General features: G+C 44.3%; 4 protein-coding genes across 9 annotated transcripts; 2 read left to right on the forward strand and 2 right to left on the reverse strand.

The window, feature by feature from the left end:
* Positions 1-16,285: 16,285 nt before the first annotated feature.
* Positions 16,286-236,510, reverse strand: SORCS2 (sortilin related VPS10 domain containing receptor 2). Of its 2 annotated transcripts, XM_084850779.1 has the most exons (28): positions 235,619-236,510; positions 204,063-204,130; positions 160,723-160,822; positions 116,981-117,145; positions 116,374-116,447; positions 109,983-110,047; positions 102,968-103,086; positions 101,316-101,405; positions 97,335-97,514; positions 95,877-96,023; positions 86,672-86,774; positions 78,666-78,742; positions 67,447-67,538; positions 60,036-60,143; positions 58,228-58,348; positions 53,903-54,036; positions 52,114-52,242; positions 49,803-49,974; positions 45,927-46,113; positions 43,446-43,579; positions 39,640-39,763; positions 39,115-39,227; positions 35,783-35,908; positions 34,549-34,648; positions 33,303-33,405; positions 26,892-27,049; positions 19,468-19,547; positions 16,286-19,180 (listed from the first exon to the last, which is right to left on the reverse strand). In XM_084850779.1, exons 1-28 carry the CDS (start codon positions 235,886-235,888, stop codon positions 19,157-19,159), a joined length of 3,363 nt encoding a protein of 1,120 aa, XP_084706905.1. In that variant the 5' UTR covers positions 235,889-236,510; the 3' UTR covers positions 16,286-19,156. The 2 variants fall into 2 exon arrangements, with proteins under 2 accessions (XP_084706905.1, XP_084706906.1); XM_084850780.1 differs by lacking the exon at positions 19,468-19,547 and having other exon boundaries at positions 16,977-19,182; positions 26,948-27,049.
* Positions 236,511-248,838: 12,328 nt separating this feature from the next.
* Positions 248,839-277,572, forward strand: GRPEL1 (GrpE like 1, mitochondrial). Of its 4 annotated transcripts, none has more exons than XR_014790315.1 (5): positions 248,839-248,942; positions 256,905-257,070; positions 261,704-261,785; positions 263,056-264,702; positions 277,525-277,572. XR_014790315.1 is itself a non-coding variant. In XM_084850784.1 (5 exons), exons 3-5 carry the CDS (start codon positions 256,927-256,929, stop codon positions 263,400-263,402), a joined length of 573 nt encoding a protein of 190 aa, XP_084706910.1. In that variant the 5' UTR covers positions 248,839-248,942; positions 250,084-250,195; positions 256,905-256,926; the 3' UTR covers positions 263,403-266,078. The 4 variants fall into 4 exon arrangements, 3 of the variants coding, with proteins under 3 accessions (XP_084706910.1, XP_084706911.1, XP_084706909.1); XM_084850784.1 differs by lacking the exon at positions 277,525-277,572 and adding an exon at positions 250,084-250,195 and having other exon boundaries at positions 263,056-266,078; XM_084850785.1 differs by lacking the exon at positions 277,525-277,572 and having other exon boundaries at positions 248,839-250,195; positions 263,056-266,078.
* On the reverse strand, positions 249,995-272,364 carry TADA2B (transcriptional adaptor 2B). 2 transcript variants are annotated; one of them, XR_014790314.1, is made up of 3 exons: positions 272,061-272,364; positions 268,358-269,948; positions 249,995-265,836 (listed from the first exon to the last, which is right to left on the reverse strand). XR_014790314.1 is itself a non-coding variant. In XM_084850782.1 (2 exons), the coding sequence occupies exons 1-2, from the start codon at positions 272,328-272,330 to the stop codon at positions 268,956-268,958; spliced, it is 1,263 nt and encodes a 420-aa protein (XP_084706908.1). In that variant the 5' UTR covers positions 272,331-272,364; the 3' UTR covers positions 249,995-268,955. The 2 variants fall into 2 exon arrangements, 1 of the variants encoding a protein (XP_084706908.1); XM_084850782.1 differs by having other exon boundaries at positions 249,995-269,948.
* CFAP184 (cilia and flagella associated protein 184) lies at positions 271,870-278,781 on the forward strand. The gene is made up of 2 exons (XM_084850781.1): positions 271,870-273,647; positions 277,525-278,781. Exons 1-2 carry the CDS (start codon positions 272,475-272,477, stop codon positions 278,068-278,070), a joined length of 1,719 nt encoding a protein of 572 aa, XP_084706907.1. The 5' UTR covers positions 271,870-272,474; the 3' UTR covers positions 278,071-278,781.
* Positions 278,782-288,358: the final 9,577 nt, after the last annotated feature.

Genomic DNA, 288,358 nt, shown 5'->3' on the forward strand with positions numbered 1-288,358 from the left:
GGTCTGTGGGCCATATGTGGCCCCCGTTGCCCCCAAATATATTTGGGGGAGGCATCCGTAGTAGCTACAAAAGCTTTTGGAGCTTCCATGGCCACTAGAGATACCATTTTTTAAAAGATGTAATTTTAATTTTTATTGGCACCCGTGTGTGGTGGGGTGCAGCTCAAGAGGCAAAAATGGCCTGCAGACCTCCCAAAGTTGCAAACCCGTTCTAGAGAGCCTAAGGTTTAACTCACACTCAATTAGCCCAAAGATCTAGCTCATACTCCATGAAGCAATGTCGTGTTTGCTGTGTGGAATAGATAAAATGTGACGCAGGAACATGGGAGACATGCATCCGGCAGCTGTGATGTTCGTAGCTCTCTGGTGTTGTCCATCACATTTACCAATTTGTGCCCCCAATCTTTACATATTCACATTAGCAAGCACCAGTGCATACATGGAAAGCCAAGTTCCACTTAAAGCTTCAAAAGATCAAGCTTATACTAATCATAGACAAAAGGCATAGATAACTGCACTGTCCATAACAGCGCATAACAAAGAACTTGAGAACGCCAAGAATTTAGGACATGTGTAAGTGTTCAGCAAGTATGTGCTGAGCAGTGAGGCAACTAATCAGATACATCGCTACCATTCCAAGGAGCTGGGGTCTCGGTGCCAAATGACATAGGAGTGATCAATTAGAGCAGGACCTGTCCACTATTATCCTGGTGAGCCTTGGCAAAATTAAGGGACAAGCAAATATTAATCTCTGGGAGGAGGGAGCGTGTGCTGTTTGCCTGGCAGCAATTGTTCTTCCCTAGGCCTGGAGAAGGGGGGGGATAGAAGAGGAACACATAAGTGTCAAGCATGCTAAATGGATGGGAGAGAAAGACTAGGGAAGCAGCGGAGATAATGGAATGTTCCAGGGGCTTAAAGCCACTGGTTGTGTTTTGTTGACTGGGTAGTGCTCAAATCCTAGCCCAGCCATGGGGTCGCAACCTTGGACCAGAGCACTCATTATCTACAAAGCTCTGAGGCAGGGACACGCTGCATAAGAGGAGCCAAAACTCTTCTTGGATGAGAGATGGTGAAGGCCCTATGTGAGTAATATTGATCAAACCCGCACCCCCCAAACAACAACTGCTGTGCACACTGAAAAGGTTTTTCCTTTCAAAATGTTAGTATGCACTGAGAGCTAGTGTGATCCACTGGACTGAGTACAGCCTGGAGGAGACCTGGGCTCCAATCTCATCTCGTCCATATACTTAGATACATGGATGACTCCATCCGAAGAAATAGGAGCAACAGACTTGCACAGGTTTTCAAAGATACTTCCAGAAGAGCAGCACTCTGATTATGCTACCTAAAAGGAGCGGGATTTTGCAGAAAAGTTTGTTTATAGCAGGGATGGGGAAAGTGTGGCCGTCCACATACTGCGAAATTACAACTCCCTTCATTGGCTGTGCTGTTTAAGGCCTGCGGGTTGGCGTCTAGAGCTCTGCAGCCCAGGTAGCCCCAAATGACCACCCCGAGTGGCAGGGATGGAGGCAGTGGCAAGAAGGCCAGCAGCAGCATGTGGGCATGCCATGGACCATTACAGCTGATGCCGTTCACCGCAGCATCCTTTCTTCTTATATTTAAGAATGTTTTAGAGTCAGGGTCCGGCAGGCCGGATATGTATTTGGTTACAGATGCTTATTTTGCTTTTACTTTGATAATATATTCTCTTTCACTACCACGAAATGGTGCTTATTCCCAAGTAAATCTGGGTAGAAGAAGCAAATTCCATTTTATTCTTTTAGCTATGGTGCTATGATTTAAATGAGTTTAAAAAGCAAAGCTGCACATGCTCAGAGGATTTCATTTTTAAGTAGGATTGGCAAACAGTTTCTTTGTTTTTGTTCAATATATCAGGAATGTAGATGAGGTTGTAAAATGGCGGTGGGGCAGTGGGAGAAACGTTAACTGTGCACTTTACAACGTAAGTAATATGCAAGGCCATCTAAAGGGACCCCCCCCCCCGGTAAGACCATTTAAGTCCAGGGTTTAAAATTACCTAACTGCACCATTTTGCCCACCCCTGGTTTAGAGCCTTGCTTCCCTAACCCCCCCCCCCCTTATGCACACATGAAAAGGCACCCTGATATGGGGTAAAAGTGACCTGCATCAGACAGTGGGTAGACCATTATTGGTCTACCCATGATGAGACCAATATGCTGATACCAATATGAGACCATGATGAGACCAATAATGATGAGACCAATAAAGATCATTCAGCACTGTGCAGCTAGCAAATGCTGCTCAGTGGCACCAGACTCATGTTCCTCTTTCCCAGCCCAGCCATCCAGTTCTCCTGGCACACAATGAGAGCCCAGAAGCTTAAACAAGCATCACATAAGCTAGAGAGAAGAAAGTGTTGTGATGGCAGATCGGTTAGGGTTGTGATGGACAACATCACTGGTGTATCAGGGAGGGAAAGATGCGTGGATCCTTTAACTCACATTGGTACTAATGAATGGAATATTTATGGTGACCGAAATATCTACCATCCATAATCTGACTCTAGATGATGCCATGCCACTGACCAGATGTGCATCATAGGGGCGTGCTTAGGAAATATATCTGGGCCAATGTTTGCCCAGATTGTTTCAGGTCAGTACACAATGCAACACTGGCTACAGGTAGGGAGCAACACAGATGCAATGGCAGTAATCTGTAAACGCAGCTTCTATGCGGGATCCAGAACAGACAGTAGCCCCTGTTCAGGCATTAAGTCCCCTCACGCGATTTTAGTGTTGTTATGGTCTGACCGTTATCTTCAAAAGATGCTAGTTCCAATCCCCCTATGTCCCTGCAGGATGATTCCCGGATTCTTCCTGTCTAGCTCTTGGCCTGGGAATGGCATCCACACTCTTCTTAGGATCTTGATTGATGATCTTCTTAGAGAGTGCTTGAGGCAATTGCATCCAGTCAGTCTCATTACACCTTTCTGCAATCATTTCTCATCAGGTGTTGGTTACATGACTGTAGAGCCTTACAAGATCCTCTCCCCACCTCTTTTGAGTGGCTCCACTCATTCTTGGAAAGGAGGTCCAAGAAAGAGGTGATCTGTCCCTCAGGACTTTCCCTGCAGTGTCTGTTCCTCAGAAATTCACCTTGTCCCTTCTCCCGTTTAACATCAGCAAGGCTGTTAGGTACAGAGATGTTGTTTGGTGTCCCCAATAAATGGGTGATGCACACATTTTTCATCTGACCAAAGTACTGAAAACTCAGTGCCTATATACAGTGGCGAGTGGTTGAAGGAAAGGCAATCCAAGCTGAATCCTGACCAGACTGGTGTGATGATGGTTGACAGGCCACATGACCTGAAGAAGCCTGGAATTCCTATCATAGATTGGGGGTGGGTGGGTCATACTCTCATCATTCAGGTGCACAGTCTTGAAAGCGCCTCTGGTTTCATAGCTGAACCTGGAAGCCTGGGTTGCAGTGTCAGCCAGGGCCAACCCCATCTGAGAAGAAAGGGCTGCACCTCTTCTTATGAGATGGGGACCAGAGAACCATCTTGCAATAGCTCAAGACTAGATTACTGCATTGTGGTTTCCACATCTGCCTTCAGGGAAGGCTCAGACATGTCAGGTAGTGTAGAACGAAGTGGTCTGGACAGGTCACCATTTACTGTGTCTGCACTGTATCCGTATCACTGCATCGGTATTCTCTTTTGGACACACATTCAAGGTGCTTCTTTGCCTAGGCCCAACATACCTCTGAGATGGCCTCCTTCCATTGTGATCTCAGAGATCAACAGAGGAAGCTGCCTTCAGCTCTAGGGTCAAAGTGCAGAGATCCTTCCTGCGGAGCTGTCCCTCAGTCCAGATGAGGACCTCCCACCCCTGCAGACTCACAGATGTCCAAGCCTAAGCATCTTCTGGAGGCACTGAAAGATTGTCTTATGGAACGGTTAGGCCTTTAAATTGTTACTCATCCTGACCCTTCAGGATGGGCTGGGCTATACTTCTAAACAAGCAAACAAGTGATAAAGGCTAGCAAGAGCTGCAACATTGGTTGCAAGGAAAGCTGCAACAGCTAGTTAGGGATTTGCTGATCTCAGGCATTTTTTCACATTGGAGTCAAAAGTAAGTCATGTAATCACCTTCTTCCATGCAGTTTCAGGGCTGGCAAGCATCTGGCCAATACAAGGACCTTTGAGAACACTCAGCAGGACAGGCAAAAGCAACTGGGGCCTGGCCATTCTCATCACTAATTCTTTTGTGCATAGCATTTTTGGAGATATGTGTATTTAATTTCTCTCATGTAGCTATGACTGAGACTCCAAAGGCTCCAGGGTGGGGAACGAGACTTAACAAAATAAAACAGAGTTCATCAAAATACACCCATCTTGCTCCTCATGCTTGCCAAAGCCAAAAGTGTACATGCACAATGGATACAATCCAGAGAAAGCTGGGCGTGCCCAAGTCCCTCTGAAATGAATGGAATGAACACATACAACAAGAAGCTTAAGTCCCCACTTGGTCACACCTAACTTTTGCTGGATTGCTCCCAAGTTCCTAAATGTGCTCAGGGCATGTTTCTGGCCAAGCTCCAGGGGGAAAGAATTCCATAAGTGTAAAGCAAGCACCAAGACCTGTCTTTAGGGCCTTTTTGTTCCTAGGTAGTGCACAGATAGAATCCTGGACAAAGACTGCTCAAATGACCTTGGGGAATGATGACAGCACCACAGAAAAGAGGGGGACCGGTAATGAAATACAGTGGACTGTATGGGTCTTGGCTGATGTTAGGATACTGATGAGAAGGACAACTCTCCCCTCCCCGCCCCTCTATCTTAGGCTCCTGCAGCCTAAAATGTTGGGAAAGGAAGTATTCCAAAAGGGAAAACCCACCGCTCACTTCCCTGCCAGGAAAGAACAGCAACTCTTAACAGCAGTCCTATGAACACCTGCCAGGTCCCACAGTCATGTCACCAACAACTCACAAACTACTCTAACAAATACTTCCTAAAAAGATACATTCTAGATTACTGTCAACATGACCAGTCACCAACTGGAGCTAAAAGCAAAGTCATGGTATCTTACCCAGGATGCTAATAAGACTAGAATCTGATGGTAACATGCTCAAAGATTGGAAGTTGGCACTTTCAAGGCTGCTGGGCACCTGGCATTCCAGAGTGGCGGCCTTAATAATTTCTGTCTTACAGCATCCAGGACAGATGTGGAGCCACAACTTGCAGATTGGGCTGCACCCCCCAAGCACCATCTACACATTGGTTCTCAGCAATGATTGGAACTGGACCAGAAGAGGAGGAGACTAAGGCAAGGAATTCTAAACTGTGTAACTTGGAAGTCCAAGTCCATATTGAACAAGAATTACTTCGGAGGAATGGGCAGGGTTCTTCTCTTATCAACAAGCTGACAGCAGTTTCTCATCTATTGCCTAATGAATGGGGTTGGTAATTTGCTTTATGATGAGAATTTAATTAAACCAGTGGCTTCCAGAGTGGCTTATGTATTTTAAAAGCAGCAAAATACAAATCACATCCTATCAAGGAGAACCAGATTTACCTGTGAAGAAAGCAGCAAATATCACACACAGGTAGCAATTGGGAGATGCTTCTGCAGCAAAGAGTGTGTTTGTTGATGTCAATCCCATGGCAAAGCTCTTTTCAAAATGATGTTTTTTTGAGCAGAGCAGAGCAAGCTGCTCCAGCTGGTCCAGGGACTACAGAAGCAGGCAAGCTCCCAGAGAGCGAGCGAACAGAGCGAGCGAACAGGGGGAGCAAACAGGAGTTGGCCAGGGGAGTTGCAGTGGTTGAAGAGACAAAGGAGACAAAGGAGACAGAGGCTAAGAGGTAAGTGGGTTGCAGGAAGCCCAGGGCGCTGCCCTTTATCCTTCTGACTGGCTGTGAGCTCACCAGGAGCTTCTGAGAGCTCCAACTGAATTGGAGGGGTGTGGCCTGAGTACTCCCAGCAGCTGACTGGGCGGGAAGCTTCAGTCTGTTTCCCGCCTCCCAGCTGAGCAGAGCAGAGCAGAGCAAGCTGCTCCAGCTGGTCCAGGGACTACAGAAGCAGGCAAGCTCCCAGAGAGCGAGCGAACAGAGCGAGCGAACAGGGGGAGCAAACAGGAGTTGGCCAGGGGAGTTGCAGTGGTTGAAGAGACAAAGGAGACAAAGGAGACAGAGGCTAAGAGGTAAGTGGGTTGCAGGAAGCCCAGGGCGCTGCCCTTTATCCTTCTGACTGGCTGTGAGCTCACCAGGAGCTTCTGAGAGCTCCAACTGAATTGGAGGGGTGTGGCCTGAGTACTCCCAGCAGCTGACTGGGCGGGAAGCTTCAGTCTGTTTCCCGCCTCCCAGCTGAGCAGAGCAGAGCAGAGCAAGCTGCTCCAGCTGGTCCAGGGACTACAGAAGCAGGCAAGCTCCCAGAGAGCGAGCGAACAGAGCGAGCAAACGGGGGGAGCAAACAGGAGTTGGCCAGGGGAGTTCGGCAGGGGAGGTCAAGGGGGAGGCCCCTAACATTTTTTTAAATTATTTTTATTTTTTATTTTAACTAACTTTTTTCCATTTATTTGTCTTGTAACACACACTTTCACACCAGTGGGACTCTGCTTTTAACCTCTACTGAGTAGAGGAGCAGGCACAGGCTAGTCTAGAACAATCACAAAGCTAGACACAAAAAGGGAAAAGAGGCTATGGAAGGACAAGACTCTCCAGTGGTGGTGACCTGCAAGGTGTGTGCAATGTTTGTTTTCTTGCCTGAGAACAACATGGCCTACACCTGCAACAAGTGCAAGTTGATCACGCTGCTGGAGGAAAAAGTAAGTGGACTGGAGCGGCGACTGTCGACCCTCCGGGGAATAAGAGAACACGAAGAGTTCTTGGACAGAATGGGGGAACTACAGCAGCAAAGGGCAGACCAGAAGCTTGAAGAGCAACAGCAAGATGAGGCAGTGGGAAATGCTGAGGTGAAGAAAAATGGAGTAGAGGATACTCCTTGGAAAAGGGTGACAGTTAGGAGAAGAAGAACTAGACGCCACTCTGCACCAGTGGAAGCAGTGGAGCTGTGGAACCGATTCCAGGTACTTGCGGATGAGACTGGAGGACAGCCTGCAGAGGAAGAATCACAGGGGAACCTGCATGAGAGTGAGCAAGAGGCTAAAGGTCAGTCAAACAGAGGCGATGAAACCCAGGCCTACAAGAAGAAGAAGAGAAGAGTGGTAGTAGTGGGAGACTCCTTGCTGCGTGGGATCGAGACCCAAGTATGTCGCGAAGACCCATGGACTCGCCAGGTATGTTGTCTCTCGGGAGGACAGATTAGAGACGTGACTGAAAGATTGCCTGCACTCATAAAGCCCACTGACAGGTATCCCTTTCTTCTCATCCATGTGGGAACAAATGATACCGCCAAGCGGAGCTACGAAGAGATCGCGTCAGACTTTGAAGCTTTGGGAAGGAAACTCAAGAACTTTGGGGCCCAGATAGTTTTCTCATCCATCCTTCCAGTAGTTAGAAGAGGGATAGAAAGGGAACAAAAAATACTCCGGGTGAACGACTGGCTATAAAGGTGGTGCTGACGAGAGAGATTTGGATTCTGGGACCATGGGCTATACTTCCTGGAAGATGGGCTGTTGGCTAGGGATGGGTTGCACCTCACAAAGGCTGGGAAGGCTGTGTTTGGCCACAGCATGAAGAACTTCATCAGGAGGGCTTTAAACTGAATCCTACGGGGAAGGGAGATGTAATGTTGGGGGTAACAATGGACATGGATGCATGCACTGCAACAGAGAGAACAGCTCTGATAGCGCCCAATAATAGTCTTCAGACACATGTAGGAAGAAAGCCAGACTATGAAGCACATGGTCTTCGATGTCTATATACTAATGCCCAGAGTACGGGAAACAAACAGAACGAACTTGAACTCTTAATACAAGAGGGAAATTATGACCTGATAGGTATAACTGAGACTTGGTGGGATGACTCTCATGACTGGAATACAGCAATTGAAGGATATAACTTGTTCAAAAAGAACAGGAGGAACAGAAAGGGAGGTGGGGTTGCACTGTATGTGAAAAATACATATCTCTGCACAGAAATACAGGAGGAGGAGCTTGGTAGCCCCATCGAGAGCATCTGGGTTGAAATAAATGGAGCAAAGAATAAAAGGAACCTGGTGGTCGGAGTCTACTACCAGCCACCCAATCAAGGAGAAGACAAGGATGAAACTTTTGAAAAGCAAATAGCCAATGTTTTAAGGAAGCATGATGTAGTAGTAATGGGGGACTTCAATTTCCCCAATATTTGTTGGGAGACAAATTCTGCAAAACATGGCCCCTCCAGGAAATTCCTGACTTGTGTGGCGGATAACTTCCTCCTACAGAAAGTAGAGGAAGGAACTAGAGGATCGGCTATCCTTGACTTGATCCTAACCAACAGAGATGACTTAGTGGATAAAGTAGCAGTTACAGGAACTCTGGGGGAAAGCGACCATGTTGTACTTGAGTTCTTGGTTCTAAGGGAAGCAAAAGCCGAGTGTAGTCAAATGCGTACCCTGGATTTTAGGAAAGCTGATTTTCATAAACTCAGAACAATGATCAGTAAGGTCGCATGGCAAGCGATGCTAGCGAGAAAAGGAGTCCAAGATGGGTGGGAGCTTTTAAAAAAGGAAATTCTCAAGGCACAATCACAAGCAATTCCAACAAGAAGAAAAGGTGGAAGACAACAGAAGAAGCCAATGTGGCTTCACAAAAAGCTTAGGGATGACCTGAAAACAAAAAAGGACACATATAGGAAGTGGAAAGAAGGCCAAGTAACAAAGGAAGAGTACAGGCAGATAGCACAGAATTGCAGGGATGGCGTCAGGAAGGCTAAAGCTGAGAAAGAGCTGAGGTTAGCAAGGGATGTTAAAAACAACAAAAAGGCTTTCTTCAGCTACGTGCATAGTAAAAGGCAGAGGAAAGAAATGGTGGTTCAGCTATTAAATAAGGATGGCAAAATGATAACAGATGACAAAGAAAAGGCAGAGGTGCTCAATTCCTACTTTGGCTCAGTCTTCTCCCAAAAGAGGGTCTATGAACCCCCTGGCAAAGGCGAAGTACAGGCTGAAGGGGCAGGATTGCAGCTTGAGATCGACAGGCATATGGTCAAGGAACACCTCATTACTTTGAATGAGTTCAAATCTCCAGGGCCAGATGAACTGCATCCTAGAGTCATAAAGGAACTGGCAGAAGAACTCTCAGAACCGCTGTCTATTCTCTTTGAGAAATCATGGAGGACGGGGGAAGTGCCAGATGACTGGAGGAGGGCTAACGTTGTCCCTATCTTCAAAAAGGGTAAAAAGGAGGAACCTGGGAACTACAGACCAGTCAGTCTGACATCAATCCCTGGGAAAATTCTGGAGCAGATCATAAAGCAATCCATCTGGAAGCACCTTGACAACAATGCCGTGATTACTCGAAGCCAACATGGATTTGTCAAAAACAAGTCCTGCCAGACAAATCTGATCTCATTTTTTGATCAAGTCACCTCCCTTGTAGACCGTGGGAATGCTGTAGACATCATATACCTCGACTTCAGCAAAGCTTTCGACAAAGTGCCCCATGATATCCTGATGGGCAAACTAGCTCAAAGTGGGCTAGATGAAACAACGATCCGGTGGATCCACAGTTGGCTACAGAATCGGACTCAAAGAGTGCTTATCAATGGGACCTTCTCAAACTGGGGAGAGGTAACGAGTGGGGTACCGCAGGGCTCAGTCCTGGGCCCAGTGGTCTTCAACATTTTTATTAATGACTTGGAGGAGGAGGTGCAGGGAATGCTGATCAAATTTGCAGATGACACAAAATTGGGAGGGATAGCTAATACTTTGGAAGACAGAAACAAAATTCAAAGTGATCTGGATAGACTGGAGCGCTGGGCAGAAAACAACAGAATGACATTTAATAGGGACAAATTCCAAGTTCTGCACCTAGGAAAAAGAAACCAAATGCACAGTTACAAGATGGGGGATACGTGGCTCAACCACACTACAAGCGAGAAGGATCTTGGAATTGTTGTCGATCACAAGCTGAATATGAGCCAACAATGTGATGTGGCTGCAAAAAAGGCAAATGCTATTTTGGGCTGCATTCATAGAAGCATCGCTTCCAAATCCCGGGAAGTACTAGTTCCCCTCTACTCAGCACTGGTTAGGCCTCATCTGGAGTACTGTGTCCAGTTCTGGGCACCACACTTTAAGAAGGATGCAGACAAACTGGAGAGGGTTCAGAGGAGGGCAACAAAGATGATCAGGGGACTGGAAACAGCCCTATGAAGAGAGACTGAAAGAACTGGGCATGTTTAGCCTTGAGAAGACTGAGGGGAGATATGATAGCACTCTTCAAGTATTTGAAAGGTTGTCACAGAGAAGAAGGCCAGGATCTCTTCTTGATCATCCCAGAGTGCAGGACATGGAATAATGGGCTCAAGTTACAGGAAGCCAGATTCCGGCTGAACATCAGGAAAAACTTCCTGACTGTAAGAGCAATACGACAATGGAACCAATTCCCTAGGGAGGTGGTGGGCTCTCCCACACTGGAGGCGTTCAAGACGAGGCTGGACAGCCATCTGTCAGGGATGCTCTGACTTGGATTCCTGCATTGAGCAGGGGGTTGGACTCGATGGCCTTGTAGGCCCCTTCCAACCCTACTATTCTATGATTCTATTCTATGTTCATGGATAGGCACATTCATTTTGGTTTTTCCTCTGAAGTATTAATCTAAAGAGTGCCATGAAACTTGATAGAAACACACATGCTAATCTCCCTTGAAAATTAAATTAAAACCATCAGGAATGGCTAGATGCATGGATAGACAGATAGAGCTGGGTGTTCTAAAAGCCTGCCTTATTATTATATTTTGACTTATACAAATGAAACCTTGCAAATATGCATGGAAATAGCAGTGGGTACAAGCAGCTGAAAAATGGTGCATACCCTTTTCATCCTGGGTGCATACCTTCCTCCTTTTCAGCCATGGCTTATATGTATTAATAAAGGTACATCTGAAGCACTTTTTAAGTCCTGTTGTTGTCAGTTAAGATAACTGAAGCAGATGCTTAAGTCTCCCACTGAAATCAATCGACCGTAAAAGCAAAGAATCTTGACTGGATTTGCACCAGTTAGTAATTCCAGCAATTACACCAAACAATCTATTCTTCATTCCCTTGCCCACAGCTTTTTAATCAGTTAATTTAGGGTCGATTCATCCTCCCCAAATTTTCATCAAAATTATGAACAATTTATCCATTAACCCTCTACATACTCCCAAGACAAAGAGATGTCATATGCATTTAAATCAAAAGAAACTCTTGGATTTATCAGACCCAGTACTGTTTATAGAACGGATCACACAAATTCTAAAATGATGTCACCACAGTTTGACATCACAGTTTCAAGAACAAGAACAGAGATGATAGTGCCCTTAATTAATCCTGGCAAGCTAAAAATCTGATGTGGTTTCGGGCAGCTCTCGTTTCTGTTCTGTATTGCAAAGGAAGGAGGGTCATTTTTGTGTTCTTATATAATTTTTCAACCAGCCTGTGAATTCATAGAATCATAGAACAGTAGGGTTGGAAGGGGCCTACAGGACCATCAAGTCCAACCCCCTGCTCAGTGCAGGAATCCAAGTCAGAGCATCTCCGACAGATGGCTCTGTCAATCAATTCAAATCAATCTTGTCAGAGCTTAGGAAGCACTTTCACAAAGCATCTGCATAGTGTGGGGCATGTGTGTATCTCATTCCAGTAAACATACACACATGGCAAATGGCAGAGTGTCTTGGGAGGGGTGGAAGAGGGGACATCACCAAATCATTGAGCCAGTTCTGCTTCTGTGAAACTTTTTGAACCTATGTCCTGCTTTTGGAAGAGCGGGCAGCTTTATCAATTCCTTATGCCTTCTAGTAGTGTAAAGTCTAGACAGCAAGTCTCAGTTATTAGCTGATGGGTAGAACTCATCAACCCTTTTGAAGGTGCTAGGTCCTGTTCTGCCCCCTTATTTGCAGGCCTCAATTCTCCTGCTAAGATGCCCCATCACTGGCCACCAACGCTCATCGCTTGTACTGACTGCCCATGTTTTCACTTTGTTTGCATTCTAGTCACCTGTATTGTGGAGCTTTGCACCAGTAATAGATCATTGGGCATCCTCTTCTTACTTGTTATTGCTAAGTATATCATTCTAGCAGCATCCAGGATGCTTTGCTGAATAGCAATTAAAAATATGTCCCTGACTTGAGGAGCTCACACTCTAAAATTCAACACATGGGAGGGAAGAGGTGGCAAGGATAAACAAGAAGGACACGGAGTTTTATTGCACATACTCACAATGTGTAAGGGGTTATGTAAAAGGCGAAAAAGTTAGGGTTTAAGAGGGATTTGAAGAAAGAGAGAGGCTGGTATGTTAGGGTTCCGGGAGGCAGTTCCAGGCACAGGAAGCGAGAAAGGGAGCAGGAGACCTTCAGACAGCTAGTGGTACTGGAAGAACAGTGAGCAATTGACCTGGTTTGGATGACACACCACAGCTCATTGTGTGTTATTTAGCCAGGTTGCATGTGCAACCCCAGTTTGGAGGCTGCTGTGTCATGTGAACCTGGCAAGCATGGGTTATGTGAGGGTTAAACAGTCCTCACATAACCCTAAAACAGATCATGGAGGTTGCATATTCAAAATGGCGGCTGCATGCACCGCAAAATCACCATGGGTTAACTAACCCATGGTAGGCTGTTGTGTCGCGCAAACAGCCCCTTTGGGATATGAGGGCAAGAAGATAATGGGGACAACACTATGAAGGGCTTTAGAGGTAAGGAGAAGGAGTGGCGCAGAAGTCAGTGTAAAGATTTAAGAAGGGGCATCCCATGGTCTGAATCAGAATTTCCCCATAGGGGATAGAGAATAAAGGCCATATTCTTATCATGTTATACAGGGAAAAGCAGTATGACTTGTTGACAGATTCCTGAAAGGAGGTGGGGAAGAAAGAAGGAATCCGAGATAAACCAAAGTGAGTGATATCATCAGTGGATATAGTGAGAATCTATGAGGGGGCGGGGGAGGCTTGGAAAGAAAGATGAGAAGTTCAGTCATGGACATATTGTTTGAGACGGTGACAAGCCATCGAATGAGAAATATCAGTCATGCAGTTCAGAGATGCAGGATTAGATGAAGAAGGAAAGGCAAGATGCACAGAGGTAGAACTGGTGCCAGTATCATATAGGTGGTCCTGAAATGTTATGAATCACTCAGGGACAAAGCAACATAGGGTCTCAAGACCAGCCCCTGTGGGACCCCAATTGAAAGAGGAAGCAGAGGAAGTGCTCCCCCTCTGAAAACATCACATGAGCAGTTAGACAGGTAAGAAGAGAACCAGCGGCGGATATGCACAGAAACCTAGAGCATGAAAGGAGGCAAGCAGGAGAGAGTCTGGCAGTGAAGCGACTGTCAGTGAGTTTCAGTAGAGGGCAGAAAGACTGTAAAGAGAACAAAGGAGAAGCTGGAGTAGAGAAAGTTGAGACAGTGGGAGTAAGCAGCACATTTCATGTCTTTGGAGGCAAAGGGTAGAAAGGAAATTGGATGGTAGTTAAGAAGGACAGGATGGGTTTTTGAGAATGGGGGGGGAATTGATGATGAGCTCAAATGCAGTAGAGAAAGAGGCAGAGAGTGAGGAGTTGAGAGAGGGCAACCAGGAACTGGGAAGGGATAATATCAAGGGGCATGTTGTGGGGTTAGATGAGGACATTGGGGTTATAGCCAACACTTTACATGAGAAAGAGGAAAAAGAAGAAGGAAGGAAAGGAAGGAAGGAAGGAAGGAAGGAAGGAAGGAAGGAAGGAAGGAAGGGAGGGACTGCAGAAGGAGCAAGAGGCAGAGTGTGGGGAATGGACTCTGTGCAGTGTTGAGGGAGGTCAGGTGATGGCCAGACAGATGGAATTCCACAACAGAGAGATCAGGGACAGAACACTTCTTGATGAAGGTGACAGCAAGAGTGCCCAAGGCAATGGGGAGGGGAGTCAGTCCAAAGGTAGGGTTCAAAGGAGGAGGTGGGAGGCAGTTGACTCAGATATAATTGACAAGCAGTTGGACTCACAAAAAGATGGGAATGTTTTCAGAGAGGAAGAAAGTAAGCCAGGCATGAAATGAAAGCTGAGTGGGGTCGGGAAGGCAATGTAAGAAGCCAATAGAGAGATGAAGAATGGAGCAGAGTCATACAGGATGACCCTCAAAGGTTGAGAAGCTGTGGGATGAGACTGGGCAGGTGCTGGAACTGGCAGAATTTGAAAGGGAAAACAGTTTATGGGAGGGGAGACCTCCAAAGGAGACTGGAAGTGTTGGAGAGGCAGCCAAGTTTCCAGTAAAGGGCTGAGGGCAAGTAGCTGGAGGGATGGAGTGAGGAAAAGATCATGGACAGTGGTTGTTCTGTGGGAAAGGAAGAGCCGGTTCCAGACAGGGATGGTTCAAGACTATGGGTGAGGAGCTTAAAAGCCTCAAAATACTTAGCCCCAGTCCAAGTCAGGTCTCGCCCCCTTTGAGCTGGGCTCAATTCAAAATAGGATTTGCACCCCCACTCTGTGCCATTGCTATCCCCAAGCAAGAAAAGCCCTACCTTGGGGGATGGGAATAAAGTACAGCAGGAAGGGCTGCTCACCACACAAAAGAAGTCCCAGAAGGCCTCTCCTTAGCCAGAATGACACCTAGAGCATCAATTTCTGTTGGGACATCATGGGGCTTGTAGCTGAAAAAAACTACCAGACCCATGATGGCAGGAAGTAACATTACAACCATCATGTCCAGCTAAGAAGAGACAGCGAGTCTTCCCCTACCTCTTCTTTGCTTGGGGAAGGCATGGGGGAACAGGCAAGGAAGGGGTGCGTCACCTAACTGGGCTTTTCAGAGTATCTGTCAAACCGCAAAAAGCAGGAGAAAAAGCAAAGGCAAGCACAACTCCTTTGGGAATCTGGAACCCCATGAAGCCTTTTCCCAGTAACTGGTTTCCCTCAGCTTTTCCCACATCACCAGATCCATTTTAAATCTCTCTCCTCTCCTCAACTGGCACTGTTAACTATCAGTATAGCTAGGTAATTTCCCTCCCTTTTTGAAGCGCTCCAGATTTGCTTCAAGTAAGCATGCTCAGAACTTCTACATGGTAATCTGAATACAGTGAAGGCAGAACCAGGAGCTTTATCTGAGGGACGTCTGGAATGATGTGAATGGTGAGGGCATATTTTGTCTCAGTGCTTCTTTCTAAGCATATCTAAGGAATATACAGCACCTTTAAGCCATGGACCAAGTCTTTCCACCTCCATGAGTGTTTTTGAAATGTGTTGACACAAATCCTGGCAGTTTATTATTAGTGTCTTGAGAGGGAGAGAAATGTCAAATTAGTAGTGTAGTGCATCTGCAGACTTGCAAATGATGGGAACATTTGAGAACGTTTATTTCATCCTTGGGGTGGTGGAGGATGCAGTTTACTGCCTGTATGAAAAGATATTGGCTCCTACTCAGGGGTAAACTAGATGGTGTACACAAATGTATGCAATGGAATTCCAATCGTTCGGGGTTGTGTGCGTGTTTTAATGAAAAGCATCCCTGAAAGTGTCAATGTGCATCTGGAACTGGGAAATTTTCAGTGGAAAAAACAAACAGCAAAGAAAGGATTAGGAGGGTCCCCACCAACACACACACTTTTCAATGTTTAGTTTTAAAGACATGGGGCTTAGTTACATGCATTTTGTGTGTACTATGTAGATCAGCCATCAAACCAGCCCAGTCTTTAGAAGGCATGGTGCCATTCTTTCATCTTTTCCTTCTTAACAGATTTTCTGTGATAAGGAAAAAGATGGACAAAGCAGTGGGAAAAGACAGGAGGGTTATGAGTGAAAGATGATGTCATCTGGACCCCCCATACAATTCTGTGAGTGAGGCAGGCCGATGGTGCAATAAAGGCATGCTATGTTTTACAGTCCAAAGTGCCCCTTTTCTATCAAGTCATTTCTGTAGTGGAAAATGGTGTAGTGCTGGAATAAAATGTCCTCTTGTTACAAATGGTGAGGCACACACTTGTCTTAAGAACTAATCTGTCAATGAAAGAGATGCCTATATCTTAGGAGTGGGAAGTGCTAAAGGGGTCCAGCCTTCTTATTCCACAGAACAACCTTACAATTGGCACTGCCTCCACCCACCTACTCTCATATAGGGAAGGGGATACAGTCCCAAAATTTGTTTGTTAGCTCTTATCCATGGCACTAAATCAAAATCAGCAGCTCATCTAGCAACGTAGACAGCATTTTACTCTCAAAATTATGCAATAATGTATTTTACAAAGCAGAGCAAACCCCACATCAATATTATATTGTCAGAATGGGAATCTCCTTGCAATGGCAGGCCCTTTCAGTTTGCGGTCGGCAGTGGGGGGAGAGGTTAGGAAAATATAATTCTGCATGAGACAGCATTAGCCCAGATCAGGGGGTCTCACATGGCCAGAGGGTAGAGAAGTGAATGCTCAGTCACTTCAGTACATGGGGATGGCACTGGGCACAGATTCCTCTGTGGATGCAGAGTTACTCCCTCCACTGAAGCAAACAAGAAGCAACACTCCCATGTGTGCAACAGTGTACTCATAGTTGGAAACAACTGTTGGGAACTATGAGTCATGTATTATAATCCCCCCTGCCCCCATGGGCTCTATCGCATAAGAATAAACCGAGGCAGAAACAGAAAGCAAGTGTGAATTTGGGATAAATACATGCTCTTGTTAAATGCTGTCCAAAAAATACAATGCCCCAAAGCCAAAACACTCTTCATTTAACATCTCGTTAATCTGACTGGTGGAAGGGCAGAGCTGGAATTTCCTCTCTGTCAGATCAGAGCGAGAATTTTCCACTCCAAAGATCAGAAGCAAGATTTTCACTTTAGGCAATAGTAACATTCCAGAATTAAATAAATTAACACTAGAAATCAGTTGCTTGATTAGAACTTTATATACATTTCCCCTAACAATCCACTTCTCCAGAAAGCATTCTGAGTAACTACTAGGTGCAACAAGACTCCTTTATGCTAGAGTTGCACAACAGACCAGTGTGCACTTTCTACTAATCAGTTACAGATTTGCAGGTATGTGGGACTTTGACCCTAGGTGCTCTACCATTCCAAAAGTGTTTCTAAGGATTTTTTCAAAATTGCTCTCCAGTCTGGTGGACAGGTTTCCTCCTACCACATATCCTGGAGAGATTCTGTAGTTTTCAGTGCCAGCAGTACCATGAACAGTAAAATGAGGAGTTCAGTCCCTTAGTGCAACAATTCCAGAGATTACAAAGCACAAAGAAGCTTCATGAGGAATGTCCTCTTTCCTCTAAGTCCTTGGGACTCTTAGTGTTCAAGTTTTCTCAACCGCTGTTATCCTCTGTACAGGTAAGGCAGCAGGGAGACGTCACCCTTCTATATGCAAATGTGCAGGGCATTAGTAGGTCTGCTGCATGGACAAAAACACAGAGATCCTGAGCAGAAGGCAAACAAGACTTGCCATTCATTCCCAGCAGTATTATCGTCCACTTGGATAGTCAGTTCCTGAATGTATTGTGCTTGACATAGTTCTGCAGGATTTTCTTTAGTGCTCATAAGAGGACAAGATATAACAAGACAAAATGGAATGTGCTTTCAGCAGAAAGAATACATTGGCACCTTGGAACATGGTCATCTAATACATACAATAAGTGTAACGCAACTGATTCTCATTTAATGCTTGGTTATCCACTGGTATTTAGTAACCCTCTCTAAAAAGTATTAGGGTCACTCTGCTAGTTCCTTGCAAAAGGTGAGAGATTAGAAAGATGCTCAGTGCACTAATTCCAAGCAGCTTTGTGGTTCGTTTCCTACACATGATTCTCAGAGCAAACACCACCAGTTTGGCCACAACCTTGCAATTCTTGCTCCATGAAGCTACTTGTGGTGGAACAATCAAACACAAAATTAAACTCGCACAGCTTTCAAATAACACCAACACCAACGCAAGACAATTGTCCTGCCTACAGAAATAAGATCCTGCTCAGCTCCAGTCTGAGGAATGAGGTGTGATACCTAGGGGTAAGACTGAGAAAGTGCAATCATTTAAATTGAATTAATTCTCAAATTTAATTCACCAGATTGTCAAACACATCCAAGGCAGTGATACTTTCAGTTTGTTCAGCCCCACAGTAGAAATAGGAAAAAAGAATAAATTAGTGAGTTCCAAATATGCTGCTTTGACAGCACTATCCTGAGACAGGAATGCCTGTATAGCTATAAAAATAGAAAGTTTAAAAAGATACAAAAAAAGGTTACAGAAATTAAAAAAAAAGTAATTACACTTGTTGTTCTAAAGACTAAAAGAAGGTAAGGCAGCACAAGCTGTATGCTATATAATTATGTGGGTTGCAAACTACCAGTCAGTCTAGTGGTATCCTCTTACAGAAGGGTGGGTGGTGTCTGGATAGGAAGGAACCTGGTCTGGGAGCAAAGCAAAGTTGAGAGCTTCTTGGTAGTGACGTGTACAAGAAGCTCTGAAACATTTTCTCACATCAGTGTCGCCTCATGCAGATGCTGTACTCTGGTCTTGCCCTGGGCCTGAAGGGTGTCCTCAGTATGCCTCTTGGCTGCACCCTCTCCGCATTCTTCCTTCCACGGTGCCCTGTCAGGCCCAGGAGTCACTCCTTTAGATAGGAAACAAGCCCCGGCATTCCACCAGATTCCTACTTCAGCTAGCCAACTGTTTTTCAAACCAGTCTTCATGGCTCAAGAATTGCAGCTTTCTACTTGGTACTGCCACCGTGAGCAAAGTGCTGTATGGATTTGATTAAATGAACATAAAGAACGAAAGGGACACAGAAGACAGAAAAGGTGGTTGCAAGTGTGCCTAGGGCTACAGATCTGCTAGCTTAGTATGAGGTGTAAAAAAAGTCAACAGCCATGAAGACAAAGTAAATTATCTTCCTCTCCAAGCAACACATGGCTGTGTCTATCTTCAGGACAATTTAAGAATCTCCTTCCCACCAGTAGTTAGATCTTCAGAGGGGAAAGGAGGGACCCAACAGTAGAAGAGTCTTGTCTCTGTGTTCGGTTGTGAACATCAGCTAACCAGGTAACTGTGCATCTCCCTGGAATTAATGCTCAGAGCCACGCCTGAGAGATTGCCTGAGGAACAGAAAAACAAAGCACCAAGATTAGCAGTTTACAGGATTTCAACATTCACCCCCCTTTTATTCCAGGAATAGCTCCACCAGATGAGATGGTGACCTTATCAAATCACATCAGGTGAGAGTGGTGCAGCAGTTCTGTGTTGCAGTGCTGAAAATTTTGGCTTGGGATGAATTGTGGTGAATTCCTACAGTTCTGAGCCAAGTGACATCATAAAGTGGTTTGAGGGGAGCAGGTGAGGGAGGAGAATGGAGCCACAGGCTTCCTTTCAAGATGACACTGACCTGGGACTGGACACTGACTGCCATCAGCAATAAGGGAACTCTGTAGCTGTTCAAGTTTCCACCTCTCCCAGAAGGAGTCACTGCAAGGTAATGGTGTGGAGGAGTCCCAAGGTGGGGGTGGCGAGAAAGTAGGCAACATAAAATATATAAAAACAAAAGAAGTGGATGGGTGAGTCTGGAAATATGCCATTGTAAAAATTCCAAAATTATGAGAAGAGAGAGAACAGAAAACTAGGTTTTGTTTAGTCACGCTGTGCTGTGAACAGAGAATAGTATGCTTGAATAATCCCACCGGTGAGTTTGGGACAGCGCATGCAAGAAAGCCCACAACACAAGGGCCGTCTGAAGGAAACAGAAGTCTTCACAAGTGTTTCAGACCCTAATCAGCAAAAGCGGAGGAATTCTCCTCTGTGGCTAAGAAAACTCTCCAGCAAAAGGGACGAATGGCATGACCCTGACCTGACCATACATGCTCACCACAGCCAGGGCTACGTGTGGAGCCCCAACCAAGCCAACAACAACAGCACCAATCATCTGTCAGGGGACAGGGGCATGGAGAAGGAGGGCTGAATCCAACTCCTGCCCCACCACCAAATCAGATGATCTGGTCCATCACCATCTGTTTAAAGCACCGGGAGGCTGCTGGGGACCACGTACAGCAACTGTTCCTCATCCAGCTCCTCACTACCTGTCCCTAAGCTGGATCGGTGTATCACAGCAACCTCTGCCAAAGCAACGGCATGTTGCTAGATCTAGATAAAGAGAATGTCTGTCAAACCCCTAGGAGGTTCCAGTTAGCAAAATGAAGAGGTTATAGAAACAAAAAGAAAGAAAAAAAGAAAAACATTCAGGAATGGGCAATTTATCAGAAGGATGTGATTTACCAGACAGTTGCTCCATCCCTCCCAAGGAAACACACGCAGAAGGACGTTGGTTTTTAGTTTTTCTGACCACGAGTAAGACAGGAAATTGAGAACACCTACTTGAGGATCAGTGAGTCACTCCATCCTCTTCTATACCTCCAAGACAAACATTTTCCTGCTAAACGCATCACCAATGCCCCCAGCAACTTTTCTCTATATACCATAGTTTTAGCAAAAATGTAAAAGTCATGGCTCTGATCGAGGCATGGGCCCTGCTTACCCTCAATGGCATGGCTGCCACCACCCCATGGCTGTTCTCTGTCATGTATGCAACTCCCCAATATAAGGTGGGTTCTGTTAAGGTGGGTTGTAATTATTCCATTTCCGTGCTCAATTCCAACAAAGCTGCTTTGGGACACCATTCCATTTCTTTTCCACATCCTTCAATCTAGTTAGTATCATCCCAGAATACTTTCTGAAAGACTGGCATTCAGCAGCATGAGGTCATTTTAATTTTTATATAGGATATGTACATTTCATGTTCTTACACTGTTCCCCACTCCTTTAAACCGTTTGTTACTTGCCTTGAGTCCTCGGGAGGAGGCAGACTAGAAATTGAAATAAATAAATAAAACCTAAAACTTTTCTCCTTCCATTAAAAAACACCAACCATTCTTTCAAATTGCCCAAAGTGACTTTTTAACTAGCAATTCTTTAAGTACTTCCATGATTACAGGGGCGATTTCAATGCCTGCTTTTAATTCTGAGCACAGTGGCTCAGCAGAGACACATCTGCCCAGCAATTCTCTTCATGTGCGATGGAGGAGCATGTTCATGTCCCTCTCCTTGATCATATCACCCAATGTGTGATGCAAGCATTCTCAGTAGACCTGCTCATGCTGGGCCCTCTGCAGACATTCTAACAAATGCAGGACGGTCGGGGTGGAAACTGCCACAGCTCACCAATGTGTGTTTATTAGCCATGGATGTTGAATGCCTGAAAAGAGATTCATGTGGAGGCCCAGGGGTGCACATGAACCCGATTTACATGACCGTCTCCCCCTTTTTAAGGAGAAAGCATTGTCCAAAGGGGGCCTCTGTGTGGCATGCCTGCCTCAGGCATTACATTATGTGCTTGGCAGAGGGAAGGCTGCCACCTGAAGTGGATTCCTGCCCAGGAAGTGTATGAAACTGGACTGCAGCGGACTGAACATTCATTCTGTCAACAAGAAAATGATGTTGCAAATATCTTTGTATTAATCCCAGTTTATAACACAATAGTCAAAAGCCTACAAACCAAATGTAATATCCAAATATCATTGAGAAGAAAATTTGTTAAAAATATTCCAGCAGCCCAAAGGAAGAATCCGGAAAAGCATCAATCCATCTTGAATATAACTATAAATATAAGTCCTAACAAATACCAAAATTTACAAGACAAATGTGCCTGGGGCTCCCCTTGGACCTCTTCAAAGGCCTGCTGGCTACTCTGCCTCTGAGATCTTCAAACTGTGCCATTCTTTAGGTTCTTCCCAGTACTTAACCAGATGTTTTGTGGTGGCAAGACTTCCAGTCCAATCTTCCCTCTGGTACTTGGTGGAGCAGACCTCCTGAGCTCCTCTGGCGCCAATGGGATGGTGCTAGTGAGCCCTGGCCAGGGAGGGCCTTCCCTCTCCCTCTCTCCTCGAGGAGGAGGATTTATCTGCGGTGGGCATTGCCACAGCACAGAGCTTTCCAAACTGTGATTGGTTGGTGTCACTGCGAGTCAAGAGCCTCCTGCTCCCTAGTCTTCTCCCTTCCCACTTCATTTGCCTCAGGTCTTTTCTAAACCTGGGGAAGCTGGTGAGAACATCCACAGCCAATTTTGCAGTTCACCTGGTCTCCAGGGTCGATCTAGGGAGGGAACTGGGACACACAGTGGCTGGTGCTGAGTTTTTAGAAGGTAAAGATATGACCACGGCAATGGTGTCATAATGACACCACTCTCCCAATACTTGGACTGGGGAATATCCATAAAGTACGATACACATTCCAATGGCATTTTTGAAATTTGCCCTCTTCTTGTCACAATTTGTCACTCTAGCTCAGATCTAGTAGAGACCCCTCTTTCCCAAGTCAAACTTATTCTACCACTCCCAGTGCACATTGTCACTGCCTTCCTCCAATAATTACTTGAAAAGAATTTATTTTTAAAGTAAAATATGGAGAGTTCATTAAAAATGAGCAACAAATATTTATATTAAGTTTTATTATTATATAATACTATTTATTATTATTATTATTATTATTATTATTATTATTATTATTAATATAGGCTTTTGGAAATGAATTGTAGACCTGTTTCTTTGATATACGACTGATGACATGATATAGAAATGTAAGGTTGTTTATTAAACTGTAAGGTTGTTAAGGTTATGGATATAGTTTTGAAAATAGAATGGCATCGGAGGCCAGGGGGTGTCGGAGTTTAAACTCAATTCTTTAAGGGGGAGGGAGAGGGGCAGGGAAGGGGAAGGGAGGGAATTTTTCTCTTTTTTTCACTTCCTTTCCTCCTCCCTTTTCCCTTTTTTTCTCTCTCTTTATTCTTCACTCTTTGTTATTGTGGTGTCCTCATCAGAATATTGTACTGTTGGGAAACTGAAGTATTGATTAGGTTGTTGGCAATTTTGGTATTGTTTATTTCATTTATAAAAATAAAATAAAAAATATATTAAAAAAAGAACAACAAACATGGTCATACCTTCCAAAAATACCTCTGAGTAATCTGCCAGCCTTTTACTGCTGGGTGTCCCCTTCCCATGGGGAAGCTCAGAAGAGTCTTTGTGAGTTTGCGCCTTATGTGTAAGGACATCTACAGTTTTTACAGCCTCCAGTTTCAGGGCCGAGAACAGAATAATCCAGTGTGTGCACCTGGGTACAGCTTCCTATTTTGTAGCCATGGGGGGTGTTGAGGCATCCACATTTAGCGATTCTCAAATGATACGATGAAAACAAGCTTCTGGGGCAAAGGAATGGATGAGGGAGGCCTGGGAGGCAGAGGCACAGTAATGTAGTCAAGACATGGAGACAAGGCATGTGGCTAGTGCAGGCAGCTATGTTCATATCAAATGGGAGGTCATGTTAAAAGTGGGAAGTGAGGCCAGGAACAAGCAAGAAAATGCACCAGTTGGCACAAAGTAATGCAGTACTACATTCATTAATTTGCTGGAGAAGCAAAGACAGAAAAGACAACCACGATCCCTTCCTTCAGTTCTCACCCATTGCTCTCTCCCTCTCCTTTGGTGCTTGATCTTGAATGACCTCTCACCTGCTTCCAGGCCAGTTAAAAGCATCAAATCTAAATGTGTAGGGCCAGTTATGGTATAGGATAGACCCACTGTAGCGAGTCTTGGAAACCACAAAATCCCGAGCTTGCCCTAAAGACCCAGCCACAGTGTGCATATTGAAATCCCACATAAAAATAATTCTGGGTGACCTCAGCACCACCTTGGTGACCACTTTAGCAATCTAAAATTAGGGAAGGGTACACAAAAAAACTCCACTCTACCCTAAGGCCACATGTTCATGTCAGGAGACTGTGGCATTGAGCATCTTCTGTAAATGGTTGTTATGTGCAATTGCCATTATATCCTCTCCCTCCCACCTATTCCCAGCTCCCAGCCCTTAATAGCTACTGTATGGAATACTCATCAGGGATCAGCTGAATGACTTAGCAGCCCAGATCGAGCCAATGAGAGAAAGAAGGTCAACAGCCTCATTTAGAATATGATTTTTTTAAAATTTCTTTTAACCACTGACCTTGTGCTTGACAGAATCCGCACCTTGTGCATCACTGCATTGCATCTCAAGCGACTGTCACAAAGACTCAAACACATCCACCCACTCAAGCAACAAACTGATCCCACGCTAGTGGTGAAGCAAACCCCCAAGAAAAACGGGTTATTTACATATTTGTCAGCAGTTAAGATGTACTAAGCACCTGCGAATGGCAAATTTAAATGCTAAACATCTAAAGAGCACCTCCTTCTCATTTAAAAGGCCCTCAGGCAAAGCTAGCCCAAGACATTTTGCTGCCTCTGAGGAAGGCAAAGCTGGTGCTGTGCCCTACTCCACATACAGAGGCTGGCTGGCAGTGCAATCTTACTTCAACAACGATCAGGGTACAGCGTCCTCCACTGCACCAGAGGGCAGCAGGTTAGCTTAAGAGGTGCAGGGCAGACTGACGGGCACACACTGCTCTTCTGCCCCCCATCGCCTCACCACTACTCATTCACTGCTCAGTCCGGCACCTCCTCGTTGCCCACTCAAACAAATGCTGCAATGCGGCAGTGACAACACTAGTGCGCACCGCATGAGCAGAGCAACGCATGTGCATGCATGGTGACTGCTAGAGTGTGCTGCCCTGGGTTGGCTGCTTCTTGGCCTGCTTGCTCAGTCAGGTGCCCTTCCCAACAGTGTCGTCTGTGACTTGTCAGGAGCGACCAGCTAGGTAAGGCAGCCAGTCAGTCAGCCTGGGACAGCAACAAACAGGCACTGCTGTTACTGGGATGCTGGCTCAGGAGGATGGGGAGAGTTGGGAGGCAGGGCTGCACACCAACATCTGCTGCCTGAGGCAGCTACCTCACTCTGTCTAACGGTAGGGCTGGCTCTGCTCCTAATCTTTTCTGGCTAATTGAGGATCACAACCTTGGAGGTCTTCCGGACCAATTATGGTACCTATAATGTCAGATTATGTGTTGATCTCAGTCAAGGCTTACCAAGGTTATCATCATGTGAGCTGGCAGCAACCCATTCAGATTTAGATCCAGTGACCACCCCTCTTGCCTTTGCAGTGGTTGAGCCTTGCGAAGAGCTGCTACCAAATCTCTCCTTCACCCGAAATTTCAAGACAAATTTGTAAGTTCCTACTTGGGCAAAACATTCAAGGAATTTTGAAGGAAGGCCAAAGAGTCAACAAGGGGTTCAATACATCCCCACGTTGCCGACAAATTTTGGCTATAGAAAAGTATGGAGGTGAATTTGGAGGTGGCTGCTCTGGTGAAATATCCAGGTTAAGCAATGCCAGAGTCCAGAGAGGGCACAGGTGATCGGGATTATAGACAGCTCATTGCAGCAGCTAGTCAAGCTGAAGACAAGGCAAGATGTGTTGCTCCAGCAATAGTCCAATCTAGTCTGGACGCACATGTAAGGAGCCCTACAGCCAGGTGAGTGTCTCAAGCGCCACCGCCTCAGATGAACACTGCTTGAGCTAAAAGGGGCTCTGTCATATGCTGAAGGTGCTTGCTCCAGTGTGGATGGAAATCCTCCTGCTGCCAGTGGAGGGGAAACTCTCCTGCAGAGAGTCAGCGGAAGGGGCCAGGCTACCTCCTCAGGCAAAGAAGATGGAGGCATTGCTGGCCCCTGGAGCTCACCTTCCATAGGGGTTTCTGCCAAGGTTGATGCTTCAGAGGGGATGTTTCTGTGTCACTGGACCCCTCCTTTGATAGCAAGGGGTCTGAGTCCTGGGCAATAACACCAAGGGATTTTCCAGGGAACCAAAAGGGTTGCACTAAGGCAACCCTAATTCTTCAGAAGGTTCTGCAAGGTCCCTTGCCTTGAAGATAAAATACACTGTATTTGGGACTGCCTTTGAAGGTTGTTTGGAGGCTGGTAACCTTAACACTGTCTTGGATTCTTTCTTTTCTTTAAATTAAATCTCTTTTGGTTAAGGTTCATGCAGCTTATCCTTGGGTAGCTGAGATTGTACTTGAAGAGCTGCAGACTCGTACTGAAGGCCTTAACAGTGTAACCCTATGCATATTTACTCTGAAGCAAGTTCCTCTATGTTCAATGGGGCTTACTCATTTTCCAGGTAAGTGTGTATAGGAGTACAGCCCAAGATCTTTTCATGGTCTCTTCGCTCCCTTGGGTTTTCAGGTCTGCCTCTCCTCCTACACTGAATAGCAAAAAGATGCTACCCCCGCCACCAGATTCGGATGCAGCCAGCTCATGTAAATTTTTACAACAACAAATAAAAGTTAGTCTAATTGACATATTTTAGAATGTATTAAATGTCAGGTTACTGTAGCATGTTCTTATTAAAGTGTGTCCGTTTCGATGAGTTAAGTTTAGTTCCAATAAATCCACAATGACTTTAACATTAGCAAATCAGAATTCAGATTTAAGTAGCACAACTGTAGATCTGCAATAAACTTGTTGCAATGAAGACAACCATTCTTTGCACCTGAGCTACTGATACATTGTAAACCATTCTAAGCAGTTATGACATCGAGTCTTACAAATGCTTCCATAACGTACGTTACTTTTTAAAAACTCAAGTCACTGACATGTACAGCACTTCTCAAGCATACCAGTGTGATTTACACTCACCGCTCCCATCATAACCATTTTTCTTGTTTTCTTCATCTAGCACCTGGATCCTAAACATTTGTGCCAATGTACTGTCATTGGTGCAATGTGTTTTGTGGATGTTGCATTGATGTAGCAGTTAATGTTCTTTACTATGGAATCCCCCTAAAAGCTGCACAGCAACACACCAGTAAAGGAAGCAAATGCACTCACCTCTTGCATTCCCTAGCGTTTGACAATCAAGGTCATCGTCGATGAACTCCTCCCCCTGGATGATATTTTGGGTGTCCTCTCTGTGGTTTACAGGGCTGGTCATCTCTTGCTCTTTTTCATTCTGCATCTGGGCATAGACACTTCTGCCTGGTAATTTCCTTAAGAGCACAAGATAGAATTTTAACAACATGCTCACAAGCGGACGCGCATGCAGCAGCTGTGCATGCGCAGCTCCTCATTCAGACTGCCCTGAACTAACTGGAAGCATCTTTGAATCCTGGTGGCGATGCACACCTCAACAAAGAACCACTAGTTGTTGCATGTGACCACTGCTATGATGCTGCTGACTAAAACCTCTCCATCACCTTTCTCTTAAAAAGAGCTATGACTACTTAAAACAAAATTAATAAAATATACAAAATATAAAATAGCTTTACAAAATTTCCATTAAAAATACTGAAACATAATAAAACAACTAAAACAACAGTACAGGCTATAACCAAAACAAAGCAGCTGGATCAGTACCTAAACCATTATCTCCCAAAGGAATGTTTAAAAGATACATTCAGGCAAATCCCCGGGTCACATAAGACATAACGCTGTTTTTTTGTGTCACTATTTAGGAACATAAGAAGAGCCATGCTGGATCAGACTGGGACCGTGTCTCCACAACAATGGAAGGAGAAGCAAATGGAGGAGTACCAGATCTGCTAAAAGGAATCAGCTTTGCTGCACTTTGGTCCATGCAGGGCTCCACGAGCAGGTTCTCTGCACCAGTAAAAATCACTTCGGAGAATGTACCTCCTGGTGGGGGTGGGAGTGAAGGTCATCTGACTGGCAGGGGCTGCTCAACCAATAAGAGAGGCTCCCCCCCTTTCTCCTTTCCCCTGAAGGTCCAGATGCACCGCATTTCAGGAGCAATTCTCACTGACCACAATGGGAGCTACTTCCGAGTAGACACACATATGCTTGTGCTGGGAAAGATGGTGGGGGAAGGGAGAAAACAGGAATGGGAAACCAGCCCCTTTTCTAACCGCAGGATCTCTAGCTGTGGTTACTTCCTAAGAATAAACCAAGCCAGGGAGAATCACAGGTTCAGTGATGTGGGCATTCAGAGGGCAAGCCTCATTAAGCACAATGGGAGTTACTTCTGAGGCGACACTAACGGGTTTGTTGTGGGAAAGAGAGCAGTAAACAAAAAGAGGGAAACCAGACCCCATTGTAACCTGATGCTGCGCAGGATCTGTGTAACAAAGCTGTGAAGTAGTTACTTCCCAAAACAATAAAACTAACAATAGAGAGTTGGAGCCTCGAGATCATGCGTTATAGCACTTAGGGAATTTGGGCTTTAAACTGTGCCATTTCAATTGAGGGGGATCTCTGTAGGTTCTGATGTGGGCACTCAGGAGACAAGCCTCATTGACCACAATGGGAGTTACTTCTGAGTAGTCACTAATTGGGTTGTGCTGGAAAACACAGGGACAGGAATCACCCCTGGACTGGGGTCACAGTGAAAGGCACACCCCTAAGCAGGGCTAGCACAACCGAGGTAAATGCAGGGGTTGGGGCACACAGCAACTATACCGGGGAGAACCTGACCTGAGGAAAAGAACTGGACTTCAAGCAGTCCCAGGAAATCCGGGTTTTCCCTGATAAACTCTGGGGTGGTTGCTGGATGGCCATGATGTCATGTATCCCTAACGAGCTCCAAATGCAGCAGCTCAGAGTAAATTGCTCATGGAGACACCCCCCCCAAGAGCCCAGCATTCTGTTCACACAGTGGCCAACCAGCTGCCCACAGGAAACCACAAGCAGGGCATGAGTGCAACAGCACCCTCGCAGCTATGTCCCCCGGCAACTGGTGTACACAGCCTCTGATACTTGAAGTAGCATATAGCCAACAGGACTAGTAGCCATTGATAGCCTTATCCTCCATGAATTTGTCCAATACCCTTTTAAAGCCATCCAAATTGGTGGCCTCTTGTAGAAGTGAATTCTATAGCTTAACTATGCTCTGTGTGAAGAAGTACTTCCTTTTATCTGTCCTGAATCTCCCACCAATCAGTTTCATGGGATGACCCCTGTGGGTTCTAGTATTATGAGAGATGGACAAAGATGTCTCCCTATCCACCTTCTCCACACTATGCATAATTTTGTACGTGTCTCCCCTTACTTACCTTTTTTCTAAGGGTAAGTAAGAGTTGCTCCAGCCCCTTGATAATTTTAGTTGCCCTTTTCTGCACTTTTTCCACTTCTACAATATTCATTTTTGGGTGAGGTGACCACAACTGTACATGGTATTCTAAGTGTGGTTGCACCATAGATTTGTATATGGTGAGTATGATCTTGGAAGTTTTATTTTCAATTCCTTTTCTAATTATGCCCAGCATGGAATTTGCCTTTTTCACAGCAGCCACACTCTGAGCTGACATTTTCATCACGCTGTCCACCACAACCCCAAGATCTCCTTCTTGGTCAGGTACTGCTAGCTCGGATTCCATCAGCTTATACTTGAAGTTGGGATTTTTTCTCCCAAAGTGCATCACTTTACACTTGCTTACAGTGAACCACATTTGCCATTTTGATGCCCATTTTCCCAGTTTGGAGAGATCCTTTTGAAGTCAAATGTGACTGTGGTGGACTTCCTTGGTAATTCTCCACTTAAATATATATTAAATCTGATAGGACTGTTGTCACTATTTCAAATTAGTTCTACAACATTTACATCTCATACTACGTCCTGGGTGACACCATTTAGGATTAAATCCAGGGTTGCCTCCCCTCTGATCGGTCCCGTTCTAGGGCACAGTCGTTTAGGGCATCGAGAAATGTAACCTCTTTTGTCATGACCGCACATGCATTTATCCAGTTTAAGTTCTATAAGACTTGCTAAGTTGTGCAAATGTGTGGAGCAGATGGGGAGATTGTTTAAAAAATAAATATAGGAATTTGGCATACTGCCCTAAATCCAATGTGGACATCCAGTAGTGCAATGGGGCTCTCCTTCCTTCCTCACCCTGCTCCAGCACTCTTTGCGCCACCCAAAAACCTGCTTTGGAGCGTTTCCCAACCCTCTGGAGTAGATTTTGAGGGTTCATGGAGGGGGCAGTAGTGGGGAGGGGTAATTGCCCCACTCTTGGTTCTGCTGATGGAAGCCATCAGCAGAATGACAGTGTTGGGACCTGCCCATTCGCAAGTTTGATTTTTTTACATCCCAGTTATCTGCATCTGCCTTCTATGACAGAGGGACATCACATTGCTTTTGAGCATATGTTGCAGCATGTTTGGGGCTGATTTATTTGGGATTGAATCCTCAAGGTTGACAAATTCTAATTTCTTGAATTAATTAAATACCCACCACTGATAAAAAGGTAAAAGGTAAAGGTGTCCCCAACCAGTCGTGTCTGACTCTAGGGTGTGGTGCTCATCTCCATTTCTAAGCCGAAGAGCCAGCGCTGTCCGAAGATGCTTCTGTGGTCATGTGGCCAGCATGACTGAACACCGAGGTGCACGGAACGCTGTTACCTTTCCTGCCGAGGCGGTACCTATTTATCTACTTGCAATTTCTTGCTTTCGAACTGCTAGGTTGGCAGAAGCTGGGACTGAAGATGGGAGCTCACTCTGTCACACAGCACTTGGGTCTCGAACTGCTGTCCTGCTGACCTTCCAGTCTGCAATTCAGCATCTTAACCACTAAGCCACCGCGGCCCCACCCACCACTGATACTTCTATATAATACAACGTGATATCAAACGTGCCCAGAGGCTCACAACCCCTTGGGACTTCACTGCTTTCTATACCAAATGGCCCAGGGTGCATTTTTTAATGTACAAATATAGGAAACTCTTAATAGCCCTCCAGTGGAGAAACTGTAAGGGCTTCTTCACACGGAGCTTTTATCCTGCTATTGAGACTGGTTACTCATGGATGTTTGTGGGTTCTTTAGATGATGTTCTGAACCTCCAGGGCATCTTCTGCACTAAATGACTTTTATTCCATTTTTTTAAAGATCAGTGATAATGAGCTATGAAATTACAGTGCTTGAGTTCCGCTTGAGTTCCCTCGTGAAAAGAGGAAAACCAGCCATAAGAGGAGCTAGACCACAGCGCCATCTAGTGGCTGTATAATGAAACATATCAAAGACTCAGATAAGGGGGGGAAAGGAGGGGGGAAGGGGGGGAAAGGAAGCGTGTACAAAGGGAGTCCATTGCAATCCTGCATTTAAAATGGAAGGAGAAAGCCCTGTTTTAAATGTGGGATTTGCTGATATAGAAATGCTCTAGGTGAGTTTTACCCAGCCATGAACATCCCAGAGTAATTGTGCTTGTCTATTCCTGATAAGAGTTTATGGACAACAACACATCTCTTTTCACAGGACCATTTCATACAGCTAAAGCTCTGCCTCTGTGAAACCTATACTCCTTCTGCCAGGACTGTAGAAATGACTATGGTCTGATGAGGCGCCTAAGGGTCTAACACTCGTCCTGTTTCCTCATGCCTCCACTATTCCATTTACCTATTTGTCTTAGTGTTGTCTTCAAAGAAATTCTTCAGTGACTGTAAAGAATCACCGTGGAATCCTAGCACAGGAATGCTCACCTTAGCACTTTTCTGGGAGATTGTGTACTCTGACACTCCTGCATGAGACTGCACATCCAGCCAGCCCATTGTTGTTTTTTAAGCCAGGCACTGTTGCTGTGTTCTGTGCTACTTCAGATGCTCCATGGAATTTTTAAAATTCAGTTGCGTGCAAAATGTTACCGCAAAATGAAACTATAATCTAAAGGAGCTATAATTCACCATAACGCAAGTTTCCAAAGCCGATACAATCTCTATGGCACTTTCAATGAAATCACAGAGGGATTTCAACTAACATGTGCTGTTGAATAATCTGTTTTAACTGCTGTTAGAAGCCCAAAGAGGGCATGTTACATTCTGTGTAAAGCCATTCCGAAATAAAAGCACTGCATCAGGTCAACAACAGTTTCTGCCTAAAGGCTTCTGCTTTTTTGGTGGACAGATAGCAGTAAGCAAATCCTGGAAGCATTCCCCCAGTATCCGTTGAATTTTGTAAGTCACAAACATCCAGTGAGAAGTGAAATCACTCCAAGTGCTGTTACATTTGGTAGCACAATGTGTGTTACATAGACTGACTAAGAAAAATACATTCCTAGCCTCAATGGCCTTTGCCCATTTGGAGTTGGATTTCCAGTGCCAAGGCCACTCACTACTCACAACTCACTCACATGGAGGGAAACTTTGTGTCGAATTTCTGTTATCAAGTTAGGGTTTTGGAACAACTGGCTGCCCTGGTTTCCTCCTTATCATGAACAACAAATCTTCAGGAGTTCAAATTAGTATGACTTGTGACTATAATTAAAATCAACCAAACACCACTCCCCTAACTCCTACACTGCTGACATTTGTGATAAAGCAAAGCATACGTCTAGCTCCACCAGATGCATGGAAGCAGCACTTTCCGCAGCACTGAGGTCTGACCACAAGTGGAGTGCTCAGGGGCTGCACTGGGCTCCAGCACATATCTGGTGGCTTTAGAATCTTCCTCCTGCTGGATCAGAGTGAACAGAAGAAGCCACTCCAGCTCCTGCAATCCAGACTGAGGTTCAGGCAGAGCAGAATAAAAACATTCCACTCTCTGCCAAAATTCAGCAGAGTAGAGCACAGCACTACCCTGGGCTGTGCTAGAACTCTCCCCGTCCCCCCATTCAAAGGTCCTAATCAAGCAAGGGGGTACTTTTACTTTTCCCTTGCTGGATGAGGGCTTCCACTCTGTGATGCAGGAGTCTAGAACAGCCCACATGGGTGCACTAGACTCCCAACTTCACAAAAGACAAAACTATTGCCACTTTTCTGCCCCACAGGCCTCCTTTTATTTCCTGAGTGAGCCCAAAACCTGTTGGAAAGCAGTGGATCCTGGGCATGCTCCAGAAATACTTCTGCTCCTGCCAAAAGCTGCAGTGCCCATATGGATTCCCATGGGAGTGGAACTCCATCTCATCCCTGCAGAAGCACAAGGGCCAAGAGTCTCAGAAACAAGTCCATTATTTACAGCAGGCGTAAGGACCTTTCTTCTGCTGAAGGATGAATTCCCCAAGGGGTATTCTGTCAGGGGTAGCGGGTGGGACTGAAGACAGCAGTGAGCAGGGCAAGAGCCAAAGGTGGCCCCGCTCCTTCTTTTCCCCTACTCTCAATGGGTTCCTTCTCAGGGGAGGGAGAGCGCACTCCTGCTAGAGCTCCAAAGTGACTGCTTGCAGAGGGTGTTTGAAATTAGGCCAACGGAAACAGGTTTCCCATTTATAGCTTTCAAATTGCTTCAGGGGGCTGTGCCGTCCAGGTGACCTTGCTTTATATACATTTTCTGCATTCCAGACCACATGTAAGGTTGCTTGCCTTTTAAACTTGTAGAGGATGATCGCTCCTACAGCCACCAAAGAGATGACAAAAAGGACCATTATCACCCAATACCCTCCACCTCCTCCAATGCTCTGAGAATCTGAAATCAAAGACAAACACTGATGAATTTGGTCCTGAGCATAAAAAAATTATTTGTTCAACATTATAGCACAAATATTCAAATCATACCACAAAATTGTATCTGCTCAACATTTTCAGTTCTGGATTTTAGTGAAAAGGTAGATTTACAGCAATCAAGCTTCTATGGCTTGATCCATATAAATGTAACTCCTGTCACAGAAGAATTTTTTTAAATAAAGATTTTATTAGTTTTCCAAAACAAAATAACTAACAAGAAGAAAAAAGGAAGTAGAAAGATAAAAAGAAATACATTAAGTTTAAATCTAATTATTGGCAGAAGGTAGTACATTTAACATGTATTCATATTTTTCTGCTTTACTTTACAGACCAAAATATAAGTGGAATCCATAGGCTGCATAAAAGTTTTCATTATAATTCTTCAATATATCAAGTTTAGTTTCCCCCCACATAATCTGAGGAAAGCCTTTGACAAATACTACTGTATATGTCTCTGATCAGTCTATAGAATAAAATTCTGCCATATTTTCTAAAAGTCAGATATTTTGATATTGCCTTTAGCTAACTTCAGTTGGTATGTCAATTTTCTCCCATGGCTATTTGGCATAATTCCATATACCATGATTTCAATGTTAAAAGTTCTGCAGTTTTCCAGCTTTTAGCTATGACTCTTTGGGCTGCCATCAGCATGAACTCAATTAAATCTTCAGATGTCACTTTTGCATTTAATTCTTGCCATATTGTTAATAAGGCCAACGCTGGTGTCATGTGTATGGTTTGATGTGTAATACTTGCCATTTCTAAAAATATGATGCTTCAAAACTGACAGAATAGGAGATGTTCACCACATATGAATATATAAATCTTGCTGATTGCAGTTTCTCCGACATTTTGTATTATTTGTGTTGGCTATTCTTGCCAGATGCACTGGCATGATATACCATCTATGCAACAATTTCAACATGTTCTCTATGAGAATTATTGAAACGATTTTCCTTGATTGTGTCACCCATCCCTTTTGCTCTATTGGTATCCCAGTCACTGAAGAATTCTGAACTGATATGGTATCTTAACTTAAACATATGGATGACATTTCTTCTCTAGAGTACTCTACTAATTGTAAGAAAAATGGCACATACTTTACCTGAATCAGAGCTACCTAAGGTCACAAAGACCCATTGTCCTCCTCTCATGAAGAAACTGATGTTATGAGCATTCAAAGACTGCTTAATAGCAGCTATTCTCTGGAAACATAAGAAAAATAATGTTAGATATGTTCCACTTCAGGAACTACCAGAGTACTAAATCAAAAAGCTCTCAAGTCCATTACATTTCAAGAAATCCAGTACAGGGAGGAAATGGGGGTGGGCGTGGGCATGCTGAGAGACAGCGGAATTAACAAGGAAGGTGCTGCTTTGAAGAAACTGAAGTTGTTCACTGTTGAGCTGCTACCAAAATGTTACTAAAAGTAAAATTCAAAACAAAGTGGAGACTTCCCATATTCAAGTCCAGTGTGCCCCTGAATTTTGTCTAAAGCAACATGTGAATAAAATGTGAAAGTTCCTCCTCAGGCAAAACAACCATCTGTGAGAAGGTAGTAAATCCTGATACTGCAGAATCAGAAATAATTGCGATGTTAAGAGTTTCTCACAAGTTGCAAAAGATTTTAATACTATTAGGCCTCTGCAACTTCTGCAATATGGATTTTGTTCAACAGTATTCACAAGGACTTTCCACAGAGCTGAGTAGAACTGCATTGGTCAAAGGCAGAGGAGCACGTCTGCTGCATACACATCCAGCCACTGCTGCTAAACCATGCCTGGCCTGTCTACACAGAAGACAAAACAAATCATGAGGCATTTTTGTTTGTAGCAAGACAGAATGTATATAGGCACAGGATTTTTTCACATCACGTCACACCTTTTCAGAGATCTTGCACTGCTTCCAAGAAGCAGGAAGAAAAATCAGAAAATAGGCCTGTGGCCGTGTGAATCTAGGGCCAGTTCAAAACTTGCCACTGCAGCCTAGTTGGATGCCATGCCACACCTGTAGTATAGGCACCACCTGGCCTGGGCAGATGAAGTGGCTGTTTCCCATTCACAGTGCTACAGGTCCCTAGGGAGGAGGAGCATGCAGCCATAACCTATATACTGTCACATAGAAATGGCTCTCGAGATACAAAGGCAGCTGTGAATCGGCTGTTACAGGGACAATGCAATGGCACAGGCCCCTCCCAAAGCACCATTAGGATCAGCTAGAGAGAGATTCTCCATTTTGCTAGACATAACGCAAAGTCAGGCATTGCCCTTCATTTCACTAGGAATGAGATGAAGTCAGTGAGGGCTGCACTCCAAGTTAATATGCATTAGTCTACTCACCTTATCAGTAGAGATGGTTCTCTTCCTTTTGGGGTGGTCCATGGGTAGAAGCACATGCAAGTCTGCAGTTGTGGGCAGTCCAGGTTTTACCACCGTCACAAGATTTTCTCCAGGGATGCCTGTTTCCTGAAGGGAGAAAGCCCATTCAGAAATGTACTGGGTTTTCTTGACTACCTTTGAACTTCTCTACTGTAGCTCCCTTAGCATGTTTTGAATTTGATCCCGTTGACATAGGAAAAGATTTTATACAGATCTAAGCAAAACAATGCAGATAACCTCACATTAATTAGTCAAGATTTGAAAAACTCTTTGAAAAGGAGGAACAAAAATCGTTATTAGAAATATTATTAGAAAACTTCAGATGATTTGTAACTAATAAATACAAATAATCATTACACACTAAGTCCAAGCATCTTGCGGTTTCTCCAGAGCACTGACTGCTGGTGCCAGAGGCAGGTTTTGTGTTGTGTGCCATATAACAAACCCTCCCCACCCCCATTCTAGGTTAACATTATACAGCCTGATCTTATGCATATTAACTTGGAAGTAAACCAAGCGAGTGTGCTCAGGACTTCAACTCTAGCTTCCAATATGTGTGCATGTGTGAAGCAAATGGCTATTCAAAGGGCGGGGGGGAGGGAACGACACACAAGATTTATATATGTTTGTATGTTTTCTTAAGGGAAGTTAATACCCCTCTTCATATTTTTATTGAATGTGATAGAGATGTAGGTTGATGTGTCCAAAATGTAGGGAATCAAGGTGAAGCAAACTTGTAAGGCGAAGCCAATAGTCAAAATCATTATTGCATCAACACTGAAGTATTCTATTTTTTACAGCAGGCATTCATGTTGGTCCAATGAAAAATATTTTAGGAAAATCACCCTTCTGAGTATTAATTAATGATATCAAGGGAAGTCAATTTCTGCTCATTACATGTCATCAATTATGTACATCTAAGCATTTTTGGTGCTTCCTGCCTTTGTTGGTCAAGTCCTAATTTATATGTCACAATTTCAGATCTATTACATCTGACAGCTCCAATTATGCAGCATCAACTGAAACCAGATCTGGCAGACAAAATTTTGTTCATATGAGAAATAAGCTCATGCAGTCAGGAAATCACTGACACGTCCAACTCAGCAATTTATGGGGAGTTTATGCACAATTAAAATCTAACCACAATCTAACCACAATTCAAATCACAAATGATGCTTGCATAGAAGCCAACAGAATCCTCTCAAAACAGTGAGAATGTACACTCTGCTATCCCAAAACTGAAGATGGCTTATTTGGAAATATTTGCAAATACTGCTATCAGAACTGTATGATTAGACAGTACTACTAACAGCAGCATAGAGAGTTTTAGAGTATGGTCAGGATTGCCAGCTGCTTTACACAAACAATACTGATCTGAAGCTGCATATATATTAATGCTGATGTCTTGGACAACTCAACTCCACAGCCTTGTGGTGGAGGAAAGAACTATGAAGTATTCAAGTTTCACATTTATTTTGTTGCGGGTCAAAGATCAGAGTGAACAACAAAAAACTGTTAATTTCAAAAGTGAATTAACAGCATTAGTTTACAGTCATTGTTAAAATACAAACATGGTAAAAGTACATTCCCAGTTTTTGAAGATGACAAGAGACAAAATCTGCATCTTGTTTAAACACACAAACAGAGAGAGAGAAACAAATAACAACAAAACTCAGATATAAAAGGTATCTCAATTCACTATGCCTTGAGGGATTTTAGCACTAAATTCTTGCCTTCCTAAAGGCGACAGCAAAAGTAGTCACCCTGCGGGTTCCATTTCTGTCTCTATTAAAATATTTATGGGGGTTTCTCCATGACAACAGAAGGAGATGGAAGGAGAAGCAATTGTGGCTTACCCAGATTTTTCAAGGAGCTGGCTTTGTTCGCACAGGGCTCCACGAACAACCAGTAAAACTCGCTTCACAGAACATACTTTCAGGTAGCATGGGGGAGTGGGGTTGGAGTGAACGTCACCTGATGGGCAGGGGCTGCTCAACCAATAAGAGAGCCCTCCCCCAGGCTCCCCCCGCCTTTCTCCTTTCATAAAATCCTGGGAGGTTTCCTCTCCTGTATCCACAGAAAACACTCTCTTTCTCTCTCTCTTCCCTACTTCCTTACAGTGACAATCATTATAAGAACACAGTGTTCTCACTGCCCTGCTGTGATCAATTGAAGCTTCGAAGCTTTGACATTAAGGCTCTCTAAATGCACTATTTTGATTCCTGGGGGGATCTCAGTAACTTCAGTAGTGTGCATTTTGGGAACAAGCCTCATTGACCACAATGGGAGTTACTTCAGAGTAGACACGCATATGTTTGTGCTGGGAAAGATGGGGGGGGGGTAAACAAAGGGAGGGGAAACCAGCCCCCTTTCTAACCTGATGCTGTGCAAGAACGGAGGTCTGAATAAGTTACTTCAAAAGAAAATAAACCAAACCATGGAGAACTGCAGCTTGGGGAAAGTGCTTTACAGCCCTTAGGGAATTAGTGCTTTAAAATGTGTTATTTCCATCGAGGTGGATCTCTGGTGTGTGCATTCAGGGGACAAGCCTCATTGACCACAATGGGAGTTACTTCAGAGTAGACACTAATGGGTTTGTGCTGGGAAACACAGGGACAGGAAACGTTCCTTGACTGGGGTCACAGCGAAAGACACACCCCTGGGCAGGGCCAGCATACCCGAGGTCAATGCGGGGGTTGGGGCACACAACAACTATACTGCAGAAATCCGTTTCCCCCCGATAAGCTCTGGAGTGGTTGATGGATGGCCACAATGTCATGTATCCCTAATGACCTCCAAACGCAGCCAGCTCAGAGTAGATCACTGGTTGAGATACCCCCCAGGTCTATGCCTATGAATATCTCTCTCTGAGAATACAACAGGGGTCCAAACAATTCCTTGAAAGGGATAGTGAGGAAAATCTTTCATTACATCCTCTATAAACAACGTGCAGTTACAGGATGCTTCCAGATAAGAGAGCTCCTAAAGCTACCAAATCAGAAGGCATTGTGTAGCTATTCCATCCTTTCTTAATGGATTTTCTATTGTAAGGAAAAAGAGGTTATGAGTTGAAGATGATATCATCTGGACCCCCTGTAAAATTCCATGAATGAGGTAGGGCAATGGTGCAATAAAACCCTCATCTGGAAGCATTCACAATCAGTTTTATTAAAATGGTCCTCTAAATTTAAGCATGTTTTGAAATAATGCAACTGAAATGAGAATTATGATGCGCCAATTTAACCATCAAGTTTTATGACCTGAGAGGGTAATATTCATAACCAAGCAGAGACCTTTGCAATTCGTTGTGTAACCACATAGCCAATGTCTTCCCGCCAGGCAGGTATGTTTGGGTTGTATAAGTCCAGATGTTCAGAAAACCTTAGAGGAAGCACTTGAAAATGATCTGGAATCAGGAAGAGAAAACAAGACTAAATCATAAATTAAAACAAAAGTCTTGTAAAAAAAAGCAATTGTGAAATTATGCCAAAGTTTCTACACATAATGCTTCCATGCAAAAGAAGTACTCTGAAATTGCCACTTACATGTCTTCCCACCTGGAATTCTTCACATAGAAGTGGGGCAGAATTATACATTACACATACATGCATGCAAGTAGAACAGCCATTGGATGGGCTGGAATTAATTCCCCAGATATTAGTGTGTGCTAGGTCTTATCATTTTCACAGCTGAAGCACCCATAGAGCTGTGGAAATTCAAAGGACCACAAGCTTCAACCAGAACTCACTCCAGCAATAGGATGAAGGTGGTAGAATCGGCATCGTAAAAAACTGATAATTAAGAGAAAAGCGCCTCACCCAAAACCTGGACAATCTTGGAATCCTGGAGCATGGCGTTCCCACAGGAAGCCTGGACTGTAACTCTGACTTGCCCCATCTCTGCAAAACGGGCGACCAAAAAATTATCCAGGGAAAGAAGCGGCTAAAAGAGGGAAAAAAGCAAGAGAGAGAAAAAATTAAAGGTGAAACAAAAATTCTCGACTGAGAACTCTGATCTTGGAATCTGGGGAGGGGGAATTCAGGGGACCCAAACTGTGAGGATGATTTTGGGGGGAGCAAAATTGAAAGATTTGAGGGGGTTTATGATTGGGGGCAGTGGCAACAGTGGTGGTCTTTTTTTCTTTTAACATTTTTTTTAAAGTGGTAATGCCAGACTGGATGTCTGTGGAATACTTCTTGGAGGCCACCAGGAAGCATTTTTGTTCCCCAGAATGTCTTGGACATCTGTTATTCAAGGGCATTCTGTGAAACAAAAATGGTGGTCACTAGCTAGCCACCACCTGTGACGACAGGTGCAAAGAAAAGTGTAAAGAAAACTCTGGCATTGCCAGTTCTACTGAAGATAACTCCCCCGTTAAGATTTTGAACCATTTCACTCCCCACCCCTGGAAAATTCACCAGAATGGCCCCTCAGATCAGATGCCTGCAAATGGGGTGGTCAACAGAAGGACATTTTTGTTTAGTTCTATAAACCAATGAATGAAGGATGAAGAAAAATACCGATGAATGGTAACAAGGTTGCAGTGGTGAAAGCGTACAGGCTGAACTATCTCACATGGGCGCAAGCTGCATATTTCACTTGGTCTAAGCAGGGCTTCATTTCTGTGAGGGCTCAGGCTTGGAAAGTGTTCCTGGGTGGGTCCAGATGGCATTTCTCTTGGTACCAAGCAACAGCTGACCATTCAAAGGGCATGAGGGATTAGGGGCAAAGGATTCAAGGTGAGGGAGCATCATTTCCAGATAAGCTTGAGCTCCATATCTTCTCCCTCCACCTTATTTTCCTTTTTTAGAAATTAAACACAGATCCTAATGAGCCAGTGTGGTGTAGTGGTTAGAATGTTGGACAGAGACTCAGGAGACCTGGGTTCTAGTCCCCATCCGGCCATGAAGCTCACTGGATGAGTTTGGGCCAGTCATCAACTCTCAGCCTAACCTACCTCATAGGGCTGTTGCGAGGATAAAATGGAGAGGAAGAGGACAATGTAAGCTGCCTTGGGTTCCTTGCAAGAGGAAAAAAGGTGGGGTATAAATGCAATAATGATGATGATGATGATGATGATGATAATAATAATAATAGGAACTAGATGCTGTGGGTGCTCCACAGGTTCCTCGCACTACTAATTAGGAGGCACTTGGCAACTATTCCATCTTTTTCTTTAATGGATTTTCTGTGGTAAGGAAAAAGACAGAAGAAAGTGGAAAGAAAACATGGGAGGTTTACAAGTGGGACCTCCCATAATATGCTATGAATGAGTCAGGGTGGGGGTACAATAAAAGTCTTGCCTGGAAGCTCATAGTAACAAAACCTGTCTTAAATGCAGGATTTTAGGCTGGTGTAGAGATGCTTGAAGAGTGTGTGTGTGTGTGTGTGTGAGGGGGCATTTCTACACCAGCCTAAAATCCTGCAATTAAAATGGGGCTTTCTGCTTCTGTTTTAAATGCAGGATCACAACTGATTCCCTTTACACGCACTTCCTTTCCCCCCACCCCTTCTCCCCGTATCTGAGTCTCCCATTATCTTTCATTGATCTCGCTCCTCTTCTTGCTGCTTTTATTCTTTTCATGGAGGAAACTGAAGCGGAACACAACGGGGAAATTTGATAGCTTATTATCTGCGATCTATTTAAAAACGGAACAAAGGGCATTTAGTGCAGGAGGGTCACGGCAGGGTCACGGCGTCATGTAAAAAGCCCGCAAACTTCTGTGAACGAGCAATCTCAATCCCAGGATAAAAGCTCTGTAAGATGAAGCCCAGAGAGAGAGAGATAGTCTATGTTTCCTATCAGAGAGATGCTTCCTGGCACTACCTATCCAAAGGAACTGTGCAAATATTCTGTCTTTTCCTCCTTCCTCCATTTTGTGGAAAGAAAAAAGATGGAAGAAGCAATGAGAAAACATAGTAGGATTACAGGTGGAAGATGACAATGGCTTGATCTTAGGGATGTTGGAGAAATCCGCCACGGACTCCAGTGAGGCCGGATTCTTTGGAAGAATCCGAACAGCCTCCACCCCCGCCACCCCCTGAAATCCCCCCCCAGGGACAGACCTAGCTGGTGGCAGATGCGGCGGCAGCAGCTCCGGCTTGTCTTCCGGCCGCTGCCAGGCTGCTGCGGCCGCAAATGGCGGCCATCGTAGCAGCCGCCATTTGTGTGCCTGCATTAGGCCGTGATAGGCTACGTAAATACTTACGTAGCCTATCACGGCAAAGAGCGGGGCCGCTACACCATTTGTGTCCCTGCTCTTTGCCATGATAGGCTATGTAAGTATTTACGTAGCCTATCATGGCAAAAGGTAGGGACGCAAATGGTGTAGTGGCTGCCATTTGCGTCCCTGCCTTTTGCTGTGATAGGCTACGTAAATACTTATGTAGCCTATCACGGCCTAATGCAAGGACACAAATGGCTGCTACAATGGCCGCCATTTGCAGCCGCAGCAGCCCGGCAGTGGCCGGAAGTCTGGCTGCAGCTACTCCTAGCTGGTGGCTCCACAGCCTTGCTGCGGAGTGGAGCTGGCTGGGGAGGATTCCGGGGGGAGGGACAGATCGCCTCCTCCCCCACCATGGATCCCCGGAATGGAACAAGGTAAGGGATTCGTATATCCCTACTTGATCTCCTATAAAATTCTGATAAAATGATAGATGCTTCATCTAGAAATGCTCTAAGTGACAATGATCCCCCCTTGTGCAATACAGGATTTGTACACAAGAAATTCTTTAGAAAAGATGGAGCTCAATAGATTAGGTTGGCAAACTCAAAAACCCAGCCAGTTTCTGTTACAGCCTCTAAGGGCGCAATCCTATCACGATAGGTGGCCGCCGCCAAACTCGGAGGTGGCCGCCTATCCAAAGCAAGGCTGGAGATGCATGGGGGAATCGTTCCCTCCATGCCTCTCCTGCCCTGCTATTTACCTCTAGACAGCTGTTTTCGGCTGTCTCGTTGCAGGGGGCCTGACCGGGAGAGGAGGCTGGTGTACAACACATTGGATGCGTTGTACATGCAGCTCCACTCTCCCCACCCTGGAATGCCCCCAGCCCCACCCGTTTTCAGTCACTGCGCACTCCTCTTGCGAGCGCAGAGGACGGGGCTTCTCCTCACTGCCTCTGAGGCAGTGCGGACGTGGGTGGAATTCGGTTTTCTGGGAACCAACCTTGGAGCGCGGGCTCCGAGGTCAGTTCCTGGAAAACAGCATATCCTATGGACCTCTAGACAGTGTCTAGTGGCATAAGATTGCTCCCTAAGCCATCTTCTTGCCATCATACATTAAATTCCTAACATATTATGCACCATTGTGATTTATTATTCACAATAAATAAAAGGAATATCAGTTTTCAGTATTCCTATAGTTTAAAATTCATAAAATCTACTCCTCAAAAGATGGTAAGTTGTGATGAAATTGAGATTCTACTGCAAGAAATAGCTTGCAGTGGTAAGGCGAATGCAAAGCAGACATACTGGACATACATAAAAGTTTAACATAATTATATCACTTAAAATGGTAAACTTGGTTGTTTTATGAAAACATTTCTTTGAGATTGCTTGCCATGTCCTACTGTAAAAAAAAAGTTCCAAATGCTGGAAACAGCAGTGGCAATTGCTGTTCAATACCTGAAGGTTGTTTCCAATCCACCAGTAAAAGAGTGTAAAGTTAGGGTTCCTTGGCAGGGTGATGGCTGTTAGGTTCACCTCCTGGTTTCTGCCAACAACAGGAACTACTTCTAGATGTAAAGCCTGCAACGGAGCTGGAAAGAGTTCCAACCATTAATTAAGAAGCCATTAATTTACTGAGCACTTTGGGTTCTCAGATTGTTCAGCAACTCCTCAGCAATCTCATCTAAACAGGCCCTGGAGTGCTACGAGACATTAGTAATCCATTTCAGGCAAATCCAAGGGACCACAGCGTCAAGAGGATGAGGTAAATGGCCAACGCCATGTGGCTAACGACTTTCCTGCAGGGTTTGACAGAACATACAAAAAATGGACTAAGGAAGTAACTCTCATTCAAAATAAATTGCCTTGAATATTTGATACCTATTGAAATGTTAAATCAGAAACCTGAAGAGTTGGCTTAATGCTATTTAGAAGAAGTAAGTGGATTTCCCAACCCTGTTCAAAAGCACTGAACACACACATCTACCTTGGGAGTATAGTATGGCCTGAATGAACAGTATTTGTGGAATTAAGCAGGTTGGTGAATGCAGCAGAAGAGAAATTAATGCATGCACACACTTGTAGTATGGCAAACACTTGAAACCAGGCACTTAACAGATTTGAGGCCCAGGCCCATAGGAAACAAGTATGCATAAAATTTACATTTGTTGGTATTTATTTGTTTGTTGGTTTAATTAATTTATTAATCACCCATCTGGCTGGTTACCCAGCCACTCTGGGCAATGTACAATAATATAAACAGTTTAAAACAATAAAATTCTACATTAAAAACATCATGTTTCTAAAAATACCCTAACCCACCCCAAATGCCTGCCTGAACAACCACATTTTTAATGCGTGGTGGAAGCTCACTAAAGAGGGGGCATGGCAGAGTTCCCTAGGGAGGGAGTTCCACAGAGTGGGGGCCACCACAGAGAAGGCCCTCTCCCTCGTCCTCACCAGTCTAACTATCCTGGCTGATGGGACAGAGAGAAGGCCATCCGAGGCTGATCTTGTTAAGCAGCCTATCTGGTGTTGCTGGAGGCGCTCCTTAAGATAGGCTGGGCCGGAACCATATAGGGCCGGAACCATATATATATATGCAAATGCAGAAATAAACTACTAGGATTTGTTTAAATTTCACAGGAGGCAAAGCAAGCCGATTAATTTTTCATCCAAATAATCTCAAATACTATAAATTCTTCAATTAATTTCTACCCTGCCCCATATCATCCTAAATCAATGCAAGACATTTTTTCCTAAGCTTAATTGCAGCGCAGGAAAATGTTGCGGGGGGCGGGGAGGATGTTGCAGCATGTGGGGAGGAGAGAGTTAACCCTTCCCTCCCCAGCTACAATTCCTCTTGAAAATTGCCCCCTTGCATGGCAGATAAGAAAAAAGTTCCATTGGCACCAATGGACTCTTAGGACTGCGGAGGATGGATCTGGGGCCCCAGGGAATAGATTCTGGTCTTGGGTCCCATGAGCCCAGGCCTAGCAACACCGCTTCTTGGAACCCAACCGTGTGGGCACCTCTGTGAGAACACCTCCCTGAGTGGTTGCAGTGTGGCCCTCCCCAATGCAAGCCTCCCCTTCTTTTTATGTATGTATTTTTGTAGATCGTAGTGGTATAGCGACAACCATTGGTGTAAGAAGCAGACTGGATGTGCCTGCTGGATTTTGGAGCCGGTACTAAGATCTGGTGCTACGAATGTATCTGTTTCTACATCCCAGAGTTAGTTTGGTAGCATCAGAGCAAAAGATCAAAAACAAAAAGAGGGCCAGCCACCCACCCAATATATTTTGATGCTTTCTTTATATTTCAGGTGTGGTTATCACAAATATGAATGATACCAACGTGGCATTGGGCAATATTTTTTAAATGGCAATTGGAATTCCTGCCCTTTCCCCCTTCTTGCCCTTCCATGATATATTGCTAGGTACTAAAAAGATGTGGGGCCCAGGCCCACAAATTGTCATAACATTTGCACATGCTAATTTATATGTATATATGTGCAAATTTAAATAAATACATTTCTTTAAACTTACACACACACACGCACACACACACGCACGTGTAAAATTAAGCCATTATCAGGAATCTAGCGTAGTGAGTGAATGTGCCAGAAGCCAGCAGAAATCACCCCATGTGCATCCATTTCCTATATCTTCCCACCTAGATAACAGCCTTGATTGCCAAGCTGCTTCATAGCAAAGTGTAATAAGCACCCCTCCCCTCTGACACAGACACACCTTCTGTTAATAAGCAAGAGCAGTTTGGTGGCCAAATCCAGATCAGAGTCTCAGTTCTTAGAACTCCACTGATGGCTAAGGAACTGTAAGACTGAACTCCCGCCATCCTAGTTCTGCTACTAGTACTAATAGTGACAATGACGACAGAGGACTAGAGAAAAATGAGGGAAAAGAAATCAAGACTTACAATGGACCTGAACCATCACAACTGCTTCATCTTCGCCAGCAGCATTCTCTGCCACCACTGAGACATGGTAAACCCCAGGATTCGCATAGCGGTGTTGGATGGGTTCACCTGTCAATGTGAGGTTCACATATATCGCCTTAACGCCATCACCAAGGTTCACTTGGTACTTGGTATTTAAAATATCCCCCTACGAAAATAACAACATATTCAGCCCCATCACAAAAACTGACAATGGGAAACAAACAACATTAGACATCAGGAGTATGTTACTGACAGTTCTTATGGACTGTGTTGAAGGTGACCACTTTTATCTCTTGTAACACACAGTTATTAAATAAACCGATTCAATGTGAGAGATAATTTGAATAATAAATAAGATAGTGCTTAAGTCCAATCTCTGCCTGTTCGGCATTCACTTCGTGGGAGTGCCTGTTTGTTTGTAACTAGGGGATGTCACAGGAATTTGACCCAGCTTGCCTTGCATTTGAACCCTGAGGGTTCAAACACCCTCCTCAGAATGGGTGGAAATCTCCACTCCCCAATCATATCAAAATCTGTGCACTGAGGAGAGGAAGTCCTGCTTGTCTCTGTTACGTTGGAAGTAAAGAGCATACAAGTTTATTAAGTTTGTGTTGAAAAACAGCGATGGGTGAATCTTCTGATCAGACTAGTTTGGGTTTTTTCTAATTTTTCTCTTGACATATCTGGAAAAATCAGAGAAGTTCCAATCCAAGAGTCTAAAAGACTGGGCAGTGAAAAGTGTATCCTGATTTGCCTGGATTTCAGTGTCTTGGAGAAGTATCTTTTAACAGATCTTATTCTTATTCTAAACTCTACCAATCTATCTGTCAGATTCTGAAATGGATAAATGGCAACACCTATTGTCAGACTTTATCTGGGCCCATAAACGGTCAAGGTAACAAAGAGCCAGACTTCAACAACCCAGAGGGAGAACACCCACTAGTAACTGCCTCCCTCAAAGTTTGGGATAAATGGTGGGGAAAACTAGCCCAGGGTTTCTCTCCAATCTAGAAAGAGATTGATCCATCTGACAATTCACCATCCCCACAGAGTGTTAATTTCACTGAGATTTTGGATCTAGCTTGAGAAAGGATTCATAAAAAGACACTGTTCCCTGCCTGAGGAAATCCTTTCTGTTTCTTTTCAGAAGATGGTTCAGTAATTTCTTAGATCAGCCTTCCCCAGTCTTTTGCCCTCCAGATGTTTTGGACTTCAACTCCCATCAGCCCCAGCTAGCATGGCCAATGGTCAGGAATGCTGGGAGTTGCGGTCCAAAACATCTGGAGGGCACCTTGTTAGGGAAAGCTTCTCCCCGTACACAGGACTGACCACTTTGAGGACTGCAGCAGAAGTTGGAAACCACGCACCCTGATTGATTGATTGATTACATTTATTGATCGCCCATCTGGCCGGTCACCCAGCCACTCTGGGCAATGTACAAAGTATGTAATAGAACAGTTTTAAACAATAAAATTCTACAATAAAAACACCATATTTCTAAAAATACCCTAACCCACCCCAAATGCCTGCCTGAACAACCACGTTTTTAATGCCCGGCAGAAGCTCATTAAAGAGGGGGCATGTCGGAGTTCCCTAGGGAGGGAGTTCCACAGAGTGGGGGCCACCACAGAGAAGGCCTTCTCCCTTGTCCCCACCAGTCTAGCTGTCCTGGCTGATGGGACAAAGAGAAGGGCATCCGAGGCTGATCTTGTTGAGCGGCCTGTCTGGTGTTGCTGGAGTCACTCCTTAAGATAGGCTGGGCCAGAACCATATAGGGTTTTAAACGTCAAAAACAAAACCTTGAATTTGGCCCAGAAAACAACTGGTAACCAGTGCAACTCCTTCAGCACTGGAGTGATGTGATCTTGCCGGCGGCTGCCTTTAATCAGGCGAGCCACCGCATTCTGTACCAGCTGCAGCTTCCGAACCATCTTCAAGGGTAACCCCACGTAGAGCACATTACAGTAGTCTAAATGAGAGGAGACCAGGGCATGTACTACCAATAGGAGCAGATGGTCGGGAAGGCAGGGGTGCAGCCGCCATATCAGATGGAGTTGATACAGCCGGCTCACAGCTGACACCTGAGCCTCCATGGACAGCTGGGAGTCCAAAATGACCCCCAGGCTGTGGACCTGGTCTTTCAAGGGTAGCCATACCCCATTCAACACCAGGTCAACATCCCCCAACCTCCTCTTGTCTCCCACCAAAAGTACCTCGGTCTTGTCAGGGTTCAGCTTCAGCTTATTCCTCCCCATCCAGCCACTCACCGACTCCAGACATTTGGACAGGGATTCTACGGCCAACCTTGGTGAAGATTTGAACGAGAGGTAGAGCTGCGTGTCATCTGCATATTGATGACACCACACCCCAAACCTCCTGATGATAGCCTCCAGTGGCTTCACATAGGTGTTAAATAACATCGGGGAGAGGATGGAACCCTGTAGCATCCCACAAGTGAGTGGCCACGGGTCCGAAACCTCCTCTCCCAGTGCTACCCTCTGGTACCTACCGGAGAGGAAGGACCGGAACCAGCGCAATACAGTGTCTCCAATGCCCAACCCCTCCAGGTGGTCCAGGAGGACAGTGTGGTCGACGGTATCAAAAGCCGCTGAGAGGTCGAGGAGAACAAGGAAGGAGCATTCGCCCCTATCCAGAGCCCTCCTCATATCATCCACCAAGGTGACCAAGGCCATTTCTGTCCCATGCCCAGGCCTGAAGTCCGACTGAAATGGATCTAGATAATCGGCTTCTTCCAAGTGTGCCTTCAACTGCATCGCCACCACCCGCTCAATCACCTTGCCCAAAAATGGCAGATTCGAGACTGGGTGAAAGTTGTTCAGAACTTGGGGATCCAAGGAGGGCTTCTTTAAGAGTGGTCTTATCACCGCCTCCTTGAGGGCTGATGGCATCACTCCCTCCTCAAGGGAGGGATTCACCACCGCCCTGATCCCCTCACCCAATCTCTCTCTGCAGCCCATAATGAGTCAAGATGGGCAAGGATCAGGTAAGCAGGTGATCGGCCTTACATATGAAAGCACCTTGTCCACTTCATCTGAAAGAAGAAGCTGGAACCAATCCCACAAAACCAGTTTGCCACAGACTGCCTCTTGCTCACCACAGCGCATGGAATAACACTCCTAATGTGATGAATTTTATCTGCAAAGTGCCTTGCCACGGCCTCACAGGAGGCCTTAGAATGCTCCAGTGTGCTCCAGAATCACCAGACAGTGATTCTGACTGTCAGGGTTTGGCTGACCTAGCATGGCCTTAACCATCCTCCTGTGCATGTGACTGGAGTGGCCTTTATGTTTTTAGTTGCTCTTGCAGGGTTTCTGGCATGGGGGCCTGGAGCAGGACAGGTGGATAGATGGGTTCCTTTCCTGAAGGAAGATGCTGAGTGATTCAATCCTGCTTCCTTCTAAGTAATGCAGAAGCTTGCCCTGCTTACTTGTGAATAGATATGACACTCATGCTCACTTCTGAGTAAACATTAGAGGCTTGATATTTGGGGTGCTATTTGAATGTGGTACCGAGTGGTTCAGTCCTGCTTACTTCTGAGCAGACATGCAGAGGCTTGTCCTGCGTATTTGTGAGCAGACATACAGAGGCCTGCCCTGCCTATTTGTGCGTAGACATGCTCCCTACTATAAATACGTAAGAATCGGGTTGGGAGAGAGGATTTTCCTGCCAGCCCACTATTGCCTTTGGCCCTGCTCACCACTGGAATGCAACCCTCGAGAGCCTATCCAAAATGGGATTTGGCCCGCAGGCTGAAAAAGGTTCTGCACTCCTGACATGCAGTTTTCCAACTTCAGATCAGAGACAAATAATACATAGACGGCGAATGTTATTTACCTGATCTTGTGTGACAATGAAAGTGACATCTTCTCCAGGCTTAATGGCCAGGCTCTCCCCTTTGATGCTTATCTGCAGTCCTTTGGGAGCCATCAGTGGACACAGGTGCTGAGATTCATTTTGCTGCAAATCCACACCGCCTTCACATACATTAGATATAACTTTACGATACCTATTGGAAAACGCAAACAAGAGAGAATATCTGAGTGCAGAACAGGAATGAACATTAAAACACAGAAGGGGTTGGATCCAAACAGTCATACTTAGAGGAGACCCACTGAAATAGATGGAACTTAAGTTTGCCACGTCTAGTTTTCTATTGATTTCAATGGATCTACTTTAAATATTACTAAGTTTGGATCCAACCCTACATGTCACAACTTGGAGGGGTCTGATACCTCCCCACAGAATTAGACAATCTATTGATCAGGAAGCCAGGCAGACAGTACTGCATTGCTCCAAAGTGATTGATTCAGGGATGAGACTGATTTGTAGTTGGGTAGCCAAGCCAAAGTCAGTTCCAAGAACAGGCAAGGCAGAGATAACAGAAGAATTATCAGTCTGGTGGCAAATGTTGTGGCAACTTATGGATTTTGATGTGACTTGATAGGGAGATGGCCACTGGTTTAGATGGCTTTAAAAGAGGATTAGACATAAGTCTATGTCTCTGTGGAATCTCCAGAGGCAGCGTGCCCCTGGATAGCAGGGGAAGAAGAGTAGGAGAGGGCTGCAGCTGCTGCACACCCTTCCTCCTGGAACAGATTGGGCCCTCTCTACTGCTCCTGTCACCCTAATGGAGTCATCTACGGATGTTGGGGAGGGCCTGATCCAAGGTGTGGTGGGTGGAGCAAGCACCAGGGCCTAGAGACCTTTTAGACCTCTTCTCATTTTGGAGTCTGTGGTATTCACATGGATACTGAAACGGAGCCAATAAACATAACCCCTCAAAATCTATCAACACTAGACGTGAGTGAATGATAAACTCCAGCTCATTTCATGCACCCAGATTCAACACCACACACCACAAAGCCATACATTTCAAATGTTAGTCCTCGTCGATTCTACTGAGGGAGGCAACTACAGATCTGGCCATGGTGACACATGCCTCAGTTACATCCTGTTTGGACCACTATAACACACTCCACATGGGGCTACCTTTGAAAAGTGTTTGGAAGCTTCAGCTGGTTCAGAATGATGCGGCCGGACTATTGACTGGGGCTGGTTATAGGGAGCATGTGGTTACAAAAGGTTTACTGGCTTTTGGTCCATTTCTAGGCATAACTCAAAGGTGCTGGTTCTGACCAGTGAAACCCAACATGAGTTGGGACCAGGCTGTTTGGAAGGCTACATTCTCCCATATGAGCCTGCTTAGGTTTTAGGATCCTTAGGAGAGGCTCTTCTCTCTGTCCCACCTCTATCACAGGCACATTATGCAGGAACACAAGTGGCAGTTGCTTCTGAACTCTGGAACTCCCTGCCAAGGGAGATCAGGTAGCTTCATCTTTCTTGTCTTTGTGGTGGCAGGCAAATATGTTTTTATTCAGATAGGCGTTTGGCTTTTAAGATGGGTGCTTAAGTAGATTTTAACTGATGGGTGCTGTTTATTTCTTTTGTATTGATATAGTTTTAACTGATCTGCTTTTATGTTTTAACTATAATTTTATATTTTATCTTATATTTTGTTGTTGTTAGCAACCTTGTGTACTATTTATAGTGGAAAGATAATTTATGAAAGAAAAAAAGAAAGATTACTGTTATTGAAATATGTGATAAATTGCTTTCAAAGGTATCAATTAAGATTTTTCTCATCTCAAAATGTGAGTTTTCTTCCTTGGTTTGCAAGAGTGCATGAAGTGAGTGATGATGCCCTCTAATCCTAAAGAATTTCCATCATTCTTATAAGGATGTCAGTGAGGAGATCAAATGTATGCTCTGCATGCCAGAGAGATCCAAATATGGTTCAGCAACTACAAGGCCAATTTGTCCAGTGGATATAAGGGATGGGCTTTGGTCTGGATGGCTTGGATGGGCCACACTCTTGCTTAGCCATGAACTCTGTGGGTAGTGTAGGGAAAAGTAATTCTTCCACACCTTAAGATACTCACCTGTAGAATAAGAATGTGACATAACCCGTTCAGGTGAAATGAACTGGAAGACATTTTCCACATTAAAAGTGCTCAAAAAACCAATATATTTATTTAGTCAGGGATTATCAACTCTTGAGTTGCTGTTTAGAAAGGCAATTAATACAAGGAAGGAAGGAAAGAAGGGAGGAAGGCAGGGCTACTTTTCACAGCAAAATACTACTTACCCTGTGCTGCTTCTGTAGGCCTGTCCCAAGACACAGTCTTCAGGAGGAGTTTCAGGGTTAAACCAAAAGTCAGCAAAGCACATATTAGACTCAGATTTTGGCAGTGCTGAACGCTCAAACCCATAATCACTACAGAACAACAACAAAAATTAATTGTTCAAGAGAAGTAACATTGCAGAGAGTTTTTCAGGAGTTGCGCAGATGAAAAATGACTCCGTTGCTAATCTTAGATATGAGCGATCCGTACTGTATGTGGCCTGGGGAGTGCAAGTACACAGCGGACAATTTTTGCACCCCACTGGGAGGGCATCTCATGCCAGGTGTGCATGGGTCCCACAGCTATCGTGTAGTTACCATCTACGGAGCCTCCTGGGCCCTGAAGCCAGAATGCAGCCTCAGGACACAGCAGGCCGCAAAGCAGCTGTGCTGCCTGTCACCTGCAAGCTCCTTCCAAACCCTCAGGGTGCAGTCTGGTAAGTACAACATCCCTGGGGAGGCCTGTGTCCCACCACCATGGAATGGCCCTTCAGTGCTTATGGAAGGGCAGCAGGATTCCCATAAAAAAGGACTGCTGTTAGCACAGTGCCATGGCCTGCTCGAGCAGAACAGTCTTAACATGGTGGTGGCTTGGTGGGGTGGGCTTCACAGTCGTGCTGGTCCCCATGGAGTAAGTGCAGGTGCTGCCAGGATCATTTGTGCCAGTAGAGTCCTCTCCATGCAGAGCCCAGGAGTTGGTACATGCCCACTGTCAGCACATTATAAATGCAATCCAAGTCTCATTGGAATCACCTGCAAAACTCTAATGTATTCTAGCTGGCTTGGATTCTAACTTTCATGTGATGAGTTCAGTGTTGACCTGAGGTTGAATTAATTGGAGCGGGAATTGGGTTCAAATGGTCCTGAAGATCTGTTCCCATAACTGATAGTTGTAGAGTATGACATGTGGCGTATGATCTTTTTCTCTATGTCCTTGTGGACCTTCCATCCTTTTTCAGGTTAATTGAGGATGATTTTAATAAAACAAAATGTTACATGCAGGATGGGGAGGTGCAAGGAATGTTAAATGACTGATTTATTATTAAAGTGGAAGAGAAAAGAAATTATGTGCAGAAACCTGAACTCCATCTAAAATGTGTGTTTGCTGCACAAAGCATATAGTTCCAATATGATTCCATCTGCATTAGTTACCATTCATTTCTGGCCCAATTCAGTGAGCTACATTTGACCATTAAAGGACAGGCTCATCTCACATGTGGCTACCTGTGCACTCAGATCAGTAACTGAGGAGTCTGTTCCATGTTCCACCACCCTCAGTAAGTAAGCCAGGTAGGCACATAAATCACTGCCTATTCAGCCATAGCTTCACAGTTATGGAACATCCTCCCAAGGGAGGTCCCCCTGGTACAATCATTGGTCACCCCTTGACACATAGTGAAACAAATTAATGTTTGCTGCTGGTGAATATGTGATGTTCTTTTTGATGCTACACTTTATTTTAGGCAAACACTTTTTTCAAGTGTTGTAGATTATTTTTAAAATCTATTTTTAAGCTCTTGTGCAGGTCTTTTGGGACTGAAAGGTGGAGTATTATTTGTTCTAAATAAATAATAAAGTATTGGCTAACTATCCCCCCCCACACACACACCCCTACAAAGTTAGAAATAATGTTCTCTTTCAAACAAGAGCAAAACAACTTCTTTTGTTAAGGAATATAGAGTTTCCAGTATATCCAAGACGCATACAGAATATCTAGGTTTAAACCACCACAAAAACCTACAGAAAGGCTCACCATAAGAAATCCGGAGGGCTACACTCACAAACTTTGGAAGTGAGTGCCGACATAAAACTTCTTCCTTTAATGCACCATGACAAACTCTTCCTCTTCCGAAAACTTCTTTGCTGACCCATGATGCAGCGATCACCCTGAATGTTAAAACGTTAACTCTCATAACTACCACATATGTGTGCTACACTGAATTAAACATTTGTAGCAGTTTTCAGAATTCAGCAAAACCTTTAATTTGGCTTTAGCTATACAGAATTTGAAAAGCATTTCACATGCAACTTGCATGAACTGATCTTTCTTAACACAGAAAGGCCAGCCATCAGGTAAGACTTCTTCCTTCCTATTATCCCCATTTCTGGTATGAGTTCACAAGATGGTACACTTGGTTTTGTGCTTGGTTTTGTGGACTTGAGAAACACGAACTGTGAGTGAAAACTCTGTCGTTTGGAGCAGAAAATTGTTATGATGAGGATATGAAGACTATAGTAACTGTTATATACACAGGTATCATAGAATCATAGAATCATAGAATAGTAGGGTTGGAAGGGGCCTACAAGGCCATCGAGTCCAACCCCCTGCTCAATGCAGGAATCCAAGTTAGAGCATCCCTGACAGATGGCTGTCCAGTCTCGTCTTGAACACCTCCCTAGGTAATTGGTTCCATTGTCGTATTGCTCTAACAGTCAGGAAGTTTGTCCTGATGTTCACCTGGAATCTGGCTTCCTGTAACTGGAGCCCATTATTCCGTGTCCTGCACTCTGGGATGATCAAGAAGAGATCCTGGCCTTCCTCTCTGTGACAACCTTTCAGGTACTTGAAGAGCACTATCATATCTCCATATCATATCATATCTCCCCTCAGTCTTCTCTTCTCTTCTCAAGGCTAAACATGCCCAGTTCTTTCAGTCTGTCTTCATAGGGCTTTGTTTCCAGTCCCCTGATCATCTTTGTTGCCCTCCATATGCTTGAGATACTTGAGAGAGCACCTTCTCCCTTATCTCTGACGTGGCTATAGTAAGTGGGAGAGGATGTCTAGGTGTGATCATGTCTACTGCCCAAGGCATTCCTGATTGGACAGGGGGGTTCAGCCAGCCATGCCAAAACTCTCCAAGAGCTGCCAGGAAACTATCTCGATCCATCAGTCTTTAGAGGCAGACCAACTGGACTGTTCTGACACCTCTGCAGAGGCTGAGAGATAAAGGTAGTCTAAACCTCAACCTGTTCATGACAAGACCATAGCTGACACTTTCTCCCTGCTTTTTGGGGCTCCCCTTTCGGCCGCAGTTAGTGTGAATGGAAGCCGTGAGAAGTGAGGGAGAGTAGATGTTTCTTAAAAGGACTTGCTAGAGACTCAAGGAAATGTGGAATGGAAGCAGGGTACCCACAAGTGCCAGCCCAACATTTAAAACCCTGGGGATCACCTTGCTATGTGACCGATCTCGTCCCCTTTTCCTGACCTGTCACTGTCACCTGTCACTGTCAAATCAGCCTATATGCAGTCTCATCTTGTAAATTTCTTTGTATGTTTCATCATGCACTGCCTTCTCTTTGACAGGTAAAACATACAAGGACATTGAGAAGGCAAGGCTATATATATTTGACAGCCGCAAGTGCGCACTTGCACAACTGTGAAACACCGACCCCCCACCCCAATCATGAAGACAACTGCACAAATTCCTGGGGCTGAAAAAATAAACAATATATATATACACAACGCCCCCATTTTCACAAATCGTGAGGGGTGAAAAATAAAATTTAAAAGCTGGGGAATGAAAATGGGGTCGTGATTGGAGTGGGGAAAGGCATGGGACAAGCAGACAAGATGGGCGGAGGATGAGGGGGAAGGAGGGGGAGAACAACCCACGGTGAGCCCAATCGTCTGTTGGGTACACTGTGGGTTGTTCCAAAAATAACCTACACTGTGTAGCTTATTTGTAGGGTGGCTTATCTTGTCGTGTGAACTCACCCATTGTGAGGTAAATCCTCACTTACCAGTTCTTCAGTAATGTAGAGCCTCTCTCTATGAAAGGTGTCCTGTAAACCTGTTATTCCCACTTCTTAAACACATGGCTTAAAAATGAGGCACAGTGACACATTAATAATAAATCATGGATATAATTTTCAACCCATTTTCAAATGCATGAAATATAAGCATCTTGGGGAGCAATCCTATGGCCACTAGACACTGTCTAGGGGGCCATAGGATATGCTGTTTTTTCGGAACCGATCTCAGAGCCCGTGCTCTGAGGTCGGTTCTCGGAAAACTGACCTTCCCCCACATCCATGCTGCCTCAGCGGCAGCATGGAGAAGCCCCATCCCCCACACTCAGAAGAGGAGCGCAGAGCGACTGAAAAGGGGCGTTTCGGGGGGTGTTCCGGGGCAGGGAGAGCGGAGGTGTGTGTATGACACATCCAATGTGTCATACAGCAGCCTCCTCTCCCCGTCGGGCCCCCTGTGGCTAGACAGCCGAAAACAGCTGTCTAGAGGAAAATAGCAGGGCAGGAGAGGTGCAGAGGGAACGATTTCCCCGTGCCTCTCCTGCTTTGCTTTGGATATGTGGTCGCCTCCGAGTTTGGAGGCGGCCATCTATCTTGATAGGACTGCGCCCTTATGTACCTTGTGGGAGTAGCAATGGTGATTTCAAACATCTATTTTGCACAATTTCCCAACCCCAGGAGTAACCACATCTTTAGGATTAAAAAAACAAACAAACTATTGATCTTGTCATGCTTATTCATCAAAAGTTCCCACTAATCAGGAGTGGGTCACACTCATGATTTTTGGATCTTATATTCATTTGATTGGATTCTGTATAAATTTGTGCTCTCCATTGTACTGTGAAACACACTGTTATTTTTTAGTATTGCTTGACGTTTGCCCTCACTTTGTAAACAAACAAATCATTTTTTATTCTTCTCTCTGTGCTCGGGATATATGCCTACCCCCCAAGGCTACCACTTCATGCACCTCACAAAATGGGCTCTGGTTCATGAAAGCTTATGCCACATTAAATCTGTTAAACATTTAACACAATACCAGACTCTTCATTAGAACATATTTCTAAGTAATAATGCATAGTATTACACTGTACTGCATGACTTCTAACAATAATTTCCTGAAATAAACAAGGCATAGATCTAGAAACCAAAATATAGTTTATCACACTGGTCTGATTCAGACATAATGCTAAACCATGGTTTACCATGTAATTCTATGCATGTTTATGCATCTACTCAGAAGTAAGTCTAACTGAGTTCAACAGGACGTACTCCCAGGTATTGTCAAGGGCTCCTTGGTGGGCTCTCTCAGTCTAATCCAGTAGCCAAGTCCAGACACAGACAAAGGGATTCTTTTCAAAGCTTTATTCTTCTTTTACAACTTAATAACTCTACAGATAGCAACTAGATCTGAGCAGCAGCATCCCTATGCCCTAAGTTGGAACAGTTGGTCCCTGTTTGAAAGGCAATTACTGGCAGACCCCTGAATATAAGGACCAGGGAGAATCCCTCCCCTTTTCCCTTGGATCCTCTGGGCGCAACCGTTCCTTGAGCGCCAACTGGGCGCTACGCCTCCTTTCCGCGCTCTCCATTTGGCGCCGCTCTCTGCATCTGCGCCGCGCATCCAACCAGTCTGCTATCGGTGCTGGGTCACTCCCTGGACTGCTTTCTAATCTAGGAATGTCAGTGGGAGGAATCTCTGTCAGCTGCGGGCCCTGGGAAAAAGGGGCGCGCTCCTCTCCCAGGAGCGACTGCTCTTCCTCCGAATCAGAACTACTCTGGGATTCTATGGGCTCAGTGTCCACCCTGACAGGTATGTTGGTATAGAATTGTAGCCTTAGTGTTACATGCAGCAGCTTCGGTGATCCTTGTGCTTACGTGTCCTCCCCTGCCCTTTCTCCCTCCTTCGTCCATGACAGGATGAAATCAAAAAGTTCCGGTTGCCATTACTACAAACCAAAATTTCCCAGTTCATCCAAATATGAGAAACTGTGGTTTGTACAAACTATGCTTAGTTAAGAAACCAGATATTAAACCAGGCTGAGACTGTAATTTGATGTCCTACTTCGTTAACAAACAACACTGATACCCTAGCTTGTTGTGTGTGCACCCAGTTTCCTGTAACTTAATGAAATGGAAACTTCAGTTTGTTCTAAACTGTAATTGGAAGCTTGAAATCTCCGCCATTAAATGCAAACGATGGAAGTGCAGGGCAGTGCATGAGCCTGAGGTTCATCACAGTTCATGTATGTAAAATGATGCTTTCGCATCACATCTGAATCGGGTCACTGTCACCAAACAGGACGGTGACTTCTTTCTATGACATTGTACCTGTAGATTTGTCAGGTCCCATGATTCATAGTCTTCACTGGTGCATTCTCGGGGAAAAGATGGTCGGAAATCTACCTTCACGAGCTCCCAGTCTGAGCGGTAACTGATATGTCCAAAGACTCTAAAAAGAAAGATCAAAAGCTTCAGAATGAGGTTCCAGTTAAAGGCCTGGGAATAAAATGCAAGAGAATAATGAAGTTCTTTTTTGGCTGTTAGGTACATGTTATATTTTCAAATTGTCCTAATACTCAGTGTCTTCTGCCAAATTTCATATACTAGCAGCTAATTGTCCCTATTCCTCCCTATGGACATTTCGTAGCTAAAGGAGATATAAGCAGAGATAAAAAACACAGGATGGAAGATGGCCAGAGACACATTTCCCTCTGTGCTTCTCTATGATCTCCTCCAGCCTTCTCTGCTTATCTGTAGGGAAGCGTCAGAATTCTCAGCAGTCAGAGCCTGGCTCACACATGGCTATTTTGGATGTGATGAATGCAACATGTACAGACAGGCATGTATCCATCCATCCATGGCAGGGATACAGAACCTCCCCCACACATCCTCAGGATTCCTCAAGGGGGCGGTGCTTAGGCTCCAAGCCCTGACCTGTGGAGGGCGGAATCTCCTTGGAGGGCATTCCCGTTGCTATCTTTAGTCTGAGATTGGAGTTAAGAGCGGGGATTGACCTGCTGGCACACACCAGCAGTGGAACCCTGGAGATTATCTGATGGATCGTCTCCTCCCATATGTACCTGCCCGGACCCTGAGATCATCTTCAGGGGTCTGGGAGCCCCTGCCAAAGGACGTGAGATGGGCGGCTATCAGGAAGAGGGCCTTTTCTGCTATGGCACCCTGGCTGTGGAATGAACTCCCTAGAGAGGTTCACCTGACGCCAATGTTGTACTCTTTCAAGTGCCAGGTGAAGACCTTTTTATTTCCCCAGCATTTTAGCGTTATAGTCTTTGAACTTTGCCATTTCAAATGTGTTACTGTATTTTAAATCTCTGCATTGCTGCTAGGTTTTATTCTGGTTGTATTTTTATACTGTAGTTTTAAGCTTGTGTATTTTATACTGTTTTTATTCTGTGCTTTGTAGTTTTAATTGCTGTGAACTGTACAGAGAGCTTCAGCTATTGGGCAGTATAGAAATGTAATAAATAAATAAATAAATAAACACACCCCTGCTGCTCTCTCCTCTCTTAGCTCAGAGAGAGCAGCGGGAATGCCAGGCAGCCTTGGCCTGACCCCCCTTCACCCCAAAGTAGGTGAGTCCCAGTGCCCGTGCCAGGGAGAATGGCTGCTCTTCCTCGTATGGGCAAGTCCCAGCGCCCAGGCCACCCCGCATCCCTGCTGCTACTTCCAATCTCAGGGGACATAGGAAGGCCTGGGTCTCTTTCTCCATGCTGGGAGGAGGCACAGTTCCACGCATCCTTCCAGCACAAAGAAAAAGAAAAGAAAAAAGAAGCGGGGTGGATGTCAGGACGCGGGGCCACACCTCCTGACGTTATCTGGCTCATGGTGGGTGGGATGCAGGAGGCTGTCCAGACCCCCAACCCAAAACAGTTCTGCACCCCTAACATATGGCACCCATGCTATAATCACACTGAATTATGAAGCCTTCACACAATTACAAAAGCATATATCCAGCCATATCTGGTCACCTGTTTAATTGTCAACAATGCCAAACTGAAGATCAGCATCCAAGCTTACCATTGTTTGCATTCTTAGAATATCTTGTAATAGGTTTTCTGGCAAACTTTCAACTTTTCCCATGCAGCTTGTGTGCTAATCCATTAAATACTACTTACGTCATGACTAAAGTCTCATCCCCAGGTTCACTGAGTAGGCCATCCACAAAAACCGAGGTACTGGTGAAATTATGAGTGCTCCATGTTTGGCCTTCATCTACACTGAACCTGCAAAAAAAACAATGTAATTTGCTATTTACTGCAGATCTAAATGATATAGAATGGGCTTAAAATAAGTATTGATCATCATTATAATCACCATCATTAGTAGCAATTCATTAAGCTACAGGAAAGTCCAAAGCAGCTGACTTGCAAATGTTCCGAATCTATTCCCAAAAAGTCATGCAGGGAGAAGACAGCAAGCTGTTCTCATCCACCATCTTTTCTGTATGGATGTTTATTAAGGTTTTTTATCCCAATGAATTGCTATTTCTCCACATCTCAAACCAGCTGTATCAGTTCTCCAGAATGCAAATCTGAAATGCCAGAATCTTCACATTCCCTTATAGAACAGCACATCCTGCACAGTGCACCAGGAAATCAATGAGTGTTAAGCATTTCAAAGGAAATCTCACAGAAAAGTGCTTTGCCGTTCATGAGCAAATACTTTTCCCAGCATGATAACATCCGCTTTGGTGACTTCTTCTGGCAGCCCAGTTTCAGGCATGAGCAAGTGCAATGAATCCAACTTTTCCCATCAACCCTTTTTCTGGAAATATATTTGAACAAAGAATATGCTAGACATGGCCAGGTTGCAATAGACACCCAAAAATGCATTTGTTCCAGACCAATTCAGGCTCTGGGGGCCCGTCTACAAGGGAGGTTTTCTCTGATCCTGCTGAGGCTTAAAGTCATTAGGGATACATGATGTTGTGGCCACTCTGCAGCCATCCTGGAGTTTACCTGTGGGGAAGCCACATTTTTGCAGAGTAGTTTTACTCTGTTGTTTTTCTTTAATTCAGCTCCCCTGCAGTTCAGCTGCTGTGTGTCCATCCCTCTGCTTTAAATTCAGTATGATCGGGGAGTTCCTAGGGGTGTGTCTTTCACCTGTCTATAACATTGGTAGCCTAGGTAACTAGAGTAACTAGCCTGTCTTTCCAACACATCAAAGCACTAGAGTGCTCTTTTGAGCCTTCAGAATCATGCTGCACTTCCTTTTTGCCAGTGGGAGTAACTAGCCTCCATGATTATGCACTTCTCTGATGTTGTGTGAAGTCGCTTCTCTGATGTTGTATGAAGTAGCTGCTCTGATGTGTGAAGTCGCTTCTCTGATGTCACGTCGCTTTGCTTCTCTGTACTGCTTGCAGTAAAAACAGGTTGGGAAGCATTGGACAAACGCGCATAAGGGCTTTATTGCAGTAGCAATCTACCATGGTCTCAAGTTCTCAGGAGCAGAGAAGCCTGTCCTTATGAGCAGGGAGACGTGGCCAGAGAAGGAGAACGGGGGGCTGGAGCTACAACTCCCTGTCTGCTGGAATGGGGCTTATTTGCATTGGTGGAGTGCTCTGTTGGGGAGCGAGTATCTAGCCTGCATTTTTAGGGCTGTTTCTAGCCTTCAGAATTATGAATTAGTTACTCTCCATTCATAATAATGTTGTAGCAGGGGGGAGCCTGGACAGAGGCGGGAAACAAGTCTCTCTCATTGCTTGAGCAGCCCCCTGCCCAGTTGATGACATTCAGTTCTACTCCCCCCACCTAACCTGGAAGTATGTTCAAGCACTGTGTGACCCCCTGAAAACCAGATTTTTAAGGTATGGTACACTCAGCTTATCTTGCTTCATGTTTCCCTGACAGACCAAAGCCGATTCCATGAAAATCTGGATAATACTCCAATGCACTTCTCATTCTGTTGTCATCATGATCTCCCCCGGTGAAAGCCAGTGTGATGTAGTGGTTAGAGTGTTGGCCTGGGACTCAGGAGACTTGGGTTCTAATACCCACTTGGCCATGAAGCTCACTTTGGGCCAGTCACTGACTCTCAACCTAACCTACCTCACAGGGTTGTTGTGAGGATAAAATGGAGAGGAGGAGGAGGACCATGTACACTGCCTTGGGCTCCTTGGAGGAAAGGGGATATAAATGTAACACATCATAATACATAATAATAGGTACTACAGAAATCATCTGGATGATGCATGACCAGATCTTCCCAGGCTGTTGACTGGGCAATTTAAATTTCCCTCTCTGGAGTTTGCCCAGACCCACAGAAATATTTTTGCTCTTTGAGATTTCCCTTTGCCTTCCAGAAAATAGCAAAGAGGCCACATCAGCCTAAGTTATGCCAGGGAGTGCCAGGTCTGGGCCTCATCCCTCCCCCAGCCTGGAAGCTGTTTTGGTGAGTTATTCTTAGAATCCTGATAACAGAGTGCTAGTGAGCTACTTTGAGGTTTCATTTCATTTTTAAAATAACTGATTATTCCTGAACTACTCTCTGCTTGGTTCTTTAATAAATATACTGAACTGGAAACTGGAGTTGATTTTCTTGCCCAGCCTGAGGTTTACCTTCACCACGTGCTGGACTGCTTGGCAAACATGCTAACCTGGTTGTTCAGGAGTTTAAAGGAAGCTCTGAAAAAGGGAACAATTGTTCTCCATATATAAAAGCCACGAGCCTTTCTTCTCACGTGGGGAGGCTAAGGGATGTGAACAAAACACATGAGTGATGGTGAGAAATATGAATCAGGGTAAACTCAGGATTAATTAACTGCCATCATAAGATTTATTTGCCGGTGGGGGGGGGGAGTAACACTGTGGGGCTGATCGCACGACAGCCCACCATGGGTTATTTAACCCACAGTGAGGCTGTGACACGTGGAGCTGCCATTTTGAGTATGCAACGCCCGCTTGGGGGTTGTCGTGTTGTGCGAACCCAGCAAGCGTGGGTTATGCGAGGGTTAACCGATTCTCACATATGCAACCTGGCACCCGTGGGTGCTGTGCCTGTTGCAGGTTAAATAATCTGTGATGAGCCGTAGCATACCATCCGCACCTGGCCAGTGTGACTTGTAGCCCACTTCACAGGGCTGGAGATGCAGATGCACCTGTTTGCCACAGTAAGTCACTCAAAGTCTCAGACTTTCTGGTCAATAAAGATACAGACTTCTTTCTGTACCGCAGTCTATGGGTGGATCACATTACAAATTGCAACTGAAAGTCAGTATTACTCTCCCCCCACCCCCCTAAAAAACTCATCTTACAATGCGAGTTATATTAATCCTGAATTCATTCTGATTCTGTGGGTTCTCTCTGTATCTGGGCAATATTCTTCCAAGCCTTGTAGTATGCTGGCAAATTCCACTCTCTCTTTTCTGATCTGTAGAACTCCATGTAGATTCACAGCATTGTATAATACAGCATAGAGTTAAGAAGCTAGCTCTTTTTCTACTTTGTCTGATAAAGAAACTTTGTTCAGCAGTTTGCATACATGAAAACACAGGGCTCAGAGGGACTCTCTTAATTAGCATATCCAAATTTGCAGCCTATGCCAAGGTCCTCCAGACATCCGCTCCGCACGTGACATCAGCCCATGCCATCCAGGCCACAGTTTTCCCTAAGCAGAGGCCAGGATCAAACAAGGCTGTCTCCCATCAAATCAGGGACACATACATAACCCAAGGAACAGATTATTTTGAAAAGGTGACTCAAGCAAATAGCCTTAGCAACAAAAGAAAGCAAAACTAACAGTGCACAGAATTATTGGCTACTTTAGCCTGGGCAGCTCCCTTCGCAGTCTCAGTTCCTCCAAAATGCAATGCAAAGCATCATCCCACCTGCAGTGAATGTACGTGCACAAGGGCAGTGGGAGTGCCGCAACACCCCCTGGCCCTGCCAGGTCTATGCATACTCACAAATGGTATGGGTGTAAGCGCTGTACAGCCAGGGCCAGAAATATTGGAACAAGGATAACTGTTTTGGCAGTTGGCTTCTGTACACCACCACATTGAAGTTGAAAGGAAACACACCCAGATGGGAGCGAAGTCAGGATTTCCAGCTGTAATTCAAGGGGATTGGCAAAAGTGGGGCAATAACCATTCAGGAAGGACAGCCAGTGGCATGCACACACACTCCCATCGTTGGTGGCTCATAAGTAATGGAACAAACCAACATCATTTCAAACTGAAGGATCGCCTTTAATACCTGGATGAAAATCCTTTGCAGTCGATGACTGCCTGAAGTCTGGAACCCATGGACATGACCGAATGCTGAGTTTCCTCTCTTGAGATGCTTTGCCAGGCCTTTACTGCAGCTGCCTTCAGCTGCTGCTTGTGTGTGGGTCTTTCTGCCTTCAGTCTTATCTTCAGGAAGTGAAAAGCATGCTCTATTGGGTGGAGATCAGGTGACTGACTTGGCCATTGAAGAACATCCCACTTCTTTGCCTTGAGAAACTCTTGGGTAGCTTTTGCTGTATGTTTTGGGTCATTATCCATCTGCAAGATGAAGCGGCGTCCTATCAGTTTGGCAGCATTCAGCTGACTCTGAGCAGAAAGTATAGCCCTAGACACTTCAGAATTCATGCTGCTGCTTTTATCAGCAGTCAGGTCATCAATAAACACCAGTGACCCAGTTCCATTGGCAGCCATACATGCCCATGCCATAACACTGCCTCCACCATGTTTGACAGATGATGTGGTATGCTTTGGATAATGAGCTGTTCCTTTCCTTCTCTATACTTTTCTCTTCCCATCATTCTGGTACAAGTTAATCTTGGTTTCATCAGTCCAAAGAATCTTATTCCACAACTGGGCAGGCCTTTTTATGTGTTTGCTGGCAAAGGCTAATTGGCCTTTCAGTTCTTGAGCATTACCAGTGGTTTGCACCCTGTTGTGAAGCCTCTGTATTTACATTCATAAAGCCGTCTCTTGACTGTAGATATTGACAATGACATGTCTACCTCCGCAAGAGTGTTCTTGACCTGGCTAGATGATGTGAAAGGGTTCTTCTTCACCATGAGCAGAATTCTGCGGTCATCCACCTTAGTTGTCCTCCGTTTTTTTTTCAGGCTTTTTGCTGTTGCTGAGTTTGCCAGTTAATTCCTTCTTTTTCAGGATGTTCCAAACTGTTGTATTGGCCACTCCCACTGTTTTTGCTGTCTTTCTGATGGGTTTATTTTGTTTCCTCAGCCTAATGATGGCCTCCTTCACTCACATGGACACCTCTTTGGACCTCGTGTTGGGAGTTCCAGTGAACAGCTACCAAATGCAAATGTAACACTCAGAACCACCTCCAGGCCTTTGATCTGCTTGATTGGTCACGGGGTACCCAGGAAACAGGCCACACCTGGCCATGCAGCTGCTTGTCAGCCATTCGTTCCATTACTTATGAGCCACCAACGATGGGGGGGGGGGGTGTATGCCACAGGAAGGAACCATCCTTCCTGAATGGTTAGTGCCCCACTTTTGTCAAACCCCTTGAATTACAGCTGACAGTCCTGACTTCGCTCCCATCTGGGTGTGTTTCCTTTCAACTTCAATGTGGTGGTGTACAGAGGCCAGCCGCCAAAACAGTTATCCTTGTTCCAATATTTCTGGCCCTGACTGTATGTGCAGGGTTTGCCCTGCAAAAAGTGCAGTCATCATCAGAATAGTGCTCATTTCTTCCCCAAAAGAGATTTCACTGGGTGACAGCCCTGCCCATTCGCCATCCAGGCTCTGCCTGTAGCAGACTCCAATGTGCCAGAGGAAAGGGGCCAGAGAAAAGGCCTGTCCTCCTTACCTATTTTGTGCATTCTGATTTTCATATAATTCACAAAGGTCTGGTGTTTATTAGTGTATCGACATAACAGTGGTCATCTTGATTTTTGCTGAGCAAATGTTAGATGAATAAAATGACTCTTTAAATGTTAGATTAGTAAGTTGTTTCCCTCGGAAGTAAAAAACTTATTTCAATTGATGGAAATTGCTTGGTCCTGAAAATGTGGCAGATGACGACTAGAGCGCCAATGGCGGAAAACTTGACTTGAATCCGACAAGACACGTCATAGGGATCATCTGAAGACCTATGGGGTGGTGATACATGCAGCGAAGAGAGCTTTCTACTCTACAAGTACTGCATCCGCAAACCCGCATCCAGCTGAGCTGTTCAGGGTGGTTAGGGAGCTGAGTCACCCTCCCCCGCCGCTGAATCTGATCCTAGAACCTTTGGTAGCTCACTGTGATGCAGTGGTTCCACTTTTTTCTCTCAGGACAGTTCCAGATGGTGTCACTTGGGGATAGTTGTTCCTTGAAAAAGAAGTATGTGGAGTCCCTCAGGGCTCCATTCTATCCCCGGTGCTGTTTAATATCTACATGAAACCGCTGGGAGAGATCATCAGGAGGTTTGGGGCTGAGTGTTATCGGTATGCTGATGACACCCAAATCTATTTCCCCTTCACATCTTTATCCAAGGAAGGTATGATTCCTCTGAATGACTGCCTGAAGTCGGTAATGGGCTAGATAAAGGAGAACAAGCTGAAGTTGAATCCAGGCAAGACAGAGGTGCTCATCGTGAAGGGTCCTAATTCAGATATTGAGGTATGTCAACCAGTTCTGGATGGGGTTGCACTCCCCCTGAAGGAGCATGTTCATCGCTTGGGGGTGCTTCGTGACCCAGCCCTGCTCCTGGCACCCCAGGTGGAAGCAACGGTGAGAAGTGCCTATTATCAACTTCAGCTGATACGCCACCTATGCCCATTCCTGGAACACGTGGACCTGGTAACGGTGGTGCACGCGCTGGTAACCTCTAGGCTTGATTTCTGCAATGTGCTGTACTTGGGGCTGCCTGTATATTTAGTTTGGAAACTTCAACTGGTACAAAATGGCAGCCTGGTTGGTCTCTGGGACATCCCGTGGAGACCATATTACACCCATTTTAAAATCTTTACACTGGCTGCCAATTTGTTTCCGAGCAAAATATAAAGTGCCGGTTGTTACTTAAGGCCTTGCATGGTCTGGGCCCAAGGTACCTTAGGGAGCGCCTTCTCCCCTACCTCCCAGTCCGCCACCTAAGGTCCTCTGAGGGTTCTCTGCTGAGGCTGCCTAACGTGAGACTGGCAGCCACACGTAAGAGGACCTTTTCCTTTGCCGCCCCTCAATTGTGGAATGACCTGCCGGCTGAAATGCACCTGCTGACCTCTTTGAAGGTTTTTAAGCAGGAATTAAAGATTGTTATTCCAGCAGGCCTTCCCTTTTTAGAATTTTTGTTCCATTTGCAGATTTTGTATACTATTTTTAAGCAGTGTTATTTTAAGCTGTGTTTTATTGTTGGATTTTTGTTGTTGTTAAACTGTTTTTAGTTCAAAGTTGTTTTTAGTTGTATGTTGTTTGTATATATTGTCCATATGCTTCTATGTAAATGGCTTTTAAACTCTGTTTATTATATTTTAACGTTTACCTTTTGTAAACAGCCCAGAGAGCTTTGGCTATGGGGCAGTATAGAAATGTAATGAATAAATAAATAAAATAAAAAGATGTATAAAAGTTTACTGTATAATTACTTGAGTATTTTCAGTGGAATAGAGGTGTCTTTGATGGCCACAATCACTCCACCATGATCCAGATACAAGATGTGATGCTCCTCTTCAAAAACCTGTAAACCAGGAGAAAATCCCAATAAAATAACTATACTTTCAGGAAAAATGTACTGCCAAAGTTGTTTACTTGATTTATCCCATTATGTTAGGTATTTAATGAAAAGGCCCATAACGAAACATGTTAGCTGACCCGGCCCTTAAACCAGTAAAATTGTTAGAAATGTCTAGGGATGTCAGATAATTTCTCCACGAATCTCGGGGAGGCTGAATGCCAGCACATTCGGCCCCCCGAAATTGGTGGAGAAATGGTCTGCCCCCCCGCCCCCCCCAGGACGGGACTTACCTTGTGCGAATGTCCCTGGCGGCGGCAGTTCGCGACAGTGGCGGCTGCGGCGGCCGGTCTTCCAACCGGCTGCGACTGCCGCCATTTCCAAGTTAAAAAAACAAACAAACAAACAAACAAACGTGATAGGCTACGTAAAGATTTACGTAGCCTATCACGGCTAGATTAAAAAAAAAAAAAAGCGAGTACGCAAATGGTGGCGCCCATGGGCGCCGCCATTTTCATCCCTTATTTTGGCACGTGTAGTCTACGTAAACATTTACGTAGACTACGGCGAAAATAAGGGCAATGCTATTTGCTTTCCCCTTATTTTCGCCGTAGTCTACGTAAATGTTTATGTAGACTACACGTGCCAAAATAAGGGATGCAAATGGCGGCACCCATGGGCGCCGCCATTTGCGTATGCGCTTTTTTTTTTTAAGTCACCCATGATAAGCTATGTAAACATTTACGTAGCCTATCACGGCTGACTGCAGGGACGCAAACGGCGGCGGCTATGGCCGCCACCGTTTGCGTCCCGGCAGGAGAGGAGGTTTCGCGGCCGGAGGGACGGGGCGCCTCCCCCCCGGCCAGAATTTCAGGGGGGAGGGACAGGGTGCCTCCCCCCCGCCAGAATTTCGGGGGGAGGGACGGAGCACCTCCCCCCCACCGCGAATCAAGCTTCGGGATCAGGTAAGTGACTTTCGTACATCCCTAAAAATGTCCCTCTGTGCTAGGTATAGAGTTTAGGTTGGGAGATATGTGTCAGGAACACCCTAGCTGCCTCTTAAAGTCCCCTCCAGTAGCTAAAACAAGACACAGACAAAAGGGATTCTTTCCAAGGCTTTATTCCTTTACAACCTAATGACTCTTTCAGATGCTAATTGCCAGCGACTAAGCAAGGAACTGCAATGAGTGTCTTAGCAGAGTAACCTAAGCTCCATGTACGCAGTTGGTTCCCATTTGAAGAAGGGCGGGAAAAGCTCTGAAACTTATGGGCTAGGAGGGGAGGCTCCCGCCCTTACCCGTGGGGCATTGGGACGCAGCCGTTGCCATAGCGCCAAGCGGACTGAGCGCCTCCTCTTGGCACCCTCCACCTCGCGCCTCTCTCTGCGCCGGCGCCTTGCGTCTAGCAACAACCAATCTCCCGCTCTTTCGCTGCCACGGTCACTATCTCCCTCAGGAATGCGAGCCGGGGGGGGTGCTCTCCCTGCAGCTGCACCTCTGAGAGACGAGCGGGCTCCTCTCCCACGGGTTGTAGCTCTTCCTCAGAATCAGAGCTGCTTTGGGGCTCTATGGGCTCAGTTCCAACCCTGACAATATGCTTGTCTAAATATATATCCTGAATACATATCTGAAATACACTTCCAAAATGCATCTCATCCATGCTGCATATCACTCAGTTTATTTTATTTATTTATGTGTATGTTTAGCCTTCCTATTTGCAGAGGTTCTGAACAGACTGCAATACATTCTGACATGCACAACAAAACTATAATTAGCATTAGCCAGGTAGAAAAACCAAAGTGTCAAATCCCCCTCTCCATCTCATTTTCCACCCTTTCCCATCTACTCCACCAACTCTTGCATCCCTGCCTAACATTCAGGGTGTTTCTCCATGACAACAAATGGAGAAGCCAATTGTGGCTTATCCAGATTTTTCAAGGAGCCAGCTTTGTTCAGCACAGGGCTCCACAAGCAAGTGTATTGCACCAGTAAAACTCGCTTCACAGAACATACTTCCGGGTAGCATGGCGGGGAGGGGTTTGGAGTGAACGTCATTTGATGGGCAGTGTCAGGGTTGTATCTGAGCCCACAGAGTCCCAAAGCAGCTCTGATTCTGAGGAGGAGAGACAATTCGTGGGGGAGGAACTCTCTCAGACTTCAGAGGCGCAGCTGGAAGGGGAGCCCCCCCTTCTCACAACCCTGGGAGTGACAGTGAACCAGGCGTGGAAAGGGAGGGACAACCTGAACTTTTCGATGTGAGGCGCAGATGCAGGCACAAGCGGGAGATTGCAGGGGCTGAGCTTCAGTGCTCAGACTGACTGGCTCGACGTCAACAGCTGTGCCCAGAAGCATCATGGGAGAGGGGGAGATCTTCCCCTCCCATCTCTTAAGTTCAGAGAGTTGCCGCGTTTTTCCCAAACGGAGATCAACTGACGTCCTAACCCTTAGAAACCCCTAGATAGCTGTTCCTTTGTAGTTCCTCTGAGTCTCAAGCAATTAGCATCTGTATGCTGCATTAGGATAAATGGAATTAAAGCCTTGGAAAGCAGCCCTTTTGTCTGAGTGTTGATTTTGGCTATTGCAGAATTCAGTAGGCAACAGGGGCATCCTGACAGAGAGGCTCCCCCCCAAACTCCCCCCATTTCTCCTTTGATAAAATCCTGGGAGGTTTATTTATTTTATTTATTTATTTATTTCATTTCTATACCGCCCAATAGCCGAAGCTCTCTGGGCGGTTCACAAAAACTAAAACCAAACAACACACAATAAAACAATTTAAAATATATAGAACATTAAAACCACAATATAACAATACAACCACAATAAAACCTAGCAGCAGTACAGGAGTTTAAAATACAGATTTAAAACAGCAAAGATAAAAATTTAGAAAGCTAAAATGCCTGGGAAAATAAAAAGGTCTTCACCTGGCACCGAAAGGAGTACAATGTAGGCGCCAGGCGAACCTCACTAGAGAGCTCATTCTAGAGCCGGGGTGCCACAACAGAAAAAGCCCTCCTCCTAGTAGCCACCCACCTCACTTCCTTTGGCAGGGGCTCACGGAGAAGGGCCGCTGATGATGATCTTAAGGTCCGGGCAGGCACATATGGGAGGAGGCGATCCTTCAGGTAACCTGGCCCCAAGCCGTTAAGGGCTTTGAATGTTAACACCAGTACTTTGAATCGGGCCCGGAAATGGACTGGCAGCCAGTGCAGCTGGAAAAGTACTGGCGTAATATGAGCTCGCAGGCCAGTCCCTGTTAACAATCTTGCTGCCCTGTTTTGGACCAGCTGAAGTTTCCGGACCGTTTTCAAAGGCAGCCCCACGTATAACGCATTGCAGTAATCCAGACGAGAAGTTATCAGAGCATGGATAACTGTAGCTAGGCTATCTCTGTCCAGATAAGGGCGTAGTTGGTATACCAGCCTAAGCTGATAAAAAGTGCTCCGTGCCACTGAGTTCACCTGTGCCTCAAGTGACAGTTCTGGATCCAAGAGCACCCCCAAACTACGAACCTAATCCTTTAGGGGGAGTGCAACCCCCTCCAGAACAGGTTGAATATCACCTAGCCGGGCAGACGAACCACCCACTAACAGTACCTCCGTCTTGTCTGGATTGAGTTTCAGTTTATTGGCCCTCATCCAGTCCATTACCGTGCCCAGGCACTGGTTCAGAACAGCCACTGCCTCACCTGGTTTTGATGAGAAAGAGAGGTAGAGCTGGGTGTCATCCGCATATTGATGGCACCTCAGCCCACACCTCTGGATAACCTCCCCCAGAGGTTTCATGTAGATGTTAAACAGCATGGGGGATAAAATAGAGCCCTGTGGAACCCCATGGCACAATTGCCATGGCACAGAGCAATAATCCCCCAGCACCACCTTCTGGAATCGGCCATCCAAGTAGGAGCGGAACCACTGTAGTGCAGTGCCTCCAACTCCCAACCCAGACAACCTATCCAGAAGGATACCATGGTCGATGGTATCGAAAGCCGCTGAGAGGTCCAGGAGAATCAACAGGGTCGCACTCCCCCTGTCCCTCTCCCGGCAGAGGTCATCCCAAAGGGCGACCAAGGCAGTTTCCGTTCCAAAACCAGGCCTGAAGCCCGACTGAAATGGATCTAGATAATCCGTTTCATTCAAGTGTGCCTGAAGCTGTCCTACAACCACCCGCTCAAGCACCTTGCCCAGGAAGGGGATGTTGGCCACTGGCCTATAATTCTTAACATCCTCTGGGTCCAGGTTAGGCTTTTTCAGGAGTGGTCTAATTACTGCCTCTTTTAAAGCAGCAGGCACCACTCCCTCTCTCAAGGAGGAATTTACAACCTCCTGGACCCAGCCGGACAACCCCTCCTTGTTTGATTTAATAAGCCATGAAGGGCAAGGGTCAAGCACACAAGTGGTCGATCGGACTTGGCCAAGCACCTTGTCTGCATCCTCAGGCCTCAGTAACTGAAACTCATCCAATAAAACTGGACCAGACGGTGCTCTGAACGCCTCTACCAATGGAACTGCATTAATGATGGTGTCCAATTCATGACGAATCTGAGCGACTTTATCCTCAAAGTGCCGCGCAAACTCGTCACAGCGTGCTACCGAGGGTTCCACCGTCTCTCTCCCTGGCCCAGAATGTAACAGGCCGCGAACCACTCGGAAAAGCTCCGCTGGATGACACTGAGAAGATGCAATGCTGGTGGAAAAGAACTGCCTCTTTGCCACCCTCACCGCCACAGAGTAGGCTCGATAGTGGGCTCTTACCTGTGTTCGGTCAGACTCAGCACAAGTTTTCCTCCACCTGCGTTCTAGCCGTCTCCCCTCTTGCTTCATTGCCCTCAGCTCAGGTGTATACCAAGGAGCTGGCCGGGCTCTGCTCAGAGGGAGAGGGCGCTTGGGTGCAATCATGTCAACCGCCCGAGTCATCTCTGCATTCCACAGAGCGACCTGGGCTTCGACAGGAGCACCAGCCATACCAGCAGGAAAATCCCCCAGAGCCCTCTTGAATCCATCGGAATCCATTAATCTCCGGGGGCGGACCATTTTAATAGGTCCCCCACCCTTGCAGAGGGGAAAGGCCGCCAGAAGTCTAAACCTCAGCAGGAAGTGATCTGACCATGACAAAGGGACAGATGTTAATTCCTCCACTTTCAGATCACCATCCTCCTGCCCAGTCGAGAAAACCAGATCAAGCGTGTGTCCTTTTATATGCGTTGGGCCGATGACATGTTGGGACAGCCCCATGGTTGTCATGGCGGCCATGAAGTCCTGAGCCGCCCCGGATACAGCGGCCTCGGCATGGAAGTTGAGATCCCCCAGGACCATCATCCTGGGGGTCCTCAACACCAAGTCCGAGACCACCTCCGTCAGCTCAGGCAGGGAGTCTGATGGGCAGCGGGGTGGGCGGTACACCAACAGAATCCCTAATCTGTCCTGGGTACCCAGCACAAGGTACAGACACTCAAGATCTGCACTCGAATGAGCAGGAAGCCTGGAGAGGGAGATTGAATTCCTATAGACCACGGCAACCCCCCCTTCCTGACCCTCAAGTCGGTGTTGGTGCTGCACCGAGTACCCAGGAGGGCACAGCTGGGAGAGAGTGACCCCTCCCAGTTCCCCCACCCAGGTCTCAGTAATACATGCCAGGTCAGCCCCCTCATCCACAATCAAATCATGGATGAGGGAGGTCTTATTTTGGGCCGACCTGGCATTCAGCAGCAGCACCACCAGACCCGAGGGCAGACTGGTAAGGCTGCCAGGAACCATCAGGTTGGGGGAAGAACCAGAAGAGGGGACAGCTGTAAGGTGTCTAGCCCCTCTTCTCCTCAGCTGGCCTGTTAATCCCCCAACGCCATACCTCCCCCTGCCCGTGACCACAGTTATGGTGGCACCTCCCCCACCCCCTGAGTTGCCCAATAGTCCTCCCAGGCACATATTAAAATATTAAGATATAAAATACACAACAGTTTAAAAGAATATAAAAGAGATAAAAGAGAACAGCAGCTAAGAAGGAGCAGATAGTCCACGTTTGCCCCTTCCCCTGGTCTTTAAAGCTGCTGCCCTCTGCTGCTGCTGCTATTTGCTGCTGGTGTTGTGGCTGCTGGTGTCTCTGGAGAGGCAGGTGGGTAGATCTTCAGGTCCTACGCGACTCCAAGTGCGACGCTAAGTGCGCACTTAGCGTTGCACTTGGCGCGACGCCGAGGCGCACGCCGAGGCGCTGCCTCTGGCAGCCCCGCCTTAAGTACCTGTGGGCGGGGGCAGAAGCAGGCTCAGGATCCACCTGGTGCAGCTGCTGGCTGGTCCTCCTTCCCAGGCTCCTTCCCGAGCAGCCTCTGGCAGCCCCACCTTAAGTACCTGTGGACTTAAGTGCCTTAAGGTTTCCTCCCCTGTATCCATAGAAATCACTCTCTGTCTCTCTTCCCTTCAGCGATAATCATTATAGGAACACAGTGTTCTCGCTGCCCTCCTGCAATCAACTGAAGCTTTGAAACGTCGAAGCTTTGCCATTAAGGCTCTCTAAATGCGTTATTTCAATTCTTGGGGTGGATCTCAGTAACTTCTGTGGTGCGCATTTTGGGAACAAGCCTCGTTGATCACAATGGGAGTTACTTCTGAGTAGAAACACATATGTTTGTGCTGGGAAAAACAGGGAGGGAAAACAAAGGGAGGGGAAACCACCAGTCCCCTTTCTAACCTGATACTGTGCAGGAACGAAGGTCTGAATTAGTTACTTCCGAAGGCAATAAGCTAAACAATGGAGAATTGCAGCTTGGGGAAGCACTTTACACCTTTAGGGAATTAGTGCTTTAAAATGTGTTATTTCCATTGAGGGGGATGCTGGTGTGCACATTTAGGGGATAAGCTTCATTGACCACAGTGGGAGCCAGCTCAGAGTAAATTGCTCGTGGAGACACCTCGGCCCCCCAGAAGAAGTTCCAACCCAAATCTTTCCTCAAACACCCAACTCCCATCTCCTAGGGGGATCACAGCAATCCCCTAGTCAACTCTTTCCCCAGCCTAATATTACAACTCTCCCAAGACAACAGAACAATTTTAAAGATTCCCCCCACAATCTCTGCTCTTACACAAGAGAGCATTCTCCTCCCTGGCTCATGCTTCTCCTCTCACATTATGAGCATATTCACACACTCCCCCTCAACCTATCCCCCCTTACTAAGTTCCACTGAACTCCATGGGTAAACACTAATATTTATGTATTTGTTTGATTTATACCCCGCCTTTCCATCACAAAAAATTGCACTCAAGGTGGCAAACCATAATAAGAACCCCACATTTTAAAATGTTGGTTAAAATAATCATAACACAAATACATTAAAAGCACAATTGAAAAACACAACAATAAAAGAATAATAACAGCACCCAACCTTCTTATATACCAAAGGTCTGCTTGAATAAAAATGTCTTTGCCTGGACGCCATATGACTGGATGCTAAAGTTATCAGTATAAATGTGTGCTTCCTGCAATGTACTATTTTCTTAGTATTTGCCTATGTAATGATCTTCAGAATTCTTTTAGATCTATTTAGTGATTCCCCTCAGAAAGGTCTTTTTAATGTATGTCAAGATGTATATGGGGCTTGAAGGGAAATAAGCAGGAAACAAAATGACCAAGGGGGTGTCTCCAGCAGCAATTTACTCCAAGCTGGCTGTGTTTAGGAGTGCACAAAAGCCACTTACCTGGTCTCGCAGCTTGCTTCGCGGTGGGGGGGAGGCGCTTCGCTGCTCCCCCTGAAGTTCAGGCCGGGGGGGGGAGGCTTCCCGCCTCGCCCGGCTGAAATTCAGGCCGGGGGGGAGGCTTCCCGCCTCGCCCGGCCGCGAAATAAAAAGTTAAAAAAAAAAAAACGCCCCCGTGATAGGCTACGTGACGATTAACGTAGCCTATCACGGCTAGATCTGCAAAGTCAGCCGTGATAGGCTACGTTAATCATCACGTAGCCTATCACGGGTGACTTTAAAAAAAAAAAAGAGTACGGCTAATGGCGGCCCCCACAGGGAGCCACCATTCGCGTTCCTTATTTGGTCGCTGTAGTCTACGTAATCTTTACGTAGACTACAGCGACCAAATAAGGAACGTGAATGGCAGCTCCCTATGGGGGCCGCCATTAGCTGTACTCTTTTTTTTTTTTTTAAGTCACCCGTGATAGGCTACGTGACGATTTACGTAGCCTATCATGGCTGACTTTGCAAATCTAGCCGTGATAGGCTACGTTAATCGTCACGTAGCCTATCACGGGGGCATTTTTTTTTTTTTTTACTTTTATTGGAATGGCGGCGGCGGCAGCCGGTCAAAAGACCGGCTGCCGCCTCTGCCCCTGTCGAAGACCTGTCGAACCGCCGCCGGGACCCGCCGCCGGGAGGGACATTCGGGAAAGGCAAGTCCCGTCCCGGGGGGGGGGGGTGCGGGGTGCGGGGGGGTGAGGAGAATTTCTCCCCGAAACTACTTCAGGGGGCTGAACACGTTGGCACTCGGCCCCCCGAAGTTTCGGGGAGAAATTCTCCCCCATCCCTAGCTGTGTTTGGAGTTTATTAGGTATACATGATGTCGTGGCCATCCAGGAGCCATCCAGGAGCCACCCAGGAGCTTATCAGGGAAAAAACGGATTTCCTGAGACTGCTTAAAGTCTGATTATTTGTCAAGGGCTCCTTGGAGGGCTCTCTCAGTCTAATCCAGTAGCCAAGTCCAGGCACAGACAAAGGGATTCCTTTCAAAGCTTTATTCTTCTTTTACAACTTAACAACTATACCGTTTGCAACTAGATCTGAGCAGCACAGTACCTATGCCCTAAGTTGGAACAGTTGCTCCCCGTTTGAAAGGGAATTACTGGCAGACCCCTGAACTTAAGGACTAGGGAGAGTCCCTCCCCTTTTCCCTTGGAGCCTCTGGTCGCAGCCGTTGTTTGCGCGCCAACCTGGCACTTCGCCTCCTTTCCGCGCCCTCCATCTGGCGCCGCTCTGGTGGTCGCGCATCCACCAAGTCTGCTATCTGTGCTTGGTCACTCCCTGGACTGCTAACTGTACTAGGAATGCTGGTAGGAGGAATCTCCGTCAGCTGTTGGTCCTGGGAAAGAGGAGCGCACTCCTCTCCCAGGAGCGACTGCTCTTCCTCAGAATCAGAACTACTCTGGGATTCTATGGGCTCAGTGTCCACCCTGACATTATTTTTCTTAAATTGGGTTCTCAGCAATATAGTTGCTGTGTGCTCCAACCCCCACATTTACCTCAGGTATGCTAGTCCTGCCCAGGGGTGTGCTTTTCACCGTGACCCCAGTCAAGGGACGTTTCCTGTCCCTGTGTTTCCCAGCACAAACCCATTAGTGTCTCCTCAGAAGTAACTCCTATTGTGGACAATGAGGCTTGTCCCCTGAATGTGCATACCAGCATTTACAGTGATCCCCCTCAATTGAAATAACACTTTTTAAAGCACTACCTTCCTAAAGGCTGTAAAGCACTTTCCCAAAGCTGCAATTCTCTATTGTTTGGTTTTTTTTTTCCCTTCAGAAGTACCTAATTCAGACCTTCTTTCCTGTGCAGCATCAGGTCAAAAAGGGGGCTGGTTCCCCATTCCTTTGTTTCCCCTCCCTGTCTTTCCCAGCACAAACATATGTGTGTCTACATTGAAGTAACTCCCATTGTGGTCAATGAGGCTTGTTCCCAAAATGCGCAATCCTGAAGTTACTGAGATTCCTATGAATCGAAATAATGCATTAAGAGAGCCTTGATGTCAAAACTTTGAGGCTTCGTTTGACCGCATCAGGGCAGTGAGAACACTAAGTTCCTATAATGATTGTTCATTTAAAGAAGTAAGTAATGCAGTGCTAGTGGGAGAGAGAAGGAGATTGTTTAAAGCTTTGGCAGCTTCAAGGCGGGGGGAACGCTGTGTTCCTGTGATGACTTTTGGTTTAAGGAAGTACTTAATGTGTGTGTGCGTGGGGCAGGGGAGAGAGAGAGAGAGAAGGAGAGGGATTTTTGGCAAGACACTGGAGGAAACCTCCCAGGGTCTTATCGAAGGAGAAAGTGGGGGAGAGCCCAGAGGGGGGGAGCCTCTCTTGTTCATTGATCAGCCCCTGCCAGTCAGATGACGTTCATTCCAAGCCCCCACCCCCACCCAGAAGTATCTTCTGTGAAGCGACTTCTAAAGCATGAACAGAGGGAATAAGCCACAGCTGTGGTTTTATGGGGTGAACAGTTCATTGGGACAGTGAGGCAAATGCATCAAAGCATTAAGGATTAGGAAGAGTTGAAGGACTGAGATACTGCAGAATGTAAGAAGTGGGAAGAAGTATCAGAGGAGATATGGTGGGGCCAATGCTGTTGAGAAAGCTACAGCACTGAAGGACTGCAGGTCATAGAAGGAGTAAGAGGCAGAGCAGGAGGAACACAGAGGGGGTGTAATGCTGAGACACGGTGACGCTCAGAGAGGGAGAATTCCACAGCAGAGAAGTGTTATACAGAATACATGTTCTTAGAAAATGCAACATTAAGAGAATGAGTGTGGAAGTGTGTCAGGGGCAGTGCATTAATTTATAATATCTTTAAAGTAATAAATAATAATACAATTATCACTGATAAATCATTGATGGATACATTCATGGAGGCTGTAATGTCCAGCATATTTACTGCAACTAAGTATTGCTGAATGCCACGGGATTTACTTTTCTGTAAATATGTTTAGGATTGGGCTGCCACTGAACAAACGTTTTTGTAAACCTACTACGTTGCCATGACTCCAGGGAAGTGTCCCAGTATTACTAGTTGTAAAACAAAAATTGTGATAAATTGTGGCCCTAACCCGATTGTGCATGTGTGCAAAATCAAACTCGTACCTGTGGCAAAATCATTACCAAGAGACAATAATCTGCTTGCTCCCAGAAAGTGGACTGGGGTTGTAAGCAATAATCTGAGCAGGGCTATGGGAACACAACAGCATGCTGCAGTATCTCATCAACTTTGGGGAATATGGGCAGAAGCCTGCTCTCACTCTCTGTCTCTTCCCTTAGCTGGATGAAGGCTCTCGTTAATGGGGTTGTGGGATCTGATAATGAAATTAATATATGTTGGTATATATAATGAAATTAATCCATTATGTTGGGTTCATATACAGACGACTATCTTCATTTCCTTACCTGCCTCCAGGTTTTGCCACAGTCAGATGTTATATACATTTCTTCTTTATATTCAACAAGTTGGGCACCCAGATTCCCTGAGAACAAAGGTAAAGTGAGCAGGGGTTACGAAGCCCATGCAAATGGTTATTTGTATTCTACAGACACCCCCCCCCCTCAATTGAGGGGCTAGGATTGGCTCTGTTCTGGTTAGAATTGGCTCAAGTGCTGCATCACAAAAGCAGTTTACCATGCAAAGGTATGCCCATGTGCTCCAGCAGCAACTACACCGCCCCAATAATGTGTCAAGCAGTCCCAAAGGATAAGGTGTGAGGAATTTAAACTTATCAAAGCATCCCACTGTGGATCCGAAAGGGACCAAATGGATCTAGGTGGTGTGAGCTTTTTCTTGAAGCAGGGTATCTTATCATCCCTGCCAGAGGCCTGTTTAGCTTTTGCTGTGCAGAGCTTCTCTTTCAGTTACTTCTTCCTAATGTTTTACCTAAATCTACCCATCTGTCATTTAAAGTAATTTCTTCTTGGTATAGCCTCAGTGCCAAGTTTAATTAATTATTCCCCCTCTTCAATATGAGGGTCTTTTAAAAGTATGAATATGTCCCTTTAAACACAATTCCTTCCCAGCTTTGCAACAGCAAAACCCATGATAGCAATACCCATTATGCCATCAGGTATCAGTCAAATTCCTTATGCACTGACCAAAATTCATCCCTCACTGAAGTACTGAACTGTGGAAAAGTTAGTAATTGTATTGCCCAGGCCCAGCAGTAACAGCAGCAGTAGCTGAATTTCACAGATGGGGATCTGAGGCCCACATACATGCCTCCAACTGCATACACAATTCCCTCATAGTTGCTATAGTACCCCAGGTAGTGACTGATTCCGGGGAGTACTTTACCGATACAGGTCAGCAGGAATCTGCCTCAGGAATCCCACATTCCCTAAGCCCACCCAGAAGAAGAGGACTCTTCAAGCAAGGAACCTGCATCTACTGCCCTGTTGCCTCACCAACCATCCAGGACCCCATACTCTCCTGTAAGATCCTTGTTTGGAAGACAGCGGAGACTTCAGCAGGCCACTTAGTGAGGCGGGCTTCAGCTAAGGTCTACTGTGAAAGCAACATCACTCTTGCCTGTCAGTTCTCACAAGATTCTGCAGAAATGGACCTTGCCCCAACCTGCCATCTTATACCTGATGTCTGTGGCTAGGAAACTCCTCCTACAGGGAGGAAAGAACAGAGCCCCTGAAGACATGCTCAGTGACTTGTGGGCTTTCAGTCTGACTACAACAGAACAGTTGCACTAATTTGAGTTTTCTTGTAGTCACCAGTGAGAAGTCATCCAGGGCCTACCCCATTTTCACCCTGTCCTTAGTGGCAATGATGACAACCAGCCATAGCTAGCAGAAATTACAGGTCAACATGAGCTTTTATCTCACTGTATTCATTAATTACATTTGTATCCCATCTTTCTCCAAGGAGCTCAGGGCAGAGTACAGGAAGATATTCCACGTTATCCTATCAAGAAGCCTGTGAGGGAGGTTAGGTTGAGAGACAGTGGCTTGTCCAAAGTAGTACATGAACTTCATGGCTAAACAGAAACTGAACCCACTCCTCTCCTGTCCAAGTTCAGCAGTTTATCCACTTACAACACACTGGCTTAGTGGACTGATGGTAAGAACACACGAAAACAGGACGTTGCCTTATAACAGGTCAGCCAATTTGTCCACCTAGTTCCATCTACTCTGATTCACCGTAGCTCTCCAGGGCCTCAGGCAGAGAGAGAGAGAGGCATTTCCCATCACCTGCTACCTGATCTTTTCTTAACTGGATAGGCCAAGGATTGAAGCTGAGACCTTCTGAGCTATTGTTCTTTTTTTCACAGAAGGTCCCAGCTGCACTACAGACCCGGTGCTGAGGCTCAGCAAGGAAGGGAAGGGCTGCTGGAATCAGTAATGGAATCTGGTAAACCCTCTGAACATCCAGCCCTAATTCCCTGGGACTGGAACATACACATTCATCCCAAATTTGGATACTAGGGTTGATCCCAAGTTTGTCATCAATGATACTATACAAATTAATGAAAACACTGAGCTGCATTTCCCTCAACATCTAACTGCTCTCATACCAGACACCGCAGACTCTGGTTTGCCTAGAGTTCTGGCATGACAGCAAAGAAATTGGAACAGCTTGCTCCATCTGGATCTTCAAGTTCACCTCTACAGGGTCATACTGATCTGAATTAATTTAGATTAGCCAAGTATTCTTGAACATCCCTGATGTAAGATGTCTTAAAGCTTTTTCCCAAAAAGGGTGTCTAAGAAATTTAATAAACAACAACATGATCCTTTCTTGTCTTCATCCTTGCTTAGATCAATCTGGCTAAATGTAACACCACAGTTTTACTTCCTTGTGAAACCTGAAGCCAAGCAGTTACTGAGTAATTCATTCTTGGCTTCATCCCCTCTCTGTCTCTCTTCTTCGAAGTTGAACAATGGCCTCACTGTATTTCTTATTTCCTTCTGTTTCTAACATCTGTTTACACCCCTTCTTACGGATTCTAGCATCTTCTGCTAGTTGCAGTCCCTTCTCTTCCTTTGTTCCTGATTTTCTCCTAACTTATACTATATCAGTGTCTTCAGCCTTTGTATTCTTTCCTATAATGTAACTTTGTTTTCACATCATGATAAATATCCCTGTGCAACCGGTTTGGTTTTCTGCCATTTTTTCCGGTGACTAGCATGGTTTGCACTTGTGCCTTCAGTGTTGCTTTAAAAAAAAAAAGGCCAGCCCTCTTAGCACTTCCTGCCATGGGACTCTACTTTGTAACTTGTCAAAATCCACTTTTCTGAAATATAATTAAGTTAAACTAGATTTTGCTGTTGTTTTTCGCATCTTGGTCCCTAGGGTGAATGCACCTCCCAAGGTGACTTCCTATTCGTCAACACCATGTCTTAAGAGCGCAGTCCTAAGGTATGACCTCTCAATAGAGGGCTCTGAGATTGGAGGTCCTGCCTATCCTATTATCTGCCAGCAGGAGGCAGGCAGGGAGGCAGGGCAGAAGGAGGATAGAGGTGAAAATGCCTCCTGTTTGTCCTTTTTTTTAGGTTTAGCTAGACAAGCCTCTTTAGGATGCTGGCCTCGCCTCCTCCCTCCCTGCCCCCCCCCCAGTTCTTCTGACATCACTGTTGTGACCTCGAAAGAGCAGCTGCTGCACAGCTTTCCATGGCAGCAGTGCAGAAGTGGGATGGTGAACTGTCCCCCTCCTGAGGTCATAGCAGTGTTTACAGCATCGGGAGGGGGATCTGCCATATCCTATGGTCTCTGGAAACCTCTCCCAGGGACCAGATAATTGCTCTGCAACTGATTTTCTGCAGTGTATGTTAAGAGCTTCCTGAAAACTTATTTTTCCCCCTTCTATCTTCACTAAGATAGAAGGACAGAATTTGTCATTTCCTTTACTTGGACACCTTCCTTCATTCTTTACCCCTCTCTAGAATGTGCTATGGCAGCCCTCAAAATTTACTTTCCAGTCATGAGTGATATCCCATATCACCTCAGTAATATGAACTAAATTTTAAGCTCTAGGTTGCCTTATTTGTTCTCCAAATGCCTTCAGCACGTATAACTGATAAGAAGTAACTAGTTGTCTTATGCAGGACAGTATACTTTACTACAAACGTCAAAATAGAAGTTTCTTTTGATGCCAGTCTCTGAGCTTCATCCTGAACTTATGAGTGATTCTATACTGAATGTCACACTGAATCAGACATTACACACACACATCTCTAGGTTTGCCAAAATAGGGAGCAGAAAAAGGACATTGAAAGCAAGTTCAATATGCAGAGTAACTGGAGATCCAGTTACATGCAGGATCTCCCAATCAGGAGCTCATTTTTACATGCTATGGAGAAAGTAAAAGAAGGTCAGATGCGGGAGCAGGGAGGAAGTATGAACTGTGCAAGCCAAAGGCCTGCTCCCAATCTCACTGGGCATTTAGGTGAGGATGGGAGTAATGTCTGAACAGGCTCTAAGAGTCATTCTACATTTTGGCCAGAATGTGGTGATAGACTAAGGTGCTAGAATTTTGGAATACACTATTTCAAGCTGATGTGGGAGTCTCACATTTTTAAAGATCTCCATATAACAAACTCTCTGCATGCAGTAAACTAGCATACCAGGAAGAGTTCTTAGCCCTTCTGTTATGCCAGTTTTCTACCTGTGTAAATTGCAGGGGGCAGGGGTTACATTTAGGAGCATTCAAAAATATGATTACTCCCATCTGCTGTCTAAAGTGGTACAGCCCGGAAAAACAGCAATCTTATTCTTCATAGAATAGCTTTATAGATCTTTTCAGACATTCTTGTTCGCTACACAATTAAAAACTTGAGAAAGAGCAGACGCATGCTGGCAAGCCTCACTCCCACAAGCATATCCCCTTCCCCTTGTTTGCGGCCCTCCATGCGTTAATGAAGGGGAGGGGAGCCATGCCTGATTTAGAAAAAAATGCATCATCAGGGCTCTAAACTGTGCCAGGAGCCTCCACTCATAGAGATCACGCCCCACTCAAGAAGTCTGCCCTTCGATGTGTGTGGGGGGGTGGCAAATGAGGGGAAGGTGACATGCTTGGGGGGCAGAAGGGAGCTGCCAGTGTGCCCCAACTCTTCCTCAACCTCATGGAGAAAACGAACAGCTGGAGAGGTCTTATGTGGTGCAAGGAACAGAGTTAAGGATCCCCAAAACCTTAAGAGGCCTTCCCATTTTCTTTGCCTTTTGTATCCAGTTTTTAAATTGTAAACCACTGACTGAAACTTGCTTTATTTTTGCATTTAATTTGTACAGTGCCTAGTGCAACATCAAGCACTATACAAGTAATTAATAATGATCTGGACTAAATATTAATCCATTTCCATTTGGGGGCAGGAAGAATTAGAAATATTTCCTCAGAAACACTCTCAACAAGAGAATATTTCCCTTTTTAAAATCCTGTTTGGTGCCATTGTTTCCCTTTGCTGTTGCTTCTTCTATGTCATTATTTTTCTCTTGGCTGCTGCTACTATCTCTTTCCTGGATTAGTCCCATGGGAGATCCAAGCCAATCAAGGACCATACAGTGAATCAGATGGCATCACTACACTATACGGCCCATCGTATCTGGGTATATGATATCACTGAGAGCAACTGAGAAAGAGAGGAAGAAAAAGACAATGCAAATGAACAGGAAAAAACTTTTTTTCAGGCATTGCTTATGATAATTGGAAGAAGAAAACATTTTTGTCCTGTTTCAGCTCAGCTCTAGCAACAGCAAAATCAGTAACGACAATAGGAATAGCAATAACCTGAGTCATTTAACTCTTTTCCAGGCTAAGAAACAAATGCCAAACTAGACATGATTCAGGAAATCCATGACTGGATCTCTTGACATTCTTTTTACACCTAAAATCAGCCACACTAGTGGAGTGGGATTTGGATTGGGACTATGGTGCTGGGGGATGATACTTCAAATATTTTCCCCCACACCACTTCCCCAATGTTTTGTATACAGAAATGAATCTCTCTGCAGCAAAAATTAAAACATGAAACTGCTGTTAATTGCTTTCACCATTTTGTACTTCATGGCAGTATCACGACTTTTGTAGCTTTTCCCTACAGTTAGCAGCTCTTCTGTTTTAAGTCGTCCAGTCAATGAGATACATCTTCACCTGTATAATTTCCCAGTCCTTATGTATGTTCCCCAAATCAGTTGTGTTGAGTTGAAATAGCAGGATTTAAATTCTTGTACAACCTTGAATCCACTCCAGCTGCTTCAATGCAAGGAGCTACACTTAGGGATGGGCAGAAGGCTTACCGCCAGGTCCGGGAGGGGGGGTGTCCGCAGTGGGGGAGGCGATCCGTCCCTCCCTCTCAGAATCCTAGCTGGCCAGCTCCGCTCCTCGGCAATTCTGTGGAGCTGCCAGCCAGCTCCAGAATGCCAGCGATATGGCTGCCATTGATTGCCATATCGCTGGCTCAGCCAAGCTGGGTGGATTGACTGTGGGCGCAAATGGCATCCACTATGCCATTTGCAGCTGTAAAGGTCTTAGTTTAAGCTAAATGCAGCCATTTATGACTGCATTTACCTTAAACTAAGACCTTTATGGCTGCAAATGGCATAGTGGACGCCATTTGCATCTGCAGTCAATCTGCCCAGCCAGCGATACGGCAATGGCGGCCATATTGCTGGTGCTCCGGAGCCGGCCGGCAGGGAGGATCCAGCCAGCGAAGATTCCTCCTGGAGGCGGAGGTAAGTCTTCTGATCCTTCACAGACTCCTTTTGAATCCGGCCTCACTGGGGTCCATGGAGGATTTCTCTCCCATCCCTAGTTACACTGCTATAGTTAAAGCAGTTTTCACATGTCACACACTCCTTCCCCCTGTAGGCACACTTTGGGCTTCATCACACAAGGCTAAAAATCCTGCAATTTACTGAGGCTTCTGCTTCAGGAATCTTTGTGGGATTAGATCTGATCCTTTCCATGTAGCTTAAAAAAAACACTGAACTTCTCGATAAGGTCTATGTGTTTCATTACAAAGCCACTAGGCGGCGCTGTTGTTTAACTTGCAATAAAGCGAACTTTAAACAGTACACCCTCATTTACATCGACTCCATGGTGGGAGGAGAGAAAATGCTGGACTTTTGTTGTCATGGAAAACAATGCAACAGAACTCACAAACAGTGAGAGGTGCCCTGGAGGAGGACTGCGTTGTGTACAAGACCCGCAAACTTCTGTGAGTGAGCAATCTCCATAGCAGGATAAAAGCCCCATGTGAAGAACCCCTTTGTCAGCCTGACGTGAGGCCTGTGTGGCGTGACTCAGCCTTACCATGGCTACTGGGACTGTCTGTGGCTGCGCCTTCTATGATGGAGTCAGGGGGACGTGGCTGGTTCCAGTGGCTCTGATGGTCTTGCTGCTGTGCCAGTGGTGCTTCTTAGGCTACACCCAGCCAGCAACACTACAGGTGTATTAGAGTGGGAACACCTTGCAACCAGTTCTTATTGTTTTAACTGTGGAGAACCGAGGGGTAGAGGCAAATTATTCGTTCAAACGGAGCTGAATTGCCATATGTCATCGGCAAGGAACCTCTTTCACCCAAGGGCCAAATTCCATTTTGGAGAAACTCTTGAGGGCCGTATTTCAGTGGTGGGGCAAAAAATACAAAAAGGGCCAGTATACTCTGTCTTAAGGCTCTTGCTAAGTCTCAGGTGAGGCATTCCAGCCTTTTAGAATGGGGAAAAAACAGCCCAAAAGCTGGGAAACCAACAAAGGATCAGTGGTTGGGGGAAAGGGGCGTGGCCAGCAAAAGGGGTGTGGCCATTTGAGGAACCCTGGAGGGCTGGATTGGGGCCCCAGGCCTGCCTTATGTTAAGGTAGGCCAGCATGAATGTATCGTGGAAGAAGATGAAAACCAACTGCAAGCACTTGGTTAATTGTGTTCCAGAATATCTTGGCGTATCTTCAAACTTCAGTTAATTTGTACTAGAGCTACACTGTGAAGACGGAAAGGAAGAACCACCTGCTTCAGTCCTTCATCCCCAACTTCTGCCTCCCGCCCCTCTTCTGCCCAACCTCATTTTCATACTCCACACAGCACCACCAGGCTTCCACCTTCCTCCTACCACGTTTGCTGCTGCCGCTCTTCTCTCCTTCGCTGGAAAAAAAAGGATAAGATACATCCCTGCCCCCCCAACTAGGAGATGGCATCTGTGGTGATGGCATTTGGTGTCAGCAATTTGTGGGGGGACCCCAGCCCTGGTCAGTTCTAGCTTCTTATACCCACTGCTTTCTGTGATACTCAAGCACAATGGAAATAAACAGACATGATGGAAGTGAATCAACTTGCTTATACAGGTAGATAGTATGCAATGGAGAATTAATGAAATTAAATTAATGTAATATAGTATTATTATGTAACTTTTTGACCAATGAACACCAAAAACAAAGTGCACTCTCTCTTTTTTTTTTTTTTTTTACCTGCCCCCATTATGAGTCCTGGTGCTGTATCCTTGGTATGAACCATTCCTGACACATATGGATTGTCTGGCCAGCGGAGATGGAGGTGAAGGTGGCATTCGGGCTATAAAGATAACAAAGAAAGGTCTTTGTTTTTAGCAGAATGGCAGAACTGCCTCTAATATTCGAAACAGCCACACTATGGGTAAATGGTATGTAATGACAGCTCTGTGCAGAGACGAGGGTAACTACTTCATGAAGACAGACTGCTGCTGCTAAAATGTTATGTCTGTTAATGCCAGCCACAGTAGATACTGTACTGGAATGTTTCACGATGGCCTCTTGAAGAGCATTAGCACTGTTATGTTTTGGTGGTCTTCAAAAAAGTCACCCTGCTTTGTCACCGTGAAACTGTACCAGCCAAAACTGCCACACACTGTTATAACCATTGTGGCAAAAACAGCAGCCACAACCTAACCAGCAAAAATGTGCTATTACCATGGGAAAGATATTGCAAGAATTTAGAGAACTTTCCAGAGTAATTCAGTTTATACTATTTTTTCTGCATCTAGAACTCATATATAGGATAGCCATTCCAGTCTACCTAATTTCCTCTTCCAGCCTTAGACGTGATAGCCTTTAATTCCACTGGGGATGATTAGAGGATCTGACTAAAAAAATACTTTTGCTAATTTGCAACATCAGCTCTCAAATGCCAAAAGAATCATCATCCCAGCAACTTACATTCACTAGATGGCACTTTTGAGCTTAGTACTCGGACTTCATGAATGTATTTATTAACATATTCTAACAGCACCCAATCAGGGCCATAGCCTCTGTTCAAATTGCTCCCTCAAAACAGGTGTTGGGTTCGATTTTATTTTTCCTCAAAGAAATGTATAAAACTGACAAAAAAACTGGAATTTTTGAGAGGAGAAATGAGCTTGTTGGAGCTGGTAACTCCTTGTCCTATTGCGCTTGGAAGCAGCTGTGTTATTGCATATACGTTCATTCTCGAAACACAGAGCTACATGTGATGCAAGAGGTCTATCACATCTCCTGCAATCTTTTTTAAAAGCTGTAGTAGACCTGGAACTCTCTTGGGGCAGCAGTACTGAGGGAGAGGGTGCTCAAACTTCCCCTCCCCCAATGTTTTCTTGATCAAAATCCACACTTCAAAGCTGTTCTTAGCTTTGCTGAGGGGAAAAAAAGGTACCCGTTTTGTAACTCCCCCCCCCCCGATGGGGCTAATAATAGCTTTGGGAGAGGGTAGATTTTGATCAGAAAAATGGTTCAGGGGAAAATGGTTAATCACCCCTCACCTACAGCTGCTTTTAAGGTTAAAAAAATCCCAGGGGATATAATCATGGATCTCCCAGGTCATGTGTAGTTTGACCTCAACTGAGACACAGTGGAGTCTGAAAGGGGTTTCCTACATGTAGAAGCAAGATGTTGAACAGGGTGGATTTTAACCCAAATTAAAACGTTCTTCACAGATTTGCTGGAGTCAGTTCTTCTATACTCAGGGACCAAGTAATCAACATGTTTCCACAGGTAAGACTGAGTGGCAACCTTACTCTGTTTTATTTTTTGCTTGCTTGAGTTATCTGGCTCTGCATACACTTTAAAGCACAAAGTATTCGTTCATGCACCTAAGCTCTGCTTGTGGCTGAACTATTGAATGCAGAAGTGTAGGAGACAGGAATGTTAAGGCACCTCCACCATAAATAGTATTCTCAGCACTGGGAATTGACATGGGGTGATGATCTTACCATGTGAATTTTGAAATGTCAAGAGCCATTCACAAATAAAATATTGGACAGGATTCTCTTTAATTGCTACTCACATGATATGGAACATGCAGCATAAGCACTTATGGGACATGGAATATATTGCGCTTGGGCAACTGCCCTCTTCCATACCTTGCAGGAATAGAATGGTCACCACTGCTCTATGGGTTGAGCCTAAACCACTCTAGTATTGTTCAAAAGTTAGAATTATGCAAAGCAGGATTAGCACATGGGTCCTCCTCACAGCAATGAGGCCCAGAGCAAGCTGTGGGGGCCACTCTGGTAGCATTTGAATTGGGAAAGTAAAAAGAACAACTGGTGAACTAAAGTGATACATACTGACAAAACTAGAAGCCTACGCACATAATTAGAAGCCTAAGCACAAAGCCCGCCTGTGGGCTATATCCCTGAAGAAAGGAGTTGTGGCCTGAGCCAGACATGGGCAGCTCTTTGACTCACCTTCAGCTGTAATAAGAGCTGTGCTTCTCCATAGGCAAAGCTGCCTTGCCACTGTCACAGCAGCAGGAAGGGAGGGAGGGAGGGAAACGAAGTCCAGCGCCACTACTGCTGCCTACCATTCCATTTTCTCAGTCATCACTGAAACAGTCTGTAGAAAGGCCTCTTGGGACCAGCTGCCCCGTTAGGGCAGGGACAGGGAACCTGTGGCCCTCCATATGTTGTGAGACTGCAATTCACATCACCCATGACACTGGCCATATTGGCTGGGGTCGATGGGAGTTGGAGTCCAAAAACATCTGGGGGGCTGGATGTTCCCCATCTCTGCCTTAGGTTTCTAGGCCCCAAGAGGATCTATGTGCCTGTAATAGCTGCAGTAAAGGGAAAAGTTTCCACTGATGTAGTCTCTCATCACAGTATCGCAGTGATGGGCAAAGTAACACTCAGGAGAACATTTCTTTCTATGCAGCACCTAAAAGAACGTCTGAGAATGTTGACTTGGCCAACCCATCTCCTTCTGGCTCCCTAGCCCACAGAACAGCTTCCTTTGCCTATCCACTTCCTCCCATGAGATCACAGCCTCTCCTGTACCTGGGTCCTCTGAGAACGTGTCTAGAACCTCTTCCTTCTTTGTCACACTCCTTTCTTCAGCTCTGTGCCACCACCATCCACTGTTTTTTCAAGTCTCTGCTGTTCAGTATGCATTTTCTGTGCCTATTCTGTCTCACTTCCTTTGGCGATTTACTAATGCATTTTTGCATGACTCAAGCCAGCCTCTCTGCTGGTTCAACATTCCTGGCCTCCTCACATTTGTCAATAGCATGTGTAGCTTCTACTAGTCTGAGGTGATTGCCACAGTTTCTGCCCTTTTGTTTGGTTTCTCCTTGTCTCTTCTGCCCTTCTTTCGCCCAGGCTTCTGTCTCCTTGTCCTACTCTTCCTTCAGATTCTTATTTTTAATCCACTGCCTCCTCTTCCTTCAGCCATCCAGCACCCTTGTTCCCTGCCTCTTAGGCTCTCTTCACACCGGATTTTTTTAGCAGGATCATTTGTCTTTAATCACTAGTTTTCACCGGAGCAAGGACGCTGCTCTCCTGCTGCTATCTCACAACTTTCCTTCCCTCTTCCTGAGTTATCTGAGAATGGGAAAAACCAGGCATTTTCTGTGCTTGCAACTGAAATTGTCATTTCCCCCCTGTGCATTTCTCCTTTAGCATTTTGTCCCGCTTTGTGTGGGTGTGTGCTAAGGGGTGTTGCTGGACGGTGTTGAAAAAAATTGACATGACAACAGATTGGTGGGAAGGGGGGGGCAGGTCACCCCGCCACGCTTCCAGTGACTGTTTTAGCCTCTCTCCCATTCCACTAGAGGCTCCGAGATCCCCCTGAATACAGCAATGCTTACTTCCAAGTAAGCTCATTGGCTGCAAGGCTTTCCTTTCCTGGGAGTAAGTGCCACTGAAATCTGTGTGGCTTGCTTCTGAGTAGGCGCGCATAGGAGTGCACTGTAAGTCTACTTAGAGTAGCAGTCTTAAGGTCTCCCATCCCCTTCAATGCATGTACTTGGAACCTCCCCCTCCCCTTGACTTCACTACGGCTTCTTCTCCCTTTTGCTCACCAGAGTGATGGGCTTTTTTCCTCCCAAGGTGGATGGGGGAGTCTCCCTTCTCAGCCACACAGGAGAACAGTTTGACAGTTAGGATTTCAATGGGTATTAAAAGTGCCTTTTCTCCTCCCCTGAATAAATTCATCATGCAGAGCTTGGAATGGACTTTTTAATAGTTTCCTTTTGGGGTGTGTTGTTTTAGATAAGGCAGTAATGCTGAAGTGGTTTTCCATTGTACTCCCTCCCACCTAGCCAGCCACTATCTCTTCTCTTAGCCCTCCTTGCAGGGTCGTTGGGAAGCCAGAATAAGGGGGAAGAGCAACAACAGCACGGAGGGGGGGCAAGCTGGGTCTAATGAAGAAGGTGTCCCCATGAAGCGGTCACCTGGGGCTGGGGCTGCTAGGGCTAGCTTGGTGCATTGACTGTATACAAGTCTGTTTGTTAGGGATGGGAGAGAAATCCTCCATGGACCCCAGTGAGGCCGGATTCAAAAGAATCCGGCCCTCCGGAGTCTGTGGAGGATCGGAAGACTTACCTCCACCTCCAGGAGGAATCCTCACCGGCCAGATTCCCCCCGCCGGCTGGCTCTGGAGCACCAGCGATACGGCCACCATTGCTGTATCGCTGGCTGGGCGGATTGACTGTGGATGCAAATGGCATCCACTACACCATTTGCGGCCGTAAACATCTTAGTTTAAGGTAAATGCAGCCGTAAATGGCTGCATTTAGCTTAAACTAAGACCTTTACAGCTGCAAATGGCATGGACGCCATTTGCGTCCGCAGTCAATCCACCCAGCAAAGCTGAGCCAGCGATATGGCAATCAATGGCAGCCATATCACTGGCACCCCGGAGCCAGCCGGCAGCTCCATGGAATTGCTGCGGAGCAGAGCCGGCCAGTTAGGATTCCAGAGGGGAGGGACGGATAGTCCCCCCCAGACACCCCACCCGCCCCGGACCTGGAGGTAAGCCTTCCGCCCATCCCTACTGTTTGCAGATTTCTTACTTCTGTAGTTGGGAACCTGGAAATCGGTGTACCCTTCAAACTCAGTACTGCAAGCAATGTACTGCATTTAATTCCATCACACACCAACATATTCAGCAGAGAAGGGCTAGCAGCACCAGCAACCTCAGGGTAAGCCACCGAGAAGAATCTCTCTCCCTCTGAGGAAGGAGGGGACCAGCTCCCACGGCCCCCTATCCAGGCCACTAGAAGGGCTTCCGACTTCCCTCCTGCTGTGGAGGAGTGGAGGGCCGGGTGGAGCCATCAATCATGCTACAGGAAGTAATGACGAGAGGAGGGGAGGGGGCATGGGGCCAGCAGCCTCCTTCTGTCCTGATTGTTCCATGCAGTTCCGCCCAGCCATGAAAAGGTACAGAGTAGAGGGACGCACTATGAGAGATGCCTGTATACAGGGCCAGTGTAAATCCCAGAAAGGATGAGAAATCAAAAGGACCAGTTTGTAGTGGGATAAAATGCCAGGTGTGAAGAGAACCTTCATTTCCCTTTCTCCTGGGCTGCCATCTCAACAGGCTTTCCTGATCTTTGTCTTCCTGTTTTTCCCACAGAGCTCCTTCTCTCCCTAAGGTTTGTGTAAGTCTTTTTTCCAACCAAACTGGCTGTTCACATCAGCTCACAAACTAGTCTGATGCAGATACTCCACTGTTGACTCAGCAGATAAAATGCAATTGTGTCCCATGATATTTCATCAGTTCAGCCAATGGGTACCAGAAGCTGCTGTATTACGACCACCACCACCACCACAATAAAAATTGAAATCCTTACTGCATTACAATATTAATAAACAGAGTAACCCTGATCCAGGAAAAAAGAAGTGTGGGTAACACAGAGATACAGAAAGACATAAGGAAACTACAGAACCTCGCAAAAAGGCCCCATTAGGTATCTTCCATAATGTAATGCAAGAGAACAAAAAGGGGTAAGCATAATGGAAGAAATAATGAGGAGGATACACAGACATGAAGAGACCACACATCTTTATAGTACAAAGGATAAAGCAAAAAACTGGAAAGAAAAATGAATGATCCTTAGTAGTTTCGTATTGCAACTTCAAGTGTTCAAAACACTTGACACAGTGTGATTTTATTTTTCCTATTTTTTCATGTTGTCTTCCCTATATCTCCTTACATCCACATATACTTCCCTTAAATATTTAAGTTTATATCTTACTTTTAGTATCTTATCACTTTTATTAATTTGCCTCATTTCTTAAATCTACCTTTACTTGATTTTTGTTAATAAAGATTGCTACTTTCTATATCTTCTCTTTCTGCTCCTCGTAGATAATCTTGTAGGCTTCAGATGCCACAATGTACTCTTGTTTTCTTTGCAATGTAACAAATGTGGTGTGAAAAGAAATAGAATGCAAAGTCTGACCCTGAATACAAGCCTGAATTGTAAACATCCTGAAATGTATTTTGTAACCCAAAGCATTTAAATGTTCATTGAGAACATCATGAAATGTGAAAAGGTTAACTTTTAACCATTCCATGTCATGTGCATATGAAGTATTCCAGCCCAGGTCAGGAAGGGGAGGTGTGAATGGAGAATGAATAGCTTTATTGCAGGAAGGCCAAATGGGGATGCTCTGGTATGTGCTGAAGATTGCCAAAGTATCAGTTACAGAAGATGGAAATGGGCCAATAAAAGAGGAGGACAGCATGTTATGACCACAGAAGCAACCTTGAGAAATGCTGGGGAGTCAGAAGGAGATGTCAGTCTGTCTTCAACAAACATCAATCCTGGAAGTGGGGAACATGATGTATTATCAGCAAAGAACACAATGAACCCCTCTTTGATCTCATGAGCCCCAGTGAGGGAAAAGGGGTATAAAACCCCTGAATCTGCCATTGTTCAGGAGGGGCATGGACAGTTGCATCTGGATCGTTTGTATGTGCACATACCAACAGTACCCTCGAGCCACAGGACACATATTAAATGCTCTGGCCAAGTACTTGATAGTGTGTGGTGAGTATGTGTTGGGTAAAATTCAGGGAAAGGATTTTACTGTCCAGAGCTTAGATAAGGTGCAGTTATCTTTGTTCTGACATACTTAACTGTTTGGGTTTGGGATATAAGACAGCAGGCTTAGGCTTGGGCCTAGCTGACACTGTATCACTGTTGCCTCAGTAGGCCATTTGCGGTGTGGACTTATCTGGAGCTGGGCAACAAACAGGGACTAACTGTATATTTAGTCATTTAATGCACCACATTTGGGTAACTAAGCTCTTACCTAGGAGGCGTGCAACCTCTTAAGCCTCGGAGAAGGGCGCAACTTCCTGAGGATTGTTTATGTTAAGCTCTTGCCTAGGAAGCATGCAACCTCTTAAGATTCAGAGAGCCTGAAACTCTTTGAGATTTCTTTGTAATTTAAGTTTGTACCTGAGAGGCGTGTAACCTCTTCAGCCTCAGAGAGCATGCAACTCTCTGGGGAGGTTCTACTTTTGCTTCTTTCTTTTATTTCAATAAATCTCCTTTTCTTTCATCTACATTGCGTGTTCTTCTCCACCTCATAAGATCCCAAATCTCTCAGCCTGATCAACTGAGTGGTCCTCGGTAAATTGAAATCAATATTTCACACACTTCCCGTACGTTTTCTTGGTATCCTCACAAAAACAAACCTGCAGGGTCAGTATTATTATTCCCATATTGCAGCTGGCAGCGGAGGAGGGAGGCAGGTTGAGAAAGAATTACTGTAAGATAAAGAAATCAATGATACCTGCATGCACTATTTAAGGGGAAAATGTTCCATATGAAGCCTTTATGTGCATATGTAACTAACCATGTATTGTAAGGGAGATGAAAGCAAAATTATTACAGTGACTCCAATAACTCTTTTGCATAGATATACCAACAGCGTTTCTTAAAAAACAGATACTGGTGTTGAAGCCCACTTCACTACAGTACCTCACCCCCACTTCTTCCTGTTTAATGATCAAATTCTGCCTTCTTCCCCAAATGCCTTTATCCTGCTGCTTGGAGTTTTGTAAAAAACAAAATTAGTGATTATCCTGAAAAAAGAGAGAATTCATGGGATATAAGAACAACTTAATCCCACATGACCCAACTGTAAGCACAGAATGAGTTTTACCAGCCAACGCCAATAATTAATTTGGTGCAAATGCTGATGCAGACAAACTTCTGTTACAAAAATCTTGATTATGTTTATCTGAAACTCCTACTTTTCAGAAATCTCCTGTTGGCCATGCTGGGATGGTGGGAATTGTAGTCCATTACATCCAAGGAGCAGCAGGTTGGAGAAATTTGGAACAGAGCAGGGGTGGGGAATAAGAGATCCTCCAGACGATATTGGAGGGACGAGGAGAGGTACAATTTAACAAGAGCTGAAGGGCCACACATTCCCCATTCCTGGGACAGAGGAACCACTACAAGAGGAGAGCAGCTCTGCAGGGACTACCACATATGCGCACATCAGCTTCTATGGGTGAAATAGAATGTTTTTGTGGGCCATACATTCTACTGTCTCTGTTACTGAAAGTTTCTGTTGCATGGAAGTCTTTACAGCTGCCCCTGAAAATGGATGTTTTTACTACATGGAACAGTTTGGTCTGCAGCATTTCTTCCCCTCAGAACTTATCCTAACACCTGTTGACACCCCTCCTCTCTTGTTTCCTCAGTTTCTCCTATGGTAAATGTTAGGAAATTAAAACTCCCCCACCTCTCTTTGACTTTGTTCCTGAACACAGTTAGGCTCCCTAAGTTCCATTGACCATTTGCAGCTTATAGTTGTGTTTGGTTACCTAAACCTGGAAACTGAGGACAACTGTACCTCACATGGGGAACCCTTTCTAGGGATGACACTAGCAGATCTTCCCACAATCTTTAATACTGTTGGTCATGATGAGATCTTGACTGTGATGCAGTTGTAACACAGGCTCTTGACAAACTAAGGTTTGCAAGTCAATGCAGGTTGGGAATCGAAAATTAATCAATTCCAGTGCATGAGAGCCCTATCTGAATATACAGCAGAATCACATGGTACAGTTCTTGCTGGACTGTATCACTTCAGAATGCAGGGTTGAATGGTCTCCTAGGAAAAAGTCACTGTGCCTAAAAAACATGCATGTCCAGGAAAAAAGAGTTCAAGGCTGGTCTTTTCACTGATGGTTAGCTTTCTAGGCAAAGGGAATTGTTTCACAGGGGAGCATTAAAATATGATACCATTCACCTGGGAACTGAAATGTTACTAGGAAAACTGGGTTATGTGACTCTGCTGCATATTTAGATTGACACTAATTCAGTAACATTTGAATAAATGCTTTATGGTGAAAATAAATCTAACCATTTAAGAGACCTTTTTGTTGTTGCTATTTTGAAGGAGAGGAAGGAAATGCTCACCGGTTTGCAGTCGGTTGGTTTACCATTCATATCAGCAGTTGGAGGTGTAAGGTAGTCCCAGTTACGGCCTTTGTTGAATGTTATAAGAGTGGTAACTTTCCCATCTATTTTTTGATTGGCCAAAAACACTCCTTTGACACCCCTAACCTAAGTTATAAATATAAAATGCAGGGAAGTTAATAAGCAGTGTTCACACACACATCCATCATCTATTTAGCTAAGACTCCTTTGCTACTAAGTAATGGAAAAGTCAGTATGTCAGTTGTTTATCAGCTGCAGTCTTGAAACCATTTACTTTGATTTCACTGAAAGTTAAATAAATCAAACTATGTGAAATTCATGGCTACATGCTCTGATCCCAAGATCACGCTGACTATGCAGTAACAGCATTAAACATACATAATAGATATTTCGTGCCTGTAAACTTGAAAAGAATGCCACTAAACATGGGAACAGGGAATGGGTCTAGAGATCTGCTTTCTGTGTATGCCTAAGCTACCTTCAGAATATCTCAGGCTACGTGTGCACTACATTTTAGATGTTTAAACCATTTTGGGGTATACGTCAGACACCTTATTTTGAGGGGCAGAAAATGAAATGCATTTTTTAGATTTTTATAGTAAACAAAGATCCAACGGAGCCACGGAGCAAGTGGCGCTTTCCACTGATACCACTGCACAAGCGGGACTCATCGCCTGGGCCACAGAGATTTAACTCTTCCTATAGGAAGCCCTGAAACAAGTGGAAACACTAGTTTCTTGATTGGGACAGGTTGGCGGAGCGCCCTTATCTGGGCTTGGCTAATCTGCCCTGTTCCAGAAATGAGTGTTTCTGCTTGTTTCTAGTTGCTCCTGGAAGTGCTAAATCTCAGTTGCGCAAGTGGTGGGTCTCGCCTGCAGAACAGAACCGTCAGGGCGCAATGGAATTGGCGGGGGTGCAACACCCTATTGGATACTGCCCAGAGTGTCTTGGACTAGTTGTGTATCAAACTTGAGTCTCCTGAGTGTTCTGGAGACCCCGTAACTATTTGGGGGTATACTTCATGTACTCCATTTTGAGAGGGAGATGTACCAATGTCTTATTTTAGATTTTCTCATTAAGTAGGGCACTTTGGACCACAGGCATACCAGATTTCAGGTGTCCAGATCAAATGGAGGTACCCTAAGAAGTTTGAAACCTCATCAGTAAGTCATGACTGAGGCCCAAGCATTATGGCATGATACAGAAAGGGAGTTCATGAACTCCCAAAGGTGCTCTTTCTCATTCACACATGCGCACACGCGCGCGCACGCACACACACCCCAAGTTCAACCAGGCCAAAAAAAAAAAAGGAAGGTAGGCGTATTTATAGCTACATGAATATTCCATTATAGCAAAAGATGCTTCCAATTCAAAACCTTTATAAAACCAGCCGAAGGAATAGTAAAGAGAAGAGTCAACAAAATTAGGGTCTAATACCTCCAGAATATCTATTAGCACATTCTCCTCAGGTTGCTTGGTGCTCCTGACGTTCTCTAACACGATGGAGTAGGAGATGCCCTGTGGGTCAGATTGGTAGAGGTTGTACGTGTCAGCCTGATACCATTCCTGGATCGCAACAAACACTTGGCTCTCATCAGTGCTGATAATTTGTAGATCCTGAAGTGAAAAAGATTGATACAAAATACAACATGTAACTGACAGCACAAAATTGACAATCCACCCATATTTGACAGATGCCTGAGAAAACATACTACAATCTCAGTGGTATTACCTAGAGCGGAAAAGCAACATAGTATTACTCGCTAATATAAGTTAGACAAGAGTCAATGGCTTTCATATGACTGAAACAAGAGAAGGCAATTCTGAAGAATATAAATTGCTTAAGGGGCAACAGAAGCAATAGCCCCTGCAGAGGAGATCTGGGTTTGCTTCTGTAATTACTCAGCAAGAGACCAATAGTATATGAATGGGATGGCCCTGGCTTGTATGGCTCCTCTCCAGAGGGTATCACTCAATAATGCAAAAGTAATTGCTTGGACCCTTGGCAATCCAAGTTGGTAAAGCCTAGGCAGGAGAAGCTGGAACCCTTACTAGCAGAAGTTGGCAGTGCCTGCTCTAAGAAGTTGGATCCTCAAGTCTCTTCAATGTGTAGCAATCCAGCATCTCTCACAGAGCTTATGCTCTAGCTAACTACTGCCTGGCCACTAACTTCTTCTTTTGGGTTGAAGCGGTGGTTGCCATGCACCTGCAGATACTATCAGATTACTGGTTCCTGGTTTTCAATTTGGGTATGGTACTAAGACTTAACTTGTAGCCATGGTTGGTGATCTAACCCTGGGGACTGAGAAAGGCAACTGCATCTTGTGGATTCTAGTAGAACTTGTTACAGCCACTCACCACTTATCATAATGGGGTCTTCAGTCCAGTAGAAATGTAACATGGCCTCTCTGCAAACCATGGTTTTAAAATGAGACACCTGCCTCAGGAACACACTCTCCTCTTGTCAGCTTTAACTCTGCTGTACTGATGCCTAACCATGGTTAATGCTCACCAGGTTTCTATCCTAACTAGGGCTTTCATGTGGGTTAGCAAACTCTTCACAGCTAGTGCATCACACAAATTGCAAATTTTTCACATATATAGCCTACCATGTGGAAAAGCAAATTTTCAGAAACTGTGCTTGCACATGAATGCTAGCTCAGTATGTGACTGACAGCACTCATAGCCACTTCTGAGGCATTCACTGAGGCTTTTCCGTCTTAAATATGAACTACAATTGTCTCAAACAGGAAAGACACGTGTTTTGTGATATAAATGGGAGGGGCCTGGGTTTGTGTGGATGGATGGAGCATCACCACTTTGGGGAGACACTAAATATAAATGATTACCCCTGTAGAATGTACACAGAGGGTGGGTTTGCTCATCACACTAAGACAGCCCGCAAATAAGTCATGATTGTTGATTGTTTGCGGAACAACCCACAATATGCCTGACAGACAATTGGGCTTGCCATGGGTTGTTCTTCCCCTCTTCCCCCTCAATCCTCCAGCTGGCTCCAGCACATAACCCAGGGGACTTTGCAGCAAAACCTGTCTTGTCTCCCCTCCCTGCTCTGATTGCTACCCCTTTTCATTTCCCAGCATTTTAGAACTTTATTTTTCGGTTCCTCAAAAATGTACAATTAGGGTCACTTGAATTGCTACCTCTTTTAGGCAGTTTCTTGTCTGTTTCAGCTGTCAAAGGGAGATGAAGGGGAGTAGGAAACATACAAGGAAACTGACAGGACAAGGTTGCATATTGGTTAATTTGCGCAGAGTTGTGAAGGGCCAGGGGAGAAATGATTGTAAGAGAAAGGAGGGACCCGGTAGCGCAATTCAGAAGCACCAAAAATGGGGTAGCGGGGGGGGGGGGCAACCAAGGGAGTAAGTGCACCAAAAGAGGGTGGGAACAGTATCTCCCCCTTTGTGATATGATCCTCCTGATTTTAAGCCTTGGACTGACACTTCTCAGTGTCCCCCATCATTTCAACACTTCCCCAACTCTCCAGCTACTCTGCAAAGGGCAGATATTAACTTCCCCCACTTTTCACAGCTCCTTTTTGGAGCAGTTGCTGCAGGTCCCTGACAGTTAAAACAAAAACAAAAGAGAAATGTATGCAAATTTAATGGCTGGGAAATTTGTGAACTTGTATTAGCTGTTCTGTTACTGTGGGTGTGCAAATTTTGCCTCCATTTACTTCTCAATTCTTAAATTTGCATAATTTTCCTTCCACTTACTTCCCAGTCCCCCAAAATGTGCAAATATTCCTGACAGTAAAAAAAAAAAAAAAAATTTAGTGGGTAGCAAAATGGGACGGTGCACATGAGTTTCACCTGCCCTCCTCACAAGGGGGCCCCATTCACTCTGTCCCATGCAGCTGCCATCTCAGTTTTTTTTTTTTTTTAACTGTCAGGGAACCGCAGCAGTAATTGCTCTAAAAAGGAGCTGTAAAAAGCGGGGGAAGGGGGGAGTTAATATCTCCCCTTTCTGGAGTAGCTGGAGAGTCAGGAAAGTGCTGCAAATATCCCCCACCCCACCCCTTTTTTTGTGCACTTACTTCCTTGGCTGTTTCCCCCCATTTTTGAACTGTGAATTGCTTCTGAATTGTGCTACCAGGTCCCTCCTTTCCTTTAGTATTATTTCTCCCCCGGTCCTTTGCAACTGCATACAAATTAGCTTATACAGTACCTCCCTTTGTCTTCTCAATTTCCTTGTATCTTACCTACTCCACTTTGCTGCTCTGACAGCTGAAACATACAAGGAATTGACCAGACAAGACTGCACAAGACAGCAGCAAGTGCACGCTTGTGCAAGACTAACATACATACATATATATACACACACACACACACACACACACACACATACCCCAATTGCACATTTTTGAGGCATTGAAAAAAAATGCTGGGGAATGACTGACAGGCCCACCCAAGTGCCATTCCACTTCCATCAGTGGAAGGGCAGAGATTGTGAAAAGCAAGTGGCGCAGGCTTTTTTGCTGCTCTTGCTTAGCAGTTCTGTAGACGATCACTGAAACCCCCGATAAAATCGGTCTCCTGGGTTTGGATGACTCAACAACTCATCATGGGCAAGAATAACCCTATAACAAACCATGGGTTCTCAGGGTGGCTCACTTCCAAAAACTAAGCCACCCAACAGAAAACGGTTCAGACAACACAACAACCCACTGTGGCTGGCTGCCCATGGTGGGTTGTCATCTCGTGCAAACCCAGTCTATCTTTGTTTTAATTTTACAAATTTATATCCCACTCTTTGGTACTAGTATTTCCAGGGAAGCTAAGATGGAAAAATTATAAGAAGACAATAAAACCAAACAACTAAAACAGCATAAAAACATACATACATACATATATACATACACATATAAATAAAGATCATAGCAGCATTAAAACACTGCAGGGGGTTAAAAAGGGAGGAAAGTCTGATAAAATCAAAGTGTCTTTGCCTGGCACTAAAAAAATGCAAAAGTGGATACCAGGTGAGTATCGCTGGAGAACAGGCATTCACAACACCAAAAAGGCCATCTCCCCAAATCATCACCCACCTCACCTCAGATGACTGGACTCAGTGGAAGGCCTCCAAAGATTACCTCAATGCATAGACAGGTTGATGTAAGAGTTCAGGTCCCAAAACTCTATAGGGAATATGGGAATACATTCCCCACAAGGTCATGTATTCCAGGGTTAGGCTGTCACCTGAGAATAAGGACCACTCTTGTCTGGAGTCAAGAACACTATTTCAGCAAATGGTCACGGGTGTTCTAAAACCTTTTGAAGAAGGAACAGCTAGTGCAAATACTTAATGCAGAGATGAAATTGTGGAACAATCACTGAAGCACAGATCACATTTCTGGGCCAGGAAAGAGGGAAAGGAATAATGTATGTTGCGGGTGATTACCTTGGGTAATGCATACTTTGGCAATTTCATCTGTACAAATTCATTCCGAAGGTAAGACACATAATATTTTGTTTGGTTTGCTGATGATGTCTGTGGAAGAAAAAAGGGTGGTACAATTTTATAAAGAGTTATTTCATCAGAAACAAGAAACAAGGGCACGGATCATTACTAATGGTTAAAAATAGGGAATCGTATGTCATCATATAGCAAGGGGTGCAATTGCAACAGAATGCTGATACAGTGTAGTGGATAAAAGCCTGAACACAGATCAGGAAGATCCCAGTACAAATCTTGCCTCTGCCATGAATTCACTAGGTGGCCTTAAAAGAACCTCTCTCATTCAGCCTCGGTCCCCCAATATTCGGGGAGAATAATGCTAACCAAACTGAAAAGGCTGCTGTAGGGATGACAAGATAAAACTCGAGAGGTGCTTTGAACACTCTAGAGAAGGAGAAAGCGATCTGGTGTCATTCAAACGTTTCGGACTAAACACAGACAGCACGGACAATGGTCAGGGATGATGGAAGTTGTAGTCTGAAACATCTGGAGGGCACCAAGTAACCTACTCCTGCTGTAGAGCACTACATACATGCTACATATTATCCCACAGTTTGTTTTCCAATTTGGAGAGGGAGGGCGAGAGAGCCAACTCTTCTAAAAAGAAGATAACACCTGCTATACTACTAGGAGGAATTATTTTACTGTTCATCTATTCAGTATATTCCCATATTTGGAAGATATCTATTATACCAGTCCTGAGAGTGATTGTATAATTAAGAGACAACCTCTTCGGTGTTCTGTCATTACAAAACCTGACAATTCTGTTCATAATAGAGCCTACTCTTTTCAATATAAAATTTGGTATGAGGAATCTACCTGGTGAGTAGGGATGGGGCAAGTATTTAAAAGTGGAGAGTACAAAAGTGGAAATGTAAACTCCACCCCCCCTTGAACGGGGAGACCCCAGTTCAAGTTGGGTCAAGAGACCCTTTCAAACTTGACGTGACCACATGGTGCCTCTACCTGACAGAGTCTACCACATTACCATCCTTTACTCCTCCTCCTCTCTTCCCCAAACCAAAAAAGCCTTATCTTAGGGGAGTCAGTAGATAACACCACATATTTAAATACACTGAATATCAACATAAGAAATGTATTGTATGATTTAATATCTAGTATTAAATTAATTATGATACATTCACTAATAACTATGAATGTCAATTCACTATGTAGGCAAACCTACTTTAGTGGAATGCAAGAGGAATATATTACAATTACAGGAAATTATGAACGATCACAATTCATAACAGTGGAGGGGCCTCTCCTTGGCTGCAAATGACATTTTGACTCAAGTTATTTCTCAGTCAAAGAGTAAGTTACTATCCAAAGCTAGATGTGCTAGATGAGTTTGTCAGTAGTTTCATTTTTCACGGGACAAGAAGCATCTCATGTTAATGGCCATTCATACGATGTCCCTCGCAATGGCTTCCCATTTTGGTTCTGATGGTCCTCACGTTACTTACCTAAGGCAACAGTCCTAAACACCTTGCCAGTCAGTAAGCTCCACTGAACACAGTGGGACTTACCTCTGAGTAAACATGCATAGGATTGTGCAAAACGTTTTGTGATTTACCTTCTGTTAGAGACATTACCTGAAGAAATATGTAGTCATCCTGAACTGTCAAGGAGTTCTTGTCAATACTACCAGTGAAGGGTGATTTTAGTGTTTTATCAGAACAGTTCTGAACTTGGCAGGCCACGTAGTGAAAACCTAGAGGGCAGGAAACGTTTAGCAGGTATAATGCAAATCAACAATAGCCACACTGTTTCAGATATGCCAACATTCTCTTCCAGCAGTAGTTTAAGTTGACCCACTGTGAAAACACATATGCCCAAAAGCATTGCCCAAAGAATTTATCATTCAGTGGAATGTTCCATTCATACACCGAGAAAATATGTAGGTAGGAGTCCTCCTCCAGAAATTTGGAATTCCAGCATTTAGAACCAGGGCAGGAGAAGATCTGTGGTCTGTCTTGCTGTCTCCTTGCCCCACGTTCTTTGAAAGGTGGGGGGAGCCGGGGAGCCTGCACCTCCACCATCACTGCACTGCCTTCCTTGGCAGCTGTTTCTCTCTCCTTAAAGCAGCTGTTCCTCATCTGTTGCTCAGAGGCAAACAAGAACAGCCCAAAGAGCTTTGGCTATTGGGCAGTATAGAAATGTAATGAATAACATAACATGGAATAAATTAAAGAACTACTACTTTAAGGAGGTGTGACACTAAATGGATCACTTTAAGCTGCATGAATCTTTGTTTTACCAATGGAAACAGCAGCTGCAGCGAGCCTTCAAGACTGCACAGGGTTGGGAAAGGGAGTTTAATCTTTCCCTCGTGCATGGTCCCAAGGGAACTCCCACCCCCATGCATGCTATTTGCATAGGGAGGGAAGCTCCTATTTGCACCATTGGGCCCTTCCTTCACAACGCTTGGAGAAGACTTTCATTGGGACTATGGTGTGCGTGCGTGTGTGTGTGCGTGCGTGCGTGTGTTGGGAGGGGAAGGTTAAACTCCCCTCCCCACAATCCCAAGCCTAGTTTAACATTTCATGTAGGCGGGCTTACAGCTTCTGAGGAGGTTGGTGCTGGGTGTCAGCAGTAGCAGGCCCTCCCTTAGATCACTGGGTGGAGTGATAGTACGGCAGCTTCTGAAGCCTCTCCAGCCTGGATTGACAATGCTAAACACTGGTAGAAGGAAGCTCTCTCTCTTCCTCAGATTTCCCAACAGCCAGAGGAGGACTCACATCTACATATTCTTCTAGTGTATGATCTGAGACTAACAAACATTCACTTAGCACTAGCTAGTGGATTTCAAAAGGAGGGCTAAATGTTCATTATTGGAAATGCCAAAGCAAATCACATGATCAATGGAAATGTTCAATAAAGTGCAGCACGCTGGCTTCTGTTGAACTCAGAAAATCAATGTTAATGCATGCTATATTTCCACGTAATAGTAAGACAAAGATTCCTAACACAGAGGTTTTAGAAATATGTAATATGCCTGGCACTCTGAGCATAACTACTGGAACTCAACTTTACTGGATTGGCCTTTGTGGCCCATATGGAAACCTCCTATATACTTCACAGCTGTTAGTTATTTGTATTAACTGCCTCTATTTATTTTTTAAATACATTTATTATTATATAATAAATATACAGACTTTCCCGTTTTATACATAATAGTACAAATAAATGCTTCTTACAAACACCAACATATATTCAATAAGAAAATGAGCCATATGTTACACTAAATATGTATCTCATTTATTTCCTATATCATACCCAATAACATATATGGATTTACAGCAACTCTGTCATTCTAATATGAGACAAATAAACTCATTTTTTCTATAAACCTATTATCCTGCTGCCTACCTTGCCTAACTCTTAGGAAGTTTATCATTTTCACCATATAAGCCATATCCATATCCTATATCCTATATCTCAATTGCTGGAGGATTAGATTTCTTCCAATTATAGGAAATGGGCTTAATCTATTTTATAAACAAATATGGTTTAATCTTCCATAAGCCTAAAGGATGATTGCCAGCCGACCTCTTCTCATCTGTAGTAACTGAGAAATTGTGTACATTACAATACAAACATAAGAACATAAGAAGAGCCATGCTGGATCAGACCAAGTGACCATCTATTCCAGCATTCTGTTCACACAATGGCCAACCAGCTGTTGACTGGGAACCCACAAGGAGGACACAAGTGCAACAGCACCCCCCGCCCATGCTCCCCAGCAACTGGTGTACACAGATATGTTGCCTCTGGTACTGGAGGTAGCACATAGCCATCAAGACTAATAGCCATTGACAGCCTTTTCCTCCAGGAATTTGTCTAACCCCCTTTTAAAGCCATCCAAACTAGTGGCCACCACTACTTCCTGTGGTAGCGAATTCCATAGTTTAACTATGCACTGTGTGAACAAGTACTTCCTTTCATCTGTCCTGAATCTCCCACCAATCAGCTTCATAGGATGACCCCGGATTCTAGTATTTTGAGAAGAGGAGAAAAATGTCTCCCTATCCACTTTCTCCACACCATGCATAATTTTGTAGGCCTCTATCATGTCTCCCCTTACCCTCGTTTTTTCCAAGCTAAACAAGCCCAGCTGTTGTAACCTTCTCTCATTGGGGAGATGCTCCAGCCCCTTGATCATTTTAGTTGCCCTTTTCTGCACCTTTTCCAGCTCAACAATAGCTTTTTTTAGGCGTGGTGACCAGAACTGTACACAGTATTCCAAGTGTGGTCGCATCATAGATTTGTATAGGGGCAGTATGATGTTGGCAGTTTTATTCTCAGTCCCTTTTCTAATTATGCCTAACATGGAGTTTGCCTTTTTTACAGTGGCTGCACACTGGGTTGACATTTTCACTGACCTGTCCACCACAAACCCAAGTTCTCTTTCCTGGTCAGTCACCGCTAGCTCAGATCCCATCAGGTTATACCTGAAGTTGGGATTTTTTGCCCCAACATGCATCACTTTACACTTGCTTACGTTGAACCGCATTTGCCATTTGGATGCCCATTCTCCCAGTTTGGAGAGATCCTTTTGGAGCTCTTCACAATCCCTTTTTGTTTTAACCACCCTAAATAATTTGGTGTCATCAGCAAACTTGGCCACTTCACTGCTCACTCCTAATTCCAGATCATTTATGAACAGGTTGAAAAGCATTGGTCCTAATCCAGATCCCTGTGGAACCCCACTATTTAATTACCTCCACTGGGAGAATTTAGCATTTATTCCTACTCTCTGCTTTCTGTTCTTTAACCAGTTACTGATCCATAACAGGACCTGTCCTCTTATTCCATGGCTGCTAAGTTTGCTCAGGAGTCTTTGGTGAAGGACTCTGTCAAAAGCCTTTTGGAAGTCCAAGTAAACAATGTCTACTGGATCACCCCTGTCTACATGTTTATTAACACTCTCAAAGAACTCTAAAAGATTAGTGAGATAGGACTTACCTTTGAGAAAGCCATGTTGATTCTTTTTCAGCAGGGCTTGTCCTATATGCTTACTAATTTTATCTTTAATAATGCCTTCAACCAATTTATCTGGAACAGATGTTAAGCTAACCAGCCTGTAATTTCCCAGATCCCCCCCGGATCCCTTTTTGAAAACCGGTGTTACATTGGCCATCACTGAGTCCTCTGGTATAGAGGCTGATCTTAGGGACATGTTGCACATTTTGGTTAGAAGATCAGCAATGTCATATTTGAGTTCTTTGAGAACTCTAGGATGGATACCACCTGGCCCGGAGATTTATTTGCTTTCAATTTATCAATTAGGTTGAGAACTTCATCTTTTGTCACCACTATTTGCCTCAGTCTCCCTTCCTGAAAACATCAGTTCAGGCACAGGCATCTGTCCTATATCTTCTGCAGTGAAGAAGGATGAAAAAATTCACTCAGCTTCTCTGCAATCTCCTTGTCCTCCTTCAGTACTCCTTTAACTCCATTGTCATCCAATGGTCCAACTGCCTCCCTAGCTGGTTTCCTACTTCTGATATATTAAAGAATTCTTTATTGTTGGCCTTGATGTAGTTAGCGATATGCTCTTCAAAATGCTTTTTTGCATCTCTTATTGTCTGCTTGCATTGCCTTTGTGCAAGCTTGTGCTCCCTTTTGTTTTCCTTACTTGGACAAGGCTTCCATTTTCTGAAGGAAGCTCTCTTTTCTCTAATAGCTCCCTTAACACTGCTCGTTAACCATGCCAGCGACCTCTTGGACTTGGTGCTACCTTTCCTAACCTGTGGCATACATTTCAGCAGGGCTTCTATTATTGTGGCTTTGAGTAATCTCCAAGCATTTTGAAGGGATTTAATCCTCCTGACTGCCCCTTTTAACTTCCTTTTCACCAGTTTCCTCCTTTTAGAGAAGCTTCCTCTTTTGAAGTCAAATACGACTGTGCTGGACTTCCTGGGCAATTTTCCACTTAAATATATATTAAATCTGATAACACTGTGATCACTGTTTCCAATTGGTTCAACAACATTTACATCTTGTACTAGGCCATGGGCAACACCACTTAGAATTAAATCCAAGGTCACCTCCCCTCTGGTCGGTTCCATGACCAACTGTCCTAGGGCACAATCATTTAGGGCTTCTAGAAATTTAACCTCTTTCTTGTGGCTGGAACTTGCATTTATCCAATCAATGTGGAGGGTAATTGAAGTCGCCCATTATTACAACACTTCCTTGTTTAGAGGCCTCCCTGATTTTGTTTTCCATCTCAAGGTCACTCTGAGCATTTGGTCTGGGGGACGATAGCATGTTCCTAGCACTAAATTAGTTTTGGAGCCTGGTATTGTCACCCACAGAGCTTCTGTAGAAGAGCCTATCCCTTTTAGGTGTTCTAGTCCGCTCAACACTATGCCCTCTTTGTCGTATAGGGCAAAACCTCCCGCAGTACTCCCTTTCTTGTCCTTCCTATGGAGTTTATATCCAATAATGACTGTATCCCACTGGTTCTCTCCGCTCCACCAAGTTTCTGTAATGCCCACTGTATCCAGGTTTTCTTTTAAAATCAAGCACTCCAACTCTCCCATTTTGGCTCAGAGTCTTCTAAAACACCTATACTCAGTATCCCTCCCCAGATGCCTCTGGTGTGTGCAACCTTTGCTATGGGATGTTGGCCCCTTTGATTGGCTATCATGTTCTACCATGTATTCCTGGCCTATTTCCTCCCCTTTTACATTTGGGCAATCAAAAACAATTTCATCTTCATCCCTTTGGGATGATTTAACCCGAACCGGATGCTTCCCATCTCCTGTTGGCTTTCCCCCAGGGTTTAGTTTAAAAGCTGTTCTGCCACCCTTTTTATGTTTAACACCAGCAGTCTGGTTCCATTTTGGTTCAAGTGGAGCCCGTCCCTCTTGTACACGCCCGGCTTGTCCCAAAACGTCCCCCAGCGCCTAACAAATCTGAACCACTCCTCCCAGCACCACCGTCTCATCCATGCTTTGAGACTCCTCAACTTTGCCTCTCTAGCTGGCCCTGCATGTGGAACAGGTAGCATTTCTGAGACAGCCACCTTGGTTGTCCTCGATTTCAACCTCCTACCTAGCAACCTAAATTTGGCTTCCAGGACCTCATGACTACATTTCCTCACATTATTGGTACCAACATGGACCACCGCCACTGACTCCACCCCAGCACTATCTACTAAGCTATCTAGATGGCATGTGATATCTGCAACCTTTGCACCAGGCAGGCAATTTACCATGCAGTCTACACGCCCATCACAAACCCAGCTGTCAATGTGTCTAATGATCAAATGGGAGTGGGACACAGCTAATGGGTCCCTGAAGGTTTCATCCACCAACCTCTCTGCCTCTCTTAGCTTCTCCAGGTCAGCAATCTTGGCCTCAAGGGAACACTTGTTCCCTGAGAGTCGGGAGTTCATTACACTGAACACACACCCACGACTTCCATCCAGCTGGTAGATAGTCATACATGTGGCACTCAGTGCAATACACTGGATAGCCCCCTCCCCACTGCTGGCTTTCTACCTTCATAACTGTTTTTGTTGTTGTTGTTGTTTTGTGGGGTGTGTGTGTTTTTCCTGGAAAACTTAGTTGTTTACTATGAGAAGGTGGGGAAATTATTTATAGTTATTTATTTACAGTTACTTACTGTGAGTACGAAGTAGGGAGGAGAGAGTCGACTGCCCCGGCTTCCTCACCCTGTTGCTAAACTCACACAGTTACTTAACTTGCTTGTTTGCTGATGCTTTGTCGCTGGGGCTCCTTGTACTCGGACAGCTGGCTCCCTTGGAAGCGTGCCTCCTTATATAGATAGGCGCAACTGCTGCTGCAGTGAATCTGATTGGAGGGCTTCATTTGAAAAGCAAGGGAGGCTGTGTGTGAACTCCTGATGAGCACTGGCTTTCAGTGGCTGGGAATGTAGGTCAGTTGGTCCCCCAGGGAATGGTGACTCCTATTCAGGAAGGAGGACTCTTAACAATAGTGAATGGGAGACCTATTGAGGGAGATCCTCTGTTCAATGGATGGTTGAGGGAACAGCAAACAAAGGGTAGGTAATTTGGGAAGGCGGTGGCTTGCAAGATCTGGATCCTTCTCCTGTGTGTTTTTTAAAACTTTAATGATATGCTGAACCCTTAAACTTGCTTTATTTGCTGAACTGCTCTTTAAGGCCTAAAGCCTGAGCCTAAACTGAGCCCAATCTGAAGCTAGCCTGGACTTTTTCCTGCTTTAAGCAGACTCTACCACTGCTTTACTTTTTAAAAACTTAAATGATATGCTGAACCCTTAAACTTGCTATATTTAGTGAACAACAAAAATACACTAAAGGCCACGGAAGGCCTACACTGTGAACTTTGCCCCATGCACTAACATCAGTACACATAATTGCCATATAAGCAATCATGTCTGCCAGTCCAGGATTAGACTTATCTCATGTGAAAAGCCATAACAATCAGGGAAGGTTCAAGCTGACAATGGCAGCACACTCAACCATCATAGAAATGGTGAGATAGAACCTTGCTGAATACAGGTAAATAAAACAAATTTGTGACAAAGGGAAAGAGAGCTTCTCGGGTTTGTATTAATCTAAAAGTGTTCAAAAACAAAGCATCCCAATGCCTACCTCCACTGGGATCCTGGATTTCCATATGAACAAAATTAGGGTCTTGATCAACTCCGTCAATAGCCCTGGGAGCAAAATAAAGTCAAAAGTTATCACAGGGAAGCTACAGTCACTGGGTGGGTCATCAGATGGATTAGTCACGCTGCTTAAAAAAGTCAGACATTATTTTTCCTGACTTATGATTTTTAAGTGGAGTCTCTAAAAAGCAAAAGAAAAAAGTAAACATGACAGAAATAGATTTGGAAAAACCAATGAAATGAAGGAATGCCTCTTCAGTAAATCCCTCAGCCTCAAAAAGCTATTATTCATTTGCTTATCACATTTGTACTGCACCTTTTCTCAAAGAGCTCATGGCAGTGCACGTGGGTTTATCCTATTTTAACCTTACAACAATCCTGTGAGTTCAGTTACATCTGGAGAAGGTGACTGGGCCAAGCTCACTTAGCCAGCTTCATGGCTGAACAGGGTTTTGAACCTAGGTTTCTGAAATTCAGCATTCTAACCGGCACTGCAGTGTGGGTTGGCATGTTGCCCAAACCCGGCGCGCAGCATGGTGGGGGTGGCTTTGTACCCACCCAACAACCCCTACTGCAAGTTGTGTGATGTAGGGTGAGTAGGAAGCCATCCCCACCACACTGCGCACTGGGTTTGGACAACCTCCCAACCCATGCTGCAGTGCAGTAATTCTGCAAATGACAGGCGCACACGTGGAGGCGGGAGGAGAAGCCATGACAGCTTCTTTTCCCCCTGTGATTGTCCGAAGCCGGACCCGATCTTTCTCAGTATAACGTGTCTATGGATACAATGTAGAATTATTTCTAACACAAAAGAAGTGCAAGTGCTACCAAGTTCAATTCAAGGTGGTGATGCTTAGCACTATACCCTGAAATGCACGTAGGGAGGATCATCTGGGAGTTTCTGCTCTCTTTGTCAGGCGAGATCTGTGGGTGCTCTCAGGGCAGTGCAGTTAGGAAGAGCGTTCCTACAGAAGAGTGCCAAGCAGCAGCATTATTCCGTGTGAATGCAAAGTTAAAGTATTTCTGTTCTCCAAATGTTTTTAAACATGAATTGAATATATTTATTTGTAGTTGGATGCTTTTATGCTGTTGGTTTTTAGTTTTCTTTATAGTAATAGTAAGAATTTTGTACACTGTTGTGGGCACCATTACTGGAAAGATATTTAATTAATTTTATAAATATATAAAATTATTAGCATTTCAAATTAATACAACCCAGGGCTGATACAAGCTCTCCCACTGCCTTAGGTGGGACAGCACATGCATGCCTCCACCAAGTCTCCCTGCCCCAATCCACTGTGTTTCCTATCTCCCCCCTCTGCCATGTGCTGTGTCTCTCCTACCTCCCAGTGCCCCCCTCTGCCTCTCTCACCTCCCCCACACCATGTCTCCCACCTATTTCTATGTTATCACAACCACTGCTGCTGCTCTCTGGAGCCATATCAGCTGGACAAAGTGGCTGGCTCAGATCTTCAAAGAGCCAGCCAAGCCCAAATGCCAGTCTCTGAGGGGGTCCTTCCTCAGAGCCAGGCACTGTGGGAATGGGGGTGTCCCAGAAGATCACTTGTACTGTGATACAGCTGATCTCCCTCTTTCAATGCTTGGATCTAAGGAAGAACTCTTCAAAACCAGGCATTTCATAGAATCATAGAATAGTAGGGTTGGAAGGGGCCTATAAGACCATTGAGTCCAACCCCCTGCTCAGTGCAGGAATCCAAGTCAGAGCATCCCTGACAGATGGCTGTCCAGCCTCGTCTTGAATGCCTCCAGTGTGGGAGAGCCCACCACCTCCCTAGGGAATTGCTTCCATTGTCGTATTGCTCTAACAGTCAGGAAGTTTTTCCTGATGTTCAGCCGGAATCTGGCTTCCTGTAACTGAAGCCCATTATTCTGTGTCCTGCACTCTGGGATGATCGAGAAGAGACCCTGGCCTTCCTCTCTGTGACAACTTTTCAAGTACTTGAACAGCGCTATCCTATCTCCCCTCAGTCTTCTCTTCTCAAGTCAAGGCTAAACAGGCCCAGTTCTTTCAGTCTCTCCTCATAGGGCGTTGTTTCCAGTCTCCTGATCACCTTCGTTGCCCTCCTCTGAACCCTCTCCAGTTTGTCTGCATCATTTGGGCCTGGCTGGCTCTCTGAAAAGCCACCATGGCCACCACAGCTCTCCCACCCCCTGGGTCACCCTGAGACGATCCTCAGGGTGAGCTAGAAGGCTGTTCTGGAGAGCCCTACTACTTGTTCTCCCACTGTTGTGCCTCCAGGAACACCCACCTGCCTGGGCACTCGCCTGCCCGGCAGCACCTGCCCATCTAGAGCACCTGCGGGGTTCTCCTGGTGGGGGAGGGGGGAAGTATGCAATTCACCACTCCTTCTGCTCCGCTGCCTGAGGTGGGGGATTCACTCCGCCTCACAGGAGGACCAGTCCTGATACAATTCTCCCCTCTTAAAGCTGAGGTTTGGGAGAAAGCAAGATCTTGAATGTACAAGTCTAATATTCAGTATTACTTCCTTAGACACTGGGTGCTTCAACATAGAGGACATCAAATGGCATTCTGCAGCTATTCCATTTTTTTCTCCTTAACAGATTTTTTTCTGGTAAGAAAAAAGTCAGAAGAAGCGGTAAGAAAACACAGAAGGGTTACAAATAGAAGATGTTGACAACATCTGGACACCACATAAAATTATGTTAATTAGGGAGGCTGTACTATGCTCAGACAACCCTAAGACACTTTGGTTGAGTTTTCACTGCTTCCAGACAACACTGATTCCTAGCACTTTGCTAATTCAATTCTTTCATGCTCATTTTACATCAATGAAACAAGGACCAGGCTTGTAACCAAATTTAATCTGTCATCTCTGTAATTAGCCTTTTTCCAATTGGGCTCCCCAAAACATTCACTTTTATGTCTCTTATCAAGGGAAATCTCAGAAAGGGAATCTTTAAAAGCACAACCCAAAGCCGTCACCTGCATCACAGAAAACCCTAGCAAATTTTCTCCTATTTGTCCTCCCGTTTTATAGTTGGGAAATCTACTCATGTTAAATTTACCCAACACATTAATGGAGTCAATATCTGTAATTCACAGTGTTGGTTCATGAGAAAATGCTTGCTTAATCATCCAGACAAAACAACATTACTTGTAACCACAATGAAACAACTAGTTCAAAACATGTTGTTGCTACATACTGTTTCTATTGGGGATTTTTTTAAAATGTACTGAATAAACAGTCTGCTCTAATCAGCATGAAAGGCTAATGTTTTCTGGCACTTTGAGTTACTTCAAGAGACAGAAAATAACTTGAGTATATTTAATTTATGGTTTAAAAAAATACCAAACCGACTTGCTTATGATATTCTTGTCCAGTGTTCCATGGTTTATATTGATACTGTTCTCTGATCCTTCTATATTTCCCATACCCAATTTTCTTTAATGTAATGTTTCAGTCCTTCTTATCTGAATAATAGTTTTGTTGTTTTTTGTCACACAAAATTTAATAAGTAGCCATCACGTGAAAATAAGAATCTGTACTAACACATTTTGGAATCAAGAAATTACCTAGAAATAAACATTTAGTATTTAGTGTTGCTTAGTGTTAGCTGAGCAAATTTCTCCATTCACTCCAATGCAAGGCAGATCTACAGCTGCATGGTGCACCTTTTGTTGCAATGAATGAGGGACAAATGGGGAAATACAGGAGTTCCTTGTCTGTATCAAAGTTCATGTGCTGCCAAAGAACCAATGGATGAGGGTGAAATCTCTTTTACTAGGTACTTGAAGAAGCAGGAACTTGAACTTGATGTAAAATTGCAGCAGTGTTTGATTAGTTTCATGTGTTAGAGATAGATACCGCACCATCTCTACAGAAATCACAGATGGCTCAACTGTGTAGCATATACATCTACCCAGTCATAACATTCTACAAACCAAACTAACAAACCAGCAAAAGATCCATCGTAACTTTTACCTGAGATCTGCAAGGCTTTTCTATTTAGGAAGGTCTTCAGTTATCTTTATAGCTTGCAAAAGTGCTCTACAGAAATATTTGTATTTGTTTCTTTTTAAGAAACTTGATATCTGAAGTTTTACAAATGACAGTGGATACTTTGCCTATGAACAAAGTCAGTTATACAACTTCATGGATCGTCTCGCTAATGCAGTTTCTTTTTTCTTTTTGAATCTATTTTTATTTATTTTTATAAATGAAATAAACACTACCAATAATATAATCAGAATCTTCAGTTTCCAACATTACAGTATTCTAAAAAAAAGAAAAAAGGGAGGATAGCAAAAGAAGGAAGAGAAAAACAGAAAAAAGAAAAAACAGCATTTTATTACACTTCAGTAAGAACAAACCAAATATCCAAACAGTCTTATAGCACAGAAATAGAAGCAAACAATCCATTTCCATTGGCCATAAATTACCATTCAGTTACTGTGTATTAATAAACATTAAAGGTTTAGCCAACAAGGAATAGTAATAATGACAATCCCATAATGATATTAATGATATTATTATTATTATTAATAATAATAATAATAAAAAGGGGAAAGAGAAGTTTAAGAAAAGGATAAAAACAGGAACAAATCATTTGTATATTTCACTAATGCAGTTCCAAGTTTTCCCTCATGATCAGCATTAAGCAAGCTGTAGAACTGGGGCAAAGCTTCATATATAACACTATACGTGATATTTCACTATAATGTTATTAACCACCTTGAACAATTGGTATGAAAAGTCAGTACAGAAATGCTTTAAATATCTACATGACCCCAGGATCTTTTTCCTGGATAACCAGGGCCAGTGATTATCAGTTAATATGAGAAACTAGGATTTCTCAATGTGTATCATTGTGCATTCACATTGAATCTCATTTGTCATTCTGTTGCCTCATCATAAATGGAGGGATCATTTCAGAGCTCTTCACAGAGTTCACCATCCTGAATAATTTGCTGTCATCTATAAACTTTGCTACCACACAAAATCAGATGGCTTTAACAAAACGTATTAGGAAAAAAATGTGAAAAACAGCAATTTAGCTAAATTCATTATTTCTTTCATTCCATCTTTATCCTGCCCTTCTTCCAAAGAGCTCAGAGCAGCCTCTTATCCTCACAAGAACCCTGTGAGGTAGGTTAGATTAAGAGAGGGTGACTGGCTCAAGATCACCCAGTGAACTCCATGGCTGAGTGGGGATTTGAAACCATGCCTCCATGGTACCAATCTGATACTCCAACCACTACACCACACTGGGTCTCCATGTTCTAGTTCTTACGACAAAACAGGGAATGGCTATCACATCACACCCTCCTTGTGAGCTTCCAGACACATCTAGCTGGCCAGATCCCGCAAAGCAAGTCTTCTGTTCTTCTGAGCTAAGGGAAGATGGTGGGGTGGGGGTTGCTCTATAGAATTCTATGGAGTTCTGCACCAAAGGGATAGGAAGTTAGTAAAAACTCACCTGTTATTGGATTAATGTCTGCTGGTATGGTAATATATTAGCTTTTGAGTTACAGAGTACTTTTTGTTAGAAAGAATGGAAAAGCAGAGGGACACATTATACCTGTAAGGAAGATGAGTACCTAGTTCCTGAGCTTCCCACTCAGCATATATGTCCCTCATTTCTATTTGTCTCATTAACTGGCTGGTCCTAATCATGGCACTGAGAGAATTCCTGGAAAACTATATAGGATTAAATCACAAGAGATATTTTAACCTTTTAAATAATATTTGGGAACTAAACCTCCACAACAGAAAATAAGTTACCCAAACTGGCTATATAAAATAGGGTTGCCAACTTTTCATTTGAAAAGTACTTGGTCCTTGGTCAGGTCAGAAGGTGGGCCAAGGTGCTAATTGGTGGGTCAGGAGATAGGGCCAATAGCAAAACAAACTGTGCATCTAAGATACCTTTTACAAGGTGCTTACAGGATACTTTTGCAATTTTACAGTAGTGGGACACAGAGCCTCAGATATCAACGATTTGCAAAACGGCAGCCAGTGAGTCCATGGCAGAGAATTCTTAAGTCCTCAAACCATGCCCCCCTAAAAGTTAGTCCTGTTTTTACAGCTAGGGAACACTGAGGCAGAGAGACTCAGTAACTTACTGAAGGCCATAGCAGACAATCCTTCAGACAAATAAAATGAGCTTATGACTTAGTGAAAATTGCTTAATCCCTATCTAAGAAAGCCCACTTTTAGAGTTTCTCATCTGTTATGAATATTTGAGAAGGTGCTATAGACCACATATATATTAGTGCTATCAAACTGTGCTGTGCTACTCAGTCAGAGAACCCTCAAAGATTGATCAATATCATTTTTCTCTATTAATCTTGCCTTTCATATATTCCTGGAGAGCAACAATATGTCTCTTACCAAAAAATATGGTCTTTTGACACATGATCCTGCATGAGAGTCCATTTGATTCCCAAGTCAAGAGAAGCATAGAGCTTAAAATAAACAAAAACAAGGCAGCGTTAGTACAGTTCTTATTAGATCCCCCTTGAAAAGTATAATAATCATAGATAAATATTGGGGGGCAATCAGGGGCAGAGAACCAACAGGACCAACAGACCAAATTATTGGTTCCAGGCCCTTAGAATCGATTCATTTCTATTTCAACAAAATATGACAAAGAAGGAAGCAACATTTATATTCATAGCACACAGACTAGCTCACACATGCGCATCCATCACTTGGTGGAGTGTCAAGTGATGGCTTGCATGTGCAAAAGAACTGTTGCTACTGCCATATCAGCTTGATATCACCTCAGACATAATGCTTTTCAATGGAATCAGTTCACATAGTCAGCTGTAAGGAACCAACAATGGAGGTGTGCATGTACTGAATGGCTTCAAGATGAAGGTTATATTTTCCATTGCTAAATACTGTTCCTCTAAACTGGCTAGAACACATTTCAATGTGATATTCCAGAAACATCAAAAGCAAGGCCACGTGACACCTCTTCATTTTTTTTTTTTACCTGTCCCTCCTTAGTGTAGGCAAGCACCTTATCCTCGTGCTTCGGATTAAAAATCAGCGTTTCCACAAAGAAATTAATGGGCTGCTTTTGAAAAGTAGCTCCTTCATCTGTGCTAATGAAAAGACTCTGGTCCAGGTCATTGTGGGAAGAACTCACAAGAATTACCTATAAAATGAAAGAACAACAGATCAGCCAAGCTCTTGTACTATTTGCAGATTTCTTCTTTATATCTTTAACAGGCAAAGATGCATTGGTGCTGATCAACACACATGCTTTGAGCTGTATCAAGCAACACCTCCGATCAATTTACTCCAAACTCCAACTTTGTGTACTGGTCCAGAGACTGAAAGAGGTTACGCATCAACCATTGTAACAATCAATTTAGGTCATAAAATCTATGGCTACGACTTATTGTTTTTATACCACTTCCATGGATATGGCTTCCCCTAAAAGAAACTGAGGACTGTAGCTCGGTGAAGATGCAGGGAAGTCTTCGTTAGCAATCCCCAGGTCTCCTTCTTCACAGAACTGCAGTTCCCCAGTGGGGAGAGGAAGTGGCCCTTATACCACAATCATATGCATGCTCCAAGCACATGCATGTTCCATTGTGTTCACTGAGGCTTACTCCCTAGCAAGTGGGATTACAGCCCAAAACTATTCTGTAGAATTATCCTTACGCTCTCTCAGTGATTGTTTCACATCCAGCACAGGACTCTTGAGAGGTGGAAGCAAGATAGGCAGGTGTATAATATAATGCTGGAGGGACTGTATATCTATCAACAATCAATCCACCTAATACAACCACTTATGTCAGCAAGGCAGAATCCTAGATAATCACACAAATACTTTCGTTACTGAGCTCTACGCAATAACTTCTAAAATGACAGTTCCTTTGCTACGGGCTCACCATCTTAAAAATGTCAACATGTATGTACATGGCAAACTTCTACCAGAGGGTATTACCATTGGCCAGAAATAGACCTTTTGTCCAGATCATAATTCACTGCAAACTTTGCAATGCAAACTTTGCAGAAACAGACTAGTAGAATTCTATAAGAAAAATTGTCCCATGCATGCTCTGATGGGGCAAAATTGCAGTGCCTGTTATGGTTCTCACTCTCTCATGGCAGGCTGCGGGCCATTTATTTGTTTGTTTGTTTGTTTGTTGCCCTATAGCAAATAGCTCTCAGGGCAACATACAATAAAACACAAATAAAATCCAAAATCCATATTCATCCAAAAGCAGCGTAATAAATCAATCAATTAAAAACAGGAGAGATTAAAATATAACAAGCATCAACAACACGAAGATTTAAAAATATCACAGAGTTAAAAACTACTTTAAAATACAACATAGCAGCAGAAACAGGCAGCAGAAAACCCCCAGTACCACCTTCTGGAAACAGTAATCCAAATATAAGCAGAACCACTGCAAAGCCATGCCATCCACTCACAACTTAGACAACCTCTCCAGAAGGATAACATGGCTGATAGTATTGAAAGCCATCAAGAGGTCCAGGAGAATCAAAAAAGTTGCACTCTCTTCCTCTCCCCTGGCATGTCAGCCCACAGAGCATCTGACACAGTTTCACTGCCAAAAGCAGGCCTAAAACCAATTGAAACTGATCTAGAAAATCTCAGATAAGAGTGTCTGGATCTGATTAGCCACCATGCCCTTGAGCACTGTTTCTCTAAAAAGGAGATGTTAACCAGTCTATAAATACTGAGATCTTCTAGGCAGTGGAGGCTGGTGACTCCAACTTCAGCAGGGCTGTGAATCAATTTCTGGGTTTCAGTCAGAACAATCCAGAACTCTAAAGGAGCTATTCAAGGTGCTGAACCTATTTGGGGGATAGGCTTCAGCATCCTGCATAGCTCCTTTAGAGTTCTGACTGGTTCTGACTGAAACCCAGAATGGATTCACAGCCGCACTGAAATCAGAGCCACCAGCCCCCACTGCTTCTAGGTCCAACAATGTTTTTTTTTTTTTTTCCAGAAGTGGTGACACTACTGCCTCCTTTAAGGAGACTGGGACCATTGCATCTATTAACAAGGAATTTATAACCTTCTGGCCCCAGCTGGTTACCTCCTCCCTGTTGTTGTTGTTGTTCAGTCGTTAGGTCGTGTCCGACTCTTCGTGACCCCATGGACCATAGCACACTAGGCCTTCCTGTCCTGCGCTCTCTCCCGGAGCCTGCTCAAGTTCATATTCATTGCATCGGTGATGCTATCTAGCCATCTCATCCTCTGCCATCCCCTTCTCCTTTTGCCTTCAATCTTTCCCAGCATCAGGGTCTTTTCCAGGGACTTTTCTCTTCGCATTAGGTGGCCAAAATATTGGAGCTTCAGCTTCAGTATCTGTCCTTCCAATGAGCACTCAGGGTTGATTTCCTTTAGGATTGACTGATTTGACCTCCTTGCAGTCCAGGGGACTTGTAAGAGTCTTCTCCAGCACCACAGTTCGAAAGCATCAATTCTTCGGCGCTCAGCCTTCCTTATAGTCCAGCTCTCACAGCCATATGTTACTACTGGGAAAACCATAGCTTTGATTATGCGGACCTTTGTCGGCAAGGTGATGTCTCTGCTTCTTACTATGCTGTCTAGGTTTGCCATAGCTTTCCTCCCAAGGAGCAAGCGTCTTTTAATTTCATGGCTACAGTCACTGTCTGCGGTGATCTTGCAGCCCAAGAAAGTAAAATCTGTCACTGCTTCCATTTCTTCCCCTTCTATATGCCAGGAAGTGATGGGGCCAGATGCCATGATCTTAGTTTTTTTAATGTTGAGTTTCAAACCAGCTTTTGCACTCTCCTCTTTCACCTTCAACAAGAGGCTCTTTAGATCCTCTTCGCTTTCTGCCATTAGGGTGGTATCTTCTGCGTATCTGAGGTTGTTGATAATTCTCCCAGCAATCTTAATTCCAACCTGTGATTCATCCAACCCGGCGTTTTTCAAGATGTACTCTGCATATAAATTAAATAAGCAGGGCGACAATATACAGCCTTGTCGTACTCCTTTCCCAATTTTGAACCAATTGGTTGTTCCATGTCCGGTTCTTACTGTTGCTTCTTCACCCTTGTACAGGTTTCTCGGGAGACAGGTAAGGTGGTCTGGTACTCCCATCTCTTTAAGAATTTGCCACAGTTTGTTGTGATCCACACAATCCAAGGCTTTAGTGTAGTCAATGAAGCAGAAATAGATGTTTTTCTGGAATTCTCTTGCTTTCTCCATGATCCAGCGAATGTTGGCGATTTGATCTCTAGTTCCTCTGCCTCTTCGAAACCCCGCTTGTACTTCCGGTAGTTCTCGGTTCACATACTGCTGAAGCCTAGCTTGTAGGATTTTGAGCATAACCTTGCTGGCATGTGAAATGAGCGCAATTGTGCGGTAATTTGAACACTCTTTGGCATTGCCCTTCTTTGGAATTGGAATGTAAACTGACCTTTTCCAGTCTTGTGGCCACTGTGGAGTGTTCCAAATTTGTTGGCATATTGAGTGCAGCACTTTAACAGCATCATCTTTTAGGATCTTAAATAGCTCAGCTGGAATACTGTCATCTCCGCTAGCTTTGTTGTTACTAATGCTTCCTAAGGCCCACTTGACTTCACTCTCTAGGATGTCCGGCTCAAGTTCAGTGACCGCACTCTCATGGCTATCAGGGACATTCAGATCTTTCCTGTATAGTTCTTCTGTGTATTCTTGCCACCTCTTCTTAATCTCATCTGTTTCTGTTAGGTTCCTGCCTTCTTTGTCCTTTATCATGCTTGTCTTTGCACAAAATGTTCCCTTGAGATCTCCAATTTTCTTGAAAAGATCTCTAGTCTTTCCCATTCTGTTGTTTTCCTCGATTTCTTTGCATTGTTCATTTAAGAAGGCCTTCTTGTCTCTCCTTGCTATTCTCTGGAACTCTGCATTCAGTTGGATATATCTTCCCCTTTCTCCCTTGCTTTTCGCTTCCCTTCTTTCCTCAGCTACTTGTAAAGCCTCATCAGACAGCCACTTGGCTTTCTTGCATTTCTTTTTCTTTGGGATGGATTGAGTTGCTGCCTCCTGAACAATGTTACGGACCTCCGTCCATAGTTCCTTAGGCACTCTGTCTATCAGGTCTAATCCCTGAAATCTATTCCTCACCTCCACTGTATATTCATAAGGGATATGATTTAGGTCATACCTGAACGGTTTAGTGGTTTTCCCCACGTTCTTCAATTTAAGCCGAAATTTTGCAACAAGAAGCTCATGATCTGAGCCACAGTCAGCTCCAGGTCTTGTGTTTACTGACTGTATAGAGCTTCTCCATCTTTGGCTGCAAAGTACATAATCAATCGGATTTCGATATTGACCATCTGGTGATGTCCATGTGTAGAGTCGCCTCTTGTGCTGTTGGAAAAGAATGTTTGCTATGATCAGTGTGTTCTCTTGGCAAAACTCTATTAGCCTTTGTCCTGCTTCATTTTGTACACCAAGGCCATGCTTGCCTGTTATCCCCGTGATTTCTTCACTTCCTACTTTAGCATTCCAATCCCCTATGATGAAGAGGACATCTTTTTTTGATGTTAGTTCTAGAAGGTGTTGTAGGTCTTCATAGAACCGATCAACCTCAGCTTCTTCGGCCTCAGTGGTTGCGGCATAGACTTGAATTACTATGATGTTGAATGGTTTGCCTTGGATTCGTACTGAGATCATTCTGTCGTTTTTGAGATTGTACCCCAGTACTGCTTTTCCCACCCTTTTATTGACTATGAGTGCTACTCCATTTCTTCTAAGGGATTCTTGCCCACAGTAGTAGATATAATGGTCACCTGAATTAAATTCGCCCATGCTTGTCTATTTTAGTTCGCTGATTCCCAAGTTGTCGATGTTCAATCTTGCCATCTCATGTTTGACCACCTCCAGCTTACCTTGATTCATTGATCTTACATTCCACATTCCTAAACAATATTGTTCTTTACAGCATCGGACTTTCTTTTCACCACTAGACACATCCACAGCTGAGTGTCCTTTCGGCTTTGGCCCAGCCGCTTCACTCTTTCTGGCGCTACTTGGAAATTCCCTCTGCTCTTCCCCAGTAGTATATTGGACACTTTCCGACCTGAGGGGCTCATCTTCCGGCATCATATATTTTAGCCTTGTCATATGTTCCATGGGGTTTTCTTGACAAGAATACTGGAGTGGGTTGCCATTTCCTTCTCCAGTGGACCACATTTTGTCAGAACTCTCCACCATGACCTGTCCGTCTTGGGTGGCCCTGCACAGCATAGCTTATGGCTACACTGAGTTATGCAAGCCCCTTCGCCACAACAAGGCAGTGATCCATGAAGGGGTAGCTCCTCCCTACTAAATGTAATAAGCCTCAAAGTGTAAGGCTTGAGCAAAGAACTTGCTTGAGCTTGTCCACATCTTCAACCTTAAAATGCCCTGTGCCCTGGAGTGCCCTGGAGACATCAACATACTGAATTTCATCAACTATAGATTGCTGAAGGCCCTAATCATGGCATGGTGGATGCAATCCATATGACTATCCACTCCAGATAGTCTTTGGAATTATACTGTTGATGCATGCCCTTGTCAGGAATGAATCTGAGCATGTGGAGACATCTGGCTGCTCAGATTCTGAATCAGAATGGGAACAGCAAGAACAGAGGGAGGCACCCTCCCTAGTGAGACCAGATACGGCGAGACTTTCTTCCCATGATCTTGACACACAGATGGCTCAGCCTGAATGGCTCCCCCATTCCTCCACCATGAAAACTCAGGTTTCAGAGGAGGAGGAGGGTGAGGGAGGTGACTTGAGGGATGCTAGGGTCTGTCGCGGAGCGAAGCAGGAAACGTTAGGGGCAGGGCTCAAACACTCCGCCAAGTTGGCCACTCGTGGAAGCCAATGTAGGAGGGAGCCACCCTAAGGGAGGGGCATCTATGCAAAGCAAGTCTGGCAGTGAATTTCATGCCCAGACTGCTGACAACCTCTCTAACTTCCACTTCATCTCCTCTATTGATATTCACAGATGTGTGGATCTATGGCTCTTTCATTGCAGTCTTGAGAGTTTCCTAGAATCTGCATTTGTAAAGCACCTAGTCCTTAACTACTTCTAACAAAAATCCATACTTCATCCTTCCGCATCCACAGATGAGGTTTCAGAAGAGTTAGGTTATCACAGCATGGATGATTAAACGGCAGATCAAAACATGATTAACAAACTAGTCAGACGATGCTTGGAAACCCTATCGTTCTCATTAAGGGTAAACTAACGTACTGGGGGTGAGGGTGGGGATCTGCAGATGGGAGAGTCAATGATGACTTTGTTGTCAGGGTCAGTTCATTATCTGATCAAGTTTGATCTCCAGATTCCCTCCAGCCTCCACAGGGGTTGGTGACCAATTTCAAAGGTTGGCTCCTGGAGGCTGATGGATCCGGATGGTTTTCTGATGTCTCTGGGAAAATTTCCTGCAGTTTAAGCTGTTGGTCCTGCCAAGACCTTGGCCTCTGCTTGGAATGACTTGGGCCACAGATACAATTACTCCCAAATGTCCCTGATTGAATCATAAAGCTGTATCGGCTCCCTGGTATTCCATGGAGCTGAGGGCAATGAAATGAATTGTTGGGGGTTGGGAGGAAGGGTTAATCCCCCCCCCCTTGTGTGCTGAGGTCTTGATCCTCCTGGTGGGCCCCAGCAGCTGTTACTGTGCAGGGAAAATCAGACACATTAAATGCATCCACACATTCAACATCAAGTCTGTTTGGGCTCTGTGTTATAAAAGCTAAGCACTGCAACATAGGGCCACAACATGAAAAAGAAGCATTTTTCTGCTATCCATCCTGCGGTAACAACAAGAAAATCAGGCCAGTCAGATAGGTTCATTAACTTCTTTCAATACACTGCTGAATACCCACAATGGATGCCTCCAAATTGCCTAGTGGCAAGGAAGCAGCTCCTAACTAATCTCATATGTGAACCACTGTTCTTGGAAAGAACAATCACTGTTGGTTTTTTAGAGCAGCAGGAGAAAGCCATTGTCAATCTGGAGGTAAAGCCAGATAAATGTTTTGATGTTTTTCAACTGTTTCCAATGAAATGCCGATGTAAACCAAAAGAAATGCACACGGGCCATACGCAGACGTGCAGGGGAATTAAGTGCATCCTGTTCAGGGATTCTTTGTTCACATCTGTTCAGCACAACACAACATACGCACAAGACAACAAGCTTAAAAGAAATTACCTGGTTACCTGTGAGAAGAAATTATCTGTGATAAGAAATGTACAATGGCAAACTATTGTTTCTTTTAAGAATGGTTATACTTAGTTTATTCAACCAAAATGATTAAACTGTGACAACTGCAGCAGTATCCCTTACAGAGTTCTAGCTTATGCACAGCGAAGGTTCTTTATGGTCTTTAAGGTCCTTTAAAAACAGAGGGAAGACTGGGACTGGTTAAACTTACATGCTGCTTTGCAGTCATTAAGGGCCAGTTTAGCATTCAAATTCCTTTGCACAATTGTGCACATGGGTTACACCTGCATGGAGAAAGAGCAGAGTGAAGCAGCCTGCACATGCAGGGAACCTGCAGTGTATCTCAGCTATGCTCTTCCCAGGAGCTGTGATCACAAGGTGACCGCTGACTTCCAATATGTAAAGCCACTTCACACTGGGCTTTTTTACCTCTACACAATTACATGGTGGAATTTGATAGGATGAACTGGCCCTTAAATTGTTCACATGACATCATTTCACTCTGTAACTCTTAAAAAAGTCAATTCGGGTAAATTTACTTTTAGTTAAAGTACGCTGTTCAAGAGATTACCTAAAGATGGCAGCATTAAATTTCCCTCTGTATGTTTTTAGCCTGTACCCATACAATTATTATGTAATTTCACATTCCTAATGTATTTTGTTGTAACTTTTAATTACTAGATGACAGATACATTGTGCAACTGCAGCTATTTCAGGGGTTTTGTGACTGTCCTTGTAAGAAAGTGCTGGCTGATAAGCTTATTTGTGAAACATAATGCAAGAGAATTTCCATCATCCCATTGTTTGGCTATTGTAAACTTCTAATTGTGTGAACATTCATTCTGTGTACGCTCTTGGATAACATCCTTCAGATATGGTCCCACCACATAAATAGTATTTCTGCATACCAACATGACTGGAAGTGTTATTTGTTTCTGATGTCATTAGTGAGCATGGGCTGTACAGCAAGAATATGAAACCAGCTGTTCTACGAGTAGGAGAGGGATGGAAGCAAGGGATGGAAGCAAGTGAAGCAAACTGTCACCGTCACTATCACCATCTCCACCTACTGCTGCTTCACCAGCCCCTCCTCCTCTCACAATGACCTTTTTGAATCAACTGCCATGAGGGCAGAAGACCCATGCAAGCCAAACTGTCAGCACTGCAGTCTTCATCACAGCATGCGATTTAAGGACCAGACATACAGTTCCCTTTTTTTCTAAAAACGTGGGAGGCGTTGTTTGTTTGTTTGTTTGTTTGTTTTCCTTTTAGCTGTGCCTTTCCTTTCTGATCTAAGAATTTGGGGTGTGTGTATGAATGGAATGGGAACAAAGTATTCATTGTGAGAGCTGTATTTTAGAAGAAAGGAAGTAACAGGGACAAGAAAATGTTAAGAGTAGAAGGAATTATTATTTTGCATTATTTTGCACCCACCACTCCTTCCCAAAATGTAGCATATAGATTGTGATCCCTTTGGGGAGAGAAACAGATATTCATGAAATTACTGTGAACCATCCAGGCAGGACATGAATGAATGAATGAATGAATGAATGAATAAATAAATAAATAAAGCAATTAAGAAAAACTACTTTTCAAGGGTTCTTTATACTCGATGCAGACGTTCCAATGCACACATAGACCATGACATTCATGCAAGGTTTTTTCTCATCAACTTCAATGGAGGGGTAGAACTATGCCCACATTCAGCCTTTGCCAAAGCAGCCACAAATTTCCCATTGAAATCAATGGGGCTTAAAGATACTTAACTTTGGCTGGGTTGAGCCCAAAGTAATCTGAAATGCTAGTATTGTCTTCACAGTAAAGATATGACATCATCACCATCATTTTGAGAAAGCAACTTAATAATTTAAATATTTTTTGGTACCAAGCTGGATCACTTTTCATTATTTTCTCCCGAGAATGGGACATTAGAAGACTCTAGCTATGAGTTCTTAAAACCTTAAGATTCAACCTTCAAAGTATTCCAGCAATTTCTGTGCCACTGAAGAACAACACATTATGCTGTAACAGACAACAGACACACCCTCCTTCTAGGGCAGCCTGAGTAGGGATGTACGGATTCCCCACCGTCTGTTCCGGTGGGGAATCCATGGGGGGGGGGAGGCGATCCGTTCCCCCCCCCCCCGAATCCTCATGGAGTAGCTCTGCTTTGCGAGGATTCCGCAGAGCTGAGGGCCGCTGCTTACCTGAATCAGCCGGAGCCCTTCACCTCCATGCCGATCACCATTTTTTTTAAAAAAGGGGATCGGCAGGATGTCCCCATAGACTTATACACAAAATAGAGCCGTGAATCTATGTAGACTTATACGCAAGATTCACAGCTGTATTTTGCATTTAAGTATATGACGACATCCTGCCGATCACCTTTTTTTTTTAAATGGTGATGGGCGCTGAGGCAAACAGCTCCCGGTGCAACAAGCAGCCATGCTGTCCCATGTGGAATCCTCCAGGAGAGGAGGTAAGTGGGGCCGCTCCGCAGTGGAGGCTAGATTCCAAAGAATCCAACCTCATTTGAATCCACAGCAGATTTCTCTAACATCCCTAAGCCTGAGACACTGTTGTGAAAGTTAGTCAAGACTTTATCTTTCCATTACATTCCATCCACTTAATCTTTTATTTTTCCATTAAGACAATTCCCTCTACCACTGAATAAAATATATGCACAAAAATGTTTCAGGCATGTTAACTATAAGCAACACAACACACTAAACCTTAAAATGAACTCTGATGGTTCACTTTCTATTAAAAGCCACAGATCAATCTGAATCCAACAGACATCTCTCAGATGGCTTGAACCCATGGCTGCCATGGCTCTCAGTCATTCTATATTGGCTTTCTCTGCCATGGCCACAGACTGAGCAGGGCATGTGTATGCTGGCACTGGGCAATTAACTCAAAACAAATTGTGTTTTGCCATTCAAACACAACTGCAATTTTCCCCCTATACTGTATCCTAGACATTTTCTAGATTAATATTTAGTAGGCATTGCTGCATTTGCACAACAAAATTAGAGGTTTTAGAAATCACTGGGATAATGGGTGCTTTCAGAAGACAACAAAATATTATTTAAAAATTATTTTTTGGTCAATACTATGTTGTTGTTGTTGTTGTTCAGTCGTTCAGTCGTGTCCGACTCTTCGTGACCCCAATACTATAGTGCTACCTATATTCTGTAGCCATTACTCATTACCTAGACCCCACTATTAGATTACCACCACCACCCATCACATGTTTTGGCCTGTCAAGTGGAAGCTGCATAAACAACCCACTGCACAGCTCCCTTACTAAATGTTAAAGTATAAAAAGCCTTTTACAAAACAGAGAAAGAATTCAATCTTGCCATGTAGTACCATATTGCTGCTTAGAACAAAGCTACCCAGGCAAAACCCACTGAACTGTCCAGGCAAGGCTAAATATTTGGTTTTGTGCCTGAATAGTTGTATAGGGGAGAGCAAGTAATGTGCTCACATCTGACACCTCAGTAGTTTCCATCTGTGCAGCCTTGAATTTTATAAAAGTTATTTCCATGCTGATTGCGTAATTGTAAGATTTATGGTGTTTGCTCTTCTTCACTAAACTTCAGATAGTTTTGGTCAGCTGCTTCTTAATTTTATTTGTTGCAAAAAAATACATCACAATCAAGCTCATGAGTTTAAATGGTAGTGAGTTATGCACGTGCTTATCTTTTTATTTGACTTCAATGGGATGTGAAAGGGCTTAACTTTGGCTGGATCAAGCACAAAGTCATGACTGTAATTAGCAAGGCTTACGGCAGCCTCAAAGCAATAGCGTACAGGTGTCACAGTGACATCCAACATCATTTCTGCAAATAGAATAAGATGACAACTGGATAGGAAGGTCATGGCTGGTCTACAAAACTACGAGCAATGGAAGTGCCCAAGGCCTCAGAGAGCCACATCTAGTCATGAAGACTCACACAAGTGGTTCTTACATTTGCTCATAGGAAGGAGCAATCATTGAAAAGAATGTAAAATTTCAAAAGGTAAGAGGAAGGATGCAGGTTACATTGTCAGATTCAGTAGCTTCCCTTTCATACAACATGATGCAAGAAAAAAAAAACCCTATGTTTGGTGAAAAGCAGGAAGATTATTTATCTAGGATAAAACAAAGAGGGATAACATAAGCTCAATTTTAAAAAAAATGCTGAAAAGTTATGTTGAATTCATATGAATTTTTACATCTCAAAACATGCAAAAGAGAGATTTAATTTGCCCTCAGAAAGTATTTAGAACTAAAAGGTTGATTTCTTATATATTGTACTGCTTATTAGGGTCTTGGAAAGTTTTAACTCTACCTAATTGGTAATTGTGATGGTCATGTATCCCACTTTAAAGAGGACAGTCTTCTGTTTGAAGGGCTGTCCAGTCCAAGTCTGGTTTAAAGATAAGAAACTATAAGAAGGGAGAGCAACAGGGGCCTTGGAGTTGCTCATCAAGCATCAGTACCTTGACAGCAGATTGCGTAGCAGGCACATAGGTCACCATCTGCTCCACTATGGTGAGATGTCTTGTATTTTATTTAAATTTTAGTGATGTCTAAATCTGCATCTAAACATAAAAATTAACATATGAAAATTTTAAGTAATTCCGTGTCCTGTTTTGTGGTGACACAGTTCCCCCTTTTTTGGTGATTTATAAGCACCACCCTATTGCTAATGCTGTAATGCTGTGTGTGGGGCTGTCTTTGAAAAATGTCTGGGTGTAAAGTATAGCAGTTGCCATGCTGGCAAAAGCCTATCAGATCCAACCTACATGGAATCATCTTCATTGCTCCTAATGGCTGCTGGGCCCAATTCAAAGTGCTACTTTTAAGCTTTAATGACCTAAACCTGGGGACATGTGGTACCCCTGAGAGGTTGAGACACTGCATGCTTCTAGATGGAGGGCTCCTAGCACTTCCAGTCAAAAGGCACTGTGCTGCTATTCCATCTTGTCTTCCTTAAAAGATGTTTTTCTGGTAAGAAAAGGGACAGAAGAAGCAGAGGGAAAACATGGGAGGGTTAGAAGTGGAAGCTAACAGCGCCTGGACTCACTATAAAATTCTGTAAATGTGGCATGGCAATTACAGAATAAAAGCCTCTCCTGGAAGCATCCACTGTTATTTAGACAGGTATTTTCTCACAGCACTCTCTGAAAGAAGTTACTGCAGTTTGGTTTCCTCTGCTTCTTACTGTTGGCAGATTGCTGCTGCTATAACATTATTTTTTTATGTTGTTTTTTATGATTGTCAGCTACCCTGAAGACCCCACTAAGGAAGGAAAGACAGGCTAGAAATATTTTAATTAATGATTCAATTTTACTCACATGAAAAACTAATTTTTTGTGTTGTGTTAATTACGGTCTAAAACCATATCCACATGTTTATATGTATCGTAATACAAAATGCAGTGATTGTAATAGCCGTTCTGGACAACATTTGTACCAGAACAGATTCTTTTATTCTGAGCTGAAGTCCATCTCAATGGTTTGACCAGGGTGGGTGTGGCACCACACGGAAAACTGAAACTGCTCAGGGCAAAGTCAAGCTCCTATGAGTACCTCTGGGAGATCACTCCACCCCATTTCCCCTCCCCTACGATTTTTTGGTCTAAAGGAGGCAGCCCTGGTCCTTTAGTCCAGTTGATCCCAGGCATCCAAACGCTCACCTAGCTGAAGAGTTTTTCTCACTGCTAGCTCTATCAGTCTGACTTAAATTCAATACACCTCCCATCAGGCTTATCTCCTCCTACTCTCTACACAACTGTGCCTTCTTGGGAAAGGAGAGTTCCCACAATAAGCTTCAATGGGTTGCCTCCAAAACCCCACATCCTTTGAAGCCTCTGCCTAACATGGGGCAAGGGAGCATGTGTGAATCTTGTGGCCATGAAACTGTGGATCTGCACATGCTCCTAGTTCTGGGCTCAATTAACAGCCACAGAGGTAAGCGTTCACTGTAAATATGTTACTTTGAACCATTAAATCTCTAAATGTCCTGAGCCCAGCTCACTTCAGGGAGCATCTCTCCTGGGCCCTAGGCCCTGTTTCCACAACAAGAGAAGAAGAAGGGAAGAGCGGCTCACCTGCATTTTTTCAGGAGCCACTTTCGGTCCGGACAGGGATCCATGAGGGTGTATGTCGCACCATTCTAAGTGGCTTCACATAACTTACTTCCAGGTTGGGGGGGAGGTTCACGTGAACGTCATCTGAGTAGCAGGGGCTGCTCAACCAATAGGAGAGGCTTCCCCCCACTCCAGGTTCCGTAAGGAAGGTGCAAAGTAGTTACTTCCCCTTGTTAGCATTTGTGAGACAAGCCTCATTGAACACAATGGGTGTTACTTCTGAGTGGACACCCATACACTTGTGTTTGGAAAGGCCAAGGAGAGAATACAGGGATGGGAAAACAGCCCCCTTTCTAACCAAACCGATACTGTGCAGGATCTCTGTAACAAAGCTGTGAATTAGTAACTTCCTAAGGCAATAAAACAAACAACAGAGAATCGGAGCCTTGAGATTGTGCTTAATTGCACTTAGGGAATTGGGCTTTAAACTGTGCCATTTCAATTGAGGGGAATCTTTTTAAGTACTGATGTGGACATTCAGAGGGCAAGCCTCATTCAGCACAGTGGGAGTTACTTCTGAGGAGACATTAATGGGTTTGTTGTGGGAAAGAGAGCAGTAAACACAAAGACAGAAACCAGACCCCATTTTAACCGCAGGATCTCTATTCCAGGGAGGAGCCTCATTGACCACAATGGGAATTACTTCTGAGTTGACATTAACTGGTTTGTTCAGGGACAGGAAACACCCCTTGACTGGGGTCACGGTGAAAGGCACACCCCTGGGCAGCGCTAGCATACCCGAAGTCAATGCAGAGGTTGGGGCACACAGCAACTATACCAGGGAGAACTCGACTTAAGGAAAAGAATTGGAATTTAAGAAATCCAGTTTTTCCCTGTTAATCTCTGAGGTGGCTGCTGGATGGTCACCACATCATGTATCCCTAACGACCACCACACAGAGCCAGTTCGGAGTAAATCGCTGGTGGAAACAGACCCTTGATTTAAGCACTTCAGCAGTTCTGATCTGTAGGGGAGGCTCTCCTCACCCCTTTTGGTGAAAGAGGTGTCACAAGGGCTCAGTGTAGGGTTTGTCCAAGTGTTGCCTCACTGGTGCCCACAGACACCTAGTTAGGCTTCATGAAAAAAGTTAAGGCCTTCCTATTGGGAAAATGTTCTAATGAGTCACTTATTATTGGACTGTTTTTAGTTTTAAAGAAGTCTTGAACTATAGTAATTGATTTCCATTTCTTTCTAATTTAGAATTAGATCTATCTAGAGTCTAATTTATCTAGTTCACATTTTACAATAAAACAGCATATAACTACAGAAATTCTCCTCCTCATCTGCCTCAGTTTAAGATGATTTTTTCCCCTCTCTGCATAAGAGGGGCTTGCTTATTTCACAAATGTCTCTGGGGTGGGGGATTAGGGACTGCCTGGAGTTGAACCCAATAATTTTAAATTACATAAAAGTATTTTGCATCCTCTCCAGCTTTTAATGGTTTTGAGACTGGGGAAGAATTTTCTCTTGGGACAAACTGGGCAGAGATTTTGGGGGTTTCATGCCTGTGCATCATGTGGCTTTTCTTTCTCACATGAGGCATTTGTCACTACGTGTGCCCCCTCTGCCAAGGGGAACAGGTCACTCTGTCCTTTTCCCATCCCCAAATAACTATGCAGAACACAAAATTGCACAAATTATGGACTTTATGAATTCCTGTTACAGCACAGGATCAGTCAAATCAGTAGCTGCAGGATCAGGATCTCCTTTTGGTAACGATAGTAAGTAGCTCCAGGATATGGCACAGTCTTTCAATCAATAACAGTGAGTATCTGCAGGGGCCAGGAAACCAGGTCATAGCATGGGGTAAGTTGTTGCAGGACTGGGGTGGACACTCTCAGGGCAATACTGGCCAGTATCTGCTGGAGCAGGCTGAACGTCTACACTGCAAGTGGTTGTGGGTTGGAGTGCATAACTCCAGAGCATTAGAATCTGAGGGGCTGCTTACACACCACTGCTTGAGGTTGATGAGTAGTTGCAGAGTCAGGAGGATCTGTTCCTGAGCTTGCTGGGGGAATTAAGCCAGTTTTTTCTCATCCACCCCTTGCTGTAGGCTTCTGACTCCTGCTGACAGAACAGGTCAATCTCTTCAGGTTTGTTCACAGACCCTCCTCAGCTGTAGGTCCCTGGCCTTCAAGGAAGTCCAGCTGCTCTTCTCCCCTTGCCCTTCTCTCCTTCTTTACCTTCCAGTCTTTGTGACTTCTAGTGGCTCCATTCAGCCACTCTTCCTGAGCCTCTTTCCTCCTCCCTTGAGCTTCTACCCTTCAGGCTTTTGTCTTTTGCTTCTGCCCCACCTCTTCCTCCTCCCTCAGAGTCCTGGACCCATTTAAAGAGCCCCTGTCCTGATTTCCTTTTCTTCTCTTTAGCCATCCCTAACTGTGGCTGGCTATTGTTGCTAGGGACCAGGAATACCGAGGGGACTGTACAGTGACCCCGATGCCTCCTCCCAGGCATCAACAGAAGAACTCTCAGAACCGCTGTCTATTATCTTTGAGAAATCATGGAGGACCGGGGAAGTGCCAGATGACTGGAGGAGGGCTAACGTTGTCCCTATCTTCAAAAAGGGTAAAAAGGAGGAACCTGGGAACTACAGACCAGTCAGTCTGACATCAATCCCTGGGAAAATTCTGGAGCAGATCATAAAGCAATCCATCTGGAAGCACCTTGACAACAATGCCGTGATTACTCAAAGCCAACATGGATTTGTCAAAAACAAGTCCTGCCAGACAAATCTGATCTCATTTTTTGATCAAGTAACCTCCCTTGTAGACCGTGGGAATGCTGTAGACATCATATACCTCGACTTCAGCAAAGTTTTCGACAAAGCGCCCCATGATCTCCTGATGAGCAAACTAGCTCAAAGTGGGCTAGATGAAACAACGATCCGGTGGATCCACAGTTGGCTACAGAATCGGACTCAAAGAGTGCTTATCAATGGGACCTTCTCAAACTGGGGAGAGGTAACGAGTGGGGTACCGCAGGGCTCGGTCCTGGGCCCAGTGCTCTTCAACATTTGTATTAATGACTTGGAGGAGGAGGTGCAGGGAATGCTGATCAAATTTGCAGATGACACCAAATTGGGAGGGATAGCTAATACTTTGGAAGACAGAAACAAAATTCAAAGTGATCTGGATAGACTGGAGCACTGGGCAGAAAACAACAGAATGGCATTTAATAGGGACAAATGCCAAGTTCTGCACCTAGGAAAAAGAAACCAAATGCACAGTTACAAGATGGGGGATACGTGGCTCAACCACACTACAAGCGAGAAGGATCTTGGAATTGTTGTCGATCACAAGCTGAATATGAGCCAACAATGTGATGTGGCTGCAAAAAAGGCAAATGCTATTTTGGGCTGCATTCATAGCAGCATCGCTTCCAAATCCCGGGAAGTACTAGTTCCCCTCTACTCAGCACTGGTTAGGCCTCATCTGGAGTACTGTGTCCAGTTCTGGGCACCACACTTTAAGAAGGATGCAGACAAACTGGAGAGGGTTCAGAGGAGGGCAACAAAGATGATCAGGGGACTGGAAACAAAGCCCTATGAAGAGAGACTGAAAGAACTGGGCATGTTTAGCCTTGAGAAGAGAAGACTGAGGGGAGATATGATAGCACTCTTCAAGTACTTGAAAGGCTGTCACAGAGAAGAAGGCCAGGATCTCTTCTTGATCATCCCAGAGTACAGGACACGGAATAATGGGCTCAAGTTACAGGAAGCCAGATTCCGGCTGAACATCAGGAAAAACTTCCTGACTGTAAGAGCAATACGACAATGGAACCAATTACCTGGGGAGGAGGTGGGCTCTCCCACACTGGAGGCCTTCAAGACGAGGCTGGACAGCCATTTGTCAGGGATGCTCTGACTTGGATTCCTGCATTGAGCAGGGGTTGGACTCGATGGCCTTGTGGGCCCCTTCCAACCCTACTATTCTATGATTCTATGAACAGCTGCTATTAGGAACATAGGAACATTCGCATCACAGGCAATACCTCTTTGCCACTTACCACATGGCCACTGCTTGACAATGTTCATGTGGTAGCTCTAACCATATGGGGAACCACTCATGAAGCACCATAGCTCAGTGGTAAAGCACTTGCTTTATGTGCAAAAGGTCCCAGGTTCAATCATCGACATCTTCAGACAGGGCTAGGAAAGACCTTCCAGGGGCTAAAACGTCCGGAGTCTGAAGCCCTGGAGATCTACTGCCAGTCAGCTGGATGGATCAATGGTATAAATAAGGCAGCTTCCTTATGTTGCACTAGGCTCAAGAAATACAGCATCACCACTCTCCCATAAGTGTTGGGAATCAGGGCTTATGGAAACTACAGACCACTGTCTTCTCATGCATCTATGGCTACCATATGGAACATCTCAAAGCTGCAACAACAGAGAAGGGGCCAACAACCTGTTGTTGTTGTTGTTGTTATTATTTATTGCATTTCTATACTGCCCCATAGCCGAAGCTCTCTGGGCAGTTTATAAAAATTAAAACATGAAATACAATAGAAAAAATTTAAAAGCCATTTACAAAAAAGCACATAAATGCACACAAACAATATACACGAACATACAGAGTGGCCCAAAAGTAGGTATACAGTACAGTTTATTTGCATTTTATTACATTGTTTATTACATTCACATTTGTTTAACACTGTTTAATCTCATAAGTGCTTGAAATGTATTCCATCAACTGTCACTCCCTGTCACTCACTCTTCCGAACTGTCATCTTCTGACTCCACTCGCCCTCCCATCAACATTCCATACACCTACTTTTGGGGCACCTGGTATAATTAAAAACAACACTGAACTATCAGACATAACTAAAGACACATCCAGGACTGATTAAAACTCATCATGTGCTGCCAAATGCCTGGGAAAAGAGGTAGTTCTTAACCTGGCACTGAAAAGATAATAATGTTGGTGCCAGGTGGACCTCATCAGGGAGCTTGTTCCACCGATGGAGGGCCACCACTGAGAAGGCCCTCCCCTCATTGCTGCCTTCCGAGCTTCCCTTGAAGGAGGCCCTCGGAAGAGGGCCTTAGATGCTGAATGTAGTGTATGGGTAGGTTCATTTTGGGAGAGGCGTTCCATCAGGTATTGTGGTCCCAAGCTGTGTAGGGCTTTATAGGTTAAAACCAGCACCCTGAATTGAGCTCGGAAGCATACAGGCAACCAGTGCAAGCAGGTCAGAATCGGTCATAAGATTCTGTCATATGTTTGAACCTTCTGGTCCCCGTTAACAATCTGGCCGCTGCATTTTGCATGCAGCCCCACGTAGAGTGCACTGCAGTAATTAACTTGGAGGTTACCAGAGCACAGACAACTGAAGCCAGGTTATCCCTGTCCAGATAGGGGCGTAGCTGGGCCACCAACTGAAGTTGATAGAAGGCACTCAGTGCCACTCAGAGCCTCAAGTGACAAAGATGGTTCTAGGAGGAACCCCAAGCTACGGACCTGCTCCTTCAGGGGGAGTGCAACCCCATCCAGAACAGGTTGAACACCCTCCATCCAGTCAGCAGAACCACCCACCAACAGCATCTCAGTCTTGTCTGGATTGAGTTTCAGTTTATTAACCCTCATCCAGTCCAGTTATGAGTGTCCTACTTAATCCAAGTGCCTATGGTGACTTTCAACTGACTGTACCTTATGACCAAAAACAGTGTTTTCATTTTGGGTAGAGAAAGAGAAATTAGATAGCACAGTTTATGCCAACTCCTTTCAAAAAGTGCGCCAAGATGAAAGAGTGTTTTCGTCTTCTCTTTTTCTCTCTCTGTTTGTTTTTTTATACTCTCAGACAAATGAGCCCAGAGAACTGACTGCAGCAATAATTGAGTGTTCCTGAAAATGTGAGATAAATGTGACATTCTTGTTTTTCTCCCTGAAGTGTCTTCAGATAAATAGTTCAAACTGAGAAGCAGCATTTACTACTTAAAACACAAAACAAAAGAAATCAATTTTCCACCTGAAAGTCTGCCAGGCTGACATTTTAGAAAGAACATTGAATGAGGGAGCTCAACTGGAAGTAAATGAAGTGCTGCATATTAGGTAAAACATAGCCACTGTTTTCTTTCTTTTCTTAGCTTCACCACGCTGTTGGTCCTATATGCATTCATACAGTGATGATGCATGAGGGACAGGTTGTAAGCTGCACCGCTTGGCCATCACCATTGTGTGTTAATGGAGAGAAGGGAGGAACTGAAATTCTGATGCCACAAAAGCTAGTGGTAAGTTACATGTAAGTGTGTGCAACGATGCTCCAGCAGATTTTCATTTGTTTGTGAAGAGAAACAGTTCCAGGCTACAAATTTGAACAGGGAAGTGGCGGGGAAAGGGGTGGGGTGCTTAATCCTTTCCTGACCATCAGTTCTACACTCTGAATCCCCTACCAGAGGTTCTCCCCTTGAAAACAAAAATCTGGAACACTTCAATCTGAAAAATCTGAAATCTGAAAAGTACAGTTCCACATGGTGGCTTTGAAGATGGGGAAAGTGGTGCCAGGAGAGGTAGGGGCGAATTAACCCTTTTCCCCAACCTAAATCTTTTCCCCACAAAGCCGCTATTATTTCAGCATAGGGAAAGAAACAGTCTGGTGGGACAATTACCTACAGGAAGGGGACCCATTCAGATTGAGAACATGGCACTGGGGAAAGGATTAAACCCCATCTCCCCCAATACTGTGGCACCAATCCACCCTCCATAACACCTTTATATATAAAAAAAGAAACAGAAACATCAGAAGAACTAATTATGGATCTTCTGCACATTGTCTTGTTTGGTCTTTAGACAGGTGACATGCAGTAGGGCTTGTGAAGAACGCATTTTGACTTTTAAAATCTTGGTCAAGTCAAATTAAATTTTGTTTTTCTTTTACATTTTAATTGATTTTAAAAGTTAAATTTTCCAAAGGAAAAAGAGATCTATAACAACAACATACTACACAGCCAACATATACCAATATCCCCTCTTCCTTATAGCAACAAAAATGGGTTACCAATCTTTATGGTTAGGTGACTGTTCCAGAATTGGAACTAAATTTTCTAGACTTGTCCCGAGAGGACTTTGGGAATAAGATCCATTTATTTATTAAAAGGCAATGTGTAACAGCATCCATCTTGGCTAAAAAGATGGCCTAAGATTCCAAACCTATTTCCTTGGCAATGTAAGGCTCTGTGCCCACCAGCCAGAACATCTAGCTATATGTAGAGCCAGTGTGGTGTAGCGGCAAGAGTGTTAGACTAGGAGCTGGGAGATCCGGGTTCTAGTCCCCACTCGGCCATGGAAGCTCACTGGGTGACTTTGGGCCAGTCACAGACTCTCAGCCCAACCCACCTCCCAGGGTTGTTGTTGTGAGGATAAAATGGAGAGGAGGAGGATAATGTAAGCTGCCTTGGGTTCCTTGCAAGAGGAAAAAAGGTGGGGTATAAATGCAATAAATAAATAAATATGTATGATCTTTGGTATGTTTACCTTTTAGAATCATAGAATAGTAGGGTTGGAAGGGGCCTATAAGACCGTTGAGTCCAACCCCCTGCTCAACGTGGGAATCCAAGTCAGAGCATCCCTGACAGATGGCTGTCCAGCCTCATCTTGAATGCCTCCAGCGTGGGAGAGCCCACTACCTCCCTAGGGAATTGATTCCATTGTCATATTGCTCTAACAGTCAGGAAGTTTGTCTTGATGTTCAACCGGAATCTCGCTTCCTGTAACTTGAGCCCATTATTCCATGTCCTGCATTCTGGGATGATCAAGAAGAGATCCTGGCCTTCTTCTCTGTGACAACCTTTCAAGTACTTGAAGAGTGCTATCATATCTCCCCTCAGTCTTCTCTTCTCAAGGCTAAACATGCCCAGTTCTTTCAGTCTTTCTTCATAGGGCTTTGTTTCCAGTCCCTTGATCAGCTTTGTTGCCCTCCTCTGAACCCTCTCCAGCTTGTCTCCATCCTTCTTGAAGTGTGGTGCCCAGAACTGGACACAGTACTCCAGATGAGGCCTAACTAGTGCTGAGTAGAGGGGAACTAGTACTTCACAGGATTTGGAAGTTATACAGTCAGGGCCAGAAATATTGGAACAAGGATAACTGTTTTGGCGGCTGGCCTCTGTACACCACCACATTGAAGTTGAAAGGAAACACACCCAGATGGGAGCGAAGTCAGGATTTCCAGCTGTAATTCAAGGGGTTTGACAAAAGTGGGGCAATAACCATTCAGGAAGGACAGCCAGTGGCATACACACACACCCATCGTTGGTGGCTCATAAGTAATGGAACAAACCAACATCATTTCAAACTTAAGGATCGCCTTTAATACCTGGATGAAAATCCTTTGCAGTCGATGACTGCCTGAAGTCTGGAACCCATGGACATGACCGAATGCTGAGTTTCCTCTCTTGAGATGCTTTGCCAGGCCTTTACTGCAGCTGCCTTCAGCTGCTGCTTGTGTGTGGGTCTTTCTGCCTTCAGTCTTATCTTCAGGAAGTGAAAAGCAGGCTCTATTGGGTTAAGATCAGGTGACTGACTTGGCTATTGAAGAACATCCCATTTCTTTGCCTTGAGAAACTCTTGGGTAGCTTTTGCTGTATGTTTTGGGTCATTATCCATCTGCAAGATGAAGCGGCGTCCTATCAGTTTGGCAGCATTCAGCTGAATCTGAGCAGAAAGTATAGCCCTAGACACTTCAGAATTCATCCTGCTGCTTTTATCAGCAGTCAGGTCATCAATAAACACCAGTGACTCAGTTCTATTGGCAGCCATACATGCCCAGGCCATAACACTGTCTCCACCATGTTTGACAGATGATGTGGTATGCTTTGGATCATGAGCTGTTCCTTTCCTTCTCTATACTTTTCTCTTCCCATCATTCTGGTAAAAGTTAATCTTAGTTTCATCAGTCCAAAGAATCATATTCCAGAACTGGGCAGCTTTTTTAGGTGTTTGCTGGCAAAGGCTATTCTGGCCTTTCTGTTCTTGAGCGTTACCAGTGGTTGGCACCTTGTTGTGAAGCCTCTTTATTTACAGTTATAAAGCTGTCTCTTGACTGTAGATGTTGACAATGACATGCTACCTCCTCAAGAGCGTTCTTGACCTGGCTAGATGTTGTGAAAGGGTTGCTCTTCACCATGAGCAGAATTCTGCGGTCATCCACTTTAGTTGTCTTCCGTGGTCTTCCAGGCCTTTTGCTGTTGCTGTGCTTGCCAGTTAATTCCTTCTTTTTCAGGATCTTCCAAACTGGACACTCCCACTGTTTTTGCTATCTCTCTCATGGGTTTATTTTGTTTCCTCAGCCTAATGACGGCCTCCTTCACTCGCATGGACACCTCTTTGGGCCTCATGTTGGGAGTTCCAGTGAACAGCTACCAAATGCAAATGTAACACTCAGAACCACCTCCAGGCCTTTGATCTGCTTGATTGGTCATGGGGTACCCAGAAAACATGCCACACCTGGCCATGCAGCTGCTTGTCAGCCATTCGTTCCATTACTTATGAGCCACCAACGATGGGTGTGTGTGTAGGCCACTGGCTGTACTTCCTGAATGGTTAGTACCCCACTTTTGTCAAACCCCTTGAATTACAGCTGACAGTCCTGACTTCGCTCCCATCTGGGTGTGTTTCCTTTCAACTTCAATGTGGTGGTGTACAGAGGCCAACTGCCAAAACAGTTATTCTTGTTCCAATATTTCTGGCCCTGACATTCTATTAATGGAGCCCAAACAGCATTTGCCTTTTTTGCAGCCACATCACATTGTTGGCTCATATTCAGCTTGTGATCTACAACAATTCCAAGATCCTTCTTGCTTGTAGTATTGTTGAGCCAAGTATTCCCCATCTTGTAACTGCATTTGGTTTCTTTTTCCTAGGTGCAGAACTTGGCATTTATCCCTATTAAATATCATTCTGTTGTTTTCTGCCCAGCACTCCAAACTATCCAGATCACTTTGAATTTTGTTTCTGTCTTCCAGGGTATTAGCTGTCCCACCCAATGTTGTGTCATCTGCAAATCTGATAAGCATTCCCTGCACCTCCTCCTCCAAGTCATTCATAAAAATGTTGAAGAGCACTGGGCCCAGGACTGAGCCCTGCAGTACCCCGCTTGTTACCTCTGCCCAATTTGAGAAGATCCAATTGATAAGCACTCTTTGAGTCCAATCCTGTAGCCAAATGTGGATCCACCTGAGAGTTGTTTCATCTAGCCCACTTTAAGCTAGTTTGCTCATCAGGATATCATAGGGCACTTTGTTGAAAGCTTTGCTGAAGTCAAGGTATATTATGTCCACAGTATTCCCACAGTCCATGAGGGAGGTTACCTGATCAAAAAAATGACATCAGATTGGTCTGGCAGGATTTGTTCCTGACAAATCCATGTTGGCTTTGAGTAATCACTGCATTGTTTTCAAGGTGCTTACAGATGGATTGCTTTTTAATCTGCTCCAGAATTTTCCCAGGGATTGATGTCAGACTGACTGGTCTGTAGTTCCCAGGTTCCTCCTTTTTGCCCTTTTTGAAGATAGGGACAACATTAGCCCTCCTCCAATCATCTGGCACTTTACCCGTCCTCCATGATTGCTCAAAGATAATAGAAAGCGGTTCTGAGAGTTCTTCTGTTGGTTCCTTTATTACTCTAGGGTACAGTTCATCTGGCCCTGGAGATTTGAACTCATTCAAAGTAATTAGGTGTTCCTTGACCATATGTCCATCGATCTCAAGCTGCAATCCTGCCCCTTCAGCCTGTACTTCACCTTTGCCAGGGGGCTCATAGACCCTCTTTTGGGAGAAGACTGAGCCAAAGTAGGAATTGAGCACCTCTGCCTTTTCCTTGTCATCTGCTATCATTTTGCCATCCTTATTTAATAGGTAAACCACCATTTCTTTCCTCTGTCTTTTACTATGTGTGTATCTGAAGAAAGCCTTTTTGTTGCTTTCAGCATCCCTCGCTAACCTCAGTTCGTTCTCAGCTTTAGCCTTCCTGATGCTATCCCTGCAATTCTGTGCTACCTGCCTGTACTCTTCCTTTGTAGCTTGGCCTTCCTTCCACTTCCTGTATGTGCCCTTTTTTGTTTTCGGGTCATCTCTTAAGCTTTTTGTGAAGCCACATTGGCTTCTTCTGTTGTCTTCCACCTTTTTTTCGTGTTGGAATTGTTTGTAATTGTGCCTTGAGAATTTCCCTTTTTGAAAACTGCCACCCATCTTGGACTCCTTTTCTCGTTACAGTCGCTTGCCATGGGACCTTACTGATCATTGTTCTGAGTTTAATAAAACTGGCTTTCCTAAAATCCAGGGTACGCGTTTGGCTACACTTGGCCTTTGCTTCCTTTAAAACCAAGAACTCAAGTATAACATGGTTGCTTTCCCCCAAAGTTTCTGTAACTGCTACTTTACCCACTAAGTCATCTCTGTTGGTTAGGATCAAGTCAAGGATAGCCGATTCTCTAGTTCATTCCTCTACTTTCTGTAGGAGGAAGTTATCAGCAACCTAAGTCAGGAATCTCTTGGAGGGGCCATGTTTTGCAGAATTTGTCTCCCAAGAAATATCGGGGAAATTGAAGTCCCCCATTACTACTACATCATGCTTCCTTGAAACACTGGCAATTTGCTTTTCAAAAGTTTCATCCTTGTCTTCTCCTTGATTGGGTGGCCGGTAGTAGACTCCAACCACCATGTTCCTTTTATTCTTTGCTCCATTTATTTTAACCCAGATGCTCTTGATGGGGCTACCAAGTTCATCCTCCTGTATTTCTGTGCAGAGATATGTATTTTTCACATATAGTGCAACTCCACCTCCCTTTCTGTTCCTCCTGTTCTTTTTGAACAAGTTATATCCTTCAGTTGCTGTATTCCAGTCATCCCACCAAGTTTCAGTTACACCTATCAAGTCATAATTTCCCTCCTGTATTAAGAGTAGGGATGTCAGAGATTTCTGCCATGGATCTCGGTGAGGCCGAATGCCAGTGCATTTGGCCCCCCGAAATCTGTGGCGGAACAGCCTGCCATCCCCCCACGGACTCCCCCCGGGACGAGACTTACCTGGGGCGGATGTTCCGGGCGGCGGTGGCCCCGGCATCGGCTGAGGCGGCTGGTCTTCCGACTGGCTGCCACCGCCGCCATTTGCAGTCTTGTCGGGTTTTTTTGGTTTTTTTTACAGAGACGTGATAGGCTACGTAAAGATTTATGTAGCCTATCACTGCTGGGTTAAAAAAACAACACCGCATACGCAAATGGCGGCAGCTACGGCTGCCGCCATTTGCGTTCCTTATTTTTCACCGTCTTAGTCTATGTAAATATTTATGTAGACTATTACGGCGAAAATAAAGGGGAACGCAAATAGCATAGTGGGCGCTATTTGCGTCCCTTTTTGATTTGCCATTTTAGCCTACGTAAATATTTATGTAGGCTAAAACGGCGAATCAAAAAGGGACTCAAATAGTGCCTGCTACGCTATTTGCATTCCCCTTTATTTTCGCCATAATACTCTACGTAAATATTTACGTAGGCTAAAACGGCGAAAAATAAGGAACGCAAATGGCGGTGGCTGTAGCCGCCGCCATTTGCGTACGCGGGTTTTTTTTGTTTTTTGTTTTACCCAGAGCCCTCCGCGGACGGAAATCCGGCTGCGGATGGCTCTGGCCTGGGCCTGGCAGGCTGTTCTGCGGAGCTGCCACGAAGCACAGCCAGCCGTCGAGGATTCCGGGGGGGAGGAATGGAACGCCTCCCCCCCCACCATGAACATAATCTGTGGAAAGGTAAGTGACATCCCTAATTAAGAGTTCAAGTTCATTCTGTTTGTTTCCCATACTCTGGGCATTAGTGTATAGACACTGAAAACCATGTGCTTTATAGTCTGGCTTTCTTCCTACATGTTTGTGAAGACTATTATTGGGCGCTACTAGAGCTGTTCTCTCTGTTGTGGTGCATGAGCCTTCATCGATTGTTACCTCCAACTTTTGAATCCTTTCATTTTATTTCCCCCCCACTGATTCCTTATTAAACCCTATGCTACATTCTATAACAAAGACTATGTCTGAGGCTTAATTTCTCTCTGTCCTGCTGACTCCCTGCTGGGGCTATGCTACCCAAGGGTTTGAGAATCTTCCGTAGAACAGATGATTCTTTTTTATGTGTCTGAAAATGCCCACAATTATGTTGGCATTATATGAAAAGGGATCTTGATACCCAAGTGATCAGGTGCTGGAAGCTGTTTGAACTTGCTTTGTACCCTAAATGGAGGACAGAAAGATCACTCAACCTTAGTGAGGATTTCTGGATCTCCAAGACCTCTCCACTGGATACACAAAAAGAAGGGCAGCACTCCTGAACAGCACAAGGCTTTTGATACTGAAACCAATGTCGCGCCACATTAAAGCTATGTTCTCATTTGTTCTCATTTAATTAGAAAAATCATTTTCTAAATTGATTTCAGTCTATAGAGATTTAAGGTACATGCAATAAAAAGGGTGAAATGAACGTGCTGAACTACAATCTTCACGGTGTTTGGGGAAATGATGCACTGAGCAGCTATAACTATAGCCCTAGGCCACTACTGTGTGTATGTGTGCATTTGTGTTTGTGTGCTTCCAAAACTCTTTGGCCTCTACTCCACTCTAGTTGAGTTACTTTTTTATTTTAACAAGAGAAAGATGGATGTCTTCCAGCCAAAATAGGTAGGGAAGCCCTTGCAGTAAGTTCATGATATATTTTCAAAGGGCTTCGATACTAGAACAGCAAAATTACCATATTTGCACCTGTATGAATATTTGGATCTATATGTCAAGACCAAGCCTGAGAGAGTGTCATAATGTGGACCATCCAGCAGGCAAAAATTGGATCTCTATGCAGCAATCCCTATTTCCTATTCTAAAGAAAAAACAGAAATTTTCTTACCATGAAGTTTTGTTCTCAGAGCTCCACAGAGGGCATTCCTTCACTTTGGGATAGCACCTCCCTCTGGACCATGTAGACAGAGTTGTTTTGTTGCTTCTTCAAGGGGAGGAGCCACCTTGCCCTCCCAGACTGTGCTGGTAGAGCAGAGGAAAACCCCTCAACCCTACAACTAAAGGAAGAAAAAGTAAACCTATGCCAACTGCATAAAAATATGAACATGACCAACTTGAAAACAAGTTTAAAAAACTGACCATCACACAATGGCAAACATTCCAGGCAGCAATGGGAAACAACCCAGGAATCCCTGCCTACATCCCCACATGTGCGGCAGCAGCAGAAGCCATAATCACCCCAAACACTTCCTCCTTAACAGAATAATACGCTGGGGCCTTAGGGCAGGCAGAATGCCCTCTGTGGAGCTCTGAGAACAAAAATTCAAGGTAAGAAAATTTCTGTTTTCTCCAGAGTTCCATGGAGGGCATTCCTTCACTTTGGGACATAACAAAGCAATACATCAACAGGGTGGGGAAGGGACCAGCGTTCAATCCACCAGCATCTTTTGCAACACTTTGCACCCAAAAGCAGCATCTGCTGAAGAAGCAGGGTCAAGTTTGTAACGCTTATCGAATGAATGAACGGATGCCCATGTTGCTTGCTGCCTTACATATGTCCAGGATGGGAAAATCTCCCTTAAAAGCGGCAGACGCTGATGCCCCCCTCAGGGAATAAGCAGTGATCCCCCAAGGTGGGTCCTTCTCTAAAGTTTGATAGGCTAGCACAATGCATTCTTTCAACCATCTAGAAATGGAAGACATTGACACCTTAGCCCCCAGTGTCTTGAAGTCACAGGAAATGAACAAAGAGCCAGAGCTCACTGGGTGACTTTGGGCCAGTCACACACTCTCAGCCCAACCTACCTCACAGGGTTGTTGTTGTTGTGATGATAAAATGGAGAGGAGGAGGATAATGTAAGCCGCCTTGGGTTCCTTGCAAGAGGAAAAAAGGCGGGATATAAATGCAATAATAAATAAATAAAATAAAAAACCCTGTGGGCAGCAGTCCTATCTAGATAGAACCTCAATGCACTTTTCACATCTCTTTTATGCCAACTCTGTTCCTTTGGATGTATCGACTTAGGATAGAATGATGGAAGAAAAATTTCCTGGGATCTATGGAAAGTGGAATTAACCTTAGACATGAAGGAAGGCTTGGTATGAAGTACCACCTTATCCTCATGAAAAATACACAATTGTGGATCAGCTGAGAGGGCTCCTAACTCTGAAACTCTCCTTGCTGAAGTTATAGCCACCAAAAACACTGTTTTAAGAGTGAGCAACTTAAAAGAACATGTGGCCACGGGTTTGAATGGACTACCCATCAGTGCTGTAAGAATCCAGTTCAGGTTCCAGGTAGGAAAGCGATGTACAACTGGGGGATTAAGAAGAACCACTCCTTTTAAGAACGTTTTGAGATGTGGGTGAGATGAAATGGGAAGACACTGTTTGCATCCCAGCACGTTGCTAATAGCAGCAGCTTGCCTCTTAATTGTATTCAGACCCTTATCCAGCCCCTCCAGGAGAAGACCCAACACCTCTTGTACCCCTCCAGAGGCCAGAGACCTATCATTCTTCTGACACCAAACCAAAAAAAGCTTCCAAGTGGTACTATAGACCCTATTAGTGGAACTTCATCTGGAAGACAGAATGGTCTTAAGAACAGACTCCTGATACCCCAGGTTCAACAGCCACTGCCTTTCAGCCTCCAGGCTGTTAGTTGGAAGAGGTCCGGATGCAGCTGCAGCACAGGACCCTGGAGAAGTAGATCCTTCCTACTGGGCAGTTGCCATGGATCCCAGATGAACATGGTTATCAGTTCCGGAAACCATGGATGCCTGGGCCAATATGGAGCCACCAGGATGACTTCCACTGAAGTTTTCAAATTTTACATATAACCTTGGGAAAAAGTGCTATTGGAGGAAAAGCATACAGTAGCCCTTCTGGCCATGGCTCCACGAGGGCATCTGTGCCTGCTGCTGCATGACATGGGAACCCTGAAAAGAAGGTGGGAACCTGTGCATTGTGTGGTGTGGTGAACAGATCCATTAACGGTTTTGTGAGCCTCCTGGTCAGGATCTCAATGATTTGAGGGTTTGGAGCCCATTTGGATTCCTTGAGAGACGTCGGTTAGATGTTCTGCTGATATGGACTTGAGGGAGCACTCTGCCCATGTTAGGAGCTTCTGGGCCAACCGGTTCAGTGATGAAGATTTCATCCCTCCCTGTTTGTTGACATAGGCTTTTGCCATGGTTTTGTCCATCCTGACCAGGACATGGCTGCCCAACAGGGATGAACAGAATGCAAGAAGTCCTAGGAAAATGGCCTGAACTTCCAGCCAATTGATGCTGTGATGCTTCTCCTTGTTAGACCAGATCCCCTGTGTGACTTCGTTCCCCAGGTGGGCCCCCCATCCAAATAGGCTGGCATCTGTGGTGTGTACTTTCCAAACCAGAACCATAGAATCATAGAATAGTAGGGTTGGAAGGGACCTACAAGACCATCGAGTCCAACCCCCTGCTCAATACAGGAATCTAAGTCAGAGCATCCCTGACAGATGGCTGTCCAGCTTCATCTTGAATGCCTCCAGTGTGCGAGAGCCCACTACATCTCTAGGTAATTGGTTCCATTGTCTCCCCTTCAGGGAGACACCTTTCTCTTACCTTAGTGCTCTATCCTCCACTTCAGAGCTAACTTCAGATGTGAACGTACCCAGACCCAGAAGTGAGATAACTGTGCTATCTGGTCCTGGAACGGGAGAATATTGCATTGAAGCAGCTGTGTATGTAACCTTGCCCAGGACACCAGTTCCTGACAAGGCACCAGCAGCCCCAGGAGCTTGGCTAAGTCCATGAGGTCTGTCTACTTTGCCGCCATAATGGTTGACAAGCAATTCGATCTTGACACATCTCTTCTCTGATAAGAACATCCTGAACTTCCTTGTGTCTAGCAGGACCCCTAAATGAGTCAGCCACTGGGTGGGAATCAGATGACTTTTCTCCATATTGACTACAAAGCCATGCTGATGCAGGCATGACACCGTGGTCTGTATGTCCATCAGACATTTGTTTCCTGAAGGAGACCAGATCAAGATGTCATGCAGATAGGGGTGGATCAACACCCCTTGGGTTCTGAGGTGAGCCACAAGAGCTATCAATACCTTGGTAAACACTCTTGGAGCAGAGGTCAGGTTGAAGGGCAGTGCTCAGTACTGGAAATGGTGATTGTCATAACAAAATCTCAAGAATCGACAATGGGAGCCCCTTATCAGAATGTACAGATATGCCTCTGACAGGTCTATCGAAGTGAGGAATTCTGCTTGTTCCAAAGCTTCCACAATTTATGAGAGCGTCTCCATTTTTAAGTGTTCATTGGGGATATGCTTGTTGAGCCATTTTAGATCCAGTATTGCTCATATGTCCATGTTTTTCTTGGGAACTAAAAATGGTGCTGCGGTGGCTTAGTGGTTAAGACGCTGAACTGCAGACTGGAAGGTCGGCAGGTCAGCAGTTCGAGACCCAAGTGCTGTGTGACGGAGTGAGCTGCCGTCTTCAGCCCCAGCTTCTGCCAACCTAGCAGTTCGAAAGCAAGAAATTGCAAGTAGATAAATAGGTACCGCCTCGGCGGGAAAGGTAACAGCGTTCCGTGCACCTCGGTGTTCAGTCATGCCGGCCACATGACCACGGAAGCGTCTTCGGACAGCGCTGGCTCTTCGGCTTAGAAACGGGGATGAGCACCGCACCCTAGAGTCGGACACGACTGGTTGGGGACACCTTTACCTTTAAGAAAAAAATGGAGTAGACCCTGGAGTGGATGTCTGTCTGACGAACTGGTTCTATTGCCTTGATGGTTAGGAGATGTTCTATGGCTCTCAAGAATCTCTTGTGCTTTATCGGATTCTTTGCCCTGGTAGAAGGAATTAACTTGTCCCTGGGCCAAGAAGAGTATTCCAGGGCACAGCCCTGAGCTATGGGGTAGTGATCCACATTAGGGCAAAATGCATCAGCCAGCCCCCTATGTGCTGAATAGGGGGAAGACTGTCGGCATCAGGAAGATTGGTGTTTCTTCCCCCATGAATGGTGGAGGAAGGATAGCTGGAGGACTGACTTTTCCCTGAGGATCTAGATGAAAGTTCTATTTATTCTTGAAACCACCTGGGGAATGAGTTCTCTGTGTGGTCTTGTTACCTCAAAAGGAAAACTGCTGCCTGGGCTTGTGGTCCTCCTTTTAAATGGTTGGCAAGATCTTTTTCTTGTCCTTTGTTTCAATCAACACTGCCTCCAGCGGACTGCCAAGAGGTTTGGCTCCTTCGAAGGTAGAACTAGCAAGCCTGTATTGTGAACCAAGGTCTGCATCCCAATGAGATGGCCAAATGTTCCTTCTGGCCAGGGAATTGGATGCCATGGCTCTAGCATTGAACTGTAGAGCGTCCAGGGCCAAATCTGCAAGGAGAACAGCTGTATATGCAATTTTCTTGAGAGCGTCCATAAAGGGTTTTGGCATGGACTCTGCCCCTGCTATATCCTCTGCCCATAAATAAACTGCTCAGGAGAAAAATGAATTGGTAGCTGATGCCCTGAAGACTGCAGCAGAGGATTCAAAATCTCAGTGGAGTGCTGCCTCCACACATTTATCACATGGATCCCCCCTCCCCATCAGCAGGAATGGCCGCACAGGAAGTGCCCAACATACTTTGTACTGTAAATCCCTCTTCAGGGGCACTTTTGTAGTAATATCCACAAATGTTTTGGATATTATTGCAAAAGTGCTCCTGAAGAAGGATTTACAATCCGAAATGCATTGGGCCAAGAATTAAAAGATAATTTGCTAGCAGCATCTGGAGTTTTCTCCCTCTTTTTTGCCATTTGTGGTACTATCCCTCTTTTCATGTCCACTGTGTCTATACACCAATTTGGATGATAGGGTCAAACACTAGAATCAGATTTTTCCTCAAAATAAAATGGTTTCCTTATTATGTAATACTTCTTCTTAAATTAAAATTCAATATCTACTGTAGATATTCATAATCTCAGTCTTGACTCTAAACATCCATAATCTCTGACAGGCAGCAGAGCACAATTTATTATGATTTACCTTTCTAAGAAATCATATTTTCTGATTCCCCCCTCCCCACCCTGCTTCTCATAAAATGAGAAAAAGAAAGGTGCAGTGTGAATTTGGCAAGGAGAAAAATGTAGGACAATGGGAGAGAAGAAGAACAGAAATGACGGCGGTGTGGTCAAGATGAGAGAGCTAGTAAAGTACAAGACATATTTCAAGGTTTATTTCTCTTCTCAGCAAGAGACAGCATGCTTGAACAGCTCCTTGCAGCGAACAGCCTGCTAACCACAGCATTATAGAAATGCAGCCTTGAGAAAGGTCAAGCATAATAAGCATCCGAACCGGTAACATTCTCTGCAAGACTTCGGGATTTTGTATATTCACAGCACATCGTCACTGAAAGTGCTCGCAGCAAATGAATATAGACACACCAAGTGAACTTAGCCATGAAAGCAGGACTCTGCTCAATACACCCTACCAGCAACGTGTGTTAAATTTGTCAATACTTTTGGGAAGCAGATCTTTTAGGTGCAAAAAAAGGAAACGAAGGTCTCAGCACCTTATACATTTTTAATACCCATAAAATGTGCTTGAGAAAGAATTACCACAGCTGACAGGCTGACCCACTAGAATAACACATTTGTTATAGGCCCTCTGTGGAGGAACATTGTCTCACTTTTATAAAAAGGCGCATGGGCAAACCATGGGCAAGAGGAAAGCAGCATGTCCAACTACTGCTTTTAGTGCTGCACAATAATTTTTCAATGACTATTTCAAAATGTTTAGTTGGAGGAGAGTTCAGTTCCAAGCCTTGATTCATTTTGAAAATGTGAACGTTGTCACAATATTGGCCTCCATGGCTAATATCAGCCAGATCTTACTTGGCTATTAGACGGAATCGGAAAACCCAAGCTGGCTAGATGGTCAGAACTGAAAAATGGAAAAGTAGAGGCTGTCCTTATTCAATCCCCTATGATTTCTTGCTTTATGTCCTGTCAGTATGTATGTGTACTTCCCCATGTGGCACTAAGAAGACTCTATCTATTGGGCTAACCTACCTCACAGGAATTGTTGTGAGGAAATGAGATCATACCTGAACAGCACCTCCAAAGTAATGTGGAACTAAGGACAACTGTGTGATGTGGACCTATGGGCCTGTATGTTTCCATGGCCAATTCAAGGTGCGGTTTAGATCAATAAAGCCTTACACAGCTTGGGACCACAATACCTGATGGAGCACTGCTCCCAGCATGAACGTGCACAACGTTCAGCATTCAAGGCCCTCCTAAGGCGCCTCCTCCAAGGGAGGCTCAGGGGGTAGTGACAAGGGAGAGGGCCTTCTCGGTAGTGGCCCCCCAATTTTGGAATTATCTCCCTGATGAGGTCCACCTGGCCTCAACATTGTTACCTTTTCAGCACTAGGTTAAAACTGCCCTCTTCTCTCAGGCATTTGGCAGCATATAATGAGTTTTTAATCAGGTCCTGGATTGTCTTTGGTTGATTGTTTAAAAACTGTTTTTAGATATGTTGTCTGTGTGTGCACTATCTATGTTATTTATGTAAATGGTTTTGCACTTTGTCTAATGTATTTTTAATGGTTTTCTTTGAACCGCCAAGTGAGCTCTGGCTATGGGGCGATATAAAAATATAATAAATGAAATGAAATTGGGAAGGCACCAGAACAGGATTGCCAAAACATAGTCTTCCAATATGGGATAGTCCTGCTGCAAAAGATTATCTGGGTGTTTGAAGATTCTGAATGGGAGGAAGCTCTACTCATGGATGATCGTTGGGCAAGAACAACATGGGAAGGAATCTGAAGGAAGTCTTTAACATCCATTTGACTAGCAGCTACTGTATATATGAAGAGAAGTGCAACTGTTCATGAGGATGCAAAGAAAATTAAGTTCTCCAATGTATAGGGTTCACTTTGGGGTGAACCTTTCAGCAGGACTTTCTGGACATACATATCTCAGGGCTTGTTCACACATTCAAAACTGGCTCCTTGCAATGTGTTAGAAGCTATCTGTGGTCACATGTGTGCTTAGGATCACATGGAGAATGTAATGAGTGAACCAGCCCTTCCACTAATACAGCCACAGCAAATCACATCTATGATTTCAACTCTGTTGCTGTGTGTGTGTTTTCCCCCTTTCAGCTGCCGTGACTGTGGATATCACTGCCAGGTTGCTGCAGCTATACCCCATGGATAAGCCACTTCACACAGTACTTTCTACATGCAAATGAACATCCTTGGGGGAAATTCGGATGTTTCTGTGGAGCCAATTTGGATTATATAAACTAGTCTCTGGCTATTAAAAATCTATTGTAAACGCAATCAGAAATATTGATATCAGTTACCATTGCCATTATGAATGCAGTCATGTTGCTTTCCATGTAGGGCATGCCTTACTTTATTTGCTTGAATATTTTGAGCCTGTTTGCTCTGCCAGTATGTTAGACTTGTACATCTGCTGTCTGCTTGTGTAAACTACAGTCTGTATATTGTACAGTTAACCTTTGAGGTGCTGGACAATTCTTCCTTGTGGCAAATGCTCATCCCATTTTAACTTCATAGTTTGGACTAGCTTCACAACATCATCCATTCTGGGTTTTGATATGCAATGAAAGGTACTTCATTTTGTATCTGATGGATAATCACTATAAAAAGTGAGGTAAGTAGCAAGAAGATGCAGGTTGATCACTTCCACCAACCTTCCAAGAGGGAATTTTAAACAGTGGTGACGTTAACATTATGGGCTGGTGTGTGGTGGTGGTGGTGGTGAAATATCATTAAAGACAACTGCATTACCTTACTTGTTTGGATTTCCAGAGGTCAGCCAAGTTAGTCTATTGCAGCAAAACCAACCAAGAGTCTTGTGGCACCTTAAAGACTAACAACTTTATTCTGGCATAACTCTAGTCCATGAAAGCTCATGCCAGAATATGTTGGTCTCTAAGGTGCCACAAGACTCTTTGTTGGTTTTGCTGCAATAGACTAACAGGGCTATCCTCTGGAAATCCAGATAAGTAAATGTTATTTGTTTCATTTTTCCGAACTAATATTCAATTGTTGCTCAAGCTGGTAGTCAGGCTAAGACAACCGGCTGGGGAACCTGTAAGACAAGACTCTTTCACATATTGTTCCTCCTAATATAAGCTTTGAGGCTAGGATCCTGGCTGCCTGTTAGCAACTCCTCCTGCTCCCCTGTAAAGGCAAATAAGGTAGCTGTCTTCTGGGGCTAAAAGAAAACAGACTCACTGAGAGCCTGTTCATGCCAGCCTATCATTTTGGCTGACTGTGGAAAGGAACTGCTGTCTGTCTGCAGCCCAAAAGAGACAAGGCCCCCTGAGTTGTTACATGGCTCACTAGGACTCCCTTCCCCCTCGCTGAGTAGAGCCAGCCCAAGACATTTTGCTGCCGGAGGCGAAGGGCATGATGGCCGCCCCCTCTCCTTTCCACACACAGAAGCCAACTGGACTGGCAGCTGAACCTTACTTCAATGCTGGCGACTGGATACTGTTCACCACCACAACTGAGGCATCAGGTGTTTAGGGGATCCAGGCTGGGTGGCATACTCAGCCCTGTACCCTAACAGAGGGGAACAGCCAGGGAATTCAGGATGAATGGGCAGCCCCCGCTGTCCCCAAGCCCTGCTGATATTTCGGATCCTGCCTCCTGCCCTGTGTTTCATGGCAGAGAAGTCAGACCTCCACTACTACCTGCATGGAGGATACCAAGATAATCTTTCTAAGTCTGAGGCCACCTACATTTCAGTTCATTAATCCCTGTTATTTAAATGGGGGAAAGAGTGGCACTGAGTTGCAGCTTCTGTTGTGCTGCTTTCTTGTGGGTCCATTTGAAGTACAATTGGTGAGTCATTTTCAAAAAATGAGAAGTGTGGAATCTCATGCCTATCTGGAAGTCACAATGACACCCAATCTTCTCACGCCTTTCTCCAGACTGTGAGAGATGTCTGCCCCCGCCTCCCAAATCCTAGAGATATAGAGGTGTGTTGTAGTTATTCAGTAGGCACCCTGACGCTAATGCAGTAATCGCTGGAAGCCAGCATGGATTTGTTAAGAACAAGTCCTGCCAGACTGATCTTATTTCATTGTTCAATCGGGTAACTTCCTTAGTAGATTATGGAAATTCTGTGGTCATAATATATCTTGATTTCAGCAAGGCATTTGACACAAAGTGCCCTATAATATTCTGATTAGCAAGCTAAAGTGTGGGCTGGAGAGCACTACTACTAGGTGGATCCACAGCTGGCTGGAGAACTGTACTCACTTGTCAATGCTTCCTCAACAAACTGGAGAGAGGTATTGAAGGGAGTGCTCAGTCATGGGCCCTGTATCTGCAACATTTTTATTAATGACTTGGAGGAAGAGGGGAGTGTGTGTGGGGGGGATGCTTATCAAATTTGCAAATGACATAAAATTAGGTGGGTTTAGAGATATAAAATTTCTGGAAATTTTAAAGCCAGGGGAAAAAGCATTTTCCCTGTTTTTTTCCAGAAAAAAATGGAAATTTGGGGGAAAATGGAAAAATAAACAATACTTATTTTTTAAGCACTGTTTACAGATCTAATGTCACTTTATTGCTTTAGGACAGCCTTAACTCAGTAAGTTTGTAATTATTTTCTGAATACTTTTAAAATGTAATATACCAAACATGATTAATTTTATGAGCAAATCAGGTTATACATAACATATTTTAGATTCCTAGTTTGTCTGACCAGACATGGTCAACAGGTAGTTCCTGAAACATCTGAATCATCCTAGAAGCCAGAAGAAGCAGGAGGAACTGGAGGCAGAGGAAGACAAGTTCAGAAACACAGAACTCTACAGAACAAACCCCAACCTGTTAAGACTGTACATTTTCTTCCACTTTATGATATGGTGACGAGGGATGGCATTGGTGCCCGGTTGGGTCCAGGAGTCCAATGGACTCCCCTTGACCACACCGTCAAGCTACACTCGCTGAACCCCTGCCCCCGCTTGCCGAGCCACCCGTACTCACCCAGGAGCTGTCAGCGAACAGCATGAATGCTATTTTACAAAAAAAACCCGGCACTCGCAAAATGTGTGCACATCTAGTTGTGTGCAAAAGGGGGCTGTGAATTGCCCATATATGCAAGAATAAAGGTGTTTATTCTTGTGTATATGGGCCATTCACAGCCCCCTTTTGTGCACAACCAGATGTGTGCACATTTTGCAAGTGCCATTTTTTTGGGTAAAATGGTGCTTGCAGTGCTTTGCCGACAGCTCCTGGGTGAGTATGAGCAGCTTGGTGAGCGTGGGGGAGGGAGGCGAGTATGGGCCCAGTAATGCAGGAGCAGGGGCTGGGCAGGTGCCCAGCAAAACTGGGTGGGTGGATGCTCGTCCATTCCTAATGATGACTTTATTCACATGTTGGGAAACTGAGCATGACATGAAACTGCCCAAAATGTCTATTACTAAAAGATTCAGTGGATCAATAATTTTAATAAGAAATGGAAGAAATAACTATGCTGAGAATCTTACAGAGAGGATTAAAAAGCATTTTCCCCCATGGCTTCATTATTTCCAGACATTACATCTCTAGTTTTCCTATAAAAGTCTTCTTATTATATAGTTTTTAGAAATCATTTGGGGGGCAGTAAAGGATTGTTAACCATATATAAACATCTTGTCTTAAATTCAAAAAGAAAATATTTCATAATCCAAAGCTGTTCAATTTTTCCATTTTTTCAGAAAAAAACGGTCCTTGGGGAAAAAAACAGACCTCCCCCGGGGGGGGGGGGGGCAGTGTCTGAATTTTTCCATTTTTTTCTGGGCCTTTACGTCCCTAGGTGGGATAGCTAATACCTTAGAAGACAAACAAAATTCAGAATGGTAAGTCAGAAAACTGGGCAGAAAATAACAGAATTAAATTTAACAGAGACAAGTGAAACATTCTTCACTTAGGCAAGAGAAATCAAATGCAAGATGGGGGATACCTGGCTTGACAACAGTATGTGTGAAAAGGATCTTGGAATTTTAGTTGATCACAAACTGAATATGAATCAGCAGTGTGATGTGGCTGCAAAAAAGGCAAATGCAATTTTAATTTGCATCCACAGAAGTGTAGTTTCAAAATCATGGCAAGTAATAGTTTCACTCTACATTGCACTGGTCAGACCTCACCTCAAATACTGTGTCCAGTTCTGGACACCACATTTTAAGGAGGATTCAGATAAACTGGAATGAGTTCAGAGAAGGGCAACAAAGATGATCAGGGGACTAGAAACTAAGTCCTACGAAGAAAGACTGAAGGAACTGGGTATGTTTAGCCTTGAGAAGAGAATACTGAGTGGAGATATGATAGCACTCTTCAAGTACCTAAAGGGTAGTCACACAGAAGAGGGCTGCAACCTGTTCTCTATCATCCAAGACTGTAGGACATGAAACAACGGGCTGAAGTTACAGGAAGGCAGTTTTTGGTTGAACATAAGGGAAAAATTCCTGATGGTCAGAGCTGTCAGATAATGGAACCATCTGCCTAAGGAGGTGGTGGGCTCTCTGTTGATGGAGGTATTCAAGCCAAGACTGGACAGCCATCTGTCAGGGATGCTTTAAGCTGGATTCCTGCACTAAGCAGGAGGTAGGGCTCAATGGCCTAAATGTCCCCTTCCAACTCTATGATCCTATGGTTTTAGTAATGGAGTACTCTGCACATGGTCAGAGACTGTTATTTCACATTTCCAGGACTGAACACTGGCAATGAACATAGGTTTTTATTATAAGCTCTTGTAGATCCTGGCACAAATTAAACCTTTATCTTTGTCCATCTAGCTGAAATAATTTGTTCTTCCAATTTTAGAGAAAGAAGTGGTTTGGTTTTTGAGAAGCTGAAAGTGAAAAAACGGCATGCAACCAAAAGCAAGTGTTCACTGACATTTGAAAAGCTTTGATGTATTCGTTGTATTTTGTTTTTGGCAATAGGTGCATACGTCCTCTAAAAATACATGAATTTAAAAACCTATTTCATATGGTATAGCTTAATTTCTAAATGAGAAGTGCTTAGATCAGCTTTGTCTGCAAGTCATGCTCATGCCCTCTCACATAAAGCCTATTGATGTTTCTCAGTGTGGAGACTATGGTACTCTGCACATGTTTAAAGGCACTCTTTCCTCTGCAAGCGCTATACAAATAATCTGTGGGGAAGGAGGGGGGTTACATCCCTACCCTCTCAAAAAGACACAAGCAATCACTGCTTTTAAATGACAATGCAGTCAGAGAACCCTCCTATTCTTTATCCCTTTGCAGCCTCTGCTTCCTGTTTTCACATCTGATTGGTCTTGATCTGACCACTTCCTATTTCTCCTCTTCTCTTTTTCTGTGGCTTCTTAATTGCTGTTCAGTGTTTAACAAATTTGTAATTGTCTGCAACTCGTTTTGTTGGAACATCTCCATATGTTGGCTCTCACTCAGACTTGGCTCTCCTGAGCCAACTCTGTTACTCCTGTTGCCCGACAACTCTGGCTCCTTGTCATTTTCCCACGCTCTCCACCATGATAATCATGATAAGTGTCTTACAAGTAGGCTACAGTTTTCCTCTTCGCAAAACACATTTATTTTTATATGGTTTCCATCCAATACTTTTAAGTACCTTTTCTTTCTTAATGCTTATTACCTATTGTTTGTATTACTTATAGTCTCTTCCTGTAGTCTTGATTCTCACCCCCACCCCCATTTCTTTTCTTGAATCTCTGCAATAATCTGGTTTCTGTTCACACTCATCTACTAAATCCTCACTTACAAAACATTTAACTGATTGGTAGTTAAAGGTCAAGGTGCTTTCCCTATTCATATGTTTGTTGCTCTCTCCTTTGCCTGCAACACTGCTGCCCACTTTCATCTTCTGGAATTCTTGGCCGGACTTGGTTTTTCTCTTACCCTTCATTCTTGGGGCCAAACTATGCATGATGCAGGAGATCTATGATCAGAACTCCAAATTTCCTTTTTAAAGCTCAAAAGCAGCCTGGGGATGGAGGTGGGGAAGAGCTGGCCCAGGCAATAGTACTAGAGGGAGGGGGTGTTTAGCCTTTGCCCTGGTTTGATTTTCCCAATTGAAATCACATCCCAAAATGGATATTGGCCAAGCCAGGGAAAGAAGACATGCATTGTGTCTGCTTTGTTTCCCTAGCTAAGCCATTAGTAACTTGTGGGATGGGGGAAGGGGTTGATCAGGAAAATAGCACGGGGGGGAGGGTCACATACTCCTTTCCCCAGCACTACTGCCCCAAGCAAATCCCCCCGCAGTGCTTTTTAGCGTTAAAAGTGACATTGGGAGATTCACAGAGCAAATCCCACTGCACCTAATAGGCTCTGCTCCCAAGTTAGTGTGCATAGTATTGCAGCCTCAGTGACGGACACCCCCGCTGCCCACGTCATGTGAACCTTGGTCCTTGGTTCTTTTTTCTCTCTTCCCAATCTCTGCCTTTGTGTGTCTGGTCAAGGCTCCCCACAAGATTCTCTCTGTTTCTGCTGGTCTCCACTCAAGATTCTTTCATTAAGCCATCTTCTGTTTACATTTTTTCTCTCTGTGATCTTATTGCTTCACTTGATCTGAATAGTCTCTGATGATCATCAGCTTTATCTTTCTGTTCTCTCTCCTCTCTTTCTTGTGTCTCTGGCTGCCTTTCTCTCCTGGATATTACAGGGTCACCTCAAGATCAATATAGCCAAAACAGGGCACTGGGTTCTCTCTCAGACACACACTCTCTCTCTCTTACTATCAACAATTTTGTGGTTCATTCTTCTCCTTGTGCTCAGTGTCATGTTTTCTTCCTGCCTTTCCTTCTCTCTTTGAGCTAGTTCAGACAGTGGCTTCCGTATCTTCTTAATTCCTCTGAGGGCTGTCCTATACATTATAACTGTTGTGGGATAAACCAATGTGTTACACTAATGCGCAAAACATGTGTGTTCATGTATCTTCCATGCCCATGTACACGCATCTAGAAAAGCCAAGTTGTCCAAGGGTTCCCAGGCCAGAGTGTTTAAAGATGCACATGTGCACATATTTGACTTCCAAACTTGATGCAGACAACACCAGCTTAATATCACTGGGTTGTATCCAATGATGTCATTCCACTTATGGAAGCAATTCTGTCAGCAGAACTAGGAGGGAGTGATTCCTCCCACAGTCCCCACAGTACTTTCATAATCTGCTCCAGAGCACTGCTAAACCCTGTGTAGCAAGTTTTCAAGTAGCACAGAGGGCTGCAGGGAGAGGACAGAGGAAGAAAGTCCCATCACACTCCTGGATGTCTGCTAGCACAATGTTGATTCAATACAAAATTTCTCACAACAATTGCATGGGCAGTGCTGTCCCCAAATCTGACAATTTCTAACTAGTGTCATGGCCAAGACCTCAAATCAGGGTACAGAACCATGGGGGGGGGGCAAATTGCTCCCCACAAGGCCCTCCATGGGCCGGATGTTGTTAGTGGGATTGGCCTGACCGTATTCCCGCCACCATTTTGTCTTTTTCCATGCTGAGAGATGTATGGAGTTCCGTGCCTCTCTCAGCACAGAGAAAGGGACTCAGCTGGTGCTGTCCAAAGGGGGATACCCTGTGCCAATCAAAAGGACTTGGCTGGCACTAAGAGCACAACAGTGTGGATTCCTCTGGGGAGGCTTGGTGGTCAAGCCTGGAGAAAGCCAAGGAGGCTCTGCGGGCCAGATGAGGAACCTCTGTGAGCCAGATTAGACCTGTGGGCTGGAGGTTCTGCATTTCTGCCTTAAATCAAATCTATGTAATATATTGTATTGACTATTGTGATAAGTGCATTTCACCATAATCCTGGACCACTTTACCAACGAATGAACTACAAAAGCACTTACAATTCTTTTGTCCTAAAACAACCCATAATTAATCGCATCTGTCATGAGAACTAAGCAGCACTTGTTATATTCCACACTCCAGCTTCAGACATCTTTCGCTCCAGCAAGCCTTCAAATGTCATTTTGAAGCAACTGATTGACAAATAAGCCAAATTACTGGGCATTATCAACATGCTTTCAGCTTGGGTCACCTCATTTAACAGCAGCCTGTAATTTATCCCATTCCTTTGAGCATGCCTGATGATCCCATCCCAACAAGACTTCAATTATTGTCTGTCTTGGGCATTAAAACAAGGGTGACACACACAGAAAGCCAGGAAATCCTGAAATCTTAGAAATGCACAATTCCATTCCTAACAAAGGGAGCAGTGTATTAAGAAGAGGAAATGGGAACTGGACTTTTTCAAACACTCAGAGTGAGGAGTAAAGTTTTCAGAAGTTTTGTCAGCCTCAAAGCTAGCAACAGTGATAGGGCCTTCGCAGGGCCAGCCACCCATGTTTTCCAAACTATCAAGATTGGAGTGTGTGTGTGTGTGTGTGCACAAGGTATGTGGGTGGAAGGTGGGGAGAGTTGGCATTCAGTATCAACAAGAAGGAAAATGCAAAATGTCATCGCCTGGAATAAATCTAGGGGTCTTGCTAAGAGAAACCTGGTTCAGCGTGTGACCCCAGAGACCGTGATCCAGTCCGCATGCAACTGCCTCCTCATAGTGCAAATCCCACACAGCTGGGGCATGTGAGAAGGGAGCAACTATGTGAGTGGGGCCAATGCCATGGGCCTTCCCCAGCTAATTACCTGTTGGCCAGGAGTGATGGAGACGAATACATCAGTGAAAAAGACCCACTCAGTTGGCCCTACTCATGTGATTTCTCAGAAATGAGCCAAAATTCTGCCCAGGTTTAACTGCGTTAATACTGCGATGGCTAACCTAGCGTGGTAGTTTAAGGAAAACCCACTAATGGTAGTATTGTGAACTTACATCAAGCAGTGTCCCTGGCTCCAGAGTATGAGTGCTAAGATGGAATGATCAGGTGTACATCCACAAAAAGTCAAAGCATTTTAGAAAACAAAAGGTGAGATCTCCTCTACTGTGTTGTACAACGTTTTCGAATAAATTATAATTTCCTTCTGTTCTTGTCAGCAAGCATCCTCATATGCTTTTGTACATTCGATTATGAGCCTGGAGGCAGGGCTGTCTGGTTTTACCTTTCCATGTGTGTTATTATTTTATTTTCCCACCAGTTACATCTCTTGCAAGATACATAAATGGCAAAGTGAGGTTGAGTGAGCCCAACTATGGTTAGCACAACTATTAACGGTAGCACTCTTCAAACATTATATTTAGGTTATTCATGACAGAGTTCTGCACTATATCATCAAGATGTTTCTGACAGTTGCTGCTTTATGAGCAAAGTATGGATAACATCCTTTGCTAAGATCTTACATCTGCTAAACACAAAGTAGCCACAGCCATTTTCTGAGCTGGCCTATTGATGTGAAGTAAAAAGTAAATCCATACCTTTTTTTTGTTAGTGGGGCAGATATAGAAATTTTCAATGACAGTAGCAATCCCAGGCTGTAGATTCAACTTGGTATATAATGTCCCAAAATCTGAGGACCTGGAGGGGAAAAATAAACAGAACTTTAGGTGTATTCTAATTATCTGTATTTTCCAGATCAAAAAGATAGTGGAGCAGGATTTATTTTATTTTATTTATTTATTGCATTTATATCCCACCTTTTTTCCTCTTGCAAGGAACCCAAGGTGGCTTACATTATCCTCCTCTCCATTTTATCCTCACAACAACCACCCTGTGAGGTAGGTTGGGCTGAGAGTCTGTGACTGGCCCAGAGTCACCCAGTGAGCTTCCATGGCCGAGTGGGGACTAGAGCCTGGATCTCCCAGCTCCCAGTCTAACACTCTCACAACTACACCACACTGGATTACAGTTCACATTTCAAAATTTACATAAATAAGACTTCTAGGGTAAAGTAACCACCAAATCCTAATGGCCCAGCTCAAGTAGAACACTTTAATGGAAATCTGAGATAAATTCATGACATTTTGATAAATTCATCCATATTTGCAAAACAAAAGAAGTTGAAAGAATTATTTAAGCTTCTGAGGAAAACCCATCAGAAGAAAAAATTAACTTTACAAGAAAAATTAATTAATTAATGGATTGTCAGGGACAACAAGTATGGTGTACTTACTGGTTTTAGTAACAACAAACGAGAGGAAAAAGCCCACAAAAACACTAAAACCGGTAAACACATTAAACCTGTGATTGTATCGCTCTTCCCAATAACGTCTTTTAAGAATCTGACAAACACATTTTTTTAAAAAACACCTAAATAGTATTGTACTAATAAGTGATCTGGTTTGCAGCTAATGACAAACCATGGCTTAATTAACCATGGTTTGTTGAATCATGTGTTGTCGTTATGTGCAAACCCAGAAGTATGGGTTAAATATGGGTTGTTAACCACAAACAACCCATGAAGAGATAACCAATAGTTTGTTGTTGAGTTGTGAAGTGTGGGTCGTTTAAACCATATGTTGTTATGTGCAAACTCGGCATCATGGGTTGTTCATGGGTTGTTTCACCAGGCTACAGAGGCAGAGGGTAAGAGTGGTAAAAACCCTCAGCCTCTTTACATGCCAGTACTGCAATGCCACAAAGGCATTTGGGATACAGGGAGGGAGTGGGGGAAAGAAGAGGGAAATAAACAACCCAGGGACTGAGAAAGCAAACCATGGTCATTTAATCATCTACCAGATAAACCCTGTGTAGGGCAACAAACCATGATTTAAATAAACCACAGGTTAGCATTACTTGCCAACCAGGCCAATCTATGTAGTCTTTTATATATCTTTAAAAACAAACATACACATGCTTTAGCAGATATTTTAGTTATTTTTCCTTTTACAAAATAGATATTTTGTGCAATCCTATGTGTCTCTTCTCAGAAGTAAGCCCCATTGAATTCCCCTGATAAGTGTGAACAGGATTGCAACCTTAGATACATACTTTAAGCATATCATATTGAAAAGATTGTAGGGACTAACATTACCATGCATCTAAAGAGCCAATTTGTGGTAGTGGACACAATGTAAGACTTGAACCATGAAGACCTTGGTTCAAATACCTGCTCATCCATCTATCTCCGGGCAGAACTATACAGTCAGTGATCCATATCAGTTGAAGGACCAGCCCTCTCTTTGCCACTGGCCCAAGTGTCTTCGCTGGTTCAATCTGCACCAGCTCCAGAGGTCCCTGCTGCAGTAACTCCAGACCAAGCATGTCTGGATGCGACCAAAGGATCTTCTAGGATCTTCCACACCACAGGCTATGGGACCAACGCCTTCCACAACAGTTGAAGGACCAGCTATCACCTTTCCATTTGTTCAAGTGTCTTCTGGGGTTGATACAGTTCTGGAGGCCCCCACTATGGTAGCTATGGACCAAGGTGAGGAGAGTCCAGGGCCCAATGCACCTGTTGTGCCAGAGGGGTGGCTGCCACAGATCTCAGGTTCGGGTTTGCCATTTTCTCAGCCTCTCGATGATCAGATGACAGTCCAGCCAGTCAGGCCTGGGGCGTGGCCAGTGTCAGCGCCGACAGTTCCACCCACCACTGTGGCAAGCCTTGAGGCTCCCCCAGCGGTGGAGGGATATGCCATCTACCCCACGGAGCACAATGGCCCCTGACAGCATGTAGGTGATTCTTTCCAATCCCTCGGCATCTGGAGTGATTGTTGCTTCGTCTGCAGCTGAGGTGGTCAGTGTGCCACTGGTGGCTTCGGCTATGGGGCACCCCATGTCATGTACTGAGTTATCAGTTTAGCAGCCTTCTGCTGCTGCCACAGCTTGTGCTTCAGTCTGGCAGGCCCTGGCTGTGCCTGCTGGTGCCATGGTCCCAGGTGTCATGCCGCCACCTCTGACTTGTCCTCAGAGGAGGATCCAGAACCATCAGAGCCAGCTGGCCCCTCAGAAAACCCTGGCACTAGCCAGGTCAGTCCAGGACCCTCAGGGGTGATGCCTGTGAATCTGTCTCCTACAGAGGTGGAGAGTTCTGCTTCTCAGGCAGAGGAAGATTCTAAACTGCCACCTGGCTCCCGAGAATGCCGGCGCCTTAAGGCCCATGATAGGATGGTGGCCAGGTGAAGGAGTGCTCGCTTATTGAAGAGGACTACTCATGAGTTGGGCCCTCCTCATGAGAGGGACAGCTGACAAGCCTCTAACAGGGAGCAGCTGAGCACTGGGTGGGGCTCTAGTAGCTTTAGCTATATCAGCTGTCACTGGTAACTTGAGAGCTGCTGCAAACAAGGCCTCTACTACTTCCAGTGTCTGCTACCTTGTGTCTTGCCTTGTGATGGATGCTCTGCGCTACTGACCCTGGACTGTTTCTTGACCCTGTTTCTGAACTCAGCAATGTGCCTGGCTGATTGAGTGTGTTTGACCTCCTATCTGTGACCTTGACCACTCCTGCTGTTGCCTGATCCTTGTTGCCTGCCTGCATTCTGACTTCTGCCTGGATTTTGACTATTCTATTGCATTGCTCCCTCTGTTTGCCTGCAAAGAGCCAAGGCTCAGTCTAGATCAGGACAGCCAGGGTGGAGCAAATACACGATTCCTGTGTCTGAGGACACATATGCCAAGGTTGAGAGGGATGCTATCCCAACCGGAAGTACATCTATACCTTTGGATACTACCTTATGCCCACCACTAGAGAGAAGATAGAGGGGAATTTGTTGATGTCTTCACCTTACTGTGCCGCGAACCGGAGTCAAAGGACAAAGACAAATCAGGCGATAAAGATCAGGATAGGGGCAGACGGAAGAAAGTATCCTGTACTTGGGCCAACTGGCTTCTGGAATTCTTTAACTATATGGGTGCTTCAACAAACATTTGTGGAATGTGGGCTGCCCTTGACCCCTCCCTCTGCTGGGACCTCAAAGACCAGGATCTCTTGTTGAAGTTTATGACTCTGGCCAGACCGGGTTTTGGGGAAAGTTCTGATAGTGGACACACTTTGGCCGAGCAACAGCCCACTTCTGCCTTTAGGGCAAGTCAGGGCAGGTGGTCCATCACTGCTTGCTATGTTGGGAATTTAGTTCCTGTGGCTCATATTCTCGGACCTCATGTAAGTTCTGCCAAGAATGCTCCATCTGAGGTGGACAGCACACTTGCACTGCTTGTCCAAAGTTGTGAGATGGCATGGCTCAAGCAGAGACAGGCAACGGGGCAGGAAAGCTGGTGGGGGGCAACTGCCTTCTCCAGAAGGGACCTAGTCCGGTCAGGAGAGAGCCCCTTTGGTGGCTATTGTGGATGTATCCATGTAAGGAGGATGCAATGTACTTAGATCTAAGATTTTCCGAGGGGTTTAGAATACCGTTCGAGGGACATTGCCAGGCCCGGTTCTCCAGGAATCACAAGTCTACCCAAGGCATGGAACAACTGGTCAGAAATGAAATTGGTAAGGACATTGCAGCAGGTAGGGTACTTGGTCCATTCCCTGTCCCGCCAGTCCTCAATATGCAACTTTCACCATTGAGGATAGTGACAAAGAAGGTGCCAGGGGAATTCAAGTTAATCTACAATTTGTCCTTTCTACGGGCTGATCTGTGAGTGATGCTATACCTGAACAACTGTGCGCCACACGTCTTTTGACGCTGCTGTGACCATTTTTGGGGCGTGCAGCCTGGAGGCATTGATGGGTAAGTACAACATTAAGTCCGCTTCCCGCATCATGCTGATCAACCCCTTAGTTTTTGACCTTTTGGGGTTTTGCTTCCAGGATAATTTTACCTGGATAGGGCACTTCCCATGATATGTTCTGCATCTGGTGCCATGTTCGAGAGGTTTAGCACCTTCTTGGAATGGGCTGTGAGAGACAGAACAGGGCTGCAGAGTATTGTCTGTATCTGGATGATATTGTGTTTGGGGGCCCTAGAGATTCTGCCCAACGCACCCATTTAATGCAGGAGATTTTCACATTGACTAAGGAGCTGGTGTTCCTGTGGTGCAGGAGAAGACAGAAGGCCCTCTTTCGGTTTTGATGTTATTGGGATTGAGCTGGACACTGTTACACAGTGCTGCAGACTCCCTATGGCTGTGCTCATGGTGCTAAGTGAGAAGATCGGTGCAATCATGTGCTCCTGTAACACTTCACACACTCTAGGAGGTTTTTGGACAGCTGAACTTTGCCTGAAGAATGTTTGCCCCTAGTCGTGCCTTCCTCAGGTGGCTGTGCTGGGCCATGCAGGGTCTCTGGCTCCCACACCACCAAGTGGATCTCCACTGCCATGCAGCATGATATGGCAGTTTGGCTGCAGGAATTCAATGGTGTTTCATTTTGAGATGCGCGTAGCTCATGGAGGCTGAACTGCAGATACATTCTGACACTTCTGGGGTGCTGGGATTTGGCACAATATGGCATGACTATTGGTGTGCCAAGCAGTGGCTGAAAAGTTGTTGGCCTCAGGAATTTGCAAGGATCTCGCATTCCTGGAATTTTTCCCTTTCTATGTAGCAAAGCAGGCCATGATGCACTCCATGGCTCCCAGTACCAGGGCCTCTTACACCAAGGCAAGTAGGGAGTTCTTTGCTTCTGGGCCAGCCTGCAACTGCTACAGTTGCAGCCCATTACGGTGGATCACCTTTTTAGTTCTGTGGCCATTCCCAGGGAAAGGGACTTTTGGCTAGGACCACTGTAGGTAAGCTTGCGACGCTCTCCATCTGGTCTAAGTGTAAAGGTGTGTCTGATAATACCACAGACTTCTGGGTCCGGTGTGCTATCAGGGTGGGGCTAGGGTTTCACCTGCAGTGGTGGATCACAGACCCCCACTGTCCCCCAATATTTTGTTATGCCTCCACAGCCTGCATCCCTCTGTGTGTATCTCTCCTTATGAGGTTACCTTATCCCTTGCTGCTACATTGACAGCATTCTTTGGGGGCAGTTTGGATTTCTGATCTGGTGGCAGCTGCCAAAGGTGATGTGCCCGAACGGGCTTTACAGTTTCAGGATGTTCATTTTCCCAGGAGAACATTCGGCTCTGGCGGTCCAAGACCAACCAGAGGGGTATAGGCGTGACAGTGTCCTTGTTTCCTGCTCAGGTTGCTGAATTATGCCCCGATAGGGCTCTGTTAGCTTTCCAAGAGATTCAGGGGATGAGGAATGGCCCATTGTTCCATCATCACAACGGTTCCCTGTTGTCTAAATATCAATTTGGGGTAATCATGAAGTTAGCATTAAAGGCATTATGTCTGGGAGAATTTCTCTTTGGTACACGTTCCTTCCTAATAGGGCCCACTTAGATGGCTGCTTCTCCAGGATTCACGCCTGATAGGGTTCAGGTGGTGAGCAAGTGGTACCTTAAGGCTTTCCGTCTTACGTGCGGCCATTCCCTGGGTATCGATAGTAAGTTTCAGACAGTTCAAGTGCTCGCTTGTTTAATTTTCTTTTAGATCCATGAAACGGATAGGAACCCGTGTGTGCGCTCATATGCAGGCATAGCACGGTGTTCTGGGCCTGTTGGAGGGCTTCCAGGTCAGGCTGCAGATCTCAGCTCGGACTTTCCCAGCATCCAGTGGTTGGGCAGATGTGGTGTGCGGTGGTCGCACCTCCTCCCCATGTTATTCCATCAAGGTCTGGTGTGGGTCCCCCCTCAGGTTTTGGTGTTGCACCTCTGGGGGAAGGACCTGGGTTTACAGAAAGGCAAAGCTCTCATCTCTGATTTGCAAGTTACCCAGCATCGACGGCCAGGAATTGTGATTCTTTGTTCAGTTTAAATTCCCAAGGTGTCGTGCAGGGACAGCTTGGGTCAGCAGGCCCTGATGTGGGCCTGCAGGAAGGTGCAGAGAGTGATAGCCATGGGACTATCTAGCCACAGTGATGGGATCATTACTCATCCCAAGATTTTATGGACATGGGGGGAACTCTACAGGCAGGATGGGGTACATCTTTCAGAACTGGGCAATGACTTGTTCATGTCTGATCTGCAAAGGGGCCTGTGGGAATTAATTCCGCACAGGTGGTGGTGGGGAACGACTAAGCAATCTCATCCTGACTTGTCGTTCTCCTGTGCAGCAGGGATGGGCACTGCTGCTGAGAACAGGGATGGTGATCATTCTGAGGCACTGTTTTGATAGGTGATGCCTGTGGCCTCCTGCTCAGGGTTTGCGGCCCCAGCGGGGGGATAAGAGTTACTTGTGAGGCCAACTCACCTCACCCACCTGGTGTTTTGTGGCCCGGGAGGGGGTGACGGGAAGACCTACCTCCCCCAAAAGGAGTAGTCCTGGGGGTGGCGATCTCTTAGACACCACTCAGCAGGAAGATAATGTTTCACCCATTATATTACCTAGCTAGTTGCTGGCATAGTCTAGTGGCCTGTCCCAGTATTTCCCCTTTGTAGATTTTCAGTAAATGTGCCCTGAATTGGATACCAAACATGTGTATCTCATCTCTTTATTTTTCCACCTCCTTTCACTCACAATGCAAATCCTCCAAGCAATCTGAAGGGGGATACAGAGCTCCTTAAAATTTCCCCATGCACCACTTTCCTGTTGAAAATCCATCTGCTTTTATGTCTGCAAGGAAAAATACGTATGGGATACCCTTCAAACTGTAGCTGCCTTAGTGGTTACATTTTCAAAATAAAATAGTAGGTAAAAAGAATCACAAAGCCACACAGTATGGGGAGTTCTGCCCTGAATAGAGCAAATGAAAGGCAAGGCTAAGGGGACAGTATGGCCTCATGCACTTTGTTATATATAAGTTGCATAAACGTATATGTCACTTGCCAGTGAACTATGAAAGTGGTTAACAAAAATGCTAAAAGCGTAAAACAATAAAACTACAATAAGATCATTGCTAGTCAGCTATAACTATACTAACTGGGTCACCCCTCAGGGAAAGCCTGCATGAAGAGTCAGGTCTTGAGCAGATGTCTAAAGATCAAAAACTGAAGACGGCTGCCAAAAGTCAAGAGGGATCGTGTTCCAGAGGACAGGTGCTCCAGAGGGAGGGAATTCTGTGGAGCGCGGCTGTGTCCTGTCGGGCTCCCTAGGTGCTACTCAAGCCTGATACCACTGTTTGCTGCTTCCAGAGGTAATGCCTTAGGGATGCACAAGCACCTCTTCTTCTGCATGTACCTCACTTTCTGATGTGAGACTATTAAAAGAACTGCTGATCAGGTCTAAATGTATGGAGCTATCACCACTTGTGGAAGAATACTTATTCCCCAGGGAAGACGACATGCTGGATTTGGTGGCGTCCTCCTCATGCCTTCCTCATGCTGAAGAGGAGCCCATATTTTGTACCTGAGACATTTTATATGGTATTTTGTGCTTGTATAAATTACATTTTGGATTATGACTAGATTGTTTCTGTGAAAACGTTGCCATTGCTTTAAGTTAAAGATGTCTTTTTTTAATTCATTTAATCCAGCTGGGTACTAACAATTTAGTATCTGAGGCAATTTAGTATCTGGGCTTTCAAGATTTTTTAAAGTGTAAGTTTAAAGATTGTGTTTAAATTTTTTTATCAGCAATTTGGCAAATTGCCTCAGTTATTGTTTTAGTCATTGTTGACAACAAAAAACACCTTCCTACTTCTGGGCTATCTCCTCTTCCCAAGCAAAGCAAAATGTATAGTTTTCTAAGGGTGCAATCCTACTGAGATAGTCAACAGTCTCCATAGTCGGAAGCTGCCAAGTATCCAGTGCAGGGCGGCTGTAGCACACTGTGCTCTGGCTGCCCTGCATTTTTGGCTAGATGACCAATTTTGGCTGTCGAGCCACAGCTTTGGGGAGGGGGAGGGAAGGAGGCTGCGCAGCACAGAGCAAGCTGCGTAAAACAGCTCCCACGGTCTCCTCCTCTCCCTGCCCCTGGGACCACCCCCTTCTCCCTGTCTCCATGCTCCGTTTCCAAGCGTGGACACATAGCCAGCATGGAGAGAACCATGCTGTCTACGAGGGGGCAGGGAGTGTGGTTTCAGGGAAGCACGTTTGAAGCCCTGCCTCCAACCTCGGTTCCCAGAAACCAAAAAATCCTTTGGCCCTCTAGACAATGTCCAGAGGCCATTGGATTGCTCCCTAAATCTTGTAACAATAATTTTAATGATTGCTCAGTTTCTGCTCTGAATAGGTATACTTGCTTAGAAGTACCAGCTTCATCTAGAATCATAGAGTTGAAAGGGTCCTCAGAGATCATCTTGTCCAACCACCTGCTCAATGCAGACTCTACACTGCAGGGTGCAGCTGCAGCATCCCTGACAGATGGCCATCTAGCTTCAATACCTCCAGTGAAGAGGAACCCACCACCTGCGATCTGTTCCACTGCTGAATAGTTCTCATTGTTAGGAATAATTTTGTTTTTAAAAAAATTGGGAGAGCGTTTTAAAAAGAAGGTGACAATGTTGCAGATAGTCTGGAAAAGATTTACAACCAGATGAAATGTATTACTGATAAATCTGATCTTTTGGCTCAAACTTTAAAGACTCCTAAAAATCAGTTATTAACTCATTCTTAATGTCCTAATCAGGGTAGTAAGGGTAGCAAAATAATTGGGCATCAACAAAATAAGTAAGCAGGCCTTCCTAAACTTCGTAATTCTGAACTCATCGTGCAAATTAATCAGATAGTGATTTATGTTTTCAAATTTCAAGGGCATACATATACCTTTGCACTCAAAGCATTTAGCCTGCCAGCATCTTGGGGTTTTTATTTCAACTTCCTCCTTGGCATGTTGATTTGATAATAGCTGAATTTTTGTAACACCGTCCATTGGCTAAAAGATTTCTATTAATTTTTGATACACCTAGGGTATCTTTGATTATCATTAATATGAAAAAGGCATTGTATAACTATGGGATCATCCCATCTTGAGTTTTTAATGATACTATTAAGTCTTTGTTAGGTAGCAAATTTCAGGAAGCAAAACAACTCCTAAATCCAGCCGTGTCTAATCCTCATACTCAGAACTTATTTCTTGGGATGTCCCAATACCTAACCTTGAACAAAAAGCTTCTCCGTTCTTTGTGAATATAAGTTTGTTGGATTGTTTGATACAAGAACCCTCTGGCAACAGGTTAAGCGGGCCAGTGGAGATAGATCTTCTTAACTCTTTTAGTGCTCTCCCAGCCCCCCCACCCCGAAATCAATAGTGTACAGATTGGAGACTTTACAACCTAAGTTGATTAAACTATCAGCTTTAGAAAATTATATCCTAACAATTCCATCATTTATTCATGTGATCATCTAATAGTAGAACAGATCGAGCCAATTTGATTCCTTTGGAAACTATAAAAACAGAAATGAGGCTCGCCTTTATCTCTGAGCAAGCATGCCGGACCTCTGGTAATTGGCTGGAAATGAGGAAATTAGAACTGTATGAATTAGATGATAGTGGAGGTAAAAGGGATGCCATTGCTAACACTGCCGAAACCCATCAACAAAAGCTAATTACCTATTGTTAAATAATGGAGCTGTGTTAAGGAATGTGAAGGGAAATTAGTTGGAAGTTGTGACTGAACAAGAACATTTAAAGGCACAGGAGAAGGATGGACTCTGTTGTTTATCTTGGAATGTGGGTGGGCGGAGAAATAAATGAGAGGATAATACACACCTATGTTATATAAGTGCATTTCATATTTTGTTATTTCAAGAACCTTGGTTATGTGATGATATCAGTCTGGGACGATATGAAGCTTATTCAGTCCCAGCAAATCATCCTCACAAAGATGGCAGACTGGCAATATTAGTCTCTACCTCTCAGCATGCTTCAGTTCTTCTACTTAAACAGTTGGCTCCTTGGGCTTTGGCAATCTGAATTCCTATATTTTTGTTAACATATATTTACCTCCTTGGTCCTCACCCCATCACATAGGTTGTTGGACTAAACTAGAAAACTCCTTATCTGACCTTGAGAACCAGTCCCCCCAGATACTCTTGTGGTTACTGGTGATTTCAGTGGGCATATAGGATCTAATAAAGTGATCATGGCTAAGGCTTTAGAACCCCACAGGAAAAAGTTTACACATAACTACCCATGCGTTGTTTAAACCATGGGTAGTCTGGACTGCGAGTGAGCATGCTACCTCCCAACTGCTCATTTTCATAAACAACCCAGGACCTCCCAGTTCCTGGGGTGTGTTCCATGACATCTGAACCCAGCACTCTGGGTTGTTGAAGGAGAAACAATGCAGAGTTTTAACCCAACAACAAGCCATACGTTAAAACCCTGGGTTATTTCTCTCTCAGCAACCCAGAGTTCTGGATTCAGATGTCCTGGAGTACAACCCAGGATCTGGGGTGATTAACAAAGTGGAGAGAAAGTGGAAGTGGCGAGTGGTTGGGAGGCACCATGCTCGCTTGCTTGCTCTTGCTCAGTCACTACTAGTATGGGGATCTATGGGGAAATGTGGGAAGGTGGATGTCCAATGATATAAAGATTAATAGTTCTGGCCTTGTTTTTCCTGCCATGGCAACTAAACTTCATCTTGCAATCATAAGTGGTTCTGAATTGGATAATTTGCATGGAGATAAGAACTTGGTTTGCAAGATCATTGCAGCCATTTATTAGCCATGGTAGGTTGCACTGCCCAGGGGCACCAAATTGGCAATCCAAGCACCCACCACTATGGCTTCTCATTACATGCGAACCTGGCAAGGGTGGGTTGTTCAGGTGGTTGGCAACCACTCCAAACAACCCACCCTTGCCGGGTTTGCATGTAATGAGAAGCTATGGCGCCCCCCATGCCCCAAATATTTAAAAGGTGGCCACCACTGCAATGAGAAGCCCCGCAAGGGAAATTCACCCACAGTGGCTTCTCGTTACATGTGAACCAAGCCAAGTTTTTGGGCAAGCACTGTGGGCTATGTTAAGATTTCTTCTTTTTCCTACATGGCAATATTATCCTTTACAGTTGACTCTATGGCATGAAGTGACCATCAGTCACTTAGACTTTCATTTCAGTGGGTTAATTCTATCACAACTAATCCCATCTACAGTTAAGATTCTGAAAAGTGTTATTGATTATGGACATATGGATTAAATGAAACTCCTTACTACAATTAGATTTGGAATATAAACTATACTCAGAGGAGTTCCTGAAACTAAGGAGATAGTGCAAGCTGCTGATATTAATTTGGCCATGCATATGCAACTGAGAGATCTTTTTAAATCCCTTTTTCTTAAAGAAAAAGGGGGGGATGACAAAAATATCTCTTCAAAGAACTATCAGAATAAATGGGGAAGTGCCTGGCTTGATGAGAATTGTAAGAAGTTGAAAAGTCAGATGGGGAAAATGCTTAGAATTTATAGAAACAGTGGCTCTTCTTCACTTCCCCTTCTGTGAGATACATAGATCTTATTCAGAGAGAGAGAAAAAGAAAATATCAAGATCAGTGGAATGAGTTGCATCTGGCTTTTTTACAAAAAATATCCAGGAAGGTTTTAGGACATAGTATCTATGACAGAAGCAACAGTAAGAACCAGACATGGAACAACCGATTGGTTCAAAATTGGGAAAGGAGTACAACAAGGCTGCATATTGTCGCCCTGCTTATTTAACTTATATGCAGAGTACATCATGAGAAATGCCGGGTTGGATGAATCACAGGTCGGAATTAAGATTGCCGGGAGAATTATCAACAACCTCAGATACGCAGACGATACCACCCTAATGCAGAAAGCAAAGAGGATCTAAAGAGCCTCTTGTTGAGGGTGAAAGTGGAGAGTGCAAAAGCTGGTTTGAAACTCAACATTAAAAAAACTAAGATCATGGCATCTGGCCCCATCACTTCCTGGCATATAGAGGGGGAAGAAATGGAAGCAGCAACAGATTTTACTTTCTTGGGCTCCAAGATCACCGCACACGGTGACTGCAGCCATGAAATTAAAAGACGCTTGCTCCTCGGGAGGAAAGCTATGGCAAACCTAGACAGCATAGTAAGAAGCAGAGACATCTCCTTGCCGAAAAAGGTCCGCATAATCAAAGCTATGGTTTTCCCAGTAGTAACGTATGGCTGTGAGAGCTGGACTATAAGGAAGGCTGAGCGCCAAAGAATTGATGCTTTCAAACTGTGGTGCTGGAGAAGACTCTTACAAGTCCCCTGGACTGCAAGGAGGTCAAATCAGTCAATCCTAAAGGAACTCAACCCTGACTGCTCATTGGAAGGACAGATACTGAAGCTCAAATATTTTGGCCACCTAATGCGAAGAGAAAAGTCCCTGGAAAAGACCCTGATGCTGGGAAAGATTGAAGGCAAAAGGAGAAGGGGACGGCAGAGGATGAGATGGCTAGATAGCATCACCGATGCAATGAATATGAACTTGAGCACGCTCCGGGAGAGAGCGGAGGACAGGAAGGCCTGGCGTGCTATGGTCCATGGGGTCACGAAGAGTCGGACACGACTTAACAACTGAACAACAACAACATCTATGACAGAGAGATCAGCTCCTGTTCTTGACGGACATATTGCTAAGACTAAATGGATATTATACTCATTTTAGGAATGTATTTAATGATCTGGATCATCAAGGATTCAGCCTTAATGTTGATTCTAAATATAACTAGAATCTTCACTGGGGACCTGTTACAGTAGAAGGGGCCAAAGTATTGACTTCTGGTTTACGGAATGGGAAAATGACTGGTGAAAATGGCCCTTCCCTTGATTTATTGACTACATTTCCAGACTGGTGAGCACCTATGGTTGCATCTTTATTTTACTTAATAGATTAAGTACTTCCCACTCCAGCTGCTTTTCAGCTGTTCTGATCCCTATTTATTTGTGGAATAAATTACAGTCCTTGGATATTGATGTGCAGTTATTAAACTGCACCATGAGTCTGTACTGTGAAACATCTCTAAGAATTAGAGTAGGTCATGAAGAACAACTATCTAACACTGTGTCAGTTACAAAAGGTGTAAGACCTGCAGCTTTTAAAATAACATTTAAAGATGTTTAAAAGTGGAGCTTTTAAACATTATTCCTATTTTCCAATTTAGATAGGGCATAATAAGATCTCAATCTTTCTTTATGCAGATGTTATTTTGATTTTATGAACCCAGGTAGGATAACTTATATTATTATGGCAGTTTAGGGTGCAATCCTATGCATGTTTAGACAGAAAAAAAATCCCAGCATTCCCCAGCCGGCATAGAGTTTGGGAGTTTTTCCTGACTAAACATAAATAGGATTGAACCCTTAGAAAACTCTTCATTCTGACAGTATTGACTATTAATTATGATAATACTAAAGTAATAGTATTTGGTAGGTCTAGACAAGTCTACAATTGGAAATTGGAAGGGAACAGTCTAGAACAAGTATCTTCTTCTAAGTATCTCAGGATAATTTTCCAGCAATCAAGTGAATCGTCTTTTCAAGTACAAAGGAGTACTTTGTTAACTGAAAGAACATTTAATGGATTATTGCGCTTCTATCTATCACACAAAAGCGGGGGAATCTGGTTCAACCAATTCTAGTTTAGAACTGCATTTCTATCAGGGTTTGCCACAATTACTCTATGGAGCCAGCCCCCTTTGGACAGTGCCTAACTTGGACCAACTAGAAAGGATACAGAACAAATGTTTAAGTAGGCTCCTCTCAGCTCCAACTTCTACTAAATTGGAGACAATTTGTGCTGAATTAGATATAAAGTCAATAAATGCGGAGGTTCTTAAATTAACCTTGCTTTTTGGCTGAAGATTATCTTTAAGCAGGCATCAGAATTTATGCTGGCAGCATTTAAGGAGAAAGGCCCAATTTCTTGGAGGCAAAAGATCCTCTTTATTATGAACATGGGGTTTCTACATCCTTTTTTTATTATCCTTAAGCATTTGATGGAGCAAAGTCTGTCTTGCGACAATGGATCAAGAATATTGTGATACAGTCTCACATGGCTGAGAGTGCAAGTTGTGCATCTAATAAGTTGTATTTTTATCTAACTCCTTCCTTTCTAATTCCTCCAAAGTATTTGGCTGATTCATCTAACACTAAAACAAAAATAGCTTTTGGGGGGGCACAGCTAAATGTCCGTTCCTTGACAAATTGGGAAGGGCATCTTAAAGGAATCTCTAAGGATGGTATAGTTTGCTTTTATAATCCTCTATCTACTAAGGTCATTGTTCATTTTGTCCTTGAACATACCTATCATGATATTAGTATATCCTCCCTTTCTTGGATTTGGTGAAGGGAAGGCCTTCCCTTGCAAAATTGTATTTTCTACTGAGTGAAGTTAATAAATACGTAACATTTAGACTCCTGGAGTTACTTAGGTTCCCATGAATCAAAATAACGCATTTAAGAGCCTTAATGTCAAAGCTTCGATTGATCGCAACACGGCTGGGAGAATGCTGCGTTCTTTGTTGCTTTAAGGAAGTAATGTGGAGCAGGAGAGAGAGAGAAGGAGATTGTTTGAGCTTCAGCAGGTTCAAGGCAGAGATAACACTCTGTTCTTGTAACTGTTGCTTTAAGGGAATAAGTAACATGAGGGCAGAGAGGAGAGTGACTTTATCAAAGGAGAAATGCGGGGGGGGGGAGCCTCTCTTATTGGTTGAGCAGCCCCTGCCAGTCAGATGACATTCACTCCAAACCTCCCCACCCACCTGGAAGTATGCTCTGTGAAGCGACTTATACTGGTGTGGTACACTCGCTCATGGAGCCCTGCGCAGACCCAAGTGCACCAGAGCCGATCCCTTGAAAAAAATCTAAGTAATCCTCCATTCGCTTCTCCTTCCATTGTCATGGAGAAACCTCCCTGGTTTGTATGTCATGCATGAGTAATTTAAGCCACAGTGGACTGCTATATGTGCTGGGCACAAGTTGAATATACCACCCCCAACTGGGGGTTGTCATGTCGTGCAAACCTAACCACCGGGGGTTATGCAAGGGTTAAACAACCCTACAAGACTTTTGAGAAGTTGTTTAACCCTCGCATAACCCCCGTTGGCTGGGTTTGAATGACACAGCAACCCTCCAATTGGGGGTTGCATATTCAAAATGGTGGCCAGCAAGCACCATGGCTCATTGGGGATTAAAAAATCTCCAATGGGCTGTTGTCATGAGAACCAGCCCATTGGTTTTACACTCCTTGGAGGGCGCTTCTGGTTAATGGAGATTGTGTGAAGTGGCATGACTGTGAGAAACACCTCTGGGAGAACAAGAAAAAAGTATTATTCTTGTGTTAATTCCAGAGTTGGATTATTCAACTATGGAGGGAAAGTGCCCTCACATAAATTCATCACTCAGGCAGGTTTTTTTGAAGCCATGACTTAGCACCATACATTAGTGCTTAACACAATGTTTTACAATATGGTGTGGCTGGTTATTTAAAGGCTGACACTACGTGGATATAACCAAACACATGTAGTTAGGTTAACATCTGAAAGATACCTGTGATTGTGAAGATTTGAAATTCTACATAATCTGTTCATTTCATGGTCCTTGTCTGTTTAAAAGCTTCTTACTGGCTCCCCTGAGGTATATAATGTTGGTCGTTTGAGGATTTGACAAAGAACGTTTGCATAATTCCTTTTAACACATTATCTTTTGGTTTACTGATCTTTTCATCTACATAGAAAGTAGAACACGTTAAGGAAAACTGGACAGAAGTGCATGCATAATAGATATTGCAGTCGCTTCTCAAAACACCTACAGATTCCTTATATATTCCCAAACACTAATTCAAAGTGACATTGATTGTTGTTCTGCTCAGTCACGTGTAACTGAAAGAAAATAAGGGGCATTTTAATTGGTATAATTAGTCAGTTCACTTGTCCGCCCGCACACTCTGGATTTTTTTTTAGGTCTTCTCAGAGCATGCAGCAGGAAAAATACCAGACCATTAAAGATACAATGTCCATAAAATATGTTCAGGGTAGAGCTCAGATCTGATAGCACATGCAGGTACATGTGAGAGTCAGTTCTGCATAGGGTGGCTACTTACACATTGCCAAAAAAGAGGACAAAAGAAGACACAGATTTGCATAAAGATTGCATGTTAATTATATATATATATATATATATATATATGCATGCAAATTTAGAAATAATTGCTGTAATTTAAACAGAAATACAATACTTCTGCCATAGTGGGTAAGACTGTGACCAAGTGACCTGTATGCCTGCTCAGTGCTGTTGACGGGCAATTTCAAGGCTCCGTCCTTATGATTCTTCCTCCCTTATGTTCTCCATTTTTATGATTCTTTAGCTTTACACTGGACTTGGACTAGGCAGCCCTACAAGTAGATGACGCATTTACCCTCTGTAAAGTAGGGCGCACAGCCACCCTAGTCCAACGCTGCTGGGGAGTATCTTTTCATTTTCATTCTAGTTACCAGAGCTGTGGGAGGATTTTTCCTCCTATCCACTCCGAATGAGCTGAAGGGGGGCAATAGGGAAGAAATCATAAGAGAGTTTCCTCTATCTGTCTGCCCTTTGGAAGCTGATGCTGCTGTGCAGAGCACTTGCACTGAAAAGATTGAACCCATTCAATTGACGAAAGCAAGTTTGCCAAGAACCGAAAGGGTTGAAGGTTCCCCGCGCGCGCGCACACACACACACACACACAGCCTCTGTCAGAAAGGAAAATGGAGCACCAGGAAAGAAACTTGCACCCCTCTTAAGGGGCAATTCCAAGCATTTATTTGTTTGTTTGTTTGTTTGTTTGTTTGTTATTAAATTTATTAATCGCCCATCTGGCTGGTCACCCAGCCACTCTGGGTGATGTACAACATACAATAAAACAGTTTAAAACAATAAAATTCTACAATAAAAACATTTTCTAAAATACCCTAACTCACCCCAAATGCCTGCCTGAACAACCACGTTTTTAATGCACGACGGAAGCTCATTAAAGATTTATTTGGCTTTAATTTGATTTATTTGATTAATTTGGCTTTAAATCAGGTACAATAGCATGGGGGAGGGGGGAGACTTTGGGAGTTTTAACTTCTATTTTATCTTATGCTTAATGGCTAATGAGATGCAGACAAAACACATGTTAAAAGCGTGAAGGATATACCCTTTCACCCTCAGAATTCAACGTTTTCTCAGATTACTCAACTATGAGCGAAGGGTTGTTTTTAGAGAAAAATTCTAAGTAGTGAAATCCATATGTGGAGTCAAACACCAAAGTGACAAATGTTCAGCTCAGTCCCATTACGGAACATCTGAATGAAGTATTGTGCTGCCAAAACAGACACGGACTGTCCTGCCTTGCAGCTTACTCTGCAACACTGGTGTGGAATTGGCTAAATTATCTTGCTGAGACTGATGTACTATTCCTTTACCATTTCCAATGAAGGATATTCCATTATTTCCTAAGGTACCCTGTTATTTATTTATTGACCTCTTTATTTGGAGTTCCCCAAATATTTAAATAAATTTACATTATCTTAAATATCAAAATCTGTTTATACAGTCTTAAGTAACATAGAAAAATAAAGGCTTAACATAGTTAATTAACCATCACAAATGTCCACGCCATAAAATAATTGTAAGATCAGTTCAATTAATGGAAGTCTTAAATTGCATCCAATACTGCACGTAGTTGGATGGAGCCCTGAATCTTTAGATTCCAGTATATTATGAAATTACTCAGTTTTTCTATAACGGTATTATTTCTTTGTCTTGCTTCTCTGACTAACAATATTTGTTAATTTACAGTGCAATTCTATGCATGTCTTCTCCGAAGTAGTCCCACTGAGTTTAATGGGGCTCCCTCCCAGGTAAGTTTGCATAGGACTACAACTGGAGGACACAATACTATGGGGATAGCCTCTGAATTTGGAGGCGGCCAAATATCCAATGCAGGGCAGGTGAAGCACAGCGAAGATCCTCTCCTCCACACTCTGGCCACCCTATATTTGCAGCTAGATGGCTGATTTCAACTGTTTAGCCAAGGGGCATTGGAGCAGGGTGTGAGGGGAGGCAGGACAGCGCATAGAAAGCATCATAACAGCACTTCCGCAGTCCCCTCCCCGCCCCCCAGGAACACCCCCTTTTCGTCCGCTCTGCACTGCTCTTATGAGCATGGAGCCAGGGATGAACCATGCCGCCTATGAGGCGGAGGGGGAGGGGAGTACAGTTTCTGGGAACCGAAAAAATCCTATGGGTGTCTAGACACTGTCTAGCGTCCATAGGACTGCACCCTAAGTCACATAAGGTTGGTTCCTTATATGTGCTGGATCAACTGCAGTGACAGAAGTGAGCTTCCTTGTTCCCTCCTTCCGATAGCAGCCCCTCTAGATCCCAGAAAATCCTACAGAGGGAGTCAGGAGACTCTGTTGAATGGGATGAGGTGTGGGGAGATGCCCAAAAATTGGCTGGAGGGAACTTCCATGAGTGGAGCGTTCCTCTTGGGGAAGGCAGATCCTAGATCCAACCCACATACTATATCCCAGATCCTTAATAACCTGATATCTGATATCAGTGGAATGTCTTTCTTTTTACGATTATAACTGATATAGGCCCAACCTCAGGCCTTTCTCCTGGCTGAGAAAGGTGCATGTACTATCCTGTAGTTAGGAGCCATGAGAAGAACCCCATCCCAGAAGCTTACTATGCAAGAAGCACTGGAACAGAGTAGCCATGGTAACTCATTCACAGACAAGCAGAGACTGCCAAGACAGCATGTACCTATATGCTAGCAGTGGACATGCTCTCATATTCACATGTAAAGAAATCCTGGCCATTTCTAATACAGCAGTGCTTTAGTGGAAGGAACCCTACTTTCCCAAGAAAGCTGTGCCCGAGCTGATTCAGCTGTGGCAAATGATATGATCACTGCCTGAGAACCAATGAGGTGCATATCACAACTGACATGTAGACTTGCTTGCAAACATGACGTTACATATTGGTGGCAGTGCACTGGATCAGTGATCAAGGCCCAAGGCTTGCAAGAAAAGAAGCCACCTGTCCCTATCAATGTTCCCCACAACTCACACAGTGGAACACACTGGGAAATAGCTGATATGCGTTGGCCTGAAATTATAGCAATGGTGCAAATGTTAAGGCAGGGATCTGGGAGTACTGACTTTGAGATCCTGGTTTACTTAGGTCCCAATCAAACCATATTTGAGAGTGCCAAAATGAAACAAAGTCACAGATGTGTCAGATTAACAGTTTATTGATTACACTTAGGCAATAAATGGATGCAGAAAGAAATGCAACGGTAGCTCGCACATCCGTTCAGCTGATGGAAGCAGGCCTTCGTCACAGCAGACTGCGTGCTGCTGTCCCCACACTACACGAGATGTCAGCCCACGGACCAACTGGCTGTGCACGTTTCCCCTTGGAGCAAGACCAAATCAGTCTGCTCTTAGCACAAGCTTATATAGTCCCCTTCCTGCTTCCTGAAGGTACTCGAAGCATTGCAGGCTGGGAAATCAACTGCCCTTTCCCTGAGAACAAGGCCCCAACATTCCAGCATGGGAGGGGGGTCTCTCAGCCCTTTGGAGAGACAAAGCACAACACCCTTATCTGAGGCGTGAGGTAACTTGGCATAGGCCTCACAGCTGTAAGGTTTATTGACATATGGAGCTGTACTTGCTTGGTCCCAATTATCTCATGTGAGATGCCTACTTGGTTAACTAAAAAGGTGCCTATATGTCTCTGTGTACTACAAGCAGCACATAGGACACTGTCACAGACAGTCAGTTTTTATTGCTTGGATCATAGGCAGTTCACATACAAAGCAGCTGAAACAAATTAGGACAAATACAGCTTAAAAACAAAAGTCTAAAATACTTGGAAGCAAAAATGAGTTCACAGTGCATTATTTGAGATACATTTAAATTGAACTGCATCCAATATTAAAATGGATAATTATAATCTAAAAATTAAAACGGCAAAAAATATCATTAAATCAAGGCGTCCCCAAAACAGTCAACTGCATTATCAGAAATAAATTTTGCACCAATTCTCGATGCTGCCAAAGCAAAAAGAGAGACCTTGTGAATTACAGTGGTGTTTGTATCAGACAGAAGGTACAAAATCTTCTCTGGAACAGAATTACAATACAGACAGGTCAAAATGAAACCCTGGAATTTAGATCTTGGCTCAGAATATAAGAACACTATGTCAGTTCAACACCTGACTCCTCAGCAGTCTTCCGAAACTAAACTCACTACACCGGGCTTTCAACAAGTGCCTCTGCACAAAGCTGACAGTGAAGTCCATCCTGAGGACAGGTAACACAGAAGCAAATATAGTTCTCACAAGTGCAAGAAATCTGTTCGGCCACCGTACATGCTCTTCAGAAGCACAATAGAACTAGGGTAAGCTTGCCCTGCAATGAAATGCTTCAAGAAATACTCCCTGGAAAACTACTTTCTATATGCTAGAGAGGTGCAGTTGCAGAGCACACACTTTGCAGGCAGAAGGTTTTGGTGAAACCCCCGGCAATCCCTCCACTGTAAGAGTCTGTTATGCTTCCAGTCCCTCCCTCTCATTTTCTCTATGCCTATACCAAGCCGCATGTTTCCCATGGATCACCAAATCACACATTTGATAAGACATTCATGTGCTCTATTTTGTAGCTAAGTCAGGCAGGACTTCCTGTCTTGGTTCGTATGCTGGCTCACCTGGTGAAGGGAGCACCAGATTCAGAACGAAGGCATTAATGCATTCACTTCCTTTTCCTTGTACATCTTGCTTCTCTGCATATCCTGAGCCCACAGTGATTCCTCCTCAGCCTTGCCCTGCCCTGCCCTGCCCTGCCCTGCCCTGCTGGAGGGGCTGTGCTCATAGCACATGCTCATCTCACATGGCCACAGTGATCCCCTGGCCTCATGACAGCCACTCCTCCCTCAGGTCTCAGAGGAACCATCTTAATTTTCCAGGTAATAAAACTCCACCCTCATATCTGATTATTCTATACTTTTAAAAAAATATTAGAACTTCTTTGTAACATATAAGACTGGGTAAAATCTAGCCAAAATTACAGTGGAAGGATTAAGCACATCTTTAACAGCACAATCCTATACATGTGTAGATACAGTGTGTCTTACTACCAGGTAAGTGAATATGGGAGGGAGGGTAATCTTGCACTTGTGAACTGCTGGTGGGTTCCTGGTCGACAGCTGGTTGGCCACTGCGTGAACGGAATGCTGGACTAGATGGACCTTGGTCTGATCCAGCAGGGCTCTTCTTATGTTCTTATAAGACTGCTATCTAAATCTCTTGTATAATATCAATATTATTTTTTCTTTGCTTTTATTACTTCTATTTCTTTTCCTCACTGTTTTTCATTAACGTTTTTCCTCCTACAATTAAACTTTCTGTAAAACTTGTACTAACAACCCTTAAAAAGGAAACACCTTTAAAGCATTAGTGCTCAAATGCACATAAAATATTACTTTACAGAGAACAGATCTGCTTGCACTTTAAAAACAACAAGAAGGATCTCTTTCATCCTATTATTTATTTGTGTTGCTGCTGCTTCCTGCCTTTTAAGGGCAGCCACAAATGCAACTTCAAATGTAAATAAATAAATAAATGTAAAATTATGATGCATTTGTATCCAGCCCTTTCTACTCTATTTCTCTCTTATATCATTTCCAGAATGTCTCTTCTTGTTTTTACTCTTTCCTGCACACCAGAGGTGGGGAACCTTTTTTGGCCTGAAGTCCACATTCCCTTCTTCATGACAGCCTTCCAGGAGCTGCATGCCAGAGGTGGGTGGCCCCTACAAATTGTGGGTGGGACCAAGGCAAAAAGTGGGCAGGGCCATCTCACATTCTCTCGCTCTCCATCTCTCTCTCTCTCTCTCTCTCACACACACACACACACACACACACACACGCACGCCATACACATCCACTCACAATACACACACATCCACTCTCATACATAACACACAACAAACATTCATACATACACCACACACCAATTCTCTCACATATCCACCTGCTACAATTCGGCTTGAAAAAAGCCTTCTATGTGTTCCAGTGGAAGGCCTTCCCCACAAGTCTGTTTGCTGTTGGGGTGGTGATGACAGGGAAGGCCATGGGCTGGTTGCAAAGGCCCCACTGGCTAGAGGTTCAGCACACCTTTTAACAATAGAGATCACCCATGCCATACCCATTACACAATGCCCTGTGTGTGGGAAATTTCCTGCTCCAGTAAAAATGTTTTATTTGATTCTTACCAATTATATTTTTGGAGCACTCTTCACAGCAGGATGCAGGAATCGAATAATAAAATGTCCTGGTCTTTAGGGAAAAGGTTTAAGTTTGATACTGTCCTTTCCTTTCCTTTCCTTCACTTCACTTCACTTTGTTTTTAGGCTTCTCCCTTGGTTTGATATATATTTAATAAAGGAAATTATTACTTTTTAAAAAATCAAGTCTAGACACTTAACTTATTTAGATTAGCTTAATCTCTATGCTTACCTTTCTTTTCTGTCTGCTTTTCTACAGCTGCACTTTGTTTTTGTATTCTCCATGGAGTTTGGTGTGCCATTTTTAGTTTGCCTCAATTCTGCAAAAGATATTGTATTTGTTTAATTTTTTTATTTATTTCTAAAGTCAAATCAGACTAACTTTTCTCCTGTTTTGCTTACCAAACTTTTTCATTGTTCCAATGTGTGTGCCAAATTTTATGTATCCCCTTTTAACGTTCACTGAATTTTCTAGTAGAAAATTGTTTCTAGCAGAAATGATTGTAGCAACAGAAAATCTGAACTAATTTTGCAAGCTGCTATGGAAAGTGAAAAACGTGACTTGGGGAACTGTTAGATACAAGAGAAATTTTATCCTATCCCCTCCAAACTCACGACTGTCATCTCACCTACCATTATCTCTCCTCTACAGCATTTTTAATACATTGTGCCATGCACAGTTTCCTGCCTTTTAAGTGTCATGCAAATTCTGATTTCTTTAAATCAATTTAATTTACTTTTAAAATTATGAACCTGTGCTGTGACCTGCCCACACTTTGCTCTGGCTACATGTTACTAGAATTTTGCTCCCCAAATAATATTCAGTATGGGTTTTTTTTCTTGGAAGAGGCTCAAGGCATTCTAGTTTCCTGACAATAGGCTAGATAATGTCAGGCTACTGAATTTTGTGTCACTTTTGGGCTTTGTGGAGATCCAGAAAGGAATGGGGAGTTGTAGGTTAGGAGTTTAAAGAACAACTGCAAACAGCCTCACCTCCATTCTCCACAGATCACTCCTCTCAATAATGACACTTAGGAGGGGTCTGCTAGAGGCCTGATTCAAATAATAGCATGCTTATTGCCAAAGATAATTTCTACATGGCGAGGGCTCTGTGTGATTACAGGAATACTTGTATCCGCTTCCCATGAGCAATCATCCACTGGAATGGATCTACTATTTCCCTCATTTTCTTTGCATCAGCTTTAGTTTAGCTGAACTGCTTTGCTATCCTAGGATGCTCCACTGAGATCCTATACTCTGATAGTGTAACAATGTAGCAATGTGTAACGAAAGAAGTCCTGCTGACTTTAAAAGAGTACACAAGTTTAAATAGACTATGGCTTCTAAACACAAAACACAATTTTTCTAATTATGATTTGCCATCAGACTTTGGAAGGCATTACACTGGCAACTGACAACTTACAATACCGTCATTTTCTGTTTATTTTTATTCCTTTATTTATACACCGCAAGAACAGCAACATATTATCCCTAAAACAGGACTCATAGCATTAGAGGAGGTAATCCTCTATCACATTGCTTAGTTCTGACATTTCACACCCCTCTACTTACAAGGGAATGACTGTCGGTCTGTGTGACACTAAAGACAGGTTCCATCTGTTATTCAGTTTTTCCTCTCAACCTATCTTCCACGTCATTTGTCAGTTTCCTAGCAACCCATCTCAATTTTCTGTTCTTACAAGTAATTCCTCTTCCAGTTCCTGCTGAGAGGCATCCATCTTTCAAAGCAGCTGAGCTTTAATTTCTTCCTGCGCAGTTTGAATCACATCTTCCGCCTTTGCCCTTCCTGTTGTGCCACCTTGTGCTTTATTCTTGAATACAGAAAATAGTGAAGGCATTTGAAAAGCCTGACTGCAAAACAACAGGCAACTTTTGGAATGCGTGAGTGCGGGTGGGTGGGGGAGCAGAAGCAATTACCAAATCATGGAAAGATTGGAAATGACATTGTGATAAACCTGAAGCCACAGGAGTGTTCGAAGTAAAGTCTGAAGCACTCCTGGATGTATTTAATGTATTTATTTGATCGCTTCTATTCTATCTCTTTGTTCAAAATAACTGTAGGTGGCCTACAAATAATTTAAAACAAACATTAAAATAAACACCAAGCAGCATTTTCAGCAGTGCAACTTAAGACAGCAAATGTTTGCTTGAACATCCATGTCTCAAGAGTGCCTGGCAGGTCCCATTGAGGAATGAATTCCACGGTGACGGACAGGACAGCCACCAAAGCGGCCTTGTCACTGAACTTTCAGAAGGAAAGAGGAGCACTCTGTGCAGGAATCCTCAGAACATCTGAACACACTTGGGAGTATGACTGGGGTGGTGCCTCCATCAGTGATTTACTCCAAGCCGGCTGTGTGTGGGGTTGTTGGGGATACATGACATCGTGGCCATCCAGCAGCCAGCCCGGAGCTTATCAGGGCAAAACTGGGTTTCCTGAGACTGCTTATAGTCCAATTCTTTTCCTTGAGTTGGGCTCTCCTCGGTATAGCTGCTGTGTGCCTCAACCCCCGCACTGACCTCTGGTATGCTAACCCCGCCCAGGGGTGTGCCTTTCACCCTGACCCCAGTCAAGGGATGTTTCCTGTATCCCATCCTGTGTTTCCCAGCACAAACCAATTAGTGTCTACTCAGAAGTAACTCCCATTGTGGTCAATGAGGCTTGTCTCCCAGATGCGCTCATTGAAAGCAACTATTTTGCCACTCTGTTAAAGCAATCCAATGCAGCAGCAGATCAGGAGGCTTGGGGCTGGTCACTTCTCTCCCTAAGGTGAACATCTGAAGCAACTATTCGCACCTTTGTTAGGGAGAAAGGGAGGGAGAGACTGGGGGGGGCTCTCTTATTGGTTGGGCAGCCCCACCACTCAGATGATATTCACTCCACCACCACCACCCTACCCGGAAGTGAAGCAACTTAGAATGGTGCAATGCACACCCTTGTGGAGCCCTACCCAGACCAAAAGCAGCTCCTACAAAAATGAAGGTGAGACACTCCTCCCTTCTCCTTCTGTTTTTGTGGAGACAGCACCCGAGAGGAGAAGACCCTTAAGGCATCCTTCGTCCAAGCCATTTGAAGCAGCCTTTCCCAACCGGTGACCCTCCAGATGTGTGGGACAGCAACTCCAAAACTGAGAGGGCAAGAAGTTGGGGAAGGCTGATTTAAGGCTTTGAGGCTCAAATCCAAAATTTTGAACTGGACCTAGAAAGCTGTAAGCCAGCCCTCCTTGGGAACACACATCACATGTTTCCTGAGGCCACTTAACACCTGCCCTAGTCTGAATCCACTACTATATCTGAACACTCTTCAAAAGAATAATAGAATAGCAGGGCTGGAAGGGGCCAATAAAACCACTGAATCCAACCCCCTGATCAATGCAAGAATCCAAGTCAAAGCATCCTAGACAGATGGCTGTCCAGCCTCGTCTTGAATGCCTCCAGTGTGGGAGAGTCCACTACCTCCCTAGGGAACTGGTTCCATTGTCAAATTGGTCTAACAGTCAGGAAGTTTTTCCTGATGTTTAGCTGGAATCTGGCTTCCTGTCACTTCAGCCCATTATTCTGTGTCCTGCACTCTGGGATGATCGAGAAGAGATCCTGGCCTTCCTCTCTGTGACAACCTTTCAAGTACCTGAACAGCGCTATCATATCTCCTGTCAATCTTCTCTTCTCAAGGCTAAACACGCCCAGTTCTTTCAGTCTCTCCTCACAGGGCTTTGTTTCCAGTCCCCGGATCATCTTCATTGCCCTCCTCTAACCCTTTTCCAGTTTTGTCTGCATACTTCCTGAAGTCTGGTGCCCAGAACTGGATGCAGTACTCCAGATGAGGCCTAACCAGTGCTGAATAGAGGGGAACTAGTACTTCACGTGATTTGGAACCTGTACTTCTAATTAATGCAGCCCAAAAGAGCATTTGCCTTTTTTGCAGCCACATCACATTGTTGGCTCATATTCAGCTGGTGATCTACAACAGTTCCAAGATCCTTCTCGCTTGTAGTGTTGTTGAGTCAAGTATCCCCCATCTTGTAACTATGCATTTGGTCTCTTTTTCCTAGGTGCAGAACTTGACATTTATTCCTATTAAATGTCATTCTGCTGTTTTTAGCCCAGCACTCCAGCCTATCAAGATCACTTTGAATGTTTTTTCTGTCTTCCAGGGTATTAGCTATCCTGTCCAATTTTGTGTCATCTGCAAATCCAATAAGCATTCCTTGCACCTCCTCATCCAAGTCATTAATAAAAATGTTGAAGAGCACTAGGCCCAGGACTGAGCCCTGCAGTGCCCCCACTTGTTACCTCCCCCCAGTTTGAGAAGATCCCATTGATAAGCACTCTGAGTCTGATTCTGTAGCCAACTGTGGATCCACCTGATAGCTGTTTCATCTAACCCACTTTTAGCTAGTTTGCTCATCAGGATATCATGGGGCACTTTGTCGAAAGCTTTGCTGACATCAAGATATATTATATCCACAGGATTCCCACAGTCCACAAGGGAGGTTACCTGATCAAAAAATGAGATCAGATTAGTCTAGCAGGATTTGTTCTTGACAAATCCATGTTGACTTTGAGTAATCACTGCATTGTTTTCAAGGTGCTTACAGATGGATTGCTTTATAATCTGCTCCAGAATTTTCCCAGGCACTGATGTCAGACTGACTGGTCTGTAGTTCCCAAGTTCCTCCTTTTTGCCCTTTTCGAAGATAGGGACAACGTTAGCTCTCCTCCAGTCATCTGGCACTTCGCCTGTTCGCCATGATTTCTCAAAGATAATAGACAGTGGTTCTGAGAGTTCTTCTGTCGGTTCCTTTATTACTCTAGGATGCAGTTCATCTGGCACTGGAGATTTGAACTCATTAGACAGTCCCACTGAATATGACTACTAAAAGTTTACTGAGAAAGAGAGAGCACAGCCTTCATTCACCTATAACAACTGATCAGCACTGCCTCTTCTTGAAAGATGACACATTAATGGGAAAGAGAGAGAGAGAGTTCTTTGGCTTTGGAATATGTTATCATGTTTCAATTATTCAACTATTCCTGAATGTCATTAGAAAGTTCAAAAGGTGGAGGCACCAGAACTGAGAAGTGAGCCCTGTGAATATTCTACCCATGTACATAGAAGTCACTATTCAGACTCAATAAAAAGTATGGTCACTGAATATTCATTAAAGCCTTATTAAAGAGCATTACCATGGATACTTGTTGACAGACAAGGCTCCTAGTATTTGTCTGAGTAGAAAAAGTACCAAAAGTGATTTTTAAAAATGTCTTTGGGGTTTTTGTTTGGTTTTTAGTTACCCAGAACCTAAAACTAGCTTGTGAAAATAAAAGCAGTGTTGCTCAATTTCAAACTTTTTTTCTTCATTAAGCACAGTTTACTTTGAAGACACTTTGTACTAGGATTACTGTGCTGTCTGCCATTCTTCACCTCTTTCTCTTTCATAAACACATGGCCTTAGTAAGCTACTACCTCCAGGTGCAGAAGCTACGATCAGGTAAAGGTTGCTGCTCTTCTTTCTGGTGTAGCAGAAAGCCATCAAACTGAGGTTGTTTCCTACTTAACGTCATACATCCAAGTCATCTTGGTCAAGAAAGGCCAATGCCACAATTCAGAGTTAAAAGCTGCTTTCTCCCACTTCATATTCTACTCCAAATTCTCACCAAGACATACCTGTGTTGTGAGGAATCCAGTGAAAACAGACTTAGCCACATTAGGATATGCTGGAGCAAACAGGGTTGGCTAGTTTGAATGTGAAAACCTGTTATCAAAGCAGTCACCTACGTAGAGAGGAGTGGAACCATCCAGTTCAATTCTAGAAAAGGTATGGTTGTCATACAAATGTCCAGCAAATATTCTACCTCTGTTAGGAACCTGTTTCTGCCTTTGATTTTACCAAAATCCAGCAGGTTCTGAGGAGTCCCAGCTGCTACCAGCTTCTAATATGCAGTAGACCACACAGCGCACACACAAGAACCTGCTGTATAGAGATGTAACATTTCTGGAAATTTTGAAGCCATGGAAAAAATGTGTTTTTCCTGATTTTTTCCAGGAAAAAAATGGACATTTTGGGAAGAATGAAAAAATAAGCAATACTTAATTCTTTAGCACTGTTCACATGTCCAAAGTCACTTTGTTGTTTTAGAACAGCCTTCCCCAACCTGGTGCCCTCCAGATATTTTGGACTTCAGCTCCCATCAGCCTCAGGCAGCATGGCCAATGGTCAGGAATGCTGGGCACTGTGGTCTAAAACATCTGGAGGGTACCAGGTTGGGGAGGGCTGCTTTAGGAACATGAACATTATGTTCCTAAAGTTATATTATGTATTGCCTGGTTTGCTCATAACATTATCATTACATTTTTAAAAAAATAAAACTAAACTTAAATTATTGTCTGAATAAACTATACTTTTGAATTTAATACACTAAAGGTATTAATGAGTTTAATTGGTTTAATGAGTAAACCAAGATATACATAACATATTCTGGGTTGCTATTTATTGTCAAACCAGAGGGAACATCAGCAAGTAGTCCCTGAAACATCTGAATCATCCTAGAAGACGGAGGAAGCAGGAAGAACTGGAGGTAGAGGAAGACTGGTGTACAGCATCTGTTCCTGTCTGTTAGAAAGTTCTGGGAAATTCCTCAACCTTTTCCTGTTTGTGGGGAGGAGCTTAGGGATATCTGGTCTGAAGGAAAAGCTATTGAGATTTTATTTAACTGGTAAAGACTCCACTTAGGAACAGTAAGCGATCATATTTAACTTAAGAACATCTAAGCAATTCCAACCTATTATTTGAGGAGTGACATCTTATTCACTTTTGTAAATAATTTCCATTAATAAACATCTTATTTTTTGTAAGGTGTCTCTCATGATAGTGTCCATCTCATGCCTATACAACAGGAACCAGGCTACTGAGTTTCTTTTTGATAGAGAGCTTATTCTAGTGTCAGCAGGTTAAAAGTTTTATAGCTGAGGCAGCATTCCCTAGTGGTGAGGACTTATTGACAACTTTATTAAAAACTGTGGCAATGAGTTCTATAGACCCAAGCCTCAAAGTTAATTTAAAAAACACACACACATAGGCGGGATAACCCATGCTATTCTGCCGCATCAGTGTTTTTTCACATGTAGATTTTAAATTAGAACTACATTAATTGACTGCTATAGCATCTAACCAGACCAAGCCCAGAGAAACAGGATGCTCTGGAACAAAACCCAAACTGTCAAGAATGCATATTTTCTTCCATATTATAATATGGTGACTCTACTCACATGTTGGGAAACTGAGCATGACTTGGAGTATCCCTAAATGTCTATCAGTAAAAGATACATTTAGGGATGGGCAAACTCCCCGTAGCTTGCCCCACGTGCCAGACCCCTACAGCAAGCCGCCATGAGGGCCACGGGTGCCTGGTGACTGGCTTCCCACTCCATTGCTGAGCTGCCATTTTGTGTAAAAATGGTGGTTCTACCTTTGTTGTAAATAACTATTTACACAAATAGCGGCCATAAAGGGGCCATTTACACAACATTACAGGCACACACCAAGACTGGCATTCATGGGGCTGAGCTGGCGAGAAATCACCAAGCTTTGAGCTGCAACCAAATGCCTGCACTATCCCTAGATACATTTTTTAATAAGGAATGAAAGAAATAATCTTAAAACAAGAGGCTTAAAAACATTTTTCCTCATGGCTTCATTACTATTAAAGACATCTCTAGTCTTTCTATAAAAGTCTTCTTATTACGTAGTTTTTAGAAATCATCTGGAGGAGTAAAGTCTGAGTAACAATATATAAACTCCTTGTCTTAAATTCTAAAAGAAAATATTTCATAATCCAAGACTGTTCAGTTTTTCGGGAAAAAATAAGAACTTTCCTTGGGGACAAGCCGTTTTTCCCCATTTTTTCCAGGCCTTCACATCTCTACTAATGCATGTCATCATGCCATGTGGATATGGGAACCTCTACACATGTACACCAATACCTACTATGACTTCAAAGCCTTCAGGTCCTCAACCTTCTTGAGCCAATGGACACATTTAGGGTTGTTGTTTTTTAGGCTACTGGGACTGAACTGTGCCATATTCCATAAGATTCCTAGCCAGTTCTGCCATGGTTCTGCCATGGAACCAGAGGTGGAATTCAGTGACATTTCTACACTTCGCCAACTCAGCTATTGATTTGAACTCATTTAATTGCTTGCTTGTAGAGAAAAGTATGAAAATGTTCATACTGAGATTCAAATTCAGATTCCCAGAGAATTCTATCTTACTCTTGTTGAAATGTCTCAGAGTAGAAATACATGTTGCACACATTTGTATGCAACAAAAGCCCAACTGATTGTTTTCCTGGTGGGGGGTTATATGGAGTAGAAAAGCAGGAGGGGGAAAGTGTGTCTGGAACCTCACAAGGAAAAAGCAATTTGGGGGGCAATCCTGAGTGGAGACACAGCAGTCAAAGAAAGGGTTAAGCACTCCCTTTTTCTTCTACCCACCCCACCAGTTCATCAGCTCCGAGACTTCCATTACTCAGATAAGCTCAGATAATGAAAGTGTAACATGTAGTTAGACCCTCAGTCCATCCAGATGGGGGACACACAAGGCAATGGAAACTCTTCAGAATTCTTACATTGATTTATAGATAGGGCAATTCACTGTCCTAAGTTCATTATTGTAAATACACACACACACACACACACACACACACACTCACTCTTCTTCTGAAAGAAACCAGAGTGGCTAAATCTCAGTTCCACAGTCTCAGCATAAACCTTTCCTAGAGAAATAAGCACAACAGCACAGCTGTCTGTGTCCAAAGATCTACATCTTCTATTAAATAATAAAATGAATGTGGAAATGCTGCCCTCAAATTTCCACGGCTTGGGGAGGGGGAAACATGGGACAATGCAGTCCTTTGACAAGTAGTAAGAATCTAAGGGCTACTTCTCATATTACATTCTAAAGCCACTGGATAACTCCCACAGGTTATTCTTGTATCTGCAAAGATGTACCAATGAATGAATACTGCAAGGGACTGTAGACACTTCCTGGCCCAGTTTTACTCAATACAGAACTCATAGACAAGATCAAATGTCTATGACTGAATGCCATGGACAGTGTTTGGTCATGTACACATGTTGCTAATAGTATACCACTTGTAAGAAGAAGATTCAGAAAAGAGAGTAAGTGGAGCAACTTGACTACACTTGTATGGCAGATGAAAAGCTAACTTGTTCTCAACAAAAATGGAAAAGATGGGGAGAAGAGGCACCACCTCCCCATCTTTCTATTCCCAGTTGTATAGATATGCGCACAAAGTATATGGTCTAACGTCTTCCCAAAGCAATGTAGGATGGGGGTGGCGGGAATGAGAATCATGGGGGGGTACGGTTGTACCATTTTCTTCCTGGCCTGCCCTAGTACCCAAGCACTTAACCAACTTGAGGAGCAGACATGTTTTATATTACCCAGATAGCAAAGATCATGGCAGCAGTAGTGTCTGTGGAAACAACAGGGTTGCTTCCCTCTCCTCCTTCTCTAAAGGGAGAAGCAACAGGAAGGTTCCTTCTGCTGAAATATGCACCTGAGCATTCTATATAGAGTATCAAGTGATCAATCTGATTTCAAACAATGCAGAAGAGTTCCCAGTTCAACTGGAACCTGACCTTCCCCCACCCCCACCCCATGTACAGTCCCAATTCCCTTGGAGCATGTGTATGTTATACTCTTAAAAACAACAGCCTATCCTAATGTAACCAACTGGGGTGCGGGGAGAAAGAGAGAGTCCTGCTGTGGAGAAGACAGCCGTCTGTCAAACGACAGAAAGAGGATTCAAGACCATCTGGGTGTGTTATGTGTATATACATATGGAACCTATGCAAGTTGACTGGCCCTCTTCCCCTCACCCAGACAAATGAGAGACTTTCCTATCCATCTCTCAATGCTTATGAATGGTACCATCGCTAGAGTCTGTGTTGCTGTGGGTGACTTATTTTTCTGCATGTGAGCAGTTCTGGATCAGGGCCAAAGAATGAAACAGAAGAAGAAAAGGCAAAACAGCTGCATATTAGACCTTATCCAATATCCTTTTTTGAGAAGATATCTGGCTTTCCATATAAAATGTTCATCAAATATAACCAGTTTAGAATTTAGTAGCTCAGTAAAATACAGTATAGGAAATTACTCCTCCTCTTGGAAAAAGATGCATGTCAGCAGATGTATATAAAACATGGGTCAGCAACTTGTGGTCCTCTTGTGGCCTGCAACTCCCATCAGCCCCAGCCAGCATAGCCAATGATACGGGATGATGTGAGTTGTAGGCCAAAACATCTGGAGGGCCACAAGTTGCCCTTCCCTGTACTGAAGGGACTAGTTAAAGAATTCAAAGGGTTTGGAGAGAAAAAAAAATGGGCTCCATCAGGGATCAGGCATGGTGCCCATTTTATTAAATATGTTTATATTTTACAGGAATCTGGGGAGGAAGAAATTGTTTTGGTAAAATGTATGGATAACAGAAATGCACAAATATTGTGCAGGAAACTGTGCACAAACAGGACAAACTGGATGACCTCAAACTGGAGGAATAATACAGTACTATACAATCTATGGCAGGGGACACCATCTCTCAACTTTTTTGTTATTGGCTAGGGACTCATCAGTTGCAATGGAAAGAGAAAGAGTTCTTGGAATATGGGTTTATCATATAATATAATATCCCAACTAGACAGAGGGAAAGTTCTGGAGCAGAGAGGTAGAGCTGGGTGTTATCAGCATATATGTGGAGCTGAAAGCCATGTGATTTGATGAGATCGCCAAGTGAGAGCGTACAGAGAAGGAATTGCCACCACCCCCTGTGGTGTACAGCACCACAGCAGAGGCCATTCCAAGGAGCCATGAAAGGAGACTATTCAGCTTTGTTCATTAGGCACCCTGGTGACTAAGATATGATCCTTGGTGTTGGAATAGCCTCACGTTTTCTCAAATAAATATTTATTATAATTGTTAAACTAGATCTATTCCAAACATCTGATACGAAAGAGATAGTGCTTGCTTTATAGTACCTATGTTGTACATTTATAGTAAAACAGTACATAATCCAAAAAGAAAAGCTGTGTGAGTACTATTACTGACTGTCAAATATACTGTACTGTGGCAAATCATTGCTGCATATATTGAATGAAACAGCAACTTGTTATAGAATTCTTACAAAGTTCACCGGATGGTCAGGTCACAGATGTTGATATCCAACAACAGATACATTTGATGAGAAACTGACTAGCAATCAGGAAGTTATTCCAGGAGTATGAAAATGGATTTGTAAAAGCCTCAAGTTACCAGCTTGAAACTGAGGAACAGGGAACCGGGAATGTGAACAACCAGCCAGCATGTATTATGTTTCCCACAACACTTCCAAAAGACTAAAATCTTCACAGAAGATAATTCTAGCTAACTCACATTAAAAACCTTTACCACACAATATCATTTTATTCTCTAGATATATGCATCATTCCAAAAAATATGAAATATTTATTTATTATTTATTATTGCATTTATATCCCGCCTTTTTTCCTCTTGCAAGGAACCCAAGGTGGCTTACATTATCCTCCTCCTCTCCGTTGTATCCTCACAACAACAACCCTGTGAGGCAGGTTGGGTTGAGAGTCTGTGACTGGCCCAAAGTCACCCAGTGAGCTTCCATGGCCAAGTGGGGACTAGAACCCGGATCTCCCAGCTCCCAGTCCGTCACTCTCACCACTACACTACACTGGCTCTCATATGGTATTTCTATGGCAACAATACACAGAGGGGGGCAGACACATTCCACACATACGATTTGGTGTTTTGTGGGAGCACTTTCTGTAGATGTAGCTAAGAAAAAATGGGTAGATGTGGAACGCAAGCACAGGCAAGCCTGGATCCTGTCCCATATCCCATATATACTACTGTAGTAAGATGTACGTTGTCCAGCTTATATAAAATTCAAAAGAAACAGTTTCTTTCCCCAATGTACTTTTTTTGCATCACATCTCTGTCTCTAAGGGCTGGATGTGCCCGATCTAGTCTGATTTTGGAAGCTAAGCAGGGTCAGCCCTGGTTAGTACTTGGATGGGAGACCACCTGGGAATCAGGCTTCCTGTGGGTTGATCTCTATGGTCTTGTTAGGCCCCTTCCAACCCTATGATTCTATGATTTCATTATGATCTATGATTCGTTGTTGTTTTTTTAAAAAAAACTTTTCTGCTAAAATAAATATGAAAGCCTTGATCTAACGCACTTAATAGATCTCCCTATATATAAATGATTGGCAAAATGGGAGGGGGGTTAGAAGTACTTGTACTGTACCACTCCACCAAGGGGAAGGAAATGGGCACAGCAGCAAGCACACACCATGCAGAGCTCTGGGGCGAGAGGTTAGTACATAATTATTACAAGTCAGTACTGGTGGCAGTAGCTCTCTACACAGCACCTATGCCACTCCCACTCCCCTGAACACATACTTTCCACTCCTTTGTAGGAGACTGAAGCCTGTCCAGTTGTTGTTACTGTTATTTATTTATTTACTTACCTTCTTAATTAATTACTTGTTTATAAATTGTACCTGCCCTTCAGTATTACTACTTCCATGATAACTAACAAATTAGATAAAACCAATATACAAATATGAACAATAAAAACAGCAGATCAGTAAGAGTATAGCATTGTAGCAGTAGAACAAAACTAATTCAATTCGTTTTACCAGTACGGTAATGCCCTTTTAAAAGATACTTGCCTGGTGGTGAAATCACATGAGAGTAGATGCCAGGTGAGCCTCCCTGGGGAGAGCTGTGAAACTGCATAACTTGCAACAAAAAATATGTAGCTTGTCCCTAAAATTGGCCTCCATACCAGAGAACTGGAAAGTAGCCAAAGTTTTTAAAAAGAGATCCAGGAAATTATAGGACAGAGAGTAATTTCTGATCTCAGTAAATTGGTGGAAAGCTTTTATTAAAGATACAATTACTGAGTGTATAGAAGAACAAATCTTGGTAAAGAAGCATCAGCATGGCTTCTGCAAAGGGAAGCCTTGCCTCAATAACTTTTTAGAGTTCTCTGAGAGCGTCAACAAAGCATGTGGATATAAGCGACTGGTAGTCATTGTACACTTGGACTTTCAGAAAGCTTTTGACAAAGTCATCACCAAAGTCTCCTGAGTAAATTCAAGTTAGAGGATAAGATGCCGGGTCTTCTTATAGAATAGATTGGCAACTGGTTAAAGAACAGGAAGCAGAGAAGGAATAAATGGGAAATTATCACAATGCATGGAAATAAGAAGTGGGGTCCCCCAAGGATCTGTATTGCATCAGGTGCTTTTTAGTTTGTTCATAAAAGATCAGGCTTTCAGGATGAGAAATGAGGTGAGAAATTTGTGGATGACACCAACATTTTAATTGCCGTCAAAATCAAGAGGACTATGAATTGCTCCAAAAAGACATCTCCAGACTTGAGTGACAGGGCAACAAAACTGCAAATGCAGCTCAATGTAAATAACTGTAAAGCAGGGGATGGGGAGTGTGTGGCCCTCCAGATGTTGTTGGACTACAACTCCCATCATCCCTCACCATTGGCTATGCTGGTGCGGGCTGATGGGAGCTTCATCCAACAGCATCTGGAAGGCCACATGTTCCCCATCTCTGGTGTAAAGTGATGTGCATGATGTTGAAATAAGCAATAGCCATTAGTTAAACCCACTGTACAAAGGGGGAAATAACTGGCTGAAAAGCCACTAAATGGTTACTGCATTTAGGGAGATGGGGTGCTGGTTCTGGTTTCACTTTTGCCTTTTTTTTTTTTTTTAACTTTGGCTGCTTTAGCAGTACAAAGAAGGTGCCTATTTAAGTAAAGGTCCTGTTTAAAGCTTGTAGTTGTCTTCTGTCTCAAGTGTGGTCAGCCCAACCTTACTCTGCAACACATGGGGGATGGAATCCTAACTTTCCATATCCAGTTGGCAGTGACTAAGCTGGAAAGGAACTTGGTGTCATGGTGGATAGCTCAATGAAAATAATGACCCAGTGCATGGCAGTACAGACAATGGCAAATTCCATAAAACTGCCAGTATCGTAATGCCCTTATACAAATCTATGGAATGGCCACACTTGGGACTCCTACGTACATCTCAAAAAGGATGTTTTAAAGCTGCAAAAGGTGCAACCAAAATGTACCTGTCAATCAAAATGTTCAGGTGAATCAAAAATGTAGGGCAACTTCACTACAAATAAAAGCTACATACCATCTTCCTCCAGGAGGGTGAATCATCCACCACAAGAAATAAGTAAGTAGCCAGGGGGAAAAGTATGGGGGTAGGAGTTATGTGGGAAGCAGTCACTAGGCAAACTGAGCAAAATCAGCAGGGGAGAGTGTAAAGGAGGAGGAAGCTAGGGGTCTAAGATATGATCCCAAGAAGCAAGGACAAGAACATGCAGACTAAGCCAGCTGGGTTCAGGGAAGGGAAGCTGGGGCTAACACCTAGCAGCTTCGACCTATTGTTATAACCATGTTTCAACAAAGATTTATACTGGTGGCTATCTTGCCAGTAAAATATAATTTTAGGTTGCAATTGCTTTTTGATCACATACTCATGCATGGAGTTAGCTATATCCTTAAAAAATTAACCAGGTCTTTGATCCTTACGTAGACGATGCCTTTTTAATCAGTGGCATTTTTAATTTGCTTATCACCATAGCATTTAGTTGCAACCTGCTAAATCTATGGAAGCTTAACAGAACACTTACATTTTGCTTCCTCAGCTTCCAACACTAGTTTATCACCATGGCATCACCTTGAATAGACCTAACATTGATTCTGTTATCTACAGAGAGCCTGGGAACATTAAAAAAAAAATCACACTGGCACTCAGAAGCCACCATGGAAATTGTTTGTATAATCATGTTTGGAGAAAGCAGTGAAATTTAAACATTTAAAAGGCTTGTCCTTTTTCTTCTTAAATAAAACAAACATGATCTGATGTTTTTCTAAGGGTCAGGAGAGCCTCCAAACTCACCAGATATCTTTTAATATTTAATATTGTCTTGGTCTGTTAAAAATTGCTTCCTTTTTCTTCTTTGGGCAAATTAAACACTGAAAGCAGAACACTACACAGATGGGCAGAAGCAGCCACAACCAAGGAAGTTCGAGTGCATTGAAATTCTCTGAACTTTACTTTGAAGCTCCGTCTGACTTGCTCTCATTTTATTTGTCACCTGTTCTGGGTTCATTCAAATGGGGAAATTGCGCATTTCTATGCGCAATTTTCAAAAGTGTGCACTTCCCCCCATTGACTAAGGAGTGAAAACACTTAAATTTTTGAAATATACTAATTTCAAAGTGCACATTAAAAAAAAAAATCCACATTTTCCAAATGCAATTGCATTTGGGAATGTGTGAATTTTTTTCAAGAAAATGCGCTGCTGTTCACATTCAGGGTTGCGAACAGGCTAAGTTCAGATAATTTCCCAAATGAAACATACCTAGCCACAATCATGTTCCCTCCCTGAACTGCAGGGACAACTCTGTCTGAGGACTGTTGCCCTGGCTGAGGTAAGGAAGGAGGGAGAGACTTGCCCTGATTGAGGGTAACTTAACTCAGCCTGTACCTTTTTGCCATAAAAGTGAATGGAGCCATTTCACTCCTACAACTTAAAGCAAGCTTCTTGTTTCAGGGATACCATTGAGGTGGAAGCAAAACATATCCCCGTAGAGTTGCCAGCTTCATGGGCAGGAGCCAGGTTTTACTTCCACCATAATGGTATCCCTGACAGAAGCTGTTTACTTTTTCCTTATAAAGCAAATGGTACCCTTTCACATATATGGGAGAAAATAAAAGCACTACTCTCAGGGACACACTGAGGTGATTGCAATCCAGGCCCCTCTCCCTGACACTAAATCACCAGTCCCGGAAGCAGGAAGCACATCTGATATTCCAACTCTGTCCCCATTGCATTATTTTTTCTCATATAACTTGATCGTTCCTACTGAATTCTATCGGGGGAGTGCACCAGTTGTCATTAGAAGCACTGTTTAGGTGGTTTAGCCCCCACACCAACAGTGTCCCAAAATATGATGTCTTTACTTTCTCACATGTAGGTAGATGGCCTTCATTCACTCTTACGGTAAAAAAAAGGTATAGCACATATGGAAGTGATGACACAAAATCCAATGCATAAAATCATAAAATAAAATCCACAAAATCCAATGCATAAAATCCATTTATGCATTGTGCTTTACATGGTATACATTTTCCAAACACAATCATCTGTAATCAGTAATGGACTAGATAAGAACAAAAAAAAACTAATACTCAAACCGGACAAGATGGAGGTAGTGTCAGCAGGTGATTCATCTGCCCTGGAAGGTGAGGTTCAACCTGCCTGAGATGGGATCGCACTCTCCCTAAAGCAAGGGTGGGCAATGTGCAGCCCCTGCTGTCCACTGAAATTGTAAAACAAAAAAAAGTTTTTTAAACAGAACAACATGGCATCCAGAGTGGCCATTCTGAAGCCTTCTTTATCCATAGCTGCTATGGAATACCAAAGGGGTCAAATTTAGCTTGAAAACAAACTAATCTTGATCCTTTGGGCACCTCGAAGCCCCTCCAGAAGCCATTTATTTAAAAAAAAAATCTGGCACTGCAGATGCCCCGCCCAACACACACACACACACACACACGTTGAGTCTGAGGGGTGAAAATGGCCTCCAGACTTCTCGAAGTTGCCCACCCTGCCCTAAAGAATCAGGTCAATAGTCTGGGAGTGTTCGAGCCCTAAACATCTTAGAACTCAGGTACCTCAAGGACCACCTCCTTCCATAGTATTAAGATGTACCTCAGATGTCTTTTCACTCAGTCTCTCCACTAGATAGTGACAGGACATAGGCGCTTTTCTGTGGTGGTGTCATGGCCCTGAAATTCTATCCCTGAAGAGGTTCATTTGGCACCGGGTTTGCCATCTTGTCAATACCACATGAAAACCTTTTAATTTTCCCAGGCCTGTGAGTTTACATGAGCACAGGAGGGAAAGAAGAGAAAGTGCTGGTGAAAAATGGTGAATGAGCACAAAGCATAGAACTTGCACAAACATCAGACACCCATCAACCAAGGGCAACAGAAATCCCATATAACAGAAAGAACAGCTACATTATGCTTTGGCTGTCAGAGTACTCACAGGTAGCTTGGCTCAGAATATCACATCACAATCCTATCCATATTAACTGGGGAATACAATCCTCTGTATGTACACTATTTCCACTGGCAGATCAGTTGATCGGTAAATGATGGAATAGCATTTGGCACATGTTCAAAATAATTATGTTTTTATTTCCTCCCATGTTTCAGGACTTAGCACTAGTGCTGAAAACCGGTTTCTGGACTAAAGTGTCCAGAAACCTCGTGGGACCCTAATTTAAATTCCTACAGAAGTATGACCTATGACAGGTCTGTTGTTAGAATAAATAAATAAAACAGGAATTGTAAAGAGATAAGAGCTAAAGAGAACACCCTTCCTTCAATATTCTAAAATTCACTTGCATTGAGCTTTCGGCTATAAATTAATCAATTAAAAACTACACAATCAACCAAGAAATCTTTACAAGATTGATATAGTGCTAATGTGTTATTTATATTCAAATTATCCATAAAAATGGCCAATCAATAGAAAAGCATTTTGTGTTGGTATGATCTATAGATTAAGAATAATGACCACTTTTGTGGTTATTCTGGACTACCTGTTTTACAGAAAATATTTTACAGTGTTTTCCTGCTTTTTGATATTTGTGAGGATAGAAAAGCAATTAATTCTCTCGAAATCAAACAAAACTTGATGGAACTTTAAAACAGATTGGTATTGGTAAAACAATTCTTAAATAACATGAATACTTTATTGAAATTGTTTTTAGCTGCTTAAATTGTTTTTACATTTTGTATATTTAAATTTTAATGCTGTATTTTATCTTGTGAATTGTTGTGAACCACCCAGACAGCTTTGGCTATTGGGTGGTATAGAAATTAAAGGAAGGAAGGAAGGAAGGAAGGAAGGAGGATGCAACAGTCTATCAAATCCCACTGTTACCACCAACTCATTGTATGGTCTTGGGCATATTGTTCTCTTGAAGTCATAGTTTCACAATAAGGACTACAAATTAAATACCTCAAAGAGCTGTTCTGGGGGGTAAACACAATGCAGATTGCCCAAGCCCTTTGCAAATAAAGTGCTGCAGTTTGCTTTCTGGAGCAAAGCTTGTGAAATGTTACACTAACACATCAATCTGTACAAATACAATATGTTTAAATAAGAATGTTGCTACTGTTTTATGCAACTTAGCTGTCCCTTTAGTTAAAAATATGTGTCTGGCAAAATTAAAGTCTTAACCCCGCTTACCAGCGCCTCAGCAGAAGTCTTTCCAGCCCTGTTATGGAAGAAATCTTGATCCCTGGTATCTCTAGTTAAGTCACACAGATCGAAGGTATATTTATCTATGCCTCTCTTTGATGTATCCACACACATTTGTTCTGTTTCAAGAGGATACACTGTATAATAACATTTCATGCAGGGAAAGAGCCACAGTATAAAGACATGGACTACAATCCTGCACACAGGAGGCATAAAGCCCACTGAAGTCAACAGCAGCTAACTGTGTACAGCAGCCTTCTCCAACTTGGGGGTGTCTCCACAAGTGATTTGCTGTGCTGCGTTAGGAGGTCGTTCAGGGCACATGATGTCTGCCATCCTGCAGCCACCCCAGAGTTTCGCACCGAAAAAGCAGTTCTTCTGAGACTACTTTTAGTCTAATTGTTTTCCTTAATTCGGCTTGTCTGCGCTTCTGTTGTGGTGCGCACCATCCTCCGCATTTACTCTGGCATGATTTCCCTGCCCAGGGGTGAGTCTTTCATGGCCGTGACCTCACTGACCCCAGTTAAAGGGTGTTTCCCCAATATTTTCCCCATCTGTGTTTCCACCATTTCACGGCTGGCCATTAGAGTTCTGAGCTAACTCATGGGACTTATTTCACCTTGACTGCCATTAAACTCTGATGGCCAACCGCACAAAGTATAGGTGTGCTCTGGGCAGCCTCTTTTTTTCTTCTTTTTTAGGGTAACGCATTAAAGTGAAATAGCGCAATGCCTACACCCCCTCTCACTATTGCACTTTTGCCAGCAAGTCCTATAGTCCCTATCTCACTATTACAATTGCACGATAGTAAGATGGGGCTATAGGACTTGCTGGCAAATGCGCGATAGTGAGATAGGAGATAGTGAGATAGGGGAAGGAAAGAAATGAAAACAAAACTGGCGGAATTGGGCACAGGTTGGGGAAGCAGGCGTCTCCTCAGAAGTAACTCCCATTCTGGTCAATAAGGCTTGTTCTCTAAATATTGATGCTGCATTTCTTTACTGTTTGCTTTGTTGCTGTAAGAAAGTAATTAATGTGAAGCTTCAAACCTTCACATTACGGGAGTTTCAGGGGACGGAGATGGGGGGGGAAGCCTGGAGAGGGGGAGCCTCTCTTATTGGTTGAGTGGCCCCTGCCAGTCTGATGATGTTCACTCCAACCCCCCACTCTACCCAGAAGTATATTCCTGTGAAGTGACTTAGAATGGTGTGATGCCCTTGTTCGTGGAGTCCTGCACAGACCAAAGCTGGTTCCTTGAAAAATCTGGGTAAGCCACCATTTGCTTCTCCTTCTGTTGTCATGAAGACACCCACCTGGTGTTCTCCAGATATGAAGGAATGTAAGTCTCATTATCCCTAGCCATGCTGGCTAGAAATGATGGAAGCTGTAGTCCAACACATCTGGAAGGCACCAGGTTGGGGAAAGCTAGTGTATGGGACTGCAGCCTGCAGGACTTTTAGTTTTAAATTTTAAAAGAAGTAGTTCTTAAGACCACTCATGGATGATTTAAATTTAGATTAATGGAAGTGCACAAATGTATTAAGGAATTCCTCATATCCATTATGAACAGCTACAAGCATTAAAGAATGCATACATGTGCGTATTTGATTAAGCTTTATAAGATTCATCATAGTAAGGTTACAGTGTTATGCACCCTTGTCTGAGAGTCTGATTGAATCCAGTTTGACTTACTTCTTAGTAAATATGTACAGGATTGGGCTATAAAATTGAGATGATGATGAAGATGAAGTAAACTGATACGACATACCAAACACCATTAAACATCATTAAACGCAATATTCTAGGTTTTAAATATGAAAAATATGTACATCAGATCCACAGCTAATTTACTAATAAATAAGAAAGTCTTAAGAGAGAATAAAAATAGCTTCATATAAAGGAGGCTTGAGGAAAATTAATTCTGTTGGGCAAAATTAAGGCCCTGGAAGCTTACACATATATTCCACTTCTCAAAAAACAAACAAAAAACAAAACCCATGTTATATTTAAAATAGTAACTTCAGAATGGTATTTTTTGCCTTGAACCTTTAAATGCCTTTTCAAGCTTTTCTTCACTCAACAGCTATTTATTTGAACAAAACAAAAAGCGAGCAGGTGATGCGAATCTAACTGACCATATATTGGGTGTATCGCTTACCATTTGTCCCATTAGTCAGCTTCAAAGAAGCATGAGACAGTCCTAATTTGTTTCATACTAGTGTTAGGAACATAAATTTACAGGAATAAACATACCTCCACAAGGAACTCTCCAGTACTTTCCCCATATCCGTGTGGTAATATTTGGTAAGGATCAGAATCACCTAAAAGAAACAAATGACAAAGAGAACTAAGCTACATATGCAGACAACCAAAATAATGTACACAAGCATACCAGAAATGTCCTGTCAAGACTGCAGATTTCTGGTTTTTGTTTTTGTGATCAAGTGTTTGTTTTTAGATTAAATACTGCCTCCTCCACTTCGAGGTCAAATGGGTATAGTTATCAAAAATAATAACCTCCTCTACGGTTCCGATCCCATACTCACTTAGAGGGGAGTAAGCCTCATTGAACTCAGTGGGACTTACAATGGAATCCTATACATGTCTAGTCAGAACTAAGGCAATAGTGGGTCAGGAAACATAGGGCAGTATCCAACAGTGACATTCACATACTCAAATAGTGCTAGCGGAGCTCTCCTGAATCTTTCTGTTGCATAAGTGGTTGCCCGTTACACTGGCACAACTAGTTGTGCAAGCAGTTGTGCAACCAGTTGCACAACATGTTGCACAACGCATTAAACGCTTTGCACGTGTTGCACAACGCGTTGTATAATGGGTGCAAGCAGCTGCATAACCGGTTACACAATGGGAATGCACTGCACAACACATTGCACAATGTGTTGCACAAGAGTTATGCAAAACAACTTGCACAACCACACTTGCACAAACGTAACTTTAGTTGGATTCTTTTCTTGTGCATAGTTCAGAACCTAGTTTCCGCTAATGCAACATCATTTGCGCTAATGGAATGACACTGTTGGATACTGCCCTAACAGTGCAATCCTAAACATATCTACTGAATCCATTCTACTATAATCCATTCATTCAATTTAATTGGACTTACTCCCAGGTAAATGTATATAGATTTACAGCCTTAAAGAACATGCACAAGTCCGGAAGTATTTTCTTTTCATTATTATAAGCAAGCTAGCTCTAATGTAACTGAGCTTCTGTTAGAACAGAAGAGTGTGTAAGGAAGCAAAATTTCACATTCTTGGAATGAGGTGAGAATTGTGTCATGCTGGAAAAAAAATTAATTTCTTCATTACTTCAAACCACCCAGTAACACTACTAGATTATACTTTTAGAACTCTGGAGTCTATTCCAGCAAATAGGCTGTTAATTTATCAGTAAATCTCTTGGATTGGATGTTTGTAAAGAATTATGATTTAATATGGGTTACAGATTAGGTGATAACATCCTCAAGATAATCAGTATTACTGGTAAGGCCAATTACTGTTGTTTTCTAAGTACTTGTATTATTTACTGATGCTGAGAACTCTTGAAGAAAGCTATGTATTCAAACAGTTGTGGAAAAGTTATGCCTTAGACATGGCTTTTATAGGTTGGAGCCAGACTTGCCCCTCCATGAACAGGGTTCCTTTCATTCGCAGAGGGAACTTGGATCCAGCAGAGGCTTTCTGGTGAAGGAGGAGCAGTGGAATATTGATTTGTGCTGATTCCTCTAAACCTCCAGAATAACCTTTCAAAAGGGCATAGGAGAGAGAGCTTTGACTACTAGGCGGTATAGAAATGTAATAAATAAATAGGAGGCTGCAAGGGACAGGTGTGGGGGAGGGTGGAAACTGCTGAAATCACAAATCTGCCCCATTCCTCCAGCACAAGAGGAATTCTGCTGAGTGAAAGTCTAGATCCAGCCCCTTCTCTATTGCCCTTCTATCCCAGTCTTCCTTCAGAAACCTCTGAAGGGCCTGCGGGCCAATTTGCCCCCCCCCCCGAAGTAATGCCCTGCTGCCGCACTGCAGAAATGTGGTGGCTCAGCAGCTGGAGCAGGGAAAAAAGCAGCGGTCTGCTGTTAAAACCAGTGGCAGTGCAGTGGCAAAAGCGGGCCCGTTTAGTTTTGTTTTAACCTTTAAGTCTGGCAGTGGCAGCCACATAAGAAAGACAGGGGGTGCTTGCAGCCCAGGTGTTGGCCCACACCTGCTGTAAAGGGTTACCATTTGATGGCTCTGAATGCTGGTATCATCATCCATGGTCGATGATACCAGCATCAACCATGGAAAGTGCTGTCTCTAGTCTATTTGGTTAAAGAGACTATTTCCCCAATGCATGTGCCCAGTACCTATGATCAGAAAGTCCCTCACTAAAAGGAGGAACCTGGGAACTACAGACCAGTCAGTCTGACATCAATCCCTGGGAAAATTCTGGAGCAGATCATAAAGCAATCCATCTGGAAGCACCTTGACAACAATGCCGTGATTACTCGAAGCCAACATGGATTTGTCAAAAACAAGTCCTGCCAGACAAATCTGATCTCATTTTTTGATCAAGTCACCTCCCTTGTAGACCGTGGGAATGCTGTAGACATCATATACCTCGACTTCAGCAAAGCTTTCGACAAAGTGCCCCATGATATCCTGATGAGCAAACTTGCTCAAAGTGGGCTAGATGAAACAACGATCATGTGGATCCACAGTTGGCTACAGAATCGGACTCAAAGAGTGCTTATCAATGGGACCTTCTCAAGCTGGGGAGAGGTAACGAGTGGGGTACCGCAGGGCTCAGTCCTGGGCCCAGTGCTCTTCAACATTTTTATTAATGACTTGGAGGAGGAGGTGCAGGGAATGCTGATCAAATTTGCAGATGACACAAAATTGGGAGGGATAGCTAATACTTTGGAAGACAGAAACAAAATTCAAAGTGATCTGGATAGACTGGAGCGCTGGGCAGAAAACAACAGAATGGCATTTAATAGGGACAAATTCCAAGTTCTGCACCTAGGAAAAAGAAACCAAATGCACAGTTACAAGATGGGGGATACGTGGCTCAACCACACTACGAGCGAGAAGGATCTTGGAATTGTCGTCGATCACAAGCTGAATATGAGCCAACAATGTGATGTGGCTGCAAAAAAGGCAAATGCTATTTTGGGCTGCATTAATAGAAGCATCGCTTCCAAATCCCGGGAAGTACTAGTTCCCCTCTACTCAGCACTGGTTAGGCCTCATCTGGAGTACTGTGTCCAGTTCTGGGCACCACACTTTAAGAAGGATGCAGACAAGCTGGAGAGGGTTCAAAGGAGGGCAACAAAGATGATCAGGGGACTGGAAACAAAGCCCTATGAAGAGAGACTGAAAGAACTGGGCATGTTTAGCCTTGAGAAGAGAAGACTGAGGGGAGATATGATAGCACTCTTCAAGTACTTGAAAGGTTGTCACAGAGAAGAAGGCCAGGATCTCTTCTTGATCATCCCAGAGTGCAGGACACGGAATAATGGGCTCAAGTTACAGGAAGCCAGATTCCGGCTGAACATCAGGAAAAACTTCCTGAGTGTCAGAGCAATACGGCAATGGAACCAATTACCTGGGGAGGTGGTGGGCTCTCCCACACTGGAGGCCTTTAAGACGAGGCTGGACAGCCATTTGTCAGGGATGCTCTGACTTGGATTCCTGCATTGAGCAGGGGGTTGGACTCGATGGCTGGAGGCAAGCTCTCTCTCTCTCTCTCTCTCTTATCCTTGCCCTACCCCACAATACAGGAATAATAATACTGATCTACCAGATAGGGCTTACAGATAAACTGGAAGTAAAACACTTTTTTGATAGTGCTGTAGAAATGCAAAGTATTATTATGATTATTTAAAAAATAAGTTGCAAATAAAGAGATGAAAGCCAAATGGAAGATGTAGATGTATTCTTTTTCTTATGTTAAATTTCTCTCTACATTTTCTCAAGGACTTGAGGTGTTTTTGGAGACAATATGGACCACATTCTTGCCTATTGTGTACATTATTTAAATCTGAACAAACAAAAGACTCCTTATCACTTCAGTAAATGGATTTACAGATTTTCACATCCTGCCATAGTCATGGCACCAGCCCATGAACCAAATGTGTTCTGGACTCTGCACTTGACTGAACTCTACATGGACTGGACATAAGCTGACAAAAGCTCCCATCATGATGACATACGTGTGTGTATCTGTGACGGTAATAGTAAACCACCCTAAAATCGAGCAGAGAGCACACTCAAATCGCCCACCAGGCAGAAGGGACACAATTTCCCCAGCAAAACCTGAACTCTCTTAAACCCCCACCCCCCTCTCTCGGTTCTTGTTGTTATGTTGCCTTTCTGTCTTCCCATCAGGTCTTCAAAGATTTTCTTATGGCTGCAGCAAGAAATAATATTCAATACTATCATTATATTAATGTTTTGCATTATATTTTAATCATATTGCCCTTTTTATTTGTTTCCGTACTTTTGTTGTTGGTTTCGAATCATTGTGTTTTTAGATCTTTGTTATTCTTTTATTTTAAAATAATTGTATGACACCTAGAGAACTTGTTTTATAAGTATCTTACAAACAGTAAACATGATATGTAAGATACGCTAGAGGAACATTTCTATATATTTTTAGAGTGTTTTAATTTCATTTTATATTTTACTTCTGTTACAGTTCTTCGGAAAAGGAATTGACTATTACATGTTTTCATATCCCACCCTTTCTCCGAGAAGCTTTGGGCTGTGTAGATGTTTCCCAACTCCCATTTCATCTTCACAACAACCCAGGTTAGGTTGAGAGTGACTTACCTAAAGTCACCCAGGGAGCTTGATGGCCAAGCAAGGATCTGAACTCAGGTCTCTTCAGGCCTAATCTAGCACTTCAACCATACTACACCACACTGCCACTCCATGTGATCAGCTGTCATACATATATTTTATTTATTTATATGCCCTCACATTTCCATCGAGAAGGATCTGCAAAGACAGCTCATATAACCTAATAAAATCCATTTAAATTGGAGCCACTTCCATCCCCTCTGACACACAGCATTGTTCTGGCTGGCATTCCTCTGTCTGAACATTCCCGCCCCCCTTCTCATTAGCCCACCGCAGCTGTGCACATCCCCTTTCATCCTGTCTCGCTCTTCAGACTGCTGGCAACTGAGTGATCAGATGCCTGGCTGCATGTATTCATTAGGGAATGCACGTCATTGTTAAAATACTGGCTACGACTGCTGTCAGCTTCAGTTTACATAAAAGAAAAAATATCACTCCAATCCAGAGAGGCACAAGCACAGTAAGGCAGATGGATCTGTACCCACTTTGCCCACTGAAGAAATGACAAGGAGGGACAGAGGGACACCTGGACTACATTCCTCCCCCAAATTTAGCACAGAAGAACTATACAGGAAAGATCTGAATGTCCCTGATAGCCATGAGAGTGCGGTCACTGAACTTGAGCCGGACATCCTCGAGAGTGAAGTCAAGTGGGCCTTAGGAAGCATTACTAAGAACAAAGCTAGTGGAGACAGTACTCCAGCTGAGCTATTTAAAATCCTAAAAGATGATGCTGTTAAAGTGCTGCATTCAATATGCCAACAAATTTGGAACACTCAACAATGGCCACAAGACTGGAAAAGGTCAGTTTACATTCCAATTCCAAAGAAGGGCAATGCCAAAGAGTGTTCAAACTACCGCACAATTGCGCTCATTTCACATGCCAGCAAGGTGATGCTCAAAATCCTACAAGCTAGGCTTCAGCAGTATGCGAACCGAGAACTACCAGAAGTACAAGCTGGGTTTCAAAGAGGCAGAGGAACTAGAGATCAAATCGCCAACATTCGCTGCATCATGGAGAAAGCAAGAGAATTCCAGAAAAATGTCTATTTCTGCTTCATTGACTACGCTAAAGCCTTTGATTGTGTGGATCACAACAAACTGTGGCAAATTCTTAAAGTGATGGGAGTACCAGACCACCTTACCTGTCTCCTGAGAAACCTGTACGAGGGTCAAGAAGCAACAGTAAGAACCAGACATGGAACAACCAAGTGGTTCAAAATTGGGAAAGGAGTACGACAAGGCTGCATATTGTCACCGTGCTTATTTAACTTATATGCAGAATACATCATGAGAAACGCCGGGTTGGATGAATCAGAGGTCGGAATTAAGATTGCTGGGAGAATTATCAACAACCTCCGATATGCAGACGATACCACCCTAATGGCAGAAAGCGAAGAGGATCTCAAGAGCCTCTTGTTGAGGGTGAAAGAGGAGAGTGCAAAAGCTGGTTTGAAACTCAACATTAAAAAAACGAAGATCATGGCATCTGGCCCTATCACTTCCTGGCATATAGAAGGGGAAGAAATGGAAGCAGTGACAGATTTTACTTTCTTGGGCTCCAAGATCACCGCAGACGGTGACTGTAGCCATGAAATTAAAAGACGCTTGCTCCTCGGGAGGAAAGCTATGGCAAACCTAGACAGCATAGTAAGAAGCAGAGACATCACCTTGCCGACAAAGGTCCATCTAATCAAAGCTATGGTTCTCCCAGTAGTAACGTATGGCTGTGAGAGCTGGACTATAAGGAAGGCTGAGCGCCGAAGAATTGATGCTTTCGAACTGTGGTGCTGGAGAAGACTCTTACGAGTCCCCTGAACTGCAAATCAGTCCATCCTAAAGGAAATCAACCCTGAGTGCTCATTGGAAGGACAGATACTGAAGCTGAAGCTCAAATATTTTGGCCACCTAATGCAAAGAGAAAACTCTCTGGAAAAGACCCTGATGCTGGGAAAGACTGAAGGCAAAAGGAGAAGGGGACGGCAGAGGATGAGATGGCTGGATAGCATCACCGATGCAATGAATATGAACTTGAGCACGCTCCGGGAGACAGCGGAGGACAGGAAGGCCTGGCGTGATATGGTCCATGGGGTCACAAAGAGTCGGACACGACTGAACAACAACACAACAGATGCCACCTATGAATCCCTGGATCAGGCAGACCAGGCAGGTGGCTTGGGCCAGGAGACTGCCTCTAATGCAACAGCTTCTTTAGCATGCGGAGTAAATGATCTGTGAATGGACAGCCCAATTTTCTTCAACCTGGTGCCCTGCAGATGCTTTGGACTACAACTCCTAGTATTCCTGACCATTGACCATGTTGGCTGGGGTTGATAAGAGCTAAAGTCCAAAGCATCTAGATGCCATCAGTTTGGGAAGGGCTGGGACAGACCCTCACTACATCAACGAATGGTCAGGTTTCATAAAGATCAGAAACAGTTAGCATGTTTTAACATATGTGTTCTGTAATCTAAATCACATCCTTTCTCTGTGTTCCTGTTCTCTGACCTAAAATACCTGCCGGCATACATTATGTTCAGCAAATCATTGTGCAGATAAACACTCATGGAAATGAAAAGTCCTGAAGCCAAGTTCACAAAGCTTCTAAGATATTTCCATGGAAAACCCAATCCATCAAGCAACAAAAAACCTTCCATTGACATGAAAGGGTAATGCCCAGGGTGTGAGATCAAACAAAAGTCATAGAATCATAGAATACTAGGGTTGGAAGGGGCCTATAAGACCATCGAGTGCAACCCCCTGATCAATGCAGGAATCCAAGTCAGAGCATCCCTGACAGATGGCTGTCCAGCCTCATCTTGAATGCCTCCAGTGTGGGAGAGCCCACCACTTCCCTAGGGAATTGGTTCCATTGTCGTATTGCTCTAACAGTCAGGAAGTTTGTCCTGATGTTTAGCCAGAATCTGGCTTCCTGTAACTTGAGCCCATTATTCCGTGTCCTGCATTCTGGAATGATTGAGAAGAGGTTCTGGCCTTCCTCTCTGTGACAACCTTTCAAGTACTTGAAGAGTGCTATCATATCTCCCTTCAGTCTTCTCTTCTCAAGGCTAAACAAGCCCATTTCTTTCAGTCTCTCCTCATAGGGCTTTGTTTCCAGTCCCTGGATCACCTTCGTTGTCCTCCTCTGAACCCTCTCCAGTTGGTCTGCATCCTTCTTAAAGTGTGGCGCTCAAAACTGGACACAGTACTCCAGGCCTACCCAGTGCTGAGTAGAGGGGAACTAGTACTTCACATGATTTGGAAGCTATACTTCTATTACTGCAATCCAAAATAGCATTTGCCTTTTTTGCAGCCACGTCACATTGTTGGCTCATATTCAGCTTGTGATCGACAACAATTCCAAGATCCTTCTCGCTTGTAGCATTGTTGAGCCAAGTATCCCCCATCTTGTAACTGTGCATTTGGTTTCTTTTTCCTAGGTGCAAAACTTGGCATTTTTCCCTACTAAATTTCATTCTGTTGTTTTCTGCCCAGTGCTCCAGCCTATCAAGATCACCTTGAATTTTGTTTCTCTCTTCCAGGGTATTAGCTATCCCGCCCAATTCTGTGTCATCTGCAAATTTGATCCCTGCACCTCCTCATCCCAGTCATTAATAAAAATATTGAAGAGCACTGACTGAGCCCTGCGGTACCCCGCTCATTACCTCTCCCCAGTTTGAGAAGATCCCATTGATAAGCACTCTTTGAGTCTGATCCTGTAGCCAACTGTGGATCCACTGGATTGTTGTTTCATCTAGCCCACTTTGAGCTAGTTTGCTCATCAGGATATCATGGGGCACTTTGTTGAAAGCTTTGCTGAAATCGAGGTATATGATGTCTTCAGCATTCCCGCAGTCCACAAGGGAGGTTACCTGATCAAAAAATGAGAGGAGATCAGTCTGGCAGGATTTGTTCTTGAAAATCCATGTTGGCTTCGAGTCATCATTGCATTGTTTTCAAGGTGCTCACAGATTGATGGCTTTATAATCTGCTCCTGAAATTTTCCAGGGATTGATGTCACACTGACTGGTCTGTAGTTCCCAGGTTCCTCCTTTTTGCCCTTTTTGAAGATAGGGACAACACTAGCCCTCCTCCAATCATCTGGAACTTCACCCGTTCTCCATGATTGCTCAAAGATAATAGAAAGCGGTTCTGAGAGTTCTTCTGCCAGTTCCTTTACTACTCTAGGATGCAGTTCATCTGGCCATTAAGATTTGAACTCACTCAAAGTAACTAGGTGTTCCTTGACCATATGCCTATCAAGCTCAAGCTGCAATCCTGCCCCTTCAGCCTGTACTTTGCCTTTGCCAGGGGACTCATAGACCCTCTTTTGGGAGAAGACTGAGCCAAAGTAGGAATTGAGCACTTCTGCCTTTTCCTTGTCATCTGCTATCATTTTGTCATCCTTATTTAATAGCTGAACCACCATTTCTTTCCTTTGTCTTTTACTATACGTGTATCTGAAGAAAGCCTTTTTGTTGCTTTTAGCATCCCCTGCTAACCTGAGCTTGTTCTCAGCTTTAGCCTTCCTGATGCCATCCCTGCAATTCTGTGCTACCTGCCTGTACTCTTCCTTTGTAGCTTGGCCTTCCTTCCACTTCCTATATGTGTGCTTTTTTGTTTTCAGGTCATCTCTAAGCTTTTTGTGAAGCCACATTGGCTTCTTCTGTTGTCTTCCACCTTTTTTTTGTGTTGTAATTGTTTGTAATTGTGCCTTGAGAATTTCCTTTTTAAAAAACTCCCACCCATCTTCGACCCCTTTTCTCATTAGCGTCGCTTGCCATGGGACCTTACTGATCATTGTTCTGAGTTTATTAAAATTGGTTTTCCTAAAATCCAGGGTACACGTTCGGCTAGACTCTGCTTTTGCTTCCTTTAGAACCAAGAACTCAAGTATAACATGGTCGCTTTCCCCCAGAGTTCCCGTAACTGCTACTTGATCCACTAAGTCATCTCTATTGGTTAGGATCAAGTCAAGGATAGCCTATCCTCTAGTTCTTTCCTGTACTTTCTGTTGGAGGAAATTTTAAGCAACACAAGTCAGGAATCTCTTGGAGGGGCCATGTTTTGCAGAATTTGTCTCCGAAGAAATATTGGGGAAATTGAAGTCCCCCATTACTACTACATCATGCTTCCTTGAAACATTGGCTATTTGCTTTTCAAAAGTTTCATCCTCGTCTTCTCCTTGATTGGGTGGCCGGTACTAGACTCCAACCACCATGTTCCTTTTATTCTTTGCTCCATTTATTTTAACCCAGATGCTCTCGATGGGGCAACCAAGCTCATCCTCCTGTATTTCTGTGCAGAGATATGTATTTTTAGCATATAGTGCAACTCCACCTCTCTTTCTGTTCCTCCTGTTCTTTTTGAACAAGTTATATCCTTCAATTGCTGTATTCCAGTCATGGGAGTCATCCCACCAAGTTTCAGTTACACCTATCAAGTTATAATTTCCCTCCTGTATTACGAGTTCAAGTTCGTTCTGTTTCCCATACTCTGGGCATTAGCATATAGACATCGAAGACCATGTGCTTTATAGTCTGGCTTTCTTCCTACATGTTTCTGAAGACTATTATTGGGGGCTATTAGAGCTGTTCTCTCTGTTGTGGTGCATAAGCCTCCATCCATTGTTACCCCCCACTTTATGTGTCCTTCCCCCATAAGATTCAGTTTAAAGCCCTCCTGATGAAGTTCTTCATGCTGTGGCCAAACATATTCTTCCCAGCCTTTGTGAGGTGAAACCCATCCCTTGCCAACAGTCCATCTTCCAAGAAGTATAGCCCGTGGTCCTAGATTCCAAATCTCTTGCGCTTGGCACCATCTTCGTAGCCATTCATTCACCCAAAGTATTTTTCTTTCCCTTTCTATCCCTCTTCTAACTACTGGAAGGATGGATGAGAAAACTATCTGGGCCCCAAAGTTCTTGAGTTTCCTTCCCAAAGCTTCAAAGTCTGACATGATTTATTTGTAGCTCCACTTGGTGGTATCATTTGTTCCCACATGGATGAGAAGAAAGGGATACCTGTCAGTGGGCTTTATGAATGTAGGCAACCCTTCAGTCACGTCTCTAATCCATCCTCCTGGGAGACAGCATACCTGAAGAGTCCAAGGGTCTTCGTGACATACTTGGGTTTCGATCCCACACAGCAAGGAGTCTCCCACTACTACTACTCTTCTCTTCCTGTGGTTGTAGGCCTTGGTTTCATTGCCTCTGCTTGACTGACCTTCAGCCTCTTGCTCGCTCTCACACAGGTTCCCCTGTAATTCTTCCTCTGCAGGCTGTTCTCCAGTCTCATCCTCAAGTACCTGGAAACGATTCCATAGTTCCACTGCTTCCACTGGTGTAGAGTGGCTTCTAGTTCTTCTGCTCCTGTCACCCTTTTCCAAGAAGTATCCTCTACTTAGTTTTTCCTCACCACAGCATTTTCCTCTTCTGCCTCAGCTTGTTGTTGCTCTTCTAGCTTCTGTTCTTCACTTTGTTGCTGTAGATCCACCATTCTGTCCAAGAACTCTTTGTGTTCTCTTATTCCCAGGTTTCCCACTCGCCACTCCAATCCTCTTACTTTTCTTCCAACAGCGTGATCAACTTGCTCTTGTTGCACATGTAAGCCATGTTGATCACAGGCGAGAAAACAAACATGGCACAGATGTTGCAGGTCACCAGCACTGGAGAGTCTTTTCCTTCCATAGACTCTATTCCCTTTATGTTTCTAGCTTTCTGACTGTACTGGAATAGATTGTACAGGATATTCCTCCTTCACTGGAGGTTAAAAACAGGGTCCCACTGGTATGGAAGTGTGTGTTACAAGAAAAATAAATGTTTAAAAAATGAAAAAAGAAGAACAAAAATAAAAGTTAGGGGCCTCCCCCTTGACTCCCCTGCCACACTCCCCTGGCATACTCCTGTTTGGTCTCCCTGTTCGCTTGCTCTGATTGCTCACTCTCTGGGAGCTTGCTTCCTTGTATAGCCCCTAGACCAGCTGGAGCAGCTTCCTCTGCTCAGCTCAGCTAGGAGACAGGAAAGTGGTATAACCTGAAATGTTCCTGATAGAGTGTTCAGATGACAGCAGCCTTTAAAACATCATCATAATGAGTGGGGTACCGCAGGGCTCAGTCCTGGGCCCAGTGCTCTTCAACATTTTTATTAATGACTTGGAGGAGGAGGTGCAGGGAATGCTGATCAAATTTGCAGATGACACCAAATTGGGCAGGATAGCTAATACTTTGGAAGACAGAAACAAAATTCAAAGTGATCTGGATAGACTGGAGCGATGGGCAGAAAACAACAGAATGACATTTCATAGGGATAAATGCCAAGTTCTGCACCTAGGAAAAAGAAACCAAATGCACAGTTACAAGATGGGGGATACGTGGCTCAACCACACTACAAGCGAGAAGGATCTTGGAATTGTTGTCGATCACAAGCTGAATATGAGCCAACAATGTGACGTGGCTGCAAAAAAGGCAAATGCTATTTTGGCTGCATTAATAGAAGCATAGCTTCCAAATCCTGGGAAGTACTAGTTCCCCTCTACTCAGCACTGGTTAGGCCTCATCTGGAGTACTGTGTCCAGTTCTGGGCACCACACTTTAAGAAGGATGCAGACAAACTGGAGAGGGTTCAGAGGAGGGCAACAAAGATGATCAGGGGACTGGAAACAAAGCCCTATGAAGAGAGACTGAAAGAACTGGGCATGTTTAGCCTTGAGAAGAGAAGACTGAGGGGAGATACGATAGCACTCTTCAAGTACTTGAAAGGTTGTCACAGAGAAGAAGGCCAGGATCTCTTCTCCATCATCCCAGAGTGCAGGACATGGAATAATGGGCTCAAGTTGCAGGAAGCCAGATTCCGGCTGAACATCAGGACAAACTTCCTGACTGTTAGAGCAATACGACAATGGAACCAATTCCCTAGGGAGGTGGTGGGCTCTCCCACACTAGAGGCGTTCAAGGCGAGGCTGGACAGCCATCTGTCGGGGATGCTCTGACTTGGAATCCTGCACTGGGCAGGGGGTTGGACTCGATGGCCTTGTAGGCCCCTTCCAGCCCTATTCTATGATTCTATCTTACTTAGTAGCAGGCAATCTTTGTTCATGGTTATATTTTGGCAAGGAATATTTAAGTAGTTGCAACCTACCAGCTTATCAATTTACCTCTATAAACTTCACAATAGGAATAATTTCCTTCTGGAACCATATCAATGATCACTTTAATTTTCTTTGAGATTTGTCCTGGAACTTATCTTTAAAAAAAGGCATATGATTTCTTTGCAAAGGACAAACCCCTCTAATGTGCTGAATCCTTCCTAAATCGAATTTCACCATCCTAAATACTACAGTGTATGCACAGCCACCAGGTACTGACAGACTCAGTTCATTCTCTGCTGTTTGAAGAATCATGGCTCTATGTATAGTGAAGTACAAATAGTCCATTTCACCAGTACAAACATACATATATGGAAGGAAAAATGACAGTTCATATATATTTAGTTTTGCACAATCAGAGAGGGCTAAACCAGATTATTTTAGTCATGTGTTTGCCACAGTAACATATAAACTGGGTAGGTTCTGACTTTTACATGAAATGGAATATAATTATCCTTTCTCTCCCACCTTTAGAAAGCCAAGAGCTCTACTGTCCTTTGACTAAACAGTCTAGGCAAAATTTCTTGAAGTTTTTGACAGGCTGCATTTAAGGCAGGGGTTCTCAAACTTTCTACTCCCAAGACCCACCTTGGAGAGATGAAAATGACTGAGTCACAAAATGGTAGTGCAGGGTCAGAGCCAGTCACAAAATGGTGGCAGATGGGGGAGGAGTTTGGTATAATCTGCTGACAACTACTGTTATCATTTTATATTTATATCTAATCCTCCTTTGGAAATGGCTAAATTTTTGCCACAGCTATTTTCTTGTAGTAGGGTGTTCCATAGCTCACCTTTCCTCAAGTGAATTACAGACATCAGCTCTGGGGCATCATTACTCAGCATCTCAATTTCAGGCAGAATTTGCTGATTCAGAGGCTCTAAGCAGAAAAGACTTATATTATTTTCTTCTCCCCTCCACCCCCCACACCCATGCATCTCAAAGTATTCTTACTCATCTCCTGTCATTTTTTCTCCCCTTCTGCTTTCACACTTAACTTGTACCCTATCCCCAACTGCCAGTTTCTTTCAGCCCTCCTTCCTCATGCTTTTACATTCATTTCCTCCTGAAACAGATACCCTCTTATTTCTCCTTCCGTTACATTCCCAGTTTTTAAACATTATTATTAAAAATATTAACCTTGCTCTCTAACCAGCTCCCACTGTCACACCTGCCTATGTAGTGTGCATGGCACAGGGTGGTCAAGCAAAGAGGCACTGGAAAGTCTGCAGCAGTGAGACCCACCTGAAAGGAGGGATGCTGAAGAAATTTGAGATGGACTAAAATGAGCTTGGATTTCTAAGAATCCGGCCTGTGGAATCCACTGCGAGCGACCCCTTCAGGATGTGTGGAGTCCATGGACATCTACATGATTTTTTCACTTTCCCGAAATTTACACATATAAATTTGTAGGAAAAGACACAAGTTTCTGCTGAGGAAATGTTGAATGGAATGGGGGAGAATATGCTAAATATTATGTACTAAGGTAAATTATGTAAATACTTACGTAAATACTTACATAATTATTTGTGTATTGTGACGGGGGAAAAAATGCATCCGTCTGTGAGAGGACAACAGATCAAAAGGCATCTGACAATCCGCAAAACACAGAGTGGATTTCATACAGTCCGTACATCCCTACCTGAAAGTGGGCTGAGACTCACTGGTTTGAGAACCACTGATTAGAGGAACAGACATAATACTGAACTTTGCACCCTGCTGGTTTAAGAGTCTGTGGTTATAACTTCCACACTTTCTCCATAACTTGGAGCAAGAGGGCTCAAAGTAACTGTAAAAACTCCACAATAATTAAATAATTAGTGGACCCACGATGCAAAAAAACACACAAAAAACCCAGAATAGACAGTGCATATGGGTTCTGCACCAGTGCAGAGCCTCACTTGGGTACCTTCTATAGCTGAGAGATTTTTTGGCAGGAACTCTCCCCCACCGTCCTAGCATGCATGTCCGTTGTGGGTTCCCACCTATTCCCTCGGTTCCTTGAAACTGCAAGAGCAGCCTTGGAACCAAAGGGAACCTTGGTATCATGTAGACACCAAGGAGGGGACAGTGGCTGGGTTGTGTGAATGCACAGATGACCACTCAAAGAACTACAGTTACAACCTGTCTTTCTTCTTTGTGGATTCCGTGCATCACACATATGGGCAAGTACCAAGCTGACTTACTGGAGTATTGTAGAACTGCTGACAGGACAGCACGCCCCAAAGAGCAGTCAACCCTTGTATGGACATCCAGTCTGTAGTGAGTTATGGTGGGCGGTTTCAACCAGGTTCGGGGAGAGAGACATCTCTAGCAAATGCTACCAACGTTGCCATCATCCTGGTGAAATGTACATGGATAGGATCTTAGAGATGGACACTGGACAGATTGTAAGCCAACTTGATAATATTCACAACCCATGAGGCGAACCTCTGAGATTACATCAGCAGGCCCTTGCACAGCCTGTTGCAACACAGAGATAAACTAGGAGACTTGCAAAACTGCTCCATGTGAGACTTACAGAAGACCAATGCATGATAAACATCCAAAGAATGAAGAGTAGTCTCATGTGCCATCAAGGTTGAAGACAAGAAAGCAAGTAGCACAATGTCCTGGTTCAGATGAAAATCCAAGACAACTTTCAGAACGCCTAATGTCAGGACAAAGGACCACCTTGTCTCGATGGAAAGACATACCAGGCAGGACCACACACAAGGCACAAAGCTCACTAGACCAACGAGCAGTCACTGTAACCAGAAAAGCTATTTTCCAGGACAGTAAGCGCAGGTCAATGAAGGTTAAATGTTCGAATGGCTTAGTTGATGAAGCCTGTAACACAACAGTCAGGCTCCATGTCTGAATAGGTTTCTGGATCGGAGGGGCAAGATTCCAGACACCCCTAAGGAATGCTTGGCCAGGTAGTGAGAAAAAACTGAGACCCCATCTACCAGGAGATGAAATGCTGAAATCGCTGCTAGATAAACTTTTAAAGAAGAAAAATATCATCTTTATCACATAACAAAAGCAGAAACTGCAAAACCTGGTGCAACAGGCTTTGAACGAGGTTGAACCCATGTAAAGATGCATAATGTGAAAAGGATGTCCATTTACAAGCATAGGACCACCTCACGGATTGTGTCCTTCCCACACTGAACGCTTTCTGAACCTCCAGGAGAAAGACAGAAGGGGTCATCACCAAATCCTCCATGCTGTCAAGTATAGTGTAAGTAGATCTGGGTGATGAATCTGTCTTCCCATGCAAGTAAGGCTACAATCGATGACAGACAAACATACTCCCCGCTTGACAGGTGGAGAAGGAGTGCCAACCAAGATTGCCTCGGCCACCATAGAGTGAACAGTAGGCAGTTCGCTCTTTCCAGTCTTATCTTCACCGGGGCCTTTGTGGGGAGATGAAAAGGCAGGAAAAGGTGGAGGAATGGTTCATTCCAGTGGTATAAAAATGCATCCCCTAGGGAGACCAAGTCCACCCCAACTCTGCTGCAAAAGCAATGGAACTTGCTGTTGTCTGCCCTGGCAAACATATTCATTTGTGATGTGCCTCACTTTTGAAAAAGGTCCGAGACCACTGATGCTGCTTGTGTCCACTCGTGTGACGCTGAAACAGTCTGACTTAGATAGTCCACTAGGAAGTTGTCAACCTCTGCAATATGTACTGCAACTAAGGTGATGCAATGTGGAATGCACCAGTGATAGATCTGGAGCATGAAGCCCAGTAGAGAAAAAGAGTAGAGCAGTAGATGCAGTGCCCTATTAAGTCCAAAAGTTTACCCTCCTTGTCTACAGGGGAGGCGTGAACCTTTGAGTTTTTTCCTGGGACATCTCAACTATAATGGAGTTCAGGGTAGGATGCCGAAGAAAGAACCCCGCAGCTGCCTCCAATACCTTGCACATCTGCTCCAAATATTTTGACATTGGTGTTACCAAGGATGGAACCTTCCAAGATTGCTGGATCGCTTGCAAGAGAGCTAGAAGCCATGGAATTACCACCAGAGAAAAGGCTCCAGTCTGTACTTCCTCAAACACTGGATCCTTTTATGGAACCACTGGGTGATGGGTTTTGAGTCTCAAGGAACAAGCCATACGGAGAACCTGTTCTGAGAATGGCCTTGTAACTTCTACCAGGGAAGGAGGGTCTTGATTCCCTTCAACTATATCCATTGAGGAGATAGAAGGGGCAAGTGAAAAATATGAGTTCAAGTTATAATCTTTCAGAACCAATGGAAGAGAAGCTACCAATTGGGGCTGGAGGCTCAGGGTTGTGCTTTGCGGCAACAGCAGCCCAACTGTGCCTGCAGCTAGACACCATGAGGTGGCTTGAGTGGGTCTAACAAGTTTAGTTACTTGAGGTAGCATGGCGAGTAGTGGAATTAATACAGAAAGCACTGATGCTTCCATCAGTGGCAGAGAGGGGGTGGGCATAGATGCCAATGTTATCTGTAAAGGCATTGGTGGTATTGTGCAAGTTGACTGAGTTGTCAGTACTGAAGGAGGTGGGTACTGAGAAGGGATCGACGATGGAACCGCAGAGGTTGCCATGTCTGACGGCAGCTCTGAAACAGGAGCCAATGGAACACGACGTCATCCCTCAGAAGGATACGTTGTCCTTTACCAATAGGACATGTTGTATGCTGCCCTACTGGACTCTGCTCCGTATCTCCATGGGTTATTGTCCTGACAGTAGTGCTGTGGAGGAGGGTCTCATTTAGGAGGTGATCTCTAATCCCAGTCAGAAAAGGGGAAATGGGACCAGTATCTAAGATGGCTGTGCTATTCTGATCTCCTGTGCATTCTGTCCCAGTTCTGGCACCCCAAATACACAGAGTTAAGGGACCCTGCTCTTGACTCGGTGTATCTATCCAATCATGAAGAGGAACGGCTGCACCTGTCGTCCCATCTCTGATGTAGAGGATGAACTGGTGATACCTCTTGAATCTCTCCTTCTGACGTAGAAGCAATGATTTTAAAGGATCCTCCCTCTGAGTAACTATTGGCATAGGACCGTGAGACAATTTCTTGAGGATCAGTATCAGCAAGAGCAGTAGTGGAGGTAGCATTGGTAAGGAGATACTTGGTGTGCCTCTGGTACCGAATCATTCTGTGTTGTGTCCTTAGTCTGAGATGCTGTGGTCACTGCACCCGAAAAAGACGATTTCTTCTTATTTTTTGGTTCCACCTGGCCAGGCTTCCGAGTTCTCATCAGTTAAGACAATTTCTTTGCTACCATCAGATTAAGTGAATGACCCGGTGTAGGAGGTTTGGTATGGGCAGCCGTTAAGGCTTATAGAGTCAACTTTGAGGGCAAAGTAAGAGCCCCCAAGGAAACGACATTAGGGTTGTCAATGGCCTCAATGCCTCGGGGGGGGGGGGTTGTCTTTTGCTGAATAAGGCATCCCCAGGCCCTTGGCCATGGAAACAGGTGAAGATACCCTAACTACATCTAGGATTATCCACTGCCTTCAAAGCCTGTTCCTAGGGAGGTGAGTGGAGCCTGGATGAACAATTCCTGTGAGCCTGTTAGGTTAGGCTTGGCAGAAAGAGCAGGAGTCTACTCGTGTCCCTTGCTGAGACACATCAGTCACAGAGAATGGCTGTCTGTGGCGGGAACTTTGCTCCCATGAGGAGCACAGTTTCTGAAAGGGTGATAAACTCTCAGGTCTTGCAACTATCGCAAAGAAAATAAACTACAAAATAACAGATAGAAAAATACAAGATAGAAGACAAGAAGGAAAAACTAATAAAAACCCTCAACGTGTCTAAATTTCTTTCCTCAGAAGGAAGCTAAATGATGGAGAAGATTCCCAGCGAAGCTGCCATAATGGTAGCTGAAAGAGAACTGAGGGAACAATCAGGAACCCGCCACAAATATCCATGTTAGGACAGTGGGGAAGGTTCCAGCCAAAAAATTCCTCAGCTATAGAAGGTTCCCAAACAAGGCTCCATGTAAGCCCATATATGTGATGCACAGAGACCATGAAGAACATCATTTTATATTTTACTCCCTTGTCCCAGTCCAGAGCTTCAGTTTCCAAATCCATGATTACCAGCTACCAATCTTCCAAAAAACAGGTTTCTGTCTCCCTTTTTGAGTCCTACTTTCCTGTGTTAATTTGTCCATTATTAATAAATCCAACATGTTTGAACTATATTCTATTTTAATGCTATGTAAAATAGTTAGGAAGTAAATGCATGAGTATTTATAGTAATTGTAAAACAACGATCTGCATGTATTTTCATGGGAAGACAGCATTATTTGGCTTGGTGTCAATATTAAAGAAAGCAGCATACATAAGTAATCAAAACACACTATAAAGTATCATAAAAACAGAGTAAAACAGCAAACATAGCAGTAACTGTGTAACATACCATATGCCAAATCCATCTTCATCCTAATCAGCCTTTGGTAAAAGATGCGCCTTCCACAATCACAGTATAATACAGAATTGTAGTTCTGTCAGTCACTCAGGATCTTTAACAGAAAAGTCTTGGCAGCTTTAAAACCTTGGGGGAGGCAGCAGGGAGAACCATGGAGCCTTGGCTCCAAGAAAGACTCCACTCCAACCCAGGAAGGTCCCTGCTGTTTCGTTTCCAACAGCAGTGCCATGCCTTCACTGCAGAATCTCTCAGTGAATACAACAGCCATATTGAGCTTCTTTTTTAAAGGAGGCTGACCATTAACGGTCCTTTCATTATATGCCACTTTGAACTCAGAAGAAGTAGGGTATAAATATTTTTAACATGCAAACAAGCAGGCATTCTTGCTACTGATTGCCTGCCAATGGCAGGAACTCAGAGCCTCTTGTTGGCTGTGGGTGCTGATCAGCTGCCCGTTATGTTAACCTGGACCTGTAAGTACGTGGCCACCAGGGGTATCCATTTAGCCAGTACTACATCAACCTTTTGAGACCTGTACTGGTTAAATCCATATCTGGAAATATCCCAGTTTTCACCCAATCCTTGAAATATCAGAGAATGCTGGGGCATGTTTTCAAATTGAATGTTTCAGTTAAGGCCAGAAACAGAACAGGATGCTTAACCCTTTCCCATTAACCCCAACATTGCTTTTCCTCCCCCACAAGATTACAGACATGCCTACTGTGAGGTAAATATATTTCCAAAACCCTAACCGAGGTACAAGTGGCTCAAGGAGGGGGAGATCTGGGGGAAATAAGCTGGCTGGGGAAGGGTTAAGCACTTCCTTCCTCCACCTCCCTTCTCTCTTGCAAAGTATCCTCTTCCAAAGTTGCTTCTGCTTAGGGAAACTAGCTGCCAGAGTTTTGTTGCATGTTGTTAAATTCTAAGAGGAAGGATTGAAAATAACATTTTGAACTCTTGGCTGAAGAGAATCAGTCAACCTGCTGAGAACATTGTCTGAAATATGAAGGAAGCTCTGCATGAGGTAATTTATAATTTCATTGTTTCCCAGTGCTTTTAAGTTTTCCCCTGCCCCCTACACACAGCTGGTTCAACAACTGCGCCACTTCCCCTCAGCAGCTGTGCCTTGGTGGTAGCCTTGCTCCTCAGTGCTAGTTGCTTAGTGACTAGCTGGCTGGTTCTCTCCGCAGGCTTAGATTTCTCTTGTCTGTCATTTCTGAACGAGTTATACATCTGCATAATGTATATGTTAGACTTTTCAGTTAGCCAGCAGCAACATTTCATATTCTGCAATATTCTTATCGTATCAGTCATTTCTTCTTTAGACACTCTGAAGTAATATAACAGTACTTGTTCACCTGAATTCAAATTCCTCACCACCAAAATAGACCCAATTATCCGTTTCGTCAAAGTGTCCTTTTCTACTTAGAATCAACAGTGTGATGGTCTGAACACCCAACTGGGTAGAGGAGGAGGAGATTTGAGCTAAGCTTTCCTAGTTCCACTCAGGGTTGCTTTGGGGAAACTAACCAACAAAATGTTACATCCTGATTAATGGCAGATTAATCTGACTGCTTTTTCCCATTACAGCCGTTTAGAATACTGAGCACAGAGTTTACATGAAAAGCAGTTCAATGTAGAGAAACGCATGCTGTGTAAATAGTCACACATGACAATCAGAAGGGGCAAGCGGAAAATATGAGTTCAAGTGATAATCTTTCAGAACCAATGGAAGAGAAGCTACCAATTGGGGCTGGAGGCTCAGGGTGGTGCTTTGCGACAACAGCAGCCCGACTGTGCCTGCAGCTGGACACCATGAGGTGGCTTGAGTGGGTCTAACAAGTTTAGTTACCTGAGGTAGCATGGTGAGTAGTGGAATTAATACAGAAAGCACTGATGCTTCCATTGGTGGTATTGAGTGAGCTGACTGAGTTGTCGGTACCGAAAGAAGTGGATACTGAGAAGAGATCGACGATGGAACCACGGAGGTTGCCATGTCTGATAGCGGCTCCGATACAGGAGCCAATGGAACATGACGTCATCCTTCAGAAGAATAAGTTGTCCTTTACCAATAGGACATGCTGTATGCTGCCCTACTAGATTCCACTCCATGAAAAGCAGCTCAGTGTAGAGAAAACAAAGCTGCGTAGTCACATATGACAAACAGTGATGTGGGTTTTCCAGAAAATTTTGAATTGGAAAATTTTCCGGAAAAAAAATCCAATGCATATTAGGATCACTTGCATAGCAAATCTTTCAGTTTGCATTGGAAAATGTTCTGATGCCCAGCAACAGGCAACTTATTGCCCTCCAGAAGTTTTGGCTTCCAACTGTCAGGGTGGAAACTGAGCCAATAGGACCCCAGAGCAGTTTTGATTCTGAGGAGGAACAGCAATCCGTGGGAGAGGAGCTCGCTTATCTCTCACAAGCACAGCAGCTGGCAGAGATTCCTCCTGCCAGCATTCCTGGGATAGACAGTGACCCTGGCAGCGAGAGAGCGCTGGAGGGGGGCTTGCTGGACGCTCGGCACCGACGCAGGGAGCGACGACAGATGGAGGGCGCGGAAAGGAGGCGTAGCGCTCATTTGGCGCACAAGCAACGGTCCCGTCCCGAGGACCCAAGGGAAAGAGGGAGGATCTCTCCCTAGCCCATAAGTTCAGGGTCTTCCCATGATTCTCCTTCAAACGGGGAACAACTGCCTTACCTGGAGCTTAGGCTACTCTGCTATCTTTCCCCAGGGCTGTTCCTTGCTTAGTCGCTGGTAATTAGCATCTGAAACAGTCATTAAGTTATAAAAGGAATAAAGCCTTGAAAAGAATCCTTTTCGTCTGTGTCTTGAGTTGGCTATTGGAGGTGACTGTAAAAGGGAGCTAGGGTGCTCCTGACACCAACTCCTAGCATCCTTCACCATTGGCTATACTGCCTAGGGCTAACGGGAATTGTAGGCCAAAACATCTAGAGGGTCACAAATGGCCCGCCCATACCCTAGACAGATGTAATTTAGCATGTTTACTTTACTTGTATTTAGTAAACAAAGCTAAAAAAAAGTACCCCATGTTAATTTTATGTCCCAATACATCACTAGTATTTGACCTGAAATATGGGGGGGGGGGATTAAAGCACACTTAATGTGACTGAAATGTTATATTATGTAGAATTTTTATTGGAATACTTGTAAAATTGTAAAGACAATAGCATGTACTTCCCTAACATTGTTTATATTTAAAACAAATAAAGGTACTGAAAACAGTTGAAACACTAATTTTGGTAACCCAAAGAAATGCTCATGGCATGCTGACAACCGGTCATCTATTTCAACAGAGTTCAAGTCTTTTCCACTGAGGTTGTTGGGGCACCTTCAGTTTCGCTGCCACAACTTATCTGTTCCATTTCACACTGAGACATACATGTATTTCAGTGAGATATATGGATTCTCTCACATACTTGCTAGGGACAATTACCTGAAAATTACAACTTTGAAACTGCCATGCTTGTATAATACTGTATTTGCAATTGGCATACATGCATTTTTAATGAAGTTATGAAACAGAAAATTTTCCACCCCACATCACTGATGACAATTGTCAATCTGCCCATAGTGATCACGCTTATTTCAACATGGAGGTGCTTTCTGGGTAAGAAACAATGTTCAAAGTGATCCTGAGCAGGAGAGATAAGAGCTTGTTCAGTTGTATCCAGTGGTGTCCTTCCACCAGTGGAACAGACACTGCTAGTGAGGCAAATTACCCCTTCCCCCTGCAGCCCCTGCCCCCCACCAGCACCCTCCAAATCTGCTTCAGAGGGCATGGGGACCTTCCAGAGGAGATTTGGGTGCATGAGCAGGGGCTGCAGGCGTGGGAGAAGAGAAACTCCTGTTGCATGAGCAGAAATCCACTTGCATAACATTGGTTTTTGCCCAATGCGACTGCCACTTACTTTGTTTCATTCTTTGGTCACATTTTCATTCTTTGGTTAAGTTTTGCATTTTAGCAGCTGGTCCTTGAAGACATGAGGTTCAATCCACCTCTCTTTGTGTATCTTTTTCCAGACGCATCACATGTAGGCTTTAAAATCTCTGAGAAGGGACTACAAAACCTAACATTGAAGCCACTACAAAACCTCTGCAAGCAGTGATCCACAAGGAAACTGCAAGCGCTACAATACAGGTTTCCTCCTCCATTTTCTCTTCAAGCTATTTTCTTTGAGTCAGTGACTGATTTCCTAGTGGGAATTCTTCATTCAATATGTACTTTTACACCAACCAACCCATTAATCCTCTTGCTTTGAAAGAGAGAAAGTGCTGGGTCTGCTATTTTGCCACAGTGAAGCAGCACAGAGAAATCTAGGTAAACTTGCCAGGAAAAAGAAAAAGAGGGCTGAAAAGCTTCCAAGGAAGGGAGTCTTTTGAATATGCACTGACAAGACTGATCTCTCTTTTTAAAAATCACCCATTCAATCACCTGTACAGTGAATTGGCCAGATTAAAAGTAATTTTGAAACATAATGAAATTGATCATTCATCCATAAAGAAGGATCAACTTTTCTGGTTGCCTCTTTATAATAGAATATTCATAATTGATAATATAATAGATAATAGGGCATTCCATCATTTGGATTATTGCAATGTGTTACATGTGGGGCTGCGTTTGAGAATGCTCCAGAAACTTAAATTAGTCTAAAACAGGTTGATTAGACTGATAACTGGGACAGGCTATGATCACATTATACCAGTACTTTGCCATCTACAGTGGATGCCAGTCCATTTCCAGGCCCAATTCAAAGTGCTGGTTTAACCTCTAGGGGCACAATCCTATGCATGTTTAGACAGAAAAACATCTTTCTGTTTTTCCTAAATCTCTAAGGCTGAAATCCTATGCATGTTTAGACAGACAGAAGTCCCATAATTCCCAGCATGCCCCAGCCAACATGGTAAAGACCTTTTATTCTCCCAGGCATTTTAAGAACTGTTTTAGTGCTTTTAGGTCTTCAAACCATTTTATTTTTGCTGCTGATTTTACTTTGGCTTTATGTGCTACATTGTTTGTACTCCTTGCTGCTGGTTTTATTATGTGCTGTTTTTATCATTGTTTTACCATTTTGTGTTTTATGTTTATAATTTACTTTATTTATTAATTAGATTTATTAGCCGCCCATCTGGCCGGCTACCTGGCTATTCTAGGCGGCGTACAATACTAATAACACAAAATACAATGAATTTACATAATCAACTGAACAAAACAACATAACAAAACAACATTGCTCTAAGAAACCCTAACGCACCCCAAATGCCAACCTGAACAGACAGGCTTTTAAAGCCCGGTGGAAGCTCATCAAAGAGGGGGCATGGTGGAGTTCACAAGGGAGGGAATTCCACAAAGTGGGGCCACCACAGAAAAGGCCCTCTCCCTAGTCCTCACCAGCCTAGCTGTCCTGGCTGATTGGACAGACAGAAGGCCTATCGAGGCTGACCTCATTGAGCGGTGTCCCTGGTGTTGTTGGAGGTGCTCCTTAAGATAGACTGGGCCGGAACTATATAGGGTTTTAAAGGTCAATGCCAACATCTTGAATTGGACCCTGAAAACAACTGGTAACCAGTGCAACTCCTTCAGCGCTAGAGTGATGCGATCTCACCGATGGCTGCCTTTAATCAGGTGGGCCACCGTGTTCTGCACCAGCTGCAACTTCTGAACTGTCTTCAAGGGTAACCCCACATAGAGCACATTACAGTAGTCTAGGCAAGAGGAGACCAGGGTATGAACTACTGATGGTTAGGGAGATAGGGGTGCAGCCGCCATATCAGATGGAGTTGGTACAGTGCTTGTACAGCACTTAAGAGAGTTCTTCGTAATGGGTGGCATAAAAGTGTAATGAATAAATAAATAAATAAGATCACCACCATCATGCTTAGCAATTTAAGATAACAGCAACCCAGCTGGATCAGATTAAGTGTCCATCTAGCCCAGAATCCTGTTCCCAACCATTAGAGGCTTCTGGAATGCCCACAGGCATTAAGACAACAATCCTACCAATTGTTTCTCCTCACCATATATCTTAAAGATGTATGGTCTTAAAGATATATAATCTCAGAAGAAGTTCCATTTAGCTGTCATGGCTAATTAAATTGACATTAAATTAATAGATATTAATGTTTCATAGACAAATTCCTGGAGAACAAGCTTAATGCTTTTAGGGGAGAGTAATCCTTTGGCCCCTAGATAGCAACTTAAGTTAATCATGACTAATATAAGCCCATTGATTTCAACAGATCTATTCCAAGTATGACTAAATCAGGATCCAACCCAATATCTTTGAAAATGTTACCTCAACTTTCTCAAATCAGAATGTTTCTGAAAAATCAGTAACTTCTAATTCTGAACTTTCAGGTTGATCTCCATGAGTCCACAAATTTTGGCTAGCCTTGGTAATCAAGCTAAAATGTATGGTCACCAGGACCCTACCTCTACCCTCCAGTGAATCCTATGTATGTTTATTCAGCGGTAAATCCCCTTGTGTTGAATGGGACTTACTCCAAATAAATATGCATAAGATTGTGGCATTAGTCCCTGACCTCACACTTACCTGTGTCGGAGATCAGGGACCATCTCCTGCTCCTTGAGCTCCAAACTTTTGGAAATGGGGAGGGGAGTAAGGGTTTGTTTGCTGCTGACTGGCTGAGGCACTCCAAGGGACTAGACTATCAAAACGGCCATCGCCAATGTCCACCTCTGGGAACAGAGGGAAAGTCTGGGACTCACTGGGGCACTGGCTAACTGAGATGCTGTAAGTGCCTTGGCCGGCCACCTTCAAAATGGTCAGTCCCAACATCATCTTCTACCTTGGAACTGCAGAGGGTGATGGGGATCTTGTTCACTGTGCTGACACCTCTGAAGTCCCATACAACTGCCCTCTCTCAAGCTGCAAGCTAGAGACAATGGCTGGGGCTCCTTTGGTTGCCCCTACCAGAGCATGATGAAAGAGAAATGTAGGTTCCTCGACATAGACTTAAGATTTGCACAGAATGAAACAAGCATAATCTTTCATATGATAGCTTGTTTCTTCATTTGGGGGGGGGGTGTATGAATATATATATATATCTATATATATCTATATATATATATCTACAGAAAAGTTTCTTTCTCATGCTGCAGAAGACAGAAGAATCAGTAACAGGCAACAGGATTTGAGCATTGTACACATATAAAGGAATTGCAGTTGCCTAATACTGTAGATTATTTTATAGTTATTGGAAAGCATTTTGTAGGTATGAAAGGCACTAAGGATGCAACCCTATGTATGTTTAGATAGAAAAACGTCCTGCAGTTCCCAGCATTCCCCATGGCTGGCTGGGGAAAGCTGGGAGTTGTAAGACTTTTTTCTGTCTAAACATGCATAGGATTGCGCCTTAAGACAGTATTTTAAAACCTTGCCTTAAAAAGCATTTAACTCTCTTGGTTACAACATATTACATTGATTTTAGTACTTTGAACTGTTTTCATTGTAAGTTTTTTTATTTATTGTATGATTTTTTGTAAGCTACTTTGAGTTTTCTTTACAAATAAAGATGGAGCGTACATTTTAAAATAAATAAATAAAATTCCAGCAACAGAATAAATAAATAAAATTCCAGCAACACTGATGGATATGATCATTCTACAGAGAAGATACTTCTAAGAAACATGATCTCAACTTCATACACCTCTGTTTGAGAATTTCTACATAGAATCACATGATTCATAAAGTTCAAGTTCAGTGGTAGGAGCCAATTCCAGGGGCAAGGTGGAGGCAGTTGGAGTCAGCTTTGGAATCTAAAGCCCCTCCCTTTCCCTGAGAGGAGCCAGGATCAAGGCCCTCAGCTAGGCCAGCAAAGCTGCTACACCACACAGCTCCCACCCTGGGCAATGAGCCAGCAGGACTTTGGAAGTGGCGGGGGATCTGCAACTTCATTCCCCACCCCCGACCCCAGTTAGGACTGCTCAGTTAGTTAGATGTGGGGAGGGCAGGGAATAGGCAAATAAGATATGGAGATATGGTTTAAGCTGAAACTTTTTTGTTCATTTTTGAGATGTTTACTTTAATCAAAACATAGCATTGGACAGACTCCAGTTTTGAATTAGTTGTGTGACAAATGACTGTGTGAGGTAACTGCGTGTGTATATATGTATGCAATGAGCCTCATTTTTTTTCACAACAATGCTACATAGCATTATGAAATCTTACTATGAGTCAAATGCTGAAGTAGAAAACTTTTTCCTTGTCTGAAACAATGGATAAGGCCTAAACACTTATGACAAATAAACACAGTTGGATTTTGCCAAATTCTTCCTTCAATATGTTAATAATACTGATATCACTGCTTATTTCTGTATGCTTTCTATACAACGGAGATAAAATGAAACTAAGCAGCAAATGTGGGGCCTTGAATTTAGGTTTTACAACTATAGGGTGCGATTCTATGGATGTTTAGACTTCCATAGGGTGCGATCCTATGGATGTTTAGAGAGAGAAAAGTCCTACAACTCCGAGCATTCCCCAACCAGCATGGGGAATGGCTGGGGAACACTGGGAGTTGTAGGACTTTTTTCTGTCTACACATCCATAGGATTGCACCCACAGTCTCTTAAACATAAATGGTTGGTTCCAAACTAAGGCTGTAATCCTATGCCCTCTTACCTAAGAGCAAGCCTCACTGTAATCTTATACACCTGGGAGTAAGCCCCATTGAATTTGGTGGGGCTTACCACTGAACAGACATGAACAGGATTGTGCTATAAGTTAGTCATAATTTAGTCCAATTGAAATCAACAGGGCTTCAATTAGTCATGACTAACTTGTCCCAGTGATCTAAATGTGACTAAAGCATGACTAAGGGTGCTCCCAGATGGAGGTCTCCTAGCCAGAGATATAAAATTTCTGGAAATTTTGAGGCAGTGGGGAAAAACTTTTTTTTCCCCCTGGGGTGTTTTGGAAAAATTGGAAATCTTCAGAAAATTGAAAAATAAGCAATACTTATTTTTTTAGCACTCTTTACAGATCTAAAGTCACTTTGTTGCTTTAAGACAGCCTTCCCCAACCTGGTGCCCTCCAGATATTTTGGACTTCAGCTCCCATCAGACTCAGGCAGCATGGCCAATGGTCCAAAGCATCCGGAGGGCACCAGGTTGGGAAGGGCTGCTTAAAGCAGCCTTTCTGTTCCTAAAGTTATTTTATGTATGACTTAGTTTGTTCATAAAATTATCATTATATTAAAAAAACAGTTAAAAGTAAACTCAGTTAGTAAATTTGTAATTATTGTCTGAATAGGTTAGAACTACATTAAATGACTGCTACAACACCAGAAACACAGGACTCTACAGAACAAAACGCAAGCTGTCAAGAATGCACATTTACTGTTAAGAATAATGTCAAGAACTCTACTCACATGCTGGGAAACTGAGCATAAATGTCTATCAGTAAAATATACTTTAGATCAATAACTTTAATAAGGAATGAAAGAACTAACTATGCTGGGAATCTTACAAAGAGGATTAAAAATATTTTTCCCTATGGCTTCATTATTTGCAGACATTTTACATCTCCAGTCATTCTATAAAAGTATTCTTATTACATAGTTTTAGAACTCATTTTGGGGGGAGTAAAAGCTTGGTAACAATATATAAATACTTTGTCTTCCATTCTAAAAGAAAATATTTCATAAACCAAAACTGTTCAATTTTTCAGAAAAAAATAAAAATGGTCCTTGCGGAAAAAAACAGGGAAATTTTTTTCTTAATTTTTCCAGGTTTTTCCTAGGCCGTCACATCTTTACTCCTAGCACTACCAATGAGAAGGCATCGTGCAGCTATTCTGTCTTTTCGTTCTCAATGGATTATCTACAATAAGAAAAAAGACAGAAGAAACAGTGGGAAAACACGGGAGGGTTACACCCTCCTAGTTTATGCAAGTTCAAGTATTAGAATGTACTTTTGCGCAGGAAATATGTGGCTTACAAAATGAGACATGAATTTAAATCAATGATTACACTGTCTTCTTCCTTGATGATTTAAAATCAATCCACAGTGAACAGTACAGAACAAAGAGGAACAAATGATAACCAACAATGAAGAACAAACAAAAGTGAACACGAAGTAATGGTGCAAATATACCCTGAGCCTCTGGGAATCAACAGCCTCCATATGAACACACCAGGCCCTTTCAGAGGACTGTCTCCCCAATCAATCCTACCACCACCACTCAAGAAATGCTATTGTTGCTATTGTGTATGTAGGGGTGTTCCCTTCCTGCTTTCTCTATGCACTAGGAAGTTGGTCAAGGAGATGCAATTTTGCCATCACTATCAGTTCCTAGAACTAATAGATGATTGCTCTTCCGCTGTAAGCTACATTCAGAACTGCAATTGACTTAACACACTGTGCATCTTCTGTAGCTATATGCCACTATGTTCCATCAACACCAGTGCCATTAGCACTACTCCTCCATCTTTTTAAAGGTGCTTTTGACATGAGTAGTGGCTTATCTGGCAGCTGAACCAATCAGAGCTCAGCACACATGCACTAAGCCCTTTGTTGTGGGCGCCATTTTTTATCATACATTTAATTTTTAAATCAGTCTTTTAATTAGCATTAAAACACTTTCCTGGCTATTTTAAAAAATGAAAATAACGCTTAAATGAAAGAGTGTTGGAGCATTATACCCCTATAACGTAATATACAGAAATGTTTTTGTTTAATTATTATTACTGGGGTATAGCACTATATCCCATATAATACTTTTTCTTTAAAGTAACATTCTAGCACTGTAGAGGGACAGTGCTATACCATTATTAAAGATGGAGTTAAAAGCTCCCCTACACCTGACGGTTGTCTTTTGGTATGGCTTTAGGAATGCAGTGAGATGTATTAACAGCAGTGTTACAACAATATATAGGAGGCATTTGGAGCCCCATAAATAGCAACAGGACTCCATGAGAACCACAAATTATGATGATTGCCTCAGTATTTACAGAGAGAGTAAGAGAGTGTGAGTCCTTTACTTACTGAGGTCACAATCCTATGCATGTTTAAACAGAAAAAAGTCCAACAACTCCTAGCATGCCCTAGCCAGGGAGTTGTCGGGCTTTTTTTTTGTCTAAACATGCATAGGATTTCACCCTTACTTATGTTTTTATCCTGCCCTTCCTCCAGGGAGCTCAGGGTAGTAGAAATATACCGAGTTCATGTTTATTTGTTTTATTATTTTTAACATATCCTGATGTTCCTCAGAGAACCCAACGCTCTCATCCAGGTAGTGATCAGGTCTGTATCCAACAGTGTATGCCCCAGACTATTCACTGGGCCCAAAGTGTTGGGTGGGATCCTGCCCAAGTGCCTCCCAGGGCCTCAGCACCTCCTAGATGCCTTGGTGCTTACTGCTTTCCCCTCCCTCACGCTGTCCTTACAATATACAAATATTGTATCGCCACAGGAAACACCAGGAGGGCCCTCCTCACCCCTGCACTTCAGGGCAATGCCTTTATAACCAGCGAATTTTATTTTATTTTATTTGTTTGGCCTGAGGGAGCTCCCAATGCAGCCCTACACCTCCTAAAGAGCTGAACAACTCCGGAGGCCCCCTGGGAAAGAGGGCATTTCTGAGAAGACGTTGGGGAAGTGGTGGGCAGGCATCGAGCTCTTGGGCGGATCTTTGTGGCCTGTCCGTGTGACAATATGGGAGGCCAGCGGGATGCCCCCAACTACCATTGGAAGGATCCTGAGGGGACCAACTTCGTTTCCTCTGGCCTTTGGAAAGACAATGCCCGGCTATGAGGGATGGCAGCTGGGCTGAAAGCGTCGAGCATCCCCAAAGGGGGGCGACAGCGAAGGGGGGGGAGTCTCCCATTGTTTCTCTGTAACCTTCTATGGGCCCCCCGCTGTTTTCAAAAGGTCCCGCGCAGCATTCCAACTTGTCTCGACCCAATTTAGACGCGAAAGAAGCTCGTCTGCCAAGGCAACCTGGGCGCGGCGCGGCGCGGCGCGGCTACCTGGGGGATCACCCTCTTTGCCGCGTGAAGCTTCCTTTCCGCCGCGTCAGATGCACGAAGCGCTCTGCGAACGAGGCATCTGGCGGGCCCGGGGGGTCCCCAAAGGCCCCCGGAGAAGCAGCCCGTCGGCCGCGCCGTAACTCCTGCGTTCCGGAGCCGTCGGAAGAAGGCGCCCACGCCTCCCCACGTCAGCCTCGGAAGAGCGCTGCAGAGGGGCGTCCCACTCCCTCTCCAGCGGGGCGCGCCGCGGCGGCGCAGCGCGGACCCGGCTGGCCAGGGAGGGGCCCGCGCCCCGCGCTGTGGCTCTGGGACGTGGGAAGGAAGGAAGGAAGGAAGGTGCGTGGGGACGGGGCAGCCCCGGCTCGGGAGACGAGCACCCGCCCCAGCCCCGCACTCACGCTGCTGTTGTCGCCGGTCCAGTGCACCATCGCCTGGTTGTGAGCCGCGTCGCCTTTGAGGACGAAGGAAGTACTGAGCAGGGAGGCCGCCTCCGGAGCGCCCGCGCCGCCACCCCGCCATCCCGCCGCCGCCGCCCGCGGGCTGCTCCGTCTCCGGCGACCGCCCCAGCAGGCTCCCAGCACAAGCGCCGCCAGCAGCAGCAGCCGCAGCAGCAGCCCCGCGGCCACGAGGCCGCGCGCTCCGCCGGCCCGGCGCGCTGCGGGCGCCATGCTCGGCCTCCGATGCGCCGCCGCCGCCGCCGCCGGGCTTGGATGCGAGTCTGGCAGAGGAGGGAGCGGCTGAGCCCGCGACGGAGGGCGCGTCGCGTTGTTGCGCTGCGTGGGAAACAACGTGCAGGGGCTCCACGCCCAGCGCGGAGCAGCGCCGCCCTCTGCCGGCCGGCCGCTGGGGCTGGCCGAGCGCGGGAGCCGAGCGGACCGGAGTGGGCGCCCTCCCCGCGGGCGCGACGCAGCCCCGCCGCAGGACGAGCGCCAGCGCCCCTTCAGCGCCCCTTCAGCGCCGGCAGACGACCTCCTTCTTCCCGTGTTGCAGCCCCCGCCAGACGGGTCTGAAGACTTGGAGCGCCCCCTCCGTTGCGAGTGAGCCCCGCGGCCCCAAAATCTCTCGTCGCCAGCTGAGAGCCATTCCCCCGATGGCACAGTGCAAGAGCCGCCGCGGGCCGGCCGTCTCCGACCTCAAGACGGGGATTCCGAGCAGTCCTCTCCCAGAGGCTATAGGATTCCTCTCGATGATGTCAGATGTTACGTGGCTAAGAGCTGAAGTACATTTCTGTCGTTTTTTAGACTGTTTTGGTTCTGTTATATTATTGTAATAAGCATTAAAGTAGCTTTTCATTCCAACAATGAGTGTGGTGTTTGTTTATGACTTACTGCATCATTCCCATTTAGGGAGCAATCCTGTGGCCTCTAGTCAGGAGCGTGGAGTTGCCGAAAAAGGGCGTTGCAGGGGGTGTTCTGGGGCAGGGAAGGCAGAAATGCCAGTATGACACACCTTACGTGTTGTCCGGCAGCTGCTTCCCCTGCTCCGCCTTCCTGCGGCTAGACAGCCGAAATCAGCTGTCTAGCCGTAAATGCAGGGCCGCTGAATCGCAGAGGGGACAATCCCCTTCGTGCTTCTCCTGCCCTGCATTGGATAGGCGGTTGCCTCCAAGTTCAGAGGCAGCTGCCTATCCCCATAGGATTGCACCCTTAGAAGTGCGTGACTGGTGGATGTGGTTGCTTCGGCTCACTTGGAAGTTGGCTTTCCGGTTCATTTTCTGGAATACAGACTATTGCCCAGAACATGTACTGGAACGTGGTTTCTGTGGAAGTTTTGTGGCTTATTCTAGGCTGACCATATTTCCTTGAGACAAAAACGAGATATTGGGATGACAAAAACGGGACGAGGTTTTTATTACAGCAGAGAGTTCTGCTGTAATTAAAAAATAGCTAACAGCCTGTTGAACCGAAATATGAGTCTGAAAAGCCCTAATCAAACTGAATGCGGGCAGAATGAATCTCTATGGGCGGAATGGTGGTAGAAATAACTGTAAGACTCACTCTCCTGGCTCCCACACGCTGAATGGGGCTTAGCGACCGCCTCTTGAATTCCCCGCCCCTGCAGGCAAGCCAGGGGGCGGCGTCTGATCGTAGCCAGCTCAAGAAGCCTGGCCCTGGCTGGACAAAGGAAATGGGACTTCCTCTTTCGTCACACTAGTAGTTTTACTGCACGCATTGATTAGCATAGAGCCTTATGATACACGCGTTCAGTTTTTTACAAAAGAAACCAGGACAAAATTGACATATTAAAATGTCGGGATGGTTGGGAAATATGAAAAAAGGGTACTGTCCCATTTAAAACGGTACATATGGTCAGCATTCCCATCTAGTCATGTGTGACTGGTGGATGTGAGTGGTTTGGATCACTCAGAAGTTAGTGTTCTGGGCCTTATTCCAGAATATTCCACAGAGCCCTGAGTGTCCATTGAGGCCAATGGAAGTCCCCCCCCCTTAGTTTAATTGCCATGCATAGGGCAATTTTCAAGGGGGATTGCAGCAGGGGAGGGAAGGGTTAACTTGCAGCAACATCCCCCCACACACACCTGCAATCTTTCCCTGTATGGCAGTTAAGTTTAGAAAAAAAAACTTTTTTCCATTGGTTTGGGATGATCAAGGGCGGAGTTAAAATTAACTGAATAATCTATTTTATGTGAGATTATTTGGATGAGAAATTAATTGGCTGGCTTTGCCTTCTATGAAATTTAAATAATCCTAGTAATTATTTCTAAATCTGCAGATATAAATTAGCATATGCAGATTTTATGCAGATCCCTGCCCCACAGGCCTGGGCCCTGAATCTTTTAAGTGCCTAACAACACCCCTGCCTCCCATACAGTTATGTATGACTAGTGAATTTCTTGCTTTGGCCCACTCAAAAGTTGGCATTTCAGGCTATCTTCCAGAATACGGACTATTACCAGGAATGGGTACTGGAATATGGTTTCTGTGGAAGTGTTATGGTTGAGTGCATCACCCCCATCTAGTAATGTGTGACTGGTGAATTTGGTTGGATTGGCTCACTCGGAATTTTGTGGTCCAAGCCATTCCATTCTGTTCAGAATGGGTTCTGGGCATTATAGGGTTAATAATAATACACTATTGCAAGGGTCTCAGTCCTAAAATATTGTTCTCAGGTGTCTCTCACACTGCCATTGTGTATGGCGTGTTTGTTTTTTTAACCCATTCCAGCTTTTACACCGTCCCTTCATGGACCCATCTGGAAAATGACATTAACAGTAGAAGCAGCTACTCCATCTTCTGGTGAGAATACAACCTGGTATTCACCTCCATTGAGAAACAGTACAGCTTGCTTCTGAAAACATCCAGGCACATTTGGGCACATTTCATTTTTATCCCACCCTTCCACCAGGGAGCTCAGGGTGACGTATGTGGTTCCCCACCTTTATCCTCTCAACAAGCCTTTGAGGTAGGCTATGCTGAGAACTACAGGAATTAGCACATGACTCTGGGCTGTTCAAGCTAAAAACTGCACTAGTACAACAAGATCTGGGCTATGCTCATTCAGACATCCAGCACCCTGCCTACAGCAATATCCAGCACAGGATGCCCCCAGCAAAAGGGCAGATACAGGAGAACAAATCGAAAGGCTGAATACATGGGACCTGGTGTAGCATAGGGGGAATGAGACTAGGCTACAACTCTGGAAGTCCCTGAGTCAAATCGCACTTCCCTTATAAACTGAGTACACAGCCTTGGGCAAACATCAGTGGCAGCCCCCATATGCAGTATGGAGATAACTGCCTTGAATTAAAGTACTAGAGGGTAAGTATGAAGAATTAGTGAAATAGTGCAAGGTGCCTGTGCCAGATTTTTGGCAGTTCTCCCCTCCTCCAGCATACCACCACCACCATCACCATCTGGCACTAAAAACTGTGACCATATGCTTATTGGCAACTCCTCCTTCATCCTAACATTCTAGGTATCTGTTGTGTACCATGGATGAGATGTTCCTATGTAGGTTATATTGAGAAGGCAAGACAAACTGATGTAATTGCCACAAGGCAGGTGGGGCAGGAAAGCATCTTCCATAATACAAGTTTCATAAGCTTTCAGATACACTATGTTAATTGATATAAAGTTTATACGAAGTAACATATAATCTCTGAAGTCTTATAAAGCAATCCCTTGGAGACAAAATTAAAAGACAGTAATTGTTCTGAGCATAATTGTTAGGGCTCGCTGCATTTCATACCATCTCACATTAATGTACACACTCAGATACTTACAGTTCAAGACATAAAAACAAGACAGATTGTCAATACAGTATGATGGTTAAATACATTGTTCCTAATATATACGCTTGAGTGCAAGGCTGTGTGCCTTGTCCCCCACACAGGGAGAATGGGCTAACTAGAATTAGTGCGATGCCTCACCCTCTTCTCTCTTCCCTTCCCCCATCATCCACCCACAGTACGTGATCAATCACTAGTGTCAGAGTAGACAGATGAGAAACCACTGTGGGCGAATTTCCCTGTGGGCTTTTTCATTGCTGTGGCAGCCACCATTCTGAATATTTAAGCCGCAGTGGGGTACACCGTAGCTTGTTGTTACATGCGAACTCACCGAGGGTGGATTGCTGGGGTGGTTGACAAGCCACCCAGAACCCATGGGCTGTTTTAGCATTGAGTGTGGCTTGCCAACTACCCCAACAACCCACTCTCACTGGGTTCACACATAACAACAAGCTATGGTGCGTCCCCACTGAGGCTCAAATATTCAAAATGGCGGCTCTGCCACAACTAAAAACTCCACTGGGAAATTCACTTATGGTGGCTTCTCATTACGTGCAAACCTGGTCAATTGCTCTGTTCAGACATAATGGGCAACCATGGTTTCCCACTATGTGAATGTGCCTGTATGAACCTTGGGCTCACCTCCTCCCTCTCCCCCCTTTTCCTCTTTTACACCCATAAGAAGACTGAAAGAAAAACTAACCGCAGTTCCCCATGACATCTGAACTGTGTAATCTGGCTTGTTTAAACTAAAATGATGATGATTTAAATTTATGTGTCATTTCCCACCGCAAAAAGCAGCCTCAAAGTAACTTACATGCACAATACAGGAATCCATTATTACTATAACATGAGTGGATCAATATAAACCACAATCAGCACGACAATACAAATTTTTAAAATGCCATAAAAACCTAATCTAACAGTATGAAAAGTGTTCATCCACAAACACATTAAAATCTTTGATGTGGAGTGGTATATAAATATTATAAATAAATCAAATCAATGCAACCTACCCCCACTCACAGCCTAGAATGAACATCACAAAAGCAGCCCACAACTTTTGGGCCATAACTAATGTCCAAACGCCTGAAAAAATGCCTGGTGCTGAAGAGATGACCGTGTTGGTGCCAGATGAGCTTCCCTGGGGACAGCGTTCCATAAACATGGGGCTATCACTGAAAGGCCCCATTCCCGAACTGTCACTCCCACCCCCAAGCTTCTCTCAGAGGGAACATACCAAGAAGCTGAACTCAGAGACCGGGTAGGTTCATATGAGGAGAGGTGGTCCTTGAGGTACTGGGGTCCCAAGCCATGTAGGGCTTTATAGGTTAAAACTAGCACTTTGACTTTGGCCTGGAAACAAACTGGCAACCAGTGCAGGCAAGCCAGAACTGGAATTGTACGTTCACATTGCCTAGTCCCAGTCAACAACCTGGCTGTTGAATTCTGCACTAGCTGCAGTTTCTGAACCATCTTCAAAGGCAGCCTAACATACAATGCATTGCAGCAATCTAACCTAGCGGTTTAGTGAAAACAAACCAGTATCAAACTCTGGTTTCTAAATAAAGCACAAGTTCCCAATGTTGGATATCACAGATGTAAAGCTGTAGAGAAAAGAACATGCTGCACCAGGTTGTGGAAGCAGGTAGTGCAGAGAAAACCAACCATCTGAGCCCAGCATGTCAAACCATGAAGGAGGTCATTTGCATGTTGGACAGAGTTGTTCATATGTTATGTTTTACTGCAATTGCTAATGTGAGCTAAAAAACAAAAGGGGTGTTTGGGACACATGAGGTTTGTTTGACTTGTCAGCCACCCGTAGTATGGATGCTGACTAGGTGATGGCTCACCCCGAGCTTTAGCCCTTGGAGAGCATTTCTGGGCAGGAAGAAGCTGTAGCACTGGAAAGTGCCGTTTTTCTTTGCAAATGGAAATGCTTGGACTAGTTATATGTGAGAAGCTCTGTTGTAGTTATGAAGATAAGTTTGAAAAGTTTGATTATTTCCCTGTTAAGTGCTAGAAATAGGGACCTGCTAACTTTCCCAATACTGCTCTTAATTGGAATTGTTATTACAAATCTATAATAAAGGGGCTCTTATTCTCTTACAAAGATCATTGCTATCATCTTAAAACTACACTACAACTATTCTGTAATAATCCCGATTGGCTTGGAACTATAGAATCACTGAAGTTCCTCATCTAACATGGTGCAACGTATTACAATAATCTGCAATTCTGTGCAGACCCTCTTCCTACCACCTGCTGGCTGGAATCTTTCTTTGCAATGCACCCCAGTTGCTGCTATTCTCTTCTGCAGGTGCAAGATATTGCTCCACTCTCAAGGCTTTAGCTTAAAGGATCCCTACTTATTGGCCACATCTCTGGGCAAACTGTGACTAAGGCCAAAAGACACAGACTTCCATTGGCATATCTAGACCTTGGAAGAAAGTGGGATGTGTTGGACTAAAATATATTTTGGGGTTGTGTGGTTGATCTCTTGTTGATTGAGTGTTGACTTGAATAAATACCATTACTTATACATATCTCTGGAGCATGTGTTGGGGGAAGGTTGCTACTCAGACATCCAAACTGGAGTCCCAGGTTTCCTAGGTGGGGGCTTGAGCCAGAACTAAAAATAAGGGAAGAGGAACCCCTACACACTGAACCGGTCCTGGGTGCTGACCCAAGGGAACTGTAGTTAGTTTAAAACTGGCAGTAGATGTTTCCAATCCCCTCTTCTGGTGCAGAGGAAGAGAGATGAGTGGGGAGTCTACAGCTCTGCTTAACTAGTTCACATAGCAGAAAACCATGGGTCCCCATTGCATCTTAGTTGGCCCACAGTTAATTATCTGCTTGGTGTAGTGCACGCATCTAGGAGCACCATGCATACATGTCCAGGTAATGGCACTCTCTCCCTCACACACAGACACGTACACACATGCCTACACCCACTAAGGGCACAATCCTATGCTTGTTTAGACAGGAAAAAGTCCTACAACTCCCAGCAAAGCTGGCTGGGGAATACTGGGAGTTGTAGGGCTTTTTTCTGCCTAAACATGCATGGGATTGCATCCTAATTGTACCTTTTCAGAGTCATAAGGACAGTTCTGTGAAATTCTGTTTCTGCTTACACATTTGTCTTGCTATATCAGGCCATTTGAGTTTAAATATTGCACTGAGATATTCTATCTTACGTATTAAGATGTAAGATAATGTTCTAATTTTGAGCAGGGTGCCCAGTAAAGTCCAAATCTCTCCTAGAACTCTGACCTTCCTGGCACCACATATGTGAGCGATCTTTCCACCTAAAGGCATTTGCAGTGTTCAGGGGGCTAGGTGCTGTCCCACAACACACATTGTGACCCTCAACAATTAAGAGGGCTCAGTGAGTGTGTCTTGCCACTCTTCTCAACAGACTCACACAGAAACCCAGACAATACAAGTACCCCCCCCCAAAGCACAAACCCCATACAAGCATCTGAGATCTTGGTGCTCTCCCATTGTCTGGGTGAAATGTGAGCTAGCAAATATAAATTAAATCTGGACAGGACTGAAGTGGGCCACTGAACCCACTGGCCTTGTGGGTTGGAGGACATTGGAACTCCCATCACTCATGGTATTCAATCTTCAACTGTCCTGGGATTAATCTATTAAACTTGACCTCAAGATCTTGGCCATAAGCATCTTGCAAACTTGAGTACAAGAACAAACATAGCAAGGTTGCGATGGGGACAAGCACCACAATCAAATGGAAGAAAGAGCAGAAAAGTCGGGAGTGATGAGAGAGCAGAGTTAGAGCAGAATCAGAAACAGTCAAGAGAGGTAAGGATGACTGTAAATCTGCATTCAAAACTGAACCAGTAGCAAAGGCCACAGACTTAAGATTGTAACAGAAATTAATTAAACAGTTTATTGATATACAATACTCAATACAGGAACATTATATAAATAAAATTGTAGATCAAATGATTTCATAAACACATCGGGGAAAATCTATCCAGACACTACAATGTAATTGAGGGAATAAAAATAACAGTCGTCATAATCATCATCAGTCGCATCAAAGAATAATTAAGAAATTAGGAAATAATACTTTGGCAATGTAAGTAAAGAAATCATTATAATAATGATATTGACAAAGCAGCTAATGAAAGCAAGTTGAATAAAAATCAACTGTTATCTCCAGCAGCCATTCCAGCAGGCTGTACTGAGGGAGATGAGAGGGGGAAATGTGGCCATTCCACCAGCCCTGTGGAAAGATTTCATTTTTCTTCCCCTTTCCTTCCCATTCCTTTTTCCTTGTGTGCTGGGTCTTTTTAGAGTGTAAACCTGTGGGCAAGGACTGTCTTGTATTACAGATTATATGTAAGCCACCCAGGGAGCTTTTTTGGCTGAGAAGCCGGATAAAAATACTTAAATAAATAAATAAATAAATAAAAATTAAAACATGCCCTGTATTGGCAGGCCCTATGCTGCATCTCCCTATTAAAACTTCCTCCAGCCCACTTACTTTAAAACATCTTAAACTATCCTAGGCTTCTTACCCATTTTAAAGCTGCAATCCTAAAAAAGGGAGTAAGCCCTATTGTACACAGAGGGACCTCGGAGTAGGATTTTATTGTTCATTGCACTGTATTTTAGTGTCACATTCATAGCTACCAGTCCTGTGCCGTGGGTTAGCAGCTCCTTCCATCTTCCATCCAACCTGGTAACCTCCAGGTTAGGTTATCATTATTGTAACACATTATATGTGGGGCTGCTCAGTAAGACTGTCTAGAAGCTTCAACTAATGTTGAATTTACCAGCTAGAATTCTGACTGGGAGGTGGAGCTAAATTATACTAATTATGAAAGAATAACATTGGCTGCCTATTCACTTCTGAGTCCAGTTCAAAGTGCTGGTCCTTTAAAGCCCTAAAGGGCTTGGGACCCAAATACCTGAAGAAGCACCTCCCATATCAACCTACTAATATTAATATCCATTTATATAAGATAATATCCATTAAAATTATCTGATGGCTGCCTTCACTAAGAGGAGTGCATTATTAAGGCAGAAAGGAGAGTGTATTTTCTGTGGTTGGGCACCTACTTTGGAATGCCCTCCTGAGAGAGATTTGATTGGCATCAACATTAAATTCTTTGAGGTGCCAGGTTAAAAAATTTATCCAAGAATTTGTATCTGTTTATATGGTTTTTAGCGGGTTGATGAATTCTTTTTTATTCCTCTCAGTTTTATGGACTGGTATCTTATTGTGCATTATTGTTCATACATTATTTTATCTTTGTGCACTGCCTTGTGCACTTTTGGAGTAAAGGCAGTCGAGAAATTAATAAATTAATAAATAAAATCTTCAGTAGATCAGAGAGAGAAAAAAAGAATGAAAGAAAAAGAAGAATGGAAAGAATGGAAAGAAGGAAAATAAGATGGTGAAAGAAAATGGTGGAAGAAAGTGCTAACTAGACATCTCTTTTTATATTGATCAGAGGTGGGACCAGACCTTTACGGGATTCTTCACATGGAGCTTTCATCCTGCTACTGAGATTGGTTGCTCATGGAAATTTAGACAGCGACGTTAACTTTCAGGGCGTCTCCAGCACTAAATGACCTTTATTCCACTTTTTAAATGATCAGAGATAGCTATCAAATTACATCTCTTGAGTTCCACTTGAAAAGAGGAAAACCCGCAATAAGAGGAGCTAGACCACAGCACCATCTAACGGCTATGTAATGAAACGTGGAAGACTCAGATTGGGGGGGGGAAAGAGGGGGGAAGGGAGGGAGAAAGCACATGGGAAGGGAGTCTGTTGTGATCCTGCATTTAAAATGGAAGCAGAAAGCCCCAATTTAAATGTGGGATTTTAGGCTGGTGTAGAGATGCTCTATATCATTCTGGATGTAATTTCTACTTTCTATATGTGCCATAATTTTTAACTAAGGGAAAGTATAACCAGTGCCTCTATAATCCATTTCCTCATAAGCACATTCCATCTTTCTCAGGGCGGGGTGGTGGTTAGGATTTACCTTTTGCTATGCCAAGATGTTCCTCAGGCTGCAAGCCTATACACATTTACATTGAGCATCTCTACACCAGCCTAAAATCCCATATTTTCCATTTTAAATGCAGGATAATGCCGTACTCCCTTTACAGGTGCTTCCTCCCCACCCCCCACTTTTCCACCACCTTTGCCCCCTTATCTGAGTCTTCCATATGTTTCATTATACAGCCACTAGATGGCACTGTGGCCTAGCTCCTCTTGCAACTTTTCCTTTTTCATGGAGGGAACTCAAGCACAGTAATTTGATAGCTCATTATCTTCGATGGTTTTAAAAATGGAATTTTATTTATTTATTACACATCTGTACTGCCCAATGGCCAAAGCTCTCTGGGCGGTTTACAAAGATTTAGGAATAAAGGTCATTTAGTGTAGGAGGCGCCCTGGATGTTCACAACACCATCTAAAGGACCCGCAAACTTCCGTGAGTAACCCATCTCAATAGCAGGATAAAAGCTCCATGTGAAGAAACCCTTTAACTCAATGATGTTCACTTCTGAGAAGACATGTATAGTAGGGGTGGGGAACGTTTTTCAGCTTGAGGGCCAAATTGGTTCTGGGCAAGCATGTTGTGGGCGCATGGCATCAGTGGGCAGGGTCACCCCAGCATGACCAGGGTCACTGCCAGCATGAAGCCCCAGTGTGATTGCCCAGACTCCATTCATTCATTCATTCATTCACACACACACACACACACACAAATTCACTCATACTTCAACTCTCTCCCACAGCAATTACGCTTTTAAAAGCCTTCCTTGGTGGGAATGGTGGCTTTTAAAAAGCCTGATTGCAGCAGGGGGATTTGGTGGGGCGGGGGATGTCAGAGCAGCAGCAGCAGTCCAAACTGACCCTCTGCACACTGCACATTGTAAAAAACCTCCACTGGTACCAATGGAGGCTTTTAAAAAGCTTCAATGGAATGGGGGAGGGGTGACTTTTTTGGGGGACATGTGTTGCTGGGTTGGGGAGAGTTAGCCCATCCCTCCCCAGCAGCAACCCCCCCCCCAATACCTGCAATCCTGTAATTAGGCTTTTAAGAGCCTCACTTGCAGCATGGGAGGGAGGAGGGGAAATCCCTTTTCTCTGATTTCTGATTGAAGATAAGGGCAGGGGTCTGATGGGGGCCTCCTGCAGTCCATGTCCACCTGCAGGCTCGAAGTTCCCTATCCCTGATGTAAAGGATCGCACTGTAAGCCTCTTAACAAAGTATTCTTATCAACAAGTGCCAAGGCCTCACTCTGGCAATCAGTAACAGTCACACTGACCCACAACCAACTTCTCTGCCGCCTTCTGAGGTTGCATAGATTAGAACAGAGATGGGTAGAAAGTAGATCTCCAGATGTTTTGTACTCCAATTCCCAGCATTCCTGACCATTGGCCATGGTTCTAAGGCTGATGGATGCTGTAGTCAAACAACTGGAGGCTGTTGACATATTGTCTATCAATTAAGGGCGTAATCCTTAGACAGAAAAAAAAGTCCTACAACTCCCAGCATGCCAAAGCCAGCCATGTGTGGCATGCTGGGAGTTGTAGGGCCTTTTTTCTCTCTAAGCATGCACAGGATTGCACCCTAAGTGTATGATTGAGAGCAGCTGAGACCCTGAATGTCCGGGTCTAAGTTGAAGGTGGGGGGCAGGGGAGAGAATGGAGGAGAGGGAGAGAGAAGGAACTGACCTACTCAAATCCCTAGCAGTTTATAGTGTATCCTGGAGAGGGACCTAGGGTTGAGGGGTATGTGCGCTATGATAGAAGAAAACCTCCCCTCCCTATTTCAGCAGGAAGGAAGCCTAAAGAACACCTTTCCTCTTTCCCATTCTCCACTAGAATGGGAAAGAGGAATTTCCCATTCTAGATTTTTTTTTTTTACTGTTGTCATCCATTTTAGTCTATCATGGCTGCTCTCGAACTTGCAGAATCCAGAGGTTCGTTGGCCTAAGAGGGCTACATCAACAATGATGGCAAGGGAGGCAGCAAAGAGGAAAAGGAAACTGGATCAAGAGCTTGAAGATGCCTTTAAAAAACGCCTGAAATAGAAAGAGGAGTTAAGAGTAAGAATAAGAGTTAATGCTAAGTGATATTCAGACAATATCGCAATAAGAGTATTGTGAAAGTCCAAAGGAGTACGGTGGAAATATTCGCTCAATAATATGTGTAGCTAAATGGACTGGTGAGGCAGGAGATAAAAGAACTCAGTAAAACAAAACAAGGAAGCATCCAACGATCTCTAGAAATGTGATCAATATGTCTATCAAAATCTCCCAAAACCAAGATAGGGAGAGAAGTCAAGGAAACTAGTAACGTTTCAGATCAACGAGGAAATTAAGACAAAAGACGAAGACAGGAGGACAAGAAGCTCTTCGCAAATGTGCCGGAGAATAAAAACAAAGCGCCCCTCCCTGAAGCCCCTGAGAAAGGGCGGGGGGCTGGCTCCCTTTGTCCGCGACCAGCTCGCCACGGAGGCAAGGCTTTCCGCAAGTCTCCCCGCCACAGCCATTTTCAAAGTATTTATTTAGTTGGTTAGTTATTTAAAACATTTATATCCCGCCCTGTGTCGTTAAGATCGATGTGTACGAGCAGCGCTTCGCGCTGTCCAACAGGACTCTGCCTCGGAGCCATGACTCGAAAAAGCAAAGCCTCTCGGCAGCTTCCCCCTCCTGGGGGAAGGCGAGAGACCCCCAGGCGCCCCCTCTCCCGCTGGCTTTGGAGCCTCCGCTGCGCGTGGCGAAAGGGGCCATCGCACCGCGCATCCGCAGGAGGGAAGGGGCGCCTGCCGCGCGCTCTCAGCCACAACGCCCCGCTCCCCTGCAGTTGGGAGCAGGCCCGCCAAAATCGTGGATTGCGCCGTTATTTTCAGTGGGTATCTGTCGCCTTTGCTTTGGGGGAGAAAATGGAAGACCTAATTGGAACATGCCGAGCGCCGGGTCGAGTCTAGTTAATTATTAGGGCCAGAGCCGGGCTCTCTGCGACTGCGCGGCTCCCCCCCAAGCCGAACTGGTTTTTAGAAGTCGGCTGCGCCCGCGCCTGACCGTCTTACGGCTGGTTGGGGCATGCTGGGAGTTGTAGGCCTTTTTCGGTCTAGACATGCGTAGGACTGCGACCTTTAGTCCATGACTCGGTGCTTGCACAGGAGGAACTTTTCCTGTCCAATGCTGCCCCCGCGGAAACGACGGGGCGGTTCGCTTTCCAACAAGGAACTTCAGTCCCCTCCCGCAGCGCTCCCCCGCCCCGCGCTCCCCCGCGCGTTGCGGATTGGCTGCGTGCTCCGCCGAGCCCGCTCGGCCTGCCCGCTCATTGGACGGCGCTGGCTTCTGTTGGGCGTCAAGGGAAGAGGCAGGCGGGCGACATGGCGGCGGCCGTCCGGCGGCTCGTGGGGCTGGCGAGGCGGACCGGCCCTCTCTTCCCGGGGCCTCGGTGGCGGTAAGACGGGGAAGACGGAGGCCTCCCCTCTGCCCTTCGGGGAGCCGAGCGGGGCTGGGAAAGGGGAGGCTGGGAGGAAGATGCGGGCGGGCCGGGCAGCCTGGAGGGGCCTCAGGCGGAGCCCCGCGCGGGCGGGAAGGCAGGCCTGTGCTCTACGCGACAGACGTGCTTCGGGCGCTGGGCCGCGGACACGCTCGGGAAGCCCTTTCTTCTTCGCGGGAGAGGAGGTGACCTTTCCTCTCTTCCCTTCTCCGCAACGAAACGCTGTTCTCCCCCCGCACTAATTTACTTCTACTTTCCTCCCGCCCCAGTTTTCCTCCCATTTCCTTTTTTGTGTAGTTACTTATTTATTGCTTTTCTGTGCCGCCCACTAGCGAAAGCTCTCTGAGCGGTTGACAAAACAAAACTTAAAACCATAAAATACAATTAACATTGGCAGCGCTCCGGGTGGTGTACAAAATAATTCTAAAGCAGAAAAGCTGATGCATAAGGGAGAAAGAAAAAAAGGTAACGGGCATAAAATACTTGCCTTGGTTAGAGCAAGGCTTAGGGTATTTTCTCCATCAGCACGGTTCTGCCTTGCTGCTCCTCTCTTGCTTAGGGAGCAATCCTATGGGTATAGGCAGCTGCCTCTGAACTTGGAGGCGACTGCCTATCCAATGCAGGGCGGGTGGAGCATGGACAGGAGCTTCTCCTCCATGCTCCGGCTGCCTTGCTTTACCAGCTAGATGGCCAATTTTGGTTGTCTAGCTGAATGGGGGAGCGGGGCTGGATGATGCATAGGAAGCATTGTAACAGCATTTCTGCCGTCCCCACCCCCAGAATGCCCCCTTTCCTCCCGCCCCACGCTGCTCTTCCAAGCGTGGAGCCTGGGACAATCCGTGCTGCTTACAAGGGGGAGGGGGTTTTCTGGGAACCGACCTTGGAGCCCAGGCGCCATGATCAGTTCCCGAAAAATCCTATGGCTGCCTAGCTGCTGTCTAGCGGCCATAGAATTGCGCCCTTAATGTGCCTGGTGCTGCCGCATGTCTGTGTGAAGCTTTTGAAACCCATATGTGTAGCAAGGAGCACTCATTTCTTACCTCTTCTTTGTTTTTTAACACTATTTAGAGTTGAATCTTTGTTCTTTAACTCTGTTTAGAGTTGTGGGCCTCGAAAGTCAAATGAGACGTACTGCCTCTAGTCCAGCTTGCGAGTGTGTGTCTTGTATAGGATTGCCTCAGGTGGAGCAGCAAATGGTGCACCCTTCCAAGGTACAAGGTACCCAAGTTCTTTTGGCACCTGAGGCAGACATTCCAGAAGCATCCCCCCCCCCCCTCCGGCAGTACAAATATAGTATACCGTAGGACTCAGTCCTGGCCCAGTGATCTTAATGTCTTGGATGAAGAGGTGCAGGGAATGCTGATCAGATTTGCAGATGAGGCAAAAGTGGGTAGGATAGCTAATACCCTGGAAGAAAGAAAGAAAATTCGAAGTGATCTTGATAGGCTGGAGCGCTGGGCTGAGAACAACAGAATGAAATGTAATAGGGATAAATGCCAAGTTCTGCACCTAGGAAAAAGAAACCAAATGCACAGTTAACAAGATGGGGGATACTTGGCTCAACAATACTACAAGTAAGAAGGATCTTGGAATTGTTGTAGATCACAAGCTGAATATGAGCCAGCAGTGTGATGTGACTGCAGAAAAGGCAAATGCTATTTGGGGCTGCATTAATAGCTTCCAAATCACATGAAGTACTAGTTCCCCTCTATTCAGCCCTGGTTAGACCTCATCTGGAGTACTGTGACCAGTTCTGGGCACCAGACCTCAAGAAATATGCAGACAAACTGGAAAAGGTTCAGAGGAAGGCAAAGAAGATGATCCGGGGACTGGAAACAAAGCCCTATGTGGAGACACTGAAAGACCTGGGCCTGTTTAGTCTTGAGAAGAGAAGACTGAGGGGAGATATGATAGCGTTCTTCAAGTACTTGAGAGGTTGTCACAGAGAGGAAGGCCAGGACCTCTTCTCGATCATCCCAAGGTGCAGGACATGGAATAATGGGTTTAAGTTACAGGAAGCCAGATTCTGGCTGAACATCAGGAAAATCTTCCTGACTGTTAGAGCAATATGACAATGGAACCAATTCCCTAGGGAGGTAGTGGGCTCTCCCACTCTGGAGGCATTCAAGATGAAGCTCGACAGCCAACTGTCAGGGATGCTTTGGCTTAGATTCCTGCATTGAGCAGGGGGTTGGACTCGATGGTCTTATAGGCCCCTTCCAGTCCTACTCTTCTATGGTTCTATAAAGACGCAATCCTATACATGTTGAGACTGAAAAAAACCCAACAACTCCCATAGCTGGCTGGGGAATGCTGGGACTTGTAGGACTTTTCTCTCTCTAAAAGTGCATAGGATTGCATATATGCTTGTTAGTTAAACCACTGGTGTGTTCAGCATGCCCAGAATCAGCTGCCTGAGGCAGATGCCTCGCTCTACCTAATGGTAGAGCTGGCCCTGCTCTTGAAGTAATGAGCATTCCTTTGCACCCATTTTTCATTCCAACCTTTTCCAGTAGCCTAGCTGTTTGGTCATAGGGTAGTCTGTGATGACCTACAGAAATTCACTACTCAAAGAAATTTACAAATCTGCTTTTACTGCCAACCTTTCTATGGAATCAAAGAGCTTTAATTCACATTACCTCTGCAACTTGCAATTGAAGTTTATATAAATATCTTCAATTGATGAAGATGGTGCTGGTACTTAACCCTTACAGCCCTGAATACCTTGAGACACAAATATCTAAAAGGGTACCTAGTCTTATACCAGCCTGCCCATACTTTAAGTTCATATGCCAAAGCCCTTCTCCATTCTTCCATCTATGGTAAATGAGGCAAAGTGATTTTGAGGCAGTGGCACTCCAGCTATGGAATGCGCACCCTGGTTTGCCTGATGCCAGCACTGCTGTCTTTTTAGGTACCGTGCAAAAATGTCTTTCTTCACTCAGATGTGTTAGCAAATGGCCTCCATATGGGTGTGTAGGCTTACACATGATCTGAGATACACACATCTAAGGAATCTTTTAACTTTGGCAGTAGTGCATCTCAGCAGATTTATCCCAATGATGTGTGTGCACGCACACATGTCTATTCCCGGGGGTGGGGGGCGTATTTAACACATAAGAATCATGAAATGTACATGGTGATCACACTGGGAATTAGCTTATTGGTAGTAGGAGCTATAAAGGAGTTAAGTGCCTCATCCACAGCAAACATCCTAATCCTGTAAAGCAAATAAGCAAATGAATGACATAGACATCTTTTCACAGGACTCAAAAGGTGGGGAAATTAGCTTAAAGGCTGTGTTCAGTGTCTTGACTGCTGTACATGGAAGGCTAGGCCATGGACATGTGTAATGAGTCTTGACTTAAATGGGCAGGGTTCTGGTTCCTAGGGAGCTGTAGAGGTTGGGGCTAGGTAAATCTGGGTTTATCTACAGACTTGAAAGAGTTTTGCAGTTGTTTATGCAAGGCAGGTGCATAGCCCTTGTGCAAGCCAATGTACTGGGACTAGCTTCGCAACACTCACACAACAGGAAAGCAGATAAAGGGGATGGAGGCTACAGTTTGTAGGGAAAGGACCTCTAGAAGGAAGGATAGGACTTGAAAGATACCTCTCAGTGTGCCAGTGAATCCTTCCTGAAGTCAACGCTGGGGTGCAGAAAACTGGTGCAGTTGCTATGGAACGAAGCCTTGAAAAGGCTGGGAGCAGGCTCCACTTCGGCACAAGTGAACTTTGACAGCCAGAAAGATAGGTAGGTTGCTCCCTGTAACTGTAGTTCTCAAAGTGGGCACCTGTGCATTCACACATATGGGCTCTGTGCCTGCACGGAGCCTCCATTTGAGAAACTTCTATAGCTGAGGAGTTTGGGCAGGAACCCTTCCCCCACCATCCCATTGCACATGTTGCTAGACGGTTCTCACTTATTCTCTCAGTTCCTTGAGACCAACATTGTAGCCTCGGAACTGAGAAGAAATACCTTTGGTACCCAGCATCGTACTTGAGTATGACACCAAAGAGGGGATGGTGGGTTGGTTGTGTGAATGCATAGATGACTGTTTGAAAAACTACAGTTACAGGTAACAACCTCGTGGTTGTTACCTGTAAACAGATGGTGCCAGATTCCTGATCCCCTTTAAAAATCTCTCCGCTATTTGATGTGAGAAAACTGAAAACCCCTCAACAGGAGGGTGAAATGCAGAGACAGCAAACAGATATACTCTTAAAGTTGATAGCTTGAGTCCTTTCTCAAATAGGGACAGGATAAACTGGAGGATTTGATGCAAAGAGCACCGGAGCAGGTGAAAACCTTGTGCTCGAGCAAAGGAAGAGAAAGCAGTCCATTTCATTGTATAAGAGTACTGCATGGAAGGCTTACAAGTGGCATTGAGGATGCTCTGTATCAACACCAGGATCAGGTCAGTTTCTGTCACCCAATCTTCCATGTCGTCAAGCGAAGGGTTACTAGGTCTTGGTGTTGGCTCTTCTGTTCTCCCTAGTGAGGCAGGATGGATGCACTGGGAGACGATGGTATCGACCTTGCACCATTCTGAGCAGCAGGACGAACCAAGGCTGATGAGCCACCACAGGGTTACGAGTATGCATTTGCTACCATCTGTTCCAGTCTTTGCCAGGACCTTTGTAATCAGTGGGAACAGAGGGAAAAGGTCTCCCAATGAACTTGTATTGTGGCCTGCCTGGCTGCAAAAGGCTTGGCAAATAGCATTGTGCTGTGTGGCAAAGAGATCCACCTCTGATGTGCCCCAGTGCTGAAAAAGCATCCTCTGGACTGATGTGCCCAACTCCCACTTGTGGGAGGTTAGCCTGGCCAGAGTGAGTTGGTCGGCCAGGACATTGTCCACTCCAGCAACATAAATTGTGACCAGTCTGATCAGATGAGGTACACACCACTGAAAAATATTGAGCGTCAGGGGAGGAGTGGAAGCAGTTTCGTAACTCCTGGTTTGTTTAAGTACATGACCACAGTTGTGTGGTCCAATGTGACCTGGACCAGTCTGCCCACTAGGTCCAGCTCGAATGCCCGAAGGGCTTTGTCCACTGCCTTGAGCTCCAGGCAGTTGATATGTTGTTTTGTCTCTGCAGCCGATTTTTTGGTGGACCGTGAGGCCGGAGCAATGAGCTCCCCATCCCTAGAGCGACACATCCATAGTTACTACTTGGGGTGGAGAAGGTTGAAGAAAGGGCATGCCCTCTGACAGGTTGGCTGGTACCGTCCACCACCACAGGGAGTCCCTGATGTTCTGTGGAAGCTACCTATCTCTGTCACCAGCAAAGTCAGCACCTTCATTCAGTATTGCAGCAGAAAGGCCTGACCCGACTGGGAGTCCAGCAACACCCCAATAAACTGAAGACTTTGGGTAGGCTGTAAGTGAAATTTCTCTAGATTGAGGCAAAAGTCCCAAGCATTGAAGGGGGTTGCAGGTCATCTCTATCTACCAAGGAGACAATTCCTCATCAACGCCACCAGCAGCCAAAGATGGGAACAGACCGCCGCCATGCTCTTGGTGAATACTCTCAGGGCTGTGGCTAGGCCGAAGGGTAGCACTGTGAAGTGCCTCGAGTAGAACTCGTTGCGGAGATGTGAATGCAGAACGGGTATGATGACTTCCTTCCTGAGAAGCATGTTGGCCTCTTGGTGGAGAACAGGTGATGGAGCCATAAATGTCACGGTACCAAGCAGAGGGAGGGTATCGAACTCAATCCTGTAGCCACTCTGTATGATGGAAAGTACCAGGAGTTCGTGGTGATGTTCATCCAGGTAGAGCGAAAATGGGGCAAAACAGTGCAGAAGAGAGGGGGCTGAGCAGCTGGATGAAGAGAAAGAGGTAGACAGTCAAAGATGCCACCTATTTCCTCCATCACCCTTCTGGTGGAAGGAATGGTACTTCAATGCCAAGTAGGGCTTCTTGGATTGTGAAGGCTTGTCACTGCTGTGGGGCAGGAGGTTGGTATGGAGGAGTAGATGGTTGGAACCATCATCGCTGTCATGTGGCTGCAGCTGAAACCCCATGGTACGGGCTGTGGTTCTGGCTTTTTGTACCGAATCCAATGCCTCATCCATTTTGGCATTGAATAAGCCTTGGCCTTCAAAGGGCAGATCCTCTATTCTGACTGAGCTTCCTGAGAAAGTCTCACTGATCTGAGCCATGCGTGTCATCGAAATGCAATGGAGCTTACTAGGACCTTGGCATGACGGTCCACCTGGTGTCTCAAGGTGTTTATCTGCTGTCTGGACAGCTTCATTGCCTCGTTCTGAAATACATGGGCTAAAGTTTTCTTGTCCTCAGGTAGATGGTCAAAAATCTTCCCTACTTTGTCCCAAAGGAACAACTGGTAACCGGACATGACTGCCTGATAGTTGGAAACTTTAAGGCCAAGTGCAGCAGAGGTGTATGTACTGGAGAAACCCAAGAAATCGAGGTATCAGTCCTCCTTATCCACTGGTGAGGAGTGAGCCCTATGGGACTTTCCCTGAGCTGCTTGGACCACAGTCAGATTCAGGGAAGGGTGGTTGAATAAGAATTCTGCATCCACCTCCTGCAGCCAGTGCATCCCCTGGGAGGCATAGTGGAGGGAGCCTTCCATGACTGTTTAATCGTGTCTCACATTGCAGGTAAAAGCAGGATTACTACTGATCTGGTTGCATCTGTGTTGACAGAATCAAAACTGGGTCCTGTACGGTCAGGGCAGCCTGTTGGGTGGCAACTCTCAGTGACTGAGCCATCCTCATGATTTGGTCTGAGAATTGCCTGAGATCTTCTGATAGTGAAATTGCTACGTGAGATGTGCCTGCTCTGTCTGGAGACGATAGGGAAGAATGTTGCAACAAGAGTGATGTGGAATCAGACTCATGTCCCTTTGTGCCAGATAGTGGCGACCTTTCTGTAGGCAGTGGTGGTGACCTTTCTGAAGGCAGTGGTAGGGCTGCTCAATAGCCTGGTCCCATGGACGCTTTGGTGTCTGGGTGGGAGAAGGTAGCATGGCCAAGGCCAGTAAATGTTGCCTGGACAGTGGACGAGGTGGAGGCATCTGAGGAGCTAGTGGGCTCTGCAGCTCTCTGGTAACTGGTGGAGGAGTGAGAAATGTCTTCTGGTTTTCAGGAGGTCTCAAAACTGTAGCCAATGGCCTGGTTCGGTACCAAGCAGCATTAACATTACCCTTTTTGTAAAATTCAGAAGTATTCCTTGTGAATGTTATTTCCATGTTGCTGCAGGAACCTCTGCTGAACTACTGTGAAGGTGAAAACTGATCTTGATACCTAAAACAACCATATAAACCTTCATCTAATAATCAAGAACCACCAAAGAGTTTGATTATACAAATCTGTAGCAAGTTATACATACCAGTAACTGTGTAGGAACACAATAAAAGGCTCTAATTATGAATATATAATTAAAAACCAACCAGATAAATATAAATATTTATATAGCAACCTAGTGTTTCTATTAATAAATATAGCAACCTAGTGTTTCTATTCAACAGTGAATGTAAATATATTGCTCATATAATCTGTAATGAATTCACTGATAGGATCTGTTGTGGGTCTGGAAAACTTAGAACTTCAGTTTAATCATCCCTTGACTAAGCAAGGAAGTAAAATGGGCTGGCTTCTCATCAGGTCCAACTGCTGATGATCTGTACACAGTTTTGCTTCATCAGTATATAGGTTTGCTGCATGATGAGCAAGTCCTTGATTTATTGCCATTTCTCTAAGAGTCAGGAACAAGTTGTTTAATGGCAAGAAGACTGCATAGACAAACTGCACCAGTACAAGAGCAAATCGTATTAAGCAATGCATTAAATGTTTGCCTCGTATATTTTCTTAGTGTAATGTACTCTGTACTAAGATGTACTCTCAGATTGTTGCTTGCTTGAGTTTTGTTGAACCTGATTTTGTTTCAGGACTTCTCAACTGCTTTGCACAATGACACAAGAGAAAAGCACTGGACCAAAGTTGGAAGAGGAACCAAACCAGAGCCACAATGAACAAAAGTCTGATTCTGGCTCTGCTGCGAAGATATTAACAGAGGAAAAAACCAAACTGGAAGAACAATTACAAGAAATTACCGTAAGGATGCTTCTAGCTTGCCTGTTTTACAGCCCTCAAACTGCTTAGTGGATATATATGATACTCAAATTACTTTTCAGAAACTGATTCAGAAATCGCGACTTGAAAGCATCCATTTGTGTTGGGTGAGTACAGTTATTGAGGCCTGAGGATGCAGACAGGATGCTTGGCCATATTTGGCCAACCACCTGTATGCTTCGCTCCAGGTGGTTGTAAGTTCGTCTTTGAGAGCGGGGGTGGTACCAGCCACTGTAAAAGAGGCAATAATGAGGCCATTCCTTAAGAAACCTAACCTGGACCCTGAAGATGAAAGCAACTATAGGCTGGTTGCTAACATTCCCTTCCGGAGCAAGGTGCTCAAGCAAGTAGTTGCTGACCAACTCCAGGCCCTCTTGGATGAAACTGATTTTCTAGATCCATTTCAATCTGGTTTCAGGCCTGGAGAAGTGTGACCCTAATGGTTCTCTTGAACTTCTCAGCAGCTTCTGATACTGAAAATCTTGATATCCTTAGAGATAGGCTGTCTGAGTTGGGATGTGGGACACTGCATTGCAGTGTTTGTGCTCCTACTTGGATGGCTGATTCCAAAACATAGTGCTGGGGGAGTATTGCTCTGCCCTATGGCAATTGTGCTGTGGGCTTTTTCATGGCTGTTTTATCCCCGTGTGTTTCAACAACTACATGAAACAGCTAGGAAAAGTTTTCCAGGGATGTGGGCTTAGGTGTCACCAATATGCAGATGATGTCCAGCTCTGCCTCTCCCTTTCATCTAATAAAGGTGAGGCAGTTGATGATCTGAACCAGTGCTTGGGCAGGTTATTGAACTGGATGAGGGTCAGTAAACAGATTCAATCCAGACAAGATGGAGATGCTTACTGTGGGTTGTCCATCTGTCCAGTTAAGTGGTATTCAACCTGTTTTGGAGGGACTTCCTCTAAAGGAACAGGCACTTCCTCTAAAGGAACAGGTTTGTAGTCTGGAGGTACACGTAGAGCCATCATTGTTTCTAGAGGCACAGGTGGCTTTGGTGGCCCAGAGCACCTTTTATCAACTTTGGCTGATATACCAACTATGACCCTACCTGGAGAGAGATAGCCTTGCAACAGTTATTCACACTCTGGCAACTTCTCATTTGGATTATTGCAAAATGTTATATTATTGTTGTTATTATTACTACCACTACTACTACTATATTTATATCCCACCTTTTCCCCAATATTGGGGCTCAAGGCAGCTTTACAACATTAAAAACTTGTACAGTTAAAACTATAAATAGAAATATGAATAGAAATGTACGAAAGTTAAAATATAATTAAATCATCAATATTAAAATTGTAAAAATATCAAAACATTAAAAGACAACAAGAAAAATAGTATCCATCTGTCATATTTTCACAGGTCCAGACTAGTTATCCCCAAAGGCCTGCTGGAACAAAAAAGTTTTTACATGCCTATGAAAACATATCAAGGAGGGTGCCACTTTCGCCTCCCTGGGAAGGGAGTTCCAGGGCCTTTGGGCAGCCACTGAGAAGGCCCTCTCCTGCGTTCCCATCTGGCGTGCCTGTATGGTGGTGGGACGGCAAGAAGGGCTTCCCCTGAAGATCTCAGGGCACGAGTAGGCTCATAGGGGAGGACCCGAGCCATATAGGGCTTTATAGGACATGACCAGCACTTTGAATTGTGCCCAGAAACAGACTGGGATCCAGTGAAGCTGTTTTAACAGGGGAGTTGTATGCTCCCTGTAACCAGCCCATCAGCAGTCTGGCAGCAGCTCTTTGAACCAGCTGAAGTTTCCAAGCAGCCCCATGTAGAGCCCGTTACAGTAATCCAAACAGGATCTAACTAAGGCATGTGTTACTGTGGCCAAGTCAGAAATCTCAAGGAATGGGCACAGCTGGCACACCAGCTTTAACTGTGCACATGCACTCTTGGCCACCACTGAAACCTGGCATCCAGGCTCAGGGCTGAATCCAGAAGTACACCCAAGCTGTGAACCTGAGTCTTCAGGAGGAGCATAACCCCATCCAGCACAAGTTGAATCCCTATTCCCTGATCTACCTTTCGACTGACCAGGAGCACCTTTGTCTTGTCTAGATTAAGCTTCAATTTGTTTGCCCTCATCCAGTCCATTACTGCCGACAGACACCAGTTTAGCACCCCAACAGCTTTCTTGGAATTAGATGGAAAGGAAAAGTAGAGTTGGGTGTCGTCAGCGTACTGGTGACACCGAACCCCGAAACTCCGGACAACCTCTCCCAGTGGTTTCATGTATATGTTAAATAGCATGGGGGACAAAACAGAACCCTGAGGGACTCCACAAGCCAATGGCCAGGGAGGCAAACAGAAGCCCCCCAGCACCACATTCTGGGTCCGCCCCTTCAAGAAGGAATGGAGCCACTGTAAAACAGTGCCTCCAAGTCCCATCCCAGAGAGGTGGCCCAGAAGGATACCATGGTCGATGTTATCGAAAGCCGCTGAGAGGTCCAGCAGAACCAACAGGGACACACTCCCCCTGTCTAGTTCCCAGCGTAGGTCATCCTCCAAGACAACCAAAGCTATTTCTGTCCCATAACCAGGTCTGAAGCCAGATTGAAATGGATCTAGATAATCTGTCTCATCCAGGAATCCCTGGAGTTGGGAGGCCACCACACGCTCCAATATCTTGCCCAGATATGGAATATTGGAGACTGGCCGATAATTATCCAATATGGTGGGGTTCAGGGAGGGCTTTTTTTTTAACAAAGGTCTCACCACCGCCTCTTTCAGGCAGGCTGGAACTCTGCCTTGCCTAAGGGGGCATTAACCACTCCCCTTACCTACTCAGCCAGTCCACCTCTGGCGGCTTTTATGACATCTAGAACACACGTGGTGGCTCTCACCTCTCCCAGGATCCTGTCCTCATCCTCAGGCTGTACAAATTGAAAGTATCCAACAACACTGGACAAGCAGGGGCCAAAGTTACATCCACTGGCTCTGTATCAACTATAGCATCCAAGTCAGAGTGGTTCCAAGCCATTTTGTCTGCAAAGTGCTGAGCAAATTGTTCACAGCTGGCTGTCGAGAGGTTTAAATTATCCTCTTGTGGGCTGGTATGTAAAAGACCCCCAACCACTCGAAACAGTGGTTATACATGGGGCTGCCTTTGAAAAGTCTGGAAACTACAGTTAGTCCAGAATAAGATGGGTAGATTGCAAACTGGGACAAGCCAATGTGATCATATTACACCATTACTTCTCCATCTGGCTGCCAGTTTCTGGGCCCAAATCAAAGTGCTTTAAAGCCCTAAACAGCTTGGGGCCAGGTTACCTGAAGGAACATCTCCTCTCATATTTAGCTTTGTTTGTTTGTTTGTTCAGTCATTAAGTCATGTCCGACTCTTCATGACCCCATGGACCATAGCATGCCAGGCCTTCCTGTCCTCCACTCTCTCCCGGAGTGTGCTCAAGTTCATATTCATTGCATCGGTGATGCTATCTAGCCATCTCATCCTCTGCCGTCCCCTTCTCTTTTTGCCTTCAATCTTTCGCAGCATCAGGGTCTTTTCCAGTGAGTTTTCTCTTCGCATTAGGTGGCCAAAATATCATATTTACCTACTTAGACATTAAAGTCTGAGGCCCTCTTCCAGATGCTCCCACCAAATGAGGCAAGGTGGGTGGCTATAAGATAGAGGGGCTTTTCAGTGATAGAACCCGATTTGTGGAATACTCTTCCCAGAGAGCCTGGCACCTATGTTATGATATATTTGGCACCAGGTGAAGACCTTTTTATTCTCCCATGCATTTTACAAACTGTTCTTAAGTGCTTTTAGTACTTTATTCTGCTGCTGGATTTAATTTTTTATGTGCTAGAATGGTTTTATTATTTGCTGCTACTTTTATCTTGGTTTTATTTTGTGTTGTCTTTATTCCTTATTTTAATGTTTTAATGTTATGTTTTGAATATATTGTCCACTGCTCAGAGCTTTGGTTATTGGGTAGTTTAGAAGTAAATAAATAAAAAGGGAAAGATGCAAGAGCATGTATATAAATCACTTTAAATGGCTTGAGACCCTTCTGAATTCAATACAGGTAGTCCTCAGTTTTTTCCCCACTGGTGAGGAAAAGTTAGGTTTCCTCGTCGTGTAAAGAGAGTATTATTAGATTTTACTGTGTATCCAATTAAGAAAAATGCTGGTTTGGCTTCTGAATAGCATTTTAAATCTTTTACTGTTAATTGTTTAGGTAAATGGATCCAGGTGGCACAAAAAAGGGGGACTGTCCCATGGCTTGCATTATGGGCTAATGGTCCGCATATACAGTGTGTTCATGGCACAGGGTCTATGAGCTAGAAATACCTAGAGTAAACAGGTCACTCTTGAAAGGTGGCAAATTGTTGTAGGATTATAGAATAGCAAATGGTTGAAGTAAATTATGTATGCGTGGCTTAGATTTGTATCCTGATTTTGACTAGCGACCTCCATGTGCCATACCATTCATGACGTTCCATTGTAAAACCTTACACTTAAGGCGGTGGGGAAGAGAGCCCATTTGAATGAGGAGCAAACATAGGATGATGTGTTTTGTTTGCTTGTCCCTCCTAGATCCTACAACAAAAGGCAGTTGGTCTTTTAACATCACTGTTTTTTCTTTTCCAGGACAAGTATAAACGTGCCCTGGCAGATGCAGAAAATCTGCGGCAGAGAACTCAAAAGCTGGTAGAAGAAGCAAAGTTATATGGTAGGTGTAGGCTTTACTTGTTGGTACTAGAACTGAGGCACCATAATAAACTTAAGTGAAGCATGGAAATTTGGAAATCATAATGCCACTCCATGCACATATCATGATGCTTTAAGAGAGACTGAAACACATGGACCGTACAAGTATTATTTTCAGTAGGTGGGTTGCATCACTGGGTAAAACTATAGTTTTCTCTTATTTAGGTTTTGTAAAAATGGGAGGAAAAGAGGCCAAATGCAGAGGACTGAGATGGAAATTTGTGCACCCCTGAAAGACAAACTTCCAGACATCCCTTTCTTATACAAAAATTAAACATACAGGTAGAGATGTAAAATTTTGAAGCCATGGAAAAAAACTTTTTTTTCCGGAAAGAAAAGAAATTCGGGGGCAAATTGAAAAATAAGCGATACTTAGTTTTGGAATGGAAATAAGGGATGGAAGGAGTAACAGTGCTGGAACTCTTACAGGGAGGATTAAAAAAACATTTTCCCCATGGCTTCATTATTTCCAGAGATTTTACAGTCTTTCTATAAAAGTGTTCTGATTACGTAGTTTTTAGAAATCGTTTTGGGGGGAGTAAAAGCTGGGTAACAATATATAAACAACATGTCTTAAATTCTTAAAGAAAATACTTCATAATATAAAGTTGTTCATTATTTTGGCAAAAAACAAAAGTGGTCCTTGGGGAAAAAAACGGGGGGGGGGGGGTCCAACTTTTCCCAGTTTTTTCCCCCCCAGGACTTCATATCTCTACATATAGGAGATCTGCTGTCATCTTTAGCATCTAGTCATTCTAAAGAGAAGGGAAAATGAACATAATTTTGTACTGTAGGTGAGTCCCATATTACATGTTGAAGGTAAGTCTGAAAAAGCTTAAGCTGCTGGTAATGCTCCAGGTAATGTTTTATACTCCAATTCTGTAGACATGTATAAACACATTGGGTTGGATCCAGACTAAGTTAGTCAACGTTTAGTCCCATTGAAGTCAGTGGTACTGAAGTTAATCATGACTAGTCCTGTTGATTTAAATGGGAATAAAGCATGACTTGCTTGGTCTGTATCTAACGTATTCAATTTCAATCTGTTATGGCTAAATCTGAATAATTGAGATTCAGTGACACAGATTTTTGGTATCAATAATACTTGGCGTGTTTCCATCCCTAAACTCTGAATCCTGGAAGCAAATCTAAAACTATTGTTTTACAGTCAGTTGAAATGTCAACACATCTTTAAGGATAGACTAAAAATTTAATGTGGTTTTCCACTTTAGGAATTCAAAGTTTCTGCAAGGACTTGCTGGAAGTTGCTGATGTTCTGGAAAAAGCAACCGAGTCTGTTCCCAAAGAGGAACTCAAGGATGAAAACCCTCATCTGAAAAACCTTTATGAAGGTCTTGCCATGACAGAAGTTCAAATACAGAAAGTGTTCAAAAAACATGGTTTGATGAAACTGAATCCTCTTGGAGCCAAATTTGATCCTTACGAACATGAAGCATTATTCCATGTTCCCATGGAAGGCAAAGAGCCCAGCACTGTTGCTTTAGTATCTAAGGTTGGCTATAAGTTGCATGGCCGTACTTTGAGGCCTGCTTTAGTAGGAGTTGTGAAAGAACCTTAGCAGTCCAATTTGAAAGAATTAAAAAGTGCCACACAACTACTAGATTCTTTAGAACTATTGGATAATGCCCCACTAAACAAAGTGATGATTCAAGAAAAGATGCGAGAGGCCAAACTAAATGATGGGTGGGGCAGCAATGCAGATGAAGAAAGTTTGAAAACATGTTTTTAAATTAATACAGATAATGTGGAGAGACTACAAAGTCAGTGGTATAAACTACAAGTCATCTGTACCCTCTGATTAATATTGTGATTAATCAAAGGCATTTTGTATTGTAATTGGGTAATTTAATAAGAATAATTCAGTGTGGATTGTTGTCCACAATGAAAGCCTTTAAACTTTCAGTGTCATGTTATATTTATACCTCTACAGCAGCATTTTTTGCTCATTCCTTTATGAATAGAGGGTTGGACACCAGTCCAACATCTACTTAATTGCTTTTGTTCTCATGGAAGGCATCTAATAATTGTATGACACTGAAATAACAGAAAAGTTTTAAAATACTGTCAACCTTTTCCATATTTAACTTAGTATTAAATGTCATTTCAGAGCTGCACAGTGTTAATTGCTATACAAACTTATTGGAGCAATTTCAAAGAAACAAATAAGCAAGTTCATTACGGATCTGTTTGTATACACTCAACTGGATCATACAGTTAAAGAGTCCATACACATTGACCTTCCTGAAGTTCCTCTGGCACATACAGGGGAGTGTGGGAGGGCTGGGGCTGTGCACCTGCCTGATGCAAAATAAGAACATGTTGTCATTTGAATCAGAGGGTGTGTCTGTGCTTGTCCACAAATACAGTTGCCTAGAGGGGATTGCTGGTGACGTCTGTGTTTGTGGAACCCTGGCTGTTAACATTGTAGGTACTTTGAATGAAACACTATAATGCTTCTGTTTAACTCTTTCTTGCAAGGCTCTCTTTTCTACATCTGTATTAATTTATACTCGAAGCAAAGCTAAATCTTGCGACTGAGCTATAATATTTGATCTCAGAAAGACTTGTTGTTCAAATGAGGATGTAGGCTTTTTTAAAAACTGAGATGTGTATGTTAATCCTGACTTTTAAAAGGCCAGATTAGATGTTACACTAAACATGTGGCAACCAACATTAATTTGGTCCTTAGAGAAGTACTTGTGTGTTATATTCCCCCCACCCCCTGCCCATCATGCAGAAATCTCTCCTCCGTAGCTGAATTGTACAGCCAACGATGGCTTCTGTAGGCCTGTCGAACACATTCCAGACATCCAGAAGCATGACAAACTACTGTAACACCTTTTTCAAGCTGATTTAAGGTATACATTTCCATAGGCAGCAGCCTAAATACCATGTTGACAAGGAATCAGGCTTGCAAATAAGCAATTTCTATTCACCCCAGTCAGTTACAGATCCAGACTGATCTGTAACTGTTTACAATGGGTCCCCAACAAGAGTCTAGCTTTCTAAAAATCGAATCTATAGCATAAGCCCAGTGAGCTTCTAGTGCACTTGGGTGTATGCCTGATCTGAGAAGGCACTGTCTTTCACACTGAGATGGAGTCATTTAAATTATTGGAAAGGTTAGTGATTAGTTGTTTTGTGTCCCATGATAAGCTGCTGCTACAGAGACGGAGAGAGGGGATCTTCTAATGCTGGCACCAGAACTGGAGGAGACAGAATGGAGATATCCAGCTCCAGAAATCTTCTATTCTTTATTATGACTGCCAGTTTAGGCAAAATAATTTTCTTGCTCTGGGTTGTATCCAATGTTAGTCCTACTTAGACTAGACCCATTAAAACGAATGAGACTTAAGTTAGGCATGACCAACTTATATCCGATTAATTTAAATGGGTCTACTCTAAGTAGGACTAATCAAACAATCCAAGGGGTACTAGCAACTCAAGCTTTCTAGTTAAATATGGCAAGGGGTTTTTCACTTCTATTTTTAATTCTGGAGTAATAATATAACTTTTTGTTACAGAAATATTTTACAGTATAGTTAGTGAAGTACTATTATCTAATTTGGTTTTTCTGGGGGTGTGTTAATATACTCATTTGTACCAAAGCAACTGTCCACCTTTGGGTTCTATAGTGTATTATTTGTTAACTTATTCTTCAGACCAACTTTGATTTTACTTTGAATTGGAGTTCATTAGCCCAGTCCTAGGAGATCTCTGTACATTGTAGTTTGCACAAATTATCCAGCCAGAAGCACATGATGAATGCACTTTCGAAATCTATCTCTTCTATGAGAATAGGGATGCCCATCTACGGCCAGCCATTTTATGTTATTAGTTGCCCGCATCTGCAGTGGAGCAAGACCCCTATTTTAAACTCTAAATATACAGCCCAGAGCAGACAAGAGTTAAGTTTTGCTGTATTTCCGGTGTATTTTGTTTGGCTTTGTGGTTGCTAGGTTCCAACTTTGAGGGTGAGGATTATCAGTGCCCTGCAGGAGAGAGAGAAATATTTATAAGGAGATACTAGTTAGGTAGTAAGTATATATTGCTTGGAAATGATTTGCCTCTAATGTGCACAAATACTGTAAGCTGGGTTGGACCAGAAGAATTCAGTGGGAAAAACTTAAGTGCAAAATTAAAGCAATAAGGTGAGGACAAGTTAACACCCCCCACAAATTATGAACTTGATCAGTAGTGGTAATTTGGCACAACATTCATACTGAGTACACTTTATGCCTTTTTCAAAGTATGTAAGTAATAAAATCTCAATTATGTCCATGTACTCTTTCAACTGCTGTAGGCCACGAAATAATTGTGTGCTCTTGGTATGCCCATATTTCTCCAATGGATTTCAGTCACTGTAAGGAAATAGTTCAGTTTACTTCTAAATCATCTTAATGAAACAGTGATATTAAAGTATTTATTCACTATTTTTAGTAAGAGGCTTTGCAGGAATGTTTGCTTTCATATGAAAGTGCTCGCTGTAAAAGCCTTGCAGAAGTGTAATAAATATTCACACATTTAAACGTTCAGATTATCAATAAGTTATATTTAGCACCAGTTGCTCTTCTCAAGCAACAACAAAGGGCTAACAACAGAATTTAAGGCGTACATGAATCCTGTCTATCTGTGAGATTCTTTTAAATGATCTATCAGGTGTATTGATAGCACACAGGAGACTAAAATCAATTATTGATGGATCTAGACCTAAATAAAGTAGACGTTCAGATAATGGCACCCATGAAACAAAGTCTCAGAATGTTTAAAAGGTTAGGAAGAACAAGATAACTCTGCCATTCCTGAGAGTTAGTTGTCTTAAGCCTCACTGAAGACAGTGGGACCAAGTGTCTCAGGACTAAGGCCAAAATCTGTAGCTGTGTATCTACTACATAATTCCTCAAAGCTTGTGACCAGAGTTCTCTTCTTGTCAAAACAAAATAGTATACAATTAAAGTCACTTCTAAAGTGAGGCAAAGGCTTAACTTTTATCAATCCCAAGAGAAGCACACAAACTGAAAAGGAACACTACTTATTTCCTCAGGGACTGGCCTTTGCACCATTACTATTTCATTAACTGCTGGAAAGTGGGATGTGCCATAGTTACACAGCTGTGGCTATACAGAGTTAACAAAAGATTAGTGATTAAACAGCAGCAAAAGGCTACTTGTAGCAGGTGGGTTAGATCTACAAATGCAGCAGAATGAGATGACAGAATATACCACTATCGACCATGCATGGTATGTAATTTTTCAATGCTTCCCCCCACCCCATGTATTAAATTAGCATATATCAGCAAGGAGGTTGTGCTAAATCTCCCTGTGATATTATAGTTTATTACATGGAGAAAGCATTTAAAATGCAATCCACTACCTGGAAGAGTTCCAGAATTCTATGTAATTGTCTATCAGCTCTGAACTCAGGGGTCTGAGCACACAGAAAACTTTTAAGGCTGTAATCATAAGCACATTTACTAGGGAGTAAAATCAAGGGAACAGCTGAAGAAACAAGTTACTGCAACTTGTGCTGCGTATGTGGTACTTTGACTTGTATTTTCCCAGAAGGATTCTTCTTGTAGATACCAAGCTCAGTAACAGCAGCATAGCTCATAATCTCCAGCAGAATAGAGCAGAAGCATTGCTTTAGCATTTGTCTTTATCACCACAATCCTTGCTGTACAGAGGGGGGGCTTACATGTATCCAGGCATGCTTTCAACTTTTATACACTATACTGCAAAACTGCTTGTGGAGCACCCCTCTCAAGTTTAAAAAGCATCTAGGGTGATGCAGGAAGTGCTGCTCTTTTAAAAGAAGGCCACTCCACACAGAGTAAAGATCCCTTGATTGTGGTTACAGTGAAGTCCAGTTTGTTCCAACTGCTGAGAAAGGGGCAACAGATGAGTGAGTACAGCCACTTTCAAAGCAGCAGCCCATCTTGTTTGCTTTATATCAACTACTTGCTGTCACAATAGCATGCGGCACCTTATCCTAAATTTGGCCTGCACAACTTGTAAACCAGTAAGTCCAAACACAGCCCCCCACTTTTGCTGCTTGATACTGAAAAAGATAAGGCAGCTGTCACACCCCTATCAGGCCACAGTACATGTCTGGTGGACTACGTTTGGACTGGTCAGTCACAAGTGGTGCAGACTTATCCTAAGCATATTATGTGGCAGCACATTCCACTGAATGCAGTAGGCCCTACTGCCATATGGTTCGGATCATACCCATTTCTGTGCATGACATTTCCACTTGAATCAAGTGAAATAAGGTACATGCACAGATTCCTCCTGGCACTTTTCTAACCATAGGAAAGAGCAGCGCTAGTACACACATCAGAGCACCTAGCTAGCTGCCACAAAGTTTAGAACTGGGATGCCAATTATTTGCCGAAGGGTTTCCAATGAGTCTACTTAATTAGGTGGGGGGAACCAATCTACCACCCTAAAAAATGTATCACCAGCGTGTTGTACGCAAGCAAGTAAGCGGAGAAAAGTTCTAATGCCGTCTTACATTGTATCCTCTATGCTCTGCTCCCAGTATAGCAGAATACTTCGCTTTGCTAATGAATATAAAAAGCTCACAGCTAAAGGTATTCAGCAAGAAATCCTAATTTCTTTGTGCTTTTGTAGTTCAGTATCCAGGATTTAGTACACATGCTGCCCAATTCTACGCAGGTTTACTCAACAGCAAGTACCACATAATTTGGTGGGACTTACTCCCAAGTAAATGTGCAAAGGATGGTAACCTCAGCCGGCACTATATCCAAAACACAAGCTGAAGGTCTTGTCCCTCTACACAAATAGCTTGTACAGCAGAGGTGGAGCTCAGTAACTACTGTCCAGGTTCCACATTTCACCTTTGATAGACTAGTCAACAGATAGCCACCTCGCCCACAGTTTTTAAAGATGACTTCCTGGTGTGTCACAGGGTAAGATTCTGCATGATCCACTACAGAAAATTCCAGTTGTGGAGGATTGTGAGCTTTTACAAGCGAAATCTTAGGTGGTTTTGTGTGTTTTTTAAAAAAGGAGGCAGGTTAACAGACTACTCTGAGCAATGATAGGTCCTTTGTTCATTCTGATGTTATTTCAAAGCAGACATACAAGATTCAAGAAGCATCCCTGGATATCCAACCGCTTTCTGTTAAGAAATTCAAAATCCTTTTCTTTAGCACCTTATCCAAGTAACTAGGAAGGCGACTTTTTGATGGAATGCCCTGTCTTTTTTGGAGATGATCTTTAATGATAATAGTTTTAACAGTCACGTAACGTGCTGGACTCAGATTAATAGAGCTACAAAGTACTTTCTCTCGGTCAGATAACATCTCAAAGCCAGGGAGATTTTCAATTGCAGCAAATTCCCCATCTTTACCATCTTCCTTTCCTCTCTTAGAAGTACTAATATTTTTATTTTCTTTCCTTTTCTCTCGTTTATGTCTAGCTGCTTCATATTCTGCAGACTCTTCCATTTTTGTTATACCATTCCGTCGATACCGCTGTAGTTCCCTGATCTTGGTTCGAAGGACTTTCTCTTTGTGTAGGTTTTCAAAGAAATCATCAAACTCTTTGCAAGACATAAACTGATAGAGAGATCTCAGTTTTAACCTCAGCTCTTTTTCTTCTTTCGTGATTTTGCGTTTTGAAGGTTTTTCTTTGTCTCTTCTGTCCTTCCCTAAAAAAGCAGGAACCAAGTTGTAGTCACGGGCAATGTTCTTTCGTCGCTGCCTCTCTTTCAATTTTCTTACATACATGTCCACATGAGCTCTTTTTAATTCTATTTCCACATCATCATCATCATAATTAACTGAAAGTCCACTAATTAGAGCCTCAGCAACTTGGTCATACTCAATCTCATAATCGTCTCGAAGTGGCATATATCCCAGCTGTTGTTGTTCATCCACCGATATGTCTAGAGGCGGCAGAGGCATGGTTAGGCTAGGAGAAAGCGGACCACCACTTGGACAGGTGTGATCAGTCACTCTGTTTGGGATAATGTCAGGGATGCAGGCTTTTCCAAGATTACCATGTATATACATGCTTACATAGTGTTCCATCACTTCCTGAGGAGTTCGAGATGCTCCAACATGAGCAGCCATATCTTCCTAAAATAAAAACGTATATGGAGCTTATACAATAACATCCCATATATATATATATATACACACACACACACACATATACACACACACACAAAATATAGATACAAGTACAGTGCTGTTTCGTCATAAAACTAGAGAGTAATATATCACATTATTCCTACTTCTAGATATAGTGAATGTAGACTTCAGGATGCCAGGGTTTGTTCATACCAATGGCCTACCCCAAAGTAGCAACCCCAGTTAATTTGTATTCATATAAAAATTAAATCCTAAACTGGAGGCAGTTCTATCCATTCCTTATCAGTTAACATCTGGCACATACAAAGAAAGTTTCTAACAAAGAATATTTTCAGAGTTGTCCTGAAGCAGGGATGGAAAGTATTTTATTTAGCTTGCTTCCAACTGAGAGAAGCCATATATACCAGACTGCACCACTGTAAGCTTAAGAATTTCCAAAACCATTGGAATGTTCTCAGGAAGCCAGTTCAAAGGATTAAGGTTGTATTTTATTTTACTTTAATGGTAATACAAAATATGTCAAGAGGCTTAAGATAAATAGCCCCAAATCTTTATTTTTAAAAAAACAATATAAAAACCAGTTCATCAAATATTATTTACAGGTTTGAATGCTGACTTTGAGGCAGATACTCAAATGCCAAATAAGAATTTCAGTGGAGGATGCTATTGCATGCTGTATTCGGATATATATTTTAGGGCACAATCCTGTGGAAGTTTAGACAGAAAAAAATCCAGCAAGGCTAGCTGAAGAATGCTGGGAATTATAGGCCTTTTTCTGTCTAAGTATGTATAGGATTGAGCCCTCAAGCATTTTTATTTAAACCTGGCAAGTACTCCTGCTTTGCCTCATCTCACCTTCATATTTTAAAAGTACATTTTCATATACTTAATTATCAACATAAATTCTATAGGGTGGTCTTATTTCAAATATGTAAGCCAAAGCAATACATCAGATTTTTGAGAATTTCATTTGGCTACCTTGAAATGTTTTAAGTTACAGGAAGGAATAAGTTTTAAACATAAGCTCTAGCGAATGACAAAACACCAGATTTACTTGCATGCGCTGCAGACTCTCAGTCCAGGCACATCTCACCACCCTACTGTATTTAGGCCATATTCTATCTATCTATCTATCGCATATGCTGCTTTTCCACCCCCGCAAAAGTCCCCCAAACAGCACAAATATACAACCATGTTAAGATATCAAATATTAAAAACAAGAATGAGACAAAACAGGGTCAGTTCTAGGCAACTGCATCAAAGCTACCAATCAGAAGTACAACTAATTAATGTTGAAATAAGACCATATTCACCAACTGTCAAGAATACCAATAAAGAATGGACCAGATCTAGTTTCCTGGGAGAGGATGTTCCACAGTCTGGGTGCTACAAAAAAAGAAGGCCCTATCCCACATTCTCCCAGCCATGGAGCAGGGCCTTCCCTGCAGAGCTCAGGGGTTAGGCAGGATCATGTAGGCACAGGAAATCCTGTAAATACCCAGGTCCCAAACGATTTAGGACTTCAGAAGTGTGTTTTGCTGGGCTCAGGAACGAAGCAGAAGCCAATGAACTCATAATATCATTTGATAAATATGCTCCAAAAACCAGGCCTGTCAGCACTTCGGCTGCAGCATTCCGGACCTCAATACAGTGTATTACAATAGCCTAACTTGTATATTATCAAGACTTGTGTGACCATGACCAGATCTGCTTTTTCCAAGAATCAGCACACTAACTGAAGCCGTGCAAAAGCGAGTACTGGATTAGGGCTGCAGTTTGCAAATAAGTTTCAATTTTTCATTCGCAGGTTCGCAGTACAGTTTTCTGTTTCCCACGATGTGGTTAAAATACTGGGAGGTGGGAGTGAAAACTGGAGAATGCGAAGAGAACTTCTGATTTAGAGCGGACATTTAGAACTGGGGAGTCCATCTGTGGCGAAAGGGGACATTCAGCCGTACCACTTCAAATGAAGAAGGGCCCCCCGTCCTGCGCAAGAGCCGGGGGTGAGGGGCTGTTTGGGGAACGAGAGTGAAGCCCCGGGGTGGGGATGCCCGCCCAACAAAGAAGCTTGGAAAGCGCCCGCGCTCCTCTTCTCACCCAGTTGCCGAAGCCGAACTGCTCGATGGCATCCAGGAGAAGCTGCTCCTCGCGGCTGCTCCAGCCGCCCTCCGCCTCAGCACCCCACAGCGTGAAGCGCCCGCCGTCCACCAGCTGGTAGCCGTGCCAGCGCCGATGCGGGCCGATCTCGGCGCCCGCCGAGAAGCACTCGGGGCACAGCTCGATGTCGGCGCACTCGGTGCATCGAAAGCGGAGCGAGCTCACCTCGGCCAAGCAGTACACGCAATACTTTTTCCCCAGCTCCGCCATCTTGCGTCCCCCTCAAAGGAAAGCAGACGGGCGCAGATCTGACGCCTGAGGTTGCGACAGACAGCGGCTCGCGCCCAATTAGCGGCCTGAGAGCTTTGCGGGCGGGGCCCAAGCGGGAGCGGCCAATCATCTCCGAGCCTTCGGATGCGTTTCCCCTCGCAACCTCCAACCAAGCCTCTCCCTCTTTCTGTCTTCCCATTGGTTGAGCAAATGAAGTTGTGTTGCCTAGATACGGGAGGAAACAGGCCGAGTATTGAGCGTGAAGCTGGCGGGTGGCGAGACTGGATGGAGGAGGCGGAGGAGGCCGCCGCCGCCGCGCCGCTTCGCGCGGAGGCGGCGCCCGGGGATGCAGCCACCGCAGAGGCTGCGGAGAGTCCCCCCTCCGCCGCCACCGCGGAGCCGCCGCTGCCGGCCGGAGGGGAAGCAGATGCGGCGGCGGCCGTAGAAGAAGAGAAGCCGCCGGAGCTGGGCGGCGAGGAGCCACCAGCGTCGGAGGGAGCGAGCGAGGGCCCGGCGGAGGGGCAGCCGGAGGGGGAAGCCTCGAGTGACCGACTGGAAGAGGAGAAGAGAGCGGCGGAGGGCGGCGGCGGCGGCGAGGGCCTCCCGGCAGCGGAGGGCGAGCTGCGGGAGGCTCCCTCGAACGCGTCGCTTTTCGCCGGGCTGCCCAGCAGCATCTCCTTCAGCCAGGGGGAGCTGGGCGAGCCGCCGGCGCTGCAGGTGGGCGAGGAGCTGGGCCGCCGGGTCAGCCGCAGCCTCTGGGAGCTGGAGGAGAGGCGCCTCAGCCGCGGGTCGCTAGTGACGGGCCTCAGCCCCGGCAGCGAGGAGGGCGAGGCGGAGGAAGAGACGGAGGAGCAGCTGGCACGACGCCTGGCCGAGGAGCAGCAGCAGCGAGCGGAGCTGGTGGAGCAGTACCGGCAGCTGCTGGCGGAGAGAGGCCGCCTCCGCCACTACAACACCAAGCTGCAGGGCAAGCTGGGCGAGCTGCTGAACAAGGGCAAGGAGCGGGCCCGGGCGGAGCTGGCACAGCACGTCTCAGACAAGGAGCAGCGCTACAGCCGCTACCTGGCCATGCTGCAGGAGCTGCGGAGCCAGCAGGCGGACGAGATGGCCTGGTACCAGAAGCAGATTGATGCCCTCCAGCGCTCCTGTGAGGAGAAGCTGGCCAAGGTAGACCAGGAGTGGAAGGCCTACCTGGCCGACAAGAAGGAGGTGGCTGTGTACACCATGGGCCGGCGGCTGGGTGGCAGGCAGGCCGCCATCAACAAAGTGGACCAGATCCAAGCACGCGAACAAAGCAAGGAAAAAGACATGACAGAGGTGGGCCCAGTCTGGAGGAGAAGCATGTCTGAAATCGCCTTCTCTTGCTCAGTTTAATCTGCTTGTAATTGAGAGTCACTCACCCCAAGGGCCCCATGAAATCACCTGCAGTTTCTTTTCCCATAAGGACCCGTATAAGAATGTGAGAAATGCAATGTTGAGAGCAAATGTTAATCCAGTTCAAATAAGCCCGCTAAAATTGTTTGGCCTCTCAGTTGCCAAGGCAATTAGTGTTTGCACTGATTAACAGGCTTGGGGCAAGGGATAGCCAATTCACTTCCAGTTTACAAAGGCCTTCCCTTCTCTGGAAGTATTTATCGCAGTTGATATAGGCTCCTTTGTCAACCAACAGCATTTCCATCTTGTGTGGATTAAACTTCAGTTCTCATGTCTAGACTTTCACTGACCTCAGAAACTGATCCAGGGCTTCCATTTCCTTCCTAGGATTAGCTGGAGAGATTTGAGTTTTATCATATATTGATGACACTGAACACAGATGACCTTGCCCAGAGGTTTCACACAGGTATTAAATAGCAAGCAGGGAGATAAGATGGAAATCTGCAGAATGTTGTAAACCAAAGGCCATGTGCAGCAATCCCCCAGCACCATTTTCTGAGACCTGCCACCTTCAGGAATGAAGAGCCATCACAGAATAGCACCTCTCAAACTCATCCCAGCATGGAGGCCCAGAAGGCTGCCATGGCTGATAAGAACAGCCATGCTGGATCAGACCAAGGGTCAGACTAAAAGATTCAAGAGGACCAACAGGGATGGACCTCCACCCTTGTCCTCCCTACTTAGATCATTGGCCAGGGTGACCAAGGCAGTTTCAGTCCCTTAACCAGGTTGGAAGCTAGACTTAAAAGGATCCAGGAAATTCTTGGAGTTTGGCTGCCACTATACATAAACACACTGAACGGTATATTTGAAACTGATGTAATTATTCAGATCAGCAGAATTTAAAGAGTTTTTCTTTCATATGGGTGTTCCTACAGCTTCTGTTAAAGCCATAACACCTTTTCTCAAAGAGGAATTCATCTGCAAAACTGAGCAAGCAGCAGAATGCCAGACAAGGCAAATTTAATAATAATCATAATAATAAATATAATAAATCCAACCATCACTTCCCAAGCTGTCCACAGGCAAAATTCTTTCCTATTTCCTGAATGCAAGCAAAATTCACCCCTTAGTCATCAGTCCAAGGGAGATTCAACTAGGTGAATCTCTGTGCCATGCAACATCTTGTACAAGACCACCCCCTCCCGTGAAAGCGAAAGGTTCTTCCTATGACGAGTGGATCACGAGGTTCCCCTTCATAAATTTATCCAATAACATAAGCAGCAGTCTGCTGGATCAGAGTAACGATTCATCTAGTGAGATACTGTATTTCTTTCAGGATCTGATCAGATGCCCCTGGGAAGCTCACAACCCTTCCCTCTTGTTCCATTTCAGGCACATTTCTGCAATAAGATGACAGAGGCAGGAAAGATGGTTGCCAGGTCTTCATCTGTCAAAAATTGCCATTGCTGTTTTTTCAAATAGTGTAAGGCACTGTGGGCCACTGACACAATTGGGGGATCCAGGAATACCAGGGCTATGGAATTAAGTGAACAGATGAGGCTAAATTCCATCAATGAAAGATGTTTCACAGGAAAGATCCAGCTCACAGGATCTGCCAATTACCCTTCTAGCTTGATGGAACTAAAGTTCATCTGCCTTTAGTTCTCACCGTGGCCAGACACTAACCAAGCACTACAGGACCTTCATGAGATGAAATACAGGCACAACTCTGTGTCATCCATGTACAGTTGACAGCTAATGCCATACTTCTGTAAGGCACTCAGGAGCCTTGTGAGCAACCCCACCCCAGAAACAGTAGAGGGAAAGTAGTTTGAATACCTGTGAGATCATATAGCACAACCCCCATGGAGATGAGCAAACACCAATTGCAGGGACCACCTTATTATGGCTGGCCCTCCCATTAGGCAGATTGGGGCAGCTGCTTCAGACAGATGCTTCTGGGGGTGGGCGTGCTAGCAGTGGCAACCTCCCATCTGTTCCTCTTGTGCTCTGCAGCCATTCCACTCTGTTAGTGGATAGAGCTATATGTGCCACACAGCCTGCCCTGTACTCCCTAAACTAGCCTGCTGCCCTCAGGTGTGGATGACCCTTACCAGGTGCCAGTGTTGACGTCAGATCCAGCTGCCAGGCCAGTCAACTTCTGCACATGGAATGGAGCCAGGTGCCATCTTGTTCTTTGCCTCAGGCAGCAAAATGTCTTGGGGCAGCCCTTCAACTTACCATGAATTAACTGAACCACAAACACCATACGATTCAATCAAAAGAACACATTTACAAACAGATGTAAATGCACAAAAGGTCTTATTGATCTCCAGGTGGAGATTGTGGAACAAGACTGAAGCTGACCAGCAAGGCACCAGAAAGGTGACATCTTCCTAGTTTTACTAGAACTGGAGAGCAACCTTTTAATCCACGATATTCCCTGAAGGGGAAGTTTGTAGATGAGGTGCATTACTAATTTCTTCTTATGGTTTACAAGTATGAGGGATATATTATGTTAGTGGCGCTAGACAGCATTCTGTTTCATGGGCCAAAGCTATCAGTAGAACAGCTGTCAAAAGGACTGGGTATAGGCCCCAGAGAACTGAAATCAAATTCATTCCATTAATTTCTGGGAGGCAAATCAAACTGAGTCTTCAGCAGATATATTTTAAGGCAGGAATCTGTCTTCAGATAAACCCAGTGTTACAACTGTCTATTAATGGCCATTAGCCTTGACAATTAAATGCAATCTCTAGGTTTAGAGACAGACTCTCTAGGTTTATATATTTTTTTTTCATATGCTTGAGACAAATGGGACAACTTTCACCATCATGGTTACGTTTTGGAGACTATTTACATTTTCATTTAGATGGACTCTTATCTACCAAGGCAATTCTTGGTAAAACCCTATATGGTTCCGGCCCAGCCTATCTTAAGGAGCGCCTCCAGCAGCACCAGACAGGCCGCTTAACAAGATCAGCCTCGGATGGCCTTCTCTCTGTCCCATCAGCCAGGACAGCTAGACTGGTGGGGACGAGGGAGAGGGCCTTTTCTGTGGTGGCCCCCCACTCTGTGGAACTCCCTCCCTAGGGAACTCCGTCATGCCCCCTCTTTAATGAGCTTCCATCGTGCATTAAAAACGTTGTTCAGGCAGGCATTTGGGGTGGGTAAGGGTATTTTAGAAAATGTTTTTATTGTAGAATTTTATTGTTTTAAACTGTTTTTATTGTATGTTGTACATCGCCCAGAGTGGCTGGGTGACCAGCCAGATGGGCGATTAATAAATGTAATAATAATAATAATAATAAATTCTGACGTTCCTTATAAACTGAGCAAGAACTAGATATTTTCTCTGCCACCCTCTATCCACTGTGTGACCAACATACTCATCCTCCCCCACCCCAGACTGCCTTTACCTGCTGACTTCTAACAATACAGGCATATATCCCTAGACTGGATATTCCCACCATTTCCAAGGCATTGGGGATATAGGAAATAAAACATAAGCAGCTTTTGCTGAACGATGGCTGGATTTAAAAACAAACAATTCCTCATATCCTACTACACCATTTCCCGTGATTCCTTGCCAATGAAGATCCCGTTTAGCTCCCAACAGTTTCCTGTCTCACCCTTTTAACCTCCCATAGTATCATTTCTCATTTGAAAGAGCTTCACCCCTAACCACAGTAGCCACATGTAGCTGTGGCTGCATGTGTTCCATTCCTTCAGTCCTTCAAATCAGCATTGCTTGAGTTAAATAAGCTATTCTGGAAGTATATCAGTAGGCTCACCACTTCAGTTTTTATCATTCCAGGTTCGTCTAGAAAATATAACGTTGAAGCACAGAATCCAAAAACTTGAAGCAAGCCTAAAAGCCCAGGAGGAGTTAGCAGAAGGTTTGCATTTAATAGACTTTGAGCAGCTGAAGATAGAGAACCAGACCTACAATGAGAAGATTGAAGAGCGCAATGAGGAGCTTCTGAAGCTCCGGAGAAAGATCACCAACACAGTGCAAGTCCTGACTCAAGTGAAGGAAAAACTGCAGTTTGTGGAAGCACAGAATCAAGGCCAGAAGGCTCAGCTAATGGCAGTCGAGGCTGTGGTGGCCCAAAAGAGAGACACCCTAACCAAGACAAAACAAGCTCGGGATAAGTTGCGAGTGGACAATCTGAGGCTCCAGCAGAAGTGTGGCTTACTTGGGAACACACTGTTGTTGAGGGACTTTGAGGACAAGGTGGCTACTGCTGAGTTACTGAATGAGAGGCTGGAGATTCTGAAACGTCGTCATGCTGGACTCTCCCTTACTTGCAAAGGAGTCAAGAAGAAAATCAGAGGGGTGAAATCTTTTCTACCGTTCTGAATTACTTTAAATGTCGAAAAGGGCCAAATGGTGTGTGTGTGTGTGTGTGTGTGTGTGTGTGTGTGAATAAAATATGAAATAGCACATACTTGCTGTTTGTTCTTACAGTTTATATACTGTGTAATTGTCAGAAGACAACTGTGCCTTAAAACCATGTCAGTTTAAAATTGTCTATGAAAAGTGTTCAAAGCCAAACTCATAGCTAAGGCCGCAAAGTGCTCAGTGTGATTAATTTTAAAGGAGACTGTGTCCAAGGGACTGCTTGAAACTATTAAGCTGCATCATATACACATTTACCCGAGATGTCCCACTGAATTCAATGGCATTTAACTTCTAGGTAGACATGTATAGGATTGCACTGCTAATGACTTTTATATAATAATAATCTTAAAGTTATTGCAGGTGCTTTACTTCGCCTTTCTGGGCCATCTGCCTTTCTTTGATGCGTTTCCACCAAGCATCACAGTAAATAACATACCTTTGCCCCCACCCCCTTGCCCCTTTGTGTCCAAAAATTGCCCTTGCTATTCTGATAAAAATCTGTTGTGTATCTTATCAAGTAAAGTGAAAAGATCCTTCAATACAAGTCAATCCATTTTGTGTACTGGAATATAGTTCAGTGGTTGCTCAGTGCCTCTTATGACTCTGCCAGGGGAAGACTTTTCCCTCAGCAAAGTTGGCTGCTGAAATACTGAGTTGTTCCTAAGTAGATTAGGGAAACTTTTTGTGTATTTGGGGGGAGGGGGGTGCCAGAAGCACTTGGGAGATCGTGAAGGGCATTATTTGGAGGGCTTGGGGCTTCCTGCAGCGCTTGTATGCGTGTTTTCAGAGTGTTGGGTGGGGGGGAAATCCCTTTGAATAGTATAGATCTTTCCCCAATTCCACTGGGGTATGTAGGTATTGGGGGAGGAGGTATTTCTAGTTTAAAAAAAAAAACTTTTTTGGTCTCCCTTGTTGTTTTGCTCAATGTTTTCTGGCTGCGTAACTGTTTTGTAACTTCTTTGGTTGTGTATTTCTTACCAGCTTTACAATTATTTGTGTGTGGGGTGATCAGTTTCATTTTCTGTATAGATGCTTTTAAAAAGTTTGTTGTAGTTTTATTTTTCTTTGGAGGAGTAGTTGTGAAGTCCTGGTTCAAGCCTCTTCTCAACCATAAGTTTACTAGATTGATTTTTGGCTAAAACTTTCTGTTTCAGCCATTACAAGGATAATAACTGACCTACCTTAGGGGATTGTTGTAATTACTGAGAATAATCACATCAATGTGGTTAAAGAAGGGCCAAAGCCAAACCTAAAAAGGGTCCACTGAGGGTCTGTTGTTGCCAACGTTTTTGGACCCATTTAGACATTTGAGAAACTGTTGTGGGCATAACCAACCAATGGGGTGGGTGGTCACAAAGGATAAGTAAGCTCCTAAGAGAGAAAAATATCTCCAAACCCAAAAGGAAATAAAAGGTTCTCCCAACCTCTCCTCCCAAATCTCCCTGTGGCTCAGCCACTCCATTCCACTCTATTCTCGTCTGGCACTGATGCTTTGCCTTCATCAGAGCCCCCACTCAGGAAGAGTGTGAGTGCAAGGGCTGGGAGGGAGAGAAAAAGAGTAAGGTCAAGCAGTGGGTGGGCTGAACAGAGCAAGGTTGAGAAGAGAAAGAAAGCATGAGGTGGGGAAAGGGCTGTGTGGGCAGAAGATTGCATGGGGCCAGGAAGTAACTCTTTCCTATTCTTGTTCACCTCACAGCTGCTCAGGAAGAAGATTCAGGGTCAAGGGAGAGAGTCTGGGACCTAGTAATTTTTTAAAGACTTTTTTTCAAAAAATCAGTTTTTGAAGGGGCTAGGAGTTGCTTCATAGGTGCAATTCGAAGTCTTTATGGGTGCCATATTAGAATCAAAGAATCATGGAATTGGAAGGGGCCAGTGAGCCCAAACCCCTGTTTAGTGCAGAAATCTAGTTTAAAGTAACCCTGACAGATGGCTGTCCAGTCTTGGCTTGAATACCTCCAGTGACGGAGGACCCACCACTTCCCTAGGCAGGTGATTCCATTGTATGACTGACCATTAGGAAGTTTTTCCTGATTTTCAACCAAAATCTGCCTTCCTGTAACTTTAACCTGTTATCCTGTGTCCTACAGTCTTGGTATCCTACAGTCTTGGTGTTGTTTTTATTTCAAACTCTTGGAATATTTTTACCTCAACCACGTATTCAAAATTGGCAGAGAAGCTTTTGCCCATGCAAGCAAGCGGAGTAGATTAAGTCAATTAATTGTTACAGAGGGTCACGTGATGGGGGATTAGGTTTCCCCAACCTGAGACTACTACCAGGCAGCACAGTTGGGCCAATTACTGTGGATAATCTGCAGTGAAGTTAAAATCTCATGGGTGGAGATGGACTCGGTGACCCAGCCTCCTCCGTCAAGAGGTTTCTTCCCATTCGTTATACAATGATTGCAAAGCTGCATAATCCATCTGTTAAAACCTCTATGTTGGTCTGGTCAATGGGGGTTAAGAAATCAGCACCCTTCCCCCCTGCTACCAATTCTCGATCACCCGTGTTTTCATCATAGTGACAAATGTAAACTGTATTGTGGTTGGGAATCTAAAGGCATCTACCGAATTAGAGATCTGGTAGGAGGGCAGCCAATTACAGAAAGGGAATTGCTCAACTGCCTGGAGGAGATTCGTCCCTCTTGGCTACAAATATTTCAGATAGTCTCCCTCTTTAGACATGCAGTTGCTAAAGGCGAGGCTTCCCGTGCCCTGGTGGAACTTGAAGAACTGTGTGTTCAATCAGGGGAGCTAGGGAAGGGGACCCTATCAGAATGATACTCTTCGATGCTTCCTTCCGCCACACGGGACTTGGGTGGTTTAAAATCTGTTTCGGAGGCAGATTTGGTATCTTCAACTTCTGATGCAAGCTGGAAAGCACCGCAGTCACAGTTCCCATTCCGCACCATTTCTGCCAGGCTCAGAGAGAATGCAGTTAAGGTTGTCCATAGATGGTATTATGCCCCATTCAGATTCCATTGTATGCACTCCACTGTATCTCCTAACTGTTGGCGAGGCTGTAACACTACAGGCTCTTGGATGCACATGTGGTGGGAGTGCTCCAGGGTCTCTGTGTCTGGTCTCAGATTTCTGGAATAATCTCAGACATTGTATCTCACCCTGTTAGTCCTGACCCACTACTTGCTTTATTATCCATTTATTTTTCTACCAACATTGTCATAATCTGTATGGCCTTGTTAAACTTCTTGTTAGCAGTGGCCTGCTTAGAAATTACTCAGCATTGGGAGTGAACTGCAGGTTTTACTTTATAAGGCTGGCTAACGAAGGTTTGGCAAATAGCTCTGGTGGAGCGTCTGACGCATCATCGCAGACTTCTTTGAGGACTTAGCAAAAGGGACTGTTTTATTGAAATTTGGTCTCCCATCTTTGCATTTGTGAATAGAGGTGTTCTTGAATACATGCCCCTGGAGATCCAAAAGTCCCTTTGGAGAGATTTATTGAACTTGTTGGTACCATAGAATATCTTGAAGCTCCAAAGTTGAAATCTGATTGTTTTCTGTGAGTGTGCATTGCATTTATATGTTTATGTGATGAGTTTATAATATGTTGTATACATTTTTAATTTTGAAAAAACTATGTGCTGTGTGAAGTACTTTCATTTATCTTTCCTGAATCTCCCACCAATCAGCTTCATGGGATGACCCTGGGTTCTAGTACTGTGAGAGAGGGAGAAAAATGTCTATCCACATTCTCCACACCATGCATAATTTTGTTCACCTCTATCATGTCTTCCTTACCCTCCTTTTTTCCAAGCTAAACAAGCCCAGCTGTTGTAACCTTCCCTCAGAGAGGAGATGCTTCAGCCCCTTGATAATTTTAGTTGCCCTTTTCCCAGCTTTAGAATATCTCTTGTTTAGGTGTGGTGATAAGAAGTATGCACAGTATTCTAAGTGTGACTGCACAATAGATTTGTATAGGGGCAGTATGATATTGGCAGTTTTATTCTCAATTCATTTTCTAATTATGCCTAACATGGAGTTTGCCTTTTTTACAGCTGCTGCACACTGGTTGACATTTTCATCGAACTGTCCACCACAACCCCAAGATCTCTTTCTTGGTCGGTCACCTCTAGCTCAGGTCCCATCACGTTATACTTGAAAGTTGGGATTTTTTGCCCCAACATACATCACTTTACACTTGCTTACATTGAACCACATTTGCCATTTGGCTGCCTATTCTCCCAGTTTGGAGAGATCCTTTTGGAGCTCCTCACAATCCCTTTTTGTTTTAACCACCCTAAATAATTTGGTGTCATCGGCAAACTTGGCCACTTCACTGCTCACACCTAGTCATTTATGAACAAGCTGAAAAGCATTGGTCCCAATACAGTTCCCTGTGGGACCGCACTATTTGCTTCCCCCCCATTGGGAGAATTTACCATGTATTCCTACTCTCTGCTTTCTGTTCTTTAACCAGTTACTGATCCATAAGAGGACCTCTCCTCTTATTTGTTCAGGAGTCTTTGGTGAGGGACTTTTTCAAAAGCCTTTTGGAAGTCCAGGTAAACAATGTCCATCAGATCCCTGTCTACATGTTTATCAACACTCTCAAAGAACACTAAAAGGTTAGTGAGACAGGACTTACCTTTGCAGAAGCCATGTTGATTCTTTTTTCAGCAGGGCTCGCCCTTCTATATGCTTACCAATTTTATCTTTAATTATGCTTTCAACAAACTGAGAGCTGGTGTAGTGGTGAGAGTGTTGGGCTGAGAGATCCGGGTTCTAGTCCCCACTCGGCCATAGAAGCTCACTGAGTGACTTTGGGCCAGTTACAGACTCTCAGCCCAACCTACCTCACAGGGTTGTTGTTTTGTGGATAAAATGGAGAGGAGGAGGATAATGTAAGCCTCCTTGGGTTCCTTGCAAGAAGAGAAATGGCGGGATATAAATGCAATTAAATAAACAAACTTATCCGGAACAGATGTTAAACTAACCGGCCTGTAATTTCCTGGATCCCCCCCCCTCGATCCCTTTTTAAAAACTGGTGTTACATTGGCCATCTTCCACCCATCTGGTACAGAGGCCGATCTTAGGGACATGTTGCATATCTTGGTTAGAAGATCAGCAATTTCATATTTGAGTTCTTTGAGACCTCTAGGATGGATACCATCTGAGCCTGGTGAATTATTTACTTTCAATTTATCCATAAGATTCAGAACTCCATCTGTGTGGGTTTCCCACAGGCAGCTGGTTGGCCATTGTGTCAACAGAATGCTGGACTAGATGGACCCTTGGTCTGAGCCAGCATGGCTCTTATGTAAGTGGGCTTATGCGCCATGTAAACTGTAAACATATTCTACAGTTTCACATATGGTATACAATATGCACAGAGTATGTGTGAGAGGGAGAAAAAAAACCCAGTTAAAGCTTCTGCTTTAATTTATTGAAATAAGGCCTCCCCCTCCCCTTATTTAGGTGTTGCAGATAATTATGGGCCACCTCCCCACTGCCCCTGACTTGCTATAGATCTTTCTAAGCTTTCTTGGAGAACTTGGAGATAAAGCTGAAGGTTTTCCTGGGAGTTCTTGTCTGCCATGTAATGTTGGAACACTCTCCATGCCAGTTCCCACCCTTCCTCAAAACATCTTTAATCATCATGCCATATCTCAGAGCAGCTAACAAACTTAAAAGATAAAGCATAAATATTAAAAACAGTAGTGGCAGGAGTAAAAACCAAAAGCCAGATTAAACTATACAAAACTCAACATCTTGAAAAACCTGGGCAAATAGAGGTTTACTTTTCACTGGATGCTGAAAAGACTATTATGGGTCACCACCCATCCCACCCCAGTAGGTGATGGCGTGTGTGAAAGAAGACATGCAAGGAAAGTCTCAGCAACCGGAGAAGGAGGTCCTCATGGTAACCACTGGTCCCAAGCTGTAGAGGGCTTGAAAGGTCAATACCAGCATACTGAATGGAGCCTGGAAATGGGGCAGGAGCCAGTTCAGGTGTTTTCATCATGAAGCGATGTGTTCCATTCACCTGGTTCCAGTTAATAACCCAACAGCTGTATTTTGCACTAAATGTAGTTTCCAAAATGTCTCCAAGGGCAGCCCTATTTGCAATGTGTTACAATAATTGAGAGGGGGAAGGGGGCCCCTGCTGAAGACCACATCCGCCTTCTCCCTCAACTGTCCCCACCAGTGGCTACTCCAGCAAGTTGTACTGAGGGAGATGAGAAGGGGAAACAAGGCCATTCCACCACTCTTGTGGACTTAATTTTTTTTCCCTCTTCCTTCGTTTCTTTTTCCTTGTGTCATGTCTTTTTAGAGTGTAAGCTGGGAGACAGGGACTGCCTTGTATTACTGATTATATGTGACTCCAGGAGCCTTTTTGGCTGAGAAGTGGGATAAAAATAGTTCAAATAAATAAATAATCCAATTGGGACATTGCTGGAGCATGAGTAACTGTGGCCAGGCTCTCACTGTCCAGGAGAGGCCATAGCTGGCACACCTTCCTTGCCTATTAAAATGCACCTATTGCCACCTAGGCCAGGAACAATAACTGTTTAAAGAACAGAAAGCAGGGAGTAGGGATACATGGTAAATTCTCCCAGTGGAGGGAAGTAACTAGTGAGGTCCCACAAGGTTCTGTATTGGGGCCAATGCTTTTCAACCTGTTCATAAATGATCTGGAATTAGGAGTGCGCAGTGAAGTGGCCAAGTTTGCCAATGATACCAAATTATTTAGGTTGGTTAACACAAAAAGGGATTGTGAAGAGCTCCAAAAGGATCTCTCCAAACTGGGAGAAGAAGCATCCAAATGGCAAATGTAAGCAAGTGTAAAGTGATGCACATTGGGGCAAAAACTTCCAGTTTCAAGTATAACCTGATGGGATCTGAGCTAGTGGTGACCAACCAAGAAAGAGATCTTGGGGTTGTGGTGGACAGCTCGATGAAAGTGTCAACCCAATTTGTGGCCACTGTAAAAAAGGCACACTCCATGTTAAGCATAATTAAGAAAGGAATTGAGACTAAAACTGCCAATATCATACTGCCCTTATACAAATCTGTGGTGTGATCACACTTAGAATACCGTGCACACTTCTGATCATCATACCTAAAAAAAGATATTTTAGAGCTGGGAAAAGGGCAACTAAAATGATCAAGAGGCTGGAGCATCTCCCCTTTGAGGGAAGGTTACAACAGCTGGGCTTGTTTAGCTTGGAAATCAGGAGGGTAAGGGGAGACATGATAGAGGTGAACAAAATTATGCATGGTGTGGAGAATGTGGATAGACATTTTTCTCCCTCTCTCATAATTCTAGAACCCAATGGGGTCATCCCATGAAGCTGACTGGTGGGAGATTCAGGACAGATAAAACTTCTTCACACAGTGCATAAACTACGGAATTCACTACTGCAGGATGTAGTGATGGTCACCAATTTGGATGGCTTTAAAAGGGGGTTAGATAAATTCCTGGAGAAGGCTATCAATGGCTACAAGTCCTGATGGTTATGTGCTACCTCCAGTACCAGAGGCGGTAGCCCTATGTACAGCAGTTGCTGGGGAATGTGGGCAGGAGGGTGCTATTGTACTCGTGTTCTGCTTGTGGTTTCCTGGACAACAGCTGGTTGGCCACTGTGTGAGCGGAATGCTGGATTAGATGGTCGCTTGGTCTGATCCAGCATGGCTCTTACGTTCTAATATTCTTAAGGCCACTTGGGCCTCAAAAAAAAGGAATGGATCAGATAGCACCTTCTGCTTATGAACCTGATCCTTCAGAGGGAGTGCGACACCATCCAGGACCAGCCAGACACTATCACCCAGTTCAGATGAACATGAGAAGGGCTGTGGTGGATCAGACCAAGGCTGATCCAGTCCAGCATTCTGTTCACACAGTGGCCAAACAGATGCCCGAGAAGCCCACAAGCAGGACATGAATGCAATAGCACCAAGTAGTATGTAGCCATCATGACTAGTTGCCATTGAAAGCCTTATCCTCCATGAGTTTTCCTAATTCCCTTTTAAAACCATCTTATATTAGTGGCCATCCCCTTACGTTGAAGGAGTAAATTCCATAGACTAACTATGCACTGAGTGTCCTTTTATCAACCCTCAGTCTCCCAAAATTCAGCTTCATTGATGATCTTGGGTTCTATTATTGTTTGGGAGAAAGACTCTTCTGTCCATTTTTTCCACACCATGCATAATTTTATACACCTCTATCATCTATCTATTTCTTTACAACATTTATACACCACTCCACATCTAAACAGCAGTGAACAATAAAAGATAAAAAGAATAAAATACTATTAATTTTGTTTTTAAAAACAGAGTACCAATAAAAACCATGGCTGGTCAGTCAAGGAGGGCTTTTTTAAATAATATCTACCCCCCTTGCCTTTTCTAAGCTAAAAAGCCCTAAATGTTGTAACCTTTCCTCTTAAGAGACTAGCTCCAGCCCCTTGATCATTTTGGTTGTCCTTTTCTGCAGATTTTCAACTCCACAATATCCTTTTTAGGTGTGGTGACCAGAACTGTACACAGTATTCCAAGTGTGGACGCACCACAGATTTGTGTGAGGGCAGTATGATTTTGGCAGTTTTATTTTTAATTCCTTTCCTAATGATCCCAACATGGAATTTGCCTTTTTCACAGCAGTTGCACATTTGACATTTTCATCAAGCTATGCACTACAACCCTAAGACTTCTTTCTTGGTCAGTCATCACCAGCTCAGATCCCATCAACATATATGTGAAATTAGGATTTTTTGCCCTAACGCACATAACATTACAGATGTTTACAGTTGTTGAACCGCAGTTGCCATTTTAAGGCCCGTTCTCCCAGTTTGGAGAGATCCTGTTGGAGCTTTTAACTATCCCTTTTGTTTTAATCACCCTAAAGACTCTGGCCTCATCCATCAGCCGGAGAACCAAGGGGCCACTGGGAGGCTGCACCTCCTGCCTCCCGGGAAGAACATCATCACAGGGGGGAGGCCAACCTGGGCCTATACGTCGGCCAGAGCAGGAAGAGCTGCAGGGAGCTCACTCCACCCCTCCCTGCTAGAAAGAACACACGGCTTTTGGTCGACCCCGAAAGGCTTATCACTTGGGGAAGCCACAAGGGAGCAGAGGGCCTGGGTCGTAACAAGTTTTTAAAAAATTGTTGGTGGGTGGTGGGCTTTGGGGTTGTGTGTGTGATTTTAAGGGTGGGGTGCCCACCTGATAGGCGGAAGTGAGGGAGGCCTGTGTCCACCTGGCCGAGGCAGTGGGGGGAGTTCTGGGGGCCAGAACATACCGAGGCTGGGCGGCAGATGCTGGCGGAGTGCATGGGGCAGGTCACGCCAGGCAACGGGAACAGGGGAGAGATGCGTAATATCCGTTCTGGGCCTGTCCAGAGCCGAAGGATGGCTGGGGGATGCGTGGCCCCATCCTCCGGCCTTTGTCTGCTGCTGTGTAATGCCAGGTCCGTTGCCTGTAAAACACCTCTCGTCCATGACACGATCCTGGATGAGGGTGCAGACCTGGCATGTATTATGGAGACCTGGCTAGATGAGGCTGCTGCTCCCACTCTTGCAGCCATTTGCCTGGCCGGATTTTTGTATGCGCAGCAGCCGAGGGCTGGGGGTTGGGGAGGGGGAGTGGCTGTTATGTACCACAAGTCCTTGGTCCTCACCAGACTCCCTCTCTGGGAGACCAGAGTTGCTGACTGCATGTAGTGGAGGTTGGGCCCGAAGGGCAGTCTGGGGATGCTGCTCGTGTACCACAGTATCATAGAATTGTAGGGTTGGAAGGGGCCTACAAGGCCATCGAGTCCAACCCCCTGCTCAATGCAGGAATCCAAGTCAGAGCATCCCTGACAGATGGCTGTCCAGCCTCATCTTGAATGCCTCCAGTTTGGGAGAGCCCACCACCTCCCTAGGTAATTGGTCCATCCACCCCGCTGCATGACAGACTGCCTGGCCAAGGTGCTGGAGGTGGTCTCTGATGTGCGTGTACAGTCCCTTAACTTGCTGGTGTTGGGGGACTTCAATGTACATTCAGAGGCCATCCTCATGGGGGGCCTCAAGACTTCATGGAGTCCATGATTTCCTGGGAGCTGCATCCTATTCCAACTGGGCCCACCCATGTAGCCATCCATGCATTACACATAGTTTCCGGAGAGGTGGGGAGTGATCTGGAAATTGGGGGTAAATCCACCCCCCCCTTTCATGGTCATATCACTACCCGATGGGGTTGGACTTCTTGGTTCCACAACCCCTCCGCAGGGGTGGAAGACCTAT

The sequence above is a fragment of the Heloderma suspectum genome, chromosome 4, assembly GCF_057233095.1.
Source record: "Heloderma suspectum isolate Gila_16-S chromosome 4, 16-S_ref, whole genome shotgun sequence".
Taxonomy (NCBI): domain Eukaryota; kingdom Metazoa; phylum Chordata; class Lepidosauria; order Squamata; family Helodermatidae; genus Heloderma; species Heloderma suspectum.

Bases quoted from the DNA above. Each gene is read 5' to 3' on its own strand.
- SORCS2 (XM_084850779.1), bottom strand. From the start codon at position 235,888: ATGGCGCCCGCAGCGCGCCGGGCCGGCGGAGCGCGCGGCCTCGTGGCC. The intron at 58,349-60,035 runs GTAAGTAGTATT...CTTTCTTTTTAG, and splicing joins GATGAGACTTTAGTCATGAC to AGTCTTTGGACATATCAGTT. The intron at 43,580-45,926 runs GTAAGTCTTGAT...AACTCTTTCCAG, and splicing joins TGTGATGGTTCAGGTCCATT to CTCCGTTGCAGGCTTTACAT.
- GRPEL1 (XM_084850783.1), top strand. From the start codon at position 248,869: ATGGCGGCGGCCGTCCGGCGGCTCGTGGGGCTGGCGAGGCGGACCGGC. The intron at 248,943-256,904 runs GTAAGACGGGGA...ATTTTGTTTCAG, and splicing joins TTCCCGGGGCCTCGGTGGCG to GACTTCTCAACTGCTTTGCA. The intron at 257,071-261,703 runs GTAAGGATGCTT...TTTCTTTTCCAG, and splicing joins AACAATTACAAGAAATTACC to GACAAGTATAAACGTGCCCT.
- TADA2B (XM_084850782.1), bottom strand. From the start codon at position 272,330: ATGGCGGAGCTGGGGAAAAAGTATTGCGTGTACTGCTTGGCCGAGGTG. The intron at 269,949-272,060 runs GTGAGAAGAGGA...TTTTTATTTTAG, and splicing joins AGTTCGGCTTCGGCAACTGG to GAAGATATGGCTGCTCATGT.
- CFAP184 (XM_084850781.1), top strand. From the start codon at position 272,475: ATGCGTTTCCCCTCGCAACCTCCAACCAAGCCTCTCCCTCTTTCTGTC. The intron at 273,648-277,524 runs GTGGGCCCAGTC...TTATCATTCCAG, and splicing joins AGGAAAAAGACATGACAGAG to GTTCGTCTAGAAAATATAAC.